Source organism: Amphiura filiformis, unplaced genomic scaffold (assembly GCF_039555335.1).
Source record: "Amphiura filiformis unplaced genomic scaffold, Afil_fr2py scaffold_34, whole genome shotgun sequence".
NCBI classification, from domain to species: domain Eukaryota; kingdom Metazoa; phylum Echinodermata; class Ophiuroidea; order Amphilepidida; family Amphiuridae; genus Amphiura; species Amphiura filiformis.
Genome location: NW_027305498.1, coordinates 378,744 through 667,101, shown reverse-complemented (window position 1 = coordinate 667,101; position 288,358 = coordinate 378,744). Strand labels below are relative to the sequence as shown.

Here is a 288,358-nt window from a genome sequence, read left to right as displayed (position 1 = left end):
TACCTTATGAATAAAATGCTTGTCCCATAGCCTGTACTGACACATAAAAAAATAAAATAAATAAATACTCCGCATTAGGTTTGAACTCTCTGAGAAGCTTTGAGACACATGCTTTTTATTAAAGTGGTCTAAATAGTTGCGCATAATATTGCACAATCTGTGAAAGTTTCACAGAATCCTGCTAAGTTATGTCTAATACTGCGCAATATGCGAAAGTGTCACAGAATCAGTATTTCAACAATTCGTTTAAAACCTTTTATGTACGATCTTTTTTTTTCAGAATATACCTTTATTTTTTTCGAAGCGATTTTGTGGCATATTTGTAATACTTACACATTTTCCAACTTACATCTATGAGCAAACTGTCAAATTCGCCCCATTTGTAGTAAAACGGGATAATTTTCGGTTGGTCCGACATATTATCATAACTTTTCAGATTATGATAATATGTCGGAACGATCGCAATTTTTTATCTTCTACGAAGCCAGTTTGGTTACGCTCCCTCCACACTGGCTGCGTAGGAGACTAACTTTGAGGCCGCACACGGCGTCCTAATCTAAAAAGTGCGAGATATTACGAGTGATAGAGGAGACGTTTATGATGTTGTTTCGTTCCAAATTCCAATGTTTTTCGCGTCCAAATGTATTGAACTTTCAAAATGATTGCATTATCATTTTGGAAGAAAAAAGAAACATCTAAAAATTTAAAAAGATCGTACATTAAGGCTTTAACAATCTACAAAGGTTACGTGCAATTCAATCTAAACTTGTCAAAAAGGAAAGTGTAAGTAACGAAATCAAAACTCGACCGGTGAGATTTTGAGTTCATCCCTAATCCAATTTAATTTGTTAAAAAACACACACACTAAGCAAGAAACCAAAACAAACGAACAAACACAAAATTCTTACACACTGCCGACGACTTTGATTGAAGAGATTCTATCGTTGAATCCGATAGAGCCTAAATTGCTAACATCGGAGGTAAGTTCACGTGAAGCTCCCTTGAAGTCTACATCTTGGTAGATGATAATCTAATGTGCAGAAGAATAAATAACAAATCAAGAAAGAAAGAATGAACAGTTTACCAACCTAAAGTGTTACAATTAAACATGACAACAAATAAACACAAATCCCGACCGGCACGCAACCCAACTTGAACAAAGCAAGGAAATGTGCCGGCATGGGAATCGAACCCACGACCTTCTGATCTCTAGACGGACGCCCTATCCATTAGGCTACCAGCTCCCACTGATAAACGGTGATTAAAACTGAGTCTAAAGTAAGGAGTCGGGCGGGGTATATAATAAACACAAACAAATATTACGCAAGTACACAAGTGAAGGAGCATTACTGATGCTTAATCGTTCCCGCAGTATAATATAAGTATAAGTATGTAATGGGGATACGCATCCTGCACATGAACAAATAAACACATTGGGGAACGATTACTCGCTACAACTACAAGAGGAAACTGTATATATTTAATAACAAAGAATGACCAGTTAACAAACCCAAAGTGTTACAATTAAACATGACAACAAATAAAAACAAATCCCGACCGGCACAAAACCCAACTTGAAAAAAAAGCAACGGAATGTGCCGGCATGGGAATCGAACCCACGACCTTCCGATCTCTAGACCGACATAAATATGTAAATAATGTTCACTCTGTCAAAGGTCCGCTATTAAGCCTATGTGGAAATTGAAATACGGTTCGCTATGTCGCATACGAAATAGGGTGAGGGTTAAGGTTGGGGATAGCTTTAAGGTTATGGTTAAGAAAATAGTTACGTATGGATTAAGGTTAAGGTTTGAGTCAGAGTAGCAGACACAGCGGACTTTCGAAATAGCGAATCCTGTTTCATATTCGTAATAACGGACCGTCGACACAGCGGACCTTATTTTATGTTCAACAAAGCGGACCTTATAGCGAACCTTCGACATAGGAGGTCTGTAACCATGGCAACCTCGCAATAGATCAAAGCAGATTGTACTAACTTTTGCTTTAATCACAGGGGATTTGGCTAAATTGTAATCTATTTCTGAAGTTGTGAAATTCTGATATACAAGCTGTATGAAAATGATTGGAACCCATCAGTTTTCATCGATAATGGATGAGCCTGACACATCAAAATTCAACATAAGATCCAAATAATTTGTAAATTAATTGCAAAAACAAGTCATAAACTATACATTCTGGATATTTCAAATGTATCCAAAAGTGTATTTGAGGTATGCTTTTCAATAAACATCAACATTGATGGGTACCGATCATTTTGATACACCCTGTATCACATTAGGTTGAATTGCTGTAAATCGCCCAATATTTGCAACAACTTTGTAACAAATTCAGCCACATTCTGTTAAATCGGTGAAAACCGTGCAAAATACGTGCGATATCCCGCGTGTCCTTATACTGTAATAGACTACATTTATATAGCTATAATCATGATAATATTGAAACGAATTTCAATTTAACCTTCCTACTGAAATCAAATTTTCAACTTTGCAATAACGTCAGATGCTACTTACTTTTCCGGTCGCCATAGTTAACGATCTGATCTCCTGTCTTCCTTTCCTGAAATAATGCCAACAAGAAGGAAGACGAATTCAAGGTAAGATGGTAAAACATACCTTATTTTAATCAGAATAGTATATTTCGACTGCTCAGTGCCAGAATGGGTGATTTATTTATGTGCATTTTGATACCCCATTTGTCAAATGTCGTTCAATATTAACAACACAGTATAGTACTTTTAAAGAAAAATACCCGAATTTGAAAGTTATTGGTATTGATTTGAAGTCAGCGCGAAGATAAATGGGGGGGTACCACAATGCTTGCGTGTTAACCATTGATCGCTGTAAACTGCAACTTTTAAATTCGGGTATTTTTCTTTAAAAGTACTACTGTATTGAACAACATTTGACAAATGGGGTATCAAAATGTATCTTTCTATGTAGAAATATTGTGGAAACAATAATAAGTTCGGAAGCTATAGGCGACTTTAGTTTAATTTTATTGACGGTTGAACAATAAACATTAAAAAAAAAATCCTGTTACATTACTACCTCTACTACGCCAAACATAGCATAGGCCTGTTCCTCGGGTAAAAAAGAGTCAAAGGAAAATAAACTTACCAAATATCAAGAATGTTGATCCTTGTTGGTTAGGTTATTGGTCGTGGGTTGACAAACCAAGTAATCTGTTAGAGCGAAACGAGTGATGTTCCGGCAGAAACTCTCCAGTTTATATTGCGCACCTGACCTAGGCCCCGCCCCTTCGGTCAGAATTGTCACGTTTCAAACTTATTAATATCATCTCTACATGCCATGCGCAATGAATTGTAAGGCTAACCGTACAAAGTTGTTATTAGTTTTATTTCAGCACACTTGGACTTCTTCTTGTAATTGTCCAAATTGCAGGCAAACGTAACTAAACCTGCACCCCCTCTCTAATTTATTTTTACCTTCCCTTCTTTTTGGATTTGGTGGGCGGTTTTAGAGGTGCATAGCACCTGTTCGCTCCATCCATTCACTGAACGTTTTAAAAACAATTGTTTCTTTTATGATATTGTGTAATAATTGTTTCTTTTATGATATTGTGTAAAAATTATTTTTGATGTAAATGTGCAATATTATTTTTGGTATTTCTGTGCCAGTGATAAAGTGTAATAAATAAATTAATTAATAAATAAATTAATTAATTAATTAATTAATTAATTTAATAATTAATTAATTAATTAATTAATTAATTAATTAATTAATTAATATTAATTTATTTATTAATTAATTAATAAATAGATAAATAAATTAATTAATTAATTAATTAATTAATTAATTAATTAATTAATTAATTAAATTAATTAATTAATTGATAAATAAATAAATAAATAAATAAATTAATTAATTAATTAATTAATTAATTAAATTAATATTATTTATTATTAATTAATTAATAAATAGATAAATAAATTAATTAATTAATTAATTAATTAATTAATTAATTAATTAATTAATTAATTAATTAATTTAATTCATTAATTAATTTATAAATAAATAAATAATAAATAAATAAATAAATAAATTAATTAATTAATTAATTAATTAATTAATTATATTAATTAATCAATTAATTAATTAATTAAGCAACATCTACAGGATGTTCTGGACATACAGCAGGTACAGTGTGCGCGGCCGTCCTGATAACGGGTATAACCTCCTCGTCGTCGTTCTATGAGTCATGACAGACCCGTTGTGACCCTTTTGAAGATATCATTCCAGCTATAGGCTGCAGTACGAGTCCTATACACTCTTTGATTCCATCTGTCCAATGTGTCTTCTGTCTACCTCTTCTACGATGCCCCTCAACATGACCTTGAACAATGATCTTATCCAAGCAATCTCCATTTCGTCTAGAAACATGACCAAGATATTGAAGTGTGTTCCGGTAAATCTTCTGGCATAGTGAGGTGTGATCTCCTATCTGGCTCCTGACAAAATTCAATTGTTTTGTGTTCTTTCCAAGAAATTCCAACATTTTCCGCCAGCACCACTGTTCCAAAGCTTGGATTCTAGATATGTCTGCTCTTTCAAAAGCACATGTTTCGGACATATAAGCGGCAATCGGGAAGAGCAGGGCATCCATGATGTTCATTTTTGTTGTTCTAGAGATTCCTCAATTTTTCCAAATGTCTGTGAGTGCAATAGCAGATGTTCTCCCCATGGCCAGTCGTCTTTTGATTTCCTGGGAGCTGCCTCCTTCATCTACAATAAGGGATCCAAGGAAGTTGAAAGTATTAACGATCTGCATGTCCTCTCCATCTGGCTTCACTTGCTGCTCTACATTTCCACCGCAAATAACTTTCCATGCTATGCTGAACACAATCAAACGCCTTGGCGTAATCAATGAAGCACAGAAATAAAGGTTTCTGGAATTCCGTGTTTTTCTCTAATTGGGTTTCTCAAGATGTCAAGTTTCCAATTTGATTTCTAGTTCACCTTCCTCTCCTGAAACCTGCCTGCTCTGGTGGTAACTCACTTTCCAGATGACTCCTAATTATTTCAGCAAATGAATGATATGGAGCAGCACCTTGCTGGCCAGGGAGATAAGAGATATGGTACGGTTATTAGTACATTCCCTTGTGTCCCCTTTCTTTGGTAACGGGAGAAAGACTGCTCTTTTCCAGTCTTGTGCCATTCTTTGCTTCTCCCTATCTTGTTACAGAGTTTGCGGATGATGGCGAGTTATTGGCGACTCCTTCAGCATCACTTTCTTTCAACATTTCTGCCTGGATGTTATCAATACCGGGTGATTTACCATTCCTGGGTCTTTTTATGGCTTGCTCAACTTCACACATCAAGATGTCCGCAGGTCCGGGTCAGCATTTGCATTTTCCTGAGCAGAGTACACTTCGGGTGTATTTACTTAACCTGTGCATACAGGTTTTCACAATTCTGTTTCCATCTTGTTTTGATCTCCTCTTCTTCTTAAAGGATGTTGCCAGCTTCATCCTTCAGCACATTGAGCCTGTTAGTTGGTTGTTGGTCAGTTGCTTGGTGTATTTATACATGTCCTTGATGTTGTTTGTTATACTGTTCCTTTCAACCTCGGCACATTTCTGCTTGATGAAGTCAGTTTTATCTTTCCTGACCTGTTTTTGGATTCTCCTGCTCAGATCACGATAATCCTGGCGGTTATCATCCTTTATCAGACCCCTTTTCCTTCACTTTCCTTCTTTTATCCGCCAATTTGAAAACCTCTTCTGAAAGCCAGCGCTTTTTCATGTTCTTTCTTTTGGGGACTGTCTTCTGTGCTGAATCTGTAATTACAGTTTTGATTTCTTGTCACAGTTCTTCTGGGGTGGACTCCTCTGGATCATCTTCCAATAGCTTCTGAAACCGATTCTTCACCTCAACTCTATAGCTGTCACTGATCTTACTCACATCATATCTGGCAGACTTTCTTTGTTACGTTTTACGTCTCAGCTTAAACTTCATGGTTGACATAAGAAGTTGGTGGTCTGATCCACAATCTGCTCCAGGATATGTCTTTGCAGACATGAAACTAGATACCCGTCTCTTCTGGACCAAAATGTAATCAATTTGATTCCTTGTACTATGGTCTGGGGACGTCCAGGTGTAGAGCCTCCTTAGGTGTTGTATAAAGAGGGTATTGAGGATAATAAGGTGGTTTTCTTGGCAGGTCTTCTTGTGTCTTTGCCAGAGTAGTAGCCCGGGAGTAGTAGACAACATGACTGCCAGCCAGACGCGTAGCCATGAATTCTTGTTTGGTTGGATCACCAATCTATGAAATAAAGATGAAAGGGATGTCTGAGAAGAATTTGCCCCCTAAGAATTGTGCTTTTTTTTTTCAAAACGAAGGCCCAATTGAAGTGTACTTTTTTACTCTATTAGTCTGTACAATGTTGTTGAAAAATGTTTTAAATATTTTTAGAATGGACAATTTTCACTATAAATATATACTACTTTAAAAAAAAGTTCCATCAGTAAATTATTTTGCCCAGCCAGTATCTTCAACCAGCCCATAGCCCAAAAATGATCACCCTGTAAATTATTTTGCTTGAAAATTTGATTTGAATAAGTTGCGTTACAAGTTTTACAAGTTAGTCCAAGAATAAATATTAAAGAGTAGGAAGCTTACATAATTTTGAGCAATTTTCACACAAAACCTGAACACATTCATGGAGCTCCTAAAATTCGAGTTAAAATCTTGATTCAAAATAAATTCACTTTACTGTAAGTCAAGAGTCGTGGGAAAAGTTCCTTGTCTAAACATTGAAAGCAGTCCTAACAAAAGGTTCTCACTAGGGTTGTTCATCACAATAAGAAGTTAAGAACCAAAATATTATTGATAAGGCTGAAAGTCAAAACGTGTTACCTGTTCACACTCCCTGTTCATGGTTTATTATTAATGTTCAAACCAGATATAATGTACAAACAAACTGGAAATAGTTTTGTGTAATCATGGTAACCTAGAATAAATGTGAATTGTGGTGACAACATTTTGTTTGATACAATCTACAAAAACAATGTTTCAAAACTTAAAAAGAGGCCATAGTTTAAAAAATCTTTTATGTGTGGCTTTTCACCCTTTTTAAACTTGGTCCCATTGGTCGGATCAATCCTGCTGATCCGAGTCGTAGCTACGCACCTAGCCCTGCTGCCAGCCTGCCAGGTGTGGTGAAATGGCTCTTTCCTGTCCATCTCATCTCAGAGATTCCTATAAGGAATAAGTAACCTATTTTGACCAACTTTGCCCTTTTTAACCCCAATTTTGAACCATGCCCGTAGACCTCATATCGGTAAATTATAGAATAAGCTAGACAACCGGTAAGTGGTAATAAGAGTATGAGTATTTTACGCCTCTCGACAAAACAAATACCATTGCCTACAACATGTAGAAGGTCACGTATTAAATGCAAATGGTGTGCATAACAATGTCAACTTGTTTGTTTGTTACTTTACACACGCTATTTTCGTACCATGTTCGTACGCTTGTAATCTCGTCTGTTGGAAAAAAAAAACACCTGATTTCATATAATACAGAGCAGTGGCGTAGCCAGGATTTTGGAACCGAGGGGCGGTGAACACCCGCTAGTCATAAGGGTCGCTAGTCATAAGGGCCGTCAGTCATAAGGGTCGCTAGTCATAAGGGTCGTCAGTCATAAGGTTCACTAATCATAATATAAAAAAAGGACCGCTAGTCATAAGGGTCAATAATCATAATACAAAAAGAGGACCGCTAGTCATAATAGAAAGAAAAGGTCGCTAGTCATAATAGAAAAAGAGGACCGCTAGTCATAATGCAAAAAGAGGTTCGCTAGTCATAATCATAAAAAAGGACCGCTAGTCATAATGAAAAAATTCACGGCCGCTAGTCATAATATAACAAAAGGACCGCCAGTCATAATAGAGAAACACGTTCGCTAGTCATAATATAAATTTAGGACCGCTAGTCATAATAAAAAAAGGACCACTAGTCATAATAAAAAAAAAAAGGACCGCTAATCATTATCGCCAGCCCATCGGGCTGGTACCTGTTTCTGGGATGGGGTCAGTTTGCTCAAGAGATTAATTTTTATTGGTATTGGAATGACTTTTTGTTAAAACTTTTGTGGTTGAATTTTTTTTAATATTTTAATTCGATGTGTAAGGAAAAGTAAGTATGTTTTGCCGTTTCAACGAATGAAAACGAGTGAGTATTACCAAAGTTATGTTTGAATTAATATGACTTTAAAAGTTTTAGGTATATGCCTAAAATGTAACAATAATAGTTAATATACAGCATCATATGGTCAGCAGAAGAAAAGTATGTCATTTCAGTGTCTTTGACCCGGGGTCCTTGACCACTGAACAGCGTGATATCATGTTGATAACAGATCTAAGAATCAAAATCTTCATCATATGGACCATATTGATGTCAAAGTAATTATCTATCATATCCTGTGTCGTTTTATGGATAAAAATGACTCAAAATGCTATCGATGAAATAGTTGCTATCATGAACATCAGTTTTGCCTTTTCAACAGGAAAAATCCGATGCAAAATAAAGTTTTTAGGGCCTAGCTATAATATGGGCATAATTTATGCATGTAGGCCTATAGTATTGAACAATGTACCCATTTGACATGCACTTATAGATAAATAAATTGTCTTACTTTATTAATTTAATAACTTCTATGTTACAAATAAAATGACACATAACGTAAGTGAAGCTACTTTCTATCTTTTTATTTGATTCATAAACTTACAGTCAAGACACACGAGAGTGAAGATTGCAGTGAGTAATCAGTCCTTTATAAATGTTCTTGCCACCATCTATCATATAGTAAACTATACATTGCGAATTAATATCAAATTATTTTAAAATAAAAAATGTACATGTAAGGTGAGTTTATATTATGCTATAATGGCGAATTTAAGGAGTATTTCGTGATCCTAGCATCCTCATTTTATGACATTTTTCAGTAGATATCCACAAAAAAAGCTTATTCTAAAAAATTTCAGTTGATTCCGATTTTGCCTTTACGAGTTATGCATGGTTATGTGTACACAATGTGTTGCAATTTTGTTCTGGTATACCAGAACGAAATTCAAATTTCACGATTACTTTGCTAACGAATTAATCTGCAAGAAATATTTTGTACATAAACATTATGTAGCCAGAGGTTTCCAGTGATATAAAAACCTCAACTTTTTTTGAGAAAAGTTAGGGGATGATGCTGTGGATCACGATCACTAAAACCTGCAGTCAGTGCAGTGTAGTATTTGTGACGTGGTATATCGAAAGCAGACACTTTTGGGCAGTATCGTAAATGGAGAAATAGCCAAAAATCTACCGGGGTGATTTTTTCACGATTTGGGTTTAGGATGTTATTAATGTTTAAAATATTGTCTGATCGTTTCAGACCGGAATATAACTGGCATGTTGTATTTTTGAGACATTTTTCAAGGTAATTCCTACTCTCAACATTGTCAATAATATTTTTAAAGGCAGCTTATCTATTATTAATATTAAAGACCCATTCAGTGATTTGCTCATCCGGACGATCGTAAAAATCATCAAAATTTTGGTACCGTACCTTTGTTATTACATAGATGTGCTAAGTCTGCGAATGGTTCAGCCAAAAGCCGTGTAGTCCTATTTAAGACAAAATAAGACATTTTACACGAATCTGTATTTTTAGATACTGACAGTATCTAAAATTAGCTACAAGTATTTGAATGGCGGGGCTTGAACTTCGTCAGTACTGCTGTTTTCTTCATTTTTGCCAAATTTGGCATTTCAAAAATACCAAATGACAATTTGAATGACTTAGGCCTATCCTTCTCTTTTAAGCAATTTATAAACAATTTTAATTTTTTACTCTTGCACTGGGATCACTGAATGGGTCTTTAAGAAATATGGTGTATCATGTCAAAAACAGACATCTTTTGGACAGCTTATAAATTTGGAGGCTTTCACATAAAGAGCTATTTTGCTCCACAACGCCGTTTCCCCCAATAAAATTGGACATTCCTAAGCGAAAAATTGAGTTCGTAAGTTATGGTATTAAAAAATTGGAAATTGAAATATCGTGGGTAAAAAGCTGAAAAGACAAATAAAACCAGAACAGAACAATTTAGAGAACAATAATGAATTAATAATAATGAACAATAATGAATTAAAGAGTTGACAGGAGATTAGGAGTTAATGTTTTCTGCAGTTTCAGTGTACATCTTCTCACCGTTGATGGTTTGGTGGACTGTCATGTATATGGATGTAGTAAGCCGTGATCCTAAAATGCCTTTCACATTGACCAAAACTAATTACAAGACCTCTTCTACATTGAGGCTGGCTTTCCTTTTAGAGGGAATTTTTATTATTATGAGATCAACTATAACCATAACACTACTCCACAATGTCAATATTAAGCGATTATAGGTTGAGAAGACGTCATGGAAAAATTATGATAATGGTGTGATTGTTAGGTGGCCTATTCAAAGTCGTGGATAGATATAAACCCCATTGATAAGATACGCTTCTTATCATTGTTTGTGTAAAGTGCAAACCATTATAGGAGATAAAAATGTTTATAATATAAAATAATATATAAATCATGGAACATGTCTTTTATGATCTCATGACTGTAAACGTGGCCATTTTTCTTGTTTTCAAAATTTGCTGAGCGCAGCAATTCTATAGTTGAGCGGTCTAATTCAAGCTACAACTTCGTTTCCAAAATCGCACATCAAAGTGCAATGTAAATAGAGTGGGATGGGGGTGTTGGGCAGGGACCACTGAGTCCCCTATCTTACCCCCCCATGTACGTTAAGTTATAATCAAATTAGAAAGCCTAAATAATGCATAAATACATTGGGCTATTCCAGAAAATAGATGCACACCCCCTATATAGAGGAGTTCGGATATCCGGACTTTTTGTCCAGTCGTGATTGTTGGAAATCCAGAATTTTAAAGTGCACAAAGGCAAAAAAATCCGGCAGAAAAATAGTTCAAAATCAGAAATCCTCAAATTGAGAGCTCATTTTCAACATTTCCGTGATTTTGCCTTCATTTGATTGGATTTCCAAGCTTTTTCCAGTAACATTGGCAGCTGGAATTCCAGTCGTTTTCAGAAAGCAGATCTGGAAATCCGGACATTTCTTTGATTGAAAATTTACTCCTCTATAGGGGATGTGCACCTATTTTTTGGAATAGCCCATTTGATGAAGGAAATCAAGGGTCAAGACAACTAAAAAAAACATGAACTTAAAGACAAGACAAGACAAGGCATCGACGATGTGCGAACTAAGACAACAGTATTAATCGTATTCTAAAATAAGTATTTTGTTTGATTGATTTGACGATTTTATGAGTTTTTGTTTTAGGGATATTTTCCACGGATGTGCAAATGGCATGGTCGAAAAAGGTGATATTACTCAGATCATGAATGCAAATAATGCACCACCAATATTAACAAATCTTAAGAAGTAACTAAGATGACCAAAAAATTATGACAAATAAAATGAAGGGTGGTCCCAACTAAAAGTTGGAAAATTGTAGCTGTGGCCCTAAGATTCGCGATTGTTAATCATCGTATCATCAGTACAAACAGTTCAAAATCGTTTAATTAACACATCTAAAATATATCCACTTAATCAGTAACATTTTCTGATATAACAATATTCCTACAATTTTGATTTTCCACTTTTATTCAATTTCTGATAGTGATAGAACATCTCATTTTTTTTCTTATTTTCTTCACATTTGATTTAATTTGTTCGGGTTTTGATAACCCTGGATAACCCAAGAAAGCCTCTATTGAAGCTTATTTCCATTGGGGGTCCATTTGAACACCGGGCGGGTTGGGAACAGTCAGGGGTTAACACCCTACTCTTTTCGAAACTGGCTGCGAGATACATGTACAGGTATGGCTCTCTGTACACGGGACCGACGGCTTAACGTCCCCTCCGAAGGACGGAGTACTTTCATGATTCATTTACCCAATTCTAAATGTAAATGAACCATGGGGAGAGCGGAAGTCTGAATTTAATCTACAGAAGTTGCCAAATAATTTCAGACTTTTTTTTCCAAGTCAATATCCCAGCAAATCGCCACCGCCGGGAATCGAACCCGGGACCTCATGCACTAAAGGCAAGTACCCTAACCATTGCGCCACACTCTGGCCAGTTATGTGGTCAGTTCAAAGGTGTCATTCAGTTGAACACATAAACACTTAATCCGCAATAAATTCATAATGGAAAATATATTAATTATATTGTTTGTTAACCCTAGAACTACTGAGCCATATTTTGTAACACAGACTATTAAGAGGGGTTGTTGCGACCCCTTTAATTTTCAATTTTAAACGTCATACCATTACATCTGGTACTACAATGTATAGCTATGGGTCGCCTCTATACAGTGATACCAAAATAAGTACAAACATTACCCACATAATATCGCTATGACGTCATAATGTGAGGGCGTCCATGCAAATTTGGAGGAAACTGGCTATAAAGTATAGGCAAAATTGATTTTCGGCTAAAAATTTCTTCAAAAATATACCTAACTAACAAGTGAAAAGTCTGTAGCTCTTTTAATAATTTCTCAAGAGCGAAATGAAAATCATTGGGGCTTCACCCCCCTCTATGGTCATCTTTGATGGTCGGTCGTACCCCGGGTAACGGGGTGGGTGAAAATTTTATCACCAAAATGAGCGCAAAGGTGACCCTCCCCTTTATTTTCAATTATAAACGCCATATACCATTACATCTGGTACTATAATGTATAGCTATGGGTCGCCTCTATCCAGTGATACGAAAATAAGTACAAACATTCCCCACATAATGTCGCTATGACGTCATAATGTGAGGGCGTCCATGCAAATTTGGGAACATCTGGCTATACAAAAGTATAGGCAAAATTGATTTTCGGCTAAAAATTTCTTCAAAAATGCTAGTTACACTTAACTAACAAGTGAAAAGTCTGTAGCTCTTTTAATAATTTCTCAAGAGCGAAATGAAAATCATTGGGGCTTCACCCCCCCCCCCCTCTATGGTCTTTGATGGTCGGTCGTACCCCGGGGTAAGGGGGTGGGTGAGAATTATCACCAAAATGAGCGCAAAGGATGTATCTACGATTAGCTCAGGTCGTTTGGGCGTAAACGCATGCGTTGTTTTATGACGGATAAAAAACTTAGGGGGTGGTAACCCCTCGTAGTTCTAGGGTTAAGTATCAATAATATTCAAATGGAAATTTGCCAAAATTTTCCGACCACACCTTGGAGATTATCTTTGTCAGTTAACTGATAAATAAACGTTTTATAAATTGTATCTATTGGATCCACTAAGGACTTTGTAACAGAAAAATCTGAATTATCAAACACATTGACGTGATGCGGCCCGTAAATCACTACTTTAGTTTACTCTGTAGCCAAAAATATACGGATTTGTTTACTTCTAGTATCTCACAAACCTAGACCGAGACAAGTTTTGAATAGTTTTGTGGTCGAATCAGTTCAATGTGAAAAGGGTATCAATATTCAAATATTAAGCAATGCTGATATTACTAGACACACAATCAAACAATGTGGAAATACAAAAAGGGTGATAAACAAGTTCAAAAGTTTATTGACGTGTGAGAGGGGACTTTTTTTCCAGATTTTATATCCCATTCAGATTTCTCATCGCAAAATAAAAATACACAGGTCTTGTCTGGCAAAGGGTGTTCATTTATAAGCTAAAATAGAATTTAACAACTAGCACAAAAATTAGCTAATTTTGCATTATTTTCATAAGGACTCGTTTAATCATAGGATAACGTCCAGATCCAGATCCAGAATATAAAGCGGTATAATAGCAATCGTGTCATAGACGTTAAGTTCATAGTCATATCATACTAAAAATTCCTTTAAAAAAGGAATGGGGCGCCCAATGGAGCTTTCATGTAATGTGCTGCAATGTAACCGTTTGGATATTTTTTTTCTTTAAAACAACAATGTAATATTAGCATAGATAGCAAAGAAATGTGTAAAATCGTTTGCATGGGATGTAAGAGGATAGAATTCAAAAAAAAAGGAATAAAGCTCAGGTTACCATTTCGGTTACTATTGTTAGGAAATGGTAGATCATGTGGAGCAAAATTATTTTATTCAGAATATAGGTTTACATACTTTTTCCTTGTTGGAGCATAATTATTTTATTCAGAATATAGGTTTGCATATTTAATTCTTATGGATTGTTTTCCAAACAGTGGTATTTATAAATTTCTTATGATTGACGGCATCAGTAAAGAAGACAAGGACAAACAATCTGAAGAAGTGTTATTTAGTGATTGTCGCTATTAAAGCCATTACATCGCTCCTGTGTATAGACTATGCCATAGTCGAATTTTATTAAAAATATGTTATTATTAGTCATGATGAACCCATTTCGTTGAACTCAAAATTATACTGATGTTTATTAAAATTAAAGTATTCAATAGCAAAATGGACATAAAGAGTTAAAAATATCAGATGATTAGTGACAATAAAAGTAATTGAATGCAACATTATCTTGCATAATTATAATGGCTCACTTTAATACTGAACAATTCTGATTTTGGAATCTACCAGTTTATTGATAGCGAACCCCGAAAATCCTTGGGAAGCTAACAAACAGAGGGAGTACGGTGACTGAAAAGATCAGATACAGATGTGAAAATCTATCAGTTGCACACAAATCAATATAAATCAGAGTTTTATGCTTTATGTATAGCCAGAGTATGCAAAATGGGCAAGTGGACTACGGAGAAGTCTATCCTGTGAAGAACTTGACGGTTAGGCCAATTTTAATTGTTGTATTGGAGTGACTCCTATGTCACAGTGGCTGCACAATACTTCTGCCACACTGTGCATGCAAGCATAACAGTAAATTGAAAAGCGCGCGCATGGAAGTTGTTCAATTTTGGCAAACATCCATGCCGAAAAATTAATTTCCTCATATGTGCTATTTATCACAATTGTTTGAATTTTTGATATATGGTGTGTGAAACCTTTCTGTGACTACCATCGGGTTTTTTTAAAATAAATATTGCTTCGTTTAAGAGCTACTACCTGTTTTTATGGATTGTTGAAGATCCCTCATAAATCAATAAATATAGGCCTTTTGAAAAATCAAGATCTACCACCATTTAGCTGAAATACTAATCTTTCTAAGCATGTAAATTATTTCCGTCGACAACGAATGGCACACTTGAGGAAAACGATTTGAAACAAAACATTTTTAAGTGAGTTTAACGGGATTAATATTCCAAACCACAATAGCTCTAAGCCATTGTGTGTGTCCAAGGCCACACCATTTTTGTATACGCGGTAAAGTAGAGGGGCTGTTCCTTTTACCGTTTCTCTTCCAATGTTAATCCAGATAACAAAATGTTAATTTAAAGTCTCATTGCAAATGAATTTTTATTTTTACTTTTCGGATTTGGCTTTGAGCAATGGTGACACATACCATATTTACAGAAAAATGAAAATTCTATTCTAGACACCGTCAAAATGTCTAAGTTTGTATTTTTTGTATTATATTAAAGTAATTAACTGCAGATTCTTTACTCAACATCATAACAGGTTGACAATTTGAATGACTTAGGCCTATCCTTCTCTTTTAAGCAATTTATAAACAATTTTAATTTTTTTACTCTTGCACTGGGATCACTGAATGGGTCTTTAAGAAATATGGTGTATCATGTCAAAAACAGACATCTTTTGGACAGCTTATAAATTTGGAGGCTTTCACATAAAGAGCTATTTTGCTCCACAACGCCGTTTCCCCCAATAAAATCGGACATTCCTAAGCGAAGAAATTGAGTTCGTAAGTTATGGTATTAAAAATTGGAAATTGAAATATCGTGGGTAAAAAGCTGAAAAGACAAATAAAACCAGAACAGAACAATTTAGAGAACAATAATGAATTAATAATAATGAACAATAATGAATTAAAGAGTTGACAGGAGATTAGGAGTTAATGTTTTCTGCAGTTTCAGTGTACATCTTCTCACCGTTGATGGTTTGGTGGACTGTCATGTATATGGATGTAGTAAGCCGTGATCCTAAAATCCCTTTCGCATTGACCGGAGCTCACCACAAGACCTCTTCTACATTGAGGCTGGCTTTCCCTTTTAGAGGGAATTTTTATTTTAAAACAGGACCGTTAGTCATAATAAAAAAAGGAGCCTTAATAAAAAGGATAAAAAGTAAGAACTAGAGAGCGAGATTGAGACGGGACGTCGCCATGGGTTATATGCATGATGCAGTCATGTTTATAGTAGAATTCACCTCGACCTTTGCAGGACTTAAACCCCATTAAAAGCTATTAAACCAAGATAACACTCATTGAAAACAGTTCAACAGATTAAATCATATTTTCTCTGGTTAAATACACACAACATATGTTTCTGCTTTACACGTACAGTGGAGCAATGAGCTGGGATTATCGTTTCAGTTGGGTGAACGATTATAAAGCGAGCGCTAGAGAACAATTCTGTGTGGTCTTTGTTTACGAAATGAGACAATACGTGCTTATTGTTAACCAGCGTTCTTGAAAATGAGAAGCATTGCAGACTTAACACGGTTTGGGAATATTTTTTCATATTTTTGGTGTTATCTGTCGTTTACATATCCTTCCTAAAACACCAAAGTACGCATATTTCCAAACATCTAAATTAGCTAAAAATTTAGGACATGTTACAAAACTATTATTTTCTAGAATTTTAGAAGAGTACTTTTAATATTGGCCGATTATTTTTCACACAGCGACGTTAACTAGGTAATGTACTATTACCTATAACATACACTAAAACACCAAAGTACGCATATTTCCAAACATCTAAATTAGCTAAAAATTTAGGACATGTTACAAAACTATATTTTCTAGAACTTTAGAAGAGTTCTTTTAATATTGGCCGGTTATTTTTCACACAGCGACGTTAACTAGGCAAATCCTCATACTTTTAACGTAGGCTATTTGTAGAGGTCATGCGTCAATGGTAAGAGCACTGTGTATTGTGTATAGGAAAACGCACAGTAACTGCAGTATGGGGTGTAGGATAGGAAAGGGGATCGAGAAAGGGAGAGGGGTAGGCTAGGTAGACTCCTCTCTCTCCTCTCCTCTCCTCTCCAGTGGCGTAGCGTGGGTCATCACATGGGGGGGGCGGGCACCGACCATGATTGGGGCACCAGGTCTGATTGGGGGCACAAGCCGTTTTTCGGCAATTTCCTATGGGATTAAATATCAGATTATGTTGTTCAAGTCCAAAGATTTACTCACGTTTTAGACGTTTCATCTTCCGTGCGGAAGATTTCATCAGTAATGCGCCGATACAGCCGCTGTATCATGTTCCTATGGGATATTTTAAGATTTCAGATCGATTGGGGGCACGTTCACCGTGCCTCTCCTCTCCTCCCTTCTCCTCTCCTCTCCTCTCCAGTGGCGTAGCGTGGGTCATCATATGGGGGGGCACCGACCATGATTTTTACAAATTTCAGATCGATTGGGGGCACGTGCCCCCCGTGCCCCTATGACGCTAAAAACTGCTCCTCTCCTCTCGTCCCCTCCCCTACCCTCCCCTTCCCTCTCCTCTCCTCCCCTCTCTTCTATGTATGTCACCCCATCCTCATTCTTATTATAAACATAAGTTATAATCAGTAAAAGGGGTTTTAAATGTAAATGGTTAATTTTAGTCAATGTTACATTAAGGTTACCCTAGACCCTAACCCTAAACCATAACCTTAATGCTTTTTTTTTACTTTTCGGGGGCTAATTTATAGCTTAGCATTCTTGGATATCCATATTTCGCGGTTAGTGCTTCTTTGCAGCCGTGCGGGCGGAGCAAACTATTTAGATATCCACATTTCGCGGTTAGGCGACGAAAAATGAAAACCCTGTTACGGGCCCGACCGACCCAGATTTTGAACAAATAATGGGAAAAAAAAAATTCCTGTACAAACCGACCCAAATTCCGACAATTTCATGAACACTTTTTTTATTTTCCCAAATTGCAAATATTAACATATTTTGGTGATTTTGTGGGTCATTCCCCCCCCCCCGGGACCGACCGACCCTACTTGAAAGGTCCGTCCGCCCGTAGAACAGGTTTTCTTTTTTCGTCACCTTAGTGGTCCTTTTTTTTAACATACCGTAGCACCCCCAGCCAGCCCCATACCTCACTTCGGTTTTCAACTAATAAAAATACTAGTATTAACGTTTTAATGATATACTTTATTTTAAGGCACATATCTTAATATAACATGAATTAAGGGACCGTTCACAAACACTTGTTGGGGGGGCGCTGATGCAAAAAGGGGGGCCCGAAAATTTTTGACGCTACTAAGGGGAGGGGCCTGAAAAAATGACAATTTTTCTGGGAAAAAAGGGGGGGCTGAAATTTTGAGGTCTGTACAGGGGGCCAAACAAGTAGCAATTTTTGTTTCTACTTTCGACATTTGCCAATGTATATAATGTGTAACACAATAATATATAGGCCCTACAATAAAAGTAGGGATGACCAATGATCTTGATTAGAACACTCCCATAGACATGCAGGGAGCTCAACTGTGCACTGCTTGCACAGACATTTCTAAGTTGAGCTCATTCTTTTATTTTTCATAATTTTTCTGTAAAAATTGGGGATGTTAATACCAATTATGTTTTGTAACTATCTTGCAAATTACAGCAACATAACTTATTTCATTTTCCTGTATAAAGTGCGAGTCAAAATTGGTCCATCGCAGTTCGCCACAGTGCGCTTAATTGCCAGTGGCTGAGTTCAGCACTGCTCAAGAATGGCACAAAATATTCATGTCAATAAGATCAGGTGAACAACGTGGCCTACTGAGCTGTAATTTGGCAGAGTTGCCAGTAATACCTCTATCATACCCTCTGTAAAAAGGTTAAAAAATTGAACAAGTAGATCTGGAGTTACAAATTAAATCACCAGCTTCCCTTTGGAATTTCCATACTCCTTTCGAATCATGCTAAGAAGACACCTTTCTGAACATAAATGTGAAGTTTCGTGCTCATTCGATGTATTGTTCACCTGATTTCAACCCTAAACATTTTCTTATATTTAGGCCTATACCATCTACAACTTGCTGCTGGCTATACCTTGTTTAGAACTTTCAAAAGAAGTACCTGAATGTGCAACCATAACTGTTTCAAAATAGCCCGCGAAAGTCATGCAGCTAACTTCGAGGTCATGCATTGAATTGTATTGAATAAGGAATACTACGGGAACCAGCACCTTTTGTTAGAAGTCACACATGAGCATGATGAGTGAAGTGGATAACCTCTATTGTTGTGAATGAGTCAATGACCTTCAATGACACTTAAGATTTTCTTTGCATACACCTACTAATTGGTCATATTAAACCCAATAACATTGACATTTTTGGTTGTGAAAAAAAAAGTTCACCTGTACTTAGTGCAATTTTGATTTTGTGCCATATCGGCCATCTTGGATGATTTTTGCCAAATGTTCTCTAAATGCATGATTTCAATGCCTCGGTTTGAAAAAATAATTTATGCCATTGACTAGTAAAGTGCCATTTCATAAGAAACCCCTTTGATACTTTCACAATATGTTGTTTCATGTTTGCATATATGTTAAAATAAAGAAATATATAAAGGTAAATATATGCTTATGCCAATTTTGCTCCCAATTGCTATTTTTGGACCTTGTCATTTCATTTCGTTCCAATGACCGGTCAAAATGGGAAACTTTGAAAATTCATAATTCGAAAAGTTTTTGACCGATTTTGACCATTTAACCACCAAAATACTTCTATTGATGAGTTCTATCCAGAAAACGATCTTTTGTAGCAATAGGGGCAACATGAAATGTTGATGGTTATCCCTAATAAAAGGGAAAACTTGTCCACGAAAGGCTTCATGTATCGTCATTTCATAAATTTTCGGCTTTTTCAAACTAAAATTTTACACACTATTAGTGCCAAAATTGTCCACCAAATCGCTTCAGTTAGGTCTTCATTTTGCAAAATTTTCCAACTTCTGAGGGGGGACGAATCCGGGGGGACACCATCCCTCAGACCCCCTGCGTAAGTGAATAAGCAAGTGCCCATTTCGTTTCTACTTTCGGCATTTGCCATTGGAAGATGTATGTTTATTACAATAGGCCTACGATAATAGGGACAACTTGTCCACGAAAGGCTTCATGGATCGTCATTTCATAAATTTTCGGCTTTTTCAAACTAAAATTTTACATGCTAAAATAAATAGTGCCAGAATGGTCCACGTACCAAATCGCTTCAATTAGGTCTTCATTTTGCAAAATTGTCCAACTTCACAGGTGGGTACGTCCCTCTCAGACACTTCCTTCGTAGTGAAAAAACAAGCACCCATTTTTGTTTTTTTTTCGACATTTGACAATGAATGTTTAACACAATATATAGGCCTACAAATAGGGAAAACTTGTCCACAAAAGGCTTCATGGTCCAACACAAATTTACCACTTTTACAAACTAAAATTTTACACACTATTATAGTGCCAAAATGGCCCACTAAATCGCTTCAATTAATTCTTCATTTTGCAAAAGTTTCTTAATACGTCTCAGGGGGCACATCCCTCCTCAGACACCCCCTGCCATTGAGAATCACTGGCGTCATGTATCAGTAAGTCACTTTGAAAACAAGCCAATTGCGGTCGCTTTGTAGAGAGGGGTAATTTAGGGTCCTCTGGGTGTCAGGGTGCATGATTTTTGGACCAGTGATAACTTTTGAGGGTAAGTTTGGGGTCAAATTATTAAATTTATTATTACTGTCCCTACCCCACCCATACCCCCAGATATCATGAACCAACAGTAATTATGTAATTTCTTATTGCTATCTACAAAAGATAGTAATCAATATCATAGGCCTACATTATTGTAAACGGAAGCCATTTCCTTTTTACTATACTATTTTGAAGACATTGATTATAAAATGTATATTATTTTGTAAATATTAAATCTAATACTGGAACATGAGTAATTATTTATATAATGTTGTTATCAACTGAAGACACTAGCTACTAGTAGGCCCTATAGGCCTACTAATCATGTGGGGTTTGTATATTTTATTCTAGACCACTGTTGAGCCGGTGGTTATTCTGGGATTTTGAGTCATTTGGTAAGGAACATTCTTGCGTGGTCACTTTGTGGTCAGTGATCATTTGGTGTCCACTTAGGTCAGTCATTGTCAGTGCAATTAGTATTGCTATCTTCAGAAGACAGCAATTAATTGCGTCATTTGAGGGGTTTGAATTCTGGACCACTATGGAGTCCGTGGTCATTCTTTGATTCATTATACATTTCTAGCCTCAACTAACAAGAAATTTACATCACACGTTATACTCGTGCAATACACTCTTTTCATGTCCATTCAACTGTATAGGAACGACCCTGTGCAGAAATTTTTTTGGCAGATTTCATTAAAAAACAAGGCGGATTCTTAGATGACCCTGAAATGACCTTCCAAAAATTTCACTCTAAATGTTGACTGTACCCACCAAGTTTCATGCCCACACGACAATTTTGAGTAATTTACATCAGATAAACCCTGGGTGACCCCGGAATGACCATCTAAAAATTTGACTTTTTAAATGCTGACTGTACTTACAGGTTTCATTCCCATACGAATGTTTTTAGATTTGACCTCAGATGACCCCCTGGCTGACCCCGGATAAACCCAAAATGAATTTCCAAAAATTTGGCTCTAAATGCCCATACGACAGTTTGTAGTAATTTGACTTCAGGTGATCCCAGGGTGACCCTGGCTGACTCCAAAATGACCTTCTAAAAGTTTGACTCTACATGTTAACTATACCCACCAAGTTTTGTGATCATACAACAGTTTTAGTAATTTGACCTCAGATGACCCCTGGATGACCCAAAATTGCCCGAAATGACATTTCAAAATTTTGACTCTAAATGTTGCCTGTACCCAGTTTTTAGTAATTTGACCTCAGATGACCCCTAGGTGACCCCGGATGACCGCAGAATGAAATTCCCAAAATTTGACTCTAAATGTTGATTGTCCCAACACTTTTAGTAATTTGACCTCAGATGACCCCTGGGTGACCTCGGAATGACCACCCGAATGACCTTCCAAAAATTGACTTTAAATATTGACTGTACCCACCAAGTTTCGTGTCCATACGACAAATTTTAGATATTTGAGCGCATATGACCCCTGGGTGACCTCGGATGACCACGATATGACCATCCAAAAATGACTCTATAATAATATTGACTGTACCTACCAAATTCCGTGCCATACGGCAGTTTTTAGTAATTTGATCTCAGACGACCCCTGGATAACCCCGCATGACCCCAAAATGACCTTGGCAAAATTTGGCATTAAATGTTGACTGTGCCCACCAAGTTTCATGCGCATACAACAGTTTTTAGTAATTTGACCTCAGGTGACCCCTGGATAGCCTAAGATGACCTCTAAATGACCTTCTAAAAATCTGACTCTAAATGTTGACTGACCAAGTTTCATGTCCATACCACATATGACCCATAGATAACCCAGGATGACCTAAAATGACCTTCTAAAAAATTGTCTCTAAATGTTGACTGTACCAAGTTTCATGTCCATACAACAGTTTTAGTAAGTTGACCTCAGATGACCCCTGGATAATCCCGCATGACCTTCAAAAAATTTGGCTTTAAATGTTGACTGTACCAAGTAATCTGGTCTCAGATGACCCCTGTATGACCTCGATTGACCCCGAAATGACCTTCCAAAAATTTGACTTTAAATATTGACTATACCCACCAAGTTTCATGCCCATACGACAGTTTTTAGTAATTTGACCTCAGATTACCCCTGGGTGACCTCGGATGACCCCGAAAAAGGTGACCGGAAAACGTTTAACTGTCGGGTTATATAAAGCGTATAAAACGTTTTCATAACATTCAAAAATATTTTTGATTACTGCAAATATTCTAACATAATTTTATTCAAGTGTTGACAAAATATTTTGCAAAAAATGTTTGCAAAAAATATTTTACAATAACATTTAATAATCATTTAAAAAATATTGTTGTAGCGATTTTTCATACAAATATTTTTTTTTAAATCATGACCTTTGTATAACCCGACATTTAATGTTATCAAATTGTTTTTACAAAATAAAAAGCTACCTAATTGAGAATAATAATATTTGTATAATAGTTACATACGACAGTTTTTAGTAATTTGACCTCAGATTACCCCTGGGTGACCTCGGATGACCCCGAAAAAGGTGACCGGAAAACGTTTAACTGTCGGGTTACATAAAGCGTATAAAACGTTTTCATAACATTCAAAAATATTGTTTGATTACTGCAAATATTCTAACATAGTTTTATTCAAGTGTTGACAAAATATTTTGCAAAAAATGTTTGCAAAAATATTTTACAATAACATTTAATAATCATTCAAAAAATATTGTTGTAGTGATTTTTCATACAAATATTTTTTTTAAAAATCATGACCTTTGTATAACCCGACATTTAATGTTATCAAATTGTTTTTACAAAATAAAAAAGCTACCTAATTGAGAATAATAATATTTGTATAATAGTTGAGGTCAAAGAGCATGCAGAGATCATCAAACAGCTCTAGTTCTAATTCTCTGGCTTAGCAGACCCTTTTCTCTTTCATGACAAGCGATAATTTTTTTATTATGACTAGCGAACCTTCTATTGTATTATGGTTAGCGGTTAGCGGTCCTTTTTTTTATTATGACTAGCGGTCCCAAATTTATATTATGACTAGCGAACGTGTTTCTCTATTATGACTGGCGGTCCTTTTGTTATATTATGACTAGCGGCCGTGATTTTTTGATTATGACTAGCGGACCTTTTTTTATTATGACCAGCGAACCTCTTTTTGCATTATGACTAGCGGTCCTCTTTTTCTATTATGACTAGCGAGCCTTTTTTTCTATTATGACTAGCGGTCCTTTTTTTCTATTATGACTAGCGAGCCTTTTTTTCTATTATAACTAGCGGTCTTCTTTTTCTATTATGACTAGCGAACCTATTTTTCTATTATGACTAGCGGACCTTATGATTAATGAACCCTTTTTCTTATGACTAGCGAACCCTTTGTTTTATTTATGACTAGCGAACTCATGGTATAGGAAACTACACGTTATGACTAGCGACCCTTATGACTTATGAACCTTATGACTAGCGACCCTTATGACTAGTGACGTGTAACCGAGGGGGCACAACTTGTAAATGTACCGACGGAAATATTTTTTGCCGACGGAAGTTGTGATTTGTTGACTCAAAATTTTTTTCATGGTTTGAAAAAGTAAAGAGCAAAAAAAAAAAAAAAAAAAAAGGATTATAGGCGGTACCATCATAAAAACACAAAATTTTTATGTAAAATTCAATTTCATTCACAATTTTTCATCATTTTCACCAACGCCTTCCGTCTACCGACGGCCTTACATGAACCGACGGCCATTGACGAGCGTTCGTTTTATATGACGCAGGTGTCCGGTCCAAAATGTGAAATCGCAATGTCATTAATCAAACACATTTCAATGGCCAATTTCTGCGTGTGAACATCTCTTATAAATGAAGTCAATTTCTAACATATCGCTGTAGCTTTATTATAATGGTTTGTTACAAACACAAAGGATCATAATATCCGGGCATAATATAATAACAGTCAGCTACCTGCACAACCGATTCTTTTGTTCTGCAAGGCTCACTCAGTCATTTAATGAGGCAATACAAACGATCGAAATTGGTGTTGAAATGAGCAAAATTTTGAGTTACACCTTTTCAGTGTAAAAATTTTTTCTCAGCCAAATGAAAAGCAATAATTTTCATTTTTTCAGTAAATGGCTGGAAAAACTATAATGCTTGATACTGATTTTTTTTAAATCCTGGTGTTAAACTTAGGCCTGAAATTCAGTCATTTAGTGTAAGATATTCGATTTTTATAGGCTTCAGCTCGGCCCGCGAGCTTTTCTTGGATCAACCTTTTAGCTTTTCAAAGTAATATAGTTCGCTAATGAAGGATTTTCCCCAACTTTCTAAAGCACATCACCGTGAGCTATATATCATAGTTTTGTCAGAATTTCCGTTTTGATTTCACCATCTTTCACTGTCGGCTGAAAAAATTTCTAAATCAACACGTGAAATCTAAAGGCTAGTACTAGCATTGTGGATCGATATCCCTGGGTTTAATAGGAATACCGGCATGGCTATAGTGTTGCCAGAACTTCAATATAGCAAAGAAATTCCCAGACCTATAGCGCTCCTACTGATCATGTTTAACCAGAACACCCAATTGGGGATTTAATCGCTGGTCGGGCAATTTGCTTTCAATGAAAAATTGACCTGGATAACAACAAAGGAAATATCGACTATTTCTGCTGGTTGCTCTCGAGATAAAAGTACTCACCATTGCCTACTTTTACTTAGTTTGACATTTTCGGATCATGAATGGAAAAAGGTAAAACAAAAACGGAAATTCTGACAAAACTATAACATATAGACCCACACGATGTGCTTTACAGAGGTGGGAAATATCTTTCTTTAGCAAACTATTTTAGTTTGAGACGCTAAAACATGAATTCCGTAAAAAGCTCGCAGGCGAATTCAAGGCCTATAAAAATCAAAAATATCACACTAAAAGACACAATTTGATGCTTAATTTTAACACCAGGATTTTAAAAAATGTATATCAAGCACCAAGTTTTTAACTGACATTACTGAAGAAAAAAAATATTGCTTAATATTTGACCGAGAAAATTAATTTCATAGCAAAAAGGTGTATCTCTGAATTGTGCTGATTTTTACATGTATCGATCGACTTTTAGCGCGACTAATGGTGGGTTTCATACTACGTCTTTTTGCGTCTGCAGACGTCTGCCGATATCGGCCGACGTCGTTCTACTATCGCTGAGTGACGTCACAGCGATGAGATTTGGCATCGCTGTCCATCGGCAGATGTCGCGGCGACGACTTTGTTGAGTTGAAAAAAAATCAACTTTTTGCGGCGACGACGCGGCGATAACCAATCAGATTCGCGAATTATTTGACCCTTGACCTTGTTGTCACGGGATTGTTTGTACCGGGCCGGTATCGTCGTCTGCTAGACCATTACTACGACAAGATGGCGTGGAATCCAGCGACCATGTCTGAAGCTCTCATAATCGCAGTAAAAAACCACCCTGCATTATGGGATTTCACCAAGGCTACAAATAAAAATAGAGGATTAAAGGACTCTCTGTGGCGGCAGGTGTGCCAAACACTTGGGTGGCCAGTCGAGGGTGAGTACAAAAACTAGTAATTCGTGGAACATTGGCATTAATAATTGAAGCTAAAAATATCAAGCCTGATGATTTATATAATCTTCCTTCCTCCCAGCTCCCGGGCCTTCCTCCATTCAATTTCAACTTTAAAAATGTATCCACAAGTGAATATATCGGCACTCTCATGACTGTCTGTGTTTTTAAGCTTACATGATATAGTACTGTCATGACTGTACTTGTATTCGATCTACGCACTCGCACGACGGCTATGTTTTGTTTTGTCAGTCCAGGACACACACCTAGTACAGGGAACCCATACCGTAGCTCTGCACAATGTCATACCGATAAATGACGTGTCTGTTCATTGCCCGGTTTTTCAAGTTTGCGTTGCGAACTGGACACACACCTGCATGGGTCTTGATGGGGGCCCAGGTTCAATAAAATTAAAAATGCCATCATGCCAAGCTTAAATGCATGACGGACTGTATGGAAAGAAAACAGAAATGAAGAAACATGGAAAAGATAAGTTGGCAAAAGTACAGGAAGCCTGTGCATGCCTATACTGCAGATCCAAGGGATTTGCCAGCAATTGCCAATGGGCCGGCGAATCTCTGGGGTAACTTAACCGGTACCGATTATTTGAAAAAAGATCCGAGGGATTTGCCAGCAATGGACGGGCGAATCTCCGGGGTACCTTAACCGGTACCAATTATTTGAAGAAAAAAAACGGGTGCTTTGATGGGTCGAAACAAGATCCAATTATTTGAAAAGAGATCAGAGGAGGCATTTGCCAGCGCGCAATGGACAGGCGATTCTCAAGGTGTACCTTTACCGGTGCTATTTGAAAAGTTGAAAAAAGATCCAAGGAATTTGCCAGAAATGGACGGGCGAATCTCCGGGGTACCTTAACCGGTACCAATTATTTGAAGAGATCAGAGGCATTTGCCTTTGCGCGATGGACGGGCGATTCTCAGGTGTACCTTAACCGGTGCTATTTGAAAAGTTGAAAAAAGATCCAAGGAATTTGCCAGCAATGAACGGGCGAATCTCCGGGGTACCTTAACCGGTACCAATTATAAGTTGAAAAAAGATCCAAGCAATTTGCCAGCAATGGACGGGCGAATCTCCGGGGTACCTTAACCAGTGCTATTTGATAGGTCAAAACAAGATCCAATGGACGGGCCCTGAATTCCCACCATTGCCAATAATATTAATGCAAGTTTTAATCGCTTTTTTAAAACTTTGACCAGATTTTGTAACTGTGGAAGGCAAGTGGAGGAACTTGAGAACAACCTATCAAAAGCAGCGTACAAAGCAGCTCACTACTGAACCAAGTGGCAGTGGTGCTGCTACACCGGCCAGTACGTGGCCTTATTTCCACATCATGGATGAATTCTTGAGCATCCCGGACCCCCATCACACCAAGTAAGGATAATCTCTTTTACTTCCGGTATACATGAGCTAGTATTAGGGATGTCCACTATCAACACATTTTGCAGTTAGAACAGTTTCCCACTTACTGTGTGTGTGCACTCACCCATGTATTGTCTTATTTGTCTATGCAAAAACACAGCTCCATGCAGTAAGTCCCAGACCTGATAAATCGGTGTACAGTGCATGCTGTGGCCCAATTTGGCCTAAAACAGGGCATTTTAAGGAAATTCCTTATTCCACCAGTGGGGGTGCTTACAGGGGCATGGGCAGTTAATGGATGAATATGGTGTATATATTTTCATTTATTTTGTTTTCTTAGTGATAAAATTAATTGGAAATATATAAGTACAAACAGATATCAAATGTTGCTTTTTATTCATACAAAGGAAATAATAGGAATGAGTATTTTGAGGTATAAAAGCATCGTTGAATAGAATTTTCCCTATTTCATCTCGTAAAAAGATTCTTACCATTGTTCTCAAAAACATTCAATTTCGTATACCATTTGTTTCTCTATTTCATGCATGAAATGATTTATAAATATAGTTGTATTTTATTTATTTTTTCAGGACTGTATCAAACATTCCAAATCCTGTTGTGAACTCAACTGATAGGTAAGTACACCAAACAGGTGCTAATATATTGCTTATCAATTAAATTCTCATAATTATGATGAAGCACCACTTGACTTGGCTATATTCAAAAGTTTTAAGACATGTCCACAAAATGTTTTAATGTTATTTAAATGCAATAAAGGTAATAAAATAAAAAAGACAATAAAATCATTGGCATGCAAGTTTTATACAACAAATAGATATTAAGATATATCAAATATATATTACCCCGGTATATGATTATAAACTGTCTTCTTTAGGTAAGAATATGTAAAAATAGTACAATATACATGCGCATATTTGGGGGGTTGGGGTCGCCAGCCCCCCGGGGTACAAGCAGGGGCGGCAAAAATGAAGGGGCAGCAGAACGAAGAAGGGGCGGCAAAAACAGGGGTGGCAAAAACGTAGGGGGCGGCAAAAAGAAGTAGTAAAAGTTTTACTAAACATCAAAATGTGTTGCTTTTAGGGTGCTGAAATCCTTTTTTTTTTTTTGCTGTTCACTTTTTCAAACCACCGAAAAAAAATTGGGTCAACCTTTTCGGGCTGTTGGGAGGGGGCGGCAAAATTGAATTTTCTTCAGCCCCCCCTGGGTTGGAGCGGCCACGGTACGCCACTGATATACTTTAAAGGAGTGTTTCGTGATCCTAGCATCCTCTTTTTATGACATTTTTCAGTAGATATCCACGAAAAAAGCCTATTCCCAAAATATCAGTTGATTCCGATTTTGCGTTTGCGAGTTATGCATGATGCACCAGAACGAAATTCAAATTTCACGATATCTTAGCTAAACGAATTAATCTGCAAGAGATATTTTGTACATAAACATTATGTAGCCAGAGGTTTCCAGTGATATAAAAATCTCAACTTTTTTGAGAAAAGTGGGGGATGAGGCTGTGGATCACGAAATGCCCCTTTAAACACTTGTACTTGCATTAATTGTGTATTTTTATGTGATTTTAATATACAGCAATACGGTTATATTTCCTGTGGAGATTACTGGTGATGTGGTGGAGATCCCATTTCCTGGTCCAGGTGCATTGACTCAAGATAGGTTAGTTTTAATTTTCTTTAAATCTTTACAGATGCTATCCATATTCCGGGTCAATATTCTAGCAAAAAGGGCTATACAACTTGGACAAGGTCCAAAAGACTTGATGTATATCCCACAACTCATTTAATAAAACTTAATATTAATATATCCTTATCTTCTCATTTTCAGTACCATGCCTACTGAAGGAGCTTCAACTTCAAGAAATGAGGACATGTAAGTAACTGGCATCAATATGTTCCAAATGCTATTGACTATTTCTGACATGCTCAGATCCACCGAAGTGGACAATAATGAATTGAAACCGCAAAAAACAGGTGGAAACCAAGGAGCATTTTTAAATAACTTAAAAAATTGATATTTAAGGTGGCACTATTGGATATAGATTTTTCATCGGACATTTGGTTACAAAAAAAAGGCCTGTCAAAATAGTGCAAAACTAAGAAGTTGACAAGAACTAATTATATGCATGATTTATGCAAAGTAAAATTTTCAGATTAGAAGAGGTATTGTGGTACTGTACTTGGTACATGGGTTAAAGTACACATAAAATTCAACAAACCTATCGGACAAATGTCTGTTTGCATTTATTAAACTAATTAGAGCCTTAATCAACTTTTCTAATTAGTTGCCATAATTAATTATACAAATTGAAATTAGCGCCTAAAGCAACCGCGATTTTGTAGCATCCAAATTCTTGAGTTGATCAAACTTAAGGGGGTACTACCCCTGCCCAATTTTGTGCCTATTTTTGAATTTTTCTCAAAAATTATAGCCCATTGGAGACAAGTAAGATATGTATATTATAGGGGCAAGGACTAGTCAACTACTGCACTGGAAATTTTATTTCAGCACAGACAACAGTTGTGGAGTTGCAGTCAAAAATGAGGGAAAACCAATATTTGATCAATAAATAAGTAACTATTTGCTTTGAGTTGCTGAATTTTCAGAGCAGTAGTTGTATGCCTTGCCCTAAATATACATATCTTACTTGTCACAAATGTGCTATAATATTTTTGAAAAATGCAAAAATGGGCAAAAAATTGACCAGGGGTGTAGTACCCCCTTAACTGAATAATATGATAGTTTCAAAATTATGTATGTAATTTAAATTATAATTTACAAAATGCAGATCAGTACCACAGGGAGTGCAGCAACAGACAGCTGAGGAGTCAACAGCAACAAAGCGTCGTAGATATACCAAAAAATCAGGTAAATAATGTATGACGGTGTTGGACATACAAAATTGTGCTCTATGTGATATTAAATTTGGAGGCAAAATGAAAATGTGTACAAGAACTCCTTCCCCAGGTTAATTAGGGATTCAATCATGTTTCACCGTTGTTCATCACCGTTTAACAACGATGCGGTCAGCGTCGTCTGCGTGGTTTACTTAAACCACGCAGAGCGTCGGACGCGAAGTTGTTAAACGGTGATGAACAACGGTGAAACATGATTGAATCCTTTCAACAACGAAAAGAAGCTAAAGATCGTATAATTCATGATTATTTTACGAGGAATGTCAGTTAATCATTGCCACTCAGCCTTACAAAAACTTCGATGATTTCTCTGTTGATATCAGCAATAAAACTACAGAATAAAACAGCAATGTTTAGCTGCTACCTGAAAAATACTGAATTCAACTTGTAAGCTTGCATACGCACAAAGGTTCCAGTCATGACGAATTTTACGCGCTCTCGCGTAACGCGTAGTCTCGCTCGCGTTCGCGTATACGCTACAGTAATAGTGTGGATTCATCACGGATTAACAACGGTTGGCTCCTGTACAAAGGTATAGGAAGAGTTGTTGAATGGTCATTGACCAGGGGGTATCATGCATGGCCAAAGATTCAAGTAAAAAGGGTCTTTTTTCATGATCAGGCACTGTACTTACGTATCGTGAATAGGGTATCTAAAACAAGGAAATTTAAGAAAAAGGGTATACCTTGTACAATAAATCAGTGTTTAGGGTCCTTTGAGACAAATGTAGTATGTAATAAGGTTAAAAATTATGAACTTTTGAATTTGTGTTTTCCCAGTTATCATGAAGGGTTTTAAGAGTCAAAATATGACTGAATTACTTGCTTCTAATGGGGGCAAAAATAATGTCAATACTTATTTAGGGTATGAAACTGCACTTGTCATACTTGTTTAGGGGTGTATTTTCAGACCTCGTAAATACTTGTTTAGGGTGCTATTTGAAACTTTGTGGCCACGCATGATACCCCCTTGTCAATGACCATGCCCCCACCCCCCGGGCTCCTTCCCCAGCACAAAAGCTGAATGACAAAATGCCAGCTTTTGTGATGAACTCAAAGACAATGGAAATCGTCAAAGACAATGCAACAAAGCATTTCCAGTCAGAGTAACTAATTAAATCTCCATGAAAGTCACCAGGTCAATCAATGGCATCCGCAGGTTTTCAAAAGTGGGGGCCTTGGGTCTTGATTCCCCATATGTTCAAAAACTTTCAGTCACTTTAAGCCAAACTATAAACAGTGACATAGCTTGGAGTTGTGCTGCCCTGGGCCAAGGATAGATATCCCCCCATTCTCAAAACAATTGCGCAAACATAATTGCGACACGATCAATGGAAATGAGTCGGATGTCGATTGATTATGAGATATTGGCAAAGAAAGGGTTTTAATTCTTTTGTTTTATATTGTTTTCAGCGATTGATAAATTGACATAACTTTGTAACGAAAAGTTGTATCAAGATGGGGTTTTCAGTTTCTGATAGTTCTAAATGTCTTCTTTAGAAACATATGTTAAACTCATTTTTGACCCGGGTCGACATGTGACTCATTCCCCTTGATCATGTCATATGTGGACAAATGCCACTAATTTTGACTTTCATCGCTGAAGGGGTGCAGAATCTATGCTGAATTCATCAATTTGGCGCCCCTTACGATGCGCCCCTTAGGTTGTGATTGTTTCTTTCTTTAAAAGGCATGTGATCTTCCCTTTCACTTATTTGTTTTTGATGATTTCTACGGTGAACACCAATGGACGAAATGCTTTAATTCACCATAAGGCCAAAAAAAAAAAAAGTTGTTTGTTTGTCCTCCACCGCCCGCTCCTCAGATTAAGGCCTGACCAAAATTTTTTTTTTTTTTTTTAAATAGTAAAATTCAATTTTTTTTTTTCAGATTTGGAGTATCTCTGGACCTAGCTAGAGATAAATACTAAGATCTTTCATGTTGAAAATTAAAAAAGCCCCCCAAAACATTTTGTGTCTTCAATATGCAAAGTTATAACTTGTGTTCATGTCATAGTCTATTATTTTAGTGACTTCAAAATACATTGGATTTGAAATCATTAAAAGACTATGACATGAACACAAATTATAACTTTAACTGCATTAAAGAAACAAAATGTTCGTTTTTTTAAGTCACCATGAGTGATTGTAGCATTTAGCTCTAGCTAGGTCCAGGAATGCGCCTAAATCCGAAAAAAAAAAATTAAAAAATTAAAAATAAAAAAATCCGCCCACCGCACGTCCTCTTTCAAAGCTGTGGAGGACAAACAAACAATTATTTTTTTTGGGCCTAATGGATTGCGGGTAAATAAAACTATTTCTAGAATTGTTTTCTACTTTATAATTTCCATGGACTACAGTTAATATATAAATTTTAATCTCTGTTTTATCTGCAGCTTCTTTAGAGGAGCAGGTTAATGAAGCAATTAATGCCCTAGGATTCAGTATACAATGTGATGACTTTGATATATTTGGTGAATTCATCGCTTCATCACTCCTACCGCTGCATCCCAAATTTGCAAGTCAAGCTCAAATGCAAATTATGCAAATACTCTTCAAAAGTATATTTCCACAAGAAGAAGAATAGGCTTCCACCAGAGACAAATATTTGCATTTTGATATGATTATTATCGTTTTTTATTTTTTATTTTATTCAGTGCTGACAGTGTGAGCGTACATTTTATATATATATGAGTAAAGACATTGATGTATATTCACACAGTCTGGTGATCCATATGGGCCAAAGGCAGCAAATTTGAAATTTAGATAAATGCAAAAACATGAAGGAAAAAAGCAATAAAATACATTAGGAAATAAACATCACAGAACTTCAGAATTTTAGAACCAATTATGCTAGACATTTAAAATATTTTATATGGTAATAATTATAGTAACTCAAATTTCATAAGTACCTCCTTTGCCCCCCCCCCCATCCCCACCCCTATGAAGCAGATTATCAGATTGTGTCATACAATATACTTTGTAGGTGGGGAGGGGGACAAAGGAAGCACTTTTTTAAATTGATATACTATAATTACTATCTTACAAACATTTAACTATTATAATACTGAAAACAATTCAAAGGTCAAGTATACTCGGTTCCAAAGTTATATAAAGTAAAATTGTGTTGACGGTATTTGCCGCCTTTGGCCCTCATTGACCTGATTGTGACACATATCCAACACAATATAAGTTTAAACAATTATTACACAACATAATACATGTATGTTTGTATTATTTTGATCTTTGGAAGATAAAAGTGAGCAAATACAAAGTAAAGCTAAAGTTATCACTTAATACTACAGTTAATATATACATTCTAATCTCTGTTTTATCTGCAGCTTCTTTAGAGGAGCAAGTGACTGACGCCATCAATGCTTTATCGGTACCAGTACAGCGTGATGACTTCGATATTTTTGGGGAATTCGTCGCTTCTGCACTCAGACCACTGCCTCCAAAGGTTGCAAGTGAGGCGCAAATGCTGATAATGCAAACTATTTTCAAATGCAAATTTCCTCAAGAAGAAGAATAGATTGTACATCAATAACAAATCTCTGACTGGTTAAATACACATGTAGTTGCCTAAATAATGTGTAACTAGCAATATTATGCTATTGTGCTGTTTGATTTAAATGATAAAGCAGGTCTTGTGATAAATTTTGTTTGAAAACATGCTTTTGGATAGAATGCAAAAATATAGACTGGAAGCACAAGTGTTAATGGATTTTCATAAATTGAGGTCGGTATTCTTTTGCACAATAAAAACATTTTTCCCATTTTTCAAAATTAATAGGCCAGGTTGAGTCAGGACAAACAAACAATTTTTACTTGGCCTTAATATCTCATACACATGATAAAGTAGTGTAGATTTCAAATGGAGTCACCCTTTCAAGCAAACCCATTTGAAATTCACTCTCTCTGCATGGAAGATTAGGGTCTTGTCTTCCATATGTGGTATTGGTTTCAACTTGAATAGTACAATAGGCCTATCAGATTATACCAGTCTGTATAGTTATTATTTTGGAGATTCATTTGACCCATCAGAATCACTTGAGTGTTTATAATATGCTGTGTATGTATTCAAATGGTAAACCAGTCCCATTCTTTATGATTCTTAGGGAGTGTTCAGAAATACTTTGGTGGGGGGGGCTGGAAAAAAATTTTGCATGGTATTTTTTACCCCCCCCCCCCCCCTTCGTGAACCCAAAACTAGCAAAGTGTTTTTTTTCAGATTCGGACTAGCGCAGTGTTTTTCAGATTCGGACTATCGCTGTGGTTTTCAGTTTCTGACTAGTGCTAGCTGGTTTTCAGTTTCGAACTAGTAGCGCAGTGTCGGACTGAAGAGGTGTTTTCCTGATTCGGACTAGCGCAGTGATGTCCTTCGCATTCGGACTAGCAGCATGTCGGACTGAAAAAGTGTTTTCAGATTCGGACTAGTGGCGTGTCGGACTGTTGCAGTGGTTTTCATTTTCGACCTAGCGCATGCTTTTTTTTCGGACTAGCACAGTGTTTTTCATTTTCGGACTGACGCAAGTATAGGGAATTTGTGTAGTCAGACTAGCGGCGTGTCGGACTAGAAGCGTGTGGGACTAGCGGCATGTCAGACTGAGCATTGCACCCCGATCAAATACCCTTATCTGCCATGTACTTTTGCTCTGGTTTTACTGCTGCATTTGCATCGCCAGCGCCAGCTTTATAAATTTGACACCGCCCCTTTTACATGTCAAATAATTTTTAACCCCCCTGTTCACACACCAATCAGAACTCCAAAATTGTATGACCCCCTACATATTTTCCAGCCCCCCCCCCCCCACCAAGGTATTTCCGAACACTCCCTTATCTGTCAGCGAGTGTAGTGACCAACTGTACATGCATTACATTTTACTACCTGAAGAGAATTAATTGATCAAAAATTGAAATCCCTACTGAGGTTGGTATCTGTCAATGAGTTGACCACATCACCAGGCTGTCATTATAGCTAGAGGCAGTATATGACACACATGGGTCAATCAGTTACATAAAAATGACCTTGTGTGGTATTTAGTTCCCTGGATGTGAGTTTTGCCCGAGGCAATTTGTAGTTAAATGTTTATCCCTCACTACAAGAGTCATTACGATCGATTTGGTTGAAAAAGAGGCGTAATCAAATCTCTTCAGGTAACAAAACGCAATGCCAAATTTTACTGACTGGGTTAACTTAAGATCAACATGAGCTTCCACCAGATACCAGGATTTGTATTTGATGGGCTAATAATTATTATTTGTTTATTCTCCTGGTCAAAAATGTGTTCAACTGACACTTAGACAACAATAATGGTAACCTTACTCTTAGATCCATATGCCATTTGCAGTTCTTAACCTTCAGCTGTGCAATTTGTGTGGAGGAATGTCTGTACACAGCTATCTAATCTTCAACTTTAATTAGATATTACAGTAGACAAAGGGTGAGTTTCTACAATGTATCTGAGTAATCATGCAGTAGCCCTGATAATGTGCAAATTATATATAAAATAGTGCAACTACTACCTATCAGTCACCTGGCAGGTGACCATATCAGAACAAAAATGGGCAGGCAAAAACAAATTAAAGCTGAAATTACACTTCTCCGCTACCTTAAGTTGGAAGGTGAGAAGATCATGAAGGTACTCCTTTGCCATACACCCCGACAAAGGGAGTTTAACCATTTTTGATTTGAGTGCAGGAGGTACAAACACTAGAGCAATATTCATGGTCACATCATATAGCAGGTAGATAGATAGAGATTTTTGTCAAAATTTCAAGACACGCATACCATGTACAATGTATTATAGAGCAGTTGTAAACAAGTCAATGTGACCACTGATATTTCATGATAACAAAGGCACATACATGTTAGCTTCAAGATACCCATATAATGTGAAATAACATTTGTAGTACCATTCATTCCATTAACTACCCAGTGACTTTACAACAAACAAACTGTAACATTTTAATTACCCATGCAATTCTGGATTATGGTCTGAAACATATGGCACACTGATGATGTTGACTGAATATTTTGGTCATTTTTTACGTATGCAATTATTTCAACAATGTAAAAATTCTTAAACACTTGAGAAAGTTCTTCCAATCTTATTGGTTCTAACCCATGTGATATGACACAATATCACAAACTTTAGCGCGTGCCAACTGAACCCTTGAGAAGAAGAAAAGATAGATGCACAACAGTGGCTGAAAACAATACCTTATTCTGTAATGTGCACCCACCCAAATTTACTTGATTAAGTGCCATGGACGGTTAATGGAATGAATACGGTATGTGTATTTTATTATCAAACGTTAAATGTCACTATGTTAAATGTCAATACGTGAAGTGACCAACAAACTAATATGAAACTGTATAACACTGTCAATCTCATATCTTGTCCCCCTGAAAATCAAAGAGAAAGCATTAAAAATTAATTACAAAATTACTAAATGAATCAATGTATCAATGAAAGCTGGAACAATACTTAAATCAACACAAACAGAAAGTCATCACTCCTTTGACCTCAGTCATAAATATTTACATGATTGTGTTATAACAATATGATTGGTAAGGATGTACTCAGAATCTTATTAGCTTCAATTTGTAACACAATTGCTACCAGAACTTCTAAACAAGGTCAAAATCTGTAATTGAAATCTGATGCATTTTCAAAAGTTGAAAATTAACAGGCGGTGCACATAGTGCAAAATGGCTGAGTTTGACAATACTTTGTAGATTTTCTCATCAATCATCCTTCCATGCATTTTAAATTAACAATTGAATGAACAGCGCTACGGGCTGTTGACAGCTCATTACAAGAAAGTGTGAATTAGCCACGCTTAGCCATCTCAACAATCATCTTAATTTGAAACTTTTGAGAATGCACAAATTATATAATTCTGGAAAAAAGGTTTTCAATTTAAAACTTTTTCTAGCAAATGAGGTATTTGAGATAACAATATTTTATCATGCACATGTCAGTGTCGATCACATGGTCATTCAACATAATCGAGTGCAAATATTTGACAGGTCAAAGGAGTGACAAATTCTTCATTTTTGCAGAGTTTATATAACTTGCTTATGGTTTGTTGTTGCCTAAACATTATGATGAGATGAATTAACATGGGGGGTGAGGTGGAGAGGGCAGCACTTCAATATGAAATGGATATGTAGGGCTGGAACTTCACATTAAGTGGCATTTGAAGAGATCAAAATGTAGCAAATATGGGCTCAATGGGTGAGAACATAAATGTTTTGGCATTCAATGAGAGCAAAAAGTACAAAATATGGGGTGATAGTCAAACTGTTTGGGCCTAAACCAGTATTGAATGAGATTATGACTTTTTTTTAAATAGGTTATTTGGATGAGAGCCAAAAGAAACATTGAATTTTATGTGACTTCAAATAACTTTTATTTTAAAATTAAGTAAAAAAATTATGATAAATGAAAGTTGGTGTTCTAATTGAAAAATAAAGTCCTTTGGGACTTTTGGGGGCGATATAAGTGGTGCTGAAATAGCAGGTCATAACACCCCTACATTTGTGTTGCATTCAAAATGGGAGTGCATGCCCCCCTCCATAGAATCAATAGGCTATTGACAGAATGAAAGCGCATTTACAACTACCGGCTAATCAATTATAAAAATTAACATAAAATATCAAAATTAGGAGTAAACTCCAAGCCTATAGCCAATATTTTGTGAAAAGTCTCCGACAATTTAAAGTGTTTGTTTGTAGTCAAATTGGGAGTAGTAAGTGACATTGACAAGAAGCAAATAATCATCGTCCCTGAAAAATGCAAACTGAACCTCAGCAAAGATCCTCAAAGAACACAATGGAGAAAGCACAAACCAAGCCTTGTTCTATGCACTACTTTTCAATTTAATATCAATTTGATCCTCAGAGTCATGTTTCCACTTCATGCCTCACATGGCGTAGCTGCCATGGCACAGACCCTGAGGTGGAAAAGTATTCCATAAAACCAGACCTGATCATAGATGAATCCAAAGTGTGGTTGTTGGATCCAAGTCGAGGTGCAGTCTGCAAATTTGACGAAGGGTTCTTCTTTGCTTCCTCTCGCCACAAGCCATCTTTCAGGTTGCCTGACTTATCTACCCAATCTGCATACCGTGGAGGGCAATATGCTCGCCTGTTAGGGTGTATTTTAGACTCGACCTTCCTCAGCCAATTGTGCATCACAATTGCTGCCTTAAGATACATTTCTACATTGTTAGGAAACCCAATTATGGATGACCTAAACAGTCGCCATTTTTGACATAAAATTCCAAAACTGTTCTCAATAACGCGCCGCGCTCTTGATAGCCGATAGTTGAAGATGCGTTGTCTTTCTGTCAACAGCCTACCGGGATATGGACGCATTATGTTTGCCTTAAGTGGGAACGCTTCGTCAGCCACAAATACAAAAGGATGAGGTTCTCCACCCAATTCTAGTGGTTCCGGAATTGGTAATCCTAGACTTTTGTCATTTACCTTCCTTCCCAGAGCACTAGCCGCAAACACCCGCCCATCACTCTGGCGTCCAGGTGCACCTATATCTGTATATCATAAAATGGAAATAGCAAAAATAAACTTACCAATATTTTGAGGAATGTATATATGTTATTATGTCATGATTAAAAAACCCTGATACTTTACTGAATTTGATTTGAAACTGTTTTCTAATATGTCTTCTTTGAGTAAAATATAGAACCAAATGAACAGAGTATGTAAATTATTGTGTGGGTTATTCCATTTAAATCCACACTACCCCTGTGGAAGATTTTGGAAATATCTTCCACAGGGGGAGTATGAATTTCAGATGGAATTTACACATTAGCAACTCCATTTGAAACTCACTCTCCCTCGGAGAAATATTTGGGTTGACACTTTCTCCAGGGCTCTTTCTCAGAGGGTGTATGAAATTCAAATGGAGCTGCCTAATGTGCTCATTCCATTTGAAATTCATTCTACCTCTGTGGCATATATTTCCAAATTCTTCCACAGGGGTAGAGTGGGTTACACAGTGGCATAACTAGGGGCAGGGGGGCAACATGCCCCGGGCGCCACCCTTTGGGGTGTGCCAAATTGACCAATTCAGCATCGATTCTGCGCCCCTCCAAGCGATGAAAGTCAAAACATTCGTGCGCTTCGCGCGCATTTCAGCTCAAAATCAATTGAAAGAATATTTTAAGAACGATATTCAACTTCTAGTAACCAAAATTAATTAGCCTTATTTGCTAAAAATTGGGGGGGGGGGGGGGTATTATGTGCCACAACCCCTAGCTACTGCCCGTGTCTAAGATATTCTCAGGTGTGGGGTAAGGGTGCCAATTTTGGTTCTTGCCCCGGGCGCTACCAGCCCTAGTTACGCCACTGGGGCTACAAATGGAATAGCGCAATGTGTCAATATTCCGTTCTGCTTTTAGTATAGGAGTGCTTTCATATCAAGTAATTTTAAATAGTATTCACTTTCTCACTTGAATTCAACTCTTTTAGCGTGACAAGCTCTACAGTTTGGTTTCATGACCCCCCGGCATAACTCACGAGCTATGTCAAGTTTCATAGTACATTTGCGTTTATTAGTTCATTCTCTGCATGGCTGCTTCTGTTATTAACTTACGCTCCATTGGAATCAAGCAGATGAAGAAGCCATGTAATACCCTTAAAAAGTCAAAATTAATTTCACATATTTAGCCAGTTTTGAAGATTTTGCACATGTATACAAAATTAATGTTGAGACTGTTGAAAATGCACACAATTTATCCATTAAAAAATATATTAAAGAGAGTCAAGGATAAGGAACTTACAAAGGAAAGTCAAACTATTAATATGTTCCTTTATGTTTGCAAGAAATCATTATAATAAAGCAACATTGAGGTGTGAAAATTTGACATCATTCATATGCACTGTTCATACGTAGTGATTGTCCATTGAAATGTGCGCGGAATTGGTTGTATAAAAAACTAGATTGCGATTTATCATTTTGAAACGCATGGTATTATGCCTGGTCCATTCTGAAATTGACATTTTTATGGCTTCACAACGGTTCATGCAACGCATCTAATTTTCACCATGAAAAAGTCTCATTTTGAAAGTAAAGTCATGATATATGGATGCATCGGTCCTTAATCTACCATATTTGTTTTTTGGCAACCATATGTCTAGCACCATGTCAACATTGGCTTTTAGTCAAAATCATTGCAGTATCGGTATTAACCTTATATGAACCCACCAACAAATGTGAAGCAATAATTGCTATCACACACAGCCATAAGTACCATTGAGTGGAAATTTTTGTAGTTGAACCACTTGGATCCTGCCATGGGTGGAGCTTGCATGTTGACATGTTTCCCATCTATTGCCCCCAGGCAATTTGGGAAGTTCCATCTGGTTTTAAATCCTTCAGCAATTTCTTTCCATTCCTAAATAAATCACCAAAAACAAATTGGAATGAAGTTAATTTGATAAAAAATGCTTGTTTGTAACAAAATATATCACCATCTACAACAATTTTTGTTAGGAGGCTATCTTTTTCTTTGGAAGGGGGGTCCCAAATTTATAAAAAGTCGGCATCAATAAATTTGATGCCGACTTTTTTTAGCAACTAAAATTAAAACTACCCCAAGCCTAGAAATAAGTGGACTGGAACCAGGAGCAATTTGTTTTTGAACATTGCTCTTGGTTCACTGGCATTTTACAAGAACCAGGAGCAATTTTGGAAGAAACAGGTTAAGTTTTCAAAAAATAAATCCTTTTCTGCATACAATACAGCACTTCTGCATCAAGTGCAAAACTGGAATAAGGAGCAATTTGTTTTAGAACATTGCTCCTGGCTCATGTAAATCTTATAAAGACCAGGAGCTATTGGGTGCTTTGTATTTTTTTAAATTGTAAGGGCAAATTTGCTCCCAGCTCCTGCTTATTTCAAGGCTTGCCCCCCACCACCGATTAGTCTAGGTTATAAATAACTGTACATCGGTTATTTGGAGGGCATTGTGAAAAATCTAAACATTTTGCCTTTGGAACCGAGGAATATCCCGATATTCCGAGGTCCAAAGCAAAATGTTTAGATTTTTCACAATGCCCTCCATATTTACCCATGCAAAGTTATTAACCTCATTCATAACCGTCACTTTGATCCCTTCACTTTACAAAATAACACAAAATCTCAAATTCGTGCGTGGACGAATATGTCTTCCATAATATACTCTGGCCTTACATTGGCGTACAGTAAGAAAGTGGTACAAAAATTATAAAAAGTGCAGCAAGTGACACATCCACTATACGCCACTATGTGATGCACTTTTTTTTGTAAAATGTGTAGGCCTATCACATACTCATAGTGGCGTATCTTGATCACATGATCACAATCAATACTTTTTAAAGCAACAGGTAATGATACAGTACATTTAAAAAACATACCTCTATACAGGCTGGAAATTTCAAAACCTCATCCTTCAGCACTATCCACAATGCTTCACATGTCTCTTGAAGAATATAGTGCAAAGTTGATTTCCCAATTCTGAAGTTGTTTGCTATTGATGTTTGAGCATCTCCAGATGCAAGGAATCTGAAAAAAAATCCCACAAACAGAAATCTAATAACATCAAAAATATACATGACATTGGTAGTTCTTGACCAAGTTCGAACTAGTCCGAGGTTGCACAAATAGATATTTTCCAAATTTGGACGTTCAAAATGTGTTTGTACGGATTGGAGAAAGCTACAGGAAACAAGCTATAAGCTCAAATGTACCTTTTACGTCTGTCCATTGCACATGTATAATACTGCGTCAAACAAAGTGTAAAATGTGTGCAATGCAAACTTCTAGTTCTAGGTTATGCATATGTGATTATTATTGAACTACAACCTTGCCGACTTGGAGTATTTAAACTTGGCCAAGAATTATCTAATTCTGTCGGTCGGACAAACGGGCATGAACCGCTTGACAATAGCACTGGAGTGAAACAACATTCGCATTCACTGAACTCTGGAGTGTATCACAAGCTATCACACTATTGTGCCAGGTTCGACTGTCTGCAAATACAAATATGTGATAAGTTGTTTTCACGCCAATGCATGAATTGATGTGACATGGCCCCGACCAAGAGAATATATCAATAAGGCCCTTCACACTCGATTCTTAGTTTACTGTTAACCGCCCGCATCCAAAATTGAAAAATATTTAATTATTTTATTTTTATTTTGGATTTTCTCCTCTAAAATTAGAGGTTAATGACTGTACATCTGTTGTTTTGAGGGTATTTAATTGCGAGGGATATTCCGAGTTCCAAAGCACAATGTTTAGATATTTCACAATACCCGAAAAATAACTGATGCAAAGTCATTACCGTAATGATTTCAGGAAAGTTTAAACTTATTCACACAAGCAATGATTTTTACTCACAAACATTTTCGAGTCACATCCGTGAAACTCTTCTTCAGTCATTAACCTCATTCATAACCGTCACTTTTCACTTTTTAAATTCATTCTTATTCAATGGGTGCGTCTTGTAAAGAATTCACATAATTTGATTGGTTTTCTGGTGTATAATATCTCACAATAGTTGATAGTGATATTAGTCAGGGCGCGCTAGCCGCCACGCAACGGTGGCATGCTTGTTGCTCCTCAATGATCGCGCGATAATGCGTTCGCGTAATACACGTGCGAGAACTAAAACGCGATTCGGCGGCTTAGATGTTCGTGATGGTTTCGTTAAAAACAACGGGGACGTCCTCACAAAAGTAACTTTATTTTTTTCTGAAAATTTTCCTCAAAAGTTTGTAAAAATAAACAATTTTTACATCTTCCCTTCCCCAAAATATATCAGGCTAAAACAAAACGACCAATAACAAAAGTGCGTATCAGAATCTGTGCAAATATGGTAGCGCGCAATCCAAATCGGCAGCCAGCAGCGCGCCAGTTCGTTGGACGCAATACTGGCGCACGAGAAGTCAATTGTGTGCGACATTGGAACAATTACGCATTTTGCGGTCAATTGTGAGATATTAATGACCTCGATTTGCGTTCGCGTTTTCACAAATAATAAAATATGATTGGATCGCACGCATCGCGTTTATTAATGAGGTTATGAATAACTTTAATATAATGACTTTTACTTTCGCTGATCAATCATGTGACGCAGGGTCAGAGTGAACTTACGCGAGCATGCGAGGTGGGATAAAAATGGCGAAGGTTACTCGAGAACTCTAGCTTCGAATTTGCACATGATAGTTACGCATTCGATGCTTGACTTCTCGAGCAAAGGCGAAGGCTCTTTTGCGAAAGGCTGATGGTATATTGCTAAAACCTTTTTTAAGCTTTTTATTTAAACTTAGTTTTAAGATATCACTGATAATAATACAGACATCTAATCAGATTCAGCTACATGAAATGAAGTGTCATTGAAATCATCAATACATGCTGTAGTGTTCACGCTGCACTGCTAAAACTGATGAATTTATATTATACATGACATGTTTATGATGATGATGCCTGATGATGATCATGTGATTGATTGACCAACAAAAAAAAAATGAAGTGACATGAATAATTCGTCCGGCTTCAAGCCTTCACAGTAGTGCTCGAGACGACACTTAAACAGTCTTGAAAAAAAAACTTATCTCTAATTCTTATGTTTTCAAACTAGAACACAAGAACACGTCCAAATGACATGAGCTTGTTGAAGATCTTGTAGAAGTTCATGCATGGTTTGACTTTGAGTAACTATCGTCGATATCGATGTAAACATTGGATAATTATAGCCCGTACCATTCCAGGCATAGCCCGTATACCAAGAGAGAGCCCTCTATTTGATTTTGCGCCAGACGGGACAGTGACCACTTTCATACTTTGTATTTCATTATATTTATTAAAAATTAAATATCTTTACCTTAAGGTGAGCGACAGACGTTCTCCGGGAGAAATTGGTAGGCGGTGAGTCTTTTTTTTGGTCAGATACGGCGCAACTTTCTGCAACAGAAGCTCGAAATGCGCCTTTCCCATTCGCAGGTAGCTATTGTCGCCGGCATTCCAGGCCCACATCTCTTGCAGCAGATGGTGATAATCGCTCTGGAATAACCGGCGAGCATGAATAGGTTTCTGGTAGATGGATCTACCTTTCTTTGTACGTTTTCATCTTTTCTCTTTATTATCAGAAGCAAAGTGAGGAGGGCAAGCCTCCTCACGGCAATGGCCGATTGATGGGGAGCCATTTTGTGCACGTATTCCGCGTCCGTAATACGCGCATCGTCGACCGATCATCGCCGGCCGATGGAGCAGCACAACGGCATCGCCGGGTGTTTGTGTTCATCGCCAGCGACGTCGGCAGACGTCGGCTGATGCACACCGATTTACTATGAACCCACCATTAGCATTTCTAAAGAATTGGTTGTCCAGGCGGCAGACTGATAATAGTTAGACTTTCCTTCATTATCCTTGACTGTCTTTTGGAAATGGACAAATTCCGTGCATTTTCAACAATGTACCTATAGGCTATGTTAATTTCGCACGTGCAAAAATCTTCAAAGCTGGCTAAATACGCGACCTCGCTTGGAAGTGGTTTTGAATAGATCGATGTACATCCGATCACTGCGTTTGGAAATCTCTCTAATAACATTTCCTAATTTGCGTTCATGGCGTTACCAATACAAGAGTGCGATGTATAATACGCAGGGACTCTCACGTACACCGGATGGATGTCATGGGAATGATTAGTTTATGTACCTACATCCTACATGAACGCACTTGAACTTGCCAGAGCTTGCAATAGTAATAGCACAACTATAAGGATAAAACTGTCATTCCGCAATGAATCCATGACTCAGTGGCGAAACTAGCGGGGGGGGGGGGGGATTTTGGTCGGGCGCAGGGGGGGGCGATTTGAATCCTTGCCCCTGCCCACCCCCCCATGAAAAAGGTAAAGTAGGCCTACTTCTGAGAGTTATTAATTAACCTCATGTTTGGGCATTTTAACCAACAGCGAAACCTATCTTTGCGGCTTTGCGCGCATAATTCCACTTCCGTACCATATCTTACCAGTTTAGCCTCAACATGCAAAAAAATTTCGCGCGCTTCGCGAATTTGTACCATAAACTTCTTTTGTCGCCAAAAGGTGCTGGATCCATTATACTTCAAGATAATTTTTCCAACCCCCCCCCATGTCAAATCACGCCACTGTTCCGGGAACACATTCCACGCAGTTCCCAAGACTCCTCAGCCCCCCGTGTCGCCCACTGCGACGAGGGTGTTGACGCGTTTACAAACCCAAACAGCATGAACGATACTTGCCCCCTCATTTATTATGTTTCCCTCGCTCCCCCGCCCCAAAGGAAAATGTCTAGTTACGCCACTGCCGTGATTCTCACGGGGTGGAGGTTTGTCTTCCTGGTTGAAGGTATGCGAGGATGTGCCGCGGTTTGGGCCGGGGGGTTCTTCCTGGTTGAAGGTATACGGGGATGTGCCACGGTTTTGGGGTACCTTTTCAGCAATTTTGGTATATCGATGGGTGGGTTATCAGCGGAGACCAATGCGCCCAATTTTGTTTACACCCTATGGGTACTGGATATAGCCAATACATGTGTGCAAGTTACGTAATTGTAGGGCGTAACATGTAGGCGGAGAAGCATTTTGAAGTTTTGTTGCCAGAAAGAAGAAAGAAGCGGAATCGGATAGCATTACAGTACCTAGCTGGGGGGTGTAAACCCCCCAGCTAGGTAAATAATGGATTCCTCACCTGGTACTCTCTGGCTCTCTCTATTCAGGCCCGTAATCAGGAATTTATTTTTTTTTGAGGGGGGGGGGCTGATTTTAAAAAAGTGGACTTTTTTTCAAAAGTTTGACCTTTTGGACTTGGGGGCGGATTTTGAAAAAGTGGACTGTTTTTCTAAAATTTGGACATTTTTTGACCAAAAAAGGTATAAAGAAACCCCAATTTTTTCGCTCGATGCGCTCGCAAATGGGACTCTTTGGGTAAAAAAAAGGGGACATTTTGGGCATTTTCCGCCCTCAGCACCCCTACCCCCCCCCCCCCACCCCCTGTACATACTTGAAATTAAGGTTGCCGAATTCGGAAGACTTGCACTGTACAAAAGTATAGGGAATTTATGACCTTCGGGATAACATTGTTCGAATACAATTTATTTCCACAAGTGTAGTAATTTAAGAGTCTATAATTGTTTGGCATACATAAAACATTTGTATGGTATTTTGCATTTAATATTCAGTCAACAGAGGGGGGGGGGGGGGCACATACCCCAGCATGCTATTCATTCACACAGATCTCAGTTCATTGAGTTAAGTACTCACTAAAGTCAAGGTTTCTCTGTTTTATAAGTAACTAATCTACTTGGTAAGTAGAACATCAACAGCAGCATTAAAATCACCAATGAAATGCTTGCTTCAGCCATTGATGTAACATAATATTGTTCAGATAAACCTTCAAGTTGTGGCAAAGGTGATTAAGGGCAGGTTCTTGTAATCCTTTTTCAGTCTACTTATGTCACTACTTTTTGGTATTCAGAGCAGTATCCAGGCATACCGTACTTCAAGATAAAGTCTTGACACCTTTTCTTCTTCTTCTATTTCACTATCTAGGTTCTGGTCTACCTCATCTGCAGTTGTGAAAGGCCCGCCGAGATCTGAAGATCCTTATTTATGACTCAATCTGAAACAGGAAGCGCTTACTAAGGAAGGTCTAACTGTCAAAGAAATCGCATATGTTAGGGTGGATAGAAGAAGAAATAAGGATCTTCAGAAACTGAAAGATCTAGGTGGGCCTTTCACAATTATCATAGATAGTGAAGTCTCCTTCACTATCTATGAATGGATATAGGTGTAGGGCTGGCACTTTCGCACCAAGTGGTATTCGGTGAGAGCAAAATATCAAAAATATGGGGTCATTGGGTGAGAGTGTGTTTTATGGGATTCGTTGGGTAAGAGCCAAAAGAAGCCTTGAAAATGGATTTTTTGAAGTTCTAAATGTCTTCAAATGGCTTGTTATTTCCAAAGAAGTAACAAAATCATTGATAGACGAAGTGTTGCTGTTCAAATGGAAATTTAAGGGTCATTGCGTGACAGATCGAAAGGAATTATGTGGTCTTTGGGTGACAGAGCATGTACTCATAAAAAATATGTGGTCTTTGGGTGACAGCGACGTTGAAAAGGGGGGTTAACAGCCAAACATATACTCGTCACCTCCAAAGTCGGAGTTCCCCTCGCCCCTCCCCCCGGTAGACCAGCACCTAGCTCTGTCAATACCAAAAAGTAGTGACATTTTAAACTGAAAAATGATTACAAGAACCTGCCATTAATCACCTATGCCAACAACTTGAAGGTTTATGTGAACAATGTTACATCAAAGGCTGAAGCAAGCACTTGTAATTGTAATGCTGCTCATGATGTTCTACTTACCAAGTACGTTAGTTACAAATACAATATAAAACTTTGACTTTAGTGAGTCATACTATACATACTTGGGTATGTGCCCCAGTACCCCCCCCCCCTTGACTGAATATATATGCAAAATATCATACAATATGTTTTTATGTCTGCCAAACAATTATAGACCCTTAAATTACCACATTTGTGGTAATAAATTGTATTTGAACAATGTTATCCCGAAGGTCACAAATTCCCTATACCTTTGTACAGTGCAAGTCTTCCGAATTCGGCAACCTTAATTTCAAATGTTCAGGGGGTATGTACAGGGGGGTTAGGATTATTTGATTTCAAAATCAAGGTGATTTATATGTTAAGATAGGTCAGCTACATATTTTAAGAGGTGCAGAAAAAAAAGTTGGTGCTAATTCCACCCCCTAATCACATACCTCGACGGTATACCTGAATGTTATTATATCTATGAGTGTGATAGTTATTACATTGGGTTGTTCCACATGTCGAGTGAAACGGGACAACACACCTATCATTATGTTTCTACACATAGGCTATACCACAGTAGATATTCGTTAAAATACGTAATAGATTTTGAAGTTTTTGACAGGCTGCGTCAGAATCCCGGAATTGTCAAAATTCCGGAATGTCGACAATTCCATTATTCTGACATAGGCGTATAATAGATCCCGCCCCGGGGGATGGGGGATAAATCCCCGGCCCCAATATTCTGCCAGGGGGGTAGTCCATACAATCACCCCCCATTAATTCCCCGTTATAAATTTCCGTTGCGTTGCGTTGGAGTTACTTAGGCTACTATTATTTCCTCTTACTTAAGGGATCTAAAATGAGCGTTTATTGCGTTTCGACAGTATTTTTGTGGGACATGAGAGCACCTCGGACCTATCGAATTGCATTCTGATTACGAGGCATGTCTTTCTGATATCTTATATTTTTCATTTTTTTAAAATCACAATATAATTCAAATTTTATGACAAATCATAAAAATTTGATATTTTTCAAATTTTTGATATATAACAGTCCTCGAAGTAAATCATATAAATCTAATGATATATTCTTAAAGTGTATGTAGCAGGGAGGAAAAGCCGACGGTCAATTGAACATTTTGACCTTTCATATTGAAGATATGGATTTTTTTCCCAAAAAGACCTAATTTTTGTTGGTGTTTTGGGAAAAAAAAATCCATATCTTCAATACGAAAGGTCAACATTTTCAATTGATCGTCGGCTTTCCATCCCACCTACATACACTTTAAGTATAAATCATCAGATTTATAAAGTTTTCTTCAAGTACTGTTAAATATCAAAAATATCAATTTTAATGATTTGCCATAAAATGTATTATTAAATTGCGAATTTCAAAAATCAAAATTATTTGATATCAGAATGACATTCTTCGTATTCAGAATGTAATTCGATATGTCTGATGTGCTCTGATGTCCCAAAATAAATACTGTCCAAACGTTCATACCCCAGCCCTTAATGAAAAGAAACGAAACAAGTTAGATTTAAAATTCTACCAAGGATCGACCGGGGTTCGAACCAGTAACCTATCGATCCATAGTCGAGAGACTACACACTATGCTACAAGTGGTTGTGCTAGAAAGCCATCTATTACTAGTATATTACCAATGAATAACCCTAACCCTAACCATAATCCTAACCCTAATCCTAATACAAATCCTAATCCTAACCCTAACCCTAATCCTAACCCTAACCCTAATCATAATGCTAATGCTAATCCTAACCCTAACCCTAATCCTAATCCTAAACCTAATTCTAATCCTAACCCTAACACTAACCCTAACCTGATCATCGCTGGCGAGCTGTGCTGCGCAGAAACACACTGCGCCGGGCATGCAAAACAGGTACGCCGGGCAAAACAGGTACCTGATCGACGCTATACGAAGTGAATCCCCAAAATACCTTTTGATGGCTACGAAGTACAGGCTACGAAGCGATCTAAAATGTGACAACGGGGTGTTCAATAAGTGTTTAAAAGCGCCGGTTCAAGCTTCATATTTTTTTATTTACAGTGTGTAATAACTGTTGGCTTGACCTTTCGAGGACTACCCCCATACTGGCAGAAGAAATATTTCAAATCCGTTTCCCAGCCAGGGGCGTAACCAGACTTGACCTTCCGGGGGGTGGCAAGATTGAAAAATTTCCCAAATTCTGATCAAAAAATGTTACAAATATGAATGTCATTAAATAAGGAACACTATATATGTCACCGTCCTTACAATTTATCTGACATAAATATGCTAACATGCATAATTAGATATCCACAAACATGCTCATGAAAATATCAGAATAGTCACAATTTCAAAAATGCAATACTTAATTCACAAAATCAACTTTAAGCCAGGTGACCCCAAATTTTCTCATTTTGTAGGGTAAATGAAATAAGCTAAATCAGTTATATTAAACCTGTTAATTTTTAAAAATATTATTCAAATTAAATAGTGAATATTCTCAGTCATCCAGTCGTTAAAATCTCAAGGTTTTGAATTAAATCAAATATTGGAACTTACATTTTTTGCAACTTGCAACTTGCTACAATCTGATGGTTTCAGACGCAACGTAGCAAGTTGCAAAAAATGTAAGTTCCAGTATTTGATTATTCAAATTACATTATCACAAAGTGAGAGAAAATTTTGAAAATGAAAAGTATAATCTGACAAAACTGATTTTGTGAACAAATTGAGGGTTTATGACTCAAAGTTTGCTGTTAAAACATTATCACAACTAGCAGATATTTGAACAAAAGTTAAAGCAAAAAAGACACCATTATTAATGCCAACTGCCATTTTAGATTTCAGCACCGGGGGACTATAGGGTAGATGAATAATAGTCATAAGTTGATGGTAGCTTCCTTGCCTTAGACAAATGAAAAATTCATAGCCCAGGCTATCAAGACAAGGTTGCATATTGATGAAAATTCTTGCCATGCAGAACATGTTTATTTACAGTTACCTTAGCAGCAATTCACCTAGTAGCATTCACTAGCAAAGTAGTTATTCACCTATGAGCTACAACCATGACAACTGGAACAACTACTCTCTGAAAGATGTAATTTCATGGTAGATTTTTCCCGGTGATGAAGAAACACGTCTTTTAGCTATAAACAGCCTGACCGCCTAGCTAAATACAGCTAGTTTTCCAGCTAAACACTGTGATCAGTTTCCAAACACGTCACATTCTCGGTCACATGTCACATGTTTAGTTTCTAAACGCGTCACCTATTTTAAACACTATGTTTAGCATATCTATCTTTATTTTATGTGTTTACCAGTTAAACACTTACTGGTTTCCCAGCTAAACACTGTGTTCAGTTTCTAAACACGTCATATGTCACATATTTAGTTTCTAAACGCATCACACGTCACCGAGTTTTACAGTGCACCTAATGACCCCATATTTTTTACATTTTGCTCTCACCGAATCCCCCTTAGTGCGAAAGTGCCATGCAGCCCTGCACCTAGGCCTATATTTCATATTGAAGTGCCCCGGGGGTACTCTCCACAGCCTCACGTAGACGATATTTCTCTGACTTTCTGTGATTTCCAAAAGATATTCGTAAATTTCTTCCAATCGTCAAAAAGTTTAGCCGATAAAGAACAGGAAGATAGCTAGAGGGTAGCATGTCGGTTTCCCGGGGTCGGTTTATTAAGCGTTCTACTAAGCAAAGAGGGCGGAATACAGAGTTAGTTTTAGTTAATACCTGTTCAGGTGGTACCGGTCAATATATCTTGACGTTGGCATTGGTTTACACGAATACAAAATTGTCAAATCACACTCCAATCCGTTGAGAGACTGCAATACTATTTTCTCACACATTGCAGACAGGCTTACATATATTTTGTAACACTTTTTAGACACTGCAAGTGTATTCCACGGCTTAAGATATGCATCATATCAGTATAGAGCCTCACAATAGATTAACAAAGTTAAACGCTGAATTAAACACATAAACACTCCTAAACACTAACGATAAACACATCAAATTATTTAGTATTACAAATAATACACATAAAAAATTAACTAAACAGCGTGTGAATGAACTATTATAGGCCTATATCATTAGTTCATAACCTGGGGTTTAAAAAAGTTATAAAGTAAATATATTGAAGTGTTTAAATATGTGTTTAAAAGCGTCATAATTTTATTTACAGTGTGTAATAATCATTGGCTTCATATCTTTCGAGGACTGCTCCCATATACTGAGTAAAGAAGTATTTCAAAGCCACAGTTTGTCCTATTCCAGTCATAACCATAGCTATAGTACACATGGTGGCTAACCATCCCACTTTCTCGCTGAGATTTCGGGCATAGTTACTGTCCACAGCCTCACTCAAACGATATTCCTTCTGACTTTCTATAACCTCCAAAAGATATTCGTAAATTTCTTCCTGCGTGGCTTCTAAAGCTGTCAGTGTCTTTCTGTAACGTCCAAAAGATATTCAAAAAATTTAAAAAATCTCTTTCTGTGTTGCTTCTAAAGTTTAGCTGATAAAGAACATGTAGGCCTCAGGGGTCTAACTGAGATATACAGAGGGCGGAAAACATATTTAGTTAAGAGTTAGTTAATGTTCAGGCGGTACCAGTCAATATGACGTTGGCATATTGGTTTCCAGGAATACAAAATTGGCAAAACATAAAGGCCTAGGCTTATTTGTAATGCTCTTATTCTAAAATATTCATTTGAGAGACAGTCTACTTTACTATTTTATCACACATTGCGGGTAGGTCAACAATTTTCTGTTTAAGCTTCAATAAATATTCTTTGTATTAAACACTTTTTAAACACTATAAGTGTTTACCATTGCTTAAAATAGGTAGTACGCAGAGCCCCACAATAAATCAACAAAGTTAAACTCTAAATTAAACACAAACCACTCCTAAACGCTTAACGATAATTGTATCAAAGTAAGTATCATGGTACCCATGGTTACTCCTTCATGTAATTTTATACGAAATTAGGATAAGGGTTAAGGTTAGGATTAGGATTAGGATAAGGGTTAGGATTATGATTAGGGTTATGATTAGGATTAGGCTTAGGGTTAGGATTAGGGTAATATACACATAAACTAAACCCCATTTTATCTATCATTAGTTCATAACCATGATAACCTGGGTTTAAAAAGTGTTACAAAGTAAATATATTGAAGTGTTTAAATAAGTGTTTAAAAACGTCACATTTTTATTTACAGTGTGTAATAATTATTGGCTTCATATCTTTCGAGGACTACTCCCATACTGAGTAAAGAAGTATTTCAAAACTACAGTTTGTCCTATTCCAGTCAAAACCATAGCTATAGTACACATGGTGGCTAACCATCCCACTTTCTCGTTGAGATTTCGGGCATAATTACTGTCCACAGCTTCACTCAATCGATATTCCTTCTGACTTTCTATAACCTCCAAAAGATATTCGTAAATTTCTTCCTGCGTGGCTTCTAAAGCTGTCAGTACCGTAGGTTTCCTGATGCCAAGTTTAGCTGATAACGTTGCTTGAGATTTGGCTTGGAGCGAGAAATATACTTTCTTCTTGGACATTGTAGAAAATCTGTTGCTAAAACAGAAGCTGAAATTTCGAGCAGGCGTCGTCGGGAAGACAATTGCATCTTGTTTTTTACGTCTACCGGTGTAGATATCTTCACCTCCGGGTCCAATTACAAATACGTCAATATCGAGGGAACCGCCAGCGAGGACTTTGTATTCTAAGATGAAACTGTGAGACACGTGGAAGTCCTCATGAAAGCATTGTCGATCCCTTTCCTTGATCTCAAAAATAAAAGTACTTCCTTGTCTTGGCTCCATATATTGCGACATCTTTAGATCATGTAATGACGCTTCGTCGCCGACTTTTAATGGTTGTGCTGCAAGCCCAGCTTCCTTTCGCTTCTCAGCTCTAGCAGCAGCTGTAATTTGCAGATACAATGCTGTCATAACAAAAGTGTAAAGCATATATTTCGAACAGTCCATCATTTTTCTTTCGTTATACGATTTCCTTTACAAAAAAGTTCAATTTTCATAGATAATCAAATGTTCAGATATTCCAATTCCATCCGATAAACCAGAATGTCAAACACGATGTGAATTAAAATTACTTGCGTCCAGTGCCAGTGGGTAAATGTCCAATTTCAAAGTAATACTTTAACAGCATGACATGACATAAATTTGTTCGATTTTGTGCACTCGATAGATAGATGTAAATATTCCAAATGTACTGACTTTCAATGTCTTCCAAATGTAAAAATTCGATGTCGACGTGTTCCTGACAAAAGCTGATGTAGTAAAAAACAAAATAACACAATTACAGACACGTGTAAAACTAAAATACAACATATTCGATGTGAAACAATGGCTAATCTCGTTTCAAAGACATCTTTCCGATTGAATATATAAAAACATCGCACATTTTTTTCAGCTTATAAAATAACTGATGGACAATATGATAACAGGAGTGCAACATACCATTTTTTCCATATTTGTATAACAATGAATTATAATTTTTATGAACTTTGCATGCGAAGTACGGTGTGAAATCTGGTAACAGCTCGCGCAATCAGCATTAAAATTTAAACAAAAATACAAATTAGTGGTCACAGATGTGTTCATTCTCCATCTCATTAAACATATTAAAGGTGCGTGGTCTCACTGGTCTGATATTTTCATATTGCGTTCTAATCTTACATTGAGGCCAACCATTAACAACCTGTTTCAAAAATCATGTTATATTGCTCCACTCCAGCGGTTTTGATATTACTTCTTGATATTTTTGGTATAACAATGCTCCGTAGAATTTGTGTAGCCAGGGGGAGCCGGGGTTACATTTTCAGCGGTAAAATGGGGACCGCAAAGAGAGACATGTCATTGGTGACTAACAGGGCTAAAAATGGGACAAACAATAATGACAAATGGGAACAAAAATTTGTCTTTGCTCCCTCACACTAAAAGGTTGGCTCTACTGACGCCCTGGTGGGAATTGCTACATTTTTGTTCAAAATCCATTTAAGCGATTCCTCAGTATCTCGGGCGCACTCTAAGAAATAAAGGTTCTCTCAGGAGAATCCTCCATCTTGAACCTCTCAAAAAAGGTTCTTTAATATTGGAGAGCCCTTAAAGGTTCTCTAATGAACCAAAAACGGCTCTACATCACATGCATTTTTGGGGTCATTTTAGATGGTTTTGGAACCATTTTTGGTTTAGAGAACCTCCAAGGGTTCCCCTGAGAGGACAGCTTTAGAACCTTTTTGAACCTTTATTTCTTAGAGTGCGTAAAATCATTTATAGTGGGGTAATGAGAAAAATACGAACATTTTTCAGATGCACGCCTCAGTTTTTGATGATGTAAAACGATGGAGACATGAAGTTTTCGATCTGGTCACGCACCTTTAAAGTCAATCTAACAATTAGGCATGTGCAAATAATTGCTCTTTAAAATGGTGACACTTTGCAGAAATAATGAGGAATTTCGAATTTTAACATAACAGTAATAATTTATTGAATGAATCATCAGTTTCAAGTTATATTATAAAATTTGATTTCCCTAACATAATTATTTGGTTACTCTTAATACTAATAAATATAATACAACAATTAATAATTATACAGGGTGTCCCAATAAAAACAGAACCCTCATTGCGCCCTCTTTTTCTCCTATTTCTGAAAAGTTCGACCAAATGTATTTTGGTATGTACAGAAACCTTAAATCCTTAGCTTTAATAAACCAAAACAATTATTTCAATCGGCTCACAATTTTTGAAGTTATGCCCTCTTTAAGAAATGTAAAAGAGGGCGCAATGAGGGTTGAGGGTTCTGTTTTGTTTTGTTTTTGGTTTGTTTTTCAGTTTTTTGGGGGGGTGGGGTGGGGCACCCTGTACGAGCGGAGGAATATCACCTCTAAGAATACCCAGTGTTGGTTCCAAAATCTGAACACCTCCAGAACGCGTTCGGTGTTCATTTTTATGTAACAGAATTTGAACACATCGGACGCATTCTGTTGGGGCGGATTTAAAGGGGACGCCCCCCCCCCCCTCCCCTTAAATCCGCCTCTGACCAGGTTTCCTCTTGAACACTTCGGACGAAAATCTGCATCGTGGAAGCTATACAACCCCGGATCGAAGGGTTCTCTCTGGGTGCTTGTTAAGGTTTACGGGAATGTGACACGCGGTTCGGGGTACACTCGATTTTGGCTGGGTGCATTTTCAGTGAAAGGCGCGTCATTTGGGTTTTTGAATGCTACGAAAACACTTGGTACCCTTTATATGCCCTTTATAACCGACATTTAAACGTTTTCTGGCAACCTTTTGCGAATGATGTCCAAAACGTTTAATGTTATGATAATAGGCCTACATTGAATAAGGTGACGCATCATTTGACTTAAGGGGGGGCTGACTGGAAGTTGGGGTTGGGCGATTTTTTTTCACTACATATAATGCCAGGATTTATTTATTTTCATGTTTCATGTATATTTATTGTATTAACAGTCTTAGTGGAAGTTGTTTTTTCCCGGTTTTTTAGTGATAGAGGGAGTTTTTTATAATTTTTTGCTCGTGGGGTAATTGTTTTGTCTTTTTTTTCAAAACTTCAAGCTCCCCCCTTTCCCCACCCACAACCTGGAAGTCAAATGGTGCGCCTCTAACATGTGAAAATGCCAAGTATTACCCGGGAGTATTACTTGTAAAATGCTTGCATTGCAACAATGTGGCGATTGGAGTAGAAGAGCGACCTCTATCTCGATCGTGCTCAACTGCATTCAAACTTCGCCGTTTACAAAAATCACTTCACTTGTGAATTTGCTCTGAAGCAGTGAGGACCGGACAGACGGAGCTTGCCAAGTTGGCAGCATAAACTTGAAGTTGTCACACACAACACACGTGTGTATATCATAACAGTCTCCTGATGTGATTTGGAAATATGCTACTACATGGTTGTATAAAGTAATGTGAAATATTAACAATTTTGTATTACCGTATTTATGGTGACCAAAAACTGATTGAGGATTATCCTTTGACTGGGGTGGACCGTGGAGAGGACCACTTGCCGATGTAAACAATTTGTATTTTAAGCTGCATCATTTTGGCATCATCGTATGCTCCATCAACAACATCATTGAATACTGGAAAGCATTGTATTTTTCTACTAAGCTATCTTCACAAAATTAGTATTTGATGAATGTATGGATTCACTGTTTATGTCTCGTATGTGGTCACACTCACTGGATTTATGTTGCAGATTTTACTAACCAAATTATAGGATAATACCAGGGATAATAGTAATACTCATCACTTCTTCTGTATTTTTTAAAATAGCCTCTGGATACCGTAACTTACTTTAAAAGCTTATTTCAACTGAAGTAATCGGCATTATAAACGTAAGCCGAAAGGATCTGCGGCAGTGTAACAACTTCGCTGATGTGTACTGTTACAGTGTGTTATGTTTAATATCATACAAACACACTGCGTGATAATGTGTGAAAGGAATTACCTTTGTGGCCATGAATGGTAATGGAAGAGTCAACAATTCGGGCTATTGTATGTTGTTACCCTTCGGCTGGGATGGCAAATGAAGTAGAGACATGAATTGGGTTAAGCATGATGATGGGACTTTTTTTATATGGCAGACTGTCGGAGGATGATGCATGGTGGTGTTGACCACTTTTGTTACTGTGTGGATACAAGCATCTTCTTCTAGTTTATACCTTTATTGTGTGTTCTGTTGTGTATCTCAAGATATTTTGAATCAACAAACTCGGTTCTTTTGATTTCAACTTAAAGCTTTTGCCTTCATAAAACTAGCCTGGAGGCAGATTTAAAACACATTGTATGTTTTCCACTTACGTGATTCTTAAAATCAACTTCAGTCAAGGATAGGAGTGACTGAAAACGTTTTAAGTTACACAACTTATTGTATCATTAAGTGTTATTGTTGTTGCATTGATGCTACGCGCATCCCTTCCGAGTTGGAGGTGGAAAACTATAAACAAGCTAAGGAGAAAAGTAGTTTCTTCACATGATCTTGTGACCAAACTTCGATTTGAGATTATATTGGAGCAGTACAGTCTCAACATTAATATTTTGAAACCAGTATACGTGTATGTGTGGAAAAATGGAATATTTGTTATAAATTTTGTGCTTGGTACCTTCTTTAGATTTCGCGCCGGATTTTAGGAAGCAGCACCAAATATCTTGATTAGATCTAACTGTTTGATTGGATTACTTGCCAAACGTGGTGGTGAATAATGAGAACGATGGCACGCCCTGTTGACATGATGAAATTTAGACGATGGAATATCCTTCTCTTATATTGCTTGTTATGGATTTATAGTGCAACGTTGACGCGTGGACAAGAGGGTATGTGAAATAATGTCTTCTATATTTTATTTTATTTATTGTCTCGTTTGTCACTGTGTTTGATTTCAATTCAGCCAGAATTAAGAAAAAAAAACGAGAAAAGAATCCTATTCATTTATGGTACTTGGTAGACTGAATAAAGCAAATTATAAATTCCTATTACATTGTATTTGGTTTGCATGAGTAAACTTATGGAGCGATTTTACGGATTAAAATTGGTATTTAGAAAACACGTGTATAGGCCTATAAGGTGAATCGCATTATACGTGTTAAATTCAACAGTTCGTAATAGTTTTATAGTTCTGTTTATCCATGCTTGATTTAACATTCAATCATGATAAGGGACCGTTTGATATTTACGCCGGGGGATGGTAGTTTGGAAGAAACAATTCACACACAATCCCCCCCCCCCCCTCCCTCTCGTCCCCTCAAAATGTTCGGATTCCAAATTGTTTTTCCCAATTTTCTCCATTGAATTTAAAACTGAACACCCACCCCCTCATCATGTATGCATGGTTCAAATAAAATGTTTAGATTTCCCCTCAAAACCCGGGCTCAAGACCCGGCCCCAAAACATTTCGAATTCCACTTTAAAATTCCCATACAAAATGGTCCCTAAACTAAACCTTCGTTTAATTTCTTTAATAGTATGAAAAAGAGCGCAGACTAATTTTTTTTATAGCAGCGTTGTCTGATTTTCATTTTTTTCTCGTCTCATGGTTTATGAAAATATTTACAAAATATAGTGGCATTTTAATTATCACTTTATTTAGTTCACAGGGTTATTTCAGTTGTTTCGATATTAAAAATAGTTAAATTGACGCAACCTTGACGGAACGCAGAACCCCGACCATCTTGAAACATTTGGATCATCGATCAACTCACTCACCCTGTTTACATGACCTTATCCGAGGACACGCAATATTATATCCGCATCTCCAGGGATAACATGCATGAACTAATCAAGTTCATTCATAATATGACGTTTGACCTTGACATCCTGGGTAAAGTGTTGATATAACATAATTTTACGGCTTACCCCAGGAGGGTGCTCCCACAACTGGGTTAAAGTTGTAAACTTTTCATGACGTATGTCGTCTGTAAATCTGATTATGTGATATAGCCTGGTGTATTAATAGAATGTATTATTGTGATTAATATAGAATAATGAACATTGTGTAAAACCATAACCAACCTTCAGATTTTACTAACATCTTGTCACAGGTGCGTATTTTCCTCCCAGAATATATTTTGTTTTTGTTTGTCCGAAAATGCCGGCCATTTTATACACCGAATCAATGGTTTCGAAATAGTATAGGCAATATCATGATTATAATCATGGATCATTAATACTGGATCTATGTAATATAGTTCGTTGATCCAAAAATGCTTTTTTTTTAATTCCGAAGAAGCGCTTCCAAAATATAGTCCTATATAGCCTATCTCAGATGCTCAGAATGATACTTTCGAAACATTGCTCTCTTGTGTTTCAAAGTCAGTACCATCCATTCACTATGGACCACAATGGCCTCATCCCAATTATGGCATAGTTCAATAACCTCAATTAAACATTCATAGTGCAAAATTTGATCTCAAGTTTCAGAGTATGAGTTTTTGTACCCAAACTTTCAAAGGTCAGTCAGTGAATGTGCAACTGTATTGGGGTTAAAGAAATCAACTTATTATGACTTGTAAGAGATTATCTAGCATGTCTTACCAATTTGTGACCAATATCTTTCCTTATTCGTGATATTTCGAGAACTTCCGTTTGCAAATTCATGATTCAGAGCCGAGAAAGTTTTCTATTTGTAATTGTTTTCATCAACCATTATTATTATTAAATTATTCAATGAATGAATGAAATGAAAGAACAAAAGTCCAGCCGCCGCTCGGCTGGACTAATGAAGAAAAACGAAGAAAAAAGAAATTAATTAATAATATTAACGCTAGACCTGGACTAGCTGGGTCTATGCTTGCAATGTGTTCTTTTGCTGTTTTGCAGTGTATTCGTCAAGGCAAGACATTCTATCATGTCTGTCAGTGTTCGGTTGTTACACAAAAATTAAACATGCGTAATTCGTAATTGTCACGGACTCACTACTATTCATGCTATTCAACACTTCAATTTTCGTAAGGGACGCACCATTAGACTTCAAGGGGGTGTGGAGGAAGTTGAGGTCGGGGCAAGTTTTTTTTTTCGCCGCCAAAGGCAGCGAAGTTTGGTTTTTTTTCGCCGCCAAAGGCGACAAGTTTTTTTTTTTAATTTTCATGCATTTATACAGTTAGGTGGGCAAATTTTTTTTAAATTTTTTTTTTTAGTGTTGATGGGGAAAGTTTTTTTTTTTTTGCTCATGTAGTGGGGGAAGTTTTTAAAAAAAAAACTTCCTCCCCACCCCCTTGAAGTCTAATGGTGCGTCCCTAATTTTAACACAAAATAGATAGGCTAAATACTATTTTTAGAGACCATATCGAAGCAAGGACAAAACCATTGAAAGGTGATTCACCTGTTTAAAACTACAATCCAAGGGACCACAATGGTATCATTTTAGTTGCACAGTTCCACAGCCTCCATTCAACAATCGTAGCTTAATCTTTGACCGCATTTGTGGAGTATGAGTTTTTGTACCCAAAGGTCATTTTATGAGTGTATGCAAGTAGGCCCCCTATATTGGGGTTAAAACTGTCCTACATGTAAACAGATGAGCATGTTTGGGTTTTTAGTGAAAGAATCATTTCATATTGATCATGTTGAGGCATACTTTATTTTTATCCATTCTTTATATGACATGACACGGAATATAATGAAAAACAAAACAAAAAAAAAACAAGAACTGTCTTTAAAAAAGACAACGCCATGAATGAAGATCAAGTTTCATATAGAAAAAAAGAAACACACATGTAGTTTTAATTCGTTTTGCGTTTTATGCAAGAAGCCCACTTTTAAATTTATTATGAACTGGGCTGTCATGCAGAGGGTGGTGCAATAGGCAATACTGAGCAACAAGAAATAGCAAGTTTTGATAAAATGTCAAAAAATTGGGGTCAACAATTTTATTCTGCCGAAAATGTTTGACACAGTCGATGGGATCGCGAGGGGAATCGAGACACGTTCCCCCACTTTCAAAACCTGTAACACTTTCAAGAACCGCAAGACATGTATAGAAATATAAATAAAATTATTTCCGTGGCAAATTTCCTAAAAGATAAATATGCATTAATTTTAAGATACATACCGGTACACTAGGGTTTTTTTTTTTTGGGGGGGGTTATAGTTGCATTGGTAAATTATGGCTCCTGCCATTCCAGTCGCCTGAATGATTTATGAAAACAACTTATCTAAATTACAAATCTCCAATTCACCCCGCGAAAATTTCTGATATCGTGTACCTATTGTAATGACTGTATAATGTCAAAACGATACAAAACATAATGAACCATCGTAGTTATTTGGTTTGAAAAGTTAATTCGGTATAACAATACATTATGTGTAACAATTATTTCACCGCTTAGTAAGGTATTCACAGTCGGGATTTAATTCCCGATTAAATAAAAATGGCTGAGTAAATTCGATAATGTGGAGAATGAAATGGGTCATGCATGGGCTGTTACTATGGTGGGGTTACCTGTTCATACGGGATTCTGAGATTTTGAATTTTGAGGTAATTTGCACAAAATTTGTTTCATGGTGGTCCTATACACACTTCAAATGGATAGGGACGTATTCGATTTTGAATGGGACCGGGAGCATGGACAGTGGCGGCGCCAGGAATTAATTTAGGGGGGAGGGCATGGGAGAGTGCAAGTGAATGGGGGAGGGGGGGGGGGATCAATCAATTTTGTGCAAAAAGTGGACATGTTCGTATTTTTGGGTTCTTTACTAGGGAAACTGGGGAAGTGGGGTCTGAGTAGTAGGACTATATCGAAATGTGTAGAGATGTGGACGCCACAAAAAGACGCAATGCGTACATGTATCCGGGACCGTGGGGCTTGCGGCACATGAAATATTTTTTTCAAAAATAGAAATAAACAACGAATAGCGTAATGAGATATTCAAAGAAATACATTATATTTACTGCATGTTTTAAAGAACTACATTATTACTGCATGCATTACGTATTAATAATGCTGAAAGGTTTCATATCGGCGTCCTCACAACTTTTAAACAGAACTATTATTGCTGTCAATATTTTTACTGTGACATTTAACAAAACCCTGGTTTGGAAGGAATTTGCCAATGGCATTTTCGATGAAAAACATTACAAAAATAATGTAAGTTAATTCAATGAGACACAAACCTATTATGGTAAGATTTGGCAATTTTACAATTTATAGCGATATTTTTGCGCTACGATAAAAGACGTATGGGATTGCATACGTTATTAGGCTACATGTAGCCTACGTAGGCCTACTTTCTTTGCCACTCATTTGGTTTTTATCGGATAGCGACGTTTTCACGTATTATTTGTGGGACCTGAGAGCACATCAGACATTTTGAATTGCATTTTGAATACGAGGAATACCAAAAAGGCCTAATTTAGATTTTTTGAAATTCGCGATCTTAATACATGAACATTTTATGGCAAATGATAAGAAGATGTAGATCTTTCCCCCAAATACCAAAAAAATTGCAGGTCGTTTTGGGAAAAAATCACATAGGCCTATCATAGGCCTATCTTGAATCCAGAAAAAGTCACAAATTTTCAATTGATGGTCGGCTTTTCATCACATTAGCTATAAGCCTACGTACTCTCTAAGTAGGCCTATATAATTATCATGAGGTTTTTTAAGTTAACTTCGAGTATTGTTAACTATCAAATATATCAAAAAATATATAATTTTGTATTAATATATCGCGAATTTCCAAAAATCAAAATTATTTGATATCAGAAGGACACTCTTCGTATTCAGAATGCAATGCGACATGTCGGATAACAACTTTTCCTCTAATATTTTCGTTGGATGCATGACAAAAGGAGGGATGCAAGGCGGAGTATTGTCTGGTTAATTGTTACATCTAGACCATCCCCAACATCTAACACGTAGGCCCCTATGTTGTGCAATTTAAATGAAATTACAAAATAATAATAATTTCCAAAAGTTTTAACTATTTCAGCACAAAAATCCACTAACCTTGAATTTTCGATTTCGAAAATAATTAATAATAATAAAACCATTGGAAGCAGTGACACTGAAATGAATTAAAATGGTGTCAAAATGTCCGTCTAAAACTTATCATTTCATGGACCCCAACCGGGGCTAGTGCCCCCCCGAAGGCCTAAAAAGCGGAACCATGAGGTGGCCCCCTGGACCCAAGGCGGGACCCAGGGGTGCTAAATCCTGGGCCATAAACTGGAGACCAGGACGTACATTCTTCATGTAGCGTCTGAATGTGGGGGCTTGTTAAAATATCAATGTCAAGATACAGCCGTTTGGCATTCATGCCTGCCTGCGACATGTTGCATGCTTGAAAGAAAACTCAAATCCCCGCCACATCATGTTAGTCTTGCTATCCAGTCGTCATTCGCGACAAATTAGTATTTCATGAAAGATTGAACGATTTCAACATCCTGATCCAGGGTATGAGGCGTACAACGTTCAAGCGTTCAAGCGTATCGGGCTTTGGGTCAGGCTTAGGGCTAGATGTTATCGCCAATAGTATATTATTTTGTTTTATTTGAAGGTAAAATCTAGGATTCTTTGTTTTTCTGCGACCTTTCATAATCCGCGTAATCCTAGTTGAAGTACGATTGTAATGATCATGCTCTTTATCTAATTCCTCCATACTTTGTATGAAGCACTTTAAGGTTTATAGCAACTGTTGCAATTTGGTAGTTCACAGCATCTTGCGAATAATAGTGACCTTTGGCAAAAATTGCATTGATCATTTCATAGCGAGTAGAAGAATTCAAATATTCACAGATATACTTTTGTAGGTCCTGTGGTTGTTGAGTTATGTTGTAAAGAACAACACTTTTGTATATAACGTAGGGCCTACATAACTCATTAACAACAATAAATCAAGCAAGTTTTCAGTATGATTTGTATAGGATGAACTTTTGCAAAACATCAAAGTTATTTTTTCTGAAAATCAATATTTTCAACAACAATCATTATTATATGCCTAATTCTGTTAAAGTTTGTGCTGATTTGTATGTAATTGATGTCTAGAATTATGAAAGTTGCATAAAAATTGGAGTTGTCGTTTTCTTAAAATGGCTGTTTTTCTTTCAAATAGGTCAAATTTTTTACAGTGAATACGCCCATGTATTATACACCACGTCAATATACAGGAGGTCCATTAATGGTACAAGCAAACTGTTCCGATTCAAATTTGTAATATTATTCATCTTGTTCAAGACACACATAAAACAACAATACAAGAAAAAGTCTATCGAAATTTGAAAGTTCATCAGAGTTCATCTCAAATAATAGTGTCACTCCGTTTTTATATCGTAATCATTTAATTTTAAGTTCAACCTACCATGCCTACAGTCATATTGTCATACAGTCGAGTTGTCGAAAGTGGCTTCTGGTCTATAGATTTGAAGCACAGTCATTCATGATACAGCGTGAAAAGCGGGTAACTAAAATTCAAGTTGAACTTTTTGGTCGTATCGATACTTTCTGATGTAATGGAGCTGATGCGTGTAAATTACTGACTTCATCAAAGAACAAAAAATTCCAAATACAATAATATCTTCCGGTATTGTCTTGTATTATTCTGGTTATTCAACTTCTGGTAGTCACGTACTTTATGCCCCTCCCTTCTGAAATAAAAATTCCTTTAAAAAGGAATGTGGCGCCCAATGTGAACTTGGACGTGATATGGTGAATTCCATGGTGTGTAGATTTGGTATTATAATGATTTTTCATTAAAAAAAGAATAGAAGATGATCAAATGCAAGAGAAATGTGTTTGATTGGGGAAGGTGTTCCGACAATCCAAATATAAACTTAGTCCACCTCAAATGACCTGTAACAATTTGTGATTGACATTACTTAATTCACCTCGGATGACTTTGATATGACATTCAACATTTTCGCGCTTACACCAATCATATATCCATAACAATTTAACTCTTACAACTTCCTGTCAACTCTCTAATTTAAAACTTTAAATTTCAGTCTGTTTGCCTTTTCTGTCTTGTGCCATTTAGTACACTACAGTTTGTTACAATAATTAAGATAAGCAAACATTGCTGGATAGATAACAGGATAGATTCTATGGTAATTAGCAAACAAAAGCCATCAGTTTAACAAAGCTCGTTAATTGATCTTAACACTATGGACCATAAGAGTCTCATCCCAATGGCATAGTCCAATAACCTCAATTACATAATCATAGTGCAAAATTTGACCTCAAGTTGCAGAGTATGAGTTTGTGTACAAAGGATGAATGTACAAATGTATTAGGGTTTAAGAACTGTTCCCATGATAGATGAGCATGTTGTGGATCCTAGTGTGTGGTCAAATGTCACCGTCTATCGGGTTCTAAGGCACACGGTAAACTGGTTGAACGCATACAAAGGTCAGGATTTATTTGGTGTTTTTATAAATCCTAATTTTGTATTTTAAACAAAGAATATACGCTCACCATTTTATCCCGTGCATATCAGAAAACAATAATAAAATAAAATCCAAGCAAATTGTGGTTTTATTTCTGAGCTGGGCATAATTTTAGCAAAACAATTGCGAAGGCAATCTAGCAAGAGTGAAATTAGAAGCCGTTCACAAAGTCATGCCTATATTGTGGCGCCCTCTACGCTATATTGTGGCCCCTCCGTAGAGGGCGCCACAAAAAGTCCTGGATCAGATACCCGGGTATAATAAAGGATCATGGACTTGGTCCTTTTTCTAAAGTCCATGTAAGGATGCATGAATATGGTTTGTAAAAGTTTACCTTGAGTCGCGTGGTTTAGCCGTGGGCAAACTAGATTACACTGAATAGTCTAGTTATACTGCTATTTGAAGTTCAAGTTCTAGAATATCGGTCTATATAGTTTTAAGGGTGGTTTCATAATTTTCGGAAGTAATGACGCGATGTTATCATAATTTATCTAACTAAACGTGTAATTATGATAGTAATATTTGACAACATTATAGTGTGTGAAGCATGCGCGTACGCAGGAATTTCTAAAGGGGGGTGTGATGATAAAAAAAAGAACCTACCAAAAAAAAGAAATGACCGCATAGCGGTCATCCCGTCTCGCTTGCGCGACGCAGGGGGGGTGTGTGAGGGGGATGTGCCCCCTCAGAATTTAGAAACTTTTGCAAAATGAAGACCTAATTGAAGCGATTTGGTGGACAATTTTGGCACTATTAGTGTGTAAAATTTTAATTTGAAAAAGCCGAAAATTTGTGAAATGACGGTCCATGAAGCCTTTCGTGAACAAGTTTTCCCTACAGTTGTAGGCCTATTGTGTTAAACACAAATTGGTAAATGTCGAAAGCAGAAGCCAAAATGGCTACTTGTTTATCCACTACACAGGGGGTGTCGGAGGGGGATGTGCCCCCCTGAGAATTAAGAAACTTATGCAAAATGAAGACCTCATTGAAGCGATTTGGTGGACCATTTTGGCACTATTAGCATGATTAGGCCCCTAGTGTGTAAAAATTTAGTTTGAAAAAGCCGAACATTTGTGAAATGACGGTTCATGAAGCCTTTCGTGAACAAGTCTTACTTAAAGTTGTAGGCCTATATATAAATTGTGTTACAAATTGGTAAATGTCAAAAAGCAGAAGCCAAAATGGCTACTTGTTTATCCACTACACAGAATGCCCCCCTTCAGAATTAAGAAACTTTGCAAAATGAAGACCTAATTGAGGCGATTTGGCGGACCATTTTGGCACCGTAGTGTGTAAAATTTTAGTTTGAAAAAGCCGAAAATTGGTGAAATAACGGTCCATGAAGCCTTTCGTGAACAAGAGTTTTCCCTCCTGCAGAAGTTGGAAAATTTTGCAAAATGAAGGTCTGATTGAACTTTGAAGCCATTTGGTGCATAATTTTTACACTATTTTTAAATCATTGCTTCAAACAGAAAAAAGGGCCCGTACTCAATTTGCACAATTAAAACCTTTACGTACGTACGTTGCCGGGGTAGGGGTGTGACGATATGGAGAGGTGTTGGTGTTAACATGTAGGCCCTATATCCATGTCAATTAACAATTAAATGGGGATGTGGGGGTGTGTGGGAGGGGTGTTAACATTAATCGACATATTTACGTACGTTGCCGGTCAGTCAATACCGGGTATAGGGGAGAGAAAAATTTGAGTGGGGGTAGTTAAGACATCTATAGGCCTATGATAATTTGATATTATGTCCCTATGCCATGCTCATCTCCTCTTCCCCTCTCCCCTCTCTCTTTCTCTCCCCTCTCTCTCTCTCTCTCTCTCTCTTTGCCTTTTCTCCCCAATTTTTTTTTTTGACAAACCCAAGGGGTGTTTCACACACGTAACACCCCCCTGCGTACGCCAATGGTGTGAAGTTCACGGTTATACCGATGAGATGCTGTTAAAACTGACCGAATGGTGTCGGAATAAAGAGATCCTTATCGGGATACTTCGCACTTCTCGTTTAGCATGTTTAGCACAATAATATCCCGTTTAGGGTCAATCCCGTAATCTTATAAAACCGGACACGGACGTACTCCATTTTTCAAATGTGCGGCCCATTGCTCATCATCTACCGTGAGTTCCGAAACATACATAACATAGGCCTACTAAGGGACCGTTCAATATTTATGCCGGGGGATGGAATGGGAGATTTGACGGAGGAATTCGAAACAACACTGTAAAATATTACCGTTATTTTACGGCACTTTCCCGTAAACTTTACGGTTACTTACCATACAATTAAATTACCATTTCACTGCAAATAGGCATGTTAGTACCGTTAGACTGTATTTGTTTATTTTTATTGGTAAAGTTTTGCAGCTTCCAATTTTTTTAATACATGTATTGTGCTCATAAATGTATTGTGCTCATAGTAAACTTTTACAAACCATAAATCATGCATCCTTACATGGACTTTAGAAAAAAGACCAAGTCCATAATCCTCTATATTATACCCAGGTATCTGATCCAGGACTTTTTCAGAAGGGAGGGGCAAGGGCGGAAAGGCAACTTTCTGGAAGGGGGGGGGGGGGAATTTGACAAAATGATCAAAATGGGGTAAAAGTTCAAAAAAGGTCTCAAAAGCTTCACTATCACTCAGTATCAGGGCTGCCATACACACCCCAAGTACGGGGGAGGGGAAAGGCTTCTAACGGGGCCTAGATCTCCCTTGCCTCCTTGACCCAACCCTCCGGCTAGGAATGATTGAAAACACCTCCTTTTCACGATTTGTGTGTAAAAACACACTTTCCAAATCGAAATCGAGGTGTGTTTTTTTTGGGGGGGGGGGTTAAAACATTTACTTGGGATCACAATAATTATTCTTATAATTTATTACGCCTTTTTAAACCAAACACGAAGTACAATACACGCTGTAATTAAGGAAATAAGCAGTTAAAATTGAATAATGAATAATTAAATAATGATATTTAAATAAATTTGAAAAAAGGGAGATAAAAAAGTTCCAAAGCCTTTATCAAACGAAATTTACAGCTTAAAAAGTAAAAAAACAAACAAAAACGATCTTCCCTCCCTAATTTTTTTAGGCCTTAGCCTATATGAAGATCGTTTGTAATGTATTTTTATAGCTTTATACAAAACGTTCGGAAGTTTTCAATACAAACAAGTTGGGCCTACCTTTTTATGGATTTTCGAAGAAGAAGAAAAAAGAGTGTCGCGAATTCTATATTTAAATCGCCTTTTCCGCGAAATTTTCTACGTGCATGTATATAGCTGACAGTTTGAAGACTTGAGCAACTTTATGAAACCAAAACATTGCATTTTCAGACATGTGATGCATGTGTTTGGAGGAACTTCATTTAAACTGAGGAATTTGGGAATGGGGTCAACTGGTACTATAGTTCCTACAGGCATTTACTATAACATAAACATGATAAACAAAGTGTTCTTCCTTATTATACCAAGCATTACAATGTCATCAATAAACACTAGGATCCACAACATACTCATCTATCAAGGGCGCAGTTCTTTAACCCCAATACATTTGTACATTCATTGAATGAATGAATATCGGAATGACCTTTTAAAATTTGGGCACTAAAACTCATACTCTACAACTTCAGGTCATATTTTGCACTATGGTTGTTTAATTGAGGTTATTGAACTATGCCATTGGGATGAGGCCATTGTGGTCCATAGTGAAAGGGGCTATTCCTTTTTCTGCCATATACCCCCGTGTAAGATTTAAGAAAAGTCTTCTACAGAAGGATTAGGCCAAATAAAAAATAAAACATGTTTCACGTCCCCTCCCGCATCCTTTTTTGAGGTTTCTTCAATTTTATTTTTATTTTTTGAAATTCAGTTATAACTTTTCAAAAAATATGTCTAGGAAGTAGAGATGCTTTCTATAGCCTTGCTAATATACTAGAAACACTTTTATACGGTTTTGTGATAGTTAGAGGGGGCTTATCTCTCAGAACAACAAATAAAAAGAGGCCTCCTCCTTTTTCCAGGCATTATTGTATACGCTAAAACAGCTCTAATTATGGGTATTTACACCGATTTTGCGATAAAAAATAAAAAGCCCCCTCTTCCTCCTTTTTTTCAAAAACCCGGACGTGAAACATGTTTTTTATTTTACTTGGCCTTATGTTTTTCAAATGGAATTGGCTAGGGTTAATTATTTTGAAACCTATACTCCCCCTGTATTCGTCCAGATCGACGGTGAGTATTTCTTTTTGACTTGCCTATTCTATTTGAAACCCATACTCTTTCTGTTGAAGACTTTAGCTGAATCGTCCACAGGGGGAATGTGGATATCAATTTGAATAGCTCATGTCATCCTCATCATGCTCATGAGGAGACATCAGCTGATGGTGAGGAGAAACCACAACAACATTGCGAACATCGGCTGATATTCTTCCATAGACAGTCCAACTATTTCAACTGTCTATGATTCTATGTTTTGGAACTCGGTCATAGACCTCTGTGTTATTATTAGTGGCATGCACGGAAGTTTGCTTGCCATTTTGATATCGTCAACTTTAAGGTTGGTCTGAACCCTGGGATTATGGAAACTTTCGGGACTCATAACTTCTAAATTGTTGGTCTAAAGTATATAAAAGTATACATATTTAGAATGGCAAAGACTTGATAAGTTCAGCTGTGAGGTCAAATTTGGGCCAAAATGGCACTTTTGGCCCAAAAGCCCAAAAATAACAGTTTTTTGGCCCACTTCTTTTTGTGCACCATAACTAAAAAAAATTCTTGGGCCAAAATTTTTATTATTAATTTTAAAACTAGATCAAAATATCTAGGACCCGTTTTTCATTTTTTTTTAAATTTTGACCAACTTTGAGAAATTTGCGCCAAAAATGGTCAAAAAATGTTGATTTTCAAAAAAATCATAAAAAGCCCGATTTTGGCACAAATTTCAAATATTTTTGGTGAAATTGGTCAAAATTCAAAAAATGAAAAACGGGTCCTAGATATTTTGATCTAGTTTTTAAAAATTAATAAAAATTAAATTTTGGCCCAAGAATTTTTTGTTACGGTGCACAAAAAAGAAGTGGGCCAAAACCGTTATTTTTGGGATTTTGGGCCAAAAGTGCCATTTTGGCCTAAATTTGACCTCACAGATGAACTTATCCAGTCTTTGCCATTCTAAATATGTATACTTTTATATACTTTAGACAAACAATTTAGAAGTTATGAGGCCCGAAAGTTTCCATAATTCCAGGGTTCAGACCAACCTTAAGGGGGTACAACACCCCTGGCCAATTTTGTGCCTATTTTTGCATTTTTCTCAAAAATTATGGTGCATTGGTGATAGATATGTATATTATATAGGGGCAAGGACTACAACTATTGCACTGACAATTCAGCAACTCAAGGCTAGTTATTGATTTATTGATCAAATATTGGGTTTCCCTCATTTTTGACTGTAACTCCTCAACTGTTGTCTGTGCTGAAATAAAATTTCCAGTGCATTATAGTTGTAGTCCTTGCCCCTATAATATACATGTAGGCCCTATTACTTGTCACCAATGCGCTATGATTTTTGAGATAAATGCAAACATAGGCAAAAACTTGGCCAGGGGTGTAGTACCCCCTTAAGTTATGTGATACGACATTTTCATCTAAATAATTATTGTCTCAGTGAGAAAAACATTTCTATATAGGCCCCTAGTGTTTGTAAAGTTATATACTACTGCACAAAAATGATCACAAATGACTAAAATGAAAGTTGGCGAAATGGTGTCTGGTGGAGTAAACAACAAACAACATCAACATCAACAACCGTTCTAGTTGTTAATTATTTTTAATATATCATTATATTGTGGACGCAAATATGACAAATCGTGCCAGGATAATATATGATGGACGACGAGTTACCAACCAGCGCCGAAGTCTCACATCTATGACGTGCGATCGCTGCCATAAAGGGAGAAATTGGCATTCAATATTATGTTGATTTCTAAATGTAGGCAATTTTAAACAATCAGATGTAAGACAATGTTTAGCCACCAATCAAACATTCTTCAATGCAAAACAGTTTTTGAAATAATCCACATAATCATGCCAAGAGGAATCAAAATGTCAGGTTCATGGAAATCAGCTTACTACATGTAATAATAGGTCAGGGATGTGAGAGCATGCAGATTGACATTTATTGCAGCAATCGCACGTTATAATTAGAGACCAAAGTTTGCCGTTTTCTAAAAGGCAAATTCCGGTTTGTGAATTGCAATGCCAGTTTCCAACAGTTTTCTACGAAATTGCATCCTCAACATAGGCAAACCATTATTGTTAGCATGAATTTTGAGTGTTTAAGGCAAAAAAAAAAATGGCAAAGTCTTCTCCAAGAAGTTAATGACCTAACTGGTTTTCCACCAAAACACTGAATTCTGTTTTCTTTACCGAAAACGGCAAACGTTGGTCTCTACGTTAGATACATTGTAGGCATAAACCCTGTTATTTATACATTTATAAGGCATATAGCAGAATTGTTCGGTACGTGACTGCTAGCTATGTCACCACAGGGCCAGTAGGCTAATGGTCTGTTCCAGAAAATAAGTGCAAACATTTTCAATGTTACTTGAAAAAGCTTGGAAATGCAATTAAATGAAGGAAAATCACTGAAATATCCAAAATGAGCTCTCAAATTGAGAATTTCTGATCTTGAACTATTTTTCTGCACAGAGTCTTTGGACACTTTATGTCCAGATTTCCAAAAATCACATGTAAAAAGTCCGGAAATCCGAACTACGCTATAACCGCTACCATGGCTACAGGGGGCGTGCATCTATTTTCTGGAACAGCCCACGTAATGATGCAGTATCTCTTTATATGTCCGAAGTGCAAACTTCACTGGTCCGAAATGATGTCAATGTCAACCATCAACTTTCGTGTAACTTTTTGTAATCGTGTAAACAAGATGAAAATCCAGGTCAAAATGAGACAGGAAATCTGAAATACTGTAAGCCCATTGGTATCTGGTATAAGACAATTAGGATCAGATTGTCTCCCAGATGTAAGCTGTTCCAACCTCTGTCAGGTCAAGTTTACAATAATGATACCCACCGAGTCACTTTGGCGCATACTGCAGTTACTGTCCGTTTTCCTATACACAATACACAGTGCTCTCACCATTGACGCGTGACCCCTACAAATGATGTATGTTGGGAGAATGGACACTTGCCTAGTTAATATCACTGTGTGAAAAATAACCAGCCAATATTTTATTTATTCTCCAAAACTTCTAGCAAATATATTTCTCTAACATTACCTAAAATTACAGCTAGGTTAGATGTTCAGAAATGGTCGTACTTTTGTAAAATATGAGTGAGGGCAAGGCATAGCTAGCCAACTCCCCGTGTTATTTGAATGGAGATTTGACCGAAAATATTGGTATCGGACCGCTCACTTCTGAAGGATGCCACAAAAAACCGGTAAAAGCTACATTTAAATTATTCTAAATAGGTTCTAGAAAATAAAGTTTTGTAACATGTCCTAAATTTTTAGCTAATTTAGGTGTTTGGAGAGGGTCGTACTTTTGTGTTTTAGGAAGGACATGTAAACGACAGATAACACCAAAAATATGAAGAAATTATTTCTAAACCGTGTTAAGTCAAAAATCATTATGTTGCTCATTTTCAAGAATGCTGGTTTACAAAAAGCACGACATTGTCTGATTTCGTGAACAAAGCCACACATAACATTGTTTCCTTTCGTTTCCTTTATAATCGGTTACCCAACTGAAGCTATGAATACCAGTTTTATTGCGATATCGCACATGAAAACAGTCACTTGTGCACAACCAGAGAAGATCCGATTTAATCAGTTGAGCTGTTTCAATGAGTGTTATCTTGGTTTAATAGCTTTTAATGGGGTTAAGTCCTGCAAAGGTCGAGATGAATTCTACTGTAGACATGACTGCATCATGGGTAACTGGAGTAACACAAGTGTTTGATATGTACTGTAAACATTTACTCTGGATCATATTTTAAAAGTGCAAGTGATGACAGTTTGTTTCAGAGTTTGACATTTTCAGAGAATAGGGCTGAAAGGGAACTTTGAAAATATCTGGAAAATGTTTGATAAAGCTGATGTTCCATATTAAGGCTAATGCTCGCGCTCGTGGTATCACACTACATACCAGTACCATAGAGACAAAATTTGCCTTAAGAAAGCCTCATTATTTCTTCACAGGGGCGACTCGGTCGATGCTTGAATTGAGATTCTTGACAGAAGAGATGAAATTGAAGTCGAATTGAACACTATCTAATCCAAAACCATATTCTAGCTCAAACCATGCACATTTCTGTTCATTAAATTCTGGGCCTACTTCTTGTATTTACTGAGCTTTACTGTATTCTTAATACTACCGCATATTTGATTCCGAGTCTAATTCTGAAAGAATGACAAAAAGTCAAATCGCATAATGCATGCATCGGTGTGGTATAACGTGTAATCGGACGGGGTTGCCTCCTTGACCCATTGCTATTGTTTTTCGTGTTTGATGGTACAAATGCTATTATCATTGAAATTACTTAGAGTAACAATGGGTTTGGTTTGATCACAAAAGACCTTTGTTTGAGAGTATTTTCATATAAATACAGTTCACCATGAGAAAGTCAACTTTGAGTATTTCACTTTCACTGACGAAATAACATACGGTAGTTTAGAAAATGCATGCTGGCGGGAACAATTCACAATCGTATGCAGCTCGTCCTTGTGTTTTATTATTTGGCGCATTTTCGCCAGCCCATTCGGGGCTGGTACCTGTTTCAGGTTTGGGGTCAGTTTACTCAAGAGATTATATTTTAGTGGTATTGGAATGATTTTTTTTTTTTACTTTTGTGGTTAAATTTTTTTTTAAATATTTTAATTCGATTTGTTAGGAAAAGTAAGTATGGTTTGCCGTTTCAACGAACGAAAACGAGTGAGTATTACCAAAGTTATGTTTGAACTAATTAATTATGACTTTAAAAGTTTAAAGGCCTAAATGTAACAATAATAGTTAATATAGATAGCATCATATGGTCAGCAGAAGAAAATCTGACATCACCTATGATGTCATATCAGTGTCCTTGACCGGGGGTCCTTACTCCTTGACCACTGAACAGCGTGATATCATGTTGATAACAGATCTATAGAATCAAAATCTTCATCATATCCCCGGATCATATCACAGATTCTCAACAATCTGTGATCATATGGACCATATTGATGTGAAAGTAGTTATCTATCATATCCTGTGTCGTTTTATGGATAAAATGACTCAAAATGTTATTGATGAAATGGTTGCTATCATAAACATCAGTTTTGTCTTTTCAACGGGAAAAATCCGATGCAAAATAAAGTTTTTAGGGCCTAGCTATAATATGGGCATAATTTATGCATATAGTATTGAACAATGTACCCCATTTGACATGCACTTATAGATAAATAAATTGTCTTACTTTATTAATTTAATAACTTCTTTATTATAAATAAAATGACACATAACTATTTGATTCATAAAATTACATTCAACAAAATGATTGAAGAGAAAACACACAAGGCACTAGGCAGACTGTTATAGAATGGAGTATGTAAGATGCCATGTCCATAGCTTCGCAGGAGTTTCCGACTAGCAATCAACATGATCAGCACATTCAGAAAAACACAGTTTAAGAGTGAAGATTGTAGTGAGTAACCAGTCCTTTATAAATGTGCTGGCCACTATCTATTATAATATAGTAGGCTTAAACTATACATTGCGAATTAATTAAGTTATTTTAAAATAAAATGTACATGTAAGTTAACTCAAACCGGCAGTGTATATATCGAAAGCAGTGAAATCGGACATTCCTAAGCGAAGATATTGAGTTCGTAAGTTCTGGTATTACAAAATTGGAAATTGAGATATCGTGGGTAAAAAGCTGAAAAGACAAAAAAAACCAACGACAACAACAACAACAACAAAACAAACAGACCAGAACAATTTGGAGTACATGTAATGAATTAAAGAGTTGACATGAGATTAGGAATTAATGTTTTCTGCTGTTTCAGTGTGCATGTTCTCATCGTTGATGGTTTGGTGGACTGTCATGTAGATGTAAGCGTGATCCTAAAAATGCCTTTCACATTGACCAAAACTAATTACAAGACCTCTTCTACATTGAGGCTGGCTTTCCTTTTAAAGGAATTTTTATTAGTTGTTAATTATATTGATTATTGAGCAACTGATCATGCTAGTGATCGTATATGTTGTGCATGAAGCGAATATGGAAACTATCCCGGAAAACTAGTACTATCATAGAAAAGGTCCACCGCCCTTGCTAAAATAGCCATTGGTATGGTTCTCTTAAAATGAAGAAATGCACACCGTTTCACCATCAGAGCCAATTCAACAGAACCGTTTCAACCTCTCGGTCAATTCAATTGAAACAGGAGAAAACACAACATGATACATCATTGACAACTTCCGATTTGTGTCTGCAGCAGCTACTTCGTGTTTGATTGAGCGTTTTCGGGGTGTTTTGTCACGTTTATCATGTTTGTGAAGTTGGTGATTTCTGAACCTTCAGTGCAGCGCCATCTCTTCGGATGATCAACTTGATCAAGATAACATGTTCCCAATTGCACTTCCCTTGTTTATCCAGACCACAAAAAAGACGGAAGGTATATACTTTGATCAGCTCGTAATCGGCGGGAAATGTTAGGCTTACCACTACGCCGAAAAGTAGACCAACGTTAAGAGTGCTATAGTTGACCTGTCTGTTCTATATTTTGCGAATTAAAGAAAGTAGGCAAATTATAGGACTTGAATTACTAATTCGTGATGCTTCTGGCGAGATGTCACAAGACAATTCTCAAAATAAAATATATCAATTGATATTAATCCGCGATGTTATAAGACCCGCCGATTACGAGCCGAGCTGATCAAAGTATATGGTGTGAGTTTTGGAAGCTGAAACATCTCATGTGGAACTCCCCAATCCATATCTGCAAAAGTGAAATTCCACACTACATGCGTGACTCTAATGTTGTGAATCCTGGGTGCTGTCACAGGAGGGCAAACTCAATGCGTTTGATATACCGTAAAAATACGATAATAAGCATTATATGTGCCGATTAACGATTTGCTCGGACAAGAACGAAATTTTTAATGTAGTTTTTTCAAGTTTTTCATTTTTTCTTCTGTTCAATTACAAATATCTGTAACACATATTGCCCGATCCTATGGGGAAGTCTGGGGTGATGTGCTTAGGGTGAGGGGGTTCAAATAGGCCCCAACAGCAATAGCAGATAAAAATATCTGACTTTCTTCATACTAGAATTAACACGGTTAACACAAATAAGTCGGTTGCTAACTTTTAAGCACATAATTTTCAAACTAGACCCAGTCTGGGATATCTCAATATTAAGCCTTGAAAACGTACGTCAAACGAAGAGTGTTCATTCAAAATTTGGAGATCATATGAATTGGTATATCAAGTAGGCCTATATGGGGTGGGGGGGGTGGACAAGTCACGCGTTTAACATGATTAAAACGTACGCAGGTCGTACGCAGCACCAAGTTTGCCTTTATAGATGTCAGTCACATCTTTACATAATTAATAGCCTAGTTTGTGTATCTTAATTGAGTAAGACATGATTGCCTGTTTGGGGGGACAAGTCATGCGTTTAACATGATTAAAACGTACGCAGGCCTTGGTTACAACCTCAGCACCAAGTTTGCCTTTATAGGTGTCAGTCACATCTTTACATAATAGCCTAGTTTGTGTATCTTAATTGAGTAAGACATGATTGCCTGTTACAGCATGGATATTTATAGAGAAATCCTGATCAGTTCCTGTCACTTGATGACTTCTTGACCTGATTCTTTCCTTGTTTGGGTGCGAGGATTATGCAGGTTGCAGGTTTTAAAGCCTTTTAACTGCTGTAGCTTAAAACCGACTTGACATGCAAACAGTATATGAGGGTCCTGACGTGAATGAGATAAAAAAATAGCCTCATTTTCTGTAACATAGTTCAATAATCTCTATTCATCTCTATGTAGTAGCTCAAAAGTTGACCTCTAGTTGGGGAATATGATATTTGTATACTCAATATTCAAACTTCCATCAGCCCATGGACCCTGGAAGATAGTTGGGTGAAGAACTGCAGGTGGCCTATATCCCGACACTGTACATTTGAATATTTTGGATCTTGGTGCATGCCAGGATGATAGACCCTATGTTCGCATTTTGGCAACATTGATATGATATAAACGTGACGATTTATTCTGTTGTGTTAATGAGCCTTACGCGTTACGCATGACTTGAGCCATGCATTGCCATGCCATAGCCTGAGTCCAGAACAATAACATCAAATCGTGCACTGTCTTAGGACTTCTCGTGAATATAGCCTATACCTTAAAAGGTCCTACTTTCGGTTTGAAATAATTTCTCCTAATATTATTTTTGCATGGAAATACTAGTAAAGTATACACAATTTAATTAAACTTCTCAATAAGGTATTCTCAACACACCCATTTTCACAAACATGACAAAACGTGCAAAGTCAACAAGCATAATGGACCACAATGGCCTCATCCCAATGTCATAGTCCAATAACCTCAATTAAACAATCACAGTGCAAATTTTGACCTCAAGTTGCAGAGTATACCAAATTGTCAAAGGTCATTTAAGGAATGTGCAACTGTATTGAGGTTAAAGGAATGTGCCCTGATAGATGAGCATGTTGTGGATCCTAGTGAAGGCTTCAAAAACTTGAAGCAAGACAGATTTTGAGAAACGCAGGCTCTTCCGATGATATCGGCATTATAAAGCTTCACGGAAATATGTCCGAATTGAGGTGACAGGGGTCCAACTGTGAACTATATTCCAGGTTAGTTGACGCCCACCTGCACACGACAGGTTATCGATAAACTTCTCCTTGTAAAAGTATATAATACACGCCTTTAAGCGATTATGCACGGTGGGGATTCAGATCTCACTTAACGTTGGTACATGAACTTGAGGCTATGAAAATAGGTCTTCTAGTAGTAAGTAGCAATTTACCACTTCTAAACCAATGCTACAGTTAAAGTTCAATGTGACGCGCGTATATTGGTGTAGACACTAGACAGGACTACATCTGTTTTCAAATTTGTTAAAACTTGAACATCTTTACTCAGTTATCATGGTATTTGACCATGTTGACTAGGTACGATGGTCTGTAAAAATGAATACGGTCTTGAAAAAGAAAATGCTTAAAATGCTTACAATTTTAGGTTAACATGCACAAATATGCCCATCACTTGCTAATTATTGAGGCCTGAGGTGTCCCGTTTGGAAAATATTATTTAAGTCCGGTGTCAAAGTCGGCGGCTGACTTTAGATGTTACATTGTCCTCAGGCTTTGACCCTAAAACATCAAAACAAAACTGGAGAAAGCAAGTGTATTCTTCCTATGCTCTCAGCCTGTCGAAATTATAAGGTTGTTACATTGGATCATTCATAGGGATACTGCTGTGGATGTAGGGCTGCTGTCATGGCAGTAGGCGGACCAAAAAGCATCAAAACATGAAAAATGTTGCTGTGTTTTTCCCTGTACTTTTCTGTAGGTCCAATTGTCGTGACATCAGTCACATTACCTATAATGAAACAACTATGATTTAATGAAATACATGCAATAATAATGATGCATACACATAGAACAATAATGTAAATCGCCCGGGTAATTAAATGAGTGAAAAATCACGGAAATGTCCAAAATGAACTCTTAAATTGAGGATTTCTGATCATTTGAACTATTTTTTCTGCTGGATTTTTTCGTTTTTGGACACTTTAAAAGTCTGTATTTCCAACAATCACGACGGGAAAAAACGTCCGGAAATCTGAACTCATGTATAGAGGGTGCGCATCTATTTTTTGGAATCGCCCAATGCAAGGGCCCTCATCATAACTAGAGTGAATTTTAGGTGGCTAGATTATAGATACACGCTTTTTGCAAGAAAGTAAATAAGAGGAATAATGAAAGTTTGCACAGCTAAAGCAACTCTACTGAGTCGTTGGTGGTTAAATCTGTACAGCAAGACAACAATGCATTTCTTTGTTAACACGGTTCACATCAGTACATCACGTACATTGTGCTAACACCATTACACCATCATCATGGCTATTCACTTACAGTGGTATGATAATATAATAGTCTTAAAATGGCTTAAAAGACAGCTTTTAGCTTCTCTTTTGTCACTTTAGGATGATAGACCTACCTATACTTGTATATAGGGTGCCGGGGGAACACGGTCCCCTCTAATTGTTTGCAAGCCCCCCGCCCCACCCTTAAAATCATAACATAAGGAAAGTACGTAAGTGCGAAAATACATCTCGAAAGTGTTTAGTGGCTTTTATGCCATTGTAGGCAGCATGCCCCAATCTAGAAATTAACCCTAACATTCAGAGGACTTTTTTTTTTTTTATTTGAAGGGAAAGAATGAATGGAGAGAAGATGAACAAAGAAGCCACTTGGTCATCCGGCCTGCGATTCCGTGCGTATTATGACTTAAGATGATTGCGTCATGACATCACGTGGGATTCATGCGCACTGGTTTTCGTGTTGGATTCTGTTGAAATTGGGAGTATTAAGGTTAGTTTTGTTGTAAATTGTCCAAGGAATCCCCGGTTTGAACAACTGTAACATAATAGCTTTCCTAGAAAGATTCGAGCCAAGTTTTGTTTTCTTTAAAAAAACTGAAATAACACAAACAATACACATATCCTATACGTGTAAACATTAGTACGTGTGGAATTTAATTAGCATTATACATTTAGTCATTTTAATTAATCATACATTTTATTAGTCATTATAATTAATCATACATGAACATAATATAGCATTATACATTTAGTCATTTTAATTAATCATACATTTTATTAGTCATTATAATTAATCATACATGAACATAATATCCAGGCCATTCTTCCTAAATTACGCATTTCGATGAAATGTTTCAAATGATACTAATCCGTAACACGATGGACTGTCAAACAATATAGGAGGCAAATTCTTTTAATGGACAATGGTGGACAACTGAATAGATTGTAAATACACTGTACATAGTACTATATACTGCAAACTTATAAAGCAGTCTGTTTGCTTATATCATTTCAATGACTTAACGAGTTTTTGACACATTGTATGCTTACTTGCCCAAACTCTAGCTTAATATTATTGTTTCACCTTTCACAATGACGAAAATACTCTCCTCTCTTCAATGGGCTATTCCAGAAAATAGATGCACACCCCCTATAGAGGAGTTCGGATCTGTAACACATATTGCCCGATCCTATGGGGAAGTCTGGGGTGATGTGCTTAGGGTGAGGGGGTTCAAATAGGCCCCAACAGCAATAGCAGATAAAAATATCTGACTTTCTTCATACTAGAATTAACACGGTTAACACAAATAAGTCGGTTGCTAACTTTTAAGCACATAATTTTCAAACTAGACCCAGTCTGGGATATCTCAATATTAAGCCTTGAAAACGTACGTCAAACGAAGAGTGTTCATTCAAAATTTGGAGATCATATGAATTGGTATATCAAGTAGGCCTATATGGGGTGGGGGGGTGGACAAGTCACGCGTTTAACATGATTAAAACGTACGCAGGTCGTACGCAGCACCAAGTTTGCCTTTATAGATGTCAGTCACATCTTTACATAATTAATAGCCTAGTTTGTGTATCTTAATTGAGTAAGACATGATTGCCTGTTTGGGGGGGACAAGTCATGCGTTTAACATGATTAAAACGTACGCAGGCCTTGGTTACAACCTCAGCACCAAGTTTGCCTTTATAGGTGTCAGTCACATCTTTACATAATAGCCTAGTTTGTGTATCTTAATTGAGTAAGACATGATTGCCTGTTACAGCATGGATATTTATAGAGAAATCCTGATCAGTTCCTGTCACTTGATGACTTCTTGACCTGATTCTTTCCTTGTTTGGGTGCGAGGATTATGCAGGTTGCAGGTTTTAAAGCCTTTTAACTGCTGTAGCTTAAAAACCGACTTGACATGCAAACAGTATATGAGGGTCCTGACGTGAATGAGATAAAAAAAATAGCCTCATTTTCTGTAACATAGTTCAATAATCTCTATTCATCTCTATGTAGTAGCTCAAAAGTTGACCTCTAGTTGGGGAATATGATATTTGTATACTCAATATTCAAACTTCCATCAGCCCATGGACCCTGGAAGATAGTTGGGTGAAGAACTGCAGGTGGCCTATATCCCGACACTGTACATTTGAATATTTTGGATCTTGGTGCATGCCAGGATGATAGACCCTATGTTCGCATTTTGGCAACATTGATATGATATAAACGTGACGATTTATTCTGTTGTGTTAATGAGCCTTACGCGTTACGCATGACTTGAGCCATGCATTGCCATGCCATAGCCTGAGTCCAGAACAATAACATCAAATCGTGCACTGTCTTAGGACTTCTCGTGAATATAGCCTATACCTTAAAAGGTCCTACTTTCGGTTTGAAATAATTTCTCCTAATATTATTTTTGCATGGAAATACTAGTAAAGTATACACAATTTAATTAAACTTCTCAATAAGGTATTCTCAACACACCCATTTTCACAAACATGACAAAACGTGCAAAGTCAACAAGCATAATGGACCACAATGGCCTCATCCCAATGTCATAGTCCAATAACCTCAATTAAACAATCACAGTGCAAATTTTGACCTCAAGTTGCAGAGTATACCAAATTGTCAAAGGTCATTTAAGGAATGTGCAACTGTATTGAGGTTAAAGGAATGTGCCCTGATAGATGAGCATGTTGTGGATCCTAGTGAAGGCTTCAAAACTTGAAGCAAGACAGATTTTGAGAAACGCAGGCTCTTCCGATGATATCGGCATTATAAAGCTTCACGGAAATATGTCCGAATTGAGGTGACAGGGGTCCAACTGTGAACTATATTCCAGGTTAGTTGACGCCCACCTGCACACGACAGGTTATCGATAAACTTCTCCTTGTAAAAAGTATATAATACACGCCTTTAAGCGATTATGCACGGTGGGGATTCAGATCTCACTTAACGTTGGTACATGAACTTGAGGCTATGAAAATAGGTCTTCTAGTAGTAAGTAGCAATTTACCACTTCTAAACCAATGCTACAGTTAAAGTTCAATGTGACGCGCGTATATTGGTGTAGACACTAGACAGGACTACATCTGTTTTCAAATTTGTTAAAACTTGAACATCTTTACTCAGTTATCATGGTATTTGACCATGTTGACTAGGTACGATGGTCTGTAAAAATGAATACGGTCTTGAAAAAGAAAATGCTTAAAATGCTTACAATTTTTAGGTTAACATGCACAAATATGCCCATCACTTGCTAATTATTGAGGCCTGAGGTGTCCCGTTTGGAAAATATTATTTAAGTCCGGTGTCAAAGTCGGCGGCTGACTTTAGATGTTACATTGTCCTCAGGCTTTGACCCTAAAACATCAAAACAAAACTGGAGAAAGCAAGTGTATTCTTCCTATGCTCTCAGCCTGTCGAAATTATAAGGTTGTTACATTGGATCATTCATAGGGATACTGCTGTGGATGTAGGGCTGCTGTCATGGCAGTAGGCGGACCAAAAAGCATCAAAAACATGAAAAATGTTGCTGTGTTTTTCCCCTGTACTTTTCTGTAGGTCCAATTGTCGTGACATCAGTCACATTACTTATGTGAAACAACTATGATTTAATGAAATACATGCAATAATAATGATGCATACACATAGAACAATAATGTAAATCGCCCGGGTAATTAAATGAGTGAAAAATCACGGAAATGTCCAAAATGAACTCTTAAATTGAGGATTTCTGATCATTTGAACTATTTTTTCTGCTGGATTTTTTCGTTTTTGGACACTTTAAAAGTCTGTATTTCCAACAATCACGACTGGAAAAAACGTCCGGAAATCTGAACTCATGTATAGAGGGTGCGCATCTATTTTTTGGAATCGCCCAATGCAAGGGCCCTCATCATAACTAGAGTGAATTTTAGGTGGCTAGATTATAGATACACGCTTTTGCAAGAAAGTAAATAAGAGGAATAATGAAAGTTTGCACAGCTAAAGCAACTCTACTGAGTCGTTGGTGGTTAAATCTGTACAGCAAGACAACAATGCATTTCTTTGTTAACACGGTTCACATCAGTACATCACGTACATTGTGCTAACACCATTACACCATCATCATGGCTATTCACTTACAGTGGTATGATAATATAATAGTCTTAAAATGGCTTAAAAGACAGCTTTTAGCTTCTCTTTTGTCACTTTAGGATGATAGACCTACCTATACTTGTATATAGGGTGCCGGGGAACACGGTCCCCTCTAATTGTTTGCAAGCCCCCCCGCCCCACCCTTAAAATCATAACATAAGGAAAGTACGTAAGTGCGAAAATACATCTCGAAAGTGTTTAGTGGCTTTTATGCCATTGTAGGCAGCATGCCCCAATCTAGAAATTAACCCTAACATTCAGAGGACTTTTTTTTTTGCAATCGGAAGGGAAAGAATGAATGGAGAGAAGATGAACAAAGAAGTCACTTGGTCATCCGGCCTGCGATTCCGTGCGTATTATGACTTAAGATGATTGCGTCATGACATCACGTGGGATTCATGCGCACTGGTTTTCGTGTTGGATTCTGTTGAAATTGGGAGTATTAAGGTTAGTTTTGTTGTAAATTGTCCAAGGAATCCCCGGTTTGAACAACTGTAACATAATAGCTTTCCTAGAAAGATTCGAGCCAAGTTTTGTTTTCTTTAAAAAAACTGAAATAACACAAACAATACACATATCCTATACGTGTAAACATTAGTACGTGTGGAATTTAATTAGCATTATACATTTAGTCATTTTAATTAATCATACATTTTATTAGTCATTATAATTAATCATACATGAACATAATATAGCATTATACATTTAGTCATTTTAATTAATCATACATTTTATTAGTCATTATAATTAATCATACATGAACATAATATCCAGGCCATTCTTCCTAAATTACGCATTTCGATGAAATGTTTCAAATGATACTAATCCGTAACACGATGGACTGTCAAACAATATAGGAGGCAAATTCTTTTAATGGACAATGGTGGACAACTGAATAGATTGTAAATACACTGTACTTAGTACTATATACTGCAAACTTATAAAGCAGTCTGTTTGCTTATATCATTTCAATGACTTAACGAGTTTTTGACACATTGTATGCTTACTTGCCCAAACTCTAGCTTAATATTATTGTTTCACCTTTCACAATGACGAAAATACTCTCCTCTCTTCAATGGGCTATTCCAGAAAATAGATGCACACCCCCTATAGAGGAGTTCGGATTTCCAGACTTTTTGTCCAGTCGTGATTGTTGGAAATCCAGACTTTTAAAGTGTCCAAAGACGAACAAATCCAGCAGAGAAATCCTGAATTTGAGAGCTCATTTTAGACATTTCCGTGATTTTTCATTCAATTAATTGGATTTCCAATGTTTTTCAAGCGACATTGGCAACTGGAATTCCAGTCGTTTTCAGAAAGCAGACTTGGAAATCCAGACATTTCTTTGATTAAAAAAATTCCCTTTAAAAGGGAAGGCCAGCGTCAATGCAGAAGAGGTCTTGTAAATAGTTTGGGTCACCGTGAAAGGCATTTTTAGGATCACGCTTACATCCATGTTACATGACAGTTCACCAAACCATCAATGGTGAGAACATGCACACTGAAACAGCAAAACACATTAACTCCTATAACTCCTGTCAACTCTTTAATTCATTACTCCAAATTGTTCTGTATTTTTGTCTTTACTGCTTTTTACCCATGCTTATTATAAAAATCAAGAAATACACTGCAGTTGTTAGTTAATTCGCTATGTTAACTCAACTTACATGTACATGCACATTTTATTTTAAAATAATTTTATATTATTTCGCAATGTATAGTTTACTATAAAGTAGATAGTGGCAAGCACATGATAAAGGACTGATCATTCACTACAATCTTCACTTTTAAACTGTATTTTTGAATGTGTTGATTGTTAGTCCGAAACTCCTGCAACGCTATGGACATGGCATCTTACCTACTCCATTCTGTAGTCTGCATTGTGTGTTTTCTCAGTCTTCAATCATTTTGTTGAATGTAATTTTATGAATCAAATAAAAAAATATAGAAATTGGCCTCACTTTAGTTATGTGTCATTTTACAGTATTTATCATTTATAAAGTAAGACAATAATTTATTTATTTTCTATAAGTGCATGTCAAAATATGGGATATATTGTTCAATATTATAGCTAGCCCTAAAAACTTTATTTTCAATCGGATTTTTCCGTTGAAAAGACAAAACTGATGTTAAAGATAGCAATAATATCATCAATAACATTTTGAGTCAATTTTATCCATAAAACGATACAGGATAGGATAGATAATTACTTTGACTTCAATGTGGTCCATATAATGAAGATTTTGATTCCACAACATTATTAGATCTGTTATCAACATATCAATTATACACTCACAGGCAACCAAACATGCTATCAGTAGTCCACTGATATGACCTCGTGATCATTCCCCCGCTTTGACCATGTCATTTTTTTGATATGCTGATTGCTGAACAAGTTTATGTTTATATGTGTAGGCCTAACCTATGATAACTTTTTAAGTCATAATTAATTCAAACATAACTTTGGCAATACTCAATCGTTTTCGTTCGTTGAAACGGCAAAACATACATTCTTTTCCTTGCAAATCGAATTAGCAGACATCAAAAACATTTCCACCACGAGAAGTAAAAAAATAATTCATACCAATAGAAGAAGGCTATAATCTTAGCTAATCTTTAGTGTACACAAACCCCATCTCAGAATTAGGTACCAGCGCCCTATGCGCTGGCGAAAAGTTACTCCTCTATAGGGGGTGTGCATTTTATTTTCTGGAATAGCCCAATGCAAATCAAGTGAACACCTTAGAACGGTTTCAATACAATCATATACTTATCAAATTTACTATTAACATGTTAACGTCTGCTTAGGTCTGCTTATGTTAACGCCTACTTAGGTCTGCTTATGTTAACGTCTGCTTATGTTAACATCTTATACCTTTAGTATACCGTAGCTATTTTAAGACTTCGGGAAAAGGAAAGCCCCAACTGTCGACAAGAGAGTCCCTTAGCATCAGCACGTGGACGCAGACGAGACCTCAGGGGGCTTATTACAGGTGTAAGACAATGAACACACACTGTACCAGGAATGTCACTCACACAGTTTTCGTTTTTAATCTGATTAACTAATTGTTTAGACCTGTCACTCTTTTATTAAGATGATAGACGAAGATACGCTGGATGACAAAATGCTCTTACATGTTCGCTTCCCTAAATGTGCATGGTATACATGACGATCATGAGACTGAACGATATAGATCACATACCATGCAGTGGCCTGTAATTCACCCAAGTCACGTGAGCACCTTACTTGGAGTTGCATGAGAACGATTTCAATATCACACTTTTTCGTGGAACATATAGCTATTTAAGACTGCGGCAAAGTGGAAGACCCCAACTGTCGACAAGAGAGTATCTTTGGGAACTTCTTGTGGTTAGTGAAATCAATGAGGTACACCAATATAGTAAACGTATCAAGTCATAACCTTCACTAATAATATAGTTGGAGAACACTCAGAACAGTTTTAATATCAAGCTTTTTCGTGAAAGATCAAGTTGCTATTTTTAAGACTTCGACCATTACTCCCATTACTGTATATACTTCGACCAAGGGGAAAGCTCCAACTGTCATGACAGTCGACAAGAGAATCCCTTGACACCAGTATTAGGGTGCAGCCTAGACCTCAGGGGGCGTCACGTACCAGAAATTTCACTCACGAAGTTTTCGTTTCTAATCTGGTCATTGCACAGACTTGTTAGACTGACACAAGATTAAGTTTTTAAGTACCATGGCAAAAAGATGATAGACGAGATATATATAATATATTGAATCCTAAGGTAATTAAGAAAGGAAAGCGAACTGACCTTTGCAAATACGACCTTCTTCTGTTCTTTCTATTCTTTATTAATCGGGACAAATCTACCACCACATTCAATTAGATTATTTTGTTCAAGACCATGAAGATGTTGACTGTGATCTTTTGCAAGAAATGTTTGCAAAAGAACCATATCTTTGTCTTGCAAATTTTGAATAGATCGCCCCGCACTACAACATTCACGCGGTACCTACATTGAGCCATAGATGTCAAAGAAATGCTAATCACCCGCAGCTGTCATTGGAAAGAGCGGTATTGTATTCAATCTATGATTGCAGACATACGCAGGTAATCATTGGTGATGAGTGCATCCTGCTTGTAATGAATGGCGAACTATTCAAAAATCATATTCATCTATTGCTATGGTAGTTAATCCGATTATTACGTAACTTCGCCAGCGTATACCCTGGCGACAGAAGGTGACTTAGGGATGAAATCAAATCTCGACCGGCGGTCTAAACAAAGAACGCGGTTCAACCGCCGGTCAACCGGCGGTCGAGTGTTGATATCATCCCTTACCACACCTGCAATCACTATAATTGCTACAATATGTCTCATTGCTACTACCTGCCCGTGTTTCCCCTTCAACCTGACAGAGTTCTTCGTACACACAGCCTCTCCAGGTATATTACATATAGGGTGTGGAGGTATTTGATATTCTTCTTGACGTACACTAATTCAAATAGGATACACCTTAAGTGTTTGCGATTAAATAATTACAAGCATTATGGAAGCTTACCTTCAGTGATGGAATTTTTACAACTTTGAAACCATGTATTTGTTAGTTGTATCATAATTAAGCGAAATGATGAGACTAAACGAGGTAATGTTGCCCAAGAGGGTGTTATAATCTGCCATGATGATAATTGGACGATTCTCTCTGGTCGAACAGGTCGACTGGGGTGAAAAGAGGGGTGTTTCCATGCATCAGATGGCCCTTATTTCTGACACTGACATACTTTTAGAAATTGAATCCTCGTGGATTTTTCATTGAGTTGAGTTGAGTTTTTAAGTTTTGTTAACTTTTAATTATAATAATGATGAATTCTCATTATATGAAGGCTTTAACGATGAATGTTTGCATTTTTGTAAGCAAATCATCAAAAAACAAGTTATAATTTCAATAAAATGTCAGCAAAATTAAAAACTTAATTCATTACTTTTGACCCATCCAATAAACACAAAACGTTTTCGTAACAGATTCAGAAAGGCAAATAAAATGTTGCCAGAAAACGTTAATTAAATGTCAGTTTATATTCATATGTTGAAAAACGATATAACACTTTGACAACCTTTGTTCTAGCAACATTTTGATATAGAATAATTCGAAACGTGTTCATAATCTTTTAGTAACCCGTCATTTAAGTTACACAAATGTTTTAAATAAATAATTAATATAATGTATTGAAACTATAATATTTTTTAATTAAATTAGAAACGATTGAAAAGATATTCTGTGTTCAATGGTGTTTGCTGGGATGCTTCACAACTTCAATGTCAAACGACTCAAGCCCTACAGTTCTGTTACTTTGCAGCGGAAGTTGGTTGAATTATATGGAATTACCGGTTCAAAATGTCTAGTTGAGCTAACTCAAGTCCAGGAATTATATAATTTCCACGTATCTTGCTACAAAGAAATATGTATTTAAGCATGTAAATATTGGTTATACTGTACTTGTGCTTGTCAAATTAAAAATGGATTTAAATTTGAGAAAATTATCCAAAAGAAAATAGACAAAGTTCCGTCATGAAGAAGTGATCATTGTGTTTTGCAATTAAATTCTGTTATTCGTGTGTGATATAAAGTTCAAACGGCCGCTGTGCCTTCTTTGAAGATTTCCACATCGTTCCTGTCCAGAAAGCATTATACTTTTCAAGACTGTATACCGTAAAAACTCGATAGTTAGCATATGTGATTACTATCGAACGCTTTTGAAAACATAAAATTGTACTAAAGTCCGGCGCTTTTACCAACTGAGCTAATGGGGCACACTGACATCGCCTGGCTAATAATTACTTTATATGCAGAGATACTAAAATCAATACCGGGATCGATACACGTGAATGTCCTATGCACGAGTTTGATATGAGACGAAAATCTTTGGATACCGGGGTAGAAAATGATGAATATATCCCGTAAATGATTTCGTATAAAGAAACCAGATATGGTTCCTTGCACTTGAATATATGTTTTGAACAGATATGATAGTCGTTAGCTTGCGTCTTGAGAAAGAAGCTTGCGTCTTGAGTCAAAACTGACAATAATTCTGATTTACATGTGCCGAATTATATAGCGCAGTGTATAGGCCAATCGTGGAGGCAGTCTAAAAGCATATGACCTATGGCGTACCATGCTCGACTCACACACAGCGAGGTCAGTCACCGGCCTAATCGGGGCTATTGTCAGTAGCCTTAGTCAGATGTCCTTTGGCCCATTATGCGACTCAAAACTATTAAACAGGTCGATACAAAATGGCCATGCGTGGCGATGGATTCAACCTACCATGGCGATTTCTGCCATGAAGATATCGGGGCGATGACACTCAGGTTTACTTGTTCTTATGTAACTATGTGTATCGATGATTTTGCTGAAAAACCCTAAACATGATAAATATAATACTTTACCACTATAACGTAGCAATGTTTGGTGTCAAAAGAATCAAGCTATATCATGCATCAGACACATTCAACATCAACACCACTTCATCTTCTTCATAATCAATGTCGGTTTCGTGAATTTTGAAACACATATACCCGTCACTTAAACACTAATTTATAGAGCAAATGCCTAGAACGTTTATAAATGCAGGAAAACTCTGCTCATGTTGCTCGGTCTTTTGGGCTATTCCAGTTGAAATCCATACACCCTCTCTGGAATACATGGCATTAATATTCCACACAGGAAATGTGAATTTCAATGGGATTTATGGGCGATTCAATTTGAAATCTACACCCCTGTGTGGGAGGTTAAGGTAATGTCTTTCATAGGGGGTGTATGTATTTCAGCTGGACTAGGCCAATGGAAATATATCATGTTGTTTGCCATATCCCAGTAAAGATGAAAAACATGATTTTGTCATAATATTTTTTTTAATGACTAATAATTATTTGTCATTCTATAGGCCTGTACTTGACTCAATGTGCATATATGCGAAAACAATAAGCAATTGTTTTTGGAATACTTATTTTCAATTATTTTAAGTAGATGTCTCCTGTTTCTTAATAATCTTATATAAACCATGCGGAAATCAGGATGTCATTGAAAACACTGGACACTTTTAGCAGGCACTTATCCGAAAATGATGCTCAAAACTTGTATAGACCATATGCGTATTTTCAAAAGTGCAATTTTTTTAACATGGTGACGAAAACAAAATGCATAGTTTTCGAATGGTTTTGTGGACTACATGAATATATGTATTCATTTCTTCTGAAAATTGGGATGAGTAGAGAGTTCAGATCGTGTAGACAAGCCCATGTGGCATATTTTGAATAAGAGACATGTACTGTTGTGGTTCCCCACACTGCCACACAAAAAAACTGATAAGCATTTCAAAAGGGACTAATTTTATCACGTTGGTGTGCCAGTTTGAGGGGAGGGTCACCATTTCACCCAGATATGTAGCCAGGGTTATCCCATGCGGAATGGGTGCATGTGACAAAAATAACTACGAAACCGATTTATATTCGAATAAACATTATAGTATGTGTTTGCATGCAGAATGCAATATGATTTGATTTCATGTACATGCCTTTTCTATATTAAGCGAGTGAGTTTGCAGAAGCCATGTAAAACATGTACATTATATTTTATTTAAAAAACTGCAGTATTTTAAAAACTTAATATTAACACATTGATCTTTTAGGAAATAAGACAAGGAAGGCAATACTCACGCGGTATGTGAGTTTAATACGGCCAATGATATATCAAAACTAAGTTATGGCCGGAACATATCATTCCTCTTGTGTGTCAGCTTTATTTGCCTCAATACTTGCGTCCAATCACCGCTAAGTCATGCACCCCTAAAGTTATTCATGATAATTACTGAACTATATTGATCGGCTTTGAAAACAATGCTATACAATAATTATTTCTCTTATTGTGGACAGCAATGTATTAGACAACAATCACAGTTTGAAGAATCAAACCCTAAACATGCATGTTCACAACATTTCTAATACAGAAATTGTACCTACACGGTCATAGGCCTGTAGACGGGGAAGTTGGCGGAATTTGAGTCATCGGATACGTATTAATACATGTATTTAATGATGAATTCAACTGTAGACGTTAAAATAAATTATTACACAGCATTAAGAATTTTCATTCACAATTTAACAGAAAATGTCAAGATTATTATCAGCTTATATTCGTGACAGTATGAGAGAGAATGGAAAGAGATGACCAACAGAGGGAGGAAGAGCAACTTAAGTTTTTCTTGAAAAGATGTGGTTAGAAAATTAGAAATTCTATTAAGAAAACTACATAAGTTTTAAATAGTTAAATAACCCAGCAAACACAAAAACGTTTTTAAAACGTTTTAAATAACTTATATTTTGGCTTTTGGTTTAGGTAAAAACGTTTTAAATAATAACATTAAAATGTCGGGTTATATAAAGGTCATGAAAACGTTTTGTATGAAAACACACTACAACAATATTTGTAAAATGTTTTCAAAAATGTTATTGTTAACTATTTTTGGAAACATTTTTTGCCAAATATTTTGTCAACACTTAAATAACATTATGTTAAAATATTTTCCCCAGCAAACACAGAAATGTTCTTAAAATGTTTTCTTCAAAACGTTTTAATAACATTTAAATGTCGGGTTATATAAAGGTTATAAAAACGTATTTAAAACGTTATTGCAAATATTTTGGGCAAACATTTTTCGCAAAATATTTTTTCAACCCAAAAATAACATTCTGTTTAAAATGTTTTGTATCAGGTTTTCAGAAATGTTTTTGGAATGTTATTAAAACGTTTTTATACCCTTTATATAACCCGACATTTAAACGTTTTCTGTAAAACATTTTGTGTTTGCTGGGCAGTAGAGTATCAAAAAATGTTTTTTCAATTTTATGAAAACGTTTTATACCCTTAATATACCCTTTATATAACCCGCCATTTAAACGTTTTCTGACAACATTTAATACCCTTTTGTGTATGATGTCGAAAACGTTTTGTGTTTACTGGGAAATTATTTTGAAACACAATTACCGAATCATCTTGTAACACAAGGATCTCAAACATGAAAATCTCTAGGACATAGCTCCTTAATCTCAGTGTGCAATTATTTGTGAACTATATCATTTACACCATCTATGTTTACACATACACGAAATAATTATGGACGTAGCGGGCAGCCCTGTGAAACACTCTTGCTAGTCTAGTAACTACGGGATTGGGCTATTCCAGAAAATAAATGCACACCCCCTATAGAGGAGTAAATTTTCAATCAAAGAAATGTCTGGATTTCCAGGTCTGCTTTCTGAAAACGACTGGAATTCCAGTTGCAAATGTCACTTGAAAAAGCCTGGAAATTCATCTAAATGAAGGAAAAAGCACGGAAATGTCCAAAATGAGCTCTCAAATTGAGGATTTCTGATTTTTAACTTTTTTCTGCTGGATTTTTTCGCCTTTGAACACTTTAAAAGTCTGGATTTCCAACAGTCACGACTGGACACCAAAGTCCGGAAATCCGAACTCCTCTATAGGGGGTGTGCACCTATTTTCTGGAATAGCCCATTACTTGAGCCAACTGTAGAAATGAAACAAGAACTGCTTTTAAAAAGGAAATCGTGATAGTTTACGAATGACCTTGTGTAATGACCTTGACATAACTATTGACGTGATATTCCATTGAGTATTACATTCAGCAAAATCACATCATGATTGTCACATCCGAGCTTAAAGTATCCTTCTCGTCGTGTACACCATTAGTCCAGGTAGATATCCGGTTTGCATGTTCCTATTTTTGCTTAGAGTTCTTCCATCAACATTGAATTGGAAGAGGTTCCGAAGGGAGGATGATGCATAAGAAAAGTTTTCAAACCATTGGGTGTCAATTTGTTCTCTCTTTGTAGATTTCAACACTTTATTTTCTCAGTTAATCGTTGCTATTATGCCGAAAGTGAATGAGGATACGATTTGATTTCCAACGTGTCAATCAACTCTCCTTGCAGAAACGGAACATTTGCAAGTGAATTGTTTTCCTATTAAAGTGACATAGCTTTAGTTACAAATTAAAACGTCTTTCAGTGTGTCCTGCGCTTACAGATACTGTCAGTATTGGCTTAAAAACATCCACTGAAATATTGAGTACTCTATGTCGTATCCCATTGTTTGCGAATGACAATTACGTAAATGGAAGATTATTACGCAATCATACTGTTTAACCAATTTGAGTTAACCAATACTCAGCATTCATGTAAATTCTGCGTTTCAATAGCTCAGTTGCTCATATAAAATGAATATTTTATGGCAAAACCGTCGTCTAGTCTGTTGGCAATGATGCCTGTGAGAATAGAAGGTGAAGTTGAAGGATGTGGTTCAGGACTAATGGGATTGATGGAGGATCCTCGGTCTGTTGAATCTGTGGTTGTAGTTCTCATGTTGTACCTTTCCGTTTTGGCAAAAATATTTTGCAGGAATGTCTGTAATCAGAGTTTTGAGTGAGATCTGTGGTGAAAATGTGAGTGTTTTTTTTTAGAATGGAGAACGTTCTTAATTCCATTGTTTCTTTCATCATACACTTGGACTTTGTGACATAATGCATGCACAAATGTATGACAACACGATCAGTTCGTCAAAACAATTTATATTAATTCGAGGATACAGTGCAATGATGTTATGCCTGTCCTGTATTGAAAGTAAATGAGTTTGTGGTACACCAAATGCGTGCATGTTCCCCGGGCATGTTCTTTAAAGTCTATCCTATTCATGAAATTTTCCGGAATTAAAAAGAATAAGCTGCAACAGTATGCGCTAATGAAATGAAGGCTTATATCTTCATTTCATGTGGCTTGTAATCCCGGCTTGTAATTAAGATAAATATATGCATTTATAGCAAAATAGCCGTGTAATAGGCTGCAATCACAGACCCTAGAGGGTCTGTGCTGTATAGATGTAAACTTTTTTTAATGTATGTTGAAATATATTACTATCTAGGCCGATAGCCTTCGCATTCTTAAAACTTTTGTAAGAGTAACCTCACTATATGATGAGATTTCATGTTGTATATTTTAGCGTCCCAATAATTAACATTTTCGTGATTATTGTGAAAGTTTTGCATTCTTTTCCTCTTGATTCTGCTAGTGTACCGTAAAAAACGTTCCATTTAACCCTTTCTTCCTTGCACTGACAGATAAAAATGACGACCTTAATATTCTTCCTAATTCGAAAACTTATATTGTCATAATAGGTCATGATTCAACCAGCTGGATATAAACAGGCATGTTGTCATATTCACCAGAATAGGTTACTATCCGTAACATAGGAATCTGATATATCACCTTACGAGATTGAATTTATTAAATTTGAACAGGAATCAAAGTCACGCTGAGACAACTGCGCAAAGTGTCTCACGCAACGATAAATATACCGTACAGCATTCAAAGTCAGTGGTCAAAGAACTGAAACAGGTAAATCCAAAAATGATTGTTCATTATGCAATCAAAACTTTATTAACCCAAGTTATAACTGATAATTGGTTTTGGTGTAAGTTATTTCATCCTATGATCCTTTACATTAGTTCAAGCATTCCGAGGTATTTTAAATCCTGGACCATTAAATTCTTCGAGCCGTGTTGCACTCCTTAAATTTTCAAACGAATTGATGATAATCAATTAGTCAATCAATCAATTGATTGACTAATTGATTACCGATAACCAATATGTTGTATCAATCAATGTGGACATATTTCGATCGTTGGACATTAATCGAACTCATCATTCACCAATGTATATCTCATTTTCGTATTCAAATTTGCACAAATCTTTCAGTAGATAAAGAATCACGTTTGCAGCTCTTCTGAGAGCCACATACTAAGACTTAATTCAGGCGATCAGGAACAACCTTAAATAACTCTTTTCAGCGAACGGTGTGAACGTTTGAGGCCTCTTTGTTTACCAGAAAAGGACATCACACTTTAAACGACTCTTTTCAGAGCCATCATTCCTCATGATAAGGGGCGCGCTATTCGCAGCCCTCTTGTCAGCAAGAGGACGTGCATAACTGATCCCAGTAGTTTTTATGATTTTGTTTGGAAGAAGTTAGAGCTAATACTGACAAAAGCTTGATACTTTCATACTTGTAAGTAATAATTGAACTGCCGGTGTTATTCTCCAAAATATTAACATTTCCTTTATAACCGCTAAAACCTATGTTCCCTTGCATCCTATTTTGTTCCCTTTATTATCATGATTATGACATGGATAAGGAGATGCCCACGACGATCACAGTGTCAAATCTGTGTTAATGTCAGTAATAATAATGGTTCCCGGGTTGCTGAGATCGGCTTCATGCTAACAACACCAAACATTGACTGTACTATTTGTAGATGAGGAGTACACAGACGGGCGTTAACAGGCGTATGAAATCACAACCAATACAACATCGTAACGCACATGAATATAACAAGTTCCGGTTAACTTTTAAAAATATGTGTATTACATTATTATACAAACGTTACTGTATTACGTTTCACGGTTGTTTGATGTGATATCATTTATTAATTTTTCTAGCAAAATATTTTTATAATGTTCAAGTCTATAGATCTGAATAATACCAACAGCTGATCACACTAATAAACTGTATTATACACATATATTGTGTAGCAATTTTTAACATATATTTTCGTTTCTATGTCAAATTATTTATCTTTTCAGCTTTTTTGTGGTTATTTTTATTCTATAAACTGTACATTTGTGTGCAAATTGAGGGTGCTATTTACATACATTTTTAAATTTAGATTAGCCAAATAAATATGAGTTTTTCTTAAAAATGACTCAGTTTTACATCCCATTAAACAATTGTGACTGGTTACTTGTCCAAAATCGCCCATGGTAAAATAATGTTGAATGTTTGATGTGGTGATTAAGGGTATTGTCATTGAAGAATTTGAAAATAAAATAATATAATTGGGCACAAATCGTTTGAGATAGTGAAATGTTTTTGGCAGTAGTCGGTTGTATAAAGTCAACTTTTCGAGATGGAGGAAGGGATGGGAGGGGATGAAATGTATATGAAGGCCTGAGCGCAAGAAGACCGTAAGTCCACTTCATTATGTAAATCGCCAAGTTTGGAAGTTTGATGCTCTAACCATATTATTTAGCATGTTCAACTCTAACACTTGTCACCAATTTGATCAATGTCATATTAACTCGATGAGAATTGTTATAGACTAGTACAGACATTTTAGATATAAACTTGGAATATTATTCACTTATTTCATGTCACATGAATGTATGAATATGCTAAATGTGTGTATAATAAATGGCACACGAAATGAATTCTATTATTGTGATAGGGGAAATAATTTGAAATTCAACCCTTAACTCTCTCCACGCGGGTGTGGAATGCAGACGTTTAAAAAAAATCAAATTCAAAAATTTCAGAATTGTAAATTTTCATGACCATATTTGGAATCAGCATGAAAAATGCATTACATTGAGTACAAACAAGCCTAGTATTGGTTCAGTGGTTCTTAAGATAGCTCTTAATATTTTCAGAAAATATCTCAAATCTTGGATTTTTTATGTTGAAGCCATGGCTAGCACGCAGAGCATTAAGACCTGCGTTTGATTTTTTATTTTCTGTAGACAATACTCCGGTGAATACAATAATGTTTTCAACACACAATAATATAAAGTTAATGAACTATCCGCCTTCAGATGTCAATTCAGGTTATAGACTGAAAGTTCGTTCCAAAAATACATTAATAGGTCTGTGTGTTATGTTGCACATGATGTATTCTTTTAAATTCAAGGTATTTTTTAAAATGCACAAAATACTTGACAAACGGTACAAATGAGGGTGTCTTCCCTCATACTCAATATAGGCAAATCAAAATGGACAAATGGGTTAACACTAATTGCTATAAAATCCATTTCACATGCATCCATCTCCCAAAAGCTCACAAAATAAATTGTCAAAATCTCGGAACATTTAAGTAGTGGAGCAGTGCCTACTGTAGGCCTACATAAATCCTACATGGCATAGGTGACTAGGGTCTGTGGTTGGGTGCAAAGAATCTTTATTTTATAGCCAGGTTGAACTTTTCAGGTCTTATGTTATGTTATATTATGTGCATGATATATTCATTAGTGACCTTTAATATGTGAAAAAACGTAATTAGCACTTACCATTCTGTTTTATGACACATATCATAGCGACACCCAATTCTAATGTTTGTCCATGCACGAGACATCTAAATTTTGATGTCAGCACACTCTATATAAGGTAAATTTGGAACAACTGCCATTTTCTTGCTCATAAAAATTTAACTGTAGCTGCGATTCACTTTATTTTTTGATAATTGAGTGTGGCATTTATAAAAACTTTCCATAATGGGAAAGTTCAACTTGGTTCTTACGTAAATATCGATTCCTTGCCAGCGCTCGAAAAAGGCGCGTCCTTGCGTCAAATACCCGTGGAAGTAGGCCCGGACCCGCAAATTTCCTACACTACGGGAGTAGGGGTCCGCGTGACCCGTAAAAATTGAACCAAGCCAAGAGCAGAAAATCCTAGTTTTGTTGCTCCACTGGTAAATCTGGTTCACATAATCGGTCCAGCTCCCTGAGTACACTTTCATTTTAGTTTCCCATCAAGTTTTCAAGCCGCTTTTTCAATTTTCTACAATCTAGACATATCGTGATCGCCGTAGCTAATTCTCTCTCTTGAAATTTCAAAGGCATGGGTCCGGCGTCGGACCTTTGAAAATTGGTGAGGACCCTTGAAGTTTCTAAGGCAAGGGTCCAGAGGACCCTTGGATTTTTCTTCTTATTTCGAGGCCTGTTCCTTGCCCTATTGCACTTTTTATACTCACCCTGTATACGAGTCCAAAGTTGCGTCATCTGAACGGTGCAGCCCAGAGGATGATTTAAGGAAGCCCCATCATGCACTGCGAAAGTGTTATCACTAGAGTTTCAACTGCCACTTTATTTTTCAAATCCCATTGAACTCTGTGCAAAAGATGTTGTTTTAGAATTGTGCGTGTGTCATTATTACTTGGTCGATTTCAGAACAAAAGTGATGTGTGTTTAAAGGATAATTCACACCTTCTGTATACGTAAAATGTGAAATCGACCAGCATCTTCACAGCGTTTTTTATGTAAATATAACTTTACAAATTCAAATTTAACCATGCACTTCTATGCAGCATAGGAAAGCAGTGGTTTCATGTTACTCACACTGCTCGCCTGCTGCACAGTAAATCCAGTGGGGTGGTGGGTAGTACTTAAATCATCCTCTGGGTGCAGCCACAACGTCGTATTTGTAGCGAATGTCTCAACTTCTTTTCAAATTGATTTCAAAATCAGAATTTGCAGTTTTATGTATAAGTCCTCTCTCTGAATATTTGAATACGAATTAAATAAATTATACTTTCGTTACAATTAGATTTCTGGTGAAAGTCTGTATAGATCTACAGAGGGGTGTGGGCATGATAGCTCAAAAACTTTTCTATAGTGTTTAAGCTACGAAGCAATCTCACCAAGATCATGATCCCTCACTCCCTCTTTTTCATGTTTCAGGAAATATACACTTTCCGCTTTAGTGATACATTTTGAGCAGATATATTGCGATGGGAGCATTAGTAACATTTGAAACCCGTGGGAGGGAACACAGGGAGGGATCAGTCATCCTTTTAAGGCGCCTCATTCCATGATTTTATCATAGATCTTGTCAAGTTCATTCATTCCTTTTCCCAAAGTCCCTACTCCAAGTGTTACTATCTGTGCATTATACTATACAGGATGAGTCAAAATGATCTGTCCCAAACTTTTCTGGAATTCAGTGTGAACACGCTGAATAAATTTACGATATGTCTTTACGATGTGTTATGGCAGAGTGTACCTTTCCCTTCCCTTAATGTTTAATGTTATTGAAATGTTTTTATCAAAACCAAAATCCAAAGTATAACATGTTTAAAACATTTTTGTGTTTGCTGAGTAACGTAACTTAAATATTAAAATTTTATTTATAGTCTTTCTCTGAATGTTTGAATACGAATTAAATCAATTATACTTTTGTTACAATTAGATTTCTGGTGAAAGTTTATATAGATCTACAGAGGGGTGTGGGCATGATAGCTCAAAAACCTCTATAGTGTTTAAGCTACGCGGGGCATACGAAGCAATCTCACCCAGATCATGATCCCCCACTCCCTCTTTTTCAATATTTCCATGTTTCAGGAAATATGCACTTTCCGCTTTAGTGATACATTTTGAGTAGCTATATTGCGATGGAAGCGCTAACATTTGAAACCCGTGGGAAGGGACTTAGGGAGGGAGCAGTCGTCCTGTATAGGCGCCTCATTCCATGATTTTATCATAGAACTTGTCAAGTTTATTCATTCCTTTTCCCAAAGTCCCTACTCCAAGTGTTACTATCTGTGCACAGGGTGAGTCAAAATGATCTGTCCCAAACTTTAATGGAATTGTGAACACACTGAATAAACTTATACGATTTATGCGATGTGTCAAAAAAAATTCTCTAGTGTGTAAGCTACGAAGCAATCTCACCCAGATCATCAGTGATCAATCCCTCATTCCCTCTTTTTCTATGTTTCAGGAAATATACACTTTCCGCTTTAGTGATACATTTTGGGCAGATATAATATTGCGATGGGAGCATTAGTAACATTTGAAACCCGTGGGAAGGGACATAGGGAAGGAGCAGTCGTCCTGTATAGGCGCCTCATTCCATGATTTTATCATAGAACTTGTCAAGTTTATTCATTCCTTTTCCCAAAGTCCCTACTCCAAGTGTTACTATCTGTGTTTTATCATGATTATACTGCAGGGTGATTCAAGATGATCTGTCCCCAACTTTTCTGGAATTGGAACACACGGAATAAACTTACGATTACGTTTATGGCAGAGTGTACCTTCTCCTCCCCTTAATGTTGAATATCACTGATATAAGAAAATAATTACTTCAATCGAAAGATATGGCAATATATAACTATCCATTTATCGCCGCGGAGAACTAATTGCAATGCATGATGTCTCCTGTATGTATGTGGCCAAAGTGTTCAGAATTTTGACATCGACTTTTTCATGGTATCGCAAAATGATGAAATTATATTCACTCAACTGGCACATATTATGTATCAAAATGCTCAGAATTGACAGATCTGGTTCGCTAACAGCTTTTAAATATACGTTTATATTTAATATTTTTGAGATATCGATAAAGAAAGCACATCATTTTGCTTTCCTTTTCGCTCCGGTACGCTTTCCATCGATTTATGTCAGAAAAAGACCATTTAGCGTGTTGAAAAGTAGTAAGCGAACTGATGTAAACATTGTTGATGACGAAACATCAATGGAAAACATGATCTGATTGGCCAGTTTTCCGCAATTAGCTTTACCAAAAGTCCAAAACTAACTTTTTATCGGAGTCAATCACGCTCAATCAGCGATAGCTAGTATTATACAACGCTCGGGCTGAACGGGGGAGTTCACTTGTGCAGCATTACATCGATAAGATCGTAGGCTACATTATGACTTTAATCAATATCTATTGAAATTTTGCTAAGTAATTTTAGGATTTTGGTTGAGTAATTTTGGTATAGTTATTTTTGACTCACCCTACATAGTGAGAGAAAAGTGCATTAATCGTAAAAACTTAATCAATTATTGAGGTTATTATTTAGGTCCATGTCCATACCGTTGTGTCGGTCTGCCAAAAACGCATCTTTCTACGTAATATTCTACGTATCAACAAATTTTCGTCTAATTCCAAATTTAACTTTTCCTGTGAACCCAAATTTCAAACCCAATTTCATTCAGTTCGATGTTTACAAAATCGACCCTGGGAAAATCTATGCGAAAGTAATAATCATATAGAAATATTATATGGTAATTTAGTCACAAATTTGTATCATCAGACACTATAAATCCACAACATCCTCATCTATCAGGGCATAGTTCTTTAACCCAAATACATTTGCACATTCATTGAAAGGCCTTTGGAAATTTGGGTACAAAATCTCTTACTCTGCAACTTGAGGTCACATTTTGCTCTATGATTGTTTAATTGAGGTTATTGGACTATGCCATAGGGATGAGGCCATAGTGGTCCATAGTGAGAGAAGGGTTAGATTGAGTCCAAAGATACTAACCATGCTAAGGGACGCACCATTAGACTTCAAGGGGGGGGGTGGAGGAAGTTGGGGTCGGGGAAAGAAAGAAAATTTTTTTTTTCGCTGCCAAAGGCGACAAGTTTTTTTTTTTTTATTTTCATGCATTTATACAGTTAGGTGGGGAAAGGTTTTTTTTTTTTTTAGTAGTGTTGGTGGGGAAAGTTTTTTTTTTTGCTAATGTAGTAGGGGAAGTTTTTTTTTTTTCAAAAACTTCCTCCCCACCCCCTTGAAGTCTAATGGTGCGTCCCTAACAGGTGCCAGGGCAGGAAGTAATACGATTTGCATTTGTCACGGTGTACATTTTCATCAAATTTTCAAGGAAACATTATTTTCGGCGATGAAAAATACGTGTACTCTTTTACTATGATGTGTGCCCCATGTGTGATGCAAGAAGAACGCCTACCAACGGGCAGTGGCGTAGCGGGGGTCATCATATGGGGGCACCGACCAAGACTGTGGGAGGGGGCACCGGGTCTAATGGGGGGGGGCACAAGCCGTTTTTGGTAACTTTTCTAAGGGATTTTCTAAATTTTGCAACCGATTGGGGACACGTGCCCCTATGACGCTACGCCACTGCAAACGGGTAGTGAAATGTGGAAAGGCGGAGGAGGATAACTTGTGGCTCTCCAGTTGGCAATATCATTGAACGTGTTGAAAGAAAATTCTGATCCTCAATATGCACATTTTACATTCAATTCATGTATATACCATGATTTTATACGTCCTGTTGTAAGTGCACACTTCAGCTGTAAACGATTTTATGTATGACTCAATGTTGATGAAAGATAGCAAAATCTGTAACACCATCACTGAATTATCTGCAACCTGTAATGTAAGTTTAATAATTGCTGTGCGTTACGACAAATAGAAATATACCATAAGATGTTTATTAATTTCCCCCCACACACACACACACACACAGTCCTGACACGCCACTGGAACTGAACAGCTATAAACTGCTTCAATTGGACCTTCATATTGAAAAACAATGTTTTCCCAACTAACATTTTACATAATAGCGTATAAGCATGGTACCAAATGCCTTCATTTGGTGCTCATTTTGTATTTTCCAATGACTGAGGGGAGGGGCACATTTATCTTCGTGGTCATATTTCACACATCATTGTGACCCCCTCCCCACCCCACCCCCCGCCGATCAACTTCGGATTGATGCACTTGCATGAGCGCCAACTACTTTCGAATTCTCTACAAAATAGTCATTCTGTATCCAAACAAATTGAAGCAGTAGTATTAAATGGTGCACTTCCAGAGGATGATTTAAGTACTACCCAACACCCACTGTGTTAACCATGCACCAAGCATAGCAGTGTGAGGAAACATGACACCACTGCTCTGCTACTGCATAGAAGTGTGTGGTTAAATTTGAATTTGGTCAGTTTTGTAAACAATAAAAACACCAGTTTTATGCCAGTCGATTTCACATTTTATGTTATCTACAGAAGGTGTGAATTATCCTTTCTACACACATCACTTTTAAATCTGAAATCGACCAAGTAATAATGACACACAAACAATTTTAGAACAGCATCTTTTGCACAGAGTTCAATGGGATTTGAAAAGTAAAGTGGCAGTTGAAACTCCAGTGATAATACTTTTGCAGTGCATGGTGGGGCTTCCTTAAATCATCGTGCACTTCCAAGTAAACCTATACTAAATGTTATGGTGGTCTGGTAATTCTTGATTCACTCACATTTTTAGAAACTTTTCCAAACTTCGCCTTCGACTTAAATTGTGACATAACACATGCACACACATGTATGACAACACGATCAGTTCGTCAAAACAATTAATATTAATTCGAGGATACAGTACAATGATGTTATGCCTGTCCTGTTTTGAAAGTAAATGAATTTGTGGTACACCAAATGCGTGCATGTTCTTTTAAAGTTTGTCCTATTCATGAACTTTTGAAATTTTCCGGAATTTAAAAGAATAAGCTGCAACAGAATCAGCAGTCCATTTATAAGTTGCATATTTAATTTAATATAAGGCGAAGAATATAAAAGAAGCCACATACAGCACATTACACGAAATCAGCTACACTCTTTAGGCCTGTTGAAAATTAGTAAAAATTACTCAATGTTGATATAAAATTAGATCAATGAGCCCATTAAGGTATGGGTTTTAAGTTAACGTCGAGTACAATATTTCATAGCAGAGACCAATAAATATTGGGCGTAGGCCTAAAGCATCCAATTTTATCATTATTATGTTTTGGATCCAATATTTTCACACACTTAGATTCATCAAAACATAATAATGAGTAATAAAATTCCCTTTAAAAGGGAAAGCCAACCTCAATGTAGAAGAGATCTTGTGTAGTTGGGTCACCGTGAAAGGAATTTTTAGGTTCACGTTTACATGACGGTCTACCAAACCATCAATGATGAGAACATGCACACTGAAACAGTAAAAACATTAACTTCTATAACTCCTGAGAAAAAAGGGATCAGAGCAACAAAATTAGTAAAATGGAACTCATTGATGAAATTGTTATTCAATAATTATGAGTACCATTTAATCAGTGTTGAGTTCCATTGACTCATTTTGTTGCTGTGTTCCCTTTTTACTCAACATCGCTGAGTAATGGGCTGTTCCAGATAATAATCAATCCCCCCCTATAGAGGGCACTGGAATTCCATACTCTTTTTGTATGTATTCTGGTCTGGAATTCCAGACTTTTTTCACCCAAATTCCTTCACATCATATAATCCAAACCTATAGAGGGCGTCGGAATTCCAGGCTTTTTTCCCCCAACGCGTCGGAATTCCAGACTTTTATTCCCCCAGCGGCATCAGAATTCCAGACTCTTTTTATTCCTTTTTTCCCAATGCGTCGGAATTCCAGACTTTTTTCACCCAAATTCCTTCACATCATATAATCCAAACCTATAGAGGGCGTCGGAATTCCAGGCTTTTTTCCCCCAACGCGTCGGAATTCCAGACTTTTATTCCCCAGCGGTATCAGAATTCCAGACTCTTTTTATTCCTTTTTTCCCAATGCGTCGGAATTCCAGACTTTTTTCACCCAAATTCCTTCACATCATATAATCCAAACCTATAGAGGGCGTCGGAATTCCAGGCTTTTTTTTCCCCAATGCGTCGGAATTCCAGACTTCAAAGTCATGTATTCCAAACTATAGAGGGCATCGGAATTCCAGACTTTTTCCCCGAACGACGCGTTGGAATTCCAGACCCCCCTCAACATCCAGTGGACTGTCTTCCCCCATGAAACACCTTCAAAGTCATACTCGAAATCTATAGAGGGCGTTGGACTGCCAACCCCCCCCGGCCTGCCAAGAAACCTTTGCCTCCTCCAGACGGCGAGTGGCATGATAGAGCCGGCAACTTGTGAAACCGCCCGGCCGTATGGCATTTTCCATATAGCCTACTCGGTTAGTTTTGTGGGGTTCATTATCGAACCCCAACGGTTTTAGCTTGTGTTTATATTATTTATTAACATAGGCCTATTTGTTTGTGATATTTCAAGCGTTTTAAAATTTCAAAATAATCCCATTCAATTACACGGTTGACGATGAAAATGTACTGAAGTGAATTAAGAATGCACGGCGACCACCACCTGGCCTCCTCCCTTTTCACATGCCAAATTTTTGGGATCCCAATTTACAAACCGTAAATAGTCAAGAGCGCAGGGAGTAGGAAAATTTGCCAATTTAAGTATTTCCGTACTGCGTTTTATTTAAAAGATGGCCTATGTATGCCAAAATTGGCCTCTCCCCTGTCTAGCCAATAATTGCCCCCCCTTTCAGCTGGTAAAAACAAAATCCTGCTCCCCCCCCCCCCCCCCATTTTTCCCTCGCCCAGGGCTCATAATTTAATACTGCATTACCCAAATATACCCATTTATTTCGTATGATGCCCGGGGTGTTTTATCATCATTCGTGTTGGACATGTTGTTAATATGAGAGTTTTAAAGCTCTTTTACCCATTCCACTTTGTAATTTTGAGAAATACTAGAAAGATATCAAATTCAAGAATATTATTGAACATTCAGCCATAATGTAAGATTTCTGTCAATTTTGTTATTCAAATTACCGAAATTAGTAATACCTGCTAGGAAGGGTTTCTGTCCATCTTAAGCTGAAATATCAAGGATTTTGACCGTTTAAACTTTAAAGACCCACTCAGCAGTGGCGTAGCGAGAGGTTGTGGTGCCCAGGGTGTGGCCCAGGGCTAAGGATACATAATGGCCCCCCTCCGATACTTTGAAAAAGTTACCCGGTATGAGATATCTAATCTATTTTTATCTTTTTGGAGGCTAAAATGACCATCAAATATCACTAAAAGCTTGAATATTTGGCAACTAAATTTGATGATTTTTTGGCAAACATATTTTGAAAATGTTCTGATTTTTTTCAAAACTGTTCAAAATCAATCAAATTTTGGCCTGTACATGATTTTAGCAAAAAATTAAAAAAATGGTTTTTTGTTGTTTTTTTCGTTGTGGAGAAATCTAGGCCTACTATATACAAATAACTAATTCATGGTAGATCAGCCCCCCACCCTCGATTTACTTTCTTTTTATCTGAATACCATCAATATTTGTTATACCAATAGAAAGTGTTTCTTCGTGGTATATTTTATTATGTTTACAAAAAAATGAAAACAAAAATATTGCTGTAAGGCCTAAATTATTTTTTTTTTTGTTTCCTGTACACCTTTGTTTCATAACCACTAAGGTATAGGACATTTTTTGTTTTAGCTATAGCCCCCTTTCCAGAAGTATTTAATTATATTTGTACTTGCTCAAGTAGCATTTTGTGCAAATTTTATTACACAATTTGTTGCCGTTCTTTTTTTATGAGTATTTAAGTGCCTAAAACGGCCTATAGTGCATTTTCCAACCTTCTCTAATATTAATCTCCATAGACTTTACATGTAAAATGAAAAGGTCCATAAAAGAGAACGACAACTTTGCACAAAATGCTAATTGAGCAGGTACGAATGCAATGCACTATAGTTTTCGTGAGGGGCCTATACTAAATATTTTAATATGTATTTTTTTTTCATTTCAAGACTAGATTAAAAAACAATAACAACAACAAAACGCATTTCGCATTTGACTTTTTTGACTTGCTACAGAAAACAATCATGTTTTGTGTGTTTTTTGGCCTTATGTTAAATAAAACATTCTGATGTCCTTTTAATATAATAGTTGATGCAGTGACCGGAGTATGAGACAAAAAAGTAGTATGCGAGTGAAAAATATGACATTCGATGAGACAAAAAAGTAGTATGCGAGTGAAAAATATGACAACCTTATTAGTCCGAAAGGCCCTTTCAGTGCTTTTTAAACTAATCTTACTATAATTTACCGGAATCTGTCTGTCTGTCCGCTTCTTTTCTCGGAGACCAGGGAGGGGTCGCACGTTCCTCAAACTTGGTGGGTGGGTGCAGCTTGATATGAGGAAAACGAGTTTATATTTTTAAGGTCAAAGAGCAATTGAAGTCTAATTTCAAATTACTCCTATGGAGCTCAAACTTGGTGAGTGTGTTGACCTTGGACTAACAAATAAAAGTTTCCACGGTGACCTTTTCATCAGACCTACAGTTAAGAGGTCATAGGTCAAAAAAGGTAGAAATTTCAAATTGCTCATTTTAATAGAGCTCAAACTTTGTGGATGGGTGTAACTTTGGCGAAGGAAGCTCAGGTTTGCGTTTGTTAGGTCATCCGTGGTCAAAGGTCAAGTCAAATTTCAAATTGAAGGCGAAGGTCAGGTCAAATTTGCAAAAAGCTACAATTGAGCTCAGCTGTGAGGAACGTGATCCCAGCCAAAGGACACGCCCTGATTTTGAGATCTCTGCAAAAGGATTTTGAGATCTGCAAAAGCCAATAACCATGATAGCCGAAAACCGCGAAATACGGGTAACCGCCTAGTTAACTTAATTTAACGTAAAAAAATCTAAAACAATAATGTAAACCGTAAAAGTTTTTAGCCTTACCAATTCGCCAAACTCAGTAATTTATTATAGATGCTGCGTCTTCTTGGTAAGCGATTCCATATGAGCAAAATTTGATAATGGAATTGGATAACTACTCTCTTTATATAAAAACTACAGCTGAAACTAGAAGGACGGTGATAACAAAACAGTTTTTTGTCATGTCAAATGTTCACCTCTAAATGGACTTCTAAATTTTAATCGGTACTGGTTCTGATAAATGGCGACCTTATTATAGGTTAGTAGCAAAATACAAAAGGAAAAAACAATCACTCAACATGGGTTTTTAGGGGGCACACATTTAAAAAAAAAAAAAGAAGATGCATGGTACACGTTTTTAAACCATTTTGGATGTACTTAGGTTAAATTTACAATTCATAGAAGGTCTGTTTTTTGTTTAAAATTACATCAGTCATTCATATTACACTAAAATGTTTACTCCAAAACGTCTTCGATTTCTTTAAATACTTATTTTTATTATGTATGAAGTGAATCCTCACGACCCTCTAGTCTCTACACTACACTCTACGCAAAAACATTAGGTACCCTTAATAAACCTTTCTTTGTAGAATACAATGTTTTTGATATATATAAAAAGAAATGACTATATTTATGTACAAAATCAAAATGCTATAGGTACCATATTCAGCTGATGGACTGTTCTGAATTGAACAAAATCAGAAAAATAATGCATTTTACACCAAATTATACATCAAGATATGCATAACATGCAATATTTTTTCATGGATATTATTTTTTAAATGCATGTGACGTAATCTCTGAAACAAATTTGAAGTCTGTACTCGGCTTGCTTTTAAATTTTAGCCATTCTAATATTTTTTCATGGATATTATTTTTTAAATGCATGTGACGTAATCTCTGAAACAAATTTGAAGTCTGTACTGGCTTGCTTTTAAATTTTTAGCCATTCTAATATTTATTGAGTTTTTAGTAAAATGTGTGTAAAATCACAAGATCTATTTTTCAACCCCCGGTCCCAACTCCATCTGTTTTCACCTTTTAGAAAGGACTGTTTTTGGCCCTTATAATTTATGAAGTTGTAAAAATATTGGCAAATATTAAAATTGGACTTTTATTGCCAGTTAAGTCCAGTTAAAGAATTATTATGTCTTAAATTAACTTTTATTCAATATTTGACAATGCGACAATATAAGTGAAAAATCATGATTTAAAATTAAGGGATCTGGAATGAGCGTTTTGAGCGTGTCGACAGTATTTTTTGTGGGACATGAGAGCACATCAGACATATCGAATTGCATTCTGAATACGAAGAATGTCTTTCTGATATCAAATAATTTTCATTTTTGAAATTCACGATATAATACAAATTTTATGACAAATTATGAAAATTTGATATTTTTCACATTTTTGATATTAACAGTCCTCGAAGTAAATTTTATAAATCTAATGATATATTCTTAAAGTGTATGTAGCTGGGAGGAAAAAGCCGACGATCAATTGAAAATTTTGATCTTTTATATTGAAGATATGGATTTTTTTCCCAAAAAGACCTAATTTTTTCTGGTGTTTTTGGAGAAAAAAATCCATATCTTCAATATGAAAGGTCAACATTTTCAATTGATCGTCGGCTTTTCATCCCACCTACATACACTTTAAGTAATCATCAGGTTTATTAAGTTTACTTCGAGTACTGTTAAATATCAAAAATATCAATTTTTAATCATTTGCCATAAAATGTGTATTACATTGCGAATTTCAAAAAAATCAAAATTATTTGATATCAGAAGGACATTCTTCGTATTCAGAATGCAATTCGATATGTCTGATGTGCTTTAATGTCCCACAATAAATACTGTCCAAACGTTCATACCCCATCCCTCAATACCGCTATATTTTCGAAAAAGCTGTAGATTGTCAGGTACCATTTTTTGTTGAATTTTTGATTGTCCCATGCATCCATTTTATTTAGTACAATGGGCACGATTTGCTTGCAAGTGTTGCCCTGCAAAATAGCAATAATTGCGAGGAATTTGTATTGAAACATTAATGATTGTAATGCTAGGATGAACTAAGGATTTCAGAAAAATATACTAGGCCTAGTTTAGAAATACATACATACATTCTTGCTTATTTTTTAATTGATTTTATTTGCTTTTTATTCGTGATCTATTATTCTTAACATTTAGGCCCTATTTAGTATATAGTTTATCTATTTATTTATTTATTTACATTCTGTGGTGTCGAAAAAATGACAAACCAAGCCAACCAGAACAGTCTCTACTCCAAAAGTAGTCGAGAGTGCTCAACCACTAAAAATAGTGGGGGCGTATTATAACAAGTATACTTTACAAGTGAGGGTAGGCCTATTCCGTGAAACTTTAAGTAACGGTTGCCTTGCCAGAGGTCTACACTTTGAATTTGTTTCTATAGCTCACCTGTAATGGGTTTGAGCACTCTAAATTCCAAAGTTAGTCACTTGTAAAGTATACTTGTTATATTTATTTATTTATTTATTTATTTATTTATTTATTTATTTATTTGCTTATTTACTTATTTACTTATTTACTTATTTACTTATTTACTTATTTATTTATTTATTTATTTATAGTAGGCCTAGTTTATTATTTATTTATTTATAATATTTATTAAAAAAATAAAACTGGTGTTTATAAAATAGGTAGTGTTTAAAAATGCAACAAATTAAGTTTATACAGCACTGAGGCCTGGTTAATTTTGATTGATATTGTAATTTTTTTTTGGGGGGGGGAATGGCTAATGTATATTATAAATTTAGGCCTACACATTACTCATTAATTGTTATTAATTCATTTTGCTTGTTGCAAACAATCTATATGGCCATGCGTTTTGAGTTGGGGGATTTTTGCCGGACATTGCATATTTTTGGGAAATCGCACCATTTTTCGTTTAGAATTAATTATTTCAGTACATGTACATGCTACTATAGGCAAAGTATACATATTCTGAGAGGAAATTTCATGAGGAATCCAAAAATGCAGTTATTTTTGATGTAGGGGTAGTACTAAGAAATATATATGAAGTTAAAAAGTGAAAAAAATTAAAAAAATTACCAAAGATCAAGTGGTCCTATTTTCAACATGCCTTACCCTACATCAAAACAGACTTCATTTTTGCAATCCTCACATCAAATGCTTTCAGAAAACATATAGTTTTATTATGCTACCTGTTACGGTGTTCAAATTGCGCAAGGGTTAAAACGTGCCATTCAAAAACAGAGTCAGAATTTGATGAAATTAACCAATTATGTTCTGTCTTGAAAAATTAACTTTTCTAAGTTCAAGAATGCCATGTACATATAAATTCAACATTACAACAAGTTATTCACCTTCTATATTTTGAAATTTCTTGTCCATAATATGAAGTTTGAAGTTACATGTACTAAGTTGCATGTGATATCACAGTCATCAACAGGATTCAAAATAATAAGTTTGGTTGCTTTGTAGTTAATTGCAGATCTATGTTTGCAACTCAATCCCAACATACAAAACAGTTTCTTTTGGAATGACTGCCTCCTGGGAAAGTTTCTTGTACAAAATGATAGAAAGGTACAGGTACCAGTACAAAGAATCGCAAAAACTGAGATGAAGTCGGTGCTAATTAATACATAATCAAATGATGAACATTGAAGTTGACTTTAAGTATGTACATGTAGTCCTTTGAAATTGTGTGAATACTAAGGGAGTTAGGGGCTGAGCCCCCAAATGAGTTGGTTAGCTAACTCAACCCCCAGAAGAAAATTTCACGCCCCCAAAAAAAAAAACCCCAACTCCCTCCCCAAAGAAAATTTCACCCGCCCCCATGTGTAAAATTGAAAATTGTCCTTTTAGCTGGTAAACACAAATTTTCACCTTAATTTTTGGCTTAAATGTAGTGTACAATAGTGTACATTTCTTGCACAATTATCACAGTAATACATGGTCAAAATGATGGCCACCAGGAATTTTTTTGTTGAAAAACCTACCACACTCTCAGAACATTGGTTAAAAATTTTAACCAACTTGGTTAAAATTTTAACCAACCATGTATTTACAGGTGAACAGCCCAACAGTTGGTTATATTGTTAACCAACCTGGGTTGGTTAACAATATAACCACAGGTTGGTTAAAAACATTGACCAACTACTGGTTAACATTACGGTAACCAACCAGTTGGGCAAAGCATGTTGGGCAAAATATAACCAATAGTTGGTTAAACACTATGAATGGGAAGTTCATTTCATTGTTCATATTTTAACCAATTGGAGACATTTGAAGGCAGGAAATTATATTATAAACATTTTATCGGGTATAACACTTAGTTTAAGTATGTGCGAGGCCAGAGTGTGAGCAAGACTTACGATGCTTTATCGACTACAGCTACCACCACAACCGGTAAGCTTAAGCTTAAGCTTTACCGGTTGTGGTGGTAGTTGTCGTCGATAAAGCATCGTAAGTCTTGCTCACAGTCTCGGCCTCGCACACACTTAAACTAAGTGTTATTCCTGATGAAATGATATACATTATAATATAATTTCATACCTTCAAATGTCTCCAACAGATCTTGAAGTCCCCGATCCACCGCTTTGCAGCAAGCCACTCATATCGGCCATCTTGTTTTCTGAAATGCATTTTTGCCCAACACAATGACCAATCACAGTTCGCATAGGAACACCATGTGACCATGGTTGGGCAAAACCATACTTTGCCCAACTTTATTGGCGGGAAAAGGATGTTTTTTTATCAATTTTAACTTTTAACCAACATTGTGTAAATACCATATTGACAGGTTTGACCAACCATGTATTAAACTGTATTTTGCCCAACTTCAAGAATCTTAACCATTGTTGGGCATTTTTTAACCAACTGTTTTCTGCCCATTCATTTTTTATCCAATGTTCTGAGAGTGCATGATGAGTCCCTGAACATGTAAAATACCTGGACCCCCCCCCCCGATTGAATTTTTTTAATACCAAAACCATGTACATGTGTTGAGATTATGCTTGTATCTTAAATATTTAAATTTGACAGTGTACAAAAAAAATGTATATCAAAACAGAAATGCAATCCTGATAAGTTTTCGCAAAATTCACCGGAAAAGACCACATCCTGAGCCGGCATTTCTCGAGCAGGCACATCGTAAGCCGACTCCATCCTGGCTAATTAATTTAATTAAAACCCTAAAACTAAATGGTTACACATTCAGAATACCTAATAGTATTCAGGCTTGTCATAATTAGGCCATTTTACTCATTTTGGGCAAAAAAACAAATCAGAAACAACATGTAAATATGCTGGAGCAAACATTTACACAAAAGTGCATATTATGGGCCAGCATATTATGGGCCGACTCCACCCTGGCATTTTTTTCGTTAAGCTGCTATAACTTTTGAAGTATATGTACTATATCAAAAGTTAAGGTACCAATTTGAAGCACTCAGTAAGAGCTTTAATTTGGTATATAATTTACCTATAGGTATCTACAGTAATTAAATAATCCAACATTTATGCAAAAAATTCTGCGCAAATGTCCGGGCTCCAGCCTATGAAACCCCCAACTCATAACGCATGGCCATATCAAATTTTATATTTTGAAACAAAAAGAACAGTTTATGAATGAATGGGTTACAGAAAACAATTTTTGTTACACCAATGTATCTGGAATCACTTTGGAAAAGAATGGTGATATTATCAATGAAAAAAATGGAACTATACTAAGGACCCCATATATGGAATTTTTATACAAAATAAATGCAATTCTTAGAATTGGTAGGGGATTTGGCTATGATTTATTTGGCAAAACAGGATAATGTATTCAAAAGTTATGGTCATATTTTCACTTTCTGGGATAAATACAGTGCTATTAAAGCAATAATGTGCGATTTCAACAAAGAGTAGATTCTTATTTGTTTTCCACAAAATGTTAGTTTTCATTGATCACATTATGTCCCCATTTAATTTCAAGCCAAAAATTAACAAATGAGGTAAAGCACTTTTTACCGAGAAAATTGCTATTTCATTCCAGCGCTTATAATGATCGTCAATGCAAATAGAGCCGGGGGTATGGTGGCAACAGAAAAAATGGGGACGGCAAAGAGTAAAGTGTCATTAAAATGACTAAAAATGGGACAAAAATGGACAAACGGGGACAAAAATTTGGCCTCCACAGTAAAAGACTGCGCCCCTGATTGAAGGCGTCGCTGTGATGCAAATCACACATTAAGTTTTAAATTCGTATCTTTGGCCTTCGTCAAGTCCGTACAGGGGAGCGGCAACACCACCCCCAAAAGGGTCCGGTTTTGCTATTTTTCCAATAAAAATGTCCAAATGTGGGAGAACAAATTTTAAAAAGGGGATAAGGCATTTACACAGACTAGGGCAATTTGTAGAGGGATTTGGGTACACAAATCTGCCCAAGTACAGTTAGGCCTATCATTTCAAAGTCCGCTTTTTGGAATTCCTGCACCCCCCCCCCCAAAAAAAAAATCTGTGTATGTATGGCCCTGGCCTTCATGAACTTTTACAGGCTCAAGCTCAACTTCAGTTCAATTACACAATATTATGGTAATTTTTGTTTGTTTGTTGGGAAATGAACCACATTTTCAGGGGTCTTAAAAAGCTCTGAAAATTATTTTTTCAAAAAACCAAAAAACTATGCACATGATTTTTCCAAAATCTGATTGCATTTATCTTTGTCTTTTTAATACTATCATGACAGCTCATGCCGGTATGTTAACCTTGTTACTTTTGAAGAGATGGTGATTAATATTAATTCAAAAACTGCCCAAATAAAGTGATCCTTCCTGCATTCTGTTAAATACTAAAAAATTCTATTGAGATAAATATTAAACATGTAGGCCTAAATTGTCGCCGTAAAATTTGAGTCTGAAATGGATTTATATCCTAATTTGAATATGTCTGCAAATAAGAAAAGTTTATAGGCCACCAATATAGCCTACACTCATAATAGGCCTACCAAGATTAATACCAAAAACAACGAAAACTAAACAGTAAATGACACTTTGCAGGAAGTCAGTCACAACATAGACTATGCCATAGTCGATTTTTGATAAATAAAAATACGTTATTAATCATGATGAACGCATTCAGTTGAACTCGAATTTATACTGATATTTATTACATCAAAATACTAGTATAAAATGGTTATGAAAAAGTTTATATAATTATATTTGTGACAGTAAAAGTAAAGTATACGTAGGCTTATATTATTGAATGCAACATATCATAATGGCATAACTGTAATGGCACTCCAATACTGAACAATTCTAATTTTAGAATCTGCCAGTTTATTACGATTTAAAATCGACTATGGACTTTCACTTCTAAGCAGAACTTTACCCCGGGACTCACACACTGTCAATCATACTTGTTTATCAATAAAATCTAACCACCAGACTAAGCATGGTGGTACAATACGCGCTAGATGCATACGTTCATCCACCAGCACAAAAGCGCCGCATTCCCTAGATAGTTGTGTACCATGTATAGTTATAATGGTACCAGTACGCGTCGGGAGGATTTAAACAATAACGAGATCTGGGCGACCAATCACAAGCCAGATTCATTTTTAAAGATGCATTACATCATCACTAATTTTAGTTAGGCCAGAAATTGGCCTAACTCTCAAGGCAAAGTCAGTAGTCCACTTGGGAAGCTAACATACAGAGGGAGTACGGTGACTGAAAAGATGATCAGTTGTGAAAATCTATCAATTGTGCACAAATTATTTAAATCGGAGTTTTAAGCTTAAATGCAATATCCAAAGTATGCACATTCATGACAATGGGCAAGTGGACTACGGAGTAGTCTAGTCACAACACAACAACAACACTAAAGTATTAAATTAAGGAAAGTGGTATGAACGTTTGGATAGTATTTATTGTGGGACATTAGAGCACATCAGACATATCGAATTGCATTCTGAATACGAAGAATGGCCTTCTGATATCAAATAATGTTGATTTTTTGACATTCGCAATGTAATACACATTTTATGGCAAATCATTAAAAATTGATATTTTTTATATTTAACAGTACTCGAAGTACACTTTATAAATCTGATGATTTCTACCTAAAGTGTATGTAGGTGGGATGAAAAGCTGACGATCAATTGAAAATTTTGACCTTTCGTATTGAAGATATGGATTTTTTTCCCAATTAAAAAACACCAAAAAAATTAGGTCTTTTTTGGAAAAAAAAACCATATCTTCAATATGAAAGGTCAACATTTTCAATTGATCGTCGGCTTTTCCTCCCAGCTACATACACTTTAAGACTATATAATTAAATTTATAAAATTTACTTCGAGGACTGTTATATCTCCAAAACGTGAAAATATCAAATTTTAATAATTTGTCATAAAATTGAAATTGTATTATATCGTGAATTTCATAAAATGAAAATTATTTGATATCAGAAAGACATTCTTCGTATTCAGAATGCAATTCGATAGGTCTGATGTGCTCTCATGTCCCACAAAAAATGCTGTCGAAACGCTCAAAACGCTCATTCCAGTTCCCTTAAGGTGGTACTACACCCCTGGACAATTTTGTGCCTATTTTTGCATATTTCTCAAAAATTATAGCGCATTGGTGAAAAGTAAGATATGTATATTATAGGGGCAAGGACTACAACTATACTGCACTGAAAATTCAGCAACTCAAGGCAAGTAGTTATTGATTTATTGATCAAATATTGGTTTTCCCCATTTTTGACTGTAACTCCACAACTGCTGTTTGTGCTGAAATAAAAATTTTCAGTGCAGTAGTTGTAGTCCTTGCCCCTATAATATACTTATCTTACTTGTCACCAATGCGCTATAATTTTTGAGAAAAATGCAAAAATAGGCACAAAATTGGCCAGGGGTGTAGTACCACCTTAACATTAACAATTTTCATTAAAAAGCAACTCATTACTCATACTTTCATGTGCTAATTTGCTAAAGTGTTTGAAAAGTGTTATATAATGTACACAAATATTTTATTATAATGACGTACGTAACTACTGTCTTAGGCTTGGTTCTAATATTTTAGAAGTATAGAAGTACATGCATGTATTTCTAATTCACTGAGTGTACCATATATAGTAATTGTTTAACTTTATTTAAAATATTCCATTCAGTAAATACGTATTTTGGTTATAGGCCTACTGCAATACCAGAGCAAATATGGCAAGTAGAGCTATTACCAATTCAAACCACAGTGAATTCAAACCTACCACTATATTACAAAGGTCAAATAGGGCGAGCTAGGGGCAAGAGGCTAACATGCTTTATGACGTTTGGAGCATTCTTGTACTGTGATTAAAGGCTCACTGGCCTGGTTGGAGTATATTAAACACATTCTTATAGTGCTTTTGATAAGATATTAGCAGTGAATAATATGAGTCTTAAACATATCCCCTTCTGTATGTACAATGTATTTGAATTATTTACATGATTAAAATACTATAGAGTAGTCTTTAATACTATTAAAATAAATGCAACAAGTGGCAAAATCAATCATTCGCTTACTAGTACCAAAAAAAATCAGCCATATCTGTTTAAACATGTTAAAGGTTGTGTTCATCATCTTTTAGTTTTATATTGTTAATATATTATTCAATATTTATAATACTAGGTGTATATAGCTTATACAATGTGTATACAATTTTCCATAAAACAGTGAAAATCCTGCTCGTTTTATAAAAGTTGATAGGACACAATTTCAACTAGAGGCAAATGGTGGTCATAGACCACAAACCTAGCTGGGGCATGTTGGTGTTGTGGAGGTATCTGACCCCTGCAAAATGTTCCAAAAATGTTCCCCTGTCATGAGGCTTGTTGTCACCGAGTTTTGAGTCCGGTACTCCTCACAGATGTCCAGAAAATGCAATTCTAAGATTTGACCCAGATGACCTTTGACCAGACCCCTGCAAGATGTTCCATAATTCACCCCTGGTCATGAGTTGTCACTGAGTTTGAGCCCTGTACCTCTTACAGATGTCCAGATAACGCAATTCTAAGATTTGGCCCCAGAATGATGTCTTTTGAGCTGACCGTGCAAAATGTTCCAATATGTTCCACAGGTCATGAGGTTGTCACCGAGATTGAGCCCCGTACCCTTTACAGATGTCCAGATATTGAAATTCGAAGATTTGACCCCAGCTGACCTTTGACCTGCCCCCTGCAAAATGTTCCAACATGTTCCCCTGGTCATGAGGTTGTCGCCGAGATTGAGCCCCGTACCCTTACAGATGTCCAGATATTGAAATTCGAAGATTTGACCCCAGCTGACCTTTGACCTGATCCATGCAAAATATTCCAAAATGTTACTCTTCTCATCAAGTTTATTGTCACTGAGTTTGATAAAAAAAATAAGGGAAAAAAACAAAATCGGGAAAAAAAAATTCGGAAAAAAAAAAAATTAGGAAAAAAAAAAAAATTTTCGGAAAAAAAAAAATTTCAAAAAAAAAAAAATTTCGGAAAAAAAAATTTCAAAAAAAAAAATTTCGGAAAAAAAAAAATCGGAAAAAAAAAATTTCGGAAAAAAAAAAAAAATTCGGGAAAAAAAAAAAAAAGAAAAAAAAAAAAATTTCAAAAAAAAAAATTTCGGAAAAAAAAATTCGGAAAAAAAAATTTCGGAAAAAAAAATTTCACAAAAAAAAAATTTTCGGAAAAAAAAAATTTTGGAAAAAAAAAAAATTCGGAAAAAAATAATTTCGGAAAAAAACAATTTCAAAAAAATGTCTATTTCCTTCATTCTCTTCAAAAAATCCCAATTTCCTTAATTCTCTTCAATTTCCCTTAACTTCCCTCAATTTCCCCTCATTTTCCCAAATTTCGGGACGAAACTCTTTTCCAGTATGGGGCCGGTATAGGCCCTCCCCCTCATCAAGTATCATAGCCATGCGACAAACAATGTAGACGTAACAGCATTTTTTAGCGTTTGTTACTAACGGACTAACGGACGGACGGACGGACTAACAGACGGAGAGACATGGTGACTTATTAATAGAGCTGCTACCCGCAGCTAACACCCGCAGCTAAAAACAATGATTCAAAAAGGCCAAACCATATCTTCACAAGTCAAATAATTCTTACATAGCATCAAGTCAGGGTTTCACAGTGGTTTGTCTCCAGCGGAAGAACCCGAACGATTACAATACCTAGCTGGGGTGTAAACCCCAGCTAGGTAAAAAACATGTGCAATTTCACTTTGTTGCCAGCGGAAGAAAACGGGAAGATTACAGTGGTTTGTTTCCAGCGGAAGAACCCGAACGATTACAATACCTAGCTGGGGGGTGTAAACCCCCCAGCTAGGTAAATAGTATGTTTGATGTATGAATAGTAAATTTCTGGTTTAGGAAATTTGTCAATTTGAACATAACCTATTTCTTATTTGCAAATATGTTTGTCTCGCATGAAAATTGTAGGCCTATACTAGTATACTTCCCTGATGTGTATTAAAAAGTCCAACCGTGGGCCTTAATGCCTTTTTTGCACAACACATCTTGTCGATGTTTGTTTATTTGTTTCTTGTGCAATAAACATATTAAAATAAAAATTAAAATAAATTACTTTAAAAAATGAATTTTGAATTCCAGACTTTTTCCCCCAAAAAAAGTTTGCCCTCTATAGGGTTCTGGTGGAATATGCCCGGAATTCCATACTTTTTGTGGAGATTGGGTCTGAAATTCCAGATATTTTTTCCAAAATGAATTTGGAATTCCAGACTTTTTTTCAAAAAAATAGTTTGCCCTCTATAGGGTTTTGGTGGAATGTGCCTGGAATTCCATACTTTTTGCGGAGATTGGGTCTGAAATTCCAGATATTTTTTCCAAAATGAATCTGGAATTCAGACTTTTTTCAAAAAATAGTTTGCCCTCTATAGGGTTTTGGTGGAATGTGCCGGGAATTCCATACTTTTTGCGGATATTTGGTCTGGAATTCCAGATATATTTTGCAAAACAAATTTGGAATTCCAGATTTTTTTCCAAAAAAACCATTTGCCCTCTATAAGGGGGGGTCTTTTATTATCTGGAATAGCCCAATTTTGAATTTGCAGTAAAAATAGGCACAGACAGACGATCGGCACTGGCAATTCCCAATGGAGTTACCGATAGGGAGCAGGCTAGTTTGGTTCACTGCTCTCCGCCTACCCTTAAAACAAAACTTTGCACATGAGTAGGAGTGCGACTCCCTAGTGAATGTCCCCAGTAATAAATTTATTATCGTCTGCAAGAGTTTACACCCACTATACATTAATACAATGGGCACTGAATATACATAAACCATTTATATTGTTCAACAATGGGTATGAAATGATCATTTGTTTTAAACCAGTCATGCAAGTAGAAAAAAACACGTATACGCGTGTCTACACCATGCAAATGATTTATTTTTTTTGCCAAAGGGGAAAAATGACACCATTTCTTAAAATTAAAGATTTTAAAAAAAAATGACCGGAGCATTTTACCTGTTTACCGAAAACTATTGCGAGGTCGGAGATAGGTAAAACTATACTTTTCTGAAATTTTAGCCCTGTACACAATTAGGCATCTTCTCCCTATACGTGGATTTTAGGACTTTTGTAGGCCTATGGTGTTCTCGGAACATTATGTCAAGGAATTGATGCGTTTTATGTCATTTTGTCTAAAACTATTTAGATATTGTCCACAAAGTGAACCTTCTTTGCGCATTTGGGAGGGGACAAGGTGTATGAAGTCCCTCTCCCCTCTGATATTTGAGATTTCTGGGGCTATACGTTCGTTAATTTTCGTCAGTTCAGTTTGAAGGCTTTGCCCCCTGCCCCGACAGAAAGGTCATGGCTATGCTACTGCTACAAACCCCCACCCCATTGGCTCTGCATCTGCCTCTCCCTAACCAATTACCGTATCCTTTGAGTACGTCGAAGTCCCAGGTCAAGTATTGGTAGCGCAGTGTCGTACCCATACTTGTCCCCTTACCCGAAGGTTTCCTTTCCCTGTCCTATATCATTTCCTTCCTTCTATTGAGGAGTATTCCCTTAAGTTTACCATAGGAATTCCTCCATGCACTTTAATATAAAACAGGTCGAAAAATTATAATTTGCCATTTTGCGGTCGATATTTTTGTGTAAAAATCGACTGCTCAGTGCTAGAAGTGGATAAGTGCAAATTGTAGCTGCCATGTGTAGATGAGTATAACTACTTTGTGTTAATTGCCAAATATTCACAAGGCGGCTATTGCGCAAACCCACTTCTGGCTCCGTGAGCAGTCGAAATATGGAAATTAAAATTAAAACATTATTAACCGGTGCACATAACTTATAGATTTTGATTTCTGAAGAGTTTGTAAATCGAGAAGAGGAACCAAGAAAATTTGGCTCTAGCGCGATTCGAACCGGCGACCTCCGGATTGCATGTTTACGGATGATTGATCACTTTAATCACATTACTTTAAAAAGTCTCAAAATTATATTTTGCGGAAGTATAGGTGTTGAACATGTTGAATAAAAGTACATTCACATCAGCACAATATTACACAGTGTAGTTCTAGACCTGTGTGACTTGCATAATGCGTGTGGATAAACTAAATTATTACCAAATGGTGCGATGACGACAATAAAAGGTCTCAATTAGCCAACGATTTTGTTTGAAACAATAAAGATTTTATTAATTAAGATTCTGTTCGATACAATGTTCAAAGTCATTCTGGGTAAAGCGATATGTCAGATTTGTCAGCCAATCTTGATGTGTTGATGAAGTAATTTGTCCGTTTCTAATCAAAATGTATGAGTAAGCGAAATATATGGCATAAACCTATTATTTTGTAGGTATACAGGGTGTATCAAAATGATTGGTACCCGTCAAATTTATTGAAAAGACTGCCCCTCCAACATGTCCAAATACAACATACTCTTGAAATGTCTGAATGTTTATGATTGTTATACAATTAATTATATGAATTACTTGGATCTTATGTTGAATTCATTCAATGAAATCTGATGGGTACCTATCATTTTCATACAGCTCGTACTAGCAAAGAATTATACGTAGGCCTAGCTTTCTTAAAGTACAATAGTACATGTTGTGACAGATTTGAAATTATTGAAATACGATCACCATCATGACCATATAACTTCAATATGTACCCCAATGGCCTCATCACAATGGCATAGTTCAATAACATCAATTAAACAATCATAGTGCAAAATTTGACCTCAAGTTGCAGAGTATGAGGTTTAGTACCCAAATTTTCAAAGGTCATTCAATGAACGTACAAATGTATTGGGGTTAAAGAACTGTGCCCTGATAGATGAGCAATGAGCATGTTGTGGATCCTATAGTTAAAACGTTTATTGGGCGATTTGGCAAATTTCGCCCAACCTTTTTGCAGTGTGATAGATTTTAAATGATTGAAATACGATCATCATATAATATGAACTTGAACCTGTCGTTTGAACTTCACGCCCTTTATATCCAAATATATAGATGAAGATAAACTATATTGATATTATTTATTAACTGAACACCTGGTATGTCCACCGCTAATTCTTGGCGTCAAATTGGTCTTTGGGTCCGCTCGTGCCTTGAACCCATCACGTACAAACGGGAAATAGACCACTCCCCAATGTTCACACGTTTCGTATTAAATTATATCAAAATCAATTACTTTGATGGTTATAATGGTTCCAGATTTGAAAAAAAAAATCCTACAAGGAATGAATAAAGAGTAATAATATGCTGAGGGGTGGGTGCGGGAGGGGAAGCTCTGAAGCCTTTGAAATGGATGCATTTCACATGAATTGTACCTTATAAATACCCTAAAATTATGAATTTTACCCTAAGAATTATGAATTTTATACCTTAAATTATTGGAGGGGGACAAGCCCCACAAAAAATAGTGAGGGTACCCCCTGGTTCCGGTGCCACTGCTATAATAGCAAAGTAACAAACATTGACATACATTTTCGCATACAGGTAATTTGACCAACTCGTATCATGACCAAATCGCCCACTTTTCCAATTGCCCTCTCCGAAATACGAGTCCCATGTAATCCGAAGTGCCGTATCTGTTCATAATCTTGCTTAGGCATGTACAGTAAGCCAAAAAATGAAGGTACCAGTTAAGTTCACCCCTTGTTTATCCTAAACAAAGACAGATATGTCATAATTGGAACCAGCAGCCAATAGCTACATCTTTTAGCTCGAATTTAAAACCTCATTTGTTGAAATTGTTCAAGAAATAAACACATGGCGATTCAAATACTGAAGGAAGATGCCAATTTAAAAGTTGCAGTTTGCTCCATATGATGCCATATTGATTTGTACACAACGCGTTCGCGAACAAGCGAACTAGCGCCGTGCTTCCATTGATTAGCACGGTAAAACTAGCGTCGTGCTTTCATTGATTAAAACACAAAAGTGCAACTTTTGATTTCGTTTCTTCATTAGGTTTTAGATCACTGTTTCTTTAATTCTCAACCAATTTCAACAAATAAGGTCTGAAATCAGAGCTAAATAGTGCAGGTCTTGGCTGCTTGTTTTAATCTTACATATATGTCTTTATTTAGGATATACAGGGGTGAACACAACTGGTACCTTAATTTTTTGGCTTACTGTATGTCATTTAGGTCATCACAATCTTTAACTATACATTTTGATCATATAACCATGGAAGAAAGAGATTTCTTGTGGGCTATAGTCCTCCTCCAATAATTTAAGGTAAAATTCATAACTCTTTGGGATAAAATTCATAACAATAGGGATGACCATCAATTGCTGATAACAGAAAAATACAAACCTTTCATTTTTGTCTTATGAATGGACTTATCATGATTATAGCTAATTTGTGTTCTTTTTTGTCAAGTTACAATTTTAATCCCCGGTGTCATTCATGCATTGTTTGCATTGTTGAATCCTCTTTCAAATTCGGTCAGTTATTATTAAATGATATCGACTGTATTTTGCAAAGTATGTATTTTAATGGCTTTGATGATGATACTTAATGGCCCGTCATGGTCATAATTTGAATTTTGCTGGCTTAAGGGATGGGGTATGCACGTTTGGACAGTATTTATTGTGGGACATTAGAGCCTCAGACATATCGAATTGCATTCTGAGTACGAAGAATGTCCTTCTTCATCAAATAATTTTGATTTTTTGAAATTCGCAATGTAATACACATTTTATGGCAAATGATTAAAAATTGATATTTTTGATTTTGAACAGTACTCGAAGTAACTTTATAAATCTGATGATTTATATTTAAAGTGTATGGATGAAAAGCCGACGATCAATTGAAAATGTTGACCTATTGAAGATATGGATTTTTCCCCAAAACACCAAAAAATTAAGTCTTTTGGGAAAAAATCCATATCTTCAATATGAAAAATCAACATTTTCAATTGATCGTCGGCTTTTCCTCCCAGCTACATACACTTTAAGAATATATCATTAGATTTATAAAATTTACTTCGATCTTCGAGGACTATTAGGCCTATATCAAAAATGTGAAAAATATCAAATTTTAATCATTTGTCATAACATTTTTATTATATCGTGAATTTCAAAAAATGAAAATTATTTGATATCAGAAAGACATTCTACGTATTCAGAATGCAATTCGATATGTCTGATGTGCTCTCATGTCCCAAAAAAATACTGTCGAAACGCTCGAAACGCTCATTCCAGATCCCTTAAGGTTTTGGGTTTGGTCAAAGCATTTCAATAACAAGAAATGTCGGGTTTTATTTTTGAAACGTTCTGTACGAAAAAAAAACACCACTCCAACATTTTAAAAATGTGATCAAAGCGTTAAGCTTATTATATAGCAAAAAAAATGACATATATGTTAACGTTTTTCAGCAAAATATCAAAAACTAGTTTTTGCGTGATTTTCAATAGTATCAAAAGTCTGTAACCCTTTATATGCCCTTTATATAACCCAAAGTTTGAACGTTTTCTCCCGCGTTTTCTGTTAAAACATTTTGTATTTGCTCTCTTTGTGGGGTATATCTGAGCAGAAACGTCTTTTATTCACTTTCAAGACAATAGACAATCGTTAACTGAGTCACGACTGTCTATTGTTTTATTTTTTCTCACTGACTCTATACTCCACTAATTTTATTGGTTTGTTTGATATTGACCCTATCAAATTATGCAGGTGATTTATTGTATTCATAAGTACACAAAAGTAGTTTGACATTGGGCTATGAAAACAGTAGATTACTTAGTATCTTAAAAGATAAAGCAGTAAGCCTACATGTAGTCAGTAAAGTCAACTTTATTTTTGGGATCTTTGAGTAAATCATGTATTGTACAGATTGTCACATTAATTATTTTTAACGAGGTTTTATCAAAAAATATGTATGATTTATCATTAGAAGATTTGAAACAAGATTTCATTGACATTGTACTTTATGTTGACATTGCCTATAAATGCCATCTTCAAATCCAGGGGATTTTAAATTTTAAATTTTCAAAATGATTTTGCTAACCTAAGCATATTTTGAAACAGGGATGGTCAGATTTTGAGCATCTATCATATTCTTGCAGTTATGTTCAAATATCATTGGCCAAAACACGTCCGACAATCACATTGAAAACTGAAATTGAATTTTCGCGCATACCTCCATATTCAAAATCCTATATATTCGTGTTGTTGTAGTGTTTTTCCATACAAAATAGTTTAAAATAGTTTTAAAACGTTTCGTGATAGCCGTTATAGAACTCGACATTTAAATGTTTTATACCAATTCGCCCTATTTTTTTAACATGGGTGTGTAATGATAAATTTTGAACACCAAAAGTGTACATGTATACCACGCAGGAATTTTATCTGAAGTATCAAAATGCGACAGAATTGTGATCTATAACAACAACTAAACAATAAATATGAAACTAAGTATTGAATTTTGTTACCTACTGTTTTCATTGTTTGTTGGGTATACCAGAAAGTCACTTGATTGAAGCAACGAATTCAGTAAAAAAAGTTATCAATTATTAACTAAATTCTTCATTGTGTGTGTTGTACATTTTGTTATTTTGGGTTTTTCCGCTTCCATTTTTTTTTTTCAGATGAAATAGTTTGGTAATTATGTTTGCTTCTGGAATTAAAGTTTCCGTAGTCATGGCAGTTCCATCACTAGGATCCACAACATGTTCGTCTATCAGGGCACAGTTCTTTAACCCCAATACATTTGTACATTCATTGAATGACCTTAGAACATTTGGGTACAAAAACTCATACTCCGCAACTTGAGGTCAAATGTTGCACTATGAGTGTTATTGAACTATGCCAATGGGATGAGGCCATTGTGGTCCATAGTGCATGTGACTTTGATTGATGTACACAATGATTAGATTAATTTAGGTCTGTAAATATATATACCGTTCCAAAATTACATTTACCAACAATTTATTTTGTTTCGAAAATCTTTTAAGAAGCCTAATCCCACGGTATTAAATTCAAGATGACACCTCTGCTATAAAATTCTGTATCTCATGCTCATGATTCATGATCGGATTTGATTAACACTGGAACTTTTGATAACTTTGAAATATCAATCTCAGCACCGTTTTATCCAAAAACAAGAGGATTTGGTGTTCAAAACACAGCCTTGAGGTTCCAATATAATTTGTGGGTTTATTAAATTTCTTTTTAGATAGGATTATAATTATAAAAATCAACCTGATCTTGGTGTTTCGTTTCAATATTCTGACCGGCGCCGTCTGCGTGAAATTTCAAAGAGAAGTTTCATTTTTGTATCAATTTTTATTTTTGGCCTGAGGCCTGAAAAGATTTTCGGTAACAAAAACGAAATTTTATCCATTGGTCAATATCATGGTCATTGGTCAATACTGAAGTCCAGTCTTTCACTTACTTTGATACAGTTCAGATGGTTACTTGGATATTTTTCTCTGCGTGTAACCATGGTAACCCTCTGGCCGTATTTCCTTGAACGTTATGATGCGTTTTGGTGTTATTTTAATAACACCAAAACGCATCAAAGGCATCAAAACGCATCAAACGTTTAAAAACGTTTTAATAACATATTATAAATGTCGGGCTATTATAGACCTATAATAAATGGTCATGAAAATATGAAAAAGCACTATGCAATAACATTTTTGAAGCAACACATTGTAAAATATTTTAGGGCAAACGTTTTTGCAAAATATTTTGTCAACACTCAAAATATTCTGTTTGAATGTCGGGAACATCATCCATTTCATTCGACTGCGGAGCATGCGACTACAGATTTTCTGCATAGTTTCAGTCTCAATAGCTGGTGAGGCAATACCATCTGGTTGTAATAGGTTAGTTGATGATGCCCATGCAACAGTTCCTGTATAGCTTGTCGTTTTGGTGTCCTTTTGCCATGTGATAGAACATAAACAGCATATCTTCAAGAGCTCCTCGACTGGCATCCTCAGGATGTGTCCGGAAGGATATCCATCTAGTTTTCAGAGATGCCACTTTTCCTACTTTTGTCTGAATTCGTACTTTTATCATGATCATGTTTATGAAGTCAAAATTTCCGCTCTTTTATATATTTTCAGCCCGTTTTGGGGATTTTTTTCTAAATTTACGGGCTATTTCAGCTTTTTCCGACTTTCTGAGCTGAGTAGTGACTTAGTGGCATCTCTGAGTTTTGGAAACAAATTATGTCCCGAGTTTCGAGGCATCAGCCATTCTAAAAATACACCAGATTAACTTGATTGATGGACATCGCAGGTCGACATGTTGTCTTTTACACTGCAAAAATAGTGTTTAGCGATTAAACACTTTTCTAAACACAATTTTGACATCACTTTGTAAAACGTTTAGAAGCTAAACACCATTTGTCAAATTTCTGAACATTGTCAATGATTGTGTTTAATTTCTAAACATCTGACATCCATATTCTAAACACATCCTTGCCACCATGCATTGCCATCCTTTCCAAACACTGTTTGCGGACCATAGAGATTACAGTCCAAGTCCAAAATAAACCACATGGACAATGCTTTACAGGACCTCTGGCAACTCGTTGTTGTTCATCAAAGTGTATCTTTTCACACAAGAAATTTATACAAAATAACTTGTCTTCAGACCACCTTGTCTCTATAGACTTGCTAAATATCTCAATATGTCCACACAGACATCATTTGAAAACATAATTTTACATAGCCGGTAAGCCCCGCGGACAATGTACCTACATGGAAACATGCAGACCTATATTGACCCATCTTCAATGCATCAATGACATCTCGATGGCAGAATAGATAACGAATCAAGCCCCCAAATACATATTGGCTTATAAGATTACACAGATACTATTGGTGCATGCCTCGGGAAGCATGGACTTCATAAACATGTTGCTCTGACTTGTGGTGAATCCAAAATTGATAAAACCTGTCTTCAAGCGACGCATAGACAGAAAGCAAGTTGCACTTTACCATGCTCTACTGGGAATGCATCATTAAAAAAATATAACCCCAGTTCCCTTTCTGCTTTTTGTCGCGCTTTTTGCCCGTGGAAGGAGAGGAGGAAAAGGGAGACAAAAGATGAAGAGAAATATTGCTTCCCCCCCCCCCCCTCCCGGGTCGGACCCCTCGGGTGCAAACCAGTACTGAGAACGGGGATAACAATGTGTCATTCGGGAAATTGACACGAGTTCCTCAGGTCTCTGTTTTCACTGATAGATATCTTAATTCATGTCACCACCCTTTTGCACCACGCACCATCAGGAACAATTTAACCTGCGCCATCATGGCCAATGATGTTATCTCTTGCATGATGAGTCCATCCACTGGATGTGTCTGTAGATAACATACTTCATGAGATATGCCGTGCCATGTTATGGGGAGTGCCATCATAGCTGGTTAGTTTTCTTTTCAGAAGTAATTCAAGTTTGTCATTAAATGACCAATAATGATATATCTCTTCCACGATGATTCCATCCATGTATGTGTCTGCAGATAACATACTATATGATACTGACATTTGGGGTTTTCGACGTTAAAGGCCCCAAAGTAGGGCTGCAGCTGTACTGCGGCTCAAAACTTGTTGGTAGCTCGTATCAATATTTCAACAACAAAATTTGCAATGGCATAAATGATGAAGTGATTTTTGACATAAAAGAGCGGTTTCACATTCTAAGTTTACCTTTATGTCTTTATCGGTTCGCTCGTGGGATAAGGTGATATCTCCGGGTGTAAGTGATATCGCTCAGCTAATCTGAGGATTCTAAGCTAATTATGGCGGGAAACGATTCAAATCATATCTTCAAATTAACAACGACAATACCTGCAAAATTGGCAAATTGCTCTCGTTGATCCTTTTTATAAACAAATAAGGTTTTTTTTTTTTTGGGGGGGGGTGAAATTTTGTAGAAGATTCATACTGAATGGCGGCATGTCGGTTATGACAATTAGACGGATACCAATAGGCGATGGTACTTCCAATTTGTATAAATGTTATTAGGCCTAGTTAGTTCAGTGAACTTCACTTAAATCTGCATTATTGGTGGATGTTGAAACTGACATTATATTGGACATAATTTTGTTAACTTAGATAACTACATGAAATAGGTTGTTCAGTTATTAAAATACATAAGGTCATTGAACTGTGTCTCGTCTGTCGTGAAATTGTCACAAAATTTTGACTTCTCTAGCACGTTCATTAATTAAGTTGTTTATTTGAATTTTACATGAAGGTGTGTAAACATTTTCGAAGTCAATTAATGAATTAAATCATGATTATGATTAAAATGTTCCCTGTTCTAGACTAGGTAGTCTTGGATGTACTAAAATAGTTTGCAAAATACTTGTCAGTATTTTGTTTTTCTTGTTCATAATTTATAACTACCACACACGCGAAAATTTATCTGAATTTACGACTATTTGTAAATCTATTGGATGTTTAGGATATTTTTAAACCACATCAACCGATGATAATTGTATGTGTTTAACTTGTTTCTTCACCTTTATTTGACCCCCAAGAAGAGGGCGATATGTAGTCGATAGAGGAGAAAAAAAAAAGGATTTCCGAATATGAGAAAAATTACCGCAGCTATATAAATTTTATACTAGTAGACATGGCATTTTAAGCAAAGAAAAACACGCGCAATAAAAACAAAAGAGTAATGGCGAAAAAAGTACATAATTACAATCAGCATTGGGTCCAAAACATCTAAGCCGATTTCAAGACATTTGCCGATATTTTAATTTTAAATAACTTCCGTGATATGTGATTTGATTGTATGAACAGTTGGTGATTAAGAGTAGGGGGCTGATGGTTATTATCTTTGTACCAGAGACGTAAGTTTCGGGAAATCTCCTGGGTTTGTTTTGGCTTGGTCCTTTCTCGGGCATTTTCATGCTTTTCACAGGTGTTTTTTCGTGGCTTATATCTTTGTAGTGTGTCCCCCCCAGTCCCAAGTACAGGGAATTAAAAAAAATACATTTGCCGATATTACAAGAATACATCATACATGATGTATTGAAAAACATGAAAAACGACGACAAAATAATAATTTTGTGACTTAGATCTAAAGAGTCAAGAAAGTATTTCTTGTTTAACATGTTGACATGTTTGGGAATATACGGCTGACAATGATTTTTAGCGGCTGAGTACGGGTACTTCGGGAAATTGACACGAGTTCCTCGGGTCTCTGTTTTCAGTGATAGATATCTTAATTCATGTCACCACCCTTTTGCACCACGCACCATCAGGAACCATTTAACCTGCGCCATCATGGCCAATGATGTTATCTCTTGCATGATGAGTCCATCCACTGGATGTGTCTGCAGATAACATACTTCATGAGATATGCCGTGCCATGTTATGGGGAGTGCCATCATAGCTGGTTAGTTTCCTTCTTTTAATACTCGCCATCACCATTTGTCAGAAGCAATCCAAGTGTGTCATTAAATGGCCAATGATGGTTCTCTTCCATGATGAGTCCATCAATTGCTCGATCAATTGGCTATTCCAGAAAATAAGTGCACTGGAATTCCAGTTGCAATGTCACTTGAAAAAGCCTGGAAGCCCCTCAAATTGAGGATTTCTGATTTTGAACTATTTTTCTGCTGGATTTTTTCGCCTTTGGACACTTTAAAAGTCGTGATTTCCAACAGTCACGACTGAACAAAAAGTCCGGAAATCCAAACTCCTCTGTAGGGGGTGATGTGCATTTATTTTCTGGAATAGGCCAATGTATGTGTCTGCAGATAACAGAAATGGGTTATTCCAAACAACTTATAATAGGTGCACACACTGCACACCCCATGTAGAAGAGATCGGATTTCCAGACTTTTTGTCTAGTCATGATTGTTAGAAATCTACACTTTTGTCTAAAGGCGAAGAAAATCGAACAGAAAAATGAGTTGTGTACGTTTACAGTCCTCTTTGCAACATAATTCAAGAACCAGAACGACCAAATCGCAACAGTTGAAAAAAGATACTTATCATAAATGTGAAAGTATATTTGAAAAGTACTTAAAAGTTCCCTGCACGTATAACTGTGATCTGTGATGCAAAAATAATCATTGAAGAACTCATTTTATTTCAAAATAAAAACGATAAAAATATAGAAACTTCTAAGAATCTAATTTTTTATTATTAATTTTTTTTAAAACATTGAATCAATTGCTTACTTTCGACTTTTTTATTTACGTAGGGTTAATGAATAAATTATTGGAAACCACAAAGTGATCATTGATAATGTAGTTATTTTGGCCTTAGGAAAAACATGGCATCCCAATTGAATATCAACCCACATTTTTGTACAAGTTCATTTCTCGGGCACGAGTGTGAAACCTCATTATGTGATGTATAGCCTTTAGATAAGTATGGTTTAATGGAGGAAGAAGCACTTCTTCATCTTCAAGATTTTTGACATATCACCCAAGTCTCCTGCAGTTCAAAACGATATTTTTTATATCCTCTAACTAACAGAATAGATATTTTGTTATTAATTAATAGTGTAGCACTGAAAAATGCTGAGCTGTACTATTTCAGCTCTAAAATGACAAACGTCATTAAGGGGGTACTACCCCCCTTGCCAATTGTGTGCCTATGTTTGCATTTTTCTCAAGAATTATAGCGCATTGGTGACAAGTAAGATATGTATATTATAGGGGCAAGGACTACAACTACTGGACTGAAAATTCAGCAACTCAAAGCAAGTAGTTATTGATTTATTGATCAAATATTGGTTTCCCCTCATTTTTGACTGTAACTCTACAACTGTTGTCTATGTTGAAATAAAATTTCCAGTGCAGTAGTTGTAGTCCTTGCCCCTATAATATACATATCTTATTTGTCACCAAAGCGCTTTAATTTTTGAGAAAAATGCCAAAATAGGCACAAAATTGGGCAGGGGTGTAGTACCCCCTTAAAGGCAGAGCCTGCAACATTTATTATGAAATGCATGCGACTTGTCCACTATGCCCACTTTCAATCATGATAATACATTAATGGGCTTCACCTTGCATGCCTGATGATATACAAACAATAAGTTGCTCTCCGACTAAACTAAAGAATCGGTGGCTCTGAAAAGAGAACTGCACCGTTCACTGAAAGAGGAGTTGCTCTGAACGGAAGATTTTCTCTGAAAGAAAGTAATGGTTTGCATCCACTTATAAGATTAGTGGCCCTGAAAATTGAGCTTCGAGAGACTGTAGACTGTCCCTTGCCTACGAAAATGAACTACATACAACTACTGTGTCTCCCGTATCGTAAACCCGATACCCGTATATAGATAAAAGATTCGTAATTAACTCAATTTCAGTAATACGCTTTGCTGTTTCTGCAATTGATTGTAAACATACATGCACGGTAACCCTTTATTAACCCTAACGCCCGAAGGGCTTTTTGGCGACTGGAAGGGAAAGAAGGGAGAAATAAAGAGAGAAAACAAAGAAGTTGTTTGCTCTTGGTGGGATTCGAACCCGAGACCCCTCGCCTGCCAAGCACTAGGTCGATACTTTTAAAGCCACGGGTCTGGCCAGCGAATTCGTGTCCATATATCACTCTAGGCGATTGCGCCATCACATCCCGTGGGATGCACGCACGCGCAGTGAAGTTATTTGTAGCGTTTTCTAGTACTCGGGTTTATAGGGTTAATGCGTTTTGACAGTATGGTCACTGGATGTAGAATAAAGGCATTTAAAAGTCAGGAGTTAAATAGATTAAGGTTTATAAACATACATGATTAGGTTATTGCCTGCAGCCTGGAATCAAGCGACCAAATATAGCAATTTTATTTATGAGATGGGATGACTGATAATGACAATATGCAGTGTCCCAAACTGTGCATGAATATAAAGCGATTGCCCCCTTGCAAATATCAAAGACATTTTTAATAGTTCAGTGTCCATCAAATCGTTATACCGTGGCATAAATTGCTCCAACTGTATTACTTGTTGAAGGACTTATCGCATTAAACTTTCACCTAACAAATTGGTTACATTTTTTCGGCAAGTTAAGTATGCTTCATCAAACCATATAGATCAATCTTCAACCATGTCGTTCATATCATACACGTCAGTGATTGGATGAACAGACGCTTGACTGACAAATCATTGTTCCGTGTCAACTATTTAAACAATCTGCAATCGCTTAAACCAGGCGCTATGGCGTCCGAAAGTGTGTGGTTCCCAGTAGTTATAAAATGTACGAGTAGGTACACGGTCTGTAGCACATTCAAATCAATTGCCATCTTGATATCCACAAATCACATAGACGGTTACCATATCTTTTTGGGTCGACCTGTATCGCTGACAATCAATCAATGGCCATTATGACGAATTAATAGGCACTATACTTATTCTTTTCTCATTGGCAATGGTTTTTAGAGTTTCAATTGATCATTGAGCATGAACACTACATAGTGTGCTATAGGTTCCCAAGAGTTGGGAGCAGTATCTTATACACAATATGAAAATCAAATATGAAAAAGGGCCATATTTTTCACATTTTAGAGTCGGTCAAAAATGGCGATACAAATCTCTGGCAAAACCGTATAGATGAGTTGACATCTGACGTACGCATCATCACAATTTCCATTGTTTTTTGCCTGACAGTATGCGCGCGCATCATATTTTGTGAGGGCTCGTGTTTTTAAAACTCCCGCCACATCACAATGAGGCCATTGAACAGTGTAGTGGTTGCATGGGATTCACTCAAGCATATTGATATACCAGTCCCTTGCCTTTGTTGATAAATATTCAGGTCAACTCATCTATAGAAATAGTCTTTATGTCATCATTCCACCCATTTTGAATGGAATGCTTCATTCATTAACACTCCGCATACATTTTAGCTCCTTTAATTAGAAAAACTGGTCTGACAAACATTGCAAATAATCTGAAATGTGTAAGATAAGCATTATGGTACGCCTAGCACCTCTGCATGGAGATGACATTAATATCCGTCAAGTTTATTTAAATTTTTGACATCTGCAATCTTTAAATTTCCTACTGTTCTAGATAATAGATGAACAGATTCCTCAGAAATGTCGCAACACGAGTTGTTTAATGTTGATACTTTAGGGTGTGATACTATAATCATTCCTAAACATGCAGTTTCCTAGAAATTTCATTACGTTGATAAGTGCGTTGAAATAAAATTCTATATATCCGTCATTTTTTTGTTTTGTTTTTTTTTTTACTTTTCTTAATCTTAATCATGTTAATCTTTTAATTTCCCGACAGTTTATTACCCGTTTTCATATGGCTTTAGAAGTGAGTAAAAATTAACATTTCAAGTAGGAAATTAATGGCATCCAACGTAATCGTGTGCCAGCTTCATCATTAGGGTGGTTCTTAATTTTCAAAAGTCTGAAATACCTTGCTCCCACCCCTTCAAATGGTGATCCTGGATGAAAAACTTATTCTCTGAAATTTTCAGAAATATTGAATATGATTTAGAGGTAGCTCAAGAGCCCTCAATGTGGCCGCGATTTGGCCGAAATTTAGTCGCCGGACATTTTTTAGCAAGTTTGCAAGGGTCTATTTTCAAACTCATGTGTTTCTTGATACCCAGTTTTTGTAATTGCATTAACAATAACTAGTTTAACATACCAATAGCAAAAGATGTCTTGTATTTACTTCCATTGTGATTATAAACCAGACCAAAAATGGCATTTCATGCCACGCACTGCTAAAATACTGCTCGTCAGCCTTTTTGAGCAATTATGAGGGCCACTAGTTTAAAAAAGAGAATATCATGATGCTCAAAACTTTGTAATTGCATTAACATTAACTACTTAAACATATAAATAACATAAAATATCTTGTATTGTCATTCATTATTGTTTTAAACTTAACCAAATATAGTACTTTGTGACATGAATACCCCGAAAATACTGTGTATCGGCCATTTTGGGCAATTTTATAAGGGTCTATTTTCAAAGCACAGTGTCTCTTGGTACTGAATCTGTGTGATTGCATTAACATTAAGTAGTTTAACACATATATAGCATTAGATACCTTGTTTTTACTTCCATTATTGTTTTAAAATCAACCAAATATGGTACATTGTGCCATTTGACCCCGAAATACTGCGTGTCAATCGGCCATTTCGAGCAATTTTACAAGGGTCTACTTTCAAAACACAGTGTCTCCTGATACTAAATCTTTGTATTTGCATTTACAGTAACTAGTTGAACACATTTTATAGTACTAGATGTCTTGTATTTACTTCCATTATTGTTTTAAGATCAACCAAATATGATTCTTTGTGCCATGGCCCAAAAACTGTTTGTCAATAATTAGTCAGAATTAATAGGTAAATTTTCACGGGAAAATTTTCTGGACACGTGACACCCATGGGCGCAGACATATTAGCATTATGGAATGTGACCCGAGCACAGCGGGTGTTCTTCCAATGTATTTGAATAGGAAGAATTCTTCCTTTGAGGCAAAATAAGTTACTTGTCGCAAGTTAATAATGTGATGGTAAGAGTTTCCGTAGATAAATATTTTTTTCCGTAGATAGATATTTTTGAAATTACGTTTTGATGATATTGTGAAAAAATTAAGATAACATAATATTCAATAAATTTGCAATGTACAAATTTCTATCAAAATTGCGGTCAAAAATACTATTCCAATTCAAAATTACTAAAACTTGAATAGCGAGGTCACCGCCGGGGTCAGAGATCAGGCTCGAGGTTACACTCACATTGATACGCATTGGTCACGTGTCCAGAAAATTTTCCCGTGAAAATTTACCTATGATAATAGCTAGCCATTTTGCCGGAGCTTTACATAATGGGGCCTATTTTCAAAACAGAGTGTCTCTTGATAATAAATCTTTGTAATTGCATTAGCAGCAACTTGTTCAACTTGTTCAACATATTTATAACAAAAGATTCCCCTTAGTTGCTTTCATTAAACTAAGAATCTGCCAAGGTTGACTAGCAAACTGGTGCCAATGCTCAGATACAACTTGAAGCAGGAACTACAGCTGGACTTCATTGTCAGATTGTGTGCTATGTGTTTGTAAAAACATGATGGTTGTCTTCATAAGCCTGCAATTAGCTGGATATCATTATGTGGAGCACAGGCTGCTAGGGGTGCAGTGAACCATACTTAGTCTTACATGTAGAGCCACAGAAAATAGGAAAAACTCCTGAATGCCTTTCTCCTCATACATTGTCATAGTGTTGCCCTTGGAACATCCAATGAGTAAAATGATCTTGGCCATTGAATGTGCGTGATTCAAGGGACCCGGTTTCATGAAGAGCTCAAGTAACTCGCTTTGTAAGCATGGTAAGAGGGGAATGACAATAAAAAAGCTCTCCAGTGCCTAGAACTTACCTGTAAACATACAACCTATATCTATCGCAACGACCACAACAATTAATAAATTTAGAATTAGAATAAAACAGCAATGGCAGTCAATACAACTTTACAAGGCATATTTTGTTAAAAAATATGTGGAACTGTTTCTTTCAATGCAATTACAAACATTTAATATCAAGAGACACTCTGTTTTGAAAATAGGCCCATGTAAAATTGCTCAAAATGGCCAACTGACACGCAATGTCACAAAGTACATGTACCACATTTGAAAACAATAATGGAAGTAAATACAAGACATCTATAATATGTGTTCAACTAGTTACTGTAAATGCAAATACAAAGATTTAGTATCAGGAGACACTGTGTTTTGAAAATAGACCCTTGTAAAATTGCACAAAATGGCCGACTGAGCTGACACACATTATTTCGTACCATATTTGGTTTATCTTAAAACAATAATGGAAGTAATAACAAGACATCTAGAGCTATATAATGTGTAAAACTACTTATTGTTTTATGCAATTACAAAGATTCAGTACCAAGAGACACTGCGTTTTGAAAATAGACCCTTGTAAAATTGCCCGAAATGGCCGATACATAGTATTTTTTGGGGTATTCATGTCACAAAGTACTATATTTGGTTGAGTTTAAAACAATAATGAATGACAATACAAGATATTTTTTGTTATTTATATGTTTAAGTAGTCAATGTTAATGCAATTACAAAGTTTTGAGCATCATGATATTCTCTTTTTTAAAACTAGTGGCCCTCAAAATTGCCCAAAAAGGCTGGCGGGCAGTACTTTAGCATTGCGTGGCACGAAATGCCATTTTTGGTCTGGTTTATAATCACAATGGATGTAAATACAAGACATCTTTTGCTATTTATATGTTAAACTAGTTATTGTTAATGCAATTGCAAAGACTGGGTATCAAGAAACACTTTATTTTGAAAATAGACCCTTGCAAACTTGCTCAAAAATGTCCGACAACTAAAATTCGGCTAAAGTCGCGGCCACATTGAGGGCTCTTGAGCTACCTCTAAATCATATTCAATATTTCTGAAAATTTCAGAGAATAAGTTTTTCATCCAGGATCACCATTTGAAGGGGTGGGAGCAAGGTATTTCAGACTTTTGAAAATTAAGAACCACCCTATTCATCATGGCCTATTTGATAAATGCTGCCCATTTTGAATCGATTTTTTTACCTAAGCCTGATTTTGTAATTTACCGGTTGTATCTTTTTGAGAAAACGCTTACCATGCTTACTATCCATGGTATTTCTGAGACTTCGGGGCAATGCCAGTAAGGCACAATATTCCCTGAAACACCAAACATGTTTTACAATTTAGAAATTCCTGGTAGTTAATTACTTACGCATGGAACTGATACAAGAGGCTTTAATTAATCACGGTTAATGCATAATGAATAGAGGAGGGATATGCAATATTGTGTATAAGGATCAAGGAGTGAATACAAAATTTGAATATAGCATTAAGAATAAATATAGAATAATAGACTTATTTTAGGTGCTGTTTGAAATAGAAAATAGAAACAGTTAAAACAAAAGATTAAGAGAAATGCTATAGTCCAAATCACAATGCGATATAGGCATATGACCTAATACCGTAAAGATTCGCCTAATGGCGCACACGGGCTCCTTCGCAAATTTCACGTACAAATAGAGAGGTTTCCTCCTCTGAAAATCCCAGCAAGAATTAAGCGTCGGTACCCTTACTACAGGGCAGTAAGCCCATAGCGTCATTAGGCAAATCTTTACGGTAGTCTTTGAGCCATAACGGCCAATCGCACACAAAACATCTAAATAGTGGAGCTGTATTCTGCCCTTGGTTGATGGTACTCCCCAGCGTCGCAGCGTCATAGGGGGCACTGGTACTCCCAAAATCATTGAGATCTATGGAAAACTTTGCGAGGTTGATAACCTCTCTGCACATGAAAATATATATCGTATTCCATCAATGTTGATGCTCGTATCTCAGTACCCTCATAATGATTTGCTTCCTTCTCCCAGACCCAGGACCAGGCATCACGACGTCGACTGTGTGCTTACTTTACTTTTAGCCGGGCTTTTGCATAGCATGTTCAATATTCCAATTCCAAATAAACAGCTCAAGCTATTATGTTTCTGATTTTAAGCCAAAATATTTGTCTCCTTTTTGACAAGCTTGTTTTCATAACTTGAGCTGTATGTTCTCAAAATATTTATATAATCATGATGGATTTATCATGTATCTTTATCATGTTGGCACAACTGTTATTGGGTATCACTGTCACATTAAAAATTGTAATATTCCTATATCAGTTGGTTGAATCAAATCGAAATATCTCCACGAAGCCTTCGACGCTACCAGATCCCAATATCCAAATAGCAAACAGGGACGGTCTTTCCCTTTGCGTTGTCTGTGAGTGCATTTAAAGGGTAACCATGCCCTAAAATTCACCAATATCCATATTTTGTCATAACATAATATAATGGTTCGGATTTCCGAACTTATTGTCCATTTCCATGATTTTTCCTTCATTTAATTTGATTTCCAGGCTTTTTCAAGTGACATTTGCAACTGGAATTCCAGACGTTTTCAGAAAGCAGACCTGGAAATTTAGACATTTCTTTGTATGAAAAGTTACTCTTCTATAGGGGTGTGCACGTATTTTCTGGAATAGGCCATTATGGAAACAAATAATACATATTGAGGTAACATTGGGCTATTCCAGAAAATAATTGTTACCCCCTATTATAGAGGAGCAAGTTTTCAATAAAAGAAATATCTGGATTTCCATGTATGCTTTTTGAAAACGACTGGAGTTCCAGTTGCCAATGTGACTGGAAAAAGCTTGGAAATGTAATAAAATGTATAAAAAATCACGGAATTGTCCAAAATGAGTCCCTCAAATTCAGGATTTTTGATTGCGAACTAATTTTTGCTGGATTTAAAAACTAAATAATAGACACTTTGAAAGTCTGGATTTCCAGCAATCATAATTGGTCAAATCCCCCGGAAATCCGAACTCCTCTATAGAGGTGTGTGATTTTTTCTGGAATATTATATCTTGCGGTTCTTGAGCTTTAATATAGGGAAATAATATATAAAACCGAAAAATTTGGGCATTTTTTTCCCTCCCAAAAAAAAATCATGCACATACATGTAGGCTATACCCCTCATTTAGCTCCTTTAATGTTAGAGAAAATAGTCCGACAAACATTACAAATAATCTGAAATGTGTAAGATAAGCATTATGGTACGCCTAGCACCTCTGCATGGAGATGACATTAATATCCGTCAAGTTTATTTAAATTTTTGACATCTGCAATCTTGAAATTTCCTACTGTTCTAGATAATAGATGAACAGATTCATCAGAAATGTCGCAACACGAGTTGTTTAATGTTGATACTTTAGGGTGTGATAGTATAATCATTCCTAAACAGTTTCCTAGAAATTTCATTACGTTGATAAGTGCGTTGAAATAAAATTCTATATATCCGTCATTTCGATTTTTTTTACTTTTCTTAATCTTAATCGTGTTAATCTCTGAATTTCCTGACACTATATTACCCGTTTTCTTATATGTCTTTAGAAGTGAGTAAAATTAACATTTCAAGTAGGAAATTAATGGCATCCAACGTAATCGTGTGCCAGCTTCATCCTGACCTATTTGATAAATGCTGCTCATTTTGAATCGATCGTATCAAGTCTTGGGAACTTTGTTATATAATCCATACTCTTGTGTGTCAGCTTTATGTGTCTCAATATTCTCAATACTTGACTCCAAACACCGCTAGGTCATACTCAGGACTCCGACCTACCTGCCTTAATACATTTGTACTTGGAAGTACTTCCATGATTTGTAATACGATGTGGCTCTTGCATAATATTTCAACATTTTGTTTAGACCTAGTGCATTTCCAAAATTCAAATTCTACGATCGCATGAACTTTTTAAAATGTCAGTCCCACGCCTGTACATATATATCTATAAACATCATGAAAACGTGTTTCCTCAATCTATAATAGAAAGCACATGATGGATATGTAATGAACTTGTCATGCATGTAGGGAGTTGGAGATTGAAGGAAAAATTGGGGATATTAAATATCCCCGATTTTTTTACAATGATACACGCATAGGCTACACCATCGCATTGCTTAATTTTCACAGGGTCTCCTCGTCAGTCCGAAACAACACCGCCAGTCCGAACCTCCGCTAGTCCGAATTTTTAGGTTTAGGGTTTAGGGTTAGGGTTAGGTTTAGGGTTAGGGTTATATTTAGGGATAGGGTTAGCAATTTTCACGTTCTTCGTCTTATTTTCTTTGTTTATTTTATTTGTCAAATTCTGGGGTAAAAGGCGACCGAGTTTTGAATATACTTTGGTGTTGCAGATACTTCTCTGCATCACAGATTCGCGGACGTTACATGCAATGAATGATATAGCCTAAATATAATGACATCACACGTACATACCGTAATCTTAATCAATTGTCTTGAAGTCTGTTCTAGTTATCACACAGACGCAAACGCTCTTTTTCATTTTGATGAGGCAATAAATGAAGACCTGAGCGAAAGAAGACCGTAAATCCACTTGGCCACTCAACATGTATACACTAAAATTACGTATAGTTTATAAGGGTTTTGTAATGTTTAATACATGTTCCAGGGTGAAAACATCATGAAATATTGTGAAAGATTTGTTTTGGCCCCTGAACATGTAGGCCTATAAAACATTACCAAACTATACGAAACTATACACAACTTTAGTGTATACATGTTGAGGGGCCAAGTGGACTTACGGTCTTCATGCACTCAGGCCTTCAAATGCGACTCTGTCTGATCTTACACACTTTCGACATTCAGACCTACAGGAGCTAATAGACTTGACGAAGTTTTACACCAAAGTGCAAAAGAATAGTGGGTTAGAGTTGACGAGTATAGCAAGCCATTGTGCCCATTACGTATTGCGGCAACGCATTGCTTTCAATGCATTGCTAACGCAACCAATAGGAAGTGAGCTTTTGACAACGCGTTGCCTTCAAAACAATGTGTTGCTTCCAAAGCAACGCATTGTTTTCATTGCTCAACTCACGAGGTCGGCATTGCGTTGTTGGCTAATCTTCTCAACGCTTTCAAGAGCCGTGACTTCGATGCTTCTGATTTAGCTGGATGTTACACGTAGATATGCATGCAGCTGTACGAGTCTCCTATATTGCTCTTCGCAAAACACTCTAAAATGAAAGTAACGCGTTGCTTATTGAAAGCAACGAGTTGTCGCAATACGTAATGGCCCCAATGGCTTGCTATAGACGAGATGTGAGCCCTTAAATTGACTTCACGATTATGTATATAGGGCGCGAATACAAATAAATAGTGCATGTTAAGTTGATCCAAATTGAGCAAGTTAAGATCAAACTATCAAGCCCGATCCCATGATGCATTTTTTTTTTTTCAAATTTCGTCATTATGCCTGAGTGTTATAGGGGCCTACTAGTTTGCTGGGATTGTACTTAAAGAGGAAGTTCTTCTGAGAGTAGTTCTTCTGGGGTGAACCAAACCTGCCTGGTTATTAAATTAATCAGTGACAAGATATCTCTGAATTTGACAGGTGCTATACGAGGTTTTAATGTTATTGCATCAATTAGCACCTGTCAAATTCAGAGATACCTTGTTCCTGATTAATTTGATAACCAGGCAGGTTTGGTTCATCCTAGAAGAACTGTTCTGGTGGGGCTTCCTCTTTAAGCATTGTTCTAGCATTGGACACTGAATGCTTGAGTTAGTTATACAGGGTTACACATAATATATATATGTATAATGCCACTGGCGCTATATGCATTATGGGTAGTTAGCAAATGACGAAAAATGAGCGATTCAAAGTAGTTAACATTTTGACATGTTGTTTCAATATTGTGACTGGATTTACAAGTTTTTCAAAAACAATTATAGCTACTGCATGGCATGTGTCGCTTCTCGAGTCGTAAATGTTAGTTTTGGCATGAAGTGGACCGATTCTGTCTGGCTTGTGACCTCTACTTTTGACATTGATCATGATGTTGCGTTTTTGCGTGTTAAAACCCCGACTATAAAGTTTAATTTTAACTTCAAAGGGGCGTCAAAGGTATTGGAATATCACTACGACTACGAGCCAAAATGGCCTCGATTCAATTCCTTGGACATTGTTCATTTACCTCCATTCAGTAATCATAGCACATAATTTGACCTCAAGTTGCAGACTATGAGTTCTTGTACCCAAATTTTTATAGGTCATTTTAAAATGTGCGAGCATATTGGAGTTAAAGGACTTTGTCCTGACAGAGGGAATAATTAGATCCTATAGCTTATACAATCATGAGAACAGTGCTCAAAATTATCGTGTTCCAAAATCCACTATACCATCACTTCTGGCTCTTTTTATTATAATGCCATTCAGGATTGGGCCAACTTACCAAGTGCAATCAAATCAATTTATAATAAACAAAGTTCCAAAAAGTCTGTAAAAACTCATCTTTTTAACCAAATTTATATGATTTTGATTATGCCTTTTACCCTTCTATATGTATAAAGGACCCCTTCGGAAATAAGCCTTTGGGCTTAAAGGGCTATCCTGTGATATCTCCTTGCTTTGTTTTTTATGTGTATTATATGTTATTTATCTTAATGCATTTTATATCTATGTATTGTTGTATGTGCAATATGGAGATACCGAATAAAATCAAAGGTGTATCATGTTTATGTGAAAAATACACCAATTTTTGGGGGGAAATATTAATATTAACACTTATAGTTTTTGCATTGAGTTTTTATATCGTTTGGGTCCCTTGGCCTTAAAAGGACAAAACGATAATCACATTAATTACTGTTCTTGAATGTTATAAAAAGATTTTTGTATATTTAGCCTACATTTAGGCCTAAACGTTTTCTGTATAGGCCCTAACACATTTTGTATTAATTTGCTGGTTAACCATGGTTGTATCAAAATGATTGGTACCGATTATTATTGATGGTTATTGAAAAGCCTGTTTCTTCTTGCAATGACAATAATTTATTGATTAATATATGACTGTTTATGCCATTTAGTTGAGGAAAAAGCCAAGCCACACGGCTTTATTTTGCGAGTAACCCATCATAAAAAAAAATTAACAGTATGAATTATATCACTAGGATCCACAACATGTTCATCTATCAGGGCACAGTTCTTTAACCCCAATACATGTGTACATTCACTGAATGACCTTAGAAAATTTGGGTACAAAAACTCATACTCTGCAACTTGAGGTCAAATTTTGCACTATGAGTGTTTAATTGAGGTTATTGAACTATGCCATTGGGATGAGGCCATTGTGGTCCATAGTGTATAGGGCCTACCAAAATAGTAATAGATTTTCATTTATGATGTGATGATTCAGATAAAATATTGATTGACCAATATAGTAGAACGACTCGAAAATGAATACGAATCTTCACGGTTGCCATGGAAAGGTATGGGGTCTAAAAGTCATAGAAGCACCCCTATAGTAGATTTTGCACCCCGGTTTTGCACCCCCCCACCCCCGTCGGAATCCTGAGGGTCTCAGCTTCGTTTTCAAAAAAAAAATATAATGACTCAACTTTCCTCTAATAATTAATCAACAAATGAAGACCTGAGCGCAAGAAGACCGTAAGTCCACTTGGCCCCTCAACATGTATACACTAAAGTTACGTATAGTTTCTTAGGGTTTTATAATGTTTAATACATGTTCCAGGGTGAAAACATCATGAAATATTAACGGTTTGTTTTGGCCCCTGAACATGTATAAAACATTACCAAACTATACGAAACTATGCGCAACTTTAGTGTATGCATGTTGAGGGGCCAAGTGGACTTACGGTCTTCTTGCACGCAGGTCTTCAAATTATGTTGATCGTATGTTGCATTTTGATGTGGCCATACTGCAGTTACTGTCCGTTTTCCTATACACAATACACAGTGCTCTCACCATTGAGCTGTGACCTCTACAAATCGTGCCACGTTAAAAGGATAGGCATTTGCCTAGTTAACGTCAATGTGTGAAAAATAACCGGCCAATATTAAAAGTACTCTCAAAAACTTCTAGCAAATATATTTCTCTAACATGACCTAAAATTACAGCTAGGTTAGATGTTCAGAAATATTCGTACTTTGGTAAAACAGTGAGTGAGGGCAAGGCATAGCTTGCCAAATCCCGTGTTAATTGAATGGAGATTTGACCGAAAATTTTGGTAAACGGACCGCTCACTTCTGAAGAATGCCACACGAAAACGGTACAAGCTACATTTAAAGTACTCTCTGTTCGATCATCATGATGAGTTTTTTAAATAGTATGCCGAAATTTGGTACTATAGGTAATTGACAAAGGGTCGTACTTCGCTGATGAGTAAGTGACAGTGAACATGAAAATCAGGGCCCATAACCCAAGTTAGTAGCTAGTTAGTGGAGGCCGTCACGGGACTGATTATTGATTATTGAAGTGCCTTATTAATAGATACGCACGATTTAGGGCAAGAAAAAAAAACCCGGGACACTTTTGGAGACATCATCATCATCATCATCATCATCATCATCATCATCATCATCATCATCATCATCATCGACATCATCATCATCATCACTTTCTACATTTTTTCTAAACATAGGGCCTACCGTTTTAATAAGATTTTTTTCTTGAAATGCATGTAGCCTAACTATAATTATTGTTTAGAGCGTGATGAAATAAAACATCACGATTTTCATCACAAAACAAATATAATGCACAAGAAATCGTTTGTTTTAGAGCGTGATGATGAAATAAAACATCACGGTTTTCATCACGAAACAAAGTAATACATAAGAAATCGTTTGTTTTAAAGCGTGATGAAATAAAACATCACGATTTTCATCACAAAACAAAGTAATAGGCCTACAAAAGAAATACATTTTTCGAGAGTGATTAAATAAAACATCACGATTTTCATCACGGAACAAAGTAATACATAAGACATCGTTTGTTTGATTGCAATCAACCGCGACAGTTCGTCTCACACACATAACAATGCACTGCGATCAAATAGGTTGATGACAACATTTGATTGAATGGACTGCACTGCGCCATGATTACGTGCACCGGTTCAAATCCTTTGTTTGGAGCCAATCAATAATTTCACGTACAGCCTCTATGCAAATTAGAGTTTACACACGCTGCAGCTGGGGTAATCGACCGAAGCTGGTTGCCGTTAGTGATCGAATGCATGAGCTTATTTGCTTTATTGAATCGATTTACTGGATTAATTTCCTGTTAACTGGGTTTAATGCCACAAAGGTCGAATCGGGCTTGCCACGGACCATAAGTGCATCATGCAATGAAGTTCATAATTATGATCATATCACTGAAGACTGATAGGTACCAATCATTTTGATACTAGCCTGTAGGCCCTATATGCCTTTAAAAGTTTAACTCGATGATCATTTTCATCTACGGTATGCTTTAAAGTATCATGACATTTTTACCTCGGCTGTTTCTGTGATTTATGCTAGTAAAGGGGGTAGAAAAGGGATAGGTAGAATGATAAATCAGCTGTAAAACATATGCATGGGCTTAACATGTGGAATTCTCATCATGCTCGTGATTTGGCGTTACGGTGACCTTAAATGAGGTGAAACCGGAAAAAGTGCCGCAACCTTTATCACAGCCCATGGCCTCATTGATTGATTATGTCCGATTTTCAGGGATTGGTCAGTATATTCACGGGGAAGGGTATAAAGTTGAAATTAGGGTTCCTGCTAGATCGAGTTTTGGGGGTATTTTTGAAACAGGGAAACGTTAAAATGTCGGGTTATGTAAAGGGTACAGGCCTAATAACGTTTTAATATCATTTTTTTGCTTGCTTTAAATCTTTCTTTTTAAACTTGCTTCAAATTATTCTAATATTAAAGTTAATCAAGTGTTGGCAAAATAATTGCAAAACTGTTTGCCAAAAAATATTTTACAATAACACGTTGACAAATTTTTTTAATGTTAGGTAGTATTTTATATAGGCCTACATAGTGTTTTAAAAACGTTTTCATGACCTTTATATAACCCGCCATTTTAATTATAGGCCTATATAATAACTCGACATTTAAATGTTATAAAAATGTTTGGACCAAAACCGAAATGTTTAGATTATTACGTTCAAAACGTTTTTAAAACATGTTTATGTCCGCTGTTCTATGTACCTTAACACATTGGATATTCAGTATTACTCAGTATTTTATCATTAATCAAAAATAACTATGCATGAAATATGACGCATTACATGCATTAGTTAATTCAACCATAAATATGGACAAAATATAATCCTTCTTCAAGTTTACTTTCGCCATGAATAATGTATTAATATCAACAAGCATGAAATAATGTCGAACTGTGTTCTTTTAAATTTATTATTTACACCACCTCTAGTCTTCATTCTCATAAGATTCTGTTAACTTACGTGATTTTGAAATTAAAATCATATCCGATGATAATGGTATGAGAAACAAACAAGAGTCAAAAAAGGGAATCAAACACCGTAAACTAATACTGAAAGAAAACAGGAAATGTCCGCGTTATCTATAAACAGACCTTCCCCCAAAAAAAAAAAGAAGAAAATATAGCCTATTTATAAAAACAAACAAAAAAGGTGCTCTGAAAAAAGTCGGAATGTTCTGATTTAAACGCATTTTAATGGTCACGGTCGGTCGTTCTTTTTTCAGGGCCCTGACCAGGCCAAAATGTGCACCCTCTATAAATATAATATCTATCCGGATCCACGTGTTATACACCAACCTAAGTCTGAGTCCCTCGACCCCTCTCGAAACTACTATGGCGGTACAAAATGACCGTTTCTCACCTGCAAGCACAACCCGATGACCATGCGTAGTAGTTGAAAGACTGATGGATTCAGCCTACACACCAACCCACCCCGTAGCAAACTAGCTATTTGTCATTCCAAACCAGTGCTTCGCTAATTATATTTTCCCACTTACTTTTGTTTAATTTTTTTCTTAATATTTATTTCATCATCCTCCCCAAGTTGGGACATCGTGGATCTTGGGCTCTGAGTCTGCCTATCTAGCCCATTGATAAAGCTGCCCTTTAAAATTTAAGTAGTATTATGTTATATTTGAATATATTGTTTTCAAGTCTTAAGAAATAATTTCGACAATAAGTTTTAGGACAAAATGATGGTGTACGCATAACACGCCCATCCTGCGATATGATATTTCTTACACAGTTTAGGGTTGAACCTATGACAGAAGTCTAATTTCTTAAAAAATGATCTCGGCATATATCCAAGGCAACCACGGTTTAACGGAAGGTTAGCTTAGGGACCATGTCCAAGAAATGTACCGTGAACATTCATTGGTTAATATATGGCGGGTGCTGAGTGAACGTATGGTCTAAATATATGATATCCGGACAAGAAGGGACTGGTAATTTTTTTTTTACGTTATTGCTAGTTCGCTGACTTGCATAAGGGGGATACTTGTTACTCAAATAAATGTCGTGGCTCAGTGTTTCAGGTCTCTGACTCTGGTGCAAGAGGTCCCCTGTTAAATTCCCGGTGGAGGCAAATGATCGAAAATGTAGTATCCCCTATCTCTGTAATATTACTGCATTTGGGCAGATGCAGTGAATGACAAAGATCTCGCAGCCTGTCCCGATCAGAGTAACATATGGCTGTCTGAACACCTATAATAGGCCTATAATAACTCAATAGTAGACCCGTAATTTGGGTGGAGAAAATAGGCTCTGGCTGGCGAACTGGGTCCTGATAAGAGTATATGCCTACAGTGAATCAAGATATTTTGTTATCTTTTTGTGGTCCTCTGCTAGTTTGCCAACTTATCTTTCGCCCGTGCACATATTCGTCCACGCCAGTCCACTGTACTGTGTGTTCATGACAAACATTCTGCACGCACTATCATGTATACAGTGGATTGGCGTGGACGAATAATGTGCACTGACGAAACATAAGTTGGCCAAACATGCACAGGAACACAAAAAGATAACATAATATCTTGATTCTTGATTGACTAGGGATATCATGATTATTGTGAGAAAAAATGGTTCGTCCAGACTCCAGAACTTGTATTCCCCACCAAAATTTCATAAATATAATCTACTTTCTTGGACAAACACAATTTAAATGTAAAACAGTTGAAACTTTCTAGTTATTTTTAGTTATCAGTAACTGAACTTTAACATATTTAAAAGTAAAGCAAACGGTAAGCATAATACTTATTAACCAAAAACAACTCATAGTGAACTCGCTTACTATTTGACCTAATTATCATACCCTCTGGCCAAGCAAGACCTATTGCTAATTCCAGGGGCGGTATTAAAGTTAAGTGAACAGTTCCGACTCGTGTTGAGGAGATAAACTGGCTCATGTTATTTTATATTGATGTCATGTGTGATAGGAATACCTTGGGTATACGACAAGGAATGAAATAAAAGGATTCTCTTTTAAAGAAAACAGAATATAATTGAGGAGCTTAGGGGGTCCTGAACATAATTTCTTGCCCGGATTGAGGTTCTGGCTATCACAGTTTCAGAAAAAGTTTATTATTATAAACTAATTCAAAGTAAACTCTTAACCAAGCCAACCTGACATTTAATTATAGTTTTTGACTATATGTATTATATATCGCTTTATATGTTGATGTTTATTTCATATAGGCCCTATATTTTGTTGATTTACCACTTTTATGAACACCCGATGAGCAATAAGCGTGAAGAAAGACATACTCTTGCACTGACAAACTATTTTCAGCAACTGTTAACAAATTTGAACCAACTCAAGTTTAAACAGCTTGTTATGCTATTTTTAAAGATATTTTATGCTCTTTTTTAAAATCAACTCTGGTTGTTTAAGCAGCGCCAGGTTTAAAAATAGAATCTGCCATTTCATCAAAAAACTCTGTTTTGCTTGATTTTTTTCGTATTTAGACACCTTGAACATGTTGAAAGTCTGGATTTCCAGCAATCATAACTGGTCAAAAAGTCCGTGCTGTTTGCATCTATTTTCTTGAAAAGTCATAACTAAATCACATCCTTAATAGTAAAGGATGAGCCATGTATGCCTAAGTATGTACCACGCTGTCATACAATTTTCATACAGTGATACTTTATGGACCTTTCTGCTTTGTTTTTACTTTTCAGAATGCCAGTCAGACGGTTATCGAGTGTTAGATAATGCCTTCCGTAGTGTTGAATATACAGCTAGTAAATTAACAGGAATCTTGTGTGATAAAACGCTAGAACGAGGATGGTATCGATTTGAAATATTTGGGAAGAATGCCGAGATGTCCACGGAATGTGTCCAGGTAAGTGTAATAAGATAAGAGGGAGAGTCCATGTTTTTAATTAGCGGCCTGGCTTTACTACTGGCTTTCAAACTTTCTTCTTTTAAGGAGGAGGGTGTGATGTGCCCGGAGTTATTTAACTTAATTATTTACCGTTGTTTACAATTATTTCATGAGATAGATGACATGTTTGGGAATCCACTCTCAAAAACAAATTGAATCATATCTAATTTTGGATTGTTGAGAACCCCCTGTTCTCTAGAATGTTCACTGTATTGCACCATTTAGAATATCCATATTAAAGATTGTAAAGTGAATATGGCATCATGTTGGGTAAAAGTCAAAGTGCGTACCTCCTCCAAAAAAGGAATATTCTTCTGTCAATGTAAGTGGAAACAGGGGGATCCAAGGCGGATCTGTTTTTCCTGAAAATTATTGTGTGAAAGGTGAATAGCACCATGGAGATAGTCAACTGTGCGGGGATTTTATGCAAATGATATAAAAGTCTTCAGTGGACTTCGCTGAACAGTGATCTTCGCAGGACAAGTGAATAATGATATACATCAAATATATACAATGACATCGGAACTTTCAAATCAACAACAATAAGAAGGCTACTGGCTAACTAGCTTTATTTAACACAGTATAATTGATTCTGACTGATTGTATGTATTTATGATCTCTCACATGATTATTGATAAATTATACTTATTATTTGATTATAAGATTCAGATATTGTTAACTTAATCAAACAGTGTATTATTGTTGTGCATTCGTGTGGATTTGGGTAAAAGTTGATTTAGGCTTTGAGTCATTACGGCTCGTAACAATATGACCCTCTAGAGATGTTTTAAAGCAGATGTTGATAAAATAATGTCATCTCCTTTGACACAAAGTTATGTATAACTATAATCCCAGCAAACACAAAACGTTTTCGACATCATTCGCAAAAGGTTATAAAAGTTTGTCAGAAAACGTTTAAATGTCGGGTTATATACAGGGTATTTTAATAGTATAAAACGTTTTCATAACCTTAAAAAACATTTTTTGATAATCTACTGCTCAGCAAACAAAAATGTTTTACAGAAAGCGTCTAAATGTCGGGTTATAAAAATGGTATAAAAACGTTTTAATAACATTCCAAAAACATTCTTGAAAACTTGATACAAAACATTCTAAAGAGAATGTTATTTTGGGGTTGAAAAAATATTTTGCAAAAAATGTTTGCCCAAAATATTTTCAATAACGTTTTAAAAACGTTTTCATGACCTTTATGTAACCCGACATTTAAATGTTATTAAAAGGTTTTGAAAAAAAAAAAACCATTTTAAGAACATTTCTGTGTTTGCTGGGTTCAAATATTTCAACATAATGATATTTAAGTATTGACACAATATTTGGCAAAAATGTTTGCAAAAATAGTTTACAATAACATTTTTTGAAAACATTTCAAAATATTGCTGTAGTGTGTTTTCATACAAAACGTGTTAAAACGTTATCATGACCTTTATTGTTTGCAGGCCATAGTGGTTCCCATTCCTAAGTCCAGTCCGCCAACTTGGAACCAGCTACGGCCTGTTTCCCTGACGGATCACTTTGCTAAGGTCGCTGAGTCTTTTATTATTGAATGGCTTATGCAGGACATTGAAGATCAAATCGATCCTAACCAGTTTGGTAATCGTAAAGGGCATTCCACGTCTCACTACCTTGTCAAGTTGATTAATAACATCCTGATGCATGCTGAAAAAAGCAAGAGTATGTCTAGGATTGTAATAACAGACTTCAGCAAGGCATTCGATCGTGTAGATCACAGTGGTCGCCGTATCATTAAAAACAAAATGGGTGCTAGACCTTCTATTATCCCGTGGATCTGTAGTTTCCTATCTCAACGATCTCAGTGTGTCAAATATCAGAATGCTCTTTCCTCTTGGCTTAAACTTTCTGGAGGTGTGCCTCAGGGCACTCTGACGGGTCCAGCTACTTTTGTTGGTCAAGCAAATGATGCTGCTCTGACCACGGAAGAAAATAAAATGGTGCTCAAATACGTCGATGATTTGACATTAGTTGAAAATACTTTTGTTAACAAGACATCTACCATTCAAGGAGACTTGGATGATTTTGACGAATGGGCTACCACCAACAAAATGACATTAAATCCTAAAAAATGTATGTATATGAATGTTTCTTTCGCTAAGCATCCACCAAATGTTGACCCATTGAGGTTGTCTGGGGAGGTTCTGCAGTCAACGAGTTGTGTAAAGATTCTTGGGGTTCAGATCACGAATGATCTTAAATGGGATGTACACATATCAAATGTTGTTAAACGTGCCAGTGGGCGTTTATTCATGCTTACCACTCTCAAGCGCTTTGGTTTACCACTAGAAGACTTGAAAACCATATATATTGGGTTCATTAGGCCTCTTGTTGAATATGCCGTTCCAGCATGGCATCCGGGGCTCACTGAGCATCACCATTCAGCTCTCGAGCGTATTCAAAAGAGAGCGTGCAAAATTATGCTAGGTTATAATAACTATGTTTCTTACCAGGATGCTTTAGATCAATGCCAGTTACTTCAACTCAGGTCTCGACGTGATCAAATATGCCTACAATTTGCAAACTCACTTTTGGAGACTCCTGAATTCCGCAGCTGGTTGCCAGGTTTGCGTGGAGAGAATGGAAGAGCATTGCGCAACGCCAACCTCCTCTCCACTCCCAGGGTGCGAACCCAGAGGTACGCCAACAGTCCAATCCCTTATATGGTTAAGCTGTGGAATCAGGAAGCTGCAAAGGTTTGATTGAAGTTGCTTCTTTTTTAGCATCTCTTGGTGGCACTCAGGCTCAGTTTTGTATTTTTTTGCTTAATAGCGCATGTATTTTGAAGTTGGTTATTTTTCTGTATTTAAAGTGTTAGAGAGGGGTGAGAGAGAGTGAGTGAATGAGTGAGTTGGGATGTGTGTGGGGAAGTGGTTGAGGAAGTGAATGAATGAGTGAGTGAATGAGTGAGTGAGTGAGTGAGTGAGTGAGTGAGTGAGTGAGTGAGTGAGTGAGTGAGTGAGTGAGTGAGTGAGTGAGTGAGTGAGTGAGTGAGTGAGTGAGTGAGTGAGTGAGACTGTTTTCATTTGTTATGGGCTATTGTATTTTTGCTTGTCATATTGTATTATATATGCTATTTAATTGTTTTTTATATTGTGCAATGTATGTAATTCAGCTGTTTGGCTGCGATATGCATTTTAATAAACCTTGAATAATAATAATAATAATTTATATAACCCGACATTTTAATGTTATTAAAACGTTTTTACCTAAACCAAAAGCCAAAATATAACTTATTTAAAACGTTTTTAAAACGTTTTTGTGTTTGCTGGGATATGAACCTGCCAATGATGTTTCCATGTCACTATCAGCTTATAAATTTCACATCGAAATGCTTATAGCCTGCTAAACATCTAGACAGATGATTGGTGTTGACAAAGCTGTAGCCAGGGTGCGCGACACATCCTCGTCCCTCCCCTTGCCAATCCGAATAAAAAGGCCAGATTTTTATGTGTAACGTTGAAAACCAAGAAAGGAGAAAGTCACAAAAGGTCCACTTTTTAGCCCTCCCCCATAAATAGATTTATACATTCTAACTACGGACCTGGAAGATTGGTCATCCAAGCAGTGATGGGGATATCCTATCGCAAATGACGTGCATAATCGATCAACTTTATCGCGTCAATTAGACACTCGTTGTCACATCTTTCCCCGTCTATAACTGGTGCCACAAAGTAATGTTGCTTAGATATAAATGGAAAATGTTTAGACTCCCATGATGTTTTATGAATCATCGACGATCACAGATAATGGTAAATATTTAGATTTCAAATGGTTTGTGATTGCGTGATAAATGGAAATGATTCATATATTTTGTCACGGGTGCAATGTGGAACTTTTGTGTAGGTGCTTTGAAATCTATTATTTCTAAGTTCTTAAAGAACAACTGAATTCAGGAGACTTTTTTTTGAGTTATTAAGACTGGGGGTCTGGATCAATTCAGCAATGTGCGGACAAAGCCAAAAATAAAGGTTCATGGAATTTGTCTAAATCTTGTGATAGGAAAGGTATTTGGGTCTAATGATTTTGTAACTTGATCAAAAATTCGAAAATCCCTTGTTGCCATGGTAACGGTTCTTTGAAGATTGCCACAGGGAAAGTTCATTTTTTTAATTTTACAGTTCGAAAAAGACACATTTTTCTAGCTAGCACTAATGAAATTGCTAGAAGTATGGAACAATTTAAATTGCTGCTGATAAATACCTATGTATTAAACGTTACAAAAATAGTATTGCCAGTTTTCACACCCACCTAGAATATTGTGTAATATGCAATGCAAAATCCCTCTTTTTTGTTATTTTTTTTCTTAGGAAAAGTGGCATAACTTTGAAATTCAATAACTCTCAAGAAGAAGTTTGCTGATTAAAGTCAGGGGTTGGATGAGAATGACTATGAATGGGGATGATCAACCAACCAATAAAAAAATTGGGGTCTTTACCCCATAACGAAGTTTTACTTTGAAGAAAGTTCGCTATTTTCGATAAAAATGAGCTAATTACATAGCACTTTCACAGTATAAAAATCCTTTATTGGCTTGTGATTTGCAAATAACATACCCAGAATAGTTCATTGACCCATCGTAACCAATGGTTATCATTTATTTAAGTAATTTTCACTTAGTAAACTGCCAGTGACCCCTCCCCAGCCATATGGTTTAATGCATGAAAAATGTGCAAAGTTGGGCGCAAAATGGTTACCATGGGCATTAATTTCTTGGTGGTGGTTATCTGTCTTTTACAATCTCTACTCTTCCTAAACAATGGATAAATCGATGATAACTATTAAAACCAAATAAAACACATTATATTTCAGTTGGTCACTACTCTGGAGTAGGCTAGGGGTTTTCCATGTATAATAATCATTTCTACTTCTTATTTAGGCCTATATTCACTACTGGACTCATTGATTGACTTTATCTGAAATACCTCACCAATAATCTAAATATGGTTTAAACATAATGAGAATGTGATAATTTCGTGGATTTATAATATTAAAGTCCTTTTTACCAGTTGTTTCTACCTTATCTGGGGTTTATAGCAACAACAGCAACTGACATACCAAGTAACATTTTTCTTTGTTTTATATAATGTTATCTATAAATCTAGTTTTTTTTAAAGTTAAATGTGGACATGGTGAAGCCATTGCCAACCCATCATAAAGTGATGCTCAAGTCTTTACTTTGTGTAGATTGTTGTTAGAATTATAAACGGAGTCGCTCATGTGTGGGATTTTCTAATGAGATCATGAACAGTGCCTGACAGATGTGAGAGTTTTGATGCTGACATTGCTAAGTGTGTCATCTTGTACTCTAAATAATCTATTTGTCCCCAAATTTAAGTAATAGGAGTAATGGGATGATAAAGTTCTGGTTTCTGCACCGTTTGCTTTAGGCACTCTTGATATACCATTGTATCTGCAGGATCTGCAAGTTCATCATTGATCTCTCGGAAAAAAACTACTTGTGTGTTGTGGGGTCAGATACTCGTCTCAGATGTAGGCCTGCTAAACATGCTAAATGCCCTCTTGTTGCTATTTTACATCCGCCAAAAAACGCATTTGCTTAGCAACAGCAGAAGGGTCTCTCTATTCCCAGCCCGGATTCCCAGTGACCTCTCCATGCTCATACCCATCAATAATAAATTCTTTCTGCTTCTTGGAAATTGGGTTTGTTTGTTTCTTGCTGACTATAGGTTAAATACCACTAATTATGTATTACACGGGGTTCAATGGCAAAATGGCTAATTTCGGGTGGACATTTCTCATGATGCCAAATGATCAAAAACTCAACATAGGTTGACCTGAGACTTTTCTTGTTTTAACTGAACCGTAAACACCTCAAAATGGCAGTGCGCACTCGAAGCTGAAAGTTACAATATGGTAGGGCGAATATTTACTAAAACCGTAGCCGTGCGTATGAATTTTGGTACTATTACAACAAAATGTCATATAATGAGAGAAAATATACCATTTTGAAGCATCAAACTCTAAAAAGTACTTTTTGGCTATATTACTTGGTCAATTTCAGCGATTTTAAAGCAGTCTTTTCAGATGCCATGCAAACAAATAGTTACTCGTCGTATTTCCATGTATCGCCCAGGCCTATTAGTGGTATATAACCTTTAGGGCCAATTCATGACCTAATCATAATTATCTCTGATTCAGAAAGAATGCATTGCTGCCCGTTGGTATTTCCTCTTATCTTGGCTAGAAGGCTTTTTAATTTTGATGTTTGTAATTTTGTCATATTTTCCTGACTTAATGTGAGCTACTAGCGTCAATGCTTCAATGCTTTATGTATATCGATGTACATGTTTCCTTGGGTAACTGAATAGCGTTTGCAATACCTCTTGAATCCACCGTAGCTAGTAGATTAATCTACTGAAGATAAAGCTTCACATACTTCCTATTGCTGATTGGTGTTCTCGTAGAATTGGTGAACACTGTTGATTGTACTGGGTTAGTACTAGTAGCTGCCTGATGTTAAAAGCAGCACATAGTTCATGATGTTGATGATTTTCAAATGTTTCTTGGTTAACATTGTCTGATGTTGAATTCCCTGAAGATCCATCTGCTGGAGATGAAACTTTACATGCTTCCTGATGTTGAGGGCTAAGCTTAAAACTTCCAAACGGCGTGCCAAAAAGAATTGCTTGCCCCTTCCGGCCTGCCAACAAATCTTTGCCCCCCCCCCCCGCACATGACATATGTTTGAGTTCCCAATTTGCAAAACCTTATAATAATGGTCTAGATGTACATGTATAATGCAAGCGTTGAGCAAAGAATTTGGCATATTTGAACATTTCTGCACTGTTTTTCTAAGCCCTAATATCAGAGCGTGTCTGTAGTATAGTCTGCCCCGTAAATGTGCTCCAATGTCCATTGCCACCACCTAGCTTGCAGTGGCAAACAAAAACCTGGGCAAATCATTATTGCACAGCCCCTGATTGGTGTTCTCGTAGAGTTGGTGAACTCTGTTGTTTGTACCGGGTATCTAGCTGTCTGATGCTAAAAGCAGTGGCAAACTTACAAAAACCTGGGCAAATCAGATATGTCGTTTACCGGTATATTGACACTACCCTATGAGCTCCTCTGCGACGGCTAGGAACCATGGTATAGGTTCATTTGACCTGCCAAAAATTGCTCCCCCCCTTTTTGGGGGTTGCCAAACATTCTTGGACACCCCCCCCCATATTTACCCTTCCTACAGGGCTTATCATTATTGCACAGCCCCTGATTGGTGTTCTCGTAAAGTTGGTGAACTCTGTTGTTTGTACTGGGTAGCTAGCTGTCTGATGCTAAAAGCAACCTGTCTTCCAAGCGCTGCCCTCTATCTGTATTTGAATAGCGCTGCGATCTGTCTAATCTGCTTAACATGCTTAAAAGGCCTGTATGTATAATATAGCTTGTTTGTACCATTTAAAACTGAGACTCAAATTTAAGAAGTCACTTAATCTTTTCATCAATAGAAATATATTCAATAATTATTTCATTACGGTTATTTAAACACAATCCTTTTAAGCGAAACTTATTTGCCATAATTCCACTTAAAAATACACATTTTTTCAAAAACTTGGTACTTTTAAAAAGCCAGAACTTCTTTAGAAGTTGAGACCCCAATTTTTTGAAACTATATATCTGTCAGCAAGGGTTCACTCTAGCTATGCCACCATACAATTACAAAATATCAACTTTTTCTTTACAGTTACACCCCTTCAATGTTGGGGTAAAATGACATTTACAATTTTTGCCCAAAAATGTGTTTTTTCTACTTAAAATTAAAGGATCTTATAAAAGAGTGACAAGCTCTTTCTTCATTTGCAAGGACTACCAAAGCATGCCCCTATCTGAAGAAAAAACTTAAAAAATTATATCACATCTTATATATTTGTGGCATTCGACCAAACTTTGTCCTTTTTCAAAAATGAAAATTGTAAATTTTGGTCATTTTCGACTAATATTTGTTTTGTCCGTTACCATGCCAATAGGCCAAATGCAACTTTTTAAATGTCATTTTTAAAATGTCCCCCCTAAACCCTTTCCATGCTAAAAGAATCAAGGATTTCTATTTTTTTGAGTTTGTCCACATATTTAAAATTTTGCTTGACGGTAACAGACCCCTAGTCTTAATAGCTTGATAGCAGGTCATGCAAGTATTGTAGGTAAGACGAAACGATATGGTATGTATGGAGTATAAGAAAAGAACCTAAGATGCAAGCACTAAGCATATTAATTCCTATGGTACATGGTATAATATTTCGTTTACATTAGTCAGAAGAAATAACATGGAATCTGGGACATAGTTATTAAGTTACCGGTCCCGAGGTAACATACTATTAATGTATCTATTGTTTTTATTCCTTTAGCAAAGAAGTATTGTTTTATGGATCGTTGATAATGTTATATAGCGGAAATAACAAAGATGTATACTTAAGGGTATACGAGGTATTGTAGGTAAAAGAAAAAAAAAAAAAAAATCGATTTTCATTATCTGAATCAATATATTATTGAAAAATAACACTTTGGTGTTTTGCAAAAGTTCATTCTAAAAATCATATACTTTGAAAACTTGCTTAATTTATTGTTGTTAATGAGTTATGTACGTTTTACAAAAGTATTGTTGTTTCAGCCCTCTTGTTTACAACATAACTCAAGAACCACTGCAGGACCTACAAAATTATATCTGTGATATTTGAATTCCTCTACACGCTCGCTATGAATTGAGCAATGCAATTTTTGCTAAAGCTGACTACCATTCGCAAGATGCTGGGAACTACTTTTTTTTCTGCTGCTTCGACCAACAATACATGGTATACCCTTAAATTGCATTCATCAAGAAACAATCACCAGATATTTACAATCAAGACAGACCTTGAATAATCTGCCCGTAATACACGTATACGAGTGTATATAATTATCTGTAGAAGTGAGGCATAATCGGATTAACTACCATAGCAATAGATTAATATAATTGTGAACTATGTCGCACTGCACTACAAGCAGGTTGCACTCACCACCTGTGTATGTCTGCAAAGTATACTATTGAATATAAAGAGAGGTTATCCACTTTACTCATGCGTGACTTCTAACAAAAGGCGCTGGTTCCCGTAGTATTCCTCATTCAAACCAAGTCAGTGCACGACCTCGGAGTTACCTGCATGACTTTGGCGGGCTACTTTGAAACAGTCATGGTTGCACATGCAGGTATTTCTTTTGAAAGTCCTAAACAAGGTATAGCAGTCGCTAATAGGATATGTAGCTTATAGAACACGGATAACCTCTATACCGCTTTCAAAGATACTAATCGTACAGGTGCGAGTGATCAGCATAATATGTTTCAATGCATACGCTGGCGAAGTGATGCAATAATCGGATTAACTACCATAGCAATAGGTGAAAGCCATTTTTGAATATACCGCGCTTCACTGGTACGTTCACGCGGCCCGCGATAGCTCTGCTTTGAACCATATCATGCTGATCACTCGCACCTGTAAAGACCTGTGAAAAGGTGATGAGTGCAACCTGCGTGCAGTGCAGCGCGATATATTTAAAATTGTGTTCGCCTATTGCTATGGTAGTTAATCCGATTTATTACGTCACTTCGCCAGCGTGTAGGTACCGCGTGAACGTTGTAGTGCAGGGCGATATAGTCCAAATTGTTTTCATCTATTGCTATGGTAGCCTTACGTCACTTCTACAGCGAATAACAACAGGCCGCAAATTTGCACTCCACACTGAACTCACCTGTCTTTCAATATCGTTTTGAAAGATATGGCACCATATGAATAAAATGCTTCTTAAAGGTTAGGTCTATTGCAAAAACAAGTTTATCTCTATTCGAAGAGAATAATTATTACATTACAAGTTGACACTCGTTGCAATTTTTTATGCGTATTTCTCCTGAAAAAATAGAAATTGTGTGGGTAAAATTCGGGGTCGTACGTGTTCTTCCCCCGTTTGAAGCGAAATTAATTTTCAAGGCAGCGGGCTATGACGTAGGTAAATGAAGCGGACACTATATCATGCTCTCATTTACTTGTGTGACAAGTTTGACATTAGCAACAATGAGTTGTACTATTATTTACCATAACAATGCTGGATAACAATATGCAGACTATTGTTCTCATTTCGGAAACAAAGCCCACACATTATTGTTACTATGCGTTTGCTTTGTAATATTTCATCCAACTGAAACTATAATACTATAGCACAGGGAAATCAGATACATGAGTTTGTGGACATAACACGGTTTATATACTAGTCACCTAGGTTTCATTATCATTGAGGTATAGGACTTTTTATTTTTTCGGAGAAGCGCAGGTAGGACAACTACTTGATTATATTTCTACATGTTCAAACTACATACTCTGAAAATTTTAGAAAATTCGCACGAGTCCGTTTTTTTTAAATCACATTTTTGTTCCTAAAATGGGGGTTATAGCGCCCTCAACGGGCACTCTCTCCATAGGGCTACATGTAAAGACCAGTTATAGACAAATGGCCCTAAAATAAAACGGACTCGTGCGAATTTCCTCAAATTTTGCATATGATGTAGATTTAACATCTGGAATGTAATGCAAGTGATGTCGTTGCTGCTCTTCTAAATTCATTTTTAAAATGTCCGCCCCAGACCAAGGTGTAGTCTCAGATTGATATCACGATGAAATTCTAAGCTCAAATTATTTATTTATTTTTTAGTCCTAATATTTCTCATGATATTGTTATACATATGAATTGTAATATCACAATTTACTAATATATAAAAAAAGAAGCGGCTGATTTTATCCATTATGTTGAAAACCATTAAATTTGTAATACTTAATTTAGAGTTTTTTCTGTGAACAACAATAGTATATGTTCTGTGCATTGAGAATGTTTATAATCCCTTCTCGCAAAGCAGGCACAGTCATTTCATGACGTCAATGTTTTTCTAGGCCAATTCTGTCTCGTTCGAAGGAACTCATCGCTTAAGTTGTTTTTTGCGGAATATCAATTTTAAACGTCTTATTTTCTCAAAAAAGGAGTCATTTTCATTGTCCTCATACTATTAGCTTGCAAATGATATGATGTTGTTTTTGCAATAGACCTGCCCTTTAAAGATGAATCTCAATTTTATTGTAGTCTGTCTACACATGATCAGATCTCTAAATGCTTGGATTTACCCGGTTAGTAATGGGGATACGTTGTCGCAATGATGTGGATAATCTAACAGCTTTATCTCGTCAACTACTAGACATACGTTGTCCCATCTTTCACCGTCTGTGACCGGTGCCACAAAGTAGTGTTAACTTATATAATGGTAAATATTTAGACTTAAAAGATGGTTTATAAATCAGCAATCCTAAGTTGCATGATTCATGCAATTTTTCATGGGTGCAGGGTTGAACTTTCGTTTAGGTACTTCAAAATCGCTCAAGAATGACCAAATTCGGAACAGGATATTTATGATTTTAGCCCAGGGATTTTATATAGACTTATAGCATATTTGTTAGGTTGGTGCAATTTTTTTCGACTAGAAAAAAAAGAGATGTCAGCCAAGTTTTGTTTTGTTTTTTTTTGATTTAGAGCTTTTGTTTTAACGTGAAAGTCGTCACGTGACCGGGGCATGCAAAAATCAATTTTGACTATACTTTTGTACATAACTAAAATTTCCCAAATTTGCATGGGCGCGCTCACATTATGACGTCATAGCGACATCATGTGGGGAATGTTTGAACTTGTTATGTTATCACTGGATAGAGGAGACCCATGGCTATATATTGGTACCAAATATAACGGTATATGCATTATGAAAAGGTTTGACTACAAAAACGATTCTCTTACAAATGCATCTACGCACAGTTTCCACCTCGATACACTCGAATACACAGATATTTCCAAGCACAGCGAGTCTAGCCTCTACGCAGTCTGTTATACTACACGGTTGAGCGCATATCATTCAACTTAGAGCTGTGTGAGATCTAGTGGAAAATAGGCATCTTTGATTGGCTTTTGTCAAAACCTCAAGTGTTCCATTCATCCAATCAGATATTTTTTTTATATTGAAAGAAAGCTAACACTTCCCACTAAAACACTTTTTTTTTCACTAAGTCAACAGATAACGCAATTCAATGTTTATAGCAAGGCGAATGTTATTAATCTGATGAAAACGACCTATCCAAGCACAACTTTTGACCAATATGTAGGTTTTAAAAGTCAAGTGATTCTTAAAATATTTTTCAAATTTTATGTCATCAAATGAAAGAGCACACTTATATTGTCCATATACTAGCTTCATTTCAATGAGCAATGGACAATTCTCTTTAAATTGCAAATCTTGTGCAAAAAGTTACTATTGTCGCCTGTTTTGTCATACGGGTTGTAAATTCAATGAACTATGACTTTGCTAAAGAGCACTTACATATTGATTTGCGTTTATAATTGAAAATTATGGGGCACAATAACAGCCCCCTCCTCGTAGTCCGTGTTACCAACTATGGCCCAGTAGTTCTAAACAAAGAGACCCCTTATACTTTATTACATATTTTCCATTGCATTTTCACATTTTTTGAGATTTACTTTGTAGAGTAATAGCTGTGATTCAAAGTGACTCTGTTAAGGTACGTCAATTTCCGTGTCTTAGATTTATGTTACAATATCGCAGTATTTCACCTCTAAATCCAATAAAAAAAGAACCATACTTAGTAAAGGGGTCACTAGTTGAGGAAATGTTCTTACTGATTCATGAACACGGTAAATGAAATATAAGAATTTCTTTCACGAACCCTTCCCGTTTGGCTTAATATTTTATTGGTAAGTTTCCAGGTGAGCATACACGCATGGTCTGGGGTGATGAGTCAACCCCCGATTGGAAAACTCAATGAAAGGGGACTCCCAGGCACGGAAAAATAAACATATTTCCGCTTGCACCTCCCCGGAATCGTTAAAACTTTGCGAGTCTTATTTGTTTTTTCAAAGAGTTTGTATTCCTTTTTTGAGATATTTATGTGATTATAATAACCTTACGAACCTGCCTTTCCACATTTTGTATTGACATTTTGTTTGTTTGTTTATTTATTCATATTTATTATTTATATTTGTAAATAGAATTATGATTATGTGCAAGTATGCCCCTTATATAAATCTTTGATATCGAAGTATAGACGAATCCAATTTCACGCATTCCTACGCCTCATCATGCTCATGGGAGCCATATCTGGTTCCCCGTCGGGTCCATCTCACCTGAAATGTGAAATGACGCGGCCTTGGCGGGATTTTAAACTGCATTCAATCACCCGTGTTACACTTAGACACAGGAATCGTGAAAGTTAATAACACAATAAAACATCACATCGATTTTTAGCAGTCACACCAGTTTGGTGGGGGGGCACACCGACATCGCCCGGTTAATAATTACATTAAACAGCAGAGACACTGAAATTTATACCCGGGATCGATACACGTGAATGTGCTATGCACGATTTGATATTCAGACGATAAATCTTTGGATACCGGGGTAGAAAATGATGAATATCTCCCGTAATTTATTTAGTCTAAAGAAGCCAGATTTTGTGCCTTGCACTTGAATATATGTGTTGAACGGATATGATAGTCTTTAGCTTGCGTCTTGAGAAAGAAGCTTCCGTCTTGACCTCAAAAACTTTCTGATTTTATATGTGCCGAACTATAGCGCAGCGTAGGCTAGTTCCACTCACTCGTGGAGACAGTGTATGACCATTGACCTCATCATGGCGTATACATGCTCACTCACACACAGAGAGGTCAATTACCAGGCTATTGTCAGTAGCCTTAGTCGGATGTCCCTCGGCTCATTATGCGTCTCAAAGGTCGGAACAAAATGGCCATGCGTGGCTGTGGATTCAACCTACCATGGCGATTTCTGCCATGAAGATATCGGGGCGATGACACTGTGGGGGGGGGGGGGGCAGTAATGACCAAATGAATTCTGACCATCACTTGGCTCGTTGGAGTCGTCTATATAAAGATGAACATCGCAGTAATGGCAGTTTCATATGCTTTTAATATTGAGATATCGTCAACACATATGCTCAGTAGAGGAGCACTAATCCTAATCATGAACTACCCTATTTGAGCTGAGAAAATCTCAATTTTGCTGATAGGGTCCGCTGTTGTTGCGGCAGCAGCAGTCACTGGGATCCACATCATGCTCATCTATCAAAGCACAGTTCTTTAACCCCAATACATTTGCACATTCATTGAATAACTTTTGAAAATGTGGGGACAAAACTCATACTCTGCACCTTGAGGTCAAATTTGGCACTATGATTGTTTAATTGAGGTTATTGAACTATGCCATTGGGATGAGAACATTGTGGTCCATAGTGAGTGCAGGCCACTTTGCGGTTACATTTCGACGCCTAATTTTACCAGGGAAATATAACATAGACCTAGAAGTGGGTTTCTCTTCCCAGGTTTTACCAAATACTTTTTAACTTCAGAAAAGTTTAATATAGATTGTTATGATGTAATTCGATTAGAATTAAGTTGTATTGACTCTACAAAGTACAGATTTGCAGAATAGAATACAAAGAACCAATACTATCTGTTTCTCATCAGAGAATTACAATGCTAACAGAAAACACTTGTAAGATGGCGGGTCCGCGTGGGTCCATATCCGCTCCGTGATTACTGTGGTGATAGATAAAAAAGATCAAAATAATCTCAGAAAATATATGTTTTGTCCACTCAGCTTGAGCGTGTGGATCAAAGTAGAGATCCATGGGAGAGTTGGAACCAAGTTGGAACAGTTATCATCCAATGTCGCAAGTTTATAGTACATGGTGTTACGTAGAATTATCATAAGTCAGTGCAAAATTTGCTACACTAGTGGAACCAAGGTTATTTTGCTTCCTTATACCCTAGGTAACAAAACCTGAGTTGGTTCCATTTTTTTCGAGTGTGTCTTCGGCGGCCATTTTTAAATTCAAAATGGCCACTATATTTAGCCTTTTTAAAGCCGTATTTGTCCCTAAAGCGCACAAAGTCATATATTTTTTAATGATTATTTATACTTTTGATTGTCAAAATGCACTAAGAACATAATTAGGATCATTTTCTAGAATCCAAGATGGCTGCCAAATCCAAAATGGCCGCCAATTTGTCTAAAATGGTCTGCCAGCTATAAGGACATTGATTTCTTTCCTTTTTCCTGATTATTTTCACTGCTTATGTTTCTGAGAATTCACTGAGAACAAAAAAAACTTAATTTGGCCCATTTTCTCCAATCCAAGATGGCCTCTAAATCCAAAATGGCCGCCTTTTATTAAAATATGGCATACCGCTTTGAACAATTACTATCATTGAGAGTAAAATACATGCTATCTTATTTCTGTCAGATATGGATAAGAAAATGATTCTAAACATCTTAAAGTAGTGCAACAACATTGTTTAAGGAGAATATAGGTGCATTTAACCTTTCAAAATGGCTGCCAAAGTGTCTTGAAATTGGCTAAGATTAATTTTCTCTACAATCACATGCTTCTGTATAAAGTCAGATTGTGTCGTCTGCAGGAACATCTTCTGGAGCATTGCTTATTCCACATCCGCACCTAACAAGCTTGACAACAGACTCGGGAGCTATTGCAATGTCTGACAGGATAGGTACTGGAATGTTATCTACATCACTCGACCATCCTAGCTTGAACGGGTCTGGAATATTTGGATTTACCACAAGGTCTTGACTCCAAATATATGCTTGCATATGCGCCCACAGAATGTGTTGATGCCACGCACTAGAAGTTGAAGGAATTTTATCAATCCTCCTGCTTGGCTCTTGAAGCCTTTCCATCTCAGTTTTTTAGCTGTGTTGGCCTGTAGGTCATTTTTTTTTTTTTTTTGCCTGCAAAAAACCTCTCACACCGTGAAACAACACTTTAAGAGGGCATTTCCGCATCACCAAGTTGACTCGGTGCTGTGAGTTCTTCAGGTGTTGCTTCAGTGAAGGCCTTGAAAGCAGTCTTCTTGCCTATACCTCTGATATGTCCACATGTGTCGCATCGTGTGAAACAATGAAATCCCGGAAGCGCTGCTGCTTTTGATGTCCCAAGACGGATATTTATTGGTTTCAGCAAGACTTTCCTTCTGTTGTCATCTGTTCCCATAAGCATGGTTGTCTGAAGACCAAGAACCGTGAGTCTTCGAAGAGCAAGGACCATAACATCTGTATCTTGGGTTATAATATGGACATTCTTTCCAGCTTGAGAGATCTCTGCTAGCTGCATGTAGCATGATTAGAGTGTCTGCTTCCTCTTGTGTACTAACACCTGTCGATGGCTGAATATAATTCATGTTGCTTTTCACATGCAGACGTGTTACAGTATTTATGAAGGTTGCCGTCAAAGCCGTGTCATATTTGATCATTATGGAAGAGAAAACTCAATCAAAGATATAATCAGACGAACATCATTCAGACAACCATACTTATGGGAACAGGTGACAACAGAAGGAAAATCTTGCTGAAACCAATACATATCCGTCTTGGGACATCAAAAGCAGCAGCGCTTCCAGGATTTCATTGTTTCACACGATGCGACACATGTGGACATATCAGAGGTATAGACAAGAATACTGCTTTCAAGGCCTTCACTGAAGCAACACCTGAAGAACTCACAGCACCGAGTCAACTTGGTGATGCAGAAATGCCTTCTCAAAGTGTTGTTTTAGGCTGTGAGAGGTTTTTGTGCAGACTCATGGGCACAAAAAATGACCTATAGGCCAACACAGCTGAAACACTGAGATGGAAACGCTTCAAGAGCCAACCAGGGGGATTGATAAAATCCCTCCAACTTCTGGTGCGTGGCATCAACACATTCCTGTCGATGTCTGAACATCATTCGTGTTACTTTTCACATGCACACGTGTTACAGTGACAATGAAGGTTGCCGTGTCATATTTGATAATTATGGAAGAGAAAACTCAATCAAATCAACCATGCTTATGGGAACAGGTGGCAACAGAAGGAAACTCTTGCTGAAACCAATAAATATCCGTCTTGGGACATCAAAAGCAGCAGCGCTTCCGGGATTTCATTGTTTAACAGGATGCGACACATGTGGACATATCAGAAGTATAGGCAAGAAGACTGCCTTCAAGGCCTTCACTGAAGCAACACCTGAAGAACTCACAGCACTGATTCAACTGGGTGATGCAGAAATGCCTTCTTAAAGTGTTTTTTCACGCTGTGAGAGGGTTTTTTTGCAGGCTCATGGGCACAAAGAGGTATAGGCAAGAAGACTGCTTTCAAGGCCTTCACTGAAGCAACACCTGAGGAACTCACAGCACTGAGTCAACTTGGTGATGCAAAAATCCCTCCAACTTCTGTGCGTGGCATCAACACATTCTGCGGGCGCATATGCAGAATGTTTGGACTCAAGACCTTGTGGTACATCCAAATATTCCAGACCCATTCAAGCTAGGATGGTCAAGTGATGCAGATAACATTCCAGTACCTATCCTGTCAGACATTGCAATAGGTCCCGAGTCTGTTGTCGAGCTTGTTAGGTGCGGATGTGGAATAAGCAAATGCTCCAGAAGATGTTCCTGCAGACGACACTATCTGAGCTGACTTGTTCAGAAGCATGTGCTTGTGGAGCCGATGAAGAGTGTACCAATACAGCTCTGTGCACCAAACTGAGGAACTTGAAAATACTGATAACATAGATGATGAGTATTGATGGCAACTAGGCATTTAGATGCCTCAAGATCAGCTCTATCATAAATGTCTAAAGTTGAATTACAATATATTTCAACTTTTAAAAACATGATTTTCTGCTTTTCATTGTATAAATGCTGAAAATTAATCATAGCCAATTTCAAACACTTTGGCGGCCATTTTGAAAGTGAAATACACATGTTTTCTCCTTAAGCAATGTTGTTGCACTACTTTAAGATGTTTAGAATAATTTTAATATCCATATCTGACAGAAATGAGATACATGTATTTTACTCTCGATGATAGTAATTGCCAAAAGCGGTATGCCACATTTTAATATAAGGCGGCCATTTTGGATTTAGAGGCCATCTTGAATTGGAGGAAATTGACCAAATTAAGTTGTTAGTTCTCAGTGGATTATCAGAAACATTAGTAGCGAAAATAATCAGGAAAAAGGAAAGAAATCAATGTCCTTATAGCTAGCAGATCATTTTAGACAAATTGGCGGCCATTTTGGATTTGGCAGCCATCTTGGATTCTAGAAAATGATCCTAATTATGTTCTTAGTGGATATTGACAATCAAAAGTATAAATAATCATTAAGAAAAATATGACTTTGTGCGCTTTCGGGACAAATACGGCTTAAAAAGGCTAAAAATAGTGGCCATTTTGAATTTCAAAATGGCCGCCGAAGACACATTCGAAAAAAATGGAACCAACTCAGGTTTGGTTCGTAGGGGTATTCAGAAGCTAAAAAGCATTGGTTCCACTAGTGTAGCAAATTTTGCACTGGGTTACGTAACACCATGTACTATTAGTGGAATGACACGTTAGCGCGATCGATTGTGTACGCACAGGAAATGCGGCGTTACCAAAAGCGTGTGTGGTAGACGTTGTACGCCGACACAATTGTCATTGCGTGCCTATTGAAGCTTATTGAGTTCTCATGATCGAGAAACTATTATTTTAGCTATACCACTACTACTATTTCATGATTTCACTTGGAAAGACTGAATGAAATGTAAGTTTTCACCACGGAATTTTCACCCTCCTCCACCACGTCTACAGTTCATTGATAAATAATTTAACATAAATAACGCAAAAACAAGATGGCGCTATATCCGTTTTGTACTTATGGGCGTAAACCACCAAATAACTTCTCCATTGAAAAGCACGTAGAAATCAACTTTTTTAAGTGGCGTTTTCTACCAGGCGTGACAATTTTTTCACTTTTTAACGTCATCCCTGTATTAATTAAGGACTGAAATTTCATTTAAGCTTCAATTTTGGGGAACTTTACAGATTCAGTTTTTTATTAAAAAATGTTGAAAAACGACGCCGCTATTTCAACGCCAAAACTAGCATTAAAACTTGTTCCGTTAGCAGTAATTGGGACAGGGCCTACTTTTCTTTTGAAATCGATTTGTATAATTTCATATCTATTTTAGTCATTAATAGGTTAGCATCTTTCATTTAAATCAGAACATGCCAACCTCACGAAGAACATGGTCCCTAAGGACACCACATTGTCTCCAGTAGCCATATACTTTTAACCGGAACTCATCACCATTGCACCTTTCGCGCAGTGATTTGGTGTCATGCGCCCTTGAAATCCACTGACTTCGAATAATTGAATAAATACTTCGAACTAAATTTAAATTACAGGTAAATTAAGTACTGCCTCAGTTGTTGCATCTGTATAAAAAAAGAGGAAACTATATTTCTCAATTCAACAAACATGAAGGATTGTAAATATTTATACATTTAGACAATTAAGTAAATTATCTTATTGTAGTAGGTACCATTTATCAAATTGTCATACTGTGCAATTATATCAATGAAATCAATTTAGACTAGCATTGTCTATAGACAAATGTCATATAAAAGAATATTATATTTCCATTTGCCATAAAGGTAAACATAATCCCGATTTAAAGGACTATTTTATTATTCGTAGAGAGAATATAACCAAAATGTCCGATAATACCCATAAGTAACATAACAAAGACATCCATAATTACCTTCATTTAGTTGGACATCTAGACATAATTGGAAATAAAGTCTCAAAATATTAGCCTATATTTTGACTTAATAATTATGTTTAAGTACCATTATAGCTTTTAAAAGCCATCAAGAAAATTGAATCCTATTGTGACTGAGATTGGAGCTTATAATTATATTCAATAGATGGCAATTTAAGTTGATTTAAAATTAAAATCCTTGAAACTACCCGCAATTTTATGGACCTACATGAATAAGGCCTAAAAATGTTCGATTGGCGTAACCCGTCCGACCCTAAATATAGGCCCGACCTCAGACTTTTTTCTTATATTTTTGCAGAAAAAATGTAAACATTTTGTAAAAAATTGAAATTAAAAAAAAAATGTAAAAAAAGTTCCAATTTACGCAATTTACAGCTTAAAATGTGTGTAAAAATATTTTGTTTTAAATTGCCGACCGACCTACTCTAATTTTTTTATGTTACGCCAATCAAACAATTTGTTTGGCCTCAGAGAGTAGTAATTGTTATTAAAGTACATTACCCTGAATTGATGTTATTTCGCTAATACATCGTAATATTCGAAATGTTCTTATTTGAATGATTATCAAGTAATCGACCTATACAGTAAGATCGGCCACCTACAAAGAATAACTTTGTGATGTTTGGTCATTAGATCATTTGTCCGCCGCCATAATAATCATTTTTAGGGAATCCAGAAATTGAAAATTCATTTCACCCGATAGATCATACGAACAGGATAAACTAGGCAATTTTGGGAATGAGTGTCAAGTTTGTTGAAAGTCATATCACTCGCAACACCTTATTAAAATTATTGACATTGTCCCATTCTTTTATTATTCGCAATCCTATTCCCGCACTATATCTTGTCAGAAAATACTATGCACACCCCCTATAGAGGAGTTCTGATTTCCGGATTTTTTAACCAGGTATGATTGCTGGAAATCCAGACTTTCAAAGTGTCTAAATATGAAATAATTTATGAAAAAATCCAATAAAAAATAATTAAAAAGTTGAGGGGCTCATTTTGGACAATTCCGTGATTTTTTTATACATTTTTATTGCATTTCCAAGCTTTTCCAGTAACTTTGGCAACTGGAATTCCAGTCGTTTTCAGAAAGCAAACCTAGAAATCCAGATATTTCTTTAATTGAAATTTTACTCCTCTATAGGCGGTGTCTGGAATAGGCATTTTTACGTTGCGATAAAATGACGTGTTTTCGTTCCGCGCTAAACGAAACTGTAGTCGTTTGACGCAACGACAAAACGCATACAGCCTAGCAGCTCCTAGCAAAACGCCTAGCTATACACTTTTACCATAGACCATTTTTTAATGGTCTATGCTTTTACACAATTTTATTGAAACATGGATGGGACCGTCATGCGTCAGTTGTAGCTGCAGCGCCCCAGAATTTCATCGCCTAAAATTTGTACAGAAAAAATCCAATAGGTTTATCCTTTTGGTGCAACAAAGGAAAACACAATAGCCCATCCATAAAATTGTTTAAAATTAGGCTACCCAATCGTAAACAATCAATTATGAGGGAAATTGGGGATTAGAATTTGAGGCAATCTGATAATTTTACCTTGTAGATTCAGTTTGTATCCCGCGGTACCATCGTACTTGTGCCGTTAAGCCAAGATATCTTCCTGGGCTCTTCAGCTGGTCAAAAGGCTTTATCAACAATTCTGGACGTACCAGAACTTCATCTTTGGAAAATAGACAGAAATAATCCAACGTGTAGCCGTTTGGCACAACAAACCATCCATAAAATAAGGTTAACCCAATCCTACACGTATTAATTATGAGGGAAATTGAAGATTAGTGTTTGAGCAATCGGTGATAATACATTTCCTAAAGGGTTAATTGTCTCAAGTCACTGGTCAAGTGTGCGTTGTTGCTTCACTGTGTTCACTTTGAGCGATTTGTCGCGTTAATGACCGTTCAATATTTACGCCGGGGTGAGAGTGGGGGAGGGGAATCTGAATTTTCCGGGTGTCTTTAAGGGGGAATTCGCATTTTGCTTGAACCATGAGGGATGAATGTAAAGTTTTAAATGGAGAAAGGGGTCAAAAAGAAGGCGGGAATCTGACAATTATGAGCGGACGCAAGGGAAGAACGCCGCATTTTTGCCTTTTTTTTGTCAGAACTCCCACTACCCATTGGCGTCAATATTGAAGGGTTCCTTATTGGGTTTAGGTCGTTCTTCAGCGTCAGGTAATCTATTATCCTTGACATGTATCTGACAGTTTGCGTCACACAATTCAGACACAACTTAGAAATTACCTCCTAATTACGAAAACGAAAAATCCTATTTGGCATTTATGTTCTGGTCCTCCACAAAATTGTTTCACCCACTTTCTTGGACTCTTCAATATAAGTTCTATAAAAAATGTGAAACTTAACATGTAACCTCTTAATAATTGTCTATCAAAAAATCGGGAACGTTACAATAGGAAACCCGACACAGAAACTGAAAGCAAATAATATGAACAATTTTTTTTCTGCATCATTTACTTTACCTTAAACGAATATCTTTTTAGCCTTTTGGTGCAACAGAGGAAAATATAACAACCCACCCATAAAATGATTTATATATTAGATTATCCCATATTAACATATTAATTATAAGGCAAATTGGAGATTAGAAATTAAGCAATCGATGATAGAGGTTGTCTCAAGTCATTTGTGTGTTGTCGCTTACATGTTTTTGGAGTCTATTTTCCTGCTCACGGGTCCTGCTCGGACGTCTTTAGTTCTGGTATCTCTGTTTCTGGGGAGTGCGTCACAACTACTCAAACTAAAGAGAAATAACCTCCCAATTACGAGAATGATTAAGCCTATTATAAAGCATTATGTTTTGGTTCTCCACAAAATTGTGTCACCCACTTTCTTGGGCTCTTCAATCATGTCAATAGGTTCTACCAAAAACGTGAAACTTTACAATTTGATATATACATGAATTTTTATCATTTTGGTGCAAAAGAGGAAAACAGTACAACACATCCAAAACATGATTTCAAATTAGGTTCTCCAATAAGCATGATAAGGGAAGTTAGAGATTATAATTTGAGCAACCGAATAAAAATCATCTTAGGCATATTAATGTGTTACGGGTTGTCATGTGTGTGTTTCCTCTTCAATCTGAATGTGGCACGTTGTTGGATTTAGGTTGTTCTAACATTACTGTAAGTGAGCGTCAACAAATCTGTTGTCCGACTGGGAATGATTATGTTTCTAAAATCTATTGCCCTGCTCCCGAGTCCTGCTCGGACATCTTAGTACTGATACCTCTGTTTTTGGGCAAGTTGCGTCATAACTAATACATCAAACCAAAGATAAATTACCTACCAATTACAAAAACGAAAAAGCCTAAGGCATTTCTGTTTTGGTCCCCCTTAAAAATGTTTCACCCACTTTACTGGGCTCTTCAAAGGAGGCTATTAAAAATGTTGAAATTTACAATAGAAGACAGAAACTGAACGTACGTTAAATAAAACCCCGTTTTTCTGTTATTTTGTGTGGGTTTTTTTAAGAACTAAATTATACAGAAAAAAAACACGTTAAAAGTAAATTAAATTATGCACAAACTGGGAAATCGTTATCCTTTTGGTGCAACTGAGGCAAACTCAACAACCCATCCATGAAATTGATTTAAAAATATTAATTATGAGGGAAATTGGAGATTAGAATTTGAGCAATCGGTGAAAATTAATTTTCTTAGAAACAGAGACACCATTACTAAGATGTCAAAACAGGACAATACTTTATTAACGCTGACTTAAAGAAATGTTAGAACGACCTGAATCCTCAGCTGACTGATGCTGCTGCTGCTGCTGCTGCTGCTGCTGCTGATGATGATGATGATGATGATGAAATCCAACGGTGATTATAATAGGACAATTAACGATACAGAAACTGAAAGCGTACAGAAAACCTCTTTCCTGTATAATTAAATTTTAGCTAAAACGAACATCTCAGCCTTTTGGTGCCCCAGAGGAATATACAACAACCCATTCATAAAATGATTTTAAATAAGGTTAACTTTTATTAAACATATTGAATGGCAGAATTGGCAATTAGAATTTGAGCAAAAGATGATAATTAATCTTCTATGGTGTTTCTCAAGTCATGTGTTGGCGCTTATATCATTTTTCTGAAATCTATTTTCCTGCTCCCGGGTCTTGCTTGGACATCTTAGTACTGGTATCTCTGTTTCTGGGCAAGTTGTGTCATAACTAACCAAGAGAAGAGAAATTACCTCCCAATTACGAAAACGAAAAAGCCTAAGGCATTTCTGTTTTGGTTCTCCATTGATCGATCAAAAATGTGGAACTTTACAATAGAAAACAGAAACAGAAATTTTTCCTGCATAGTTTATTATTTTTATTTTTAAAGAGTATATTACAAAGAGAAAAGTACAATGTGAACCCCCCCCCCCCCAAAAAAAATCCAATCCAATCCATAGATATTTTTGGCATTAGGTACTGAAATTCATATTAAACTTATAATGAGGGAAATTGGAGATTAGAATTTGAGCAATCGGTGATAATTAATTTTCTTAGAAACAGAGACACCATTACTGAGATGTCAAAACAGGACAATACGCTGACTTACAGAAATGGTAAACTTCCTATCAATAACATCTGAGACTTCAAAATATAGAAAAACAAAAGGCAGACAATATAGGCATTATACTAGATATCATTTCTCTCCCATATTGTATCATTTCCTCAAATTTGATAGTCTTTTCCTATCATTATATGCTCCCCGTTCTCCTACTTTCTACATCCCCGAGTTTATTCCAGTTTTAATGATTAAAATACATACGAATGCATTTCAATTAATTATTTTACGTTTGCTCTATTATATAATGTATTTTCCAATAAGACAATGAATCAATAGTTACCTTTTTCATTGGTCAAGACCGTAAAGATTTGCACAATGGCGCACATAGTCTCCTTTCCTTAGGATAAATTGTACTTAAAAACAGAAGGCTCCATATCCTCATTTGCTGGTGGGATTTTTACCGGAGGGCACTTTTTGTTTGTGCCTAAAATTTCGGGAATGTCAAGAGAGCCCATGTACGCCATATAATACGAATCTTTACAATGAGCGAGTAAATTTTTTTTATGGCTCTGCAGATCTTCTCTTTGACTTTTTTGTCTTCTTGTTTATCTGTTATTGAATCTTTGTTTTCTTTTAGGTCAACCAATGCGGAACAGAAGCCCCAATGTGGCTGAACACCAAGGGTGGAAGTCTTCCAGCAGCAGGACAGACAGCCCTTCATACAGTCTGTGTCTCCTGGAGTCAAGGGGAACGTAGATCTTCACTAGATTGCTGCCTATTCTCATTTCTCGTCAAAGTGACTAACTGTGGCGATTTCTTTGTGTACTATTTACAACCCGCGAGAGGGTGCAATATGGCGTACTGTGCAACAGGTTAGTATCCTTGGATAACATTTGTAATAGGGGACCCCGTGACTCTACCATTATTCTATATCCCCTATCGTTAGTAATAAACATCTACCAAAAAGTAATTACCCCTTTAAATAATGGATATTATTCCTACACGGTTGATCGTATGTCAGGTTTGGGATATGTAGTTAAAGCATAACTTATTTCTGCGCATTATGACACCTTATTTTTTGCAATGGTCCCAATATTGATGTCGCAGCGTACATTTAAATGAAAGTTATCGAATTTAGGACCTTGTTGGTCAGAACAAATAATTGTAATCGTCATGTTTCAATTTGACATTCATTGATGAGAATAATAACAATTGTTATGGATTACCACGTGTTTTAATCCCCTCTAAATGCATGAAACAAAACGGATAATCCAGTGAGATATCCAATGGATAATGCATACAAGGCAATACAATTTTGCTGCATCTTTCACATCTTACGTTACTTTCATTAAAATGTACGCTGCGTATCCCAAATTTGACATATGATCAACCGTTTAGGAATAATGGCAATTATTTAAATGGGGGTAATTACTTTTTGGTAGATGTTTACAATAAATGTGATGTAATGTGATAGCATCCTGCATTAAGATAATATTTGTATCTGTAAGGTGAGGTCTCATTTCTTTGCAACAAAACTTTACCAAATACATCTTGCAAATGAGCTAAAATAATGAATTATCATATTTTTCATGAAATGTTTTGAGTACCAATTCATTTTAATACCCGAACTCTTATTTTATCATGTTTACAGTGGACAATATATAGGACCCCATCGTGAACCCCTTATCTTGTTAATTCTCGTTATTGCCTGTGCTCATCACCGTCAGAATTCGGCGCCAATTTCTAATCCCACCTTCAAAGAAATTCCAAGCATTGACACTGAAAATTGGTTTCTATCAGCAAATTTGATTAAGTTTTGGAAGATAGCAAATGCATGAGTCAAGGGCGCGAAATGAAGACTCAACCCTCACCCGTCCCTTCTAACTATATAGTAATTATTGCAAAAGAGCTATTTAAGCCAGTGATGACGTTGAAATTATTTAAAAAGTAGTACAAAGCTGCAAAAAGGTTGCTGAAACTTGTGCCTTAATTTTAACTTTACAGTATCTGCAGCACGAGAAGGACGATGGCTTGCTACTGCAAGACATTTTCTTTTCATATCCATCCATAATAATGATGCAGCACTGGAATCAAATTATACAGAAGGTGCACCAAGCTACATGCCGTTTTCTTTCTTTCTTTATTTATTTTTTTTGGTCATTTTGTTTTTATTTAAAAAAAACACAATGACAATTTTAATGAATTCTCTTTCTTTTTAGGCAATTTATACACATGTTAAATATGTTACACTTTCGCTGGTATCACTGAATAAGCATTTCACATGAATGTTTATACGAGCGTATATTGTCATTGGAACATGTCGAATGCGTTGGAACAAAACCTCATCCGACATAATTTGAGTTCAGATTTTGAACAATGATTTATCAATGGAGCTTATTGGACTACTAAAAGTATGTCATCAGAGACGAGACTATAATTTTTACGTCAAAGTGTGTTGACATATTACAATACTAATTTCTGTTATTTTGTTCTCTTTGACAGAGGCAAGAGCAAAATGCGCTTCCAATCAAACCTCGCCTGATGGGTTTGCGCCTTGCCGAGGTATGTACAAATGTAGTCTTAAAAGACAATGTGATTGAATGTAAGGATCACTAATAGGGATGCTGTTATTAGCAATTTGAATCCCGGATGATAATTTTTATGTTGTAAAATTGGAAACAAACTTGATATTTTTGTAAATTTGATGAAATGACCTTGACTTCCATGCCGAAATTTTAATGTGGTAAAGTTATAAACTTGCTATCATTAACTGCCAGGGTACGGGATGTCATTCAGAAAGACATAATGGAGATATGATAATTTTAAAAAAATCCAATAAGAGACTAATTGGCTTAAGAATTCTTATACGCTTAGTTCTTTGCTATATAGGCACATTTTGTATAATTACCGGTAGCCTACGTTACCATGTAGTAAAAGACATGGCATGACGATTCAAGCAAGACTTGTTCGATATAAATAGTCGGCAGAATACTCAATCATGTAGTACATATAATTCATAATCGCAAAATTATTATTATCCCTGCAGAAAGCTTTCCTGCAATACTTGGTCTACCTGCAATCAGTCCTATCTTAGTCCAGGATGCGGTAGAGCTTCAATGCTCGTTTACTGGTCTGGATGATATACACGGAACAACCAAAGGATATACCGTCACGTGGTATAGGGTAAGTTATTTTTAAAATCAATAATACACGGCATGGTGCACTTTCAACGAAGGATGTTGTTGCAACATGATGCAGTCATGTCTACAGTAGAATTCACCACGACCTTTGCAGGACTTAAACCCCATTAAAAGCTATTGAACCAAGATAACACTCATTGAAAACAGCTCAACTATGTTACATTAGATCTTCTCTGGTTAAATCCACACACATGTGTCTGTTTTACCTGTGCAATGAGCAATGAGCTGGTACTATAGTTTCAGTTGGGTGAACGATTATAAAGCAAACGCAAGGTACCAATTACTGTGTGGCCTTTGTTCACGAAACGAGACAATACTGTGCATATTGTTAACCACATTCTTGAAAATGAGAAACATAATGGCTGTGGGCCGTAACACGGTTTGGAAATAATTTCTTCATATTTTTGATGTTATCTGTCGTTTACATATCCTTCCTAAAACACCAAAGTGCGAATATTTCCAAACACCTAAATTAGCTAAAATTTAGGACATGTTACAAAACTATATTTTCTAGAATTTCAGAAGAGTACTTTTAATATTGGCCGGTTATTTTTCACACAGCGACGTTAACTAGGCAATGTACTATTACCTATAACATACACTAAAACACCAAAGTGCGAATATATCCAAACATCTAAATTAGCTAAAATTTTAGGACATGTTACAAAAATATTTTCTAGAATTTTAGAAGAGTACTTTTAATATTGGCCGGTTATTTTTCACACAGCGACGTTAACTAGGCAATTACCAATACTTCTAACATTGACTATTTGTAAAGGTTACGCGTCAATGGTAAGAGCACTGTGTATTGTGTATAGGAAAACGGACAGTAACTGCAGTATGAAATGTAATCCTTTAATGTAGCATAATACATTTCCATTGCATGGAAAATAAGTTCAACTTGACATTCACCATTTTGCCCTACCATTTTGTTTCAACGTTTTATCCCTTCAAGTAATATTGAGTCCAAGTATGGTTGTTATAAGTTAACTTGTCCTTTCTACCATATTTTTGAGACAAGATAAAAAGCGATGTTTGATGTACGATCAAATGTGTCGTCAATTTACGCCTTGCGCAAGAGGAAGATAATAATAATCTTCATGCCGAATTTTAAATGTTTGACATTTTGAAAATAACACAGTTTTCTTCTGGGGTTTCCTTTGAAATGTTTTCTTTTGTGTCTGTGCTTTCTAATTCACCACTCACGAAAACAGTTTCAAAATTCTGCTTTCCTTCAGAAAATGCAAAACCAAATAAAGGGCGTATCACGGTGGGTAATGTTGAGACATCTCTTATAGAATGACCATTTCTTCGTGTGTCGATTTCAAAGTACTTTCATATTCCCGGCGTATTTCACTAATTTAAGGGGTGGGGTATGAACGTTTGGACAGTATTCATTGTGGGACATTAGAGCACATCAGACATATCGAATTGCATTCTGAATACGAAGAATGTCCTTCTGATATCAAATAATTTTGATTTTTTGAAATTCGCAATGTAATACACATTTTATGGCAAATGATTAAAAATTGATATTTTTGATATTTAACAGTACTCGAAGTAAACTTTATAAATCTGATGATTTATACTTAAAGTATGTGTAGGTGGGATGAAAAGCCGACGATCAATTGAACATTTTGACCTTTTGTATTGAAGATATGGATTTTCCCCCCCAAAACACCAAGAAAAATTAGGTCTTTTTGGGAAAAAAATCCATATCTTCAATATGAAAGGTCAAAATTTTCAATTGATCGTCAGCTTTTCCTCCCAGCTACATACACTTTACATGAATATGTCATTAGATTTATAAAATTTACTCCGAGGACTGTTATATATCAAAAATGTGAAAAATATCAAATTTTAATAAAATGTGTATTTATATCGTGAATTAAAAAAAAAGAAAATTATTTGATATCAGAAAGACATTCTTCGTATTCAGAATGCAATTCGATATGTCTGATGTGCTCTCATGTCCCATTAAAAAAAATACTGTCGAAACGCTCAAAACGCACATTTCTTGTACTTAAGTAGGCCAAATTTTGGTGATAACAGCCCTTTTGACAAAGTTCTGGACATGTTCTACGACAAGTCATTAATCTGTCTTAAAGTGCTAGTATGAGTATAATTAACATTGACTTTATTATGCTTTATTCGAACGTTTCAGGCCAACAGTGACGGTCGTTATCAGCAAGTAATATCAATGGACACATTCGATAACCTTGCATCGATAGACCTGCGGGAGCATTTTAGAATGGGGAATAAAGTAAGTATATATAACATGATCAATCTATGACACTTTACAGTTTTAATCAATCGTTTAAAAACTACACAGCGATGTTTACTGTATTGTTTAAAACTTTACACAACATGGTTTGGTTAAAGTTAAGTGTTTGCCATATGTATACTTTTATATATAGACCATGGGACAAGGCTTGCTAAGTGCTTCAGAAAGTAGTTTTCGTTCTCCCTTTCTGGGTAGAGGATGGTTTATACATGAAAATATAGCTATTATATCACTGATCAATAATATAACATTTCCCACTTTCAAAAGTTGCACGTTACTGTGTAATTTAGGAGTTATTTGGGGTTAAAAATGTGTTTTTCGTGATTTTTTCCATTTTTTGCCCAAAAATGTCAAATATTAAAATAGCTGTAACTTTCAAAATAAATTGAGTAGAAATTTCATTTCTATTGTAGATGTTACATATTACATGGATGTCTAACACTGGTGAATAAAAATGTCACAGCACAACTCTAAAATATAAAAAAAATGGCAAAACCATATTTTTGTGCTATTTCAGCCATTTTTGAGATAAAAATGTAATTTTGCATGGGGAAAAAATAAATATAAATTTTATTGATTAAAAAAATATGTCATTATGTCAACCTAGTTATTCTGAACAAAAAAGTTAATGATGGTGAATGTCTGTGACCTATAGTTTTTGATCTATGGCCCTTTCAAATTCATATATGGACTAAAATAGCATGTTTTTGTTCAATATTTCCAATATTACGCCAAAAATGGTCCTTTATGGCCATTTTAACCAACTTGTTAGTTTTTGGAAAGTAGGAACTTCACTTAATAATATGAACATGTAATTGTACTTTAATGTTAAGCTATTTCAAGATCCACTAGTATGTCCACTACCGTGGTAGCAGCAATTTTATCTACTTTCAATGCAGTAAAATGATGACTAAAATGATTTTGCTGCATTGAAAGTAGTAAAATTGACGATATAATTGCTTCTGCCATGGAAACCGAGCTACCAGTGGATCTACAACTAGCTTAAAATGAAAGTACTATAATATATCCATAATATATGTGAAGTTCCCACTTTCCAAACACTGAAAATGTTGTTAAAATTACAAAAAGTACCATTTTCAGCCTAATATTGGAAAAATTGACAAAAACATGCTATTTTAGTCCATATGTGAATTTGAAAGGGCCATAGATCAAAAAACTATAGGTCACAGACATTCACCATCATTAACTTTTTTGTTCAGAATAACTAGGTTGATATAATGACATATTTTTTAAATCAAGAAAATATATATTTATTTTTTTTCCCCATGCAAAAATTACATTTTTAGGTCAAAAATGGCCAAAATAGCACAAAAATAAATTTTGCCATTTTTTAATATATTTTAGAGTTGTGCTATGACATTTTTGAACATCTACAATAGAAATGAAATTTCTACTCAATTTATTTTTAAAGTTACAGCTATTTTAATATTTGACATTTTTGGGAAAAAACGGAAAAAAGTCACGAAAAACACATTTTTAACCCCAAATAACTCCTAAATGAGTAAAGTAAAACGTGGGAACTTTTTGGATATTAATTCAGACATATATTTACTCTTGATTTGTTATGTTTTTATGTTCTGCCCAAGAGTGGACTACGGAAGTGAAAGATAAATGCCCATGTCCCATAGTCTAATACTTTAGACGGATAATTTATGAGGCCCCAAAGTTGCCATAATTCCAGGTTTGAGACCAACCATAAAACATCTTCCTCATCAAATGTGTGCGGACAAAAAACATGCCGTTTATGTGTTTGCGTTGATGCATATCGATGATACAATGATAATACATGTAGCATTGTTTACTAAAATCTGCCAGAGAGTACTTTTTATATCTCAAAAAAAAAAAAACCCTCTAGAAATCGAACCTCTACATGAACTTGTAAGTAATGAGTCATAGACAATTTTTTAAGACATATGTATTATATGTTTGTCATCAATAAAAGTTGAAACGCTGTATATATAATTCCATTTTCTCTTGACATCTTTGTTTCCTTTTGAAGACACTACACAGAAGTATAAATTTGTCAGTACTTTCATTTAATTATCAAATTTGTCTTTAATACCCAGGAATCCTGTCCTACATTAGGCCATTCCAGATGAAATCCATACCCCATATGGAAGACATGACTTTAATCTTTTCCACAGGGAGCGCGTGGAATTTAAATGAGATTACCTAATTGGTGACTCCTTTTCAAAACACACCCCCTGTGTTGGAGATTAAGGTCATGACGTCTGTAGGGGTGCGGAATTCAAATGAAATAGTCCTTGTTAAGGATGAAAGCTCAAAGAACGACGACTTCTTTAGAGTGTTCGCTATATACCGAGTGTCCCAAAAACCGTTCCATGGTAACTCATATAATACGCCTTTATAATGTTAACAACTATAAATGTCCTTTTCATGACATAATCTTTGTGTCCTCTTGCGTACCTCCATGCATTCCTGAGCTAGCTGTTCACAATACAATACGTTTATAATTTCACCGCACCGTGCATTTGGTGGGCATATGTGACCAGCTGCCACGAAATGAGCGTAAAGTCGCAGGCTAGTAGTTTCGAAACGCCCTGGCTACTGCGTTGGTGGTCATTGTTTTCTTCGTGAGTGGTCCACTGTGCTCCCATTCAGACATACTTTTTGCTTGAACAGGTGCACGGCAAAATAAGCCATCAACTCAGTCAGCTGGATGTCTAGAAACTGCCAACTTGCGACTTTATACTCATTTCGTTGTGGCTTTCAGATGCAATATTTTATTCCGAGGAACAGAGAATGAAACTTGTTTTTAAAACTCGTTTTATTTCAAATGTTCAGAGAGAAATGGACAACATTATTACAGTATCTAACACAGCAGCGATTTCGAATCAACATAACCACAAACAATTCGTCGCATTTACAGCATAGTGACCTATGAGCATTTTTTCACAAAATGAGTTACGTTGAAATTCATAATCTATGAATCATTCGCTTTTATTGTAGACATGATGAGATCAACAAGCAATTGTGTAATTAATATTATTCCACAATTTAAATACTGTGAAAATAATAACCTACAAAATATTGGTCAATACCACCTATTTCAGGACATAGTGACCTATGATATGCCATAGGACCTGAGATATGCCACTATGTCGTGGACGTTTTATTGCAAAACTCAACTTAGCACACAATGTAACAAATAGAAAATGCGGTCTATGTCAAAGGTGATCTATGTCATAACTGTCAAAATAAGTCTAGGACATACCGGCATATAACTTTAACCGTTAAATTTAAATAATTAATATATTTGAATTAATTCAATTTTATAATTGATATAATCTTTAAACATCAGTCAACTATATGATTGATGTTATTAATCAAAAGCATTAACTGACTGAGTAGGAACAATTTTTACACATGGTTAATATTTAAACACTGAATTTCAAGAAACACTGTTTTTTGACATAGGTCACTATGCTGTAAATGCGACGAATTGTTATGCAGAAAAAACATGTTACCCTCTATCTTTATTTGTTACCACCAAGAATCAAGAACTGATATATGTTCAGACGTACAATATAATTATGTCAATATGTTTCTTTGTACAATAAGTTCAACTATGAAAAAGAGGAGAACAATTAAAAGCAATAAAGAAAAAAATATGAAAACAAAGGGGTGCACATTTTGCTCTTTCGTTGTGCAATATTTTCATGGTTGGTCACTCTTGACACACCTGTCTTCTTGCACTCAGCAAACACTTACAAGAAAAATTGATCAATAATATCTAAAAAAAATACATTGTTTTATTGTACCATCGCAAATTAAATTAAAATTAATTCTCTTCATGTAACTTTTTATGGGACACCAATTGTACATGGATCCTTAAAGAACATCACCGAATCATTTTTCGAACTAGACAATGATGATAATGAACTTTATACAAGTGTTTATATTCTAAAGCAGTGGCATCGGGTCCGTTCATACTACGCCGCAATTCGCCACCTAAGGGTTACGTGTAATCCGATTGTCACTATGTCAACTGGATCACGCTTTTAAGTTCTGCACCACGATCGAAATGATCGCAACACTAAGTCTAGGGCATGTACTACCAATTCCAAAAGGTGCACGATCCAATTACAAGGGAGTTACGTAACCACTTCGCTGGCGAATTGCTTTGCGGTGCGGTGCGTTGCAGATATATCGATTAATTTTGTCGCCACTCCGCAACTCGTCGCATTTCCAAGTAGTATATTTAACTTTTGGCGATACCACAATGCAGTATTTTCCAGTACGATGCAGTGTGGCAACGCATCGCAAAGCAACTGCGGCGTAGTATGAACGGACCTATAGGCATATGGGACGAGGAAGAAGCTTCCTACTGTGAAACATCTTTTCCTCACTTCTTCTCCCTCCCTTTGGAATGCTAATCGCCGTGATTTTGCCCCCTTAAAAGGTTGCCTTACCCCACTCTCTCAGGAAAATCCTATTAAACTACGTCACTGTTCTAAAGTGCACATTTGTGTTTTCTGTTGCCATGGAATTTGTCCCATATTATGATATAATAGTTAATTTCTCAGACAATATTTTGCATGCTTAGGATAAAATCCACAGGCTCTGGATCTAATTAATTCCTCCTACCTGTTTTCGCTGTAAGACAATAAACAGGCCCTGTCTAGGTTATTGAAAATTTAAGGCCACAGTACTGAGGCCTTTTAAGGGCTCATTAATATTTACCATGATTAAGATTACAAAAAGAGCTATATGAATTTTGTTCTTTACCTGTGCAAAGTGTGCATTAACATCATTATTCTGCAAATTTTTCATTATTTTGTATATTTATCATGTTTTATACAGCGATCTCGTCGGGAGTGTCTTTGATAATTTCAGTTCGCCATACTGGTTCATCCGACTTGAAGTTCAAAGAAATATATGTAATTTTTATTATCTTTTACCCTGTAGAAGGTAAAAAGTTATAAATGTGTTTTTAAAGGAAATATTCATAACAAGACTCAATTAACGTGAAGCCCTTGACAACTGTGGGGTGTAAATCAGGGATAGCTTTTGTCACCAATATGATTCTGTATAAGTGTAAAGCTATTTACCTGTGATATTGATTTCCATATTGTCCCGCATATTGAGCTATATCATGATTCATGGTTATTATATGACATGTTATTTACAAAGCATCAACTATATCAATGTCTTCATGAAAATCGGATTCTTTAATTTTATGTAATATTCATTTTATCGTTATCCAGGTCATTTGTTCCGTTCAAGCCTTCTTCAATGATACAAGATTGATGAAAAGTCCACCAATTGAAAGTGACCCATTTGATATCATGGTTAAGGTAATGTTTGTTTAAATGAATGTCAAATTTGAGGGTTTACTCGGAGGACAGAATAACTAACATCACATGTTTATTGTGTGATATTACATATCTATATGTATTACGTCATATGTAGGGCACACGACAAGTGCATGACGATTTGAAGATAATAATAAGCAGGGTTTTACAGTTTTTGGTCAAGTTTAAGGCAAGGCGGGCGGTAGCCTGTAATTTGATAACTAGGATTAGTACGTATCTTTGATAATTCATATGCTTATTAATTCATTTCCGTAGCTGTAATTGAAATATTCTAGTCTTTGTCAAAGACCTCGCGATCCATACCAAGGGGGGGTGAGCGGGGCGTCGAGGGCGCGACAACAAGATAGATAGCGCTCCCATTTACCTCCAGCACAACAAGATAGATGGTGCTCCTATTTTCCTCCAGCACAACAAGATAGATGGCGCTCCCATTACAGGGCTCCAGGCAAACCTTGTTGAAAGGCTAGAAATATTCGAATGTTAAATTATTATTATTATTATTATTATTATTATTATTATTATTATTATTATTATTGTTATTATTATTATTATTATTATTATTATTATTATTATCATTATCATTATTATCATTATCATTATCATTATCATTATCATTATCATTATTATTATTATTATTATTATTATTATTTTGCAGCTTGAACCATCTACGTTAAATATTTCAGAGAATGGGCGATCGCACAGAATCATGTTTGAAAGTACTGTACCCATTACATGTAGACCGGGGGACTTGTCATGCGCAGTACGAATTCCTCTCACTGCTGTTAGTGATGGTGAGTAACGGTAGAACGCGTGGAATGCATTGCAATTTACAGGTTGCGATTTCCTAATGCCGTGATTGTACGCCCTCTATATACATACGTACATATACAATGGAAACTCTAACTATTAATATGACCTCCTAAGAAATCATTATAATAAAACAACAATGAACCGTGCAATTAATTTGCTCCATTCATACGCACGGTTTATACGTACAGATTGTCCATTGAAATGCGTGTGAGTTCGGCTGTATGAAAAAGAGATTGCGATTTGCCATTTTGATACAGGCACACGGTATACGGCTTTTTTAACGCATGGTTAACGTTTGTTATTGATATTTTGTACGGGCGTTACACGGTTCATGCAACGCGACTAAGTATCATTTTGAAAATAAAGTCATGATATATGCATGTAGTGTCCTTAATGTGGCCTACTAAAATATATGTTTTTTTGGCAACCATGATATTTGGGAAGCACTGAAATACAATTAATTTTAAGCAACATGCTAACCTTGTTGTTAGGTCAAAATCGAAAGCATGCCGTACGGCAGTAAACATTCCGCCCAATTATTTATATTCCCACCCAATTATGTTTTAAAAAATCATTGTTCTTTCAGAATTCCACCTAGGTCCAGACATTTCCATATCGGAATGTTTCGTGGATTTTCGTCCCCGTTTTGTTCCGAAGTAACCTGTCGTCAAGCTTCGATCCTAGTAACTGCTGTGACCGATTTTCAACAAGACGGGAATCGGGAGAGTATGATAGTTACTCACGGAATCACCAGTGCAGATCCATTTTGGGATGGATATGACCCTGGAGATATTCAGGTAAGGACACACATTATGTTTCTTGTGAAACTGATGCTTTACATGTACAGGCATTTAGGGCCGGTTTCTCTAAGCATGGCTAGTGGTCAGGCTTGCTAAGCCATCATACCAGTGCTTATAATTTCACATCGTACATCATCTAGAAAATAAATTAATCACATTGTAGGGCTAGTCTGCTGGCTTAGATAGCCTGACCACTAGCCACGCTTCGAAAAATCGGACCTTAGAGGCGCGGAACATAAAACTGTCATTCACAAATCTAATTTATTTGAAGAACACACATAAATCTGAAGGGTCACTAGTCCGAAGAGGGTGACTAGTCCGAAGAGGGTTAAAGTTAGTGTTTAGGGGGAGGTTAGTGTTAGGGTATAGGGCCTAAGGTTAGGTTAGTGTACTCGAAGTATTTTGTGAGAGAAGGAAATACAGGCAGGCATAAGAGGGACAAAAACAGAGACACACAGACATGAACAGAAGAGAGAAAGATGACATCAGAAACAAAATTTGACTTGCTTATAGAGCTGTGTTTTAAAATATACTGCGCCAATAAAGTATCCTTACACTTAGAACTGATTGTGCAATAAGTTCAACCATTAATCATAATTTCCAAACTGAACAATATTGGGGTAAATTTGTGTTTTTAATAGATGCACTATCTAATCCTGCACATTATGACACCACATTGAATCCAGTGTGACTTCAAGAAGCAAAGTTACAAGCATTTGATTAGACGAAGGTCCCATTTTAAAAGTGACAAACTGGCCTACTCAAAACCCCACAGACTAGACATCTGGTTTGAAAGTGGTGAATGGCTAATTTATGCGTTTGGCTTTAATTTAAAACAAAAGGAACAAAAGAGAACTGAAACAAAAGAACTGACAAATAAAATGAAAGTTATGAGAAGTAAAAACTAAAATTAAAAAAATGCTTTAAATAACGTTTCATTGACGAAACTGTGTTGTCTCGTTGTTGCGCTTGTTGGAATCTTTTTGCGCCTTGTATAGGCCAGTTTGTCACTTTTAAAACGGGACGTTCGTCTATTCAATTGCTTGTAACTTTACTTCTTGAGGTCACATTGGATTCAATGTGGTATCATAATGTGCAGGATTATTTTTCCAACTGTAAGGATACTTTATTGGCGCAGTATATTTATAAATCATCATATCGTTCCCAAGTAATACAGCAATATACATTATAGTGGACATCGTCAATTCGTAATATACATTACCACCTTAGAAAAAAGCTTTAATCCAAAAGATTAAGCAATTATAGACAGACTTTCTTTTAAGAATCCAAATCGTGTCATTAGTTGCGTCGTGTTAATATTGTTCTGATATGCTTGTCTATTACAAGTATTCGCTTTCAAAATTGATGTCCTTGAAATGGACATGTTATTAGATGCTTTATTGTGACTTTCAACAATACATTAAACAATAAAACCTCTTAAAAATTTACTCCTATAATTATGTCAATTAGTTCTTCATTTCTATGAGTCTATAAGTTGTATAAGTACAAACAAACATCATATTTAAAATGGTCTTTGATGCCGTTAAAGTAGTTTTTCCAGCTTAACATGCTTAACGTCGCCAGAATTTTTAAAATCGGAAAAAGTTAGGCATTACAAGCCGACGACAAAGTCGGCTTGTTCTGTTTTACGCTAATTCTTTCTTTCTTTCTTTCTGGCAATCTGCCTCTTCTTCTACAAACAAAATGCGCCGAAGCTCTAATTAATACATGTTGGTCACTAGTGGCATGGGTATTCAGGGTGTTCACAGCTTGACCATTGCTTGACCTTTGACCCCGTATGCAATACAAACTAAATTTGAACAACAAGATATGTCAAGTTATAGTGCTGCATATGATAGACCTTAGTGAGACAAAACAAAAAGTCAATGGTGACCTCCTTGTACAATGTTTACTTTGGGGTCAAAAGGTCAAAATGTGTAAAATTTCAAACAACGAGGTATAGCAAATCTGAGTGCTGTATATGATAGACCTTAGTGAGACAAAATAAAAAGTCAATGGTGACATCTTTGTACAATGTTTACTTTGGGGTCAAAAGGTCAAAATGTGTATAATTTGAAACAACGAGGTATGGCAAATCTGAGTGCTGCATATGATAGACCTTAGTGAGACAAAACAAAAAGTCAATGGTGACCTCTTTGTACAATGCTTACTTTGGGGTCAAAAGGTCAAAATGTGTAAAATTTGAAACAACGAGGTATGGCAAATCTGAGTGCTGCATATGATAGACCTTAGTGAGACAAAACAAAAAGTCAATGGTGACCTCTTTGTACTTGGGGTCAAAAGGTCAAAATGTGTAAAATTTCAAACAGCGAGGTATGGCAAATCTGAATGCTGCATATGATAGACCTTAGTGAGACAAAACAAAAAGTCAAAGTTTAGTCAAAGTCAAAGTTTAGGGGTCGAAGGTGAAATTTTGAAATTGGTCAAAATTGACCCATTAATGTTATATTTACTGCCGGTGGCTTGTACTCAGAATCTATTGACTCTAGTTTTATTTTGTTTTGTTCTAAATGAGAAATGGACTTTGTAGGGTCAAAAATTATGAATTTATGGTCAATCTGACACCTCATCTTAAACCACTTGCCATGCTCACTCTGGAAACAGATGTATTAGATTTTGGCAAAGGTATTGGGAAATGGCGCCAATATCAAATCTAAGACCACCTGCCAGAGTGTGGAGGATAGAAGTACTGAAAGTATTGAAAGCTTTAAACTTTCTTGTTCACACGATTTTTTACAATATTGAAACTTCTCAAGACGTTTCATATACAGTTTACAAACGGTAGAAATCTATACTGCGCACATAAAGTATCCGATCACTTAAAATAAACGCAATGTTTTAAATAATACTAAACCTAAATTACCAAATAAAGTAATGGATAATTTTATTCTGACGTCCTTTACAGTAAATCTGCATGTGTATGTGGATGTAAATTAGCCCGGTAAAATAAACTGCCCACAAAAGTATCCGTACACTTAAAACAAAAGCAAGATACTAAACCTAAATAAATTACCAAATAAAGTAATCAATAGATGGGATGGATAATTTCATTCTGCATTTTTTGTCGTCTCATTGGGCACGATGCGACCTTTTCCCAAAAAAATACCTCATTTTATTGCAGGTCTTTGGGGCAAAAATCTATATCTTCAATATGAAATGCTGAATTTTAAATTGATCGTCGGCTTTTCATCCCACTTAAAACATAGACCCTGTATCATCGGACTTAGTCAATTTACTTCGAGAACTGTTAAATTTCAAAAATATTAATATTTAATCATTTGCCATAAAATGTGTATCGCGAATTAAAAAAAAAATGATGTTAGAAGGATATTCCTCGTTTTAGAAATGCAAATATCGTTTTCGATATGTCTGATGTGCTCTCAGGTCCAAAAAATACGTGAAAACATCGAAGATATTGCTTTTTGTTTGTGTACGGATACTTTTTGTTAACATCCACATACACATGCATATTTACTGCCATCATTTGGCGCTAAATCGATAATCGTGGTTTTTCATTTAACATGCTTCATGTGGATCCAACGGCCGGATTACTCATAAAAGAACTTTTTCTATGTTATCTTCTCATCGTAAAACAACTTGAATTATGGACATCAGGTCTCCTGGTCAACCATTTAATCAACTCGTGTCGAGGAAACGTCTTATCTTAAACAGGTTACCTAATGACCTGGCAGAGTTCGATAAGTATCACACAAAATGTCTACATTTATTAGGTTAACACAATTTTAAGGCAGAATTCGTTAAATTTTGCGGAAAACCTGAAACCACTAACGTCCTCTTAGGTAATTCACTAGGATATGGTCAGGAGTGTGACGTGTATATAAATGTCCCATTAGGTTCGGGTATTTGGGGCATAGTATATAAAATGATGTATTCACACGACGTTTTTTTCCCTTTTTAATCTAGACCGAGCAGGACCACCGACTAAACTGTTACACTAAACCCTTACACATGATAGAAATACGCAATTATAACCACAAATCATTATCATAATGCGCTTATTAAAGAAAACGTCGCCTTTTGTTTTTCTTCGAGACGACTTCATTTGTGCACCCAACTACCAAGATCATCTGCTTTATTAGTCGATCCTAGGGGATATGCTTTGTGAAAGTATCGATTTTAGGTTGCCAAGTAGTAACTCACTTTGTGATTTCCATGCGGAATGGACATTCTGCAAACCGGAGTACATCTTACGAGTACGAGAGTACGCTCATTCTTGATAATTTTCACATGATGGACATGTAACTAGTCATGCACTTTATCATGTCTTGATTCAAACTAATCTAACTCAGTCATGTCAGTACACAGTAACGAATTGGATTCAAAAGTGTCGTGTAGCTAGACCTGAGTTAACATTTATAACATGTATAAAGTACACCAGTATGTTGACTTATTGAACTTAGTATTTGAGTGAGTGGTTAATGAGGTGAATCCAGAATCTGGCCTTTGGGTATCATAAATGAAGTCATCTTAGCCAATAATCCATGGAACTCATAAATGTTTTTGGCTGAATCATAGAAATTTACCATTTGAAATTAAGTACGTTATGAAAGGCAATACAAATTTGTACATACTTTTTCACAGCAAAAACAATTTTTTTCAACACAACATTGAGTAAAAGGTCCCAACTCAACAAATGAGTAAAAATATTACTCATCATGAGTTATTTTTTACTCATTTGTTGAGTTGTGACCTTTTTACTCAATGTTGGGTAAAATATTTGTTGCAGTGTATGGTTAATGTTCGAATTATGGTCATAATATCCCATAATCCATATGATAACAACGTCAACAGGATGTTTCAATACCTCACCATTGTTGGATACGAAATGATGATTTTGCTCATTGCGTGACCGAAAAGTCTCAAACATGAATGAAAGATAGAATATCATCGAAGATAATGAATTAAACGTCTACATATCATGGTATGATTGTAAACACATCACAAAAAGTAATTCTCTTCATTACGAAACAATAACTCAAAATCTATGCATCAAATTCAAAATTAGAAGTAGCAAAAAGAAACCAAGTTTAGTTCTTCAAATGTTGATACCTCATTAAAAAGTTTACTCAAGTCAGTTTACCATTACATTTTTTACCTGACTGGTCAATGAAGAGCCACGATGACCAGTGACGACCAGGGGCTGGCAATAAAAGCATTGTATTCAATCAGTGTAGGTGCAACTTTTGAATCTGCTGTTTTCAGTTCAAATGGTAATCATGGCGACTAATTATGGGCTATTAAGACTAACGATGGAGGCAACATAATGTGCTGAACAATGCTGGGATTCTTATTGCCAGTTTGAAGATTGGATGCAAAGATTTTGAGTGATTCAATCGTAATGAAGGGGGCAATTAGTAATGTCATGTGTTTATATAGCATTATAAGATGAGTAACCATGGCAGTTGTATTCAAATGTGTGTTTGTTCTCTCCTGTGTAGGTGTCAGTTGAAGATGTTCCTACGGCTCAATGTTATTCATTTACAGAACCACATTTCATAACACTTGACAGAAGGTAAGCTCATTATTCCATATTCGATGTATTTTTATATTTGAAACACTGTTTCTACCAATGGCCTAGCGGGAGTCATCTCAGGGGGGCACCGTCCGTTTCTCGGCAAGTTTCAATGGGATTGTGTACATTTTTCACTTCGTTGTACTGTCAACCTAAACTGTGTGCATGTACCATGAGTATCACGCTCGTACAGCCCACTCTTGGTTATTGTCTTTTTTATATTGTGATCTCTATTGTTATTCCCGTGACAGTCGATTTACGCTAAAGATCCCTTGATCAATTTGTCATCTAGTCAACATCGTTTTAGCTGAAAAGGGGGTAATAAATAAACTTATTCAAGAACATACTAAAAGTACTCTGGCTAAAAAAAAGCTCCCAGCATGACACCTGTTACCAACTGTCAACATTGTATAACCACTTGCTTTATGCAAATGTACGTCACTTTCTGGAAAGCTGGACTGAACATGGTCACCAGATCGATGTCACAGATTCCCCGTCTGGGTTATGTGCTACTAATGGTTTCAGATAAACTTGGTAAACTGGTCATATCAATAGCAGGGAAGGAAATCCTTTAGGAACTATATAAGCCGTCAGAAGAAACGATTTTTAAACTTTACGAGCCCTTTAACTGTAACTTATTTACAATTTTATTTACATATTCTGACAATTGTTGATTTTTTTTTCTTTGTAACTCTAATATCGTCGGCGACGAAAACGAATAATGTTGTAATTGACATGATTTGTATTCAATTTCAAAGTACAAGGTTTAATAATAACATTTGTGTAAGTTTGTGGGTGAAGGGGAAGGTAGAATTTGTAACAATATGTCAAAATTACCTTTTAAAATTGAACTCTTTGATTTCCTTTCAGGAAATTTGACTTTTATAAGACGGGGACGTTTGTTTTATACAAAAGTCTAAGTAGAGAATTTGAGGTGAGTGAGTCAGATTTGTTTTTAATACAAAAATCTCTGATAATTACTTTGTTTAATACCACTGATGAATGAGACGAATGGCAGACTGATCCTTTTTATTTCATTATAAAAAAATAAACTTGAAATAAACTTCAACTACTTAACTCTCTTCACGCGGGTGTCGAATGCAGACGACATGTTTCAATTTTGTTTTTAATTCAAAAATTTCAGTAGTTCTTAAGATAGCTCTTGATATTTTGAGAAAATATTTCAAAACTTGAAACTTTTTTCGTTGCGAATGATTAGCACGCAGAGCACCCAGTCAACCACCTTTGCACAATATTTTTGTGGGGCCTGAGAGCACCTCAGACATATCGAATTGCATTCTAAATACGAAGAATGTCCTTCTGATATCAAATAATTTTGATTTGTTTTTGACACTCACGATATAATACAAAGGTATTAATCTAATGATATTTACCTGAAGTATATGTAGCTGGGACGAAAAGCCGACGACCATTTGAACATTTAGCCTTATCGGATTAAATATATACATTTTGTTTCCAAAAGAACTAAAGAATGTAGGTCTTTTGGGTGCGAAATATATCTTCAATACTTGAGGTCAACATTTTCAAACGATCGTCGGCTTTTTTCTACCGACTATATTTATAAATTTAACTTCGAGGACTGTTAAATATGAAAAAAGTTTTAATAATTTGCCATAAAATGTGTATTGTATCGCCAGTTATTACAATTAGTTGATATCATCAGGACATTCCTTGTATTCATATTGCAATTCAATATGTCAGATGAGCTCTCATGTCCAAATAAATTACTGTGCAAACGTTGTAATACGATTCCTTAAGAAAAATGTGTTTTCAGCTATTATTTAGATGGGTATGCTTGTTTATAGTAAATAGAATGATGTATGGTTTTATTGAACACCCGGCTAAGTCGGATATTTACAAGTGACTCATACTTGAATTTGATACCAAAATCCCTTTAATTTCGTTATATAATTCTATTGACGATTGCGATGAAAGATAGGTAAGAAAGTTCTGTAGGTAAAAAGGTCACTGTGTATTGTGATTAAAACATGCAAAATAAAAGAGCAACAATCAACGTGTACTTGATGCATATTGGGATGTGAAAAAAATGCAAGGTGTCAGCCCGATTATTTATTCAAATACTTTGGATTTTGTGAAAATTAAGGGCGCTAATTATTTACATAAAAAGTTTTCTATATCACTTTTCCTATGTCCTCCTTTAATCATTCTCGACGGCGAAACTGATAAAATTGCATCATAATAAGTTTTCTATAGTTATTAAAGGAAGTGTCCGGCAATCACAACATTATGTCCTATATGTTGAAAAAATAATTATCAAGTACGAATCACATGGTTTTATTTAAAACAAACTCATATTAACCATAAAAATGAATAAAAACAGCAATCTCTCAACACACGATATTCAAAATTCCCGCGCCGAAATTTTCTAGAACAATGACGTCATGGTTATTTGTGCTCATTTGTCGTCAGGCTTCATTGAATTATTAGGATGTCATTGCTCTAGACAATTTCGACGCGGGAAGTTTGAATATCGCGTGTTGAGAGATGGCTGTTTTTATTCGGTTTTTTTGAGGTTAATATGACTTTGTTTTAAATAAAACTATGTGATTCGTGCTTGATAATTATTTTTCTAACATATAAGGCATAATGTTGTGATTGCTGGACACTTCCTTTAATTTCAGGCATGATATACTGTAGCCATATGCGTGCTTTATTTATATTCATATTTTTTTCGTCAATAATCGGCAGTATATATACAACTCCTCACCTCTTGTAACATAATGCAAGGAAATCTTAAAATATATTGAGCCCTCATTGTACTATTACAATTACATATTTCTATATGACCATACAGTGGTGTTCAGCTGTTATACAGGGCAATTCCAGCATAAACACTTTCTACAATGTTCATCACAGGATATGTCAGGTCCCGTTCCCCGAGTCAAATTTGAAAACTGCTTGATGCTGTAGTTACTTTAGATGGTGTTGCCTTCCTTAATGGATAGCTCAGTTGACAAAATACTAAATAAAATAAAATAAAATGTCTTCCTTGGCCGACAACGGCTTTATATCTATACACCAATCTAGCAGAACATAAGGGTACCGTAAGTCGTAAGCATTAATAAAACAAATCTGAATTTATTATTAAAAATTGGATTTATGCTTCATCATATCGTCAGCCTACTATGTTAATTGCCTAAGTATTTTGTTTGTAATTTTGAGAACAAAGAACAAAATGTGCTTCAAGCATGCATCAGTTACGTAATCACCGTAATTATTTTTGATTTCCCCCTTTTATTAGTATCATTATCATTTGTTCTTGTGCAAAAATTGGTGAATGAATATGTTTAAATGCATGCTTGAACCATATTTTGTACTTTGTTCTCAAAATTACAAAAAAATGACTTAGGCAATTAGCATACCGATTTTGCAATTGATTTCAAATTGCAGGTGCATAACAGAATATGGGATTGTGGAGGTTCAATGGAGAGAGTATCGTGCAACTGTGGATTCGTTGTCCGGGAGGATAATGACGTAATAGCTGTTGATATGTGCGATGGAAATAACGAATTAGAGGCACAGGCCAAAATCAGGATTAAAAGTCCACCACCTTTGTCGCCAGGTGTACGAATTAAAGAAGCGAGAAATGGGACCAAAGTAACGGTGAGTTCATGTATTTTCGAAATTAGTAGGAATAACTTCAGTTATAATTGAAGACCGAATTAAAATTTAAAAAAAATAGTTTGCGTATGTCGCCCTGTCAACCACACCAAAAATGTCGTACAGCGCAACCAATCACCCCTTTTGCCCTGACGTCAGACACAGCTTGTCTTTTAAATTCAGTTATTATATAGATATGTTATGCCTTCTGCGAACTGAACAACCAATCACCCCGTGCTTTTGCCCTGACGTCAGACTCAGCTTGTCGTTTAAATTCAGTCTTCAATTATATAGATATGTTATGCCTTCTGCGAACTACATATACTATAAAAAGTACATTCCAACTGGTGTAGTTTTGAAAATAAATAAAACACACCCTTCTGTAATTTTCCTTCACCCAAATAGACTTTCTATGCTCTTCATTGCCACCAAATGAAAGCTTTCTCAATATGTTGATCCTAGTTCATTATTGAAACGCTTTGTTATGCATTACAAAAGAAACTTAGATCGATTTTTTTTTCAAATGTTGAATAATAATATAAAACTACGTATATGCACGTTAATCGCAAAATAGTATAATGCTGGCAATAAAAACCACAAAATAGTTTTGAGCAAATGTAACTTAAGAATGCACTGCGTATGTGCAGTAGCAACGTCCTTATCTAGAGTTCATGAATGGATATAGACAAATATTATGTTGAATGTCATAATCCTTTAACTTATCGCTTGTAGGGACGGATGTTAAATTTGTCGGGAATGCCTTGCTTTAATCCCAGAAGATTCCCAAATGTGTGAATAGAGGAAAGGGTGTTATGTATGGGAATGAAACAACATATTTTGAGGATATCGTTTATTCAAAATCAATTAGAATAGAGAAACTTATTCAGGTTTTTTTTTAGCATTTATCGCTTCTTTCATTACCTAAGCGCTTCCTGACGAACTAAAAGAAATTATAAGACTGAGTATGTTCTAATATAGACTGATCTCGACGATTATGAACACGGAAAGAAGATAAGATGGAAGATTATGTTCGAATGTACACTAATCTCGACGATTATGACCGTCATTCAATGCATGAACATTGAGTGCAGATAAGGTGGATTATGTTCGAATGTAGACTGATCTCGAGACCGTAGTTTCATGAACACTGAATGAAGATAAGGGGGATTATGTTCAAATATAGACTAATCTCGAAGATTATGGCCGTCATAATGAAAACTTGATGTAGCGCGCGCTTGTCAAAGATGTCGCAGAGGTACATCAATGTCACTCAGGAAATGTTGTAAGAGGAAGAACCTTCTATTCCATAAATGATACAACATTTCTTTAATCTTTCGTGGACATCGGTGTCTACTCTTTAAGTGCCGGTAGTTTTTTGCTGATAATGTCAGAAAAGTTTGGCATTATATAGGCATTTACAAGGTTGAAAGATGATTTGTCATGAACCTCATCGACACAGCGAAAGGCAATGTGCGCACAATGAAACCGGTTTTGAAGACTGCTTTATTTTGTGGACATGGGACACTAACTCAGATTACACCAACATTTAGAAACGCTTCAATCAAATTCGCAATACCTATATTTACTTAATACCTCTGCCACTGCTTGTTATTTTTTATATAATAAAGTATTTCAGGAACCATAACCAATTTGGTTACATGCAAACCATTATATTGTGGAAGCAAACATTGATGAAAGAATGGTTTCAAACTAACTTTTTTTGTTCTCGTAATCTGAAAAAAGGGCTCATGAACTCCTTTATAAAATAAAAGCATAGCCTACATTATCCTTATTACTTCCTTACATTACTCCCGTAATAATGATATAAAACGGGCCATTGCAATTGAAATCCATACACCCACTATGGCAGACATGTTCATAATCTCACACACACGGGGTGTATATTTCAAATGGATTCACCATTTAGGTAACCCCCTTTGAAATTCACACCCCCTGTGTGGGAGATGAATGACGTGTCTTCCAATAAATGTGTATGGAATTTAATTGGAATAGCCCATTGCCATCATAAGCCAACTAGCCTGGTTTGTCTTCCTGGTAGAAGTAACATGAGCATGACTCGATTCCTTGTAGGAATACAACCATCATGATGAACGGATGCCATTATATTAACTATATGTTTACTAACTTATTATGGTTACTCTCATAAAGTTTTAGTGAATGTTCAAAGTGTAAATGTGTCATTTCCATGAAATATTATACTTCGCGATATTGATAGTTTCAGATTCTATTACACAATCAAGTGGCGCTGATTTCCATCGTAATTCTGTAATGCGGCTGTTGTTTCCTTCTAGATTATTCATTTAGTCGGTGAAAGAAAAGTACAAAAAATGAATCAAATACTGGAACTAAAATGTTTCGTTGACACGACGTTGCATCCGATACCGTCGAGCATCATCAGGTGACTGAATCAGTTCGATTGGTCACGCGATCGACGGCAATCAATTCCTTTCTGTGTCATGTGAGTGGGAACACGTGGAACCAAGCAGTGAAAGGATTTTATTGCCGTCTCTCGTGTGACCAATTGAACTGAATCAGTCACTTGATGATATCGGATGGTATCGGACGTAGCGTCGTGTCAACGAAACATGTAAATTCTAGTATTTGATTTATATTTTATATTTCCCCTTATCGATGAAAAGTAGTAAACATGATTCCAACAAAGTGATGGATCCTTTATATAGCAGTGAAGTTCCTTTCGAGTTTTGCCTATTTTTACTATTATTTATGTAGTATAATATTTACACGTACAGGGTGCAACATTTATATCTACATTAATGAAAAAAGATATTTACAAGTACCGAGCATCATCTTACATGCAAGCTTTCAATTTTAATAGCGTGCAGGTTTTCAAATTTAAACACAATCTAAGTAAATGGTTTGCAAGACACAGATTGTTTAAAACGAACGAAAAGGATTTCACAGAACAAACTATGAAGCGCATTGACAGTTAACCACTAGTGCGCATTGTGTTGAATGATCTTTCTTTCAAATTTGGAATGAAGTGAAGTGATGCATTTGTTATGTAATCGTTCATTTCTTCGCAATCAGTCAACCGATTCCAATAAAGTTGACGCATAAGATGCAGAATAAGATGGGCTACACGCTGATGTTTAGATGTTTGGATTTTGATATCTATATCTCGACTTACGTCCAAATTCATTCGCCCGGTAATTTATCTGGGACACCCTGTATATAAAGGGATGTTCGGCGCCAAAATGAGAAACATCTACCTTCGTTTGTTTACTACCTATACAGGGGTGTTACATGCAATTGCATGATTTCAGGCTTTTGTTACTTCAATCTCCCGCACGTGTTTATTTATTTTCAGCCCAAATTTGCGCGCCTTTTCAGGCTTTTCTTGCAAAGTCACTTCACACTGGCATCCCTGCATCTCTTAAACAATGCATACATTGACACTGATTCAATTCTTCCCTCCACCCTAACTGAGAAATTCGATGAATGGTTATAAGATATTATATTGAGAATGATAATATGCTGAATTTAGAGAATAGCTACTGTTATTTTATTAGCATGGAATTAAATGTTCACAGGATTATTCAGAATGTGGCAAAATATCACTTTAAAAAAATCATTCTAGGATATCAAAAGTGAAGGTAGAAGACGGAGTGTCATGAAATAAAATTTGAATCACTAATTGGGCTATTTCAGAAAATAGATGCACACCCCCTATAGAGGAGTTCGGATATCCGGACTTTTTGTCCAGTCGTGACTGTTGGAAATCCAGACTTTTAAAGTGTCCAAAGGCGAACAAATCCAGCAAAAAAATAGTTCAAATTCAGAAATCCTAAATTTGAGAGCTCATTTTGGACATTTCCGAAAAGTGTCCGTCATTTTATTAGATTTCCAGGCTTTTTCAAGTGACATTTGCAACTGGAATTCCAGTCGTTTTCAGAAAGCAGACCTGGAAATCCAGACATGTCTTTGATTGAAAAGTTACTCCTCTATAGGGGGTGTGCAGTTATTTTCTGGAATAGCCCATTTAATTGTACATTTAACATACATTAATCATCATCTGCATTGATATCACAATTCCCTATTACACTAAGATGGTTATGCAAATGTTAACACATCGCGGTTTACTAAATGTTACGTCATATGTAACCTAACGTGAGTAAAATTTTACACAACTTTGTGTAAACATTCAAAAGATCAGGTAACATTTTAAACAATTATTGGTCAACATTTTAAACAACATTTTCCAGAATACATATACCTTTATTGGTAATACTATAATACTAGCTGTTAAGTATCATAATGAAGGCGGATGTTTAAACAAATTGTGCAACGTTTTAAACAACCTTTTCCAGAGTACATACACCTTTATTGGTAATACTATAATACCAGCTGTAAATGAAGGCGGATGTTTCAGTTACCAGAATATCATTTCTAATTATTTTGAGCATGTAACTGTTTCAAAATAACAGAAAATAGCGAAGTCATTACCAGCTGTAACCAAGTTCAATTTAGAATCCTGCATTACCAACGTTTGATCGTTACCAACTGCGTTCCGCATAACGTTATTAACAACACAGTTGTTCACATATATACAGTACTATTCATGTAGTATTATTAGGATACTATTCACATAAAAATTACCACTATTTGTTACAAACTGTTACAACTAAACTAAACAACATATAAGGGACCATGTCGAATTTGGTCCTATAGCGCTATATGTGGCCGGTTATAGGTACTGCTGACTCTTTCTATCATACCCTGGTAATAAATTTTATCAAGCATAATAAATAAAATCTGCACTACAATCTTTATTTATTTAAAAACAACAAAATAAAACACGGAAGCACCGTGCAAATGAATAGTCGGGATACGATATAAAGAGCCATCGGTACATATCGTGACACCGATAGCGCTATCGGGACACCGATAACGCTATCGGGACACCGATAGCGCTATTGGACCAAAATACAAAATATCGGCCGCCGCACAACGCAACTGAAACAAGCAAGGGAATGTGCAGGCCCTGGACCCTCTGTTTACTACTCAGACGCACTATCATTAGGCCGGCCATCCCGACGATAAACAGCAGTGGAACTAAATACTAATGTTTTGTTTGTCACAGTCTACTAAACAGCACAGACCCAGGGCACTGACTCTCTATGTGCTGGCAGCTAAATATCATGGTAGATGGTAATGTTACCCACTGACATTCATGTTTCATTTCTGGTTCTGTCATCAAGCCATGCAAGTAACGAGATTCGGATGTTACTTTAGGCATACGCTTATTACCTGTACTACTGCAGGTGTTCAATGTTGTGCTGGCATCTACAGGTTGTTTATCATTATGCAACGTAATCTGGCAACGATGTAGACGATAGTGAAAGAGAATACATGTTTACAGGGGAGATTTTAGAGAGAGAGGAGGGACACACATGAAAATTTGAAGCAGCGCTTTATGCGTGCTAGAATATACTTACTTTGGTGTGGGGAGCTTTAACAAAATTAAGGCCGTAGGCCAAAATCTATCATCTTCACTTTAACAGGCCTAAAGCCAATGCGTTACATTTTTGCTAAATTTGGTGTACATATTGTTTTAATTTAATATTGATATTATGTTGACAGAATCCTGTACTAGATAAAAAAATACCATGAAAGTACAACTTACCCATGTGTACCTCTATGTTTTTCTTTTCCAACAGGTTGAGCTGACATCCGGAGCCTTCGTCCGTGCAGACATCTCTCACTGGGGCATGAGTATCACGGTACAAGCCCCATCAACAGACTACAACAGGACGACAGGTCTCTGTGGTACCTTTGATGGTAATCCCGACAATGATTTTCATGATCAGAGACAGACTAATCTAGGTCTGGCTTTAAAACACGGTCAGGCCAATGAATTTGTTGAAATGTGGAGGTATGTAAAAAGATGACAGCTTAGATTTTAAACGTGTTGGTGTTGTGCTGTTTTTTGTCTATTCATGTTTGGGGCATTGTCTTGAACGGGGCGTGCTTTTTAGGACCTATATGTGGTAGTCCTATTCGCCGTAGAAGTGACGTAATAAGAAGATTAACTGCCATAGCTTTAGATGAATAAAAAGTTTGAATATATCGCCCTGAACTACAACGTTCACACGGTACCTATGCATTGAACCACAGATGTCAAAGAACAGGGATAAAGTCCTGGATCGTAATTCTGTAGAATATTCATACCATGCTGATCACTCACACATGTAAGATTAGTATCTTGGAAAAGAGCGGTATTGTATTCAATCTATGATTGCAGACATAAACAGGGGGATGAGTGCAACCTGCTTGTAGTGGAGGTCGATATATTCAAAAATTGTATTCATCTATTGCTATGGTAGTTAATCATATTATTACGTCACTTCTACGGTGAATAGAAGCAAAACGAGCAATATGATTAGTATGACAGTATGCAACGTTTGATCTACTTGAAATGACCAGTATTTTGAGACCTTTCATTAGTTCCCATCGTGTCAGAGGGCGCGAGATGGAACAGCCATATCCCGGCAAAAGCAACAATATAATGGTAAGAAGCAATCTATCGCAAGCTTTGTTATTAGCGTGTTCAGTACGATATAATTCGTTCTTCAAAAACTATGTTTGACATTGACATATACATCCAACGATGCACTTGTCGGCTGCTACATGTGTCTCATTTCACATAATGGCTAGGAATAAATACCAGATTCATCTCCGAAGTAGAGGTCACTTCAAATCAGAAACCCTGTAACTTGGGGATGATTTGAATAACCTCCACTTTGGAGATTAGTCTGGTATTTATTCCTAGCTATTATTATTTTGCTCAATGGAATAACACAGAAGGATCTCTCCAGACTACATAAATTACAGAACAAATGTGCCAAGCTGAATATGTGCCAAGCTGAATATATCGCAAACCCAGGTCTGATCATCTGAGCCCACTCTTAAGAGATCTTCATTGGCTACCAGTTCATGAGAGAATCAAGTTCAAGACACTCACGCTTGTGTATATGTCCCTGAATGGGCTTTCTCCTCAGTACATTTCCAACTGTCTCACGGTCAAGAGCTCCATTTATGCTATGAGCACTAGGTCCAGTGAGAGTGTTAATGTTATCATTCCCCGCGCCAGGAAATGTGCTGGGGATAGAGCCTTTTCAGTGACTGCTCCAAAGTTTTGGAATGCCTTACCATCTACAATCAAGAATGCTATCAGCCTGGGCTCACTTAAAAGGGCATTTCGTGATCCACAGCCTCATCCCCCCACTTTTCTCAAAAAAAGTTGAGATTTTTATATCACTGTAAACCTCTGGCTACATAATGTTTATGTACAAAATATTTCTTGCAGATTAATTCGTTTAGCAAAGATATCGTGAAATTTGAATTTCGTTCTGGTGCACCAGAACGAAATTACAACGCATTGCCTATGGAGCAGTGTAATACACATAATCATGCATAACTCGCGAACGCAAAATCGGAATCAACTGAAATTTTGGGAATAGGTTTTTTCGTGGATATCTAATGAAAAATGACATAAATAGAGGATGCTAGATCACGAAATACTCCTTTAAGTCATTGATCAAAACTCACTTATTTCCTTAATTTTTGTTGCCATTGCTTTCTTGTTGAATTTTTTGGTTTTCTTTTTTCTTGCGCCTTGAATCCCTGGGCAAAGGCGCATACAAATACTTGCTGTTATGCTATGTTATGTTTGCACATAAATGATTTACGAAAAGTCAGGTTATTTTATTTTTAGAATTATTACCCATTTTCATAGGACACGTTTTGTAAACTCCTTGCTAACGTTCCTTGATATTTATTGCTTATGCATTGTTCTGGAAATGACCATTGCAAAGTTGACAAATTATGTGTCCGTCTGGCGAGACATCATCTCTGAATGATTTTCCTTTGCATGTTCAACCCAGGTGTTGCATGTTCTTGACATCCGTCCTATTCACAAAGAAGAATTTCCTCCCAGATGACTCCCTACGGAAGCGTTTTGGGGACATAAATCAGAACGACCTGCCGAATGATACTTAATACATACGGACTAACTTTAATATCCTTCCTTCTGTTTCATCCAGGTTACGAGATGGAGGATTGTTTAACAACATACTACCTAGACCTGTGCCGTTTAAATTGCGATTTCCATCCTGCTCATGCGCATTAACATCGGATTTGAGTTGGAACCTCAATGTGTTATTACCCGGATTGGATTTAGGTTGTGATGACGAGTTAGGTGGTTGCGTCACAAGTAGGTGCTCACGTTTTGATGACGTAAACAGATATGAGATCTTACATTCAACAGATGTAACAACAATGTATGCTAATGCAATAAACAAAATTGATACATCAAGAACTAACCCCTTAACGGGGGCTTTAAAATATGAAGACGAGTATCCAGGTACAGATTTGTTTTTACCTGATGAAAGAACTAGAAGATTTAACGAATGGGATACTTTCAATGATTATTCAGAGTTTGATGATAGTTTTGCACCACGACCTCCTCCAAGTCTCAACGGAGAACTATTAGAGGCATACTTCTTTTATCCTGATCATAATATCAACAATGATATCAGGCCATTGCATTTAGAATGGCCAACCCCTACGGGTATTACTGAAGAACACGCATTGGAAATGTGTGAAGATCATATACGAAACTCAACATTAGGAGAGGTGTGTGGTGTGTCCATTTTAGGAACAGAAATGTACGTAGAAGATGCAATAGAAGTGTGTACAAAAGATGTACAGTTAACTGACGATTTATCGTGGATAAAACAAAGTACACCGTTGTTAGAAAATTTATGTGAAGCAGCAATTGTTGATAATAGAACTTCATGGACAGTGAGAACTGAGCTGCATGTACCTGAGATTGAACCGCCTCTAGAGGTGGTGCAGGCGTTGAATTGCCCGCATGATTGTAGCGGCAATGGAGAGTGTACAGTACATGGATGCCAGTGCAATTCGGGATTTACCTCTGCTGATTGTAGTCTTGCTGAAGGTAAGTAGTGATATTTGTCCATTTTAGGTTGGTTAAGGTTCTGCATCAAGCATGGAAACATACGGCATGGTTAGTAAATGCATGGTATCACGCGTGTGCGCAATTCAAGAAAGTGTTTTTCATTTCTATAAGATCTTAAGGCTGAGCATTCCATAAAAACCTATGTTATGTGGTCTAACTCTAGTGACACCTGATGCAAATTGTCCTGGGTAGGATTTGGTGCAAGCCGACTGGACGGAAATTAACACTAGTGAAGTGCCAATACCTATTTCAATACATCCAAAAGGTCCAGATGAAACTAATGAGATGTCACTGAGAAAGGTACCCATCACGGGGTCAGGCTTAATGAAATGCTTGGCCTATTTGCGCGGATTGACAACTGTTAAATACATATAGTTAATGTACTTTTCATTAGTATAACTAAAGGAGGACATAGTCATGTATTTGTTTGTGGCATGACAGTCTTGTCAATGGTGCTATTTAAACAATGGGTACCAGGTCAATTCACTTCAAACAAAGGATTCGAACTAGTGTCCACGGTCGTAATATAGTCTATTCAATAAAATTTTGTGATCAAACTATGGTGTACGTTTTATATTTGATGTGGTATAAACTGGTGTGTTAGAGATACAGGTATGCTTCTATCGAACAGAGCTGAACAATCGGCCTGTTTTTATACATTACCAAAGGTGACATTTTTTATTTATGTTACACTGTCTCAGGTAATATTCCAGAACTTGTCAGGCTTCAAAATAATGGTTTGTGCGACAGGAGAACACAAAGTTGTGAAAGTGTTCGTGTGGAGGCGGAAGAATTTGAACCAAATAAACAACTTATATGCTTCTTTTCGATGAACCAGGTAAGTAAAAGGGATATGCAGGTGTGAAACATTTTTCCACTTTTTCCAAAATGATTTCACTTCCAACGGCATGCATATAGTTCAATAACCCACATTTAAAAATCCTGGTTCCATATTTGACCTCAAGTTGTAGATTCTGAGTTTTTTGGTGCCAAAGGTCATTATATGAATGTACGAGCATATTGAGGTTAAAGAACTGTGTCGTCACAAATAAGCATACTGAAGATGTCAGTGACCTCTGTTAGATATGCATCATTAATATTTGGGATGTATTATCATGATGAATTAATTTAAATTTTCTAAACTGTTCAGAACAAGGTAAATGAGGATGACGAAGTGGGCGATGAAGAGTATTATAAGGAGAGTATGAAGATTAAGAATGAAGAGAGATTGAAAGGAGAATAATTCCAAAGCATGCCTAACATTTTACTGGGAAAATGAGAAACATACTACATGTATAAGCTTTTACCTCCAAGGATATTAGAATCTGCATTTTGATGAGGTAAAGGGGGGAGATAAGGCTGACAATCGGGTCACCTACATTTAATTCTCCACAACTTTAACTATGGATTGCATTTTTCAACGGGTTTCCTCAAAGTGAGAAGAAAATCAAATCAATAAGGGCACAATTGAAGAGACGTATAGTATGTAATTATAGAGTAACGTTTAAGGGAGAAAGTTTTTAGGTCTGTATTAAGTTTTAACTACACTGGGAATTCACTTATATTTTTACGTACTTAATAATGTTGTCAATTTGTTATTTCAGCATACTAATGAGCTGGGTATGAAGACAATAGACTATAAGCAGTCTGTAGGTACCTACATCAATAAACGTACTATTCTTTGTCCTTGCCCGTCTTGGGAGGAGTCTATAGCACTGCGACTTCGTGGAGGTCGAAGGACATCTTTAGAACCAATACGATGGGAAGTTAAGGTACGATATCGACATATTTTAGCCGTATTATAGCCTACCTTTAAATGGCAGTGCGCAATCCATGCTATAGGAGTTAAATCCTAATTACGAGCTCAAACCCGATGTATGCGGATTAAATTTAGTAATATTTCAACGAAACAGTGAGAGAAACATTCATTTTCAAAGCATGAATCTCAAAAAATCAAACTTGTTTGTACCATATATTGTCAGACCTTTAAGGCAACTTTGCAGGGCTTAAACAAAATAGTCCATACTGCAGTTACTGTCCGTTTTCCTATACACAATACACAGTGCTCTCACCATTGACGCGCGACCTTTACAAATAGTCTATGTTAGAAGTATATGCATTTGCCTAATAACATCACTGTGTGAAAAATAACCTGCCAATATTTAAAGTATTCTCCAAACTTCTAGCAAATATATTTCTCTAACATGTCCTAAAATTACAGCTAGGTTAGATGTTCAGAAATAGTCGCACTTTCGTAAAATATGAGTGAGGACAAGGCATATCTAGATCATAGCTAGCCAACTCCCCGTGTTAATTGAATGGAGATTTGACCGAAAATATTGGTAACGGACCGATCAGTTCTGAAGGATGCCACAAAAAAACGGTACAAGCTACATTTAAAGTATTCTATGAAATTCTAGAAAATATAGTTTTGTAACATGTCCTAAATTTTTAACTAATTTAGGTGTTTGGAAATAGTCGCACTTTTGTGTTTTAGGAAGGATGTAAACGACAGATAACACCAAAAAATATGAAGAAATTATGTTAAGTCAACAATCATTATGTTGCTCATTTTCAAGAATGCTGGTTAACAAAAAGCAGACCATTGTCTCATTTCGTGAACAAAGGTCCACATACCATTGTTTCCTTGCGTTTCCTTTATAATCGGTTACCCAAGTGAAAATATAATACCAGCTCATTGCGATACCGCACATGTAAAACAGACACATGTGCACAACCAGAGAAGATCTGATTTAATCAGTTGAGCTGTTTTCAATGAGTGTTATCTTGGTTTAATAGCTTTTAATGGGGTTTAAGTCCTGCAAAGGTCGTGATGAATTCTACTGTAGACATGACTGCATCATGCCCTCATCTGAATTTCATGAAATGTAGAGGTCAAATTAATTTTTTTGGCATCGAATATGTGATTAGTCAAGCCGATTTTTTACTTGCATTGTAAACGTCATGAACATTTAGCAGTTTGTTTGTTTTTTATTTGGCAAGATCATTAGAATACAAAAACAAATTATAGAGACAGAAAAATCATTAGAAAAAAGCACATCAATGTGACAAATTAATTAAAGCCTAAATAAATCAACCACAAAGCCGGAATAGCCCAATAAGCCTGCAGAAAAGACAAGCTTATTTCCGATGGGGTCCCAATAAAGATGAGAGAACAAAAGGGAAACAAAAAATACCTACACCGTGAAATCAGACATCTCTTGACTGAGAGAGTTGCTGGCCAGATGTTGTTTGACACTTTGTTTAAAAGCAGACTTGGTATGCAATGGCTTTGTAGTAGAATGTGTTTAAATCAATACCTTTTACCCTAGGAACAATGAAATTGGATTCACTTGATCTGGTTCCATAAAAGTGAGCATTTGATGTTCCAGTGAAATACTGATTAAGATGGTCCACGCAACATTTTTATGATGGTAGGTGTTAAAGACATGATTAAGCCTCAGCTGTTAAACTCTGTCACAAAATTTCAACAGATTCACAAGGTTTAGCTCATGTTGCCCAGTACCTTTTATTTTATTCAAAAGACCTTTAAAATGATGTATAATGCTTTTAGACACCTGTAAGGAATCCCTAAATGTAATAAAGCTTAAAACTAGTTCATGTTTGCGTCTAAACTATCGAGGGATATAAATCCAATCACTTCCATGTAGACATCAACATATCACAAAACATTGAAAACATTATTATGCCATATTCTAAGGAAAGTCTACCATGATATTTGTTTTTCATTTTTCCCAGGTTTCTTACAGTGATTCTGCTCCCAGTAGAGGTCTACCTTTCATTGTGTATGACACAAAGTGCCAAGTTTGTAATTGGCTTGCAGCATGTACTCTGAAGGTAAGTGCTACGTGCAATGATATTCACCAAACACACGTGTACCATCAACTTTCCTACTTATCCTCTTTCAAAAAGTACTCCAAAGTAAAGCAGGTAACGGTGTCTCGAACGGACCAGGTACAAGACACATCAGCATGATCAAGGATAAAAAGATAATATAGACGATACCCAGAATATATAAAAACGGAAAGACTTGAGCCAGATAACTAACACAGCAAACACAAAAACGTTTTTAAAACGGCGTTTTAAACACATTTTCGGTTTTGGTTCAGATAAAAACGTTTTAATATTATTAAATGTCAGGTTATATAAAGGTCATGAAAACGTTTGTAAACGTTTTTTATGAAAACACTGCAACTTTTGCTAAATATTTTGTCAATGCTTAAATAACATTATGTTGAAATATTTTCAGTAGGTGTATCAAAAAATGTTTTTAATGTTATGAAAACGTTTTATACCCTTTATATACCCTTTATATAACCCGGCATTTAAACGTTATCAGACAACCTTTTATAATCTTTCGCGAATGATGTCGAAAACGTTTTGTTTTTGCTGTGGGGAACACAAACAAAGAGGTTCTGAGGTTATGATATTTTGCTTGCTATATACTTAAGTTTAATTATTTACTGTTATTTGATTAATTTTTGGTGCTTTGGTGTCTATGTAGCTAGCATATGTCATTTGCTGTGTATATTTGTTCTTTGTCCCTAAAGAAGGGCCGATTAGCTGCTCGAAACGTCTACTTGTCCATTTGGTTTTGGATCTGTACTTGTGCAGTGTTAGTACACTTGTCATGGTTTGCCAACTGCGTTCATTTTCATCTTCCGTTGTCTTTTATATCTTGATCCACACATCAAGTTGGTATACGTGGCTCAAATTGTTCTATATCCTAAAGCAAGTTGTCTTGTGTTGCTATCATATTATTAACAGTTAATATAGTTTTGTCTATTTTTTCCAACGTATGTCTATAGATTGCCATATTTTAGTTACATATTTTTCATCTGTTTATTTTAAATCGATGATTTTAATTACAAAAATGATCTTTACGCTTGCATTGTACATGTTCTATGGGATTCTTAAGTAACATGATATAAATAAAGAACAACAGGTACAGAACCCAGCAATTAACACAAAACGTTTTTATTTTTATAAATTGTTGTTAGAAAACGTTTAAATGTCGGGTTATATAAAAGGTATTGTAAACGTTTTCATAATACTTAAAAAAAATTGATAACCTACTGCAAATAGTTTAAGATAATATGTTATTTAAGGGTTTTTCATACAACAAGTTTTAAAACGTATTCATGACATTTCCGACATTCAATATTATTAAAACGTTTTTACCTGAACCAAAACCCAAAATGTAACTTGTTTATAACGTTTTTATAAATAAAAGCATTTTTGTGTTTGATAGAGACATACACGGTATCATGTCAAGCAGACCTTCACATTATTGTATTGATAGGCTTAAGGTGGCACACAGGATCACTAATTATCCATTATTATTCACCTCATAACTCGAAAACTATTTATGTAAAGTATATAAAAGTATACATTTTTTGAACGGAAATGAGCTCATAAATCTATTTAAAATGTCAGTTTTGGGTCAAAAAGTACAACTTTCGAGAAAATCCCAAAAAACGGCTTTTTTGACCAAAAATTTTTGATAAAAAAAAAAAAAATTATTTGAAAAGCAAAAACTGTAAAACATGAATTTTATTAATTTAGACAAATAAATGTAGAAAGTGTTTTTTTATTTTTTTTTTTTTTTTTTTTTTTTTTAAAATATAGTCATAAAATCATTATTATCGTGTGACTCGTGTTCAAATTTTTGAATCATGTGTGATAAAAAAAGTTCTAGGCCCTAATTTAAAAAAAAATGAAAAACACTATCTAGATTTTGGCCATATCTAAACGTTTGACTTAAAAACTTACCTCAGTGATGCTTCATTTAGACGCTATGGCGGACCAAAAATGGTTAAAAGTGGTCAAAAGTGAACTTGCCGAAAATCGCGATTTAGAAAAATACAGCGGATTTTAGGTCCATTTTGAAGATTATTCCATAAATATATAATCCGGTGACTTGTGACGTTTGGTCAAGTTAGAAAATGAGAAGGGGCGTCCTACTGCAACAGATTGGCATTTTTTTGGTGATGTAGAAGGTAAAATATACAATATGACAAAATTATCCGTGCACATTCGGCAGATGTTTATCCACATGGTGTAGCCATTTTATTTACTGCAGTCTTGTTTCCATGGTGCAGCAGAGCTTCCAGCAAGGCCGCGGCATCGCGTCGGCGTTTGAGGAGCGACAGGGCGCGCGGACAGACAGACAGGTTACGCGAATAAGTTGCACAGTGCATGGTCGTGTTGCCGCGAACGAAACCATGATTATTTAAGCACAATTTTGTCCTGTTCCGTATAAAAAAAGATCATGCTCTGTATTAAAATTTGCGGACATCAGAACATTAAAATTAGCATAGGCCTAGAATAACTGACAAGCAATTATTTTAGCAGATAATCAGGAAGTTTTATGAAATGAAGAATAAATTGAGACATAATCATGATAATTGCGATTTCTGTTTTGTACTAATTTTGCTTTAAAAATGCAATGTTTTTAATTTATCGTTTTTGGTGATTTTCATTTTCATTTTTTTTTTTTTTGGTGTTGACAAATATTGCATTTTTAAACCGCAAACATGATTGTGTTACTACCCGTATATAGGCATCATGCATGCTATAAAGAGCGTTTTAAAACACTGCATGAAAACAATTACGAAAAATGCTTTAAAGCAGTTTACCTTTTAAAGTATGCAGAAAACATTATAAACGTGAAAGTTGAAAGTCAGACAAACATTGCAAATAAAAAGGCATTCGGCCAAAACATTCGCAAAAAGTGTTGTAAAACCAAAAGCTTTTATCGCAATCATGGTATATGATGGTAGACCTAATAGGCCTACTAATGGAAATGTAGTTAAAATTGGTTATGAAAAAAGCACGAATTTACGTTTTCGATTATATTTCTCGTTTGAAATTATTATTTAGCATTAAAACATTCATGAAAATGCTTTCATAAACGCGTGCTCGCTATGCCGATTTCAAATATCGACATTTTTGACATAGAGTTGTAGGCCTAGATGGTCGATATGATGTATTGAAATGTCAACGTTTTTGACATTGCGTTATTCAATCAGGAGTAGAGAACGTTTGAAAACGAATCTTAAATCCGTGTTTTAATAACACTTTGAAACATTATTCAGGGCCTTAGGTATCTAATATAGGCCTACCGGTAGTAACTGCTTGCCTATTTTTATGGTCTTCAAAATGAAGACGAGACTGAACGACCGCAGAGGCTCCCGAAACAAGGCTGGGACTGCATAAAATATATGCTAATATAATATGCCTATATTCTTGTCCAACTATACCAACTTGGTAAATCAAATAACAACAATGAAATGAATGAATGAATGAATGAATGAATGAATGAAATTAAACTAATTTTTAAACATAAAATAATAAGCCTAATGATGTACTATACGGGCTAAGTCTAGCCTACTAGCAAAATATTTAGGGCCTACGTTTTCTATCGTATCTACCAGATTGCGTCATCATTAGGCCTACAGGGCGTCTTACGGGTAACTACTTCTTACAGATAAATTTCATCTTTTCAAGTTCAGAATGAAACTTGAAAAACAAAAACAAACAAAAAATTCACTATTATGTTCATATAAAAAAAAACCTATAATTTATACCACTATATCAGCACTTTTTTGGCGAAATTTATCGAGTAGGCCTACTGATTCTGGGAAGGGGACGGTGGTGGTCTGTCGGCCCGCAGTTTCGCAATGCAATGGTGCAAGCTTTACCTACCTTGGAAGAGATCAATACGATAAAATACGGTAGTGATCGCGATTGGCGACTCCAGCGCCTCAATCAGTAATCACCTCGCCCATCCAGTTTACCGTGTGTGCGTGTCTTTGCTAGCTGTACGCCGCAGTACGCGTTACGAGAACGCGATCTATTGCGGGAAAACAATAATTTATTTGCTTTTGCATTTTGACGAGTTTTTAATGAAAAGGGTCTTTAAAATAGCTTTTCTTATGGTTCAAATTTTAAGATTTCTTTAAAATCTATTAATGACAAGATAAAATACGGTTTGAAGATGACATTAGTGATGAAAACTCAATTTTGGCTATGTAACACTTCAGTGATCCTGTGTGCATCCTTAATGTCGAAGATGTCAGTCCAGATGGTCCCTTTGAAGTTTATTGTGTGCTGAATTGTCCTATCTTTCCCAGTTATCTATACTGTCATTATAGTCCCTGCACTATTATAGTCCATCTGACTTTCTTGAGACAGTAACGTCCGCGTGTAATACACACGCGACCAAAGACGGTACATCTGTAGCGCAAGATGCGGCGAAAGGTGATTGCGCCCTACAAGTACACCGCGTTTGAACGCGCGAATATCACACGCGATCGTTACTGTCTCGCGGAAGCCAAACGGACTATAGTAGTCCAGGGACTAGTGACAGTATAGATAACTGGGAAAGATAAGACACTTCAGCACACAATAAACTTTAAAGGGACCATCTGGACTAACATCTTCGGCATTAGGCCCATCAATATAAGTATTGTGAAGGTCGGCTTGACATGATACCGTATGTCTCCAACATGCCTGATATATTTTTAATTTCTGAAATCATTTTGAAGGGAGAATTTCAATACCCCATATGAATAAGCTTGTATAAAATCATAATCTTGACTCCAGAAATATGTCTCTGGAATATTGGCATGGGTAGCATATCTTAGTCAACGCAAATGCTTCATAACATGAACAGAACATAGATATATTGAGTCATTGCAGGGATGTAGGAAATCTCATGACGTGAAGCTAATGTGTCTGAATGACATTAATCAATCCCATGTGTCTACAGGTTCATAAAAAATATTGCGTGAACTTTTAAGAACAACGATTCTGTTTAATGTTGGCTTTTAACTTTATTCTTTCAATGGGAGTGCTGATAAATGTAGTAGACAGACGGAAACACTTGTAGGTCTTACTGGTATAAAAACTTGGCAATATTCCTTAAAGGAATACCTTTGGATGTATAATATCCTTCCGTAGCTTACTCAAAAAATCTGAATAATAGTACAGGCTGTATCAAAATGATTATTACCCATTGTGATATTTTTCGAAAAGCCGGGGTTTACCAATGCAACATTGGATCCTCATGAAATAACAAGAATTTATAGCTAATGACCTACCATATCATTATAAAGTAAAGTAGATGGCCAGCTTTTGATGCATGTGTTTCTGGGTTTCTGGTGTTTTTTGTTGCGTTTTTTTTTTCAAATCTGTGAGTATATCAGAAACAAAAACACTGACAAATCTGTCAGCTCGTTTTCAAACTTTATCAAAGCAATATGATTTTGATATTTCTACTTCAAAAACGTTTCAATTCGACTTCCGTTCGTAAGCCGCTAATGTGTTCATATTTCCGACATAATCTGTCTTTCGCGGAGACATAACAACTTCTCCTTCGAAGACCTGAAGTGATAGTCGAGTGATTTAAGATCAAATTATATTTTCATAGTTTTGAAATACCGGGCGTCGAATATTTCAATTAGGCCATGTAAATAGTTCAATTTATTGCGGTAAATGGCTTACATTTTCAGCAAAACAAGAAACTTTAGCCCTCTCCCTAAACCCTCTCTACACTACTCGATGTTCCATAGGTGTGTTTCATATCGCAGGCACTTAACTTGTTATTTATTATGTCTGTTACACTTTCCTGCATAAATGTTTGTTCAGCCTAATTCCTTTACCGCTACAGACATGACAGAGCCCAATTACTCTCACAATCATTTTGGGGAAAATATTTGCCTATAAATTTGGTTTTGGACTGATTCCATCAACATTTATCCTGGTACGCGAGAAAGTCACTGTGTCACGATAACTTGGTAATATTGAAACCGACATTGTCCAGATTCGAATCAGAAGTAAGGAAAACAACTAGATCAAGGATACGGTGAGAAGTTGCCACAATAGAATGATGAATGCATACAGGGTGCTGCTCTTGGCTCAACTTACTTTTAAGGGGGCATGCAGCTGGGTAACTTTACGTGGGAAATGTTAGACATTATTTTGTATTTACATAGGCCCTAACTTTGAAAATTAACAATGATATTGTACATAAAAGTATTCAAGGAAATGATCCAAGAAATTCGACCAGTACAGCAGATTTCTGAAAAAAATTAATAGCACCGCAGATTTCTGAAAAATTAGCATTTTTAGTAAGACACTAAATTTGATTTTCCATGCCATTTTTTTCAGTCCGGTATAACAACTAACCTTGAATTTCCGGATCGATCAAAACTGCATTATTTATGTTCTAAAGACACAAAACTAGAAACAATTTTCCCAAATTTTGTCTTTGTTTTAAAAAAATATGGGTCGAAATGGTTCAAAATTTGGCTGTTTTCCATTTGCACCAAACATTTTGATATTGCAAATAGTATAAGGTCTTACTTTTAAAATTAATGCATACGTGTTAAGTAAAGAAAATAATTGCGTTATTTCTCATAAATGAATTGCACTAGTATCCAAAGAAACTTTAAAAAATTCAACCATATCGCTAAAAAGTTTTAACTCTTAAAAGAGTTCAGATGCACAATACGATATATCCAATGGCTGCTATGTGTATTTTTTTTAATTTAAAATACAAAATAACGTTATCAATAACAAGAAAACAAGGCAACAATGACGTATACCAAACACAAATTTATAACCTTATTTTCTGGCCTTTGCCGCGTTACAAATATTGCAAAACATATGTGACATGTAAGTTGGTGGTTTCGAGACCACCTAATGGTTGAGTTGCTGTTCTTTGTTTGAAGACACCTGTGTATTCAGCGGTGTGTCCTTTGAGAATGGGGACATAATATGTTGTACTCTTAATTCAGTTAATGTCCCCATTTACAAAGGACATACTACTGGCAGTACAGGTGTCTTCAAGCAAAGAACGTCAACTCAACTGTTGGAACGTATCGAAACTCCCAACTTTCGACTTTACGCGCATTTTGTGAGAGAAGTTCATATAATTATGCCATATGTTCTTTTGTTCATGGCAACGTGTCACATTTTTTTTTACTATGGATGCTTTGGAACGAAGATCGTCAGACAAAAAACTATCACGTTCTTAGAGTATTAAAGATTATCAGATTAAAAGGCATGTTTCTTAGTCGAACATGTCACGTATTTTATTATTGATCTGTTTATGGATGATTTGGACATCTTCTGACAATGTGGCGAGTATACCACTATACTTGATACCATTGCACACAATTATTATTTAAAATCAACTCACATGAAGTGTTATTTAAGTTAAAGAATGCTATGATTCTTTCTTTCAAAAATATTCCAGATATTAAACTCATCGAATTCGGGAAGAGTATATATTACTTGAAGCCTTAAGGGATCTAAAATGAGCGTTTATTGCGTTTCGACAGTATTTTTTGTGGGACATGAGAGCACCTCAGACCTATCGAATTGCATTCTGAATACGAAGCATGTCTTTCTGATATCAAATAATTTTCATTTTTGAAAATCACAATATAATACAAATTTTATGACAAATTATAAAAAATTGATATTTTTCAAATTTTTGATATATAACAGTCCTCGAAGTAAATTATATAAATCTAATGTTATATTCTTAAAGTGTATGTAGCAGGGAGGAAAAGCCGACGGTCAATTGAAAATTTTGACCTTTCATATTGAAGATATGGATTTTTTCCCAAAAAGACCTAATATTTTAAGGGTGTTTTGGGAAAACAAATCCATATCTTCAATACGAAAGGTCAACATTTTCAATTGATCGTCGGCTTTTCATCCCACCTACATACACTTTAAGTATAAATCATCAGATTTCTAAAGTTTACTTCAAGTACTGTTAAATATCAAAATATCAATTTTAATGATTTGCCATAAAATGTATTAAATTGCGAATTTCAAAAATCAAAATTATTGATATCAGAAGGACATTCTTCGGAATTTGGATAAGGACGGCGAGTGCGGCCTTAGAGTTAGTCTCCTACGCAGCCAGCTTGGTTACGTGTACGTGTGGAGGGAGCGTGACCAAACTGGCTTCGTAGGAGACTACGATTTGCGATCGTTCCGAAATTTTATCATAATCTTAAAAATTATGATGATATGTCGGACCAACAGAAAATCATCCAGTTTTACTACAAATAGGGCGAATTTGGCAGTTTGCTCATAGATTAAAGTTGGAACATGTGTAAATATTACAAATATGCCAAAAAATCGGTTTTGAAAAAAATAAAGGTATATTCTGAAAAAAGATCGTACAATAAGTCTTTAACTTGAATAATATAAAACCCAACATTAATTCCATTTAATTGGTACCATATTGACTGTGGTATCGGAAATATGGCTAATTTCCGTACTGCATTATAAGCTAGTGTAGCTTTAATTGGGCAAGACATTGATACATACATAATAGATTGCTAATTGAAGGGTAATGGGAATGGTAATCATGAATTATTCAGGTTTTTAAACTTAAAAGTTTCGACAATCGTGTTTTAGCGCTGGATCGAAGAAAAGCCCTCGGAGCGCGCAAACTTATCTAGTACTTAAATGTTTACACGTTCCTACACACAGAGTTATGGAAATTTTATACAATTTAGATGTACGTATAGAACCTCATAACAACTATTAGCAATCATAGTAAGAAAGTTTATCACATCCATGAAACTAGGCAGTTGTTCGTAATCAGCAGTAATACAGTTGTAAGCTTTATAGTCTCAAGCAGCAAACATAATTTCCTTGTAGATGTCCCATTCATGAGGCGGGGTTAACAGAATGTACGTGCTATATAGAATTGGGTTCATGACCCGACAGGCCAGTTAATCTTCAAACAGAAGATATCCGGAAAACGAAACATACCTGTGCCCATTACTGTTAATAGTCCCATCGTGATGAGCAATTGCGATCCACACTTTGTCTCCAGTAACGAGATCCAAAGTGGCTCCATTGGTAGTTTGATGAAATTGATCTGCAGTACCGACATACACTCCAACCACCGCACCACCATTCTTCGTCAGACGGCAAACCGGGCCATCAACACCCGACCACTTCAAGCAACTGAACATGAAAGCATACGTGCCAGGTACTCGGCAGGTGAATTTTCCGGTGTTCTTATCGAAGTCGTTCCCTTTGTTAGTGATTACTTCATCCCAGTTTGCCAACACATCCCCGTCACTCACTGCTTTATCCTGCGTGTTAACTGCAGTAAATGCAGATTTCTGTCTTGGAGGTACCACTGGAACATCTGGAACCTCCCCCTTCGCCCCTTTTTGTCCAACGCTACCTCGAAGTCCTTCTGGGCCCACAGGGCCACGGCGCCCCTTTCGGGCCGGATTTGCCTGGCCATCCCATACTTCCTTTCGGCCCCGCAGGGCCACTTGCTGCAATAATCTCCCCTGATTCACCTTTCTGACCTTTGACCCCGGGGTCACCCTTTGACCCCGGTAGGCCATGTTGCCCGGGGATCCCGTGCATTCCATTTTGGCAACATGTGCTACACGCGGTAGGTGACTGATTCTCAAGTGGTTCAGTATTCATTGTTGCACTCGATACAATACTTCCATTGAAGATGACATAAAAGACACTTGTGATGCATAAGAAAGAAAACACCGCCATGATTATTTTTGTCAGTTTCCTGTAAACAGAAAAAAAATACAAACATAATTATTTTTCCTGTAACATCTTAAGATATGCTGTCACAAATCTCCGGCTTCCAACACAGCGGGTGTAGATTTCAAATGGAGTAACCCAGAACTGCCCACCCAGGTAACCCTATTTGAAATTCACACTTCCTTAGCGGATGATGAAGGTCATGTTTTCCATAAGGGGTGTATGGGTTTCAACGTGAATAGGCCATTATATCAAATAGATGCAACCTTTGCAATGCTATACAGGGTGATTTAAAATGAACTGTACCCAACTTTACCCATTTGTATATGTATTCGCGGAAATTGTACATATCAAAAAACTATCATAGAAAGCAGTGATACGTGTTCTGTAGTAGAACTTTTGAATTTTGAAAGTGGTTTTAGTCAGAAGATATCGCATTTTCAATTAATCATCCCATTTTTAGACCAACACATGGAACTAAGTTTATCCGTGTTCTCTACCGCAGTAACAAAATTGGTGTGTATTATAAAAATGTACTTTTCTTCAAAACCATTTGAGGTAAAGACATGATTTTTTCACCAATAATAGGAAACATACTATCCTGTCACACCTTACAAACACAAATTATTTAAATGTCGGTAAGTATTTTATTTTAATTTTTGAATTTGGGTACAGTTCATTTTAAATCATCCTGTAGTAGGCCTTCAAAGCAGTTTTTTTTCATTTTACTTACTAAAAATACCTATCTGTAGGTAGGGTGGCATATACGCATTTTTCAACGAGAGAATGTTTTCACGGTTTTTTTTTTTTTTTTTGCTGTATTATTACATAAGCTTACCGATCTCGACAGGCTGATTAAAATTAAATTACATAATATAATATAGGCTGGGGGACAATGTCTCAGATATACATGATATAGGACGTCGAGTATTCGATGCAATCTGTTTCAATTAAGTGACTTATCTTTGGATGAATGTTTGTTAACGAAAAAATAGACTTCGAATATGTGGTGGCGATATTGTTTGACGTCGATTATTCGATGTGTGGCGAATACTCTTTACGTCAATAAACATTCGTTACAAGAGATTTCAAATACAAAAAGTGATAAACTTTTCTCGATTTAAATAATGGGAAAATATATCTGTTCACTACAAAGAACATAATAAGAACATAATGTACTGTTTTTGATCATTAAGTTTGAAAAATATACATTGGATTTTTTAAGTAGGGTGTCAATGAAAAGCTAGCATTATAGGCAGCTATTGGTGTCCTAAACGCAAAGTTTGAAAGTGGTGTATATCGCCTTTTGCATCACCACTCGGATAACTTAAAACAGACTGACTAACGAATATTTGTTTTTTCGACATGGAATAAAAAAATCAAATCTGAACCAGGACTAAAAAGTAAAAGACAACACCCTCTATTTAAAATATTCAGTCACTTACCTGATATTAAAATTCGTTGCAATGCTACTCGGCTGTAAAAATTACTTATAACACAATGTAACGTACTATAGACTGTAGATAGCCCTACTCCGACATGAAAGTTTCCCTAGTCTTTAATAGTTCAATCTACATGACCAAAGAGACGTCGAAGGGTATTATATTCGAGATATGTTATCTCTTCTGTCTGGCATTTTCTATCTTGGCAAGCGTCATTTTGTTCATGCGTAAGTATGTTAAGGGGTCTCATAGCGATATTATTCAGGTTACCCCTGTTAAAAAGTAAATTATAATCTACACCAACTATCATGTGTACGAAATGCCATGGGTCAGTATTATGCTATTTGTGTGCGAACTTTTATATTTGGTAAGATTTTTGAGGCAAATTAGTGAAAAGTCGGTATTTTGCACATGTTCTATTAAAGAGAAATGTCAGAAACAATCACTGTTGGACATTTGTTATACATACAAAGACAATAATTTTCAGCTTCCACCAAACATGCAACGTTTTGCAGAAAAGGTTTATATGCCGGGTTATAAAGGGTATAAAACGTTTTAATAACAAACATTTTTGAAAACATTATGCAAAACATTCTAACAGAATGTTATATAACTGTTGACAAAATATTTTGCAAAAATATTTGTCGAAAATAACGTTTTAAGGACATTTTTGTGTTTGCTGGGAAGTTTCACGATTTACTGTTACACATTCATTTATAGTCCATTATTTTACTTTTTCTATCGGTTTTACGCATATACTCACAATAAGAATCATTTGTCACAATAGCATGGCCAAAAAATATGGTCTTCCTAAGATTTTGCCGATTATAGATACGCATTTTGTTGAAGTCACTCTTCCGATATATTTTCGTTGATACCACGGTTTGCATTCAATAAAATACGGTGTGTAATAAATCAAAACATCGTTTATTTTAAGCTGCAATTTGTCATTTGTTGGGTGACAAACATTAGTTTATGGAATCTTACCAGATAAAGTCCGTAAACAAATAACATAATAGAGAGCTCTCTCCTCTGAAAATCCCAACAAGAATTACAGGTTCTTGCCCTTATTTGCTGGTGAGATATTTATGAAGACCTTTAGTTTATCCCTAAAATTCCAGTTATGTCACTGGAGCCATACGCGATAGGCGAATCTTTGCGATGGTCGTTATGATACCCCTTACTTAAAGTGCATTTGTTTTAGATAAGAAGTATGTCTAAAGTCAAATCAACATATCTCCTGCTGCGAAATTATTAGAGGGAGGGGTTCGTAATGGAAAGGTGGGAACCGGATGTGCAGAAGATTTATGACGCATTTTCAGGCTTTGGGGAAACTAGAATGGGTGGTTTTTTAAATGTTCTCCAAAAATCAAATAAAAATCATTCTTCATTATTTTTTAGCAAAAAAAAGGTATATATTTTGGTCTCTTTCATAAAATGTTAGGGGTATGTTTTCAGAATTCCTATCAAGAAACACCCGGGGGTATGGTTTGGGCATAGCCAAGCTTATGATCCGGGTGAGCGGGATCATTTAAAAATTCCTCAAAATACTCATAAAAAAAGGGATAATATTAGTCATTACCCAGCAAACGCAAAACGTTTTCGACATCTTTCGCAAAAGGTTTGAAAAGGTTGCCAGAAAACGTTTAAATGCCGGGTTATATAAAGGGCATATAAAGGGTATAAAACGTTTTCATAACATTAAAAAATTTTGTTGATAACCTACTGCAAATATTCTAACATAATATTATCTAAGCGTTGACAAAATATTTGGCAAAAAATGCTTGCAAAAAATATTTTACAATAACATTTTGAAAATATTTTTAAATATTGTTGTAGTGTGTTTCCATACAAAACATTTTCAAACATTTCCATCACCTTTACATAACTCGACATTTAATGTTATTAAAACTTTTTTTATCTAAACGAAAACATGTTTAAAAGTTGTAAAAACATTTTTGTGTTTGCTGAGTAGGTGGGGTTTGTGGTGATACGAACTATATCTAGCAAAATCGTTGGTTGACTATATACAGCTAATACTATTAGTTATTAGGTGAGGTTCTATAAGGAACCTTTTGGTTCTTGAACACTCCTATAAAGAACCCTTGGAGAACCTTCTTTCCTGAAGGTGCTCCTTGCGGAACAAAAAGGTATAAACCAAAAACCTACATTGCACCTTTTGTAGAGTGTGGATTTGTTTAAGGTTATTAATTATTTTAAACTGTTGTGATTTGGTAGTTCACATCATCTTACGAATGGTAGTGAGCTTTGGCAAAAACTACATTGCTCAATTCATAGCGAGCGGGTAGAAGAATTAAAATATCACCGATATACTTTTATAGGTGCTGCGGTTCTTGAGTTACGTTGTAAAGAGGGCTGAAACAACAACACTTTTGTAAAAACGTACATAACTCATTAACAACAATAAATTAAGCAAGTTTGCAAAGTATACGATTTGTAGAATGAACTTTTGCGAAACATCAAGGTGTTAATTTTCAATAATATATTGATTCAGATAATGAAAATCGATTTTTAGATTGCTTCGACCAACAATACCTCGTCTACCCTTAATAAGACATTGTGGCTGGCCGAACGCAACAATATGTGAAGATGTAAACTGGACCAGTTGTGTCAAACAAGATGTACTACCATTAAGGTTCATCATTCTTTAATTTCATAAGACACTTTTCGATTTATTATAAACATTCGTAGGGGAAACTTAGAACTTGTTGACCTTTTTGTAATTAATCTTTAATTTGTCAGTATTCGTTGTACACGATGAGTTATTGTGGCAACAACACCTAATTACACAATAATTCAGTCTCGAAATTAGAGTATTTGACAACCATTAATGGTAAAATATTTTTGGTCAAAGTTCTATAAATGTCTTTTCAACATGTTCAACATGGCATATTTACAAACTCCTTTTACGACGTCGTCTTTGCTCGCGAGTAAGATTCTCTTGGATTTTTACATTTCGTCACATCAAGTTGAATGTAGGGCCTAACTGAGTTCGGCAGTTTTTCGTGTTACAGTTTTAAGCATTGTATTCAAGGTTCAAGCAGCAAACATAATTTCCATGTATTTGTCCCATTCATGCGTGGGGTTTAAACTGAATGAACGTGGCATAGCTTATTTCCGGACGACATGGCAGTTAGTCTTCAAACAAAAGATATCCGGAAAACGAAACATACTTGTGCGTATTGCTGTGAATAATCCCATCGTGATGAGCAATTGCGACCCACACCTGGTCTCCAGCAACGAGATCCAGAGTGGCTCCATTGGTAGTTTGATGAAATTGATCTTTATGACCGACATATACTCCAACTACAACACCATTATTAAAATCATTTTTCGTCAGACGGCAAACTGGGCCATCGGCACCCGAGAACTTCATACAACTGAACATGAAGGCGTATGTGCCAGGAACACGGCATGTGAATTTTCCGGTGTTCTTGTTGAAGTCGTTGCCTCTGTTAGTGACTACTTCATCCCAGTTTGTCAACACGTCGCCGCTTATCTTGTGTATTAACCGCAGTAAATGCAGATTTCTGTTTTGGAGGTACGACTGGAGCCACTGGAACCTCACCCTTCTCCCCTTTCGGTCCAACGCTACCTCGAGGGCCTTCTGGGCCCACGGGGCCCTTTGGGCCGGATTTGCCTGGCCCCCCTATACTTCCTTTCGGTCCCGGACGGCCACTTGCTGCTATAATCTCGCCCGATTGACCTTTTTGACCTTTGACCCCGGGGTCACCCTTTGACCCTGGTAGGCCATGTTGCCCGGGGATCCCGTGAATCCCATTTTGGCAACATGTGTTACATGTGGTAGGTGACTGATTCTCTACAGATTCAGAATTCATTGTAGCACTCGATACAATGCCTCCATTGAAGATGACATAAACGACGCTTGTAATGCATATGAAGGAAAATACCGCCATGATAAGTCTTGCCAGTTACCTGTAAACAGTAAACAAATGTAATAAGAAAACTATATGTTTCATGTTTACATCTTATGAAATGCTGGGCCCAGCATGGAAGACATGTCCTCAATTAATGTCACACACTGGGGGTGTAGATTTTAAATGTCAAACGGAGTCACCCATTCCGGTAACCCCTTAAGCAGCCTCTTTCATGTACTGGAAGCCAATGCAAATCTTTGAGATCTTTTTTATTTTATTGTATTTGAGAAGATTATCTCATATTCCGTTTAATAGGCAATGTCCAATATTTGTCTCAGAAATAGGACGTCAAGTATTTGGTGCAATCTGTTTCAAGTGATTTTTATCTTTTTACAATTGTTTGTTGACCGATAAAGTATTATATTTGGTGGCGATTACTTTTTAGTCAACAATAAGAGAGTTCAAAAAGCGAAACCGATCTATCCGTTTTTCCCGCATATGTGCTTACTATCGAGCGCTTTTAAAACATACAAACATGAAAAGCCCCATCCACAAAAGTGTAAAGGGTTTTGAGCATATTATCGACACACATAGTTATAGACGAACAAATTAACCTGCAAATGTGTGTCTCTACCCCATTAGCTCAGTTGGTAAAGCGCCGGACTTTCAATTTCATTGTTTCAAAAGCGCTCGATAAAGCACATATGCTAACTATCGAGTTTTTACGGTATAGGCCTAGGCAAATATAATTCGTCAATTATAAAGAATATAATACAAAAATATATGCTGTTTTTATCATAGTTTGAAAAATATACATTGGATATTTTAAATTAGGGTGTCAAACAATAACTAAAAGCTCATAGCATTAAGATGTTGGTGGCCTTAACGCAAAAAGTTGAACTGTGATAGAAATGAAAACAGTCTAACGAATAGGCCTACTTGTTTAACGTTTTCGATATTAAATTAAAAAACAAATCTGAACCAGGTCTTAAAAGTAAACGACGAGACCCAATTTAAAACGTTCGGTCACTTACCTGACAGGAAAATTCGTTGCAATAGTTCTTGGCTGGGAAACGTTATATTAGAACAGCGTACCGTACCATGGACTGTAGATACAATATTGAAGTGTCTCCAGTCTTTAGTTCATTCAAAATGATCAATGAGACGTCTATATGATCGGTATCTCTTCCTTCACACGTATTGGCAAGCATCATTTGTTTATGCTTCAAGTACATTTTGTTTATAAGAAGTATATCAGATGTCCTGATTGAAAAGGGTATTTGGGGGATGTTCTCAATAGAAACTTCAAGGTAGATACAGGGTAATTGTGCAGAAGATTTAGGGTGCATTTGCATGGTTTTTGGTACAAATGTTTGGGTTGCAAACTGGTTTAGAGATGAGTTTTGTTTCTCCACAAATCTGTAAAAAGTTCAGATTCTTTATTGGTTTTTTTAAGCACAGTATTGCGACAAAATGCCAGGAAAACATTAGTTGCTCTCTTTTTCGTCAAATTTGGTATGATTTTAAAGGTATGTTTTCGGAATTCCCGCTTCAAATCCCTAACCAATGCAAAATCAACCCCAGGGGTATTATAGGGCGTAGCCAACCGTATGCACCGGGTAAGCGAGATCATATGAATTTCCTCACATTTTTTGTAGATTTGTTTCATCTTCCTCTTCTCTGTCACTCGTGTCTACTTTTTTACCCCTTCCTTCTTTTCTTCCCTCTTCTCTCAAATGTGACAACCCAAAACAAATACAAAACGTTCCATAGAAAACTTTTCAATGTCGGGTTATATAAAGGGTATAAAAGGTTTTGATAATTTTCAGAGAACGTTTTTGAAAACTGAATGCAAAACTTTGTAACATAATGTTATTAAGCGTTTAAATATTTTTGCCGAAATGTTTGTCAAAGGCATTTTGCAGTAGCATTTTGGCAACATTTTAAAAATATCGTTGGAATGTTTTTTTCATATAAAACGTTTTAAATATGTTTTCATACTCTTTATATAACCCTACATTTTAATGTTCTTAAAACGTTTTGACCCAAGCCAAAACGCGTTTATAACACAAAAATGCTAGGAAGCAGCGAATGTACTGGTCATGCTGATTGGCCGAATTAGATCTCGGGATCCCTAGATTTGATTACAAATCATGATCTTAGATTTTGTCACATATACAGCACCCAAACGTGTTAAAATCAGAATTTAGAAAACGACCATTGATGGTTCTTATAGTTTCGGGATTAAAAAGAAAAAGATAGGCTTGTCCTAGCATGACGGCATGCCAGTACTAGGATGCAAAATATAGATAAAAATTTTTATCTTGTTTTTTATGTATTTTTTAAAAATCAAACAAACTATTTAGAACAACCTATGTTTCTTCTGTCCCGACTGTCATTCGCTCTGTCATAATTCCCCAGTCGCATCAATATTTGCAGTAACGATGAAAACGTATTACGGCGCGGCGTGTGGCAAACAGGCCTTTTTATTGGGGCACGGAATAAGAATTCCCAATTTCTTATTGCTCGACCGAAGGGCTTAGAGCAAAATTGTACAATTGATTTACTGGGAGTGTCTTTTCTTTTCCTTGCTCTTTTTCCTCATTTTGTTTCTCTCTAGTTTTCTCTTCATACAGGCCAGTATACTTGTATACGCTTTTAAGCTTTGCCTGGTTCCATTGGGACCCAAGTGTGTGTCCACCCGGACCGACTGATTAAACAAACAAATACGCAATGAAATACCACTGTCGGTATCTCGCAAAAATTATGGGTAAAACCGCCAACTTCAAGTAAGCTCAAGTCAAAATGTCACTTTGACCCACCGTAAGAAGGCACAAAGCCACACACATATCTTAGCACTGCAACAAGATGATTAAGCACTTTTATGTGCTAAGTATTATTCCAAAAACTAATCTGATGCGTATTCACAGAGGGAGTGCTGTCGCCAGGTCCAATGCAACGCTAAGAAGTGAACATTTGAATGTTCACTATACGTAGCCAGGCCCAGTGTAGTGGTAGAAAGTGAACGTTCGTTGGGGATCAAAACTTGGGATTAAAATTAATAACTAATCCTTGTTTTTGTTTTCTTTTTCTGAAATTTCAGCCTGATACATGTTTGATAAAAGGCGAATGTTATACAGAGGGAGAAATCAATACAGATAACGATTGTCAGCAATGTGTATCAAGAGAAAGCCTCAAGTCTTGGTCACTCTCCAAAGGTAGGACTAACGTGGTTGTGTTTCGCTCTCTATATATAATAAAAAAATTCCTTTAAAAAAGGAATGGAGCGCCCAATGTGAGCTTGGTCCTGATGTGGTGAATTCCATGGTGTTTAGATTTGGTATTATTATTTGTTCCAAACCCGGTGACACCTCATTATAGAAATCACACCTGACGATAGGTTGTAAGAGGGGATAGCCTTTTCCTTGATAAAATCAATATAACTTTCCAGGCACGAAGGGGGCCATATAAAGAAAGTTTTGCTAAGTCTGCAATGTAATATCGGCACAACAATCTAATTCAGTGTGTCGGTTGTATACGTATCCTTGTTATTATTAATGTGAAGCTTTATAAGTAGAAGATAGGTAAAGAGAAGACAAGAGAAGGAATGAAACAGACGGGAAAGCAACGACAGGGGAGTGCAGATCAGTGAATGCACTGGAAGGAAGAAGGAATAGGGAAGGGAAAGGGTGGGAAGAGAAGAGATTTTGGAAAGGAAGGTTCGGGAAGAAAGAAAGAAAGAAGAACAATACAGTGAGAAAGGGACAACATGAAAACAGACCACTACTGGCTAAGACAGTATTAAGAATAGAAACAGAAATTAGAGTAAGCAACAATTAGGGTAGATTAACCAAAAACATAATTTATTCACATACCAGATAACCAGCCTCCGGTTGCCAACGCATTGCCCAAACTTCGTACCTTTGTTGGAGGAGAAATACGTCATCAAATCGATGCAAAAGACCCAGATGGTTCAATCGATCATTTCACCTTAACACCCGATCTTTTGGAAATTGGCATTCGGGTATTTTCTGGCGGAATATTCACGTGGAGCCCAGAGAATGATGGCGAGTTTAGTATAGAAATAATCATGTATGACATCTGTGGCGCGACTGCCCCATATCCTTTACAAGTAAGTAACTTTGTTCGTCGGTATTGTTAAAAAGTAATATTAGAATTGACTTATTTCGCATATTGTATACTGATTCCTGGATGGATTTTCTAAAGGAAAAGAAGCCATCTAACACCAGTCATCATAACATTCATGAAATGCTTTTCTTTTTACGACGCAATGCTCAGATTTTGCTCAAAGAGAAACACAAATTTCGCAAAATTTGTCCCAAAATTTGTTCTTTTCACTAACTTCGGAGGGTTAAAAACAGAGGCGATAGCAAGACGTTTGAAATAAATTGTTATCGTCATCTAGCTATGGAAACATGCAAAAAGGTTGACTACCAATCGCAATCTTTCAACTGTTTTATTAAAAGCTACGAAAAATTGTAACACTGCTATTATAATAAAAATACAATGAAAGCGACATGTTAGTTCAGCTTTTGAGCCCAGAGTTATCTTCAATACCAAATGTCAAAATCAAGACCTACTATATTCGCCAAGTGTTGGTAGTACCCATGGTAATACCGCCCTCTGTGGTCAATACAAACAGGTGCCTGCGTATCATATGTCATAATTACAACCAGCCGCTAATAACTGAATCTTTTAGCTCGGATTTAAGACCTCATTCGTTGAAATTGGTCAAACAATAAAGACACGGCGATCCAAAATCCCACGGAAGATTCCAATACAAAAGTTGCATATTGCTTCATTGAATGCCCTATTGATTTGTGCACAAAGCGTTCTCGAACATGAGAACTAGCTCCATGTTTTCCATTGATTAGAACATTAAAATGCAACTTTTGATTTCCTTCCTTTGGTTTCTAATAGTTCTCAACCGGGGTCTTAAATTAGAGCTAAATGGTACATTTTGACATGATATACAGGGGTGAAAATAACTGTTACCTTTATTATTTTGCTGTCTGTAATGTCCTGTTGACCGCATAAGCTCCTCAAAACAAATGAGACATACCTTTATACCTAGCAATATTGTGCATTATACCATGTTTTAAATCACATCATATTTTTTTACCTAGATAACAGTAACTCCGTGCGATTGTGAGAATGATGGTCGCTGCATTGCAAGTCCCAACGATCCAGATCCTACCAAACATATCTGTGAATGTACTGAAGATTTTAGTGGATCCTTTTGTGAGATCAACCTCGATCCTTGTCACTCACGTCCTTGTGTATACGGGGAATGTAACCGGTTATTTGGAGAGGAGTTTGAATGTCAGTGTCGTGAGGGATATTCAGGTAAGTTTGCGAGTCAAATTTCATAATTCAGATTTGTTTTCATCGGATAAAGAGCAACAAAAGCAGATCATCATACTTTGTGTTTTTATTTGTAACTGTTCATGAGGTTTGAATCACTTGTTATTTATCTGCTTAATGGCATATGTTTACGTATTTTTGATTGAGCAATACACTAACTGCCACTTTCCTATGGCGTATTATGATGACATGCCATGGCAAATGAACTATTGAAACAGGAAAATGTGAAATTGGGTTTTAAGTTTTTTGACAGCTCTGTGCTACGACCTTGGTGAGCTGTCACAGTTATGCACATGAGATACTGTCATTGATTCAATTATGGTGTGAATTGCATGACCATGCAAATGAGATTATTGAATGTATAATGGTCACACATCTCATTTACATCGTTTGACATTAGCCCATACCGTAAAAACTAGATAGGTAGCATATGTGCTTACTATCGAGCGCTTTTGAAAACATGAAATTGTACCGAAGTATGGCGCTTTACCAACTGAGCTAATGGGGTTTAGACACACATTTGCAGGTATACTTGCTCGTATATAACTATGTGTATCGATGATTTGCTCAAAACCCTTTACACTTTTGTGTATAGGGCTCTTCATGTTTGCACTAAAAGCGCTCGATAGTAAGGACATATGCTAAGTTATCAAGTTTTAATGGTATGACGTTCCAGCAAAACCGATAGTCATTATCTTAACTTGATTTGTTTCACCATTGGTTCCAGGTCATCTATGCTCGGAGTCCAATGACCCATGTGATAGAACCCCATGTTATCCCGGTGTACTATGCAGAGCCTATAGTCCCTCATCCTTCATGTGTGGTCATTGTCCGGATGGCTTCACTGGCAATGGCATCACCTGTATCAAAAATGGTAAGTGGTGAAAGTATTCTGAACCATGGGTCCATTTCACTAAATCTTTACCCCTTCGTAATTCATTTAACCATTCGTAAAGTTACGCATACCCAATACTAGACATGACCATCCCTATTACTTGCGAAGGGTACCTTTCGTAAGTAAGTATTTAGTGAATGGAACTTACGACTCGTCGTAAGTTATGAACGATTTCGAGACTTACGAAGCTTCGTAAAGTTTAGTGAAATGGACCCCAGCTCAGGCTCTATAAATCAGGGCTCAAATGCGGCACTTGCCCCATTGGCAATTTACATTTGTTTCAAGTGGAATTCAGATTGGAACTATAGGATTAACGTAAATTATTTTTGACCGGATGTGTCATCATTTGCACCAACCCGAAACTTCAAACCAAAAGTGAATTCGACATTTCCACCCTCACTTGCTCATGCCTATATGTGACCATCCATCTCAAACCGCTCGTAAAGTCGGCAAATTATATTTCGAGTTACAGCGCAAAATATGCATAAAGGTTGTATTCATATTTACCTAATGTTTGTCCTACATGTTTCTCATTTTAGTGTCAATCAAACGCCAATCTTTAATCCTATTGTTGAAGAGGATAATAAGCTTATACTAGAGTTAGTAAATAGCTCTAGTCTTTGTTTGCTTTGGCCAAATCCTGTTCAAGTGGTGGGTTAACTAACAATCAACAATGAGAGGACATTCCTGAACATCGTTGACTTGGGGATGATTTGAAGTGACCGCCAATTATACAATTGAATACCTGAGTGGAAGAAGGGCCCAACTCCATCAAAACTTTTTCTGAGATATTAAGAAAAAACTTAATATTTGGAAAAGTTTTATAAACGAATGTTTTCATCTTCAGGGGACCTTTGATACATGAACATACAGTACTACATGCATTTGAAACCATATATGATGTTTCCATGGCAACGGTACAAGTCTTAATAGGAGCTGGAGTTGGGCCCTTCTTCCACTAATATACTGCAAGTGCCAGTTCCGTAAGCAGATAGCTACAGAAATGTGGAAATTATCCATTATTTGCACAAGTAGAATCATGTAATATGTTAGCAAGGAAGTTTATTGTAGTGAAAAGCAGATTTCATGGATGAGCTAAATTTCTCTTTAACCCAATATTTATGGAGGAAGGGCCCAACTCCATGGAGTTGGGCCTTTCTTCCATGAAAACCATGATTAAGTGTACGTGGAAGACTATTTAGAGAGTGGATTTTGGCTCATCTTTCAAACACAAGGAAGAACAGTCTGCTGCAAATAAAATGCTGGGTCTAACTCATTTTTGTAAAAATTGGAGTTGGTTGGGCCCTTCTTCCACTCAGGTATTCAATTTGATATGTAATACCAGCGATGTGGAAAAATAATATAAAATAATGTACCCTTTTACTGAAGGAGCAAAGTTTAACAAGCCATAACTCCGCTTCTGGATAGTGTTTGAAGTCAAATGATATATCATTGTATAGCTTCTGATATATATTTTCTAAACACGGAAGAAAACAAAATTGACCAGGGGCTGACTTTACGAGCGTTTCGACGTGGACGGTCACAAATGAACTCGAATTCTACTTGCGTGTTGAGTTTGAATTCGACAATAGTTGCTCCGGGTCGTATTTGCCCAAGTTCAAAATTGTTCAAAAAGTCCAAAATCCCTAAAGTATTCTCGTCATGGTTCGTGCTATGTCATCGATGCAAAAATAGGATTGCTTGCCAAAAGAACTGCTTCTAATTATGCCAATTACGAGTACATTGATGAAATATAGAATAAGTCGGTACTGAGACATAAACAAAACAATTATTATACACACAAAAAATCGAAAGTAGTATATCTGTCAAGTCTGTAAAACATTTACATAATTGTTGTCATGGACACGGTTACATTTTACTTCCATTCAAGAGGAAGCATACATTCAATCTTACATCCTTAATCTTACGTGACATCAAATTTTCCAGAACACGGTTCCTGAAACATAAATCAAAAATTTAGCGCCAAATTTTCTGTCACCAATATGTTAACAATTCAATCCTCAAGGCCAAATTGTCGCCTATAACATTTTCTTAACATTTGGCGGATGTAGTCTTTCTTGTTTCATGAATTCCCACTTGGCATACGCCTACAATGGGGCCAAATTAAATCATGTGTTTCAATTTTTCCTTACCTTGGAGCCTTAAAGTAGCTTCAATGCTTCATATACCGAAGTAATTCTTAAGCTCCACCAATAAAGGAAAACATCAATCAAATTATTCTCATCGTATATACCTTTAAGGTTCACGCTGTCATGTGAAAGTTCAGCGAATAATTTGACATTTATTTAGTCTAGGCGGTTACAGGCTTTGTTTAAATGAATGTATATCATCGTTTTGAAATACGCCTACAAAATCCCATCAATCAAGAAATCCACTGCCTTACATATAGGCAATGATTGTGAAAATTGGGTTTAAAGGCAATCTTCATCATTTCGTTCTTCTAGATTTGTGAAACTCTCTTCTATAGTCTGCCGATATACATAGAAGAGAGTTTACCAGAACTACCATTCGCTGAACAGTCCCGAAATAACGCCAAATAATGGAAAGTAAGACCTTTGACCTTGGATGTACAGCCGGCATGTGGTGATCTAATGGACACTGTATGCATTAAGAAATTATATTAGAATTGTAAAGGCCAATATAATTTGGATCTACATAAATGTTATAGGTGATTCTCCGTCTGCCTGAATTTGGACAAGGCTTTAGGATATTACCGAATCTATAGTTTTAAAATTAAACCTACCAGAATGTTAGCTCCCACAGTAAATGATAGGGCGCATGTACTGCATGTGCAGACCTTGCAGATTTCTTGGTCCAGCAAAATTGACCACATGTGGGAATGAGATTAAGACAGGTTAACCATTGTCCTAGGAGGGCATTGTTAATATTATGCAATACTCATGTATTGGTGGGGAAGGGCTTTCACGAAAAACTTGAAACCAAAACTTGAGAGCTAGTGAATTAGTTTAATTCTCTCAAGGCGTATAAGAAAATTCGGTGTTACTTTCATGTAAGCATTACGACATTTCTATATCCTTAACCCTTACTCTAAATCCTAACCCTAAAACCAAACCATTTCCATAATTATGCTTACATGGAGGTAAAAGCGAAAATTCGTAAAGCCAGTTCACGGCTTTTAATAAGAAATGTATTTTCTTAAGAATTATCTGTTTATCATTTTTAGTCCCTTGGGTTTCTAATGTCTACTGTGTCTTGTTCGAGATCAAATCATGCAGACCGCAAAACAATTAAGGCACCAAGGATATTATTAACCCTGTATATCCTACACAAATACAGATATATCATAATTTTCTTTTCGCTCGGATTTAAGATCTCATTCGTTGAAATTGTTCAAGAAATAGAAACACGATGATCCAAAAACCCAAAGAAGAGCCAAATTAAAAAGTTGCATAAAAATGCAACTTCCGTTACTTCCTTGGGTTTTAGATCAACGTTTCCTTAATTCTTAACCCATTTCAACAAATGAGGTCTTAAATCAGAGCTATTACGGGTACGGGTACTCGGTGCTTGTTTAAATTTTGGCATATTGGTCTTTGTTTGGGATTTACAGTGGTGAACGTAACTTTAATTGTTTTCGGCCTGTACTCAATACCTGTTCACGGTCATTCGATGGCGAACACTTTTGTGATTATGAGAAGTACTTGGCAACAGCACAAAAAAACGGCGAAATAGTGATATGATCTGATAGAGGCAAATTTGACAAAATGAGCTATCAACTAATATCCACTTCTGCATAAAATAGGTTGATATTGCTGCAACTCTGCTAAGTTATTAGGTTTTATAATGCCAATTTCCTGGTGAATTTATTTTATAGTGTTTTTGTCACCTATTTTCATAATCATTTGAATCTCGGAATCTTTTAATTTTAAAATTGCCCTGGCAAATAATATTATGGCGTCACAAATATTGCTCCTTATTGAATACCGTAAAACCTCGTCTACAAGCATATACAGTACTTTTGATGAAAGTTAAATTAATCCAGGCGCCATCCATCGACAAAATGATAACAACACGGAGTTTGAGCACATACATTACCGATACAAGCATAATATACAAACAAGTACTATTGTAAGACCAATCTATTGTATTGGCATATTTACGTCTGTTGCGTATCAGTTTAGCTTTCATCAAAAACATTCTATATGCTTATAAACGATTTTTTACGGTATTCGTTTACAACATAACTGGGGGCGGCACTAAGATATGGTATATTCTTCATGGAAGTTATCATGGTTATACACCAAATTAGTCTATTGTCAATACTTCATTGATGGGTTATATTATACACCTTTTTTCCGTAAACTGTATATCCCTGTCTTGATACTAGGCTAACTTTATGGAGACTTATATGGATGCCCATGACATTCCGGAATCTCGCATAATATAAGGCTGTGAGTTGCCACATAGCAGTCAAGCATCCCTTTCAATACAAAGGTACATGTCTAGATGGACGTGGGCTTTTTTCTTGAAGTTAAGTCAAAAGCTGCACACGCCTTAAATATGGAAGGAATCTTCAATCAATGAATACAATTTCTCTGCTGAGCTGTGTGTTGATTCAAACGTTTTTCAGTTGTAATTGAAAGTGGTGAATATCGAGTGTTGTACATAACGTTTTTCAATAAGTATAATGGTTGATAAGTAAGATTGCCATTGTTTTGTGCTAGTAGAAATTTCATATAGGCCACACCTTACTTTTCTGCATCAATATCTACACCAAGCACAAAAAGAAACTCGTCAGTTACAGTCATTCTTGCTCTAAAACAACCTGATAATTGTGGATAATTTTGAAATATACATTTTACTAATTGGACTTTGCTTTCTCATTTGACACCGTGTTCGTGAAAGTCGAGAAGAATTGACCAAGATATGCGCCTCCAAACCCTCAAACACCAAAAATCAAAAGTTGCAATTTTAACGATTCAATTGTGTGTGCTTTATTGATTGGCCAGTGGTGCTTGTGTGCAATACAACGACATGAACGATGCGTTCCCATTGAAAATCGTTGTAATTCCAGTTTTTGATTTTGGGGTGTGAGGGTTTGGTGGAGCATATCTTGGTCAATTTTTGTTTGATTTTCACGAACAGCGTGTTAAATGAGAAAACAAAGGCCAATTACCAAAAGGATGACTATAACTGACGAGTTTCTTTTTATGCCTGCTGCATATTGAGCTTTGATCTCTTTCTAATGTTTGCTGTCAAATACATTCAATCTTTGCTCTTGCTTTTAGTACTCATTTCATTTCAAAAGTGCTTACATTTTTATTTTTTTTGTTTATACAACTTCATCTGCCTATCTTTTCATATTATTATTTACGATTTTTGCTCTCTTTCGCATTGTTCTTTCTTTTATTTTCCGTTATCAAGCTGATGTAGGTCCACTCTGTAAGGGACCATGCCCACGAAATATGCAATGTAATCCCCAAGCAGGGTGCGAGTGTAAACCTGGCTATTTTGGAAGTGTGTGTTATCAACGTAAGTTTCTAATTCTGGCAGTGGTGGCATCATGATTTTATTGGGACAAATTCAGAGAGGGGCTAAATTCGGCAAATCATTTTTTTGGCCCGAAATAGTGGAATTTTGGTGATTTACTTTTGTTCAAACCGGGTGAAACCTGGGGGGGACATATCCCGTGTTTTTGGTTTTGATGCATTAGTAATTATTACCCAACATCGGCTCATTTTTGCAGTTGTATTTTCTATTAATACTTTATTTTTGATTATTTTTCTTTTTATTATTTTGCATTGCTAATTTTTGTTGAAAATAATAATTTCTAATAACGTTTATTATTTTCTTCGATTATGATTAATTATGTTAAACATTGCGTTTAACATTGAATAGAATTTGTTCATAATTGTATTTACATTCGATACGGCTCATTTTAGCTCGCTGTAGTCCACCGTGTGGAAACAATGGACGATGTATAGGACCTAACTTCTGTAGTTGCCCGCCAGGATATACTGGACCAAGGTGCGAAATAGGTAAGATTGATAATAAAAACCATTTTCGATGCACGCTTATCATTTCAAGCGGCGTGTCACGTCCGCCCCACCAAATCAGGATATGGTTAGTGTTCGGGTGAGGGTTGTAGTTAGGGCTGGACAATTTAATAATACGCAATTATATCTTAATATTAGACTGAAATTTACATACAAGAAAAGGTAATAGTCATGTTCTTGTCCTTCTCATTATTCAAGGGACTAAAAAATATATTGAAGCTTTAAAATAGCTTCAATAGACGCAGGTCGTATACAATTATATGTTTTTTTATTTAATTGTTTCATTAGTTTACATTGTTGTCATATGTGTATTTCAGGACACAATCAATTCCCATTATTCATTCATGCAAGCTCATCCACCTATAAAACAAACGCACCTTACATTTAGTTTACATAACAATCTAGACATTAAACATTTCATTTGAAGATTTTGAAAACATTATCGCATGTAAGTGGAATAGGTGGGAATTTTCGAAACGAAAGGGCTATGCTGTTTTATTATTTATAGACTGCACGTGTACGTATTTGGAATGAATCTGGGTGGATGTCCAATTCAGCCTTCTTTGGTTTGTCAGATTTTGTTGATTTACCAAAGGTATAAAACGTGACACGGTCATGTAATAATTTTGTACTACCTAACTTTCATGACTTTAGCTTAGGCACACAGCATACTACATGCTTTATCCATGTTAACAATGTTGGTAGAAGTAGTTACATAAGCGATAGTACATAACTTTGTATACTTTGCACAGGGCTCATGGTGATTTTCTTCCATTGTCTTCCTGTTACTTCTTTATGGAAGCCTCTAAGTGCCATCCGACTTGACGACATGTCTGAAGATAATTTATCTCGCCATGTCGTCAAGTCGGATGGCACTTAGACGCTTCCGTAATCTTCTTTTTTTCCTTGTCATACATACATTACTTTTTCCTTCATGCATATTCAAATAATCTCATATACTTCATGCAGCACAGTGTAGGTTTGGATGCCTCAATGGCGGTCAATGTGTTGGAATCAATGTCTGTCGATGTATGCCTGGCTACGTGGGACGCAGATGTCAGACCAGTAAGTTTGAATGACTTTGTAGTGATGCAGATGCTGCAAATGTAAATAAGAATGCAAACTGGCTAGCAACTTGCACTGAGTATGACTATTTGACTAAGATTGCATTTGCACACAGGATAATGGGCGCTACTGTATGGAAACTTGAGATGAGAAGATATTTTCATAGAGGAGAACAGAACACTAGTCTTATAGGGAGTTTCCGGCAATCATAACATTATGCCTTATGTGTAAGAACTAATTATCAAGCACGAATCACATGTGTTTTATTTAAAACAAACTCATATTGACCATAAAAACGAATAAAAACAGTCGGCTCTCAACACGCGATATTCGAAATTCCCGCGCTGAAATTTTCTAAATGCAATGACGTAATGCTTATTTGTGCTCAATTGTCGTCAGCCTTTATTGTATTACTGGGACGTCATTGTACTTGACAATTTCGGCGTACTTGACAATTTCGGAGTATTTTGAATATCGCGTGTTGAGACACGATAATATTCGTTTTTATTGTCACTATGAGTTTGTTTTAAATAAAACCACGTGATTCGTGCTTGATAATTATTTTTCTTACATATAAGACATAATGTTGTGATTGCCGGAGTCATCCTTTAATATTGCGTCAGCTTAGTATTTCGCCATCACAGTCTTGCACACATTTTAAAAGTGCACCCTCACTTCTTCACTTCTACCTTTAATGCACGTTTTTATCTGTTTGATATGGATGTCGCCACCACTCATTTAGGACTGTCTGCACATAAATTTACTCAATAAGCATGATTTAAACTCACAATTCAACGTGTAGATGTTTTCTTTCAGTGCCAATCATTTACCATCATAGTGCATGACCGATACTTTTATTAATCATCAGTGTTACTAACATGTATAATGTTCAGTCTGGTTCAATTCATGTTTCCAGGAATTAAGTCATTACATTTCAAAATGAGTACAGATTATTGAATGTATTAAAATTACATGTGTATCATTAAAGTTTTTCCTCGGCTGGATTAAACTCGTATGTTTTTCATGAGAGTTTAATCAATGCGTCTTGTTAGAATGACATATATTTCAAAAGTATGTTACTGTATTATTGAAATATCTTAATAGTAATGGAATTCAGATTTGTTTAAATATGATGAAATGTTTGACAACATAATACAGAGTAAATGTGCCAGATACAGTTAGGCTAATTGAAAAGTTCCTCAAATACGTTTCGGGTGAATTGCGTTTAGTACTTCTCCCTATGCAGTCAATGGAACAGGGAATTTATACTATATCGCTGAGCGAAAGTGATTGGTTTCTAGCCAATGAGGTCAAATACTAATCGCTCGTCGCTCAGCGATGGAATATAAACCCAGCTTTACGCGGTCCGTGTGTTCAAACGTGCGTTCATACGTGCATATGATATCACTAGTCAACAATCCAACCTGGATTCGTGCTTGATAATTATTTTTCTTACATATAAGACATAATGTTGTGATTGCCGGAGTCATCCTTTAATATTGCGTCAGCTTAGTATTTCGCCATCACAGTCTTGCACACATTTTAAAAGTGCACCCTCACTTCTTCACTTCTACCTTTAATGCACGTTTTTATCTGTTTGATATGGATGTCGCCACCACTCATTTAGGACTGTCTGCACATAAATTTACTCAATAAGCATGATTTAAACTCACAATTCAACGTGTAGATGTTTTCTTTCAGTGCCAATCATTTACCATCATAGTGCATGACCGATACTTTTATTAATCATCAGTGTTACTAACATGTATAATGTTCAGTCTGGTTCAATTCATGTTTCCAGGAATTAAGTCATTACATTTCAAAATGAGTACAGATTATTGAATGTATTAAAATTACATGTGTATCATTAAAGTTTTTCCTCGGCTGGATTAAACTCGTATGTTTTTCATGAGAGTTTAATCAATGCGTCTTGTTAGAATGACATATATTTCAAAAGTATGTTACTGTATTATTGAAATATCTTAATAGTAATGGAATTCAGATTTGTTTAAATATGATGAAATGTTTGACAACATAATACAGAGTAAATGTGCCAGATACAGTTAGGCTAATTGAAATGTTCCTCAAATACGTTTCGGGTGAATTGCGTTTAGTACTTCTCCCTATGCAGTCAATGGAACAGGGAATTTATACTATATCGCTGAGCGAAAGTGATTGGTTTCTAGCCAATGAGGTCAAATACTAATCGCTCGTCGCTCAGCGATGGAATATAAACCCAGCTTTACGCGGTCCGTGTGTTCAAACGTGCGTTCATACGTGCATATGATATCACTAGTCAACAATCCAACCTGGATTGTGCTCTTTCGTCTGGCACCGAGACCAACGCTTGTGCTTGCCACAGGAGGGCTACAAACACGATATTTAGCGGTCTAGGGCTATGCCCTTGTGTTATGCCTAATTTTATTCAGAATGCTTTTAATATTGACTATAAACCAGAAAACGTATCGCTTATAATTGATAATATTTACAATATCTTTGACTTGCTTTACTGGGGAAATAAGCAACTTCGCTCCGGCATAGGAGTGATTTGTTCAAAATCACTCTCCTATGACGGAGAGAGTTCGCTTATTTTCCCAGTATTGACGAGTCTGTACGTACGAAATGAACGCGCGGACAAAGTAGAAAATCTAAACAAATTGTCCGTTTTACAATATAAAGCCACCTACCTTGCTTGCATATCTTTACAAAATATCGAAATTCCAACCTTTTGTATTATTATGAATTGCTATTTATCCACAAAATTAAAAATCAAATAAAGGATCTGATACTAACAGATAATATATGTATGGTATTTCTGCAGTGACTTGCCAATTACATTGTTTAAATGGAGGCTTCTGTCAAACACCTGAAAGCTGTAGATGTCGATCTGGATATACGGGGAACACATGTGCCATAGGTAAGTTATCATATTGGTTTCTGAATTGCTTTCACTATAACACCGGGCTATAATATTTAAAACCCAATACAACGGACGATATATTAATACAGCAGCCGCTATGTGGTGGCGTATTTCTCTTGTCCATCCGGTATCGCAAAAGCTACAGTCGATGAATCGTAATCGATTTGAAGTCGTTATAGCATGCTTGGCAACAAATTGATACAGTTTTATAGTCAGCTTAAGAGCGACGCAATTTCTATAGCATAAACTGGTAGCGTTTGCGTTATCGCTACCAGCGTTTGATTACCAACGACTTGCCTCTAGTTCAATTGCTGCGACTGCTACAATATGATAAGAGCATTTTTTTAGCGCTAATACGTTGACTTCACTGAAATCGCAAACATCAACGCGTAATTGTCTAAATTAGTAGCAATTCAAGCCCGGCATTCAAGACGACGTTCTGTAATGAGTTGGTTAATTATAGGGATATATGTCTATATCAGAAGTTTCTAGTAGCACATATTGTCACACGTAGTTTGATCGGGTTGATCAATTTTGTACCTTTAAACTAATCTGAATCTTATTCATGTGCTATAATAGTAATACTCTTTGGTGTTTATTTCAGTCGGCAATAACAAAAGTTATATTTCATTTTCATATTTATTAGCAATATGTGAACCACATTGCCGCAACGGAGGTGTATGTATCAGACCAGGTCACTGCCTATGTCCACGTGGATTCAGCGGGAAATCATGTGAAAAAGGTAAGAGACGGAATTAGATGTTCGCACCTACACGCGGTATGTGATGAGCGCGTGACGACACATGAATGTGATTTAGGAGTATCGATTGGTTGCATCTGAAATACATTAATGGGCATATTAAGTGCCGCTTTGTAAACCTAGCCGAAGAAAGGACAGAGAGAAAGAACTGTGGCGTACGCAGGATTTCAAAACTGGAGGTGGCGCTACAATTCCAATAATTGCAGCAAAGAAGCGCACACCCTACACATTCCACAATGAACCAACGCAGCCAGTAACATTGCTATGTACTTTTGTTTTGAATGTATAGGGCAGTGCTCAATTCCATGTCAGAACGGTGGTAAATGCGTTCGTCATAATATGTGTCGATGTCCTAAAGGCTATACGGGACGGAGATGTGAATTACGTAAGTTACCATTTTTATATGAACTATTATATCTTTGGAAAAAAATGACTAAGTAAAAGAACTGGGACTGGCCGCTAGTCCCAAGTTTCGCTCTAGTCCGAACTTTCGGAATAGCCAGCGAACTTTCGGAATAGCAAACTAGGATTAGCAAACTAAGTGACTGTGTCCGAGGAATAATGAATATAGATCATGGAACACCTGAAATATACATAAACAAGAACAACAACAGCAGTGATTTCCGCTAGATGTCAATTTGTTTTTCATTAAATTGTGTGGTAGATTTGGGGTGTAATTGTTTTCCAGATTATTGGTGATATTTTACTTTGGGTCACAATTTACAGAACAATTGTTTAGAGATGTGGTGTTTTTCCAAAAATGTTGAAATATTGAAGATTCTTCATTGTTTTTCAGCAAAATTTGCGAATATTTTCCAGAATTTGGATATGTTTGTAAGGAACCTCAGCCGCACATCTCTACAATGCCCAACCATTCCAAACTGAAAACCACACCACTAGACGTATTTTGAACATATGATGACATACATGTATAATATAATGAGCGTGTCCTAATCATGCAATATCCCGTGGACTTTTAGTCTAAACTTCTAAACGTCATCAATAAACGTTGTGGTGCGAATTGTGATACTATTTGTTAATGAATTAAAACTTGATTGCACGTGTATCAATTGAATTTCCAGCCTCCTGTGAGCACAGCTGTCAAAATGGTGGCCGATGTGTCCAACCAAATCGATGTTCGTGTCCGTCAGGCTACAGGGGCCGAAGGTGTCATAAAGGTATTGATGTATTCTGTATTATATTAGTTGTTTTAAATAGTTTTTCAACAGCCCGTTACACCGATATAGTGACTATATATATATATGTTATATGTTGGCCATAAGCAACACAGTTTTTAATACTGTCATAGTTTTGAAATTTGTTTAAATTGCAAAATATTAACCTTTTATCTGAAATACATCTCCACTATAGAAAATATATTGCAAGTGATTTGCTGATAAATGTGTTGTTTCTTTTAAATCTACAGTAAATATGCCTCTGCAATGTGTTGCTGAGGATATAACCAAGTATAGAGTACAACGTCTATCTTAAATACAATGCAAATAGCCAAAGACAATAATTTTAAGAAACTTTTTGTTAACCCGACTCATATAGAGGGCAGCCTATGACTTTTATTTCATCCCATTTAAGCATCTACATCCAACGACATGGTGATTTACATAAAGCAGAGAACATCATAGTTGATCTTGTTTATGAGCAACATCTCTTGAATTACATATGGCTAAATGAATAGAAATTGGATCGGGTGAACTTTGGCATGCCCAATAAATTTGACTGCTACTATAAACGAAGGATCTGAATCATATAGAAAACAAATCTTTAAATGACAGACAGCGTGCTACATACCACTATCGAAATACTATTTGTGATATACCTTTTCTCTAGTCGATAAACAATACTTACCCTTGTATTTTTTTTTAGATGACACCCAGTAGAATACCTATGAAAATAGTATAATTTCTGTTATCTGTTATTCCCATTTTCAAGCGGTATGTGTGTCTGGATGTCGTAATGGTGGCAAGTGTATCAGACCTAATGTATGTACATGCAAACCAGGTTATGGAGGATCTAGCTGTCAGACACGTAAGTTTACTCTTCATCTTCTTTTCTTAGCACCATTGCATTTACCAAAATAACATCAGCAAAAAAATACACAATTCAAAACAAGTGGGTTTTTTTTTCAAGAGTGTCTTGAACAGCAACAAGAAACCTGCGTTTGCCATCAACAATTGAATTTGTGAATGGAAGATGTGAGGGATCAATAAGAGCTGAGCGGACGAATAGACTAAAGAATATAGAAGAACATTTGAGCAATAAAATCAAAATAAATCACTCTTTCAGGATGACTTACTTTTGGCGTATTCCAAAGTCTCCTTCGTTTGGATGACTGCGCACTTTTGGCGTTACCCAAAGTATCCTACATTAAAGTGCTCATCTTTGTGATTACGTTGCTAAATATACTTACAGCTTGTTGTCTTCCAGTTTTTATACTACCAAGTGACATTAGGACAATCATATTTTAATATATGTACAAAAACACTTACTCTGAGTGGGTAGAATTACATGGTGGTGTACCTCAGGGCACTATCATTGGCCCTATTGCCTTTTTAGGCATGATCAATGATGCGCTCACTGAGTTTGATAACAACAGAATGAAGGTTTGGAAGTATGTTGACGACCTTACAATAGGTGAAAATAGAGCCATTGATGATGTCACTGAGGTACAGCAGTGCTTGGAATCTCTCCATGAGTGGTCTGTCAGTAACAAACTTAAGTTGAATCCAAGTAAATGCCAAGCCATGAGTGTGTACTTTGGTAAAAACAATCCCCCGGATGTTGATCTACGCATCTCTGAGCACTCCCTGGCAGTAGTCCAGAAAGTCAAGTTGCTGGGAGTTATCATCCAAAATGATTTGAAATGGCAAGGCCAGGTAGACAATATGCATTCCAAAGCTAATGGAAAAATGTTCATGTTACGCAAACTTAAAGAAGCAGGTCTCAACGCAGGTGAAATCCTCTCTGTCTACAAAGGTTATATGAGACCAGTGTTAGAGTATGCAGCCCCCTTATGGCATGCAGGTCTCGCTCAGAGCCAGGAGGACCGTCTGGAGAGAATTCAGAAACGTGTATGTAAGCTGCTCCTTGGAAAGGAGTATAAATCTTACTCCGACTCCCTTGCAACTCTGGATCTTGAGCCTCTACACTCCCGTAGACTGCAGATTTGCAAGGAGTTTGCCTCCAAAGCACATGCATCTGAAAAATTCTCCAGATGGTTCCCTGCCACTGACTATTCATCCTCAATGACCCTAAGAAAGCCCCCTAAAGTCAAGAGTTACAGGTGGAAAACCAAAAGATTCAAGGAAAGCCCAGTTCCATACATGGCTGAACTCCTGAATCATGCTTAGTGTTCTCCTGTCCATCTAGTGATTTGGTTTGAATCATTTTTTGTGGGAATGGATGGATGGGAAGGGCTGGTGTGATTTGGTAGTCCAAGCCTTTTAGTGCAATTCCCTCTCCTGTCATGTTGTCATATTATCATATCTTTTTATTATGCCGTCACATTGATATTCTATTTGGTTGAGTTTGTGTGCAATGGTAAGTGTGGGTGTGTATCAGTGGATGTTGGTGGGTGTGTGGGGGTGTGTGCAGGGATGTGTTTGAGATATGGTGTTGGTGTGAGTTCGGTTGAGTATGAGCTATAGCTATTTATTAATTCTTTGATTGTACCTTTTAAAATTTTCATTGAGTATGTATTGTGCAATAATTCAAGGTTTTTTTTATGTATTTTATTATTATTTGCATTTCTTTATATAAATTTGATTGTAATTATTGTAATTCACCATGCAATTCAGCCATTTTGGCTGCTATTTGAGTGTTTTAATAAATATACCTGAATATATATTAGATTCATATACTAAGATGTAATGCACTGCTTATTTCTTGGACCTGAAGATTTTCCCAAGCAGGAATAGACTTGTCTGATGTCATCATTACCGATTTACATTTGTTTACTTTCTGTTCTGCCTGAAATATTTTTTTGTTTCTACAGCAATATGCAGGAGATCGTGTATGTATGGAGGTCGCTGTACTGGACCAAATCGATGTACATGCCCACGTGGATTCGCGGGAAGATATTGTGAAATAAGAACACCGTCTAACAGAAGGTTAGTTGGTCGATCTTTGATATTTTGGTCTTGACCTTGCAGATCGGTTCTAAATTTTTACTCGGTCGTAATACCGTAACATTTTATATTTGAGCTGATAACATACGATTATACCAGAAAGTTTAAAGTTTCAACAACACCTGTACTCTTGATGGCCTTCTAATTAACTATTGGTAGATTAATTGTCTGTACCATGTAAATAAGTTGTGTAAAAACGTAAAACCTTATAACATTTTTGTACCTTCTCTTGAACTCCGTGAGGTAAATGGTTGGTTTATTCGTTGGGTCTCTTTTAATAGAATAAACGCTCCAACAAATTGCCATTTAGAATTGAATGGATTTTAAATTGCATATTGTGTTTGAAGACCACACATTTAGAATAGCCAGTTTTTGCCTATTTTATGCTTTTTCTGAAAGTCATTTCCAATGTCATATGCGTAGTTTTGAGATTGAAATAATAATAATAATAATAATAATAATAATAAGCATAACGCTAATAATTATAAATGATGATAATTTATTAGATATAAGTAGTTCGAGGATGTAAAGTATTCCGATTCAAGAACCGATAACTTTGGAGGTATTTTGATCGTAATTCTAAAAAAATATAGACCAAGAATGACTAAGGTTTTTGACATACACTAAAAATGATTTACTCAGTAAGCAAAATTGATTGCTAATCGAATTTATTTCATTTAATATTATTATTACTTCATGTAGGTACTCCCGGGATATAGAAACATATTCATGACATTGACATGCGCACATTCCAGACAGAGATGGATTGCAGAAGTGAGATTGGGAAGATGCGTAAGCATGGAAACTAAGAACAGAAAATGAGGTTGAAACATCAAGCTTTTGAGCTGTGTGACGAGGTTCGTGTCCGAGGATACAACTCCGTGCCATTTTTTACGGACATACAAAAACATGGGAATTATATGTATTCAATGGGGCCTTTTGTCAATGTAAGTCAAAATATTTAAACATGACTATATCTGTTATAGTTCCAGGGAGTATCAGACGAAATTGTGAATATTGGTATGGTTTTGTAATTATTTTTAATGGTTTTGATTATGAAATAATTTTTACATATCTGAAACATTGTATTTATGTTTTATTTGTTACAAAAATGTAGTACCCGCGTACTAAAACTATCAATCTGAACAATTATGTAAACCAGATCGTCAATAACAGTTAGAGAATGAACAGTACAGATTGAACCATTTTTTATCAAAGGCTCACGACTTTTACTCAGGGTATTGTTTCAAAAGAACTGTAAAGTGACCTTTAGATTTCTATTTTACATTGGGAAAGCAGACTAACTTTTCTTAAACAAGTGCGACAACTAGTCATTCGAAGCTAACGTTGATAACTATACATCGTTCAACTGCAACAAGTTTATTCTTTTTCAAGCTAAAATGGTCAAATATGAGGTTAATTTGGTCAAAAACGTAACATTGAGATCTTTATTGAATTGACTATTCCTTGTCGAATTTGGAGGGGTGGGGAAATTTATTCCCCTATTGATATAAATGTAAATAAAGAATGTAAAATAAATAATAATGATATAATTATTTATCTATACTGTTTATAAATACCAATATAGATCATCAATTGACCTCCGTTTGTTCGACATTCTACTTGCTCGACAAATCCTACTGCTCTATAGCCTTAACACTTACAGTCATAAGTAATCGGGTCTTTGTTGTTGATTGGCTCAGAGGTTATCATCTTGTCGAGCAGCAAACGGAATGTCGAACAAGCCGAGGAATGCGAGATGATCACAAAGGAGATTGGGGCATTGATTTCCTGTAAAAACATGTATATTATTGTAACCTAACCAATTTGATGTACATATCATTCGGTCAAATCTACTTATGTGTAAAAAGTTATGTGCCTTGGAAGATTTAGAATGCAGTTTGTGACAATTGTTAGAGCAGATTAGAGAATAAGTAGCAAACTCAATCTAAACTCCTCAACAAGAGTTATCGTGTTGCATATCAGTGAAAAACCAATTTATTCCCCTTTACAAAGATGCCACATATTAAACAATCACTTTTTTCACGGCTGAGTACATACAGTAAGCCAAAGAATTAAGGTACTAGTTGTGTTCACCCCTGTATATCCCAAATAAAGACAAATATGTCAAAATTTAAACAAGCAGTCAATACCTGTACTCTTTAGCTCGGATTTTTAAGACCTTATTTGTTGCAATTGGTTGAGAATTAAAGAAACGGTGATCTAAAACCTAATGAAGAAACGAAATCAAAAGTTGCACTTTTGTGTTCTAATCAGTGAAAGCACGACGCTAGTTTTAACGTGCTAATCAATGGAAACGCGGCGCTAGTTCTCTTGTTCACAAACGGTTTGTGTACAAATCAATAGGGCATGCAATGAAGGAAACTGCAACTTTTACATTGGTGTCTTCCTTGGGTTTGGGGATCGCCGTGTCTTTATTTCTTGAACAATTTCAACGAATGATGTCTTAAATTCGAGCTAAAAGATGCAGCAGGTTCCAATTATGACATATGTGTCTCTGTTTAGGATATGCAGGAGGTGAACATAACTGGTACCTTAATTTTTTGGCTTACTGTATTTTGTGAATGTACGAGGGGTATCAAAAAGTTTTAGAAATCGCCCAGAAGTGAAAGAGCTATATCAATGAAATTTTGTCAGTGCAATCACTGGTCCTTATGTACATTATGGTCCAAAAATGGTCTCATTATAGGTATGTTTACTTTTTTTACAGGTGGCACTAGATGCCAATAACCTGCTGCCCCAGTTACTGCGCATAAACTGCAAGATTGAGAAAATTGAGGCAAGTAGCATTATTAAGATCCTGCTTTTGAAGGGTTGCAGTGCCTAGAAAATTGATGATGAAATGAATGTTATCTTCGGTGGTGATTGTGATATGTCACTGTCGCTTTTTGGAAAAGGAATTTTTATTTCATCACAGATTTTCTGGGCACTATAACCCTTAAAATGGAACTTAATCATGCTGCATGCCTCAATTTTCTCCATTTTGCTGGTTATGCGGTTACATAGGCAGGTAGTGACATCTAGTTCCTGTAAAAAAAGTAAACATACTTGTGAGACCATTTTTGCACCATAGTGTACAGAAGGACCAGTGATTGCACTGACAAAATTTCATTGATATAGCTCTTTCACTTCTGGGCGATTTCTAAAACTTTTTGATACCCCCTCGTAGTGGGTCTCAAACAGAATGTGTCAGATTGACCATTATTCTGTGATCCTTCTAGTCACTAACCTCAATAGCGGGTGGAAAAACTATACGCAACCACAACAGCCAGACACCTCCCCCTCAGTCATGCTGCGCACCATCCTGGTTACACATTGGATTGGGATGGCATTCCATTCTTCAACCAAGATTCGTCGCAGGCCATTCAATGTGGTTGCATTGGCTACTCTGGCATGCATAGCACGACCAAACTGGCCCCACAAGTATTCTTTAGTTTGTCCTTGACTACCTGGCCCTGTAGGGGCGAGCGTTGTCATCTTAGAGGATTGCATTAGGTCCCAAATTGTGAAGATATGGGAGCTTGTGGGATTGCAGTTTGCGGCACACAGAACAATGGTCAATACACATTTGTGACCGTCCACGGCGAATGAGCCGTAAATTCCTCCCCGGTCAATTTTGTTTTATTTCATGTTTAAAAATAAACATCATAAACTTAAAAATGGTATATCATTTGACTTCAAACGATATCCAGAAGCGGGGTTATGGTTTGTTAAACTTTGCTCCTTCAACCAAATTATAGCTTTTTATGTTTTTACATGTGTCTCTTTTTCCACATTGCTGGTAATAAATATCAAACAGTCATAATTGGCGGTCATTTCAAATCATCCCCAAGTTCTCTCATTGTTAATTGTTGGCTATGCATACCTGTACAAAATACAATGCCTGGTAACCCACCACTTGAACAGGGTTTAGCAAAAGCAAACAAAGACCAGAGCTATTAAAAGTTCTATAGCCATCTAAGGTAGAAGCTTATTATCCACTTCAACAATAGGATTATTGATTAGTTTTTGACTATCAAAATGAGACGGATGTCGTGCCAGCTTAAGTTACTGATGAATATGACCTTCGTACACATTTTACACCGTAACTCAGAATACAATTTAGGGAATTTACGGCTCATTTGTGCTGCCGGGTCACATTTTGTTTGACACCCCACTACACTCAAAAGACGTGTACTCAGCCGTTAAAAAGGTGATGGTCTCTAATGTGGTGTTATTGTAACTGGGAATAAATTAGCTATCCGTTGATATAAGCATGTCACAAATAATCTGAGATAAGATTTCCCGTAAGATCTATGCTTAAATAAACTTTCCTAACTTTTGTTGAGGCTTTGCAGTTAAGTTTCAATATTAGATATTCAACCACCAAAGGGGAAAGTATCACTTACTTTACACCCAAATAATGTGTCAGAGGCAGTAAAAAGTAAATAATGGGTGAGGCCAATTTATTTCTATTCCTTTACACATAAAATGGTCCAAAAAGAGCAAGATATGTTTTGTTTTACATCAACCTTGCTACCTATTGATCCCCGAACATAAATTATTTAATATTCATGGACCATAGCAGGTCACATTATTGTGAATATAGTGCATTCACGTAACGCCTTCTGACCAATCACAGTGCCAATCAATAATAGGGTAATAGGGTTTTCATTCAAATGAGGCACCAATAATGCAATCATGTGAGTGTGTTTGTTTTGAAAATGAAAAACTCAACTCACACAGGACAATGAATTGACCAACGCCTGGAAAGTTGACAAATGCCACGATAAAAAAAAATTAAGTTTACTTAATTCGTTTGTATATGTAACTTGTAAGCTACATAAATCTAGCAGAAGATGGACTCTAATTAATTTGCCTGCACAGAAGGTGATCGTGGTGATTATTATTGTTATTATTATTATTATTATTATTATTATTATTAGTAGTAGTAGTAGTAGTAGTAGTAGTAGTAGTAGTAGTAGTAGTAGTAGTAGTAGTAGTAGTAGTAGTATTGTTGTTGTTGTTATTGTATTGTGTATTTTGGTACCGAGTATGTAAAATGTGACGTGTCATGTCAAAAGGAGACACTTTTGGGCAGTGTCGTAAATGGAGAAATAGCCAAAAACCTGCCCGGGGTAATTTTTTCACAATTTGAGTTTGTTGCGAATTTGTGATGTTATTAATGTTAAAAATATTGTCTGATAGTCTCAGACCGGAATATAAATGGCATCTTGTATTTTTGAGACATTTTCACAAGGTAATTCCTACTCTCAACATTGTCAAAAATATTTTTAAAGGCCAATATCTCAGTTTCCAATTTTATAATACCATAACTTACGAACTCAATATCTTCGCTTAGGAATGTCCAATTTCATTGGGGAAAACGGCGTTGTGGGGCAAAATAAATCTATATTTAAGATATGTTAAAACCTCAAAATTGATAACCTGCCCAAAAGTGTCTCCTTTTGACATGACACGTCACAAATGTGTGTGTGTTATATGACATGATTAGGCAAAAAAAAAACAGGTTTGCCTCAGGAGAACATGCACATTTTCATATTCGTATTTTTAGTATGTCTTTTCTTGATGGGTGTCGTGGTCCTCTCACGAATTAAAAAGGTGGCAAGGAAGCGGTCATTATCAGTAAAGTGACCGACCCAAAATGCAATTTGACATCAATAAAAAAATAATCGCATACCGCTTTACCTTATTCCATTTTCTCCTGCGACAAACGTGTGTTTTGGGGCTCTTTCTATTCGCCGTAAAAGTGATGATTTAACAAGATGAACTACCATAGCGATTGGTTTAATTTTTGATTATATCGCCTGCACTCATCACTTGTGTATGTCTACAATCATAGATTGAATACAATACCGCTCTTTTCAAAGATACTAATCTTACAGATGTGAGTGATCAGCACGATAGAATTATGATCAAGTTCTTTATCCCTGTTCTTTGATATCTATGGTTCGATGCAGATGTTCTGCGTGTGAACGTACTAGTGCAGTGCGGTATATTGTTTGAACCAACTGATATGGTAATTAATCCTGTTACATCATCACTTCTACAGCGAATAGTCTATGCCTTGTGGTTGTTTATTACATTTTCTATGGTCGAAATATCATCGCCTATTTTCGAGTGAGAACTGAAGAAAACTATATATAATCTTGCTTGGTGCACTACTTACACGTTAAGATATGTATAAACTACAAACTTAGGGAACGTTCATAAATACCTTGGTGGGGGGCTGGAAAATTTGTAGGGGGTCAAAAAGTTTTGACCTTCCAAAAGGGGGGTCAAAAAGTTTTTGACATGGCAAAAGGGGGGGGCAAAAAAGTTTTGACTCCCATAAAGGGGGGTCTAAAAAGTTAAATACAAAATTTGTGCGCTACGCGCGCAAATTGTCTGATAAAGCCCTTTTCATCTCGATCATAGGCATAAATAGAGTAAAATACAAAAATTTTGCGCGCTACACGCGCACATCCAGTTAAGCATTTTTTAAAGCTCCGTTATGTATGTAAAGCAACTACAATTGTTTTTGGGCTGTGCCCCAAAATTTTTTTTGCCCCCCCCCCCCAACAAGAAAGCTGGATACACCCCTGATACATCCGTGCAATAACTTTTGAGACCTTATTTGAAAGCAATTTATTTATATTTTATGATGTCCTGACAATTTAGGCCTATTATAGACATAAGGCCTGTAAGAGTGACACTGATAAATGATAAATTTATTGCGGATCTGTTTGCTTGAATTTGTAACAAGGTTGAAACTATAAGTTTCATCCAAAATAAAGCATTACCTATAGTGGAAACAAGAGCGGAGTATTTTAAGTACTAGTAGGCCTATACCTTCATTATGTGTGTGTGGGGGGGTAAAAAGTTTGGGTGTATACAAAGGGGGGTCAAAAAGTTTTCAGTCCATAAAGAGGGGGTTCTAAAAGTTTAACATACAGACAGAGGGGGGGGGCAAAAAAGTTTTGACATACCGAAATCAAAATTTTCCAGCCCCCCCTACCAAAGTATTTATGAACGTTCCCTTAGGTACATGATTTTAAGCAACGTATACATTGTATATTATGAAATATTATTTATTGAGTTTTAAACGAACATTTATGCGTTTGTAAAGTTGTATGTACAAAGTTTGTTGATACTATGTTTGAAACGCATACAATATGCAAATTGCTTGCGTAAAAACGAGATATGATTGAAAACCATGCTACTTTGGCTCTTTGAAGCAATATCCGTGTTATATAAGTTGCATATCCTATCAGCGACTAGACTTCTCCGTAGTCCACTTGCCAATTGTGCATTACTCTGGCTATTACATTTAAGCTTAAAACTCTGATTTAATTAATGAGTGCACAATTGATAGATTTTCACAACTGATCTTTTCAGTCACCGTACGCCCTCTGTTTGTTAGCTTCCCAAGTGGACTACTGACTTTGCCTTGAGAGTTAGGCCAATTTCTGGCCTAACTAAAATTGGTGATGATGTAATGCATCTTTAAAAATGAATCTGGCTTGTGATTGGTCGCCCAGATCTCGTTATTGTTTAAATCCTCCCGACGCGTACTGGTACCATTATAACTATACATGGTACACAACTATCTAGGGAATGCGGCGCTTTTGTGCTGGTGGATGAACGTATGCATCTAGCGCGTATTGTACCATCATGCTTAGTCTTGTGGTTAGATTTTATTGATAAACAAGTATGATTGACAGTGTGTGAGTCCCGGGGTAAAGTTCTGCTTAAAAGTGAAAGTCCATAGTCGGTTTTTCGGATAATAAACTGGCAGATTCTAAAATTAGAATTGTTCAGTATTGAAGTGTCATTATAATTATGCCATTATGATATGTTGCATTCAATAATATAAGCCTACGTAGGGCCTATACTTTACTTTTACTGTCACAAATATAATTATATAGCCTAAACTTTTTCATAACCATTTTATACTAGTATTTTGATGTACTAAATATCAGTATAATTTCGAGTTCAACTGAATGCGTTCATCATGATTAATAACATTTTTATTTATCAAAAATCGACTATGGCATAGTCTAATCAGCGACTACTATACCTTGTTTAGGACTTTCAAAAGAAGTACATGCATGTGCAACCATGACTGCTTCAAAATAGCCCGCCAAAGTCATGCAGGTAACTCCGAGGTCGTGCATTGAATTGGTTTGAATGAGGAATACTACGGGAATCAGCGCCTTTTGTTAGAAGTCACGCATAGTGGATAACCTCTATTTTAGACTTGGAGCAAATCCTTCTTTCCGGTATTAACATGATCCACACCGTGTTATATGAAACTACGAGATATACCTATTTAGCTTATAAAGTCGTGCTAATACCCAGCGAGGGTTTAGGGGTAAGATTTGCAGTCGCTGCCACGTGGCATATTTTAAGATATGTACAATACAGAATACAAGGATTTGTCAAATGGCTATATTGCAAAAATTGAAGATATGATCTTCTTTCAATTCTAGCCTCTCGATGTCACGTGACATCTTTGGATATCCAAAATTATAATTCTTGAACATTAAAGCTTCGTCTACGGATGTGAGTAATATAATATTATTACAGCGTTTAGGGGGTCATTCCCAAATATATAGGGGTGAGAAAGAAAAGGGGGTCATAAAACTAATGTCATCATAGATATTGGCCAAAATTTCCCATTACGTTTTGTTACCTGGAGAGATTTGATCATGTCTCACCTCCTTTTTCAACCAAATCGACGGTAATAACTCTTGTAATGAGGGATCAACATTTAACCACAAATTGCCTTAGGCAAAACTCACTTCATGGGAACTACATACCACACAAGGTCATTTGCATGTAACTCATTGACCCATTTGTGTTATATACAGCCTCTAGCTATAATGACATCCTTGTGATTTGGTCAATTCATTGACAGATACGAACCTCAGGAGGGAATTCAATTTTTGATCAATTCTGTCCAGGTAGTGAAACGTATAAATGCTGACTTTTTTGCATAATTGTTTTGGGTTTGCGGGTGCGACTCTTGTCACTGATATGATATTTGGCATAAAAATAACGTCACCCACCCAAGGTTAGAGGTCATTTTACAGAGGTGCGGTTTGTTTTCAATAGGAAATAATGTATTCGCTTTTATTAGTTTTTAACCATCACTTATGGTCCTGGATCAGAAGAAATTTAATGGCCGCCTCATAGCGGCGCTTTTCATTATTAATATCGAGCTATTATTACGTTACTGCATACATTTACGTATTATAAGAGAACCAGCTTCTGGCGACTCAGATTGCGTGCATGGTAGGACATAATGCTCAGTGGCGTTTTCTGATTTTTATTTTATGTATTTTATAAGATAGATAGCGTTAGATTAGAGAGATTACACTAACTTGAAGTACCAATTTACAAATTAGCCGTAGAAGTGATGATGTATCAGGACCATAGCAATAGGTTTAGACAAATTTTTAATATATCACCATGCACTGCAAGCAGGTTGCACTTATCACCTGTGCATGTCTGCAATCATAGATTGAATACAATACCGCTCTTTTCAAAGATACAAATCTTACAGATGTGAGTGATCAGCAGGATAAGAATATACCATATAATTACGATCCAGATCTTTAACCATGTTCTTTGACACAATGCAGAGGTACCGCGCGAACGTACTAGTGTAGTGCGACATATTCAAAAATTGTTTGAAAATATTGCTATGGTAGTTAACCCTGTTACGTCATCACTTCTACGGCGAATTGGAAGTAATAAATTCCATTACTTTATAATAAGTAGCTGCTAACAAGTTATGGTCCAGGAGCAGGTTAAAGTGGCTGAATCTACACAAAGCAATGTATTCTCGTATTTGCATCAATTATTTCGTTGTTTTACATATTAACATTCAATGTGTGTGGTGTACAATACTCTTCCAAGATGTCTTGGAAAATATGTAAATATAGGTTTATCTAATTTTGTTAATTATCATTTGTGACTAATTATTATAACATAATATATATGATATGTATGATGTGATTTTGAATAAAAATATAATTTATATAAATTCATTTTTAAAACGTCAAATGTCAATTTATTTGTTGTGTTTGGTTCTCAGTGTTTTCATGCTTCTTTGCTTTTAATTGAAAACGGTGGCCTTTAATCCGATCGGCACTCCAATAGTAAATTGACATGCATGTGAGACAGCAAGTTTCAACATAATGGGGTTTTCAGCGACAGTTTGGGTTCCTCTAGTACATAATGATAGTAATCGAAACCATTCTCCTCTTAGCCATTTTCAAGCAAGATCCTCAGCTAGCATAACCTGTTTGTTTTCCACTAACCTGGTGGAGGGTATAGGGGTCACTGTAATATGTGACCGGACACTACGAATCAGCCGTAAAGTCGGCCCCGATAAATTTTGTTTTATTCGTGTTTAGAAAATATATATCATAATCTTTAAATGGTATATCATTTGACTTCAAATGATATCCAGAAGCGGGGTCATGGTTTGTTGAACTCTGCTCCTTCAACAAAACGGTACCATGTTCGGCTCTACGTGTGTCTCTTTCTCCACATTGCTGGTAATAAAGTCATAATTGGTGGTCATTTCAATTCATCCCCAAGTCAACGAGGTTCAGGAATGTCCTCTCATTGTTAATTGTTGGTAATACGGTTACGGTTCGCTATCTCTAAGGTTCGCTATCTCTAAGGTTCGTTATCACTAATTACGAAAAAGGTTCGCTATACCCAAGGTTCGATATCACTAATTTAAAAAAAAGTTCGGTATTTCTAAGGTTCGATATCACTAATTTTAAATAAGGTTCGCTATCTCTAATTTTAAATAAGGTCCGCTATCACTAATTTATTGAAGGTTCGCTATCTCTAAGGTTCGCTATCACTAATTTAAAATAAGGTCCGCTATCTCTAATTTTAACAATCCCGGTATCCCTAAAAGTTCGGTATTTCTAAGGTTCGATATCACTAATGTTAAATAAGGTTCGCTATCTTTAATTTTAAATAAGGTCCGCTATCACTAATTTATTGAAGGTTCGCTATCTCTAAGGTTCGCTATCACTAATTTAAAATAAGGTCCGCTATCTCTAATTTTAACAATCCCGGTATCCCTAAGGTTCGCTATCTCTAATTTGAAATAAGGTCCGCTATCTCTAAGGTTCGCTATCTCTAAGGTTCGCTATCTCTAAGGTTTGCTATCACTAATTTCAAATAAGGTTCGCTATCTCTAATTTTAAATAAGGTTCGCTATCTATAATTTTAAATAAGGTTCGTTATCTATAATTTCAAATAAGGTTCGCTAAAGCGGACCTTATTTGAAATTGGAGATAGCGGACCTTATTTAAAATTAGAGATAGTGGACCTTATTTAAGATTAGTGATAACGAACCTTAGTTATAGCGAACCTTAATCGAAATTAGTGATAACGAACCTTAGAGATAGCGAACCTTAATTAAATAGGGATAGCGAACCTGAAACAAAATTAGTGATAGCGAACCTTAGGTATAGCGGACCTTCAACAAAACGGTACCATGTTCGGCTCTACGTGTGTCTCTTTCTCCACATTGCTGGTAATAAAGTCATAATTGGTGGTCATTTCAATTCATCCCCAAGTCAACGAGGTTCAGGAATGTCCTCTCATTGTTAATTGTTGGTAATACGGTTACGGTTCGCTATCTCTAAGGTTCGCTATCTCTAAGGTTCGTTATCACTAATTACGAAAAAGGTTCGCTATACCCAAGGTTCGATATCACTAATTTAAAAAAAGTTCGGTATTTCTAAGGTTCGATATCACTAATTTTAAATAAGGTTCGCTATCTCTAATTTTAAATAAGGTCCGCTATCACTAATTTATTGAAGGTTCGCTATCTCTAAGGTTCGCTATCACTAATTTAAAATAAGGTCCGCTATCTCTAATTTTAACAATCCCGGTATCCCTAAAAGTTCGGTATTTCTAAGGTTCGATATCACTAATGTTAAATAAGGTTCGCTATCTTTAATTTTAAATAAGGTCCGCTATCACTAATTATTGAAGGTTCGCTATCTCTAAGGTTCGCTATCACTAATTTAAAATAAGGTCCGCTATCTCTAAGGTTCGCTATCTCTAATTTGAAATAAGGTCCGCTATCTCTAAGGTTCGCTATCTCTAAGGTTCGCTATCTCTAAGGTTTGCTATCACTAATTTCAAATAAGGTTCGCTATCTCTAATTTTAAATAAGGTTCGCTATCTATAATTTTAAATAAGGTTCGTTATCTATAATTTCAAATAAGGTTCGCTAAAGCGGACCTTATTTGAAATTGGAGATAGCGGACCTTATTTAAAATTAGAGATAGTGGACCTTATTTAAGATTAGTGATAACGAACCATAGTTATAACGAACCTTAATCGAAATTAGTGATAACGAACCTTAGAGATAGCGAACCTTAATTAAATAGGGATAGCGAACCTGAAACAAAATTAGTGATAGCGAACCTTAGGTATAGCGGACCTTCATTGCAATTAGTGATAACGAACCTTAGAGATAGCAAACCTCCAATAAATAAGTGATAGCGGACCTTATTCAAAATTAGTGATAGCGAACCTTATTTTAAATTAGTGATAGCGAACCTTATTTATAATTAGTGATATCGAACCTTAGAAAACCGAACCTTATTCTAAATTAGTGATATCGAACCTTAGAAGTAGCGGACCCTTTTTTAGGTATAGCGAACCCTTTTCTCTATTAGAGATAGCGGGATTCTGATCTCCAAAGACTTTACACGTTAGTGATAGCGAACCTTAGAGATAGCGAACCTTAGAGATAGCGGACCTTAGAGATAACGGGATGTCACCGTTCATACATACCTGGACAAAATACAATGCAATTGTAACCCACCAGTTGAACAGGATTTAGCGAAAGCAAACAAAGACTAGAGCTATTTAATGATTCTATAGAAATAGGTAGAAGATTATTATCCTCTTCAGCATTATTGATTGGTTTAAACGCTATCAAATGAGAAACATGTCGCGCCTAATTGAGGTACCTAAAATACGACCTTCACGCACATTTTACACTGTATCTCAGAACACAATTTGCCGACTTTACGGCTCATTCGTAGTGTACGCTCACATATAATTATTATAATAAAGTGACGTGATATGACTTAAGCAACAGACCCAGATTCTAGAGAATTTGATAAACTGTTTCTGTTTTGGGAATGACCCCAATTTGCATATATAAGGGGGGCAAAAAAATAAACATGCTCCGAATTCACGTGGAACATACCAAATTATTTATCTGGTCCTAACGATCACCAAAAAGTAACATATGTGCGTAGGATTTGTTAGTTTGCTCCGATTATCGTAAAAATGGAGACAAATTGTTCAAGAAAGATTCAGGAAAAGAATAGTCTACTCTATCTGCAAATGTGGAATTCATGAGATAGATAGTTTTCTACCAGTTGTTGATATTAAAGTTCTGTTCTGTTGCACCCAGCAAACACAAAACGTTTTCGACATCATTCGCAAAAGGTTATAAAAGGTTGTCACAAAACGTTTAAATGTCGGGTTATATAAAGGGTATAAAAACGTTTTAATAAAATTCCAAAAACATTCTTGAAAACTTGGTACAAAACATTCTAAACAGAATGTTATTTTGGAGTTGAAAAAATATTTTGCGAAAAATGTTTGCCCAAAATATTTTCAATAACGTTTTAAAAACGTTTTCATGACCTTTATATAACCCGACATTTAAATGTTATTAAAAGGTTTTGAAAAAAAAACATTTTAAAAACATTTCTGTGTTTGCTGGCTTCAAACATTTTAACATAATGTTATTTAAGTATTGACACAATATTTGGCAAAAATGTTTGCAAAAATAGTTTACAATAACATTTTTGAAAACATTTAAAAATATTGTTGTAGTGTGTTTTCATACAAAACGTTTTAAAACGTTATCATGACCTTTATATAACCCGATATTTTAATGTTATTAAAACGTTTTTACCTAAACCAAAAGCCAAAATATAACTTATTTAAAACGTTTTTAAAACGTTTTTGTGTTTGCTGGGACGGCATGTTCTTGTCGACTATTGTATATCTTGATTCCACTTTGCCCAGCGAATACCACTGTAGACTTGCGTAATTGTAATCATTTGCTTATACAAAAGCCTTGCACATGGCGCTGCTTTCACTACCCACCCACTTTCTTCAGGAAGAGGCATTAATTCACTCAGTTCCACTAGCATAACAGTTTTGTTGATTCATAAACCAGACTTCGGAATGTCGAGGGAAGAGTATATTCCCAATTTGGAAAAGATGCACACTTTAGCGATTTCCAGCACACTGACTACATAAAATTATGTCTGGTTCGCACGTACCTTTCCTTTAAGGCACATAGACTGTATCATATTAAATAACCCACAACAAAACTTTCATAAAATCTGCCCCGAAATCATGTTTACATTTTGTTACCTACTGACCAAACCGGATAATACCATTTTTATAATACTTCATTCTATTACATGCACATTTAGCAACATCATGCAATATATTTGGGAATAGATCTGACTGACTTTGTCATTGTGGGTCAACTTGATTATATGAGAGGGTAGTTTTAAATGTAAATAAAATGAATGTGTGCCTGATAATTTCTTAACTATGTATGTTGCATGCGCAAAAACATTTCAGGGAGATCCATGGGACCAGGTGACATGTTCGAAAGTGTTATTCGAATCACACCAAATTTTGCCTCTTCGGGCCTACGATATTGTGGGACCATTTTATGAATCTTTGTGAGTGTTATGGTCTCAAAATACTGCTTGACAACAGGTTCGATTTCAGCGTACCTGAATTAACAATGCATGGTTGCCAGTTTTACGCAAACTTGCCGAATGGAACGCAATTTTAACAAAATAGAACATGTCTATGATAATGATGGACCATGATACCGTTATTTACATTCGACGTAACGACATTATGTTCAGTTTAAACCTCAGCTATTGAATTCAATTGGACACAAAAATAAACTGAACTCGCGTGGCATAGAGGGTAGAAAGTAGCCTAATTCGGTGGCTACATTGCGGCGCTGGCAATAGTGAATATCACGATATGTTATTGAAAACGGAGCGTAACTAAGGGTTCTCTCGTCATTATTTCAGTTTATGCTGCATCTATTAACTTGATGAGATGAAAATGTAGGCGTTATGTGAATATGATTCAAAATTAGGTGAGTATATGTCGTTAATATTATTTTATAGTTGAATTTACCGAAATGTTATTTATAAATTAGCGCACATGTTGTCACTTCTCAAATAAATGTAAGCCAAAAAACAATTGGAATTTTTCAACACATAGGTATTTTATTTTTCAAGAAGACGTACTAACCTGCGTGTTTTATGATTTTAGACATACTATTAAAAGCTCTCACATTTTTGAGATGAGCATTTTGATTGAAAGCAGTGTAAAACAATGTACTTTGAATTTTTATTACTTCGTTTATCAAAATGTATGTATTACTATTATTAGTATAACACTTAACCCTAGAACTACGAAGGGGAGGGGTGTACCAACCCTCTAAGGCTTTTCATCCGTCATTGAAAGAATTCGCGTCTTTACACCCACACGGCTTGAGCTAATCGTAGATCCATCCTTTGCGCTTATTTAGTGATAACATTTTTACCGTGACCCCAAAACCTTACTCGGGGGTAGGACAGACCATCCAAAATTACTATGGTATGGTTATGGGTGTAGTTTTTGTGTTAGGTCAGGTTGACACATATGTGTCAATAAACTTAAGTTAAATTGAATTCAATTCGATATTAACAATATATGTATTTAAGATAATTAGATAATATACAAAATACAGCAATATCAGTAATACAGCACTTAATCATTATAGATAGTCTGGACAGAATTACATGATTTTAGTTAAACTTTAAAAGGTACACATAATTAAAATGCTTTTTACTTCCTAATTCTTTTTCCATTTCCTTATTTATTTAAATTCATTTGCTGATGATGACATGATCAAAAACTTATAACATAAATGTATCATTAATATATCACAATAAGCCAAAAAAGAAACTTTTAACTTTTCACAAGGTCATATCTTAAAATCCTATCCACCAAAATGAACCAAAATTACAAACAAGATTACTTTAATTCTCTACTCCAATCATTATCAGTAACCAAGCAAATCCAACTGTCAAAACAGCAAAATGCACTGCAATGGAACAGCTTCGTAGACGTTCCAAAGTCCAATAATTGCCACCCAGCACAAAAAAAAAACTGTGAGAATATGGACAAGGTCCTTGCACAAATGATAAGTCCCAAAGAGTAAGTGGAATAGTGTGGAACAAGACATGTTTCTTAAAGAAAGTGCGTGAAAAGCAGAAAGCAGCACCGTTTTGTAAATTATCATCTGTTCAATGATTCTCACAGACAACTGATTAGTTACTGACATGTGTTTAGAGTAAAGTATTGAGGCAAGCATGTGTTTAAGTTTGGTTAATTTTGATAGATACGTGGCACTTTCGTTTTTTTAGAAATGCATTTCTGATTGAATTTCAATCTTCTGTATTTGAACCCAAAAGCTTAAAAGTATGATAATAATAACAATACTACTACTACTACTACTACTACTACTACTACTACTACTACTACTACTACTACTACTACTACTACTACTACTACTACTACTACAACTACTACTACTACTACTAATACTACTACTACTACTACTACTACTACTACTACTACTACTACTACTACTACTACTACTACTAATAATAATAATAATAATAATAATAATACTAATATAATAATAAGATAATAATAATAATAATAATAACAATAATAATAATAATAATCTTTCACAATTTACTAATTTAAGGTTGCCAATTTCGGTCACAAATTGAGCAGTATACTATACTATTATTTTATTTTATTTTATTTTATTTCATTTTATTTTATTTTATTTTATTTTATTTTATTTTATTTTATTTTATTTTATTTTATTTTACTTCATTTTTTTTTTTTTTTTTTACTTCATTTTATTTTACTTCATTTTATTTTACTTCATTTTATTTCAATTTATTTGCTGCATTTTTATATAAAAATTATGTATTGAAGGTAGCTCAAATCAGCGACAAAGAAGCGCCATTGGGTGCTTTTACTTATAAAATCGAAATACAAAAAAATTATAAATGACACTAATAATAAATGAAACAAATAGAAAATATACATATTTCATTTTTTTCATGAAATATATAAATTTGAAAAAAACTTCCAATGATGTTTTGATGTTTGAACCCATTAATAAACCATGTCATCTACACATCGGGATATTGCTACAATGCTAGTAATGGTATATACCATATACATTCAGAAAATATATCACTTTGATATCAATGAATAATTTAAGCCGGAAAAGGTTTTAGCATTATTAAAACGAATATGACGTTCTCGGAGGCCATATCTTATCATCGTTACCATGATCACCCCGTATTACCATTGTCTAAACCGATGTGATATTTATAGCTAATCAGCATTGTGTTGCCATGTAAACCATACTATTTGATACTATGTTTTTATTTTTTTCGCAGCTTAAAAATGTGAATTGCACATATTGAAACTTTGCAACAATTATGTATTGGTTAATAGAAAACAATTATGTAGGCCGGCTGCCGGTTCTGCTCCTGCTCTGTCTTTTGTCAGGTAGGTTTACTATTTATAGCATATTATAGCATATCGTCATCATCATTATTTTCATTATCATCATTATTATCTTCATTTTTATCACTTTATTATCATCACCATTATCATCAGCAGCAACAAATATTTACTAGTGGCGCGCCAGCATTCTTTCAAATGATGGGTAAGGGGTTGGGGTGGGTGTGGGGAAAAAGTTCAAAAAGGGCTAAAAATCTTACATATCAGGGCAGCCAGCATCCCACAGTGCGCGGGGGGCAAGAGAGGGAAATACTTCTTACAGCTGCCCCCCCCCCCTTTTTTTGCCCCCGGCTACGCCACTGATTTTTATCAGCATGCATCCACCTCATCATCAGTCATCGTCATCGTCATTATCATCATCATCGTAGTCACTTGCGAACTAATACAAGTAGATGACAGCTCGAATAACAGTCAATTTTTTCTGTCAAAATATGTACTTCATACGCCGTTTTTAATTAACCTAAAAGCAATTCGGCTCGCCCGATGAACAGCTTTGTAATAATGGATGGTTTCTGTTCATTATTACAAATTCCCTTTGCAACGTTGAGTTTTATACACACAATACAAAAAGAAAGTCTTCACTCCAACATTTTGTCCAATGACCCATTATAAATCTAAACCTAATCAAGTGATAACAAGTTAATTGATTAAGTCGTATGCATCATCTTGTTGTTAGCTCCAATATTTGATACCAATAGCTCTAAATTGAAAAAAAAATATTAAAATGTGTTGAATTTTCAGAAGTTGCATATTAAAAACGTTCACGTCACGAATTCGAAAATTGCAAGGCATGTAGTGTGGTTACTTACCGGTCGCTGCATGTGCTCGTGTCGACTATTCCAAGTGCCCGACGCAAAAAAAAGCGAGGTTTATTCAATTGCTCAATAGAAAATGCATGATTAAACCAACATTTCTTGTACATTGTGCGATCAATATGCAGTTAATCTATGTGTGCCCTTGTTGAAATTGCAGTTTTTGAAAATACACTTAATTTTATTTTAAAATATTGATACCAGATCAATTTTGTAGAGAGGTTTTGCTAGCAAACTGTGATATTAAATTGGAGTTAATAAGTTTATTCACACGACCGTATCAATCAAAATGAGGTATATATATTTAAAAATATTGATACAAGATCAATTTTGTAGAGAGGTTTTGCTAACGCTAATTGTAACAGCATCTATTTATTGCAACAGCATCCATTTCGCATGCGTTCATCTCCCAAACACACACAAAACATATCAAAAGTCCCCAAAATCCAAGTAGTGGAACAGTGCCTAATTTACATAAATCCAAAATGGCAAAATGGTGAAATTTCAATTTGGTCAACTTTTGCTCAAAACCATACCAATGTATTGCACTTGTCATAAGAATTAAGAAAAAGTATAGCTTGACCTGTTTCCGTTGTACTTTCTTGAGCTATAGGGGAAAAGGTCAAAATTTGGACTCTACAGGGGGCCAACAAATGAAAATTTCTCCGATTTCGATAAATGGTCTCATATTGCTCCGCTTGCAAATTTAAGCATTTAATAAAAATAATAGTTTGCCATATCTCATATGGTTTCTTACTTGGTAAATGGCAAAGAAGATCAAATCCCATTGAGTCGTGTTGAACTTAACTTTTTTGTGGTGTTACCTATGTGACAAAACAATGCATCTTTTATCATTTCCATAGAGTTGTACACATTGTTGATTTCGCATGTAATGACTCTTACTGTACAACTCTATGAAGTAGGTAAAATGTTAAAGCCATCATGACCCCAAGCCAGTATCTCTCAGAAATGTTGTCCAAGGACATATTTTCAACATACCTGAAGTGGATGGTGGGGCATAATGTCTGACATTGGTTTTCAGGGGGGTCAAAGTGTACAAAAAATTTACAATTGGAGTTTTGCATGGTAATATCTCAGCTAATAGTATTCTAATAGGCTCAATATGAGATAGGAGTAATGTCCTACCAAAGGGCTCTGACTGACCAAAAGATGGACAATAAAATTATGTTTACTTTTGGAATTCTGACCCCCCCGAAGTTGGTCCTGGATGGATGAAGTTGCATTTTGAAGGCACTATATCTTTTTAAGTAAAGAACTTATAAGTTTGCTGATGGCAGATTTGAATTCTACACAAAGAAGTACCCCAAGATACATATTTTTCAAAGTTGTATGGGTTCCCTTTATACATTTATTGCCCTCCAAACATCGTCTTTCGCGTAGCGACACATTTTTTACGTTGACCCCACTAAATTTCAACTTGCTGCCACGGGAAAACGAAATGGAGTATGAAGCTCAAATTTTCAGTATTTTACTTTTTCACCAATATCTAGTACCACACAGAAAAAGAAAAAAAATGAAGAGGTACTGCGGTGCACATCCCTGGAGTTGACATGGATTGGCTCCCATCTGATTACTGTATCATTGTCTTTGACAAGAATGACTGATTCCTCTCAATTAATTAATTGGTTTTGATTTTGATCTAGGAAATATCATCTTCTCTATATTCTCTCTTGCGAGTACCAAAAAGTCTTCCCGTTTCACCGATATAATTATCACCAGGTTTATAGTTATTACTAGTTATTGGGATGAGGACTTTTTGTTGTGTTGTGTTTAATATTTTTCAATGCAATTTACGATTAAAAAAATCATTTTCATAATGGAAAATTGTTTAAGGATAAATGACATTAGAAAGTGAATGTATTGGCCTATTGGACTATAATAAGCGCGTTGAAGTTCTGTTATTCATAAAGGCACTTGACGAAACTGGATTTTTCCCGACAAATATCACAAATAAGTAATATAACAAACAATTCTTGCCAAGGCTGGTCAAAGTCATTTTTTATGGGAATTTTAAAAAAAAATGGGTCTGATTGATAAAACACCTACTGTAAATAGGTGTCCTTCAGTGGCACAATTGATCATGTTCATCTAGCGATCGAATTGAAAATTGTCCCGATTCGACTGAAACTTAGTGGACATAAAGTCACTTACAACAACCTGCACACTACATTTTTTATATTGCACAAACAGTGTTTTTAAAAGACGGACCACAAATTTGACCATCCACCACGAACTCAGTGTAAAATCGCTGGTGCTTATTCAGAGATATTGACCAACAATGCTTACAAAATTCTGTATAAAACAAATGAATTCCACGAGCAAAATATGTTTGACTTTTTGAGCGCATATCTCTCAAGCAATTATGAGAAATGATATGTCATTTTAAACTTGTTTTATATAAATGTTAACTGTTGAATAATCTAAGAAACATGCAACTATACACTGGGTTCATCATGAATGGTCATACAGGGTGTCCCAGAAAAATATTACCGAGTGAATAAAATTGACGGTAAGTCGAGAAATATACATCATAATCAAAAAATTTAAAATGTAGCGCATAGCCTATGTGCATCATATACAAAAACTTAATTTGATTCAGTTGACTGGTTGCGAATAAATTAACGATTACACAATGCATGCATCAATGCAGTTCATTCCAAGTTTGATCAACGGGAACTTTTTCATACTCTCTCCGCTTCCTAAAGTTTGTGAATCTCATTAAATTTGGTCCACATTATCTATTTTATAATCCGACGGTGTTAAGTTATTCATGCTTTCACTGTTGATGAATAACAGTTTGTGAGAGAAAACTTTGATTTCTGCAATTGGAATCTTTCCAACTTTAATTCGTTAGGTTGTGCAAATATGTTATATTTTAACTTTCCAAAGAACATTTCGTCGGACGCATCACATACTGGTCTATCTCGAAAAACACGCATTTCGAGAAAATCGCAATTGAAAATCTTCGTATTAAGTTAACCTTTCTATAATTTAATTAGACTATGGATTTTAATGAAAGTGGTTTTAAATTAAAGCATATACTGAACAAATTTATTTAAGTGGAATTTTGAATTATATGTATGTATGCAGTATTGCTTAAAACTACACTAAAGTTGTAGTTCTGTATGTGAAATAGTTAATTTCCCGATATCGTATTTAAAATTCGTTTCATACTGGTCTATCTTGGGGGCTATCTCGATTTCGCGAACAATGATGTGACTTTAGACGCATCACATACTGGTCTATCTCGAGATAGACCAGTATGTAATGCACTTTCAATACGATATCGGGAAATTAACGATTTCACATACAGAACTACAACTTAAGTGTAGTTTTAAGCAATATTACATACATAAATATAATTAAAGATTCCACTCAAATAAATCTGCTAAGTATATGCTTTAATTTAAAACCACTTTCATGAAAATGCGTAGTCTAATTACATTATAGAAAGGTAAACTTAATACGAAGATTTTCAATTGCGATTTTCTAGAAATGCGTGTTTTTTTTCGAGATAGATCAGTATGTGAAAATACGTATTTTTAAAAAATCATAGATAGTTTAAATTAAACATTTTATAACTAATTATCTAGGAAAAATTGAGGTCTGTAATTTGTTGTATTTGAAGAGCTCCGTAAAAAAGAACTATATACCAATTTTCTCAAAAAAGTCAAAAATTCAAGATAGACCAGTATGTGATGCACCCGACGATTTGAGCCAAGAATGACAATGATCAAGTGCTTAGTTACAGCTTTACGTGTGCTTTTTGATACCATGCAACATTATGATGTTGAAAAAGATTTAAACTTTGCATTACAATTTCTTGGAAATATTCCAAAAACATTAATGTGTGTGACAATGTAAAACCAGTTGGAATTCTTTATGCAATAATTCTGTATGCAACATTTATATCAACATTAACGAACACAGATATTTACCAGTACCGAGTATCATATTACATGCAAGCTTTCATTTTCAATACCGTGCAGGTTTTCAAATTTAAACACTGAAACCTAATTCAATGTTTTGCAAGAAACAGATTGTTTAAAGAGAACGAAAAGGATTTCACAGAACAAAATATGGAGCCCATTGACAGTTAACCACTAATGCGCTTTGTGTTGAATGTTCTTTCAAACTTGGAATGAAGTGAATTGACGCATGCGTTATGTAATCGTTCATTTCTTCGTAATCAGTCAACCGATTCCAGTAAAATTGACGTATAAGATGCAGAATAAGATGGGCTACACGCTAATGTTTAGATTTTTTGATTCTAAATTTTATTTCTCGACTTACGTTCAAATTTATTCGCCAAGTATTTTTTTCTGTGACACTCTGTATATAGGGTTAGATGTTCAAATGACACAGTTCCAGTTCTCCAGCCACAGCCGCTCTGCAGTATAGTCATTACAATAGGTTTAAAATTAAGTGTAACATTATAGACGAATCCAAGGAGCCAAGTCATGGTCAGGATTTGGTCGGACATCTTTGGGTAGCCGCTAGCACCAACCTGGTGTTTTGAGAGTCCAATTGTGCAAATAAAAGCCGCCTAACACCTAGAGAAGTTGCAAGGACAAGGAGGGTTAATATTTATTTATTTATTTATTATTTATTTATTTATTAGATCTTATTTTGCCTGGGAAACCCAATCAGTGTGAACACTGTTTTTCATGGGTGCCCAGGGTCAAACAAAATACATCAAAATGGTTAACAATTTACAAGAATAATAAATATTATATATTAAAATACATTCAAAATTACAAACTCTGGAACTAAAAGACACTTAGGTACAGATACCAAATATATATTAATAGGGGTGGGCACTGACCCAAATTTTTTTCAGGAAGCAGTTTTTCTATGGCCAAATTTCATCAGGAAAAAGAATCTGTCAAAAAAAAAATTCACCAGATGAAGTCTTATATCGGGTTTTGACGAAAATCAAAATAGACGAAAAAATAGGTGTTTTTTAGGGATTTTACCACTATTAGTATAGTTTTAGGCCAAAAGCACCAAGTAATATGTCTTTCTATATGTTTTTGAGGCTGCTGATTCCATATCTGCCATTAATATAATGGCCATATGAATATATAGATGGCTAAAATTCAAAATGGCCGCCAAAATAGGTGTTTTTTCAAGATTTTGCCACTTTTGTATAGGTTTAGGCCAGAAGCACCAAGTAATATGTCTTCCTATATGTTTTCGAGGCTGCTAATTCCAAATCTACCATTTCTATAATGGCCAAATGAATATTTAGGTTAGATAATAGTACAAATTCAAAATGGCCGCCAAAATCACCTTTTTAAAAAAGACTTTCTGCGGACAGTGAGCCATTTATATTGATACATGTATATTGACTAATGTGTCTTTTTAGGTGTTTTCATTTCGCAGCCTATGAATCTCTACTTTATTAAGCGATATGATTAATAGTGGCAATAATCACCTCAGATAATACATTTTATAATGGTACATGAGGCACCATTATGTTAAATGTACCGCACCAAGGCATTTGTTTTTTATATTATTGGTAGGCACGACTGTATATGGTGTCAATTGTGTCATTTCAGCTTCATAACAGCTCACCATATAACAGCGGAAAAGCATATATGAAGCCATAATATCGCTAAAGTGTTGCTGGATCACCGGGTAGTTCAGCTCTACAGCGAGGAATGCATGGTTAAGGCTTTCGCTAATCTATCCTTTGGGATCGGTAGAATAATATTTCAGTGTCCAAGGGCTAAGGGGAACAATATGGTGCCAGCCAAATTGAGGCAAGTGAAATGACAGAGGACTGGATCAAGAAGAGTGTCTGATGACAGCATATTCTCTGGGCAAAAGAATCCTCGCTGACTATGACCAATTCAAATCTCTACTCAAAAATCTGAAGATTGGTTTGATAAAGTGGGGCAATTCAATTGGGATATGAACGAAAATATTTAGGACATACACTGACATACGTGCAAAAACAGATACCTTCTAAAAGAAACAGAAGCAGAATTTGATGTCAAAAATGACTATAAAGGACGAAATTTACATGGACAATTGCATCGGGGAATACTTTTTACAAAGCTACTTTCAATGCTACTGTTTCTAACTCATGGATCCGAAAGAATAAACAAGGAGCATCCAAAACCGAATCGGCTGAAGGGCTAGAGAAAAATGCGAGAATCAGAAAGAGAGCGAGAGAGAGAGGAAGGTGTTGCTAAGAGACTGCAGATGTAAGCCTTGAATTTTCGACATAGCCATTAGCCAGTGGTCATTGTATTTCTTGCTACGCTACGCGTAGACCCATCGACCATGTGGTCACTTACCTATCATGGCATTGAGCTTGTGACCAGCAGCTTTTGTGTATCGTTAAGTTCTGCGGTGACAACATTGTCTGCTCTATCGAGCGAGTGTTGGAGATTGAGATAATGTCATCCAAGTAGCGGTTCATGGCTCAGCGACTTGAAAATACATATGTGTTAGGTCTCCATTTGACCTCCATTGTTTGCAAGTGGAAGCAATATCAGCTCTGTTTGGCTCAGGCTCTGCATCATCACTGTCAATAAAGTGTCACTTGGAAAATCAACATTTTCTTGTTCCTCCTTACCAAAGACAATGTGTGAAATATGATGCTAGTGCTAGATCATCCAGACTGACTTCATAGTCTGGTAGGCATGACCATCTATCTGGATTTGATTTACCAAAGCTTAACAGAGCTCGGAGTACTTAATGGCATGCTTCTTGTAGTCTAATTGCTAGTGTATAGGCATTCAAAGTGCTCAACTCTGACAAAATATTGAAGTCAGGGTATACCAACTTGTTTATTGGATTCAAGGCATGCATCCTGCATCTGCAGGCTCTTAGCAACACTTTCTTCTTGAATCAGTCCTCTGTTAGTTCACTTGTCACAATTTGGCTGACATTGATTATTTGCGAATATTGGCTACTGTCTCTTTGACACTGAAATATCACTCTACCGATCACAATTCAAGCATCCATTTCTTAAATTAGCGATACACTTGAACTTGCATTCCTCATTGTAGGGCTGATCTACCCGCTAACCCAGCAAGACTTAAATAGCGATATTGTGGCTTCATGTTTGTTTTTGAGCTGCTATGGTGAACCTGAAATTACACAATTGACATACAGTTGTGCGTACTAAAAACCTTGGTGCAGTACATTTGCCATAATGGTGCCTCTTGTACCATTATGAATATATTATCAGATATTGCCACAATCATTAATCAAATGTGATTATTATCAAGTAGAGATTCATAGTCTGCGACATGAAAACACCTAAAAAGACATATTTTTATTACTCAATATAAATGGGTCCCTGTCAGCAAATTCTTTAAAAAAGGTGATCTTTTTGGCGGCCATTTAAAATTTGTGCCATATTTGATCTAGATATTCATATGACCATTATATAAATTATATGGAATCAGCGGCTTCAAAAACATATGGAAAGACATATTACTTGGTGCTTTTGGCCTAAAACTATACAAAAAGTAGCATAAACTTGAAAAACAACACCTATTTTGGGGGCCATTTTGAATTTTAGCCATCTAGATATACATATGGCCATTATATTAATGGCAGATTTGGAATCAGCGGCCTCAAAAACATATATAAAGACACATTACTTGGTGCATTTGACCTAAAACTATACAGAAAGTGGCATAATCTTGAAAAAAAAAACCTATTTTGGCGGCCATTTTGAATTTTAGCCATCTAGATATTCATATGGCCATTATATTAATGGCAGATTTGGAATCAGCGGCCTCAAAAACATATATAAAGACATTACTTGGTGCATTTGGCCTAAAACTATACAGAAAGTGGCAAAATCTTGAAAAAAACACCTATTTTGGCGGCCATTTTGAATTTTAGCCATCTAGATATTCATATGGCCATTATATTAATGGCAGATATGGAATCAGCAGCCTCAAAAACATATAGAAAGACATATTACTTGGTGCTTTTGGCCTAAAACTATACTAATAGTGGTAAAATCCCTAAAAAACACCTATTTTGGCGGCCATTTTGAATTTTCGTCAAAACCCGATATAAGACTTCATCTGGTGAAATTTTTTTTGACAGATTCTTTTTCCTGATGCAATTTGGCCATAGAAAAACTGGTTCCTGTGTAATTTTGCAGAAAAAAGTCCTTGTGTGCCCACCCCTAATATTAAAAATATAAAAATAGCATTAAGATACAATTCTTTTAAAAGTTCCAAGCTTGGCTGGAAGTGGTGCTTTAGCAGCAGTTGGAAGGTTGTTGAATGCTAAAGCCCCCCTATAACTAAATTTTCTACTGTCCGATGTGTTGCGACAGAGAGATAGGACCAAATTTCCCTGAGAACCAGCTCTTGTCCTGTAGCTATGAATGTCAGAAACAGTATTAAAAATATTGCACAGATTTGTGGGTAGACTGCCAGTAAGACTTTTGTAAACCATAATATTAAGGTGTTTCAAACGACGATCACAAAGTTTTTCCCAGCTCAGTCTTCCTAATAAGACATCAGTTGGAAAACGACGTGGAAGACCGAGAATAACTTTACCAGCAGTATTTTGAAGTACTTTCAATTTAGACAAAAGAGTATTGTTGGCATTACCCCATACTACATCGCAATAATCAAAGTGTGGAATAATTAAAGATTTGTACAACATGACAAGAGTTTTTGTTGGCAATACATTACGTACCCTTCTTATAAGACCAATACGCTTGTTGACTTTTAAGACCACTTTGTCAATATTTATACACCAGGTAAGTGATGGGTCAAACCAAACACCAAGATATTTAAATTGGTCAATTTGTTCTATTGCCTCACCTCTAATTTGAATGTTGAGCTTATCTTGGGTACGGGCAAGTTTTTGTTGAGTGCCAAAAAGCATGGATTTTGTTTTGACGTTGAGAGTGAGATAGTTGATTTCAAGCCACTGAGCAACATAAGAAAATTTAGAATTCAAGATTCTGTTAAGTGTATCAACTGTCTTTCCCCTGACGAAGATAGCAGTATCATCTGCATATAAATCTACTCTACAATCAACACTCTTTAGGATGGTTGGCAAGTCATTGATATAAAGGGTAAAAAGGAGGGGGCCAAGGATGGAGCCCTGGGGGACCCCAAACTTGACAGGGGCCTTACTAGATAAGTGATTATTAACTCTGGTGACTTGAAATCGGTCAGATAAATAGGATGAGAACCATCCGAGTTCCAAACCAAGCACTCCGACACTTGCAAGCTTGTTAATAAGCACTTCATGGTTGACCGTATCGAAGGCTTTTTTCAGGTCGAGGAAAACAGCACCAGTTAAATAGCCTTTACTCATATTATCTAGGAGGTAGTCGCAGACATCAACGAGACAAGTTTGTGTTGAGTGTTTAGGTCTGAAACCAGATTGGTTAGGAGACAGGATTTGATAATAATCAATATATTGATACAACTGATTATGAACAATTTTTTCGAAAACTTTCATACAAGCTGGGATGACCGATATAGGCCTGTAGTTACTTGTGTCCATTGGATCACCTTCTTTAAAGATAGGTGAGACACGACTTAGCTTCCATGCCGATGGAACTATGCCAGAGGAGAGACTCAAATTCATTATATAGGCCAACGGCTGAGCCAGGTGATCGTGACCAATCTTGAGGAGCTTAGGGCTGATGTTGTCGAGCCCTGTGGCCTTACTACCATCAAGATTACTTAGAATGTTAGATACAGGGTGTCGCAGAATGATCTATACCGGGAAAGTTGAATTTTTTTAGATATGAAGAGCATTACTATTGGTTATATTGTTTTAAATACCAAGATCTACATATATTTAGCTTTCTTAGGAATTTTAGTTTTTAGAAATTGGACGTTTCTAATAGAAGTTACAGGATATTGCGTAAAAATGGTGAATCTAGGTTTTGACAAAACAACCGATTTTGAAAACCTGTAAAATTACTAACTGTTCAGCACAAAGTTATTTGGAAAATGTTATGTGGATACATTTGTTCTTGCCTTCACTAAATAGTCCATATCTATCGATTATTTATGATGTTTCGAAGTAATTCTTGTTTGGAATAAAGGATTTGTTACGCTTGAGTGACCTTATACTATTCTTTCTTTGGCGGCAGTTTTGAAAATAGTTATTGCGGTGTGTGAGTTCCATTATTTGAAATACCGGCAAAGATGAATTTGTCATAAAAGTATAGAAAATGTTTGTCCTTAGTGTCGTAGCATTTATTTATGTCCACAGTATATTGGCAAACCCACAGTTATGTAACGGAGACGGATTGAAATCGACTGGGAAGGATTCTTGAGGAAGTTATAATTCTCTGTAATAATGACATTTTTGGGTTAAAATTGTGGTAAAAATCACATAAAAAGTAAATTTTTCAACCTAAATATTTGAAGTCATATTGAAATGTTTCACTTAATTCCATATCAACTTATTCAGCGCTGTAAGCTCTACATCTGTGCCAAGTTTGGTGTATTTCCTATAAAAGGATATAGGATTTCTCACAGTACGGCTGGACAATGGTGATAAAGCATCCGTGTGTTATAATGACTTCGCGCTGTAAATTACACAAATGCAGTTTTCGTCCATTTTCAGTAATATCAATGTCACGCCAAAACGAATCAAGCTATTTCCATGAAAGTCACAGAATAAGTAGGTGACATGTGTACCATGGTATTGCACTTATCAAAATTAGATACACTGTTGACTAAATATTTTTAATATTTTTTTCAAACACGGTATAGATCATTCTGGGACACCCTGTACTTCCTTGGCGTAGATTTCACAGAACCCGAACCGGTCCCTATTTGGCATTTTGGTTCCATCAGCAAGGTTGGCCTGGTTCGTTGTCACTGGAATGGCATCAGCAAGCTTTTTACCTATGTTTGAAAAGAAAGTATTGAATTCATTAGCAATGTCATCACCATCATTAATTACATCATCATCAACTTTGACACTGTGAATGGGGTTTGTTGACTACCAGGAATAATAGTTTTAATTGTTTTCCATAATTTACGAGAGTCGGTGCCAGCATCTTTAATTGAGGACTCAAAATATTCCCTCTTCAGTTTCTTTGCCATGTTGTTCAGATTGTTTCTAGCTGCCTTAAAAACCTCCCAGTCTTTTGCCAATTGGGATTTTTGGGCTGTAGATTTAAAATGACGAACATCTTTTCTAAGGGACAGGTACTCATCATCAAACCAGTGTGGAGGTTGGTTCGGAATTTTCATATTTTTGAATGGAGCATGTTTGTCACAGATGGGGACAAAAAGACCTTCAAAAATACTCAAGGCAGTATCTGGGTTATCAGATACCTCAATGGTGTCCCATGGCACTTTTGAAAGATCATCAAGGAAATTGTTACTATCAAACTTGCGATATGACCTGGCCGTGATATTACGAGCCAGACCCCTAGCACATTTTGCAGCCTTCCTCACAGCATAAACCAAGGAGTGGTCGCTGAAAGAGAAAATAGTAGCACCATGATTAGCAAACAATTCAGGTCGGGAAGTCCAAACATGATCAATACAGGTTTTGGAAAATTGAGTTATTCTGGTAGGTACCTTTATGATTTGGGTTAAATGGTGTGTGAACATGATGGAGTTAAGTTTTTTCCAGCTCCATTCATTTGGCTTTAGACCATCACAGTTGAAGTCACCAATACACAGAATTTCAGCAGGTGTCTTTGATGTTACACTGATACCATCTACTTCAGTTAGTACTGATTCTAGATCTTCAAAGAATTCAGTACACACATCAGGTCCATACACAATACCAGCAAGGATTGGGCGGGAGCCAGGCAGGGTCAGTTTCACCCATTGGGTCTCTATTTTACCGTGGGTGGACTGAGATAAAGTGACCAAATTGGTCTCGAGCCTGGTGTGAACATACAACAAAACACCACCATAGCCGTCCGCACGATCCCTGCGGTACATGTTATATTCTGGAATATGGAGTTCAGAGTTTTCAATTTGATCACTTAACCATGTTTCAGTAATACCGAGAATGTCAGGTTTGGTTTCTATGACTAATAGAATAATATATATAGGCCTAATAGAGATAATTCCGCAGGTAATCTCATCGCATCTATTCATACATAGTCCTTTTGTTCGCAAGTACATCAATGCATAGATACCGCGTGTAGTTAATCCGATTATTATGTATTAAGGTGTAAAACTGGTGATGGAATGCAGTTTATTTTTTCCGCCAAGGCCGGCTCCTTCCACATTTTGAGTGCTTTGTAGCCGAGGGCTACTCCACTAAAGGCTGCTAGTCAGGTGTAGGAATGCGTGAATTTAGATTCGTCTATATGGATTCGGCAGTATGGGAAATCACAACGATACTTATGTTGTATTTGTTTTATATTAGATCTTAACGTGTTCATTCAAGCTCATCAGTGTACCGTCGGGCAGGAACGTGACAAGAATCACAAATGGCACTGGGCTTTGCATTATGAAGATCCATGTCAGTGCACCAGTGTTATATTAGGAGGAGCGAATACGTACAGAACAACGCGGTCTTTTAAACCAGTGTATGTCAAGAAACCTATGATTACGAATGATGTCAGCATGATCATTAAACATTATGATTTGGATTGCATGAGTAAGATTGGTTTTGTTTTTTATCGTAACTTGTTCAATGATAGTGTGTATGGAAAATTTCAGTGAAATAATACAATACGACAGTATATTTTCTCAAATACAGATGGAGTAGCTAGCTCATAAGCAGCAAATTAATACAAGATAAAAGAAAAAAAGCACAACATCATAAGCCTACAGATATTTTCGATCACGAAGAAGCAGATATCGTTTCTGATTTCGTCTCTCTAAAGCATCTTCCTATGTTTTATACTTTGTATTAATCTAATATGAAGTGGTCACCGTTTCCAACGTACAGCGCCCTTGACCTTGACGTATTCCGATACACATTCATTACACAACAAACTAACAAAAGTACTGTATCTTTTAAGACTTAGAAATGTCACACACCGACATCATTACTATGTTAGCCATTTACTATTTTGTATCGTAATGCATCTTTCTTATTATTTTATAGATTTGAAATGCCCAGCTAACCAGACAGTTACACGAGACCCTGAAATATTAACAGCCACGGTTGAATGGCTGGACCCCATAGCTACTGATAATACTGATTTTGTCTATGATACAACCTGCTATCCACCTTCTGGAACCAGTTTTACTATTGGAATATCGTACGATGTCGTCTGCTGGGCTATTGATAGGAGGGGGATAAATAAGACGTGTCATTTGGACGTTACAGTTGAAGGTAAAACTGATAAACTCAATACAAAAACATACATGAATGGAACAAAATACAAATAATCCATAAAAACCCGCCGGGTTCTTCAATACTGATGTATTAATCGCTTATGATTTAACTTGAGACTCGGTTTTTATTATTTATTTGAAAAAATATATGGGTTACAAAAAAGTCATGAAAGAAAATGTTCTAGTGGACCTCGGACCTAACAAGATTTTTTGGTTACATTTTGAAAATGTTTTTCTTCATGTCGACTTTTATTCAATTTTGACTATATTTCGACAATAAAACGGGACCATACAATTATTCCTATGATTAAAAACTTTTGAAAGGAAAGTCCATTTCACAGTTAGGGGCGATTAACATCGAGGTCACGCAGTACTGATTCACCTTCGGGCTAATTAAAATGATCGATGTATTTTTTCAATAATACTATATCCTATTCAAAAAGATAAATAAAGATATAATAGACATACAATAAATGCTATTCTGATTGTCCTTTTAAGAGAGACAACATCCTCTAAATTATCTCCCTGTGTACCGTATAGAGGTTGTGAATATGACGTATCATACCGTAAATATGGCGGACTACTCAAATGCATTCAACAAAAGCATGATTGCAATCGGCCGCGACAGTTAGTCTCATACACATAACAAATGAACTACGATCAAATAGGTTGATGACAATATTTAATTGAATGGACTGCACTGCGCCATGATTATGGTGAAGGATACCGGTTCAAATCCTTTGTTTGGGGGGCCAATCAATAATTTCATGCACAACCTCTATTGGTCGAAAATGGTTTTCCTTATTTGACTGTCACATCTATAGGACTTCTACCTTTGAAGTATAATAATCGAACCGTCCATATTATGTATTTGGTAAATGGCACCCAACGTTCACGGATCATTTTCAAATTTGCCATGAGGTTGTTCAAATTTCAATAGATTTGGTTATAAAACTTCTTAGGTTTGAAAGTCACTAACAATTTTTTTCATGACTTTTTTCGAAAACATATATGTATTTAAATAAGTAATAAAAACCGGGTCTCTAAGTTGATTGGACAGAAGTAGTATTCCCCCCATGCAGTGAAAAAGGATATCTAAAGGCCAGAAAGAACCATTTGGGGTTGTTGCAATTTCCTAGAACTCCTAGAATCCTAGCTGTCCTGTAGGTAGAACCTCTAGAACTTTTTTTTCTAAGTTTATGTATCGCAAACTATATTTTCATGCCTTAACTCATCACAGTAGGAGCACTTGCAATAAAATGGTTTTACACTATTGAGACCATAGTAAACAAGACATAATAAAATGAAATGAAATGAAATGAATTTAACCGTGTGTAGTAAGTCTGTTCCTCCCCCATAAGAAAACCATTTTAACATGCTTTAACTTAAACTTTACACAATTAATTTGATATTAATTTGTTTCTGGTTATTGTTTTAGATTAATATAAATGCCACTTAGCAATATTAGTTATTTAAAGTTGTTGTCTCTTTATGGTCGATAACCTCCGAAAGTCTGCAAACCTCGGTTATTGTTGTTTTTTCATTGAAAACCAAGGTCTGCAGACCTTTAAATCCGTCAAAACATACAAAATTAGCTCTAGAAACGGCCGACATATTTTTTTCGCTGCAATGAGCCTTACGATTCATTGCAGCTAGTAGCCCAAAGGCAAATTAACAGAGAGGGTACTTCCATATTGAACGGACTTTCGACACAAGGTATAAATCTGAACTGAAAGTAGCATACTTTAAATAACAATATAACTTTTAATGAATGTCACAGTTCCCCTTGTCAAAATGGAGGCTCCTGTGTCGACCAGGTCAACCGTTATTTTTGGCTGTTAACTCTATAATATTTGCTTATTGTTTTTATGTTTTTAATGCTTTGTACAGCGCTTCGAGATTAATTTTGTAAGCGCTTAATAAATATGTGCATATTATTATTATTATTATTACAATGCGAATCAGATATAGATGAATGTACTTCAGGGCCGTGCATAAATGGTGAATGTGCTAATGATGTCAACCGGTATTCCTGTAACTGTGACCCGGGATGGAATGGAACTAACTGCGACATAGGCAAGTCACTGCTTTTAGCACTTCTCTTAGTGTTCATGCCCTTGACTTCCTGTGAGCTTAACAATCTCAGGTTCTGTAAAAGCCAGAAAAAATAATTGTAGGTTCATACACATTTTAGAATTCCTAGAAGTCTAGCTGTCCTGTACGTAAAAAATGAACTTCTTTTTCTAAGAGTGTATCGCAAACTATCTTGTTCATTACTTATCAATCAAGAAATGATTTCACTTTTGAGGCCATAACAAACAAAACCTAATAAAATGAAATGAAATCTGTACTTTAAATAAAAATCATCATCTTGCAGACATTGATGAATGTCACGGCCTTCCTTGTCAAAATGGAGGCTTCTGTATCGACCAAGTCAACAGCTATATATGCCAATGTTCGAGTGGTTGGACAGGCCTTGATTGCGAAGCAGATATAAATGAATGCACTTCAGGGCCATGCGTGCATGGCACGTGTGACAACGATGTTAACCAGTATTCCTGTAATTGTGAACCGGGATGGCAGGGAATGAACTGCGATGTAGGTAAGTGTTGCAGTTACTGCTTTTAGTACACCAGTGCGGGTGGGTAGGTCTTAACTGCGAAGCAGATATATGAATTCACCTCAGGGCCGTGCGTGCATGACATGTGCGAACATGGTGAGCATTCCGGGATGGCAGGGAAATAATTGCGATGTAGGTAAGCGAATCAGATAGCTGAATGCACTTCAGGGTCGTGCGTGCATGACGTGACTATTTACCCTTGAACTACGAAGGGGTTGTACCAACCCCCCTAAAAAAATTTACCGTCATAAAAAATAAGTGCGATTACGCCCAAACTACTTAAGATAATCGTAGATCCTTCTTTTGCGCTAATTTTAGTGATACATTTTCACCCCAGCACCTTACCCGAGGGTAGGACCACAAAGTAAGGGGGAGGTTGGTTGGTTTCTGCAGTAAAATCAAAATCAAAATCAATGCTTTTCATTTCGCTCTTGTAAAATTATTCCAAAAGCTACTGACTATATATTTTTTTTTTTTTTTTATAGTCATTTCCTTTTATATTCAAGAGAAAATTGTGTAAAAATCGCATTTTTGTGGACTTTTAAGCCGAAAATCAATTTTGCCTAAACTTTTGTACATAGCTAGAATTTCCCAAACTTGAATGGGTACCCTCGCATTATGACATCATATCGAAATTATGTGGGGAATGTTTATACTTATTTTTTATCACTGTATAGAGGAGACCCTTGGCTATATACATTGATATTTAGGGGTATATGGCGTTTATTATTGAAAAAGCCTCCTTCGTAGTAGTCCGTGTTACAAAATGTGTCTCAGTAGTTCTGGGGGAATGTTTGTACTTTTTTGGTATCACTGTATAGGGAGACCCATGGATATACATGGATAGCAAATATAACGGTATATGACGTTTATAATTGAAAATTAAAGTATGCGAAATATGGATCAGTATTCTAGGGTTAAGTGTATTGAGGCTTCTTGGCTTGAAGTTTAGTAACCAGCATTTTTCCTCATTTCCGTGGATTCCATACAGACATTGATGAATGCAACAGCTTCCCTTGTCGAAATGGAGGCTCATGTAGCGACCAATTCAACAGCTATATATGCCAATGTACAAGTGGGTGGACAGGTCTTCTCTGCGAAGCAGATATAGATGAATGCTCTTCAGGACCGTGTGTGAATGGTACATGTGTTAATGATGTCAACCAGTATTCCTGTAACTGTGATCCGGGATGGCAAGGAACTAACTGCGACATAGGTAAGTCACTGCTTTTAGCACTTCTCTAATAGTGTTCATACTCTTAGTTTCATGGGACTTAACAATCTGGGATACTCTCATAGGGGGCTTAAATTATAGAAACATTTAGATATCACAACCGAATGTCTATTGTAGAGTAGCAGCAGAATCAATCAAACAAAAATAACCCACTAACAACTGTTTTTATGACAGGTAACTATGAATGTGCTTCAGAACTCACGGAACATGCGCGGTTAACATTGGTTTTTTGTTTTGTTTTTGCCAGGCATAAGTCTTTATTACAGACATTAAGGGTATCTCATATTAGACATGCACTTAAAACTGTGTTTTAAAAATGACGGAAACCCATGATACATCAAATCCGGGCTCAAAGCCGAGCAGTCCAGATGTTCTACATTCTCATTTTCAAGGAATTCCCTCACGCGTAGGGTTCTGTGCGCCGTGGTGTTGTCATCTTGGATCACGAAATTGTTCCCGAAGTCTCTTCTTGCAAACGGAAGCAAAACTGTATCAAGAACACGTGTCCTTCTAGCATGTAGAGTTGTGATTTCGACCTACTGTGAAATGTTCCCCATACTGTGATTCCACCACCATCTCCCTGGACTCTAGGAAGGATACAATCCGCAAGCAGGGCTTGACCAACCTGTCTTCGGACCTTGAATCGGTCATCTTGTCTGTAAAGGGCCTCTTCACTGAAGATCACATTACGTCAGTGGCCTACTGTCAAATCCCTATGTCTCTGTGACCAAAGCAAGCGCGCATGCCGATGTCTTTGCAGAAGTATCGGCTTTCTTATTGGTCGTTTTGCGCGAAAACCTGCACTAACCAGTCTATTGTTCACAAGTTTCCTGGTAACAGGAGCTTTTATGGACCTCAGCCATTCTGTTCGTAGCCGAGTTGCAGACTCTGTGCGGCCATTGTGGCAAAGTCTCAGGAGAGATCGGTCTTCCCTGGCGGTTGTCTTTCGGGGCCGACCTGACCTTGGTCTAGGTGTAGTAGTTCCGGTCTCCCGACGTCTCTTCAAAATTTTAGAGACTGCATCTTATGTAATTCCTAAAGCGACACCTAAATCCTTCTGTTTGTAGCCGCGATTACGTAAGTCGATGACTTTGGCGCATAAATCTGCGCTCAACTCGTACCCTATGATCAGAAATATCGTATACAACAGACAGATGCAACAAAATAAAGCTGGTTTCTTCACACCGTAATGCAAAAGCCAATGTAACCTTATGTAGCCTTTGTCCTACACTAGGTATTGTGTGATATGGAATGGTACCTAAGACCTTGGCAGACACCCGTGATCCATTTTGCATGTCTTACGGGTCATTGATGGTAAGAAATCTGCACTTAAAAACAGGGTTATGCAAAAAAACTTTTTTCCATGACTGTATAAGATTCATTATGCATCAACAACCAATTAACCGATCTTGGATAGCATTACTGTAACATTCACCAGTGCTACCATCATAGATCAGGGTTTATTTCTTTAGTCCTTTAGATTGGAATGTTAAACAAGTTAAATATTATGGGCCCCCCGGTCATCAATATTATTGTTAAACTAAAATATGGGCAAACTGGGTCACAAAACACGGATTCTGTTAGCGGGCTTTAAGGCAAAAAATCTCGTTGCAACTCCCTCGCGCGTAGCCTTCAAATTTTCCGTTATCGCCTTTTCTCGTTCTTTAGATTTTTCGATGTTTATTATAATCGGCAGGAACAAAATCGGATGCGAACTGACGAAATAAAATGGGGCCAAAATGGTTATTACCAGTGGCATAGTATTCCGTTGGTAAACTCAGTGGTATAATCCAATTTGTTCACTGTCAGGAGGCTCTGTACTATAATCACGGCCGTTCGCCGCCTATGCGTGATGTCCACTTTTATCTAGAGCGCCCTCAGTTTTGACTTAAGGAGTCTTATTTGGTTTAAGTGGTGTTGGGCGATACAAAGAGTTATAATTTAAAACTACCGATACCAATTAGCACACAAATTATAGCGGCACTGTTGACTCAAAATTCCCATACCGCCCAACCCTACATAGTTACCGAATGTAATCGGTCGCCGATAATGGCGACGAAATGTCCTTTCGAAGTTGAAAATAGCCCATTTTGATCACTAGAACAGACCCACAAAAACACTCCCAATTATATTTTAATAATTTTTTCAAGTAAACCAGAAGCTTTAGATAAAAATGCTATCCAAGAGTTACCGTTCACACTCCTTAGATGCTTGATAATAGACAACTTATGTCCGTACACCATCACTAAATTCACTACACAAAATGCGAATCATACCGTACTGTATAGCGTATTTTAGTCAGAATATTGGAACATAAAAACAGTTAATAATCATCCTCGCTTTATTTACAAGTAAAACAGATGCTAATGATAATAATTTGTGCGAGCATAACAGTGTCACAGTCCATATACTTTGCAGAAATGATATGACATGTACTGATAATACACGCACTATAGCCACTATATTGTACTACAGTACAGTACAAGTACATGTAAACTCTACATAGAAACCCAAAGGTATAACATGTAATGTGTGTGCGCCGACTGAAATCATTGTGAGTTGCGATTTTGTTGTCAAACCCTTACGAAGCATTAATTTGGTTCGTGTGAGATACGTAACGATACGCTATGACTTTTCGCTTGTTTTTACCAATCTCGATAAATTCTCCATTTTTTATATTTTGTCCTTCCGTAGTTCTTTACGATGCCGACATAGTGTATTCAGTTAGCATCCTGGACAACCGATTCTTTTGTTATGCAAGGCTCACTCAGTCATTTAATGAGGCAATACAAACGATCGAATTTGGTGTTGAAATGAGCTAAATTTTTAGTTACACCTTTTCGATGTAAAATTAATTTTCTCGGCCAAATGAAAAGCAATCATTTTCATTTTTTCAGTAAATGTCAGGAAAAATTGTAGTGCTTGATACTGTATTTTTTTTCAAATTCTAGTGTTAAACTTAGGCGTGAAATTTAGTCATTTATTGTAAGATTTTCGATTTTGATAGGCTTAAACTCTGCCCGCGAGCCTTTTTTTGGATCAACCTTTTAGCTTTTCAAAGTAAGATAGTTCGCTAATGAAGGATTTTTTCCAACTTTCTAACGCACACCACCGTGAGCGATATATCACAGTTTTGTCAGAATTTGCGTTTTCATTTCACCATTTTTACTGCCGGCTGACCATTTTTCAAAATCAACGCGTGAAATCTAAGGCTAATACTAGCATTGTGGATCGATATCCCTGGGTTTAATAGGAATACCGGCATGGCTACAGTGTTGCTAGAACTTCAATATAGCAAAGAAATTCCCAGGCCTATAGCGCTCCTACTGATCATGTTTAACCAGAACACTCAATTGGGGATTTGGGCTACCAAATCGCTGGTCGGGCAATTTGCTTTCAATGGAAAATTGACCTGGATAAACAACAAAGGAAATATCGACTATTTCTGCTGGTTGCTCTCGAGATAAAAGTACTGAGTTAGACATTTTCGGAGCATGAAAAGAAAAAGGGTAAAACAAAACGGAAATTCTGACAAAACTATAACATATAGACCCACACGATGTGCCTCACATGGGTGGGAAATATCTTTCTTTAGCAAACGGTATTAGTTTGAGACGCTAAAACATGAATTCCGTAAAAAGCTCGCGGGCGAATTGAAGGCCTATAAAAATCAAAAATATCACACTAAAAGACACAATTTGATGCTTAATTTTAACACCAGGATTTTTAAAAAAAATGTATATCCAAGCACCAAGTTTTTAACTGACATTAAAAAAAAAAAAAAAAATATTGCTTTATATTTGACCGAGAAAATTAATTTCATAGCAAAAAGGTGTATCTCTGAATTGTGCTGATTTTAACATGTATCGATCGACTTTAGCGCGACTAAGCATTTCTAAAGAATCGGTTGTCCAGGTGGCTGACTGTATTGGTATGTTCTGATATCATCGTCGCACTCTTCCGAAGAACCAATTTGGTCCGATTTACAAATGTAACGCTACGCGATGAGTTTTAGCTTGTTTCAACCAGCTACGTAACTAAATGCTCTACGGGCCAAAATTTCCGATAAAATTCTACATTACATATAATTTTATGTACCGGGTTCCGTAGTAATTTACGGGTTCCGAAGCAATTTACGGGTTCCGTAGCAATTTACGGGTTCCGTAGCAATTTACGGGTTCCGTAGCAATTTACGGGTTCCGTAGCAATTTACGGGTTCCGTAGCAATTTACGGGTTCCGTAGCAATTTACGGGTTCCGTAGCAATTTACGGGTTCCGTAGCAATTTACGGGTTCCGTAGCAATTTACGGGTTCCGTAGCAATTTACGGGTCCGTAGCAATTTACGGGTTCCGTATCAATTTACGGGTTCCGTAGTAATTTACGGGTTCCGTAGTAATTTACGGCTTCCGTAGTGAAATAGTGTATCGGTATGTTCCGATATCATCGTCGCACTCTTTCGAAGGACCAATTTGGTCCGTGTTACAAATGTAACGCTACGCGATGAGTTTTAGATTGTTTCAACCAGCTACGTAACTAAATGCTCTACGGGTCAAAATTCCCGATAAAATGCTACATTGTCTAATGTCTTGTTCTGTACTGGGTTCCGTAGTACTTTACGATGCTGAAATAACATACCGGTATGTTCCGATTTCATCATTAAGCTCCTACGAAAGACCAATTATGTACGCAACAATACACGATAAGTTTAAGTCTATTTTAACCAGCTACGTAACTTATTTTTACGGGGCCTAAAATCTGGAGTAAATTGTACATTTTGCTGTGTCGTACTTCTTTACGATGTTAAATAGGCTAAAATAGCGTACCGGTATGTTCAGATTCACCGTCACTGTTTATGTTTTGGTGAAAAAAGACCGATTTTCCACCCGTCTACATTCGGGCCACTGACCGGGTCTTCAAGAATCGGATTTTCACTTTGGAATAGATTCAATTAAACTTACATTAATTGCTTTAGCTTAGAGACAAAATTATTGGTAAATTGAAGGTATTGGACACTTTAACTATTATATAACCATGATCTAATGGGATTTTAAGGAAGCTAAAAACTTAACTTTCAGTAAGCTTAAAAACTTAACTTTCAGTAAGCTTAAAGCGTAATATGTATTACGTGTCCATATCTTCAACGTACTCATCAGTAACGGTGGGCATTCACTGTGTAGGCGTCTGACACGCCACCAACGTATATACGAGACTAATAGTTTACCCCCTCAGTTTTCGTTGTTTTCGATAAAAGTGGACGTTAAAAACGGCCGTGTAATAGGACACTCCTCTTTAATATAGGATTCAATGACATTTAGATTTGTATTTATTTATTTATTTATCATATATCTTCTGAATTTTACATCGCAGATAGTAAAAACTATTATTTCCCTGAATTCCATTAACTTGAGAAATAGTTTGCATCCATTTTTACGAAAATCGGAGCAACTTTAATTTCTCACCCATATTGACCATATTATTGATGCGAATTGACCTTGAACCTGTTGAGCCTCAGACCTTGGTAACTAGATGTCTTACGCGCAAATATGTTACATTTTTGTGATCCTTAGGCCCAGACAAATGATTTGGCATGCTTTTTAGTGAATTTGGAGCATGCATATTGTGTCCCCCTGTATGATCATGTAGGGGTTGGGTGTCCTTTTTTAGTGTCACAGGGTTCAAATACAGCTTGCAGACAACATTTTGAATTCAACATACCCGAGTTAAACAAAATAATCTGGTTGCCATTTTTTACACGAACTTGCCTGTTAATGCTTAAATACTATTTCCAAAATAGAACCAGTCTACGATAACATAATGATATGCTCGAACACTATGATAGCAAAAGTTTATCAAGTCGTTAGACTCAATGGTTAATAACACTTAACATTTTAATAACATGTCGGTTTATATAAAGGACATGAAAACGGCTTTAAAACGAAAACAGTTAAACAACATTCATAATTTTGGCAACTATTTTAGCAAGTTATTTTGTCAAAACGTTACTAAAAATCAACAACAAAACGATGGAATGTTTAGCAAAATAGTTTTATGACCTGTATACAACCTTTATAACCCGGTATTAAATGTTTTGGTTTTTTCTAGGAGAACATAACTTTTGAGCATAAAAATAAATTTCGTGCTTCTGGTACCCTAGACATTATGTTTCTTTAATGTATGAAAATAATGGCATATTTAATTTTGCGCCTTTTTATTTTTACTATAAAAAACACAATTTTATTATGTATGTTGTAGTCTGTATTGATCGTATTTCTGGAGAAAAAGTACGAAGCTTGTGACGTTGACCAAGACTGTGAAATTTCTAATTTGGTACAGAAATTGAATATGGGTAGAGATATGGCTGATTTTATTCAATCTTTATTATTTTCTATTGATTTTATTCCAGACATAGATGAGTGTGCCAGCAACCCTTGCTTAAATAATGGGACATGTTTTGATGAACACAATCAATATGAGTGTACCTGTGCTTCTGGTTGGGAAGGGAACAACTGTAACAAACGTGAGTACAACTGAAGTATAAAACACGGGAGTATGAGGATTGGTCAGTATGTAATGAAAGTTAACCTTTGACCCCATATATTGAATATTTGGATGGAATTTCTTTATGATAACATCACATATCGTCAGCCTGCTGCTACGTTAATTGATAACAAAGAACAAAATGTGTAATCACCCTAATTATTTCGGATTATTACCTTTTATTAGTATCATTATCATTTTGTTCTTGCGCAAAGATTGGTGAATAGATATGTTTAAATGCATGCTTTAACCATATTTTGTACCTTGTTCTCAAAATTACAAAAATGGCTTAGGCAATTAGCGTAGTAGGCTGGCGATATGTGTAAATGATACCATATACTTGATTACGTACAGCATTAGCATAAAATCAATAGACTATGGACACTGCCAATTCACGCAAAAAGACGGGTCATTTAAATCACAGCAAAGGCATGTGTTTACAACGTCCGAGAACAGCAACATA

The 288,358-nt window shown here is 36.1% G+C and overlaps 5 protein-coding genes across 6 annotated transcripts in view; 2 read left to right on the top strand and 3 right to left on the bottom strand.

The window, feature by feature from the left end:
* The window catches only part of LOC140143954 (epidermal differentiation-specific protein-like), a 7,592-nt gene extending 4,313 nt beyond the window's left edge, over positions 1–3,279 (bottom strand). Inside the window, exons 1-3 of the mRNA XM_072165786.1 lie at positions 3,138–3,279; positions 2,532–2,577; positions 909–1,030 (exon numbers count right to left, since the gene is read on the bottom strand). Of these exons, the coding sequence (XP_072021887.1) occupies positions 909–1,030; positions 2,532–2,546 (137 nt within the window). The 5' untranslated portion in view covers positions 2,547–2,577; positions 3,138–3,279. The remainder of the gene's footprint in view (positions 1–908; positions 1,031–2,531; positions 2,578–3,137) is intronic.
* Positions 3,280–25,957: 22,678 nt separating this feature from the next.
* On the top strand, positions 25,958–34,479 carry LOC140143958 (uncharacterized). The gene is made up of 7 exons (XM_072165789.1): positions 25,958–26,316; positions 27,549–27,723; positions 28,302–28,346; positions 29,314–29,397; positions 29,566–29,610; positions 30,527–30,606; positions 33,993–34,479. The coding sequence occupies exons 1-7, from the start codon at positions 26,160–26,162 to the stop codon at positions 34,181–34,183; spliced, it is 777 nt and encodes a 258-aa protein (XP_072021890.1). The 5' UTR covers positions 25,958–26,159; the 3' UTR covers positions 34,184–34,479.
* A 968-nt stretch (positions 34,480–35,447) lies between these two features.
* LOC140143972 (uncharacterized) lies at positions 35,448–43,461 on the bottom strand. Of its 2 annotated transcripts, XM_072165805.1 has the most exons (5): positions 42,413–43,459; positions 42,080–42,227; positions 40,890–41,079; positions 39,149–39,213; positions 35,448–37,060 (listed from the first exon to the last, which is right to left on the bottom strand). In XM_072165805.1, exons 1-5 carry the CDS (start codon positions 42,427–42,429, stop codon positions 37,046–37,048), a joined length of 435 nt encoding a protein of 144 aa, XP_072021906.1. In that variant the 5' UTR covers positions 42,430–43,459; the 3' UTR covers positions 35,448–37,045. The 2 variants fall into 2 exon arrangements, with proteins under 2 accessions (XP_072021906.1, XP_072021905.1); XM_072165804.1 differs by having other exon boundaries at positions 42,080–43,461.
* Positions 43,462–51,580: 8,119 nt separating this feature from the next.
* LOC140143955 (transmembrane emp24 domain-containing protein 3-like) lies at positions 51,581–54,367 on the bottom strand. The gene is made up of 2 exons (XM_072165787.1): positions 52,518–54,367; positions 51,581–52,452 (listed from the first exon to the last, which is right to left on the bottom strand). The coding sequence occupies exon 1, from the start codon at positions 54,056–54,058 to the stop codon at positions 53,300–53,302; it is 759 nt and encodes a 252-aa protein (XP_072021888.1). The 5' UTR covers positions 54,059–54,367; the 3' UTR covers positions 51,581–52,452; positions 52,518–53,299.
* A 2,394-nt stretch (positions 54,368–56,761) lies between these two features.
* LOC140143963 (von Willebrand factor D and EGF domain-containing protein-like) lies at positions 56,762–247,484 on the top strand. Its single transcript, XM_072165796.1, is given in 31 exon segments — positions 56,762–58,428; positions 150,404–150,567; positions 175,535–175,769; positions 177,400–177,459; positions 177,944–178,080; positions 180,262–180,360; positions 185,631–185,720; positions 186,394–186,529; positions 187,135–187,191; positions 187,194–187,345; positions 192,829–192,902; positions 193,773–193,836; positions 196,335–196,547; positions 202,244–202,458; positions 204,629–205,545; positions 206,268–206,404; positions 207,171–207,338; positions 209,326–209,424; positions 227,586–227,700; positions 228,361–228,614; positions 229,630–229,849; positions 230,595–230,741; positions 236,687–236,782; positions 237,770–237,865; positions 240,687–240,782; positions 241,432–241,527; positions 241,835–241,930; positions 242,628–242,723; positions 243,493–243,588; positions 245,555–245,669; positions 247,391–247,484. Coding segments are annotated over 31 exon segments (4,746 nt in total). The 5' UTR covers positions 56,762–58,316.
* The last annotated feature ends 40,874 nt before the right edge of the window (positions 247,485–288,358 follow it).

Coding starts and splice junctions, on each gene's coding strand:
- LOC140143958 (XM_072165789.1), top strand. CDS start 26,160: ATGGCGTGGAATCCAGCGACCATGTCTGAAGCTCTCATAATCGCAGTA. Junction 28,347..29,313: donor GTTGTGAACTCAACTGATAG/GTAAGTACACCA, acceptor TTTAATATACAG/CAATACGGTTATATTTCCTG. Junction 29,611..30,526: donor ACTTCAAGAAATGAGGACAT/GTAAGTAACTGG, acceptor TACAAAATGCAG/ATCAGTACCACAGGGAGTGC.
- LOC140143972 (XM_072165804.1), bottom strand. CDS start 42,277: ATGTATATTTTTGATGTTATTAGATTTCTGTTTGTGGGATTTTTTTTC. Junction 41,080..42,079: donor AATTTCCAGCCTGTATAGAG/GTATGTTTTTTA, acceptor TGATTTATTTAG/GAATGGAAAGAAATTGCTGA. Junction 39,214..40,889: donor TTATTGCTTCACATTTGTTG/GTGGGTTCATAT, acceptor TATGATATACAG/ATATAGGTGCACCTGGACGC.
- LOC140143955 (XM_072165787.1), bottom strand. CDS start 54,058: ATGATGGACTGTTCGAAATATATGCTTTACACTTTTGTTATGACAGCA.